The 255509-nt window shown below is 48.6% G+C and overlaps 8 protein-coding genes and 3 long non-coding RNA genes across 34 annotated transcripts; 5 read left to right on the forward strand and 6 right to left on the reverse strand.

The window, feature by feature from the left end:
* Window positions 1–2012: 2012 nt before the first annotated feature.
* Window positions 2013–7777, forward strand: Klhl40 (kelch like family member 40). Its single transcript, XM_034483698.2, has 6 exons — window positions 2013–3367; window positions 4289–4449; window positions 4738–4845; window positions 4940–5125; window positions 6458–6604; window positions 7205–7777. The coding sequence occupies exons 1-6, from the start codon at window positions 2216–2218 to the stop codon at window positions 7314–7316; spliced, it is 1866 nt and encodes a 621-aa protein (XP_034339589.1). The 5' UTR covers window positions 2013–2215; the 3' UTR covers window positions 7317–7777.
* A 164-nt stretch (window positions 7778–7941) lies between these two features.
* Window positions 7942–15015, reverse strand: Hhatl (hedgehog acyltransferase like). Of its 4 annotated transcripts, XM_076917612.1 has the most exons (13): window positions 14756–15015; window positions 13403–13559; window positions 13144–13262; window positions 12837–12904; window positions 12312–12425; window positions 11988–12182; window positions 11545–11754; window positions 11205–11373; window positions 10715–10859; window positions 10570–10605; window positions 8765–8966; window positions 8342–8483; window positions 7942–8167 (listed from the first exon to the last, which is right to left on the reverse strand). In XM_076917612.1, exons 3-13 carry the CDS (start codon window positions 13247–13249, stop codon window positions 8043–8045), a joined length of 1512 nt encoding a protein of 503 aa, XP_076773727.1. In that variant the 5' UTR covers window positions 13250–13262; window positions 13403–13559; window positions 14756–15015; the 3' UTR covers window positions 7942–8042. The 4 variants fall into 4 exon arrangements, with proteins under 4 accessions (XP_076773727.1, XP_034339591.1, XP_076773728.1 ...); XM_034483700.2 differs by lacking the exon at window positions 13403–13559 and having other exon boundaries at window positions 14756–15013; XM_076917613.1 differs by lacking the exons at window positions 13403–13559; window positions 14756–15015 and adding an exon at window positions 14059–14730.
* Window positions 15016–16088: 1073 nt separating this feature from the next.
* On the reverse strand, window positions 16089–60010 carry Ccdc13 (coiled-coil domain containing 13). Its single transcript, XM_034484181.2, has 16 exons — window positions 59912–60010; window positions 53116–53342; window positions 50316–50464; window positions 48342–48484; window positions 45931–46020; window positions 41759–41875; window positions 40587–40691; window positions 37764–37925; window positions 35387–35563; window positions 34460–34666; window positions 31360–31487; window positions 29955–30038; window positions 28973–29095; window positions 21860–22011; window positions 20401–20515; window positions 16089–19680 (listed from the first exon to the last, which is right to left on the reverse strand). Exons 2-16 carry the CDS (start codon window positions 53334–53336, stop codon window positions 19521–19523), a joined length of 2133 nt encoding a protein of 710 aa, XP_034340072.1. The 5' UTR covers window positions 53337–53342; window positions 59912–60010; the 3' UTR covers window positions 16089–19520.
* Window positions 41367–42617, forward strand: LOC143435388 (uncharacterized). Its single transcript, XR_013105630.1, has 3 exons — window positions 41367–41453; window positions 41711–41824; window positions 42248–42617. It is a non-coding gene; the product is annotated as an uncharacterized LOC143435388 (long non-coding RNA).
* On the forward strand, window positions 59477–79573 carry LOC143435386 (uncharacterized). 3 transcript variants are annotated; one of them, XR_013105625.1, is made up of 4 exons: window positions 59477–60121; window positions 60213–60331; window positions 60516–61516; window positions 63825–64013. It is a non-coding gene; the product is annotated as an uncharacterized LOC143435386 (long non-coding RNA). The 3 variants fall into 3 exon arrangements; XR_013105626.1 differs by having other exon boundaries at window positions 60516–61351; XR_013105627.1 differs by lacking the exons at window positions 60213–60331; window positions 60516–61516; window positions 63825–64013 and adding exons at window positions 72517–72585; window positions 78319–79573.
* Higd1a (HIG1 hypoxia inducible domain family member 1A) lies at window positions 74717–83974 on the reverse strand. The gene is made up of 4 exons (XM_034484195.2): window positions 83952–83974; window positions 78846–78964; window positions 76321–76455; window positions 74717–75832 (listed from the first exon to the last, which is right to left on the reverse strand). Exons 2-4 carry the CDS (start codon window positions 78940–78942, stop codon window positions 75783–75785), a joined length of 282 nt encoding a protein of 93 aa, XP_034340086.1. The 5' UTR covers window positions 78943–78964; window positions 83952–83974; the 3' UTR covers window positions 74717–75782.
* Window positions 83975–84165: 191 nt separating this feature from the next.
* On the forward strand, window positions 84166–141750 carry Ackr2 (atypical chemokine receptor 2). 15 transcript variants are annotated; one of them, XM_076917620.1, is made up of 9 exons: window positions 84166–85005; window positions 100681–100819; window positions 101747–101775; window positions 105050–105181; window positions 117892–117994; window positions 119000–119139; window positions 127267–127312; window positions 128268–128369; window positions 134920–141750. In XM_076917620.1, exon 9 carries the CDS (start codon window positions 134930–134932, stop codon window positions 136082–136084), a length of 1155 nt encoding a protein of 384 aa, XP_076773735.1. In that variant the 5' UTR covers window positions 84166–85005; window positions 100681–100819; window positions 101747–101775; window positions 105050–105181; window positions 117892–117994; window positions 119000–119139; window positions 127267–127312; window positions 128268–128369; window positions 134920–134929; the 3' UTR covers window positions 136085–141750. The 15 variants fall into 15 exon arrangements, with proteins under 15 accessions (XP_076773735.1, XP_076773734.1, XP_076773738.1 ...); XM_076917619.1 differs by lacking the exon at window positions 105050–105181; XM_076917623.1 differs by lacking the exons at window positions 105050–105181; window positions 127267–127312.
* LOC143435387 (uncharacterized) lies at window positions 128027–134992 on the reverse strand. Of its 2 annotated transcripts, XR_013105629.1 has the most exons (4): window positions 134855–134989; window positions 133759–133865; window positions 129073–129185; window positions 128027–128164 (listed from the first exon to the last, which is right to left on the reverse strand). It is a non-coding gene; the product is annotated as an uncharacterized LOC143435387 (long non-coding RNA). The 2 variants fall into 2 exon arrangements; XR_013105628.1 differs by lacking the exon at window positions 133759–133865 and having other exon boundaries at window positions 134855–134992.
* Window positions 140660–142458, reverse strand: Cyp8b1 (cytochrome P450 family 8 subfamily B member 1). Its single transcript, XM_034484476.2, has one exon. The coding sequence runs from the start codon at window positions 142456–142458 to the stop codon at window positions 140956–140958; it is 1503 nt and encodes a 500-aa protein (XP_034340367.1). The 3' UTR covers window positions 140660–140955.
* Window positions 142459–174932: 32474 nt separating this feature from the next.
* Window positions 174933–207058, forward strand: Gask1a (golgi associated kinase 1A). 3 transcript variants are annotated; one of them, XM_076917584.1, is made up of 6 exons: window positions 174933–175195; window positions 175399–175712; window positions 191560–192825; window positions 202228–202350; window positions 204084–204187; window positions 204808–207058. In XM_076917584.1, the coding sequence occupies exons 3-6, from the start codon at window positions 191605–191607 to the stop codon at window positions 205016–205018; spliced, it is 1659 nt and encodes a 552-aa protein (XP_076773699.1). In that variant the 5' UTR covers window positions 174933–175195; window positions 175399–175712; window positions 191560–191604; the 3' UTR covers window positions 205019–207058. The 3 variants fall into 3 exon arrangements, with proteins under 3 accessions (XP_076773699.1, XP_034339914.1, XP_034339911.1); XM_034484023.2 differs by lacking the exon at window positions 175399–175712 and having other exon boundaries at window positions 174933–175227; XM_034484020.2 differs by lacking the exon at window positions 175399–175712.
* Window positions 207059–208601: 1543 nt separating this feature from the next.
* On the reverse strand, window positions 208602–229399 carry Pomgnt2 (protein O-linked mannose N-acetylglucosaminyltransferase 2 (beta 1,4-)). Of its 2 annotated transcripts, none has more exons than XM_034484509.2 (2): window positions 229240–229399; window positions 208602–210865 (listed from the first exon to the last, which is right to left on the reverse strand). In XM_034484509.2, exon 2 carries the CDS (start codon window positions 210753–210755, stop codon window positions 209013–209015), a length of 1743 nt encoding a protein of 580 aa, XP_034340400.1. In that variant the 5' UTR covers window positions 210756–210865; window positions 229240–229399; the 3' UTR covers window positions 208602–209012. The 2 variants fall into 2 exon arrangements, with proteins under 2 accessions (XP_034340400.1, XP_034340401.1); XM_034484510.2 differs by having other exon boundaries at window positions 229313–229375.
* Between the last annotated feature and the right edge of the window lie 26110 nt (window positions 229400–255509).

Here is a 255509-nt window from a genome sequence, read left to right on the forward strand (position 1 = left end):
CTCCAGTCTGGACCTGGTCTGTGTTTGCAAACTCAAGTTCAAAGGATGGTGCAACTGTCAGACGCTGTGCAGATCCTTTCCATCCTGTTCCACTTGGGCTGCCTGGGACTAGGGATTCCTCAAGCCAACCTCCTTAGTGCCTCTGACTGGGAGAATGAGTGTCGGGCCCATTGTGCAAGCCAGTACATCCCCTGGATGCTTTGCTGTTGGTGGGGCTTCTGCTTCATCAGCCTGTGCAGTCCCTGCGTGGACTTGCGAGGCATGCGGGTTTAGTTTATGACAGGAACGAGCCTTCCTGTACTGCCTTGTTGCTATGTAGGGTCAGAAACAGCAGGCCTGGGGTGTCTTCTACTGGAGGCAGGGGTGGAACAACTCCACTATTCTGCTGTGAAGCCACCTGTTGCTGCCCCTGCTTCCCCTGTCTGTAGCTCTCACGATCACCTGCTGTGCCACAGTGATACTTATGTGCTCTCCCCCCACGTTGCCCACCCCAGCAGATGTAAGCTCCATAGGGGCAGTATTCACAACTGACTCAAAAGTCTCAAGACTGTGTTAGCTACAATACACAGTAGGCTCTGGATGGATGAACGAGTCACATTTAAATAGTCTACTGGGAAGCCTGGGTAGGGAATGAGCACGGTAGACTCTGTCATAAACCCAAAATGTGACATTAAGTCATCTGGTGGGTATGAATTAATTTTTAGTCACTGTCTTCTGTTCAGGTCCTTGGAAAGTGAGGCTGTGATCACAGACATTGTTGTTCACTTGGGGAGAAGGTCCCCAAGACGTCAGAGGTGGGCACATCTGCTCTGGCCCATGAACGTAGCAGCCAGAAGTCTCTGGTGATGTTTCCTAGAAATGTCTTACTGTCTACAATAAGGATGGAAACCCTCCTGGCCTGCCCTAAGCTAGCCCTTGAAGTTGCAGAAAGGTGGGCAGGAGCCTGTCCAGCTACGTGCCCCTCAAGAACTGAGTGACTGTCACTACTCAGGAGGGACAGGCAGTAACGTTTCTGGACTCATAGGAGGGACGTGTGACTCAGTTCCCCCCCGCCCCCGTCTTTTCTCCTATCCCCCCACAGGCCCAAGGTTATAAACAAGTGACTCAGAGGCATGGTTGGGGAAGCGCTCTGTTACGCCTCCTACCAGTGTCCCAGGGCTAAATTTAACCCACAGCTGCAGCTTTTGGCGCTTGGAGAATTCGTTAATCTTGGAGGCTGAAGTCGATGTGCAGATTTAGGGGGTGGACAGGAGTCCAGAGCAAGGTGGGGATTGAGATTGGGTATCCTGCCTCAACTCCTCAACTCCTCAAATCACAGACAGCTACAGGGGCCTCAAGGCCAGGTAGAAACATGGTAGATCTCAAGTGGACGCAGGACAATGGGACAGAGTCACTGAGCAGTAGTCAGAAATCTTAGACGTTCCACCATTTGGACACTACAATTCAGAATGCCACTAGAATGTTAAAAAATGTGAAGGTCTAAACACCCCCAAATAGTAAAATCCTAGGAAATTAATTTTCTAGCAGGCTTGACACCTCCAAGTCCACCCTGGAGCATGCTACCCCCAGGGTTTCTTGCGCTCAGCAGAGCTGAGCTGAGATCCTGGATTCCAGCTCCATTCTCTCCTTGAATGGCAGAGGAAACTGAGGCCCAACAGAGAAACAGCTGCCCTTATTGACTTAAGAAGTTTGTTTAAAGGAAGGTCTCTGGACTCGGGCAGAGGAAACTCCTTCCCATTTGGGGTCTCTAAACAGTGATGGCCAATGACAAAGACATGATCACCAAGCTGGAAACCCAAACATACTGTAACCGGGAGTGGTCACATAAGATACGGGTCTGTGAGGAAGGCTGTGAGCACACAAGCATGGAGGACAGGGGGAAAAGGAGAGGGGCTAGAGTCCTCTTCGTGGGCAGCAACATTTCTAGACTAAGGAATCCAGAGGCTTCCAGTTCTAGAAAGGCCCAGACACACCCCACCCTCGCCCCATGAGCCCCCATCGCTGACTCAAAGCTGCTCAGGGAGAAAGCCTCTGCCCAGCTGTCCCCTGTGCGTCATGTGCAGGAGGCCAGGCGGCTCCTTTTACAGAGTCTGGGGCATCCTCTATATATAACCCAGTGCAGACAGCTGTACAGTCAGTGCACAGCCGTACAGGACAGCATAGGTGTACAGAACAGGCCTCGACACAGACTTGCTGAGTTCCAGGGAGCCTCACCATGACGCTGGGCTTGGAGCAGGCCGAGGAGCAGCGTCTGTACCAACAGACCCTCCTACAGGACGGCCTCAAGGACATGCTGGACCACGGCAAGTTCCTGGACTGCGTAGTGCGCGTGGGCGAGCGCGAGTTCCCGTGCCACCGCCTGGTGCTGGCCGCCTGCAGCCCCTACTTCCGCGCGCGCTTCCTGGCCGAGCCAGACGGCGCGGGAGAGCTACGCCTGGAGGAGGTGTCGCCCGATGTAGTGTCCCAGGTGCTGCACTACCTGTACACATCGGAGATCGCGCTGGACGAGGCAAGCGTGCAGGACCTGTTTGCTGCTGCGCATCGATTCCAGATCCCGTCCATCTTCACCATCTGCGTGTCGTTCCTGCAGAAGCGCCTGTGCTTAGCCAATTGCCTGGCTGTTTTCCGCCTCGGCCTCCTTCTGGACTGTGCGCGTCTGGCTGTAGCCGCGCGCGACTTCATCTGCGCGCGCTTCCCGCTAGTGGCGCGCGACAACGACTTCCTGGGACTCTCGGCTGACGAGCTGATCGCCATCATCTCCAGCGACGGCCTGAACGTGGAGAAGGAGGAGGCTGTGTTCGAGGCTGTGATGCGCTGGGCCAGCAGCGGCGATGCCGAGGCGCAGGCTGAGCGTCAGCGCGCGCTGCCCACGGTCTTCGAGAGCGTTCGCTGCCGCCTGCTGCCTCGTGCATTCCTGGAGAGTCGCGTGGAGCGCCACCCACTCGTGCGCTCCCAGCCCGAGCTGTTGCGCAAGGTGCAGATGGTGAAGGATGCACACGAGGGCCGCCTCACTACACTGCGCAAGAAGAAGAAGGAGAAGGGTGAGCAGACAGCTCGGGCCAAGGAGGCCAAACAGGGCACAGAGGACACCAAGGCTGAGGATGATGAGGACCGAGTGCTGCCAGGGATCCTTAATGACACCCTGCGCTTCGGCATGTTCCTTCAGGATCTCATCTTCATGATCAGTGAGGAGGGCGCCGTGGCATACGACCCAGCTGCCAATGAATGCTACTGTGCATCCCTGTCTACCCAGATCCCCAAGAACCATGTCAGTCTGGTGACCAAGGAGAACCAAGTCTTCGTGGCCGGTGGCCTCTTCTACAATGAGGACAACAAGGAGGACCCTATGAGTGCTTACTTCTTGCAGGTGCCTGGCCGGCCTTGGGAGGGAGGGAATAGTGCTGAGTTCTGGGAAGGGCCTATGTCTACTTGGAGACTGTCATTGGGTCCAGGATCTTTGATTGACAGCCACTTGCTTGAAGGGGCAAGAGTTACAGCTGGTTTCCAAAGCGTTGCATACATGTGGTATCTGTGTTAGGCTCACTGTACAGCTAGGGGGGAGGGGGCTGGAGGGTCTGGCCGGGCACAGGGCTTGGGGGTCCCAGACAGCGAGAAGAATCATAAGCAGGGCTTTGGCAGAGGTGCCAGGATGGGGATGGGGAACAGATTCTCATACAGAGAGCACCTTGCCATCTTCTTTCTGGGGGAGAAAGCTGAATCTCAGCAGGGGCTGGGAGACAGGCAAGGTGGTCCAGGTTAAGGATGGGACTGTGAGACCTCAGGGAGGAAGAACCTACAGCCTGCCCTTGTCAGCCTGGTTTTCAGCCGGGTGACATCTGGAGATGTGAAGGGAGTTAGTTAGCACTGTTGGTAACCCAGACTGGTGATCCTATGACAGAGCAGTGTCAGGTGAGCTGGTATAAGCAGGCAGGAGCCAATGGGCATCTGGGTGCCAAGGTCAAGCCCACAGGCCTCACAGCTGGAGGAGGTGAGGGGCAGCTCTCCCAGGCTGGCTGGGAGAAGTTTCAGAGGTTAAATTGTAGCAAGTATTCACACAGTGCAGCTACTGGACAACTCTGCAAGGTGGGCCCCGTGTGCCTATAACCACGGGATTAGGCAGATACAGAGGGTGGCGTGGAAGGCTATAGATGTTAAGGGGGGGAAGCCTTGAACAGATGGTCACCAAAGATCCAAAGCCATAGAGGGACCTCCCTCTTAGAGGGGACCAGGAGGTAAGCAGAGGAGGCTGGTGATGGCTGACCCAAGGATACTTACTGCCCGCCCACAGTTTGACCACTTGGACTCTGAGTGGCTGGGGATGCCACCTCTCCCCTCACCTCGTTGCCTCTTCGGCCTGGGGGAGGCTCTCAATGCCATCTACGTGGTCGGCGGCCGGGAGCTCAAGGACAGCGAAGACAGCCTGGACTCAGTACTGTGCTACGACAGGCTGTGAGTGGGCAGGGTGGGACCACCTTGGGGGTCAGGATGGTCTGAGACAGGGGCCCTAGGGTGGGACTGGGACCATAGCTGTAGCCAGGAGGCCTGCACAGGTGCACAGCCATTGGGTGAAGACCTGAAGATAACCCTTGCGCAGAGAGGCAGGTGGGCTGGTCTGAAGGCCCGAGAGCTCAAGGGAGGGGCTCCAGGACTGTACTGAATGCAGTCTGCATGTGCGTTGTGGGTGTGAATACAGAGAGCCAGACTTGACTCACGCTCGAGCTGCACTTGTTCCTTCAGGTCCTTCAAATGGGGCGAGTCAGACCCACTGCCCTATGCCGTATACGGTCACGCCGTGCTTTCCCACATGGATCTTGTCTATGTCATCGGCGGCAAAGGCAAAGACAGGTGAGGTTCAGCCTGATGGGGAGGAGGTTCTGTGTGGCGGAGGGGCAGGCAGTTGTCCCGGCCTCTCTCTTCACTCACCCCATCCGCCCCACAGGAAATGTCTGAACAAGATGTGTGTCTACGACCCCAAGAAGTTTGAATGGAAGGAGCTAGCACCCATGCAGACAGCCCGATCGCTCTTTGGGGCCACGGTGCATGATGGCCGCATCTTTGTGGCCGCAGGGGTTACAGACGCAGGGCTTACCAGCTCCACAGAAGTGTACAACATCGCAGACAACAAGTACGATCTTTGCCCCGCCCCTCCCTCCTCTGTGGCCGTGCATCTGTGTCAGCCCTGTTTGCCCTACTGAGGGTCACAGGTCCAGGTCCCCATGTTAATTTGGGATGTTGGCATAGAAGTAGCCCCTCTCATTGTCCAAGGCTTTCTTACAGGAGAATCTGCAGAAGGGCTCCCAGGGTGGGGTCTGGGGTTGACGGGTTTCTCATCTGGGGACTGCTACCAGGCCACAGACTCGCTCTGACGCTGTAGCAATGGGTCAGTTCAGGAAACAGAAGCCAGCGGGACCCACCCAGCAAAAATGGTGGTTAGTGAGTGCTTAACACCAAAAGGTGGGGCTCCCCAGAAGAAAGGCCGTGCTCAGAATGGAGGTCTGTGGGTAAAGGTGTGTGGGAAGATTCTGGGATGGGAGAGGTGAAGGGTTAATTAAGGCCAGTGAAATGTCTCCTGTGGGCTTCGGCTCTACGCCACACTGGCTGTCACGGGACAGAAGATTCAGAAATTTCTCAGAGAAAGAGGGGTCTTGTAGCTGTGACAAGGGGTGACAGAGTCCTAAAGCCGGGGGTGTATTTGGAAAGGTCAGGGAGAGGCACTGAAGCATGGCTTCTTAGGAATGGGCAGGGCAGAGGAGCCGCATTACCTACAGGCGTTCTTGGAGCTTAGTGGTAGGTTTTCAGTGTTGGGCTTAGTGGTGGGTTGGGTGTTGGGCCTAGTGGTGGGTTGGGTGTTGCATGGGAAAGAGGGTGACATGGCTGCTTTTGAGTAAGTCTCAGAGGCCAGTTGTCTTTGGCATCAGGCAGCAAATCGAGAGTCCATTCAGCAAATGTAGATTCGGGGTACCTGGGGGTGTGCAGGAGGAGCTCCCCACAGCAGAATGCCAGGGACTGAAGACATCAGGAGAGCCATCAGGACGTCTATCAGAAGAGGGACAGAGGGTATGCAAAAGAACCGGGCTATCAGAGGTAACCACAACCTGAGCCCGAATTCAGCAACACCGGGGACTGAGGTCACAGGTGTAGCAAGATGGACAGTGGGGGCCTCCATTCACGATGCAGGTTGGATGGAATGGCAGGGTGATGAGGAAGGGAGTGTGGAGGGGGAGAGCATGGGAGAGCATGGGAGAGCGTGAGAGAGCATGGGAAGGGAATCAAAGGTCAAAGGGGAAACGAGGAGCAGGGCTGCGATGATCAGAGCATTGTAGATGACTGAAGGTTAGTGAACTGTAGATTTCCCAGAGACAGTTGCAACCTAGAATTTGGATTCCCAAGGGGTGATGGGTACGGAGATGGTGGGGCTTGCTGAAGCCCTGGACTACTTACTTCTCCCCACTCCCAGGTGGACCTCCTTTGAGGCCTTCCCACAGGAACGCAGCTCGCTCAGCCTGGTCAGCCTGGCTGGTACTCTTTATGCCTTGGGCGGCTTTGCCACTCTGGAGACAGAGTCTGGAGAGCTGGTCCCTACGGAGCTCAATGACATATGGAGGTAAGCCCAGCCCTGAGGATCTGAGGGGGGATCCTGAGTAGTGTCAGAGCAAGGTCACCAAACAGTCCTCCTGCACCTCAGCTTCTCACCAATCCCTGGGGGCGAGGAGAGTGACATGTGGTAGCCTGCCCCATTGTGGAGCACCAGCAGGTCATAGACAGGAGCCAGTCCTCAGCTTAGAACACAGGCCCAGAGTCTGTTCTCCCTGTTTTCTGAGGTGCTTTGTCTAGAAGAGTGAGCCTGGAGGGGGAGGTACCTGGATCCAGGCTCCAAGAGCTATTTCTCCACACACTCCTCTGGTGTGGTCATGTCGGGGAACTTCTTGCAGAGAGGAGAAGAGAACTGAGTTGGAGCTTGGAAGTCCTCCAGAGAGTGGTGAACTTGGAGGAATGTGGGGACCCGGGAGGTGGCTTTTCCTGAGAGGGAGCTGCTTTAGATTTCAGGGTGTCTTTTCTTAGGGCGTCCATTATGGGGATTCCCCTCACATGAAAATCATTTAGAAACAGACATACTCTGAGGTGGCCTAGGACACTGTTGGGTCCCTGTCTGGTTTCAGTTGAGGAAGCTCCCATCCCCGTCTCCACCTTCCCTTCCCCTCAGATTCAACGAGGATGAGAAAAAGTGGGAGGGGGTCCTACGGGAGATAGCCTACGCGGCTGGCGCCACCTTCCTCCCTGTACGCCTCAACGTGCTTCGCCTGACCAAGATGTGAACGCGCGGGACCCTCACTGAGCCTCCTTCATGTCCTGTGGCCTCAAAATAAGCATCGTGGGATCCAGAGAGGAGCTGGGAGAGGCCAGAGCCCTTCTGGCTCCCAGTGTGAGTCAGAAAGGACACTTCAGTCAGGAAAGGGACATTGCTGCCTGCTCCTCAGTGTCCCTCTGGGGTCACCATGTCTTCTCAAGGACTGCAAAGCTATAGGCTGGCATCCCAGGTTGTGTCCTGGCCTGCCCAGGCTAGCTGTGTGTGCCATAGAGTTTCCCAGGGACTCAGTACCCGTGCCAGTCAAATGGGAGTGTCTCCATTGATGGCACCTTCTTGTGCTAACCCAGACCTCACTTAGGAATCTCAGGAACAATAAAGTGCTTTCTGAGCATCTAGCCCAGGGTCTGGAATCAGCTGCCACCAAAAAACAAAACAAAACAAAACAAACAACAAACAAACAAAAAGAACAGGGTCCAGAGTGCTGAGGATTAAAGGTTTGATTATACCAGTGTTGGGCTTTCAAGTGGGTGGTCCTGTGCTCACAGGACACCTTATCATGTCTTGTGTATGACCCTTCCCCCAAAGCCTGGAACTGCCAACCCTCTGCCCAGAGTGGACAAGGAGCCAGGAGATTACTATGGTAGAAAAGTCTTTTATTCTATTGGTCAGGCACCATGGCCTGGGCCTGGTGCCTAGAAGCAGCTGAACAGATCCCGGTCCTCTGTTCCCATGCCTACTCCAGCTTCTCTTTGTCCCGCCTCTGTTCTTCCTCCAATGCCAGGGCTCTCTCACGTTCCTTTACCAGCTGGACACCACAGTAGGTGACAAACAAGACCGCCAGTGTGGTCTGGGGAAAGCCTGTTGGAGAAGGAGCCATGATACCTGGAGCATCCTGTCCTAGAGACTCTGCCTCACATCACACACCCCTGCTGAGTCCCTCGGGTGCTAGGGTGTCGCCTGTGTGTTAGGTAGATCAGAGTGTCCTTCCTGTGAGGTTGGGCACATGCTGCATCCTCTCACTCTGCCCCTTACCTGTAAGTATCAGGCGTCGGGCCACCAGCTCTGTGAACTCAAGGCTGTTCAGGCTCACGAGATTGTACATGATGATAGCCCAGAAGTTTACAGCCCCACAGAGGGCCCGGACCCTCCGAGACATCTGCTCTGATAGCCGGGCCTGCCGTACAAGAATATGTCAACATGAGGGCCAGAAGAGAGGGACACGATCAGTCAGTCACTCAGGCCCAGAGGGATGATAAGTGCTGGCTAATGCAGCCAGGCCCTGCCACTCAGACATCAGGGAGACCCAGGCTCCCACTGGGTGAAACAAGGGAGGCTTAGGGAGAAAGTTCTGGACCAGGGACCAAGTGTGCCTGGATGACTCCAGAAAGCACCACGCCACTATCTCCTGTTATTAGGCTGATCCCAGCCAGTCACAGCCTGGAACCTCCTACCCACCTCCATGTGTGCAAGTGGCCCACGCTCTGCCAGCTTCTGTACCCAGAGCTCAAAGTTGAGACCGAAGCAGTTAAGAACAGACCACAAGTAGACGATGTCACAAGGCCCAAGCCACAGAGTGGTGATGACAAAGGTGGCAACGGAGGCGGCCAGCTCTGGGATCACGGTGGAATGATCCCCACCAATGTGATCATATACATATCTGCAGGGAAGACGGGAGAAGAGCCTTCAGGAGTGTAGGACGCACAGTGAGGTGGTGCATGGTACGCCAACCTCTGGACCTCGCATTTTCCCCTGCACAGCTCCAAAACTTGGACTGTCATATCTGCTGCTGGATTTCTCTTAAGTTCCCAGCTGTGTCCCACCTAGACCAGAGATTTTTCAAAACAGTCTGTACATGACCCAAGCCTGTGTCTTTGGCTCAGTCTCCTTACTCATCTGCTACGAGGCATCTTACTCCAGAGACTGCTTCTCCAGCTTCCTCTCAAGCCAGTGCCCAGACCCCAGTCCCACCTCAGCCGAACATACATCAGCGGAAGTTACTCAGGCTGTAGGCTGTCGTCAGGATTCTCCAACATCCAAGGCGCAAGTTCTATCAGTTCTGCTGGGTCATGACCCCTGCCACGCCCTGCACCCCACTACTGTAGTTCAGGGGTTCCTCTCATTTCTACACACAGTGCCTGCCATACTGCCTGCCACACACCAGCCTTTTATTCCCGGACCTCATCTCCACAGCCTTCTTCCCCACCTTACCTCGTCCACACCCTCCCAGGATCACACCCTAACTTGACATCCCACCCCTTCTAAATTCCTACTCTGCCCAGTGAAGCTTCCTCTGTTCATGTCCACTGGCCTTATAGTTCTCAAATTTCTACCACCTCCCACAGGCTCACAGCAGGCCACCGTCATTACAAACTCTTGCTTCTTCCTGCTCACCCACCCTGGCAAACGCTAGTCACTCCCCACCCACCCCACCTCCTCAGATACTGGATCTTAAATGCTCTCCCTCCAGTCCTTCCTGAGATCTCCTCACTCAGCTTCATCTTCCCACTTGGAAATGGCTACCACATCCCTGGCCTACTGCATCTCTCGGCTGGCACCCTTGCCTGCTTCAGCATCTGTGACTAATTTGGTCTTTTCCCTCTTTGCCCACTCACCCACCCCTCCATCCCTCTCTTCCTCCTGCTCTTCAAGGCTGACCTCTGTCTTCGGGGGACCATGTGTCCTCTCCTGATGACCACTTTCTTCGTGCCTTTCTGCTGGATCCCTCCTTAGTCCCTGCCAGCGTCCCTGTGGCCCCACCTTCCTGCCCCTTGGTCCTCCTCACTTCATTCTCCCTCTTAGGACTTGGGCTCTCTGAGCTTGGTGCAGGAGACCCCCTTCACCCAACTCCTAATGCTCACTGGATGGAGGACCACCAGTCCTCTGGACTTCTCTTGAGTCCATACTCTCAGGCCTAAACCTTCCCCCAGTTCTTCACAAAGATGTTTCTTGTGTCTCTACAAGTATGTGCTCCCAATGTCAACTAGGCATTTCTGTGTGAAAGTGTCCTGTCCAGCTTCCTGGGTGTCAGGTAGGAATTTGGGCGCTGCCCTACTAAATGACCTCATACCAAGCTGCCAACTGTGTCTCTACTCCCACCATTTCCGGGGCCTCACAGAGTCCAAAGTTGTCTGTCACCCAGGTAGCGGCACAGCCTCCTCACTGCCGCCTGCTTCCTCTGGCCCAGAGCCAATCTCTAAAACAATCTACAGCGAGCCTGTTGGACCACCTAGCAGGAAGGTTGATGCTGTTCTCCAACTCACTTGCAAAGCCAGTCATTGATGCCTCGGTCGAAGTGCCTGTGGGGAGAGCATATGAGAGTCAATCTGTGAGATGCCGAGCCTTTGGGTGTGGTCAACAAAGCGGAGTAGGGGCGGAGACCAGCGACAGATCACCCTCCTCACTCACGTTTCCCCGAAGACGTAGAGCGCTGTAATGCACTTAGGAGGCTGAGGTGGGTCCAGGTGGTCTAGGCGTGCCACAGTGTTGACGACACCAAACAGGACCGCTGCCTTCACCCAGTCGTACACCAGGTTTGAGTAGGCCAGGCCCGCTAGGGACAGGTGACATCACTGTCTGGGGGTCAGTGCACTGACCACCCCCACATAGACAACCAAATTCTGAGCCTTGCCTTTCCCATGGACAGAGTCTTGTTTCTGTCCCACTCCCACCTCCACGGAGATCCTGTACCTCCTAAGAGGTGTGTGCCAGGCCCCAGTGACCCATGAAAATCAGCCACACCCTCAATTGCTACCCGCAGTTTGGGAGAGTAAGGGTTTTGCGTGATGAAGCAAACGTGCACCCTACACATTTCAGACTCGATTCTGAGTGCTAGCACTCGTGGGTGCTAAGTGCATGGAAGTGACGGCCCTGCCTCTACCCTGCTCCGGGGACCCACCAAGAGCACTGTCTGGGAGACGGCTGGCGAACTTGAGATCGCTGGGGATGGTGAGGATGTAGAAGAAGTGGAAGAAGATGTCGACGGCCACGATGGCTGCCGCGCTGAGTCCCGCCTGGGCCTGGATGCGCCACAGCTCACCCTCTGGCCTCACTGGCTCTTGGCTCACCTGGAGGGGCAGAGCCCTGTCTGAGAGGGGAACCACAAATGGCCTGGGGAGAGGAGACACAGCTTCCTGAGAACAGGGTGCCCGTGCTTGGGGAGCCATGTCTAAGACAGGAAGTCAGGAAAAGGAGACCCGGCCGGCCGTGCTCTGTGAGCCCACGGGGTTTCCCCTCACCTGAGCATGGAAGCGGTCAAAGGTCATGATGGGCCCGAAGAAGAAGAAGGGCAAGTAGAAGTTGTACTTGAGCAGGTCAGCAAGAGAGTAGCGGCGGTCGGGGTGGGCGCAGCTCTCCAGCGCGAAGCTGACGCACCGTAGAACGGTGAAGCCGCTACCCCCGTGGAACAGCACGTCTTGAAGATCAAAGGTGCCTGTTACAAACCCACTCTGGAAGGAGACAGCAAGCCCCCGGCTCACTAGCAGATCCGAGCTTCTGGGAAAAGCCCCTTCCCAGCTTCTCGTAGGAGCTGGGCCCAGCCCTGCCAGGCAACAGTGGCTGGTTTTAGCTCAGCAACGTGGCAGAGCGAAGGATAAGCTGGGGTGCAAATGGTCACCTTACTCGAAGGCTTAGAGGGGAGACCTTTGGGGTCTCAACACTACCCCCCTCTACTCCTGTGTACCTGCCAAGAGATCCCGGGGTCCATCTTGAAGGACGCCAGGCTGGCCAGACCAAGGGCAAGGCACAGCCAGCGCTGGCCCAAGAGTGAGGCCACGTAGAGGACCATACAGTGGCCAAGCAGCAGCAGCAGGTACCACGGCCCCATTGTGCCCACCACAGCCAGGATTCCATACACAGCATAAATCCAGGAGCGGAGCTGTGGACACGAGCCGCCCCAGTTAACCTCTCTGCACATGGGAGGAGACCCTGGGATGGATTTCCCACGGCATTTCGGGATGAAGGAGGGGCAGACAGGAGGAGGCCAAGTACCCGAGGCCCAGCTCACCTGGGGCGCCACCATTGTGCAGAGTTTGGCAAACAGCACGTGTCCAGAGAGGGCAAAGACAATGATGTTTCGGAAGTTGGTAAACCACATCACCCACTCGAAGTCAGCCACGTCCTGGACAGCCGGAGCCGGAAGCAGTAAGGCAGTGAGGGCCGTGGAGCCGGAAGAGCCAATCAGAGCTCCTGCCCCATGTTCTGAGGATCGTGGCTATAGGTGTCTGCCCTCACTCTGAGGGAGGTGTCCAGGAACGGGGAATGGATGAAGGCCCCAAAGGACAGGCCTGCTCCTTGAAGCTCCCCTGTACTCTGCTCATTCCTGACATTCTACCCCACCCCCACTCCTGTTGCATAGTTCTGGAAGGCAGGAACCAGTGGGCCAGCTTATCCTAAATGAGCCAGAAGGTCCTGAAGTTCAGAGCCTTCCTCGCCATACAGCATGAGAACATGAGGAAGAAGAGAGAGTAGGGGAGGACTTGGGGTGGGGTGTGTCCAAGGGCTAGAAACCTGAGTATCGTGGGAAACTTACCATCTTCCGGCCCAGGTACTCCCATCCAGGCCTCACAGACTCCCGGAAGGCCTTCCTGTGGGCCCCATCTGAGAACAAAGTGTGGCTTTTGAGTAGGGGCCTCTTATATGCCTTCCCTGGGCCACCCCACCTGAGGAAGGTGGGGAAGCGGGGCAAGCTTTCTGGGCTGCAGGGCTCTCAAATGTATTTGGACTTGTGCTCCAACCCAGGGCCTAGAGAATCCTCAGGGTCTGCAGCCTCCAAGTTCCTGGTCTGTTGGTCAGAACTCTGAGGATTTCCAGGCTCCTGTCCCAGGACCCCCTGTTACCTTGTGATGCCTCCAGGAGGCCTCGGCCAGCATAGGCCAGGGCACCGCTCACCACGAGGGAGTAAAGGCCGAGCTCAGCTGCGGGCAGTGCTGTCGTGACGCCCATGGCCTGGAGAGGGCTGAAGGAGAACCATGAGTGAAGACCCCCAGTCCCAGCCTCGCCCCCCCATGGACCCTCACTAGGGTTGTGGAGCCCTCTGAGGAGACTGGTCCATTCAGCCCCTGGGGACTCTGTCAGCATATCTTCCCACCCAGGCACCTCCTTCCTTCCTCTGCAGCTCCCAATCTTGCTTTCTTAGAAGATTCTCCAAAGTCCAGACTTCACACAGTCCAGCGTCCTCTCCTTCATATTTCTCTGATGGGCTGACAGGTTTGGGACACCAAACGGTTCCTGCAAGACTTCCCAACCATGGGGTCTTTCCCATGGAGGAGACTCTGTCTGTAACTCATTGTCAGTTTCCCCATCTCTTAGTGAGCGTCCCTTAGCCTAGGCAAAGCCCTGCCTACAAGGTGCCCTGAGATCCTGTGAACTGCCCTTGCACCAACTTCCTAAACTCACTCATCTCCAGGCTCTGTCTGACCCCATTCCTCCACCAAGCCGTGAGTCTGTCTTATCTCGGGTCCCTGCCTGTGTTCACCCACTGTCCCCCGTGAAGTGCTGTGTAGTCTCAGCTCTTGCCGCAGGCTGGAGGTTGTGCTATTTGAGGCCCCAGAGTGGCCAGAGCTGGACCAGGCAGGAACTGGGAGGGTGCTGGCTGCTGTCCAAGGTGCTGACCGGTATCAGGCCCAGGATGTGTCTGGTCACTCCCTCTGGCTACCCTGCTGGGCCATCCCTGGGGTCTGGGCCAGTACCTAAGCCCCTCCCACCCTCTTCAGCCTGGCCTCCAGTCTTCCAATGGCTGCCTAGGTTCAGACCTGGAACTGAGGGAAAGAGGAACATGATGCAGTGCCCTTTTGGAGATGGGTAGGGTCACCCCATCTCCCCCAACCCAAGATCTCCCAAGATCTATCTTCTCCACTGCAGCCAGAGCTCTGGGATCCCGCTCCTTGCTACATAAAGAGGTGTGGGCCAGAAAGGGTCAGGGACCCAGTGAGGCCATCCAGTAAGCTTCTCTAAAGGGCAGGTGCTCCTGGTGAGTCCCGGCTCAGACCAGACCACTGCTGGCCCCGCTTGCTTTGGGCCTGGCCCTCCTGAGCAGCCTCTGCACTGTGGCTGGAGGGCTGAGACACCTCTTCATCAGTAGGGTGGGGGAGGGAAGCACAGGATCAGGTTAGTGGAGCAGGAGACTGAAACCGGAGCGGATGAAGAGCGCACAAAATAGCTGTGTCAGCTGCCTCCCACTCGTCAGTTTCCAATTTTAGCTCCCCATGGCCGGTGGGGAGTGTCCCCAGTGAGGCCTCAGCAGGGGGCTGGCCCCTAGCCTGGGGTCCCTCCTGATGGACCCCTGGACCTGTGCTGACTGTGGACCCAGGGTGCCCTTTGCCCAGCACTTGGCTCAGGTGCACCTGGAGTGAAGCCCACCTTGGGGCTCGTGGTCTGGGTGAGGGCTCTGGGCTGAGACCCACAGGCCTCAAAGGCTCCAGAAGGGCTGCACACCCAACTTGCACTGACCTTGAAGAGGCTGTGAGCGACCCTGGCACACTGCCCACCTCGGGGCTCCGGGGTCCTGCGTCCGACCGTGAGTCTGTCCTGCTGGCTGAGCTGTGGGGCTACGGTGGGGTGTGTCCAGCTCTGGGGTCCCCACCCCCTGGAGGCTAGAGCGGTGAGTGGTGACAGCCGGAGGTGGGGGGAAGGAGGAGGTGGCCTTCCTGGAGTGGAGCAAACCGTTTGTGGAGCAGAGCCGAGTGCTGCAGTACTGTTGGCCACAGGGAGCTGCGGGGAGTGGCAGGGAGGATGTGGGGGTGATGAGAGGGAGAAGGGGTGTCTGGGGACACAGGCTCAGGCAGGGGCACCTGGGCCTCACTTGACCTCCCTCTCCTCAGCCCTGGAAAGCCTGTGCTTCCCTTTGTGCTGTGCCAGGATCTCTTCTTCCAGGAAGCCCTCCAGGCAATCTCTGCAGAATCCTAGTTAGCCCTGCCCCCACTGCCTGGGCAGCCGTATACTGTATGTGCAGTCTTGCATATCTGGGCTCTGTGAACTTCAGCCGCAGCCTTTACCTGTGACCTCTCAAGGGTGTCCAGGGCAGGACTATCTAGTACCTGCCCTGCATCTCGATCATGACAAGAGCCTGGACTAGATAGGCATTGGTGTTAGGGGAGAGCTGGCATTTCTGGTAGAATTGGTACTGGCAAGGACCATGGTGCTGGAGGCTCCAGGATTCAAGCCTTGTCCCCAGAGTTGACTGGGTGGAAGGGTGACATCAGGGTCACCTGGAATGGATGGTGTCCTCTTAATGGCAGGCAAGAGACCATAATGTAAAATCAGAATGCAACTGACACCCCTGCTGGGCAGGGGCCCCGGGAGATCTCTGCTCGAGTCTTCCTCTAGGATGAGATCCCCACAGTAGAGGGGTCTGGATGTGTGGCTCCTCTCATGTACCAGGGCTTGAGGAAAGGACTTGGGACCTCCCATCCTAAGCTCAGCTGAGGATGGACAGGACAGGTATACCTCTACCCAGCAGGGTCCTGTAAAAACCCTGGGAAGTTAGGCCATGAGCTTCCTCCCAGAAATGCAGACACATGGGCCCAGAGGATGCAGCTGGGAGGGCACCACACATACTCTCCTGAGCGAGAATGAGAGGCCATCATGTTGGGTGAGGGCTGCAGTGAGGGGCTGTCTGCTGATGTGATTGGGATCCAGATACTGTAGGAGGCTAAGGTCAAAGGAAGAGGGGGAGGTTAAGCAAGGTTCTGGCTTTCTGGGCAGGTGCAGTTGACACCAGAGCAGTGTGTTGAGGCACAATTAGTGGTTATCATGAATAGTAAATAATAATAGCCAGGACACGTGCAGAGTAATTCTTTTTAATGTCCCCACAATCCGCAAGGACCATCTCCAGCTGGTAGAAAGAAAACAGGCATACGGTGGTACAGCTGTGGTCAGCTCCAGAAGCCTCTGGAAGGGTCAGCACCACAGCATGAGAACTCAGTCTGTCCACAGCAGAGTAGGGGAGGCCACCGTGGGCAGGCCATGCACTTGGTGTGTTGTGTAGCAGTGTCCTCTGAGATGAGACATTTCATCCTCAGGGAAGGAAGCTCCTTATGACTAACGAAGCAGACAACTCAGAAGCTTCAGCGAGTCCCTGAAACTGATTAGATAGGCTCCACCCTCCCCAACTTAACTGTAAGGGCTGCGGAGACACCCTGAGAAGCACCAAGACACCTGGAAGGGCTTTAGGTCAACTGAGCCACCTGGAAGGGGAACTCTCCAACCCGCTGAGATGCCTGCAGGCTGTGCAGTGTGCTCCAGGCTCCTAGCTTGTGAGCGAGCGGTCACTGTGCTGGGGTGAACTTTGGTGATGCAGCTGTCACTGAGTTATTTCTGCTCCTGTAACCCCTCACCCACATTCCTGTAAGTAACCCCAATAAAGCTCACTGCTTTACCGGGTTGGACTTCGGTGGTGCCCTTATTTGGTCAGTTCCCTCTGGGGTGAGTAGATGTGTTTGTGTGGGAGAGGTGCCACACAACGTAGTGCCCTCAGGAAGTGCTAAGGCTGAAAAGTTGAAGCCACTGTTTTTGGGCCTCTGGTTTTCATTTGTTAACTGGGTTCTCTGTGCACTTGAGAGATCCTGTGGGCACAAGCTCGGAGAGGCGCTAAGGAACCAGACCCTGAGGCGGGGCCCACCCTGGAGTGGCAGCCTGGCGACCCTGACACTGCAGCATACAGGAAGTTGGCCTGTGCGAAGAAGGCAGAGGGGTAGAGACTGGGTGAGCCCCTCCACTTGTGCCAGGGGCTGTAGGGTGGGACACTGGCCCAACAAACAAGGGACTGGAAGCTGACTGGACTGAGACCTGCACAGGACTGAGAGCTACTTCCTGATGCCTCAAGGCTCCATGAGAAAGTTATGAAGAGGGACCGGGGCTCTCCAGCTCAGCCTTTTGTATGTAAAAGTATGTAAAAGCCTTTTGTATGAAAGTAAAAGCTTCTTAAAGTAAAAGTGTGGACAAGTGTCCTGGATGTTATGGCAGTGTGTGCTGGCCGGTGTCTGGGTGTGATAGCTATGTGCGTGCTATGTAGTGGAGGAGTGAGGTGAGCTGCATGTATGTGGAGGCTCAGGGACAGCGGGAGAGGCAGCATGTGGCAAGGCTCACTGGCATGTGGGTGGGGGGCGGTTGGCTCCTGGGGATTGGGTGTGAGACAGGCTGCTTTAGGAAACTCCCACGGAATGCCACCTTGTCCTGGACTCTCTGGGGATGAGGAGAGGGCCTGGTAACAATGGAGTTTGTTTGGGTCAGCTGGACGCAGCTTGCAACCTTGCTCCGCTGGTGCCCAAGGAGCTTGTCTGCCTTACCTCAGCACCTCAGATGCTGCTCGGCAAGTGTGTGTGGACTTAAGAGGGAGACTACAAAGACTGGGTGTTTACTGAGTGCTGGTTGCTGCTTCACACACGTTGAGTGTCCTAACTTAGTGTGTGCTGGGCAGTGAGGGACACTGGGAATCTGGTCTACCTCAGCCAGCAGAGGTGGGGGATGGGCCCTGGCACAAAGCCCCACGCAAACTGTTTGAGGTTGCCTGGAGGTGTTATAAACTATACTCACTGGCCTTTAAGTCCAGTGCCTTCAGGAGCTGGCATATGTCAGGACTGCCCATGCAGAGAAACCTCTGTAGGATGCCAGGTCACCCCACAGGGTACAAATGGAAGCCAATGTGGCATCTGGCAGCAGGACCTCTTCCCCTCCCACTCTTTCACTGGCATGGATGAAACCAGACTACAGACACTTCTCCTTGCACAGAAGTCATCAGCTAAATGTCTTACTCTGTGAATGGCCCTCTGAACAAGGTTTCTAGTGCTATCCCATTTCACAGATGAAGGTAGATGAGATTGAGGTAGAGAGATTAAATGATTTGCCCAGAGCCATGCTACTTTTGAATGGGATGAAGCTGCATGGCTCCCAGCTAAGGTTCAGGCTGCACAAGCTTTCTCCTTCCTCCAGCTGCCCAGGAGAGGGGCCCAGGAGAGGGGCCACAGCAGACCTGCACTGCTCTAAGGGAGGCTGGCTGATCCTTGCCTGCTCAGGCCTGGCCCCTGCACCCCCACATGTCCAGAGTTCTCTCAGGCTCCCCAGCACCTGCAGAAGATGTCCACGACTCTCCTGCTTTTTATTGACACATACTGTCCCCTCCCAGCACAAGCCTTCTTGTCCTCTCTCTGCCTGCTGCTTGCATAAGCAGCCAGGGGAGCACTCTCCCTCCCTAAGACTCTTGGGATGGTACTGGAATTGCCACCTCATCCTAAATGTCTCAGCTGCCTCTGGCTGTGAGATTTCAGGACTCTCTGGGTGGCCCGAGACTGGGCTAAGCACACGGGGCTTCAGGAAACCCAAGCTTTCCAGAGAGAGTACTGTCACAAGCTACACATGTGGTTGTGTCTCATGGGAGGGAATGTGTTGATAGCCATAGACCTGCCTGTATGGCGCTGCAGCCAAGAGGATGACACTGTTATAGTCACTGAGATGACAGTGTCCTGGGCTGCTCCTGCAACACCCTCTAGCTCACATTATCATGAAGACACACTGCCCACGTACTAAGATCCACTGTCTCACCCGTGCACTGTATGCCCCAGCCCTGCCTGCATTGCCTTCTGACTGTACCTCCGGGAGCAGTTATGGGTGGAGCTGTGGCGCCTTGGGGCTACCCAGAGCTCTGGGCATTCACTCAGCTGGAATCCCTAGCTCTGGACTCAGGACCACCAGAATGACCTATTGACTCAACTTCTATTTGGTGTCTTGGACCCACACCTGTAAGCCCTATCTACCTACCAAGGACCAGGTCTCCCTGGCAGGGGCAGGAACACACTTCACCAGAGCTGTTGTGACTGTGAAAGTAGACATGTTATTCCAAGCCCACGGCTCTGCCCTGTGCAGGAAGTACACGAGAGCCTGGGCGCACAAAGATGGCCAGGTGGGTGCTAGGGCCTGAGGGAGGGGTTACAAGGGAGGGCTAGCTGGCTCCAGGTGGATACTCCATCAGGAAGCACCAAGGGGCTCGTCTATGTGTGGAGGACCCATAGCATCCCAGGACCCTGGAGAGGCCCTAGGGCAAGACAAAAGCACCTGCTCGAGGAAACACACCAGCAGGAACGGCCGGCCACCGCCCCAGCTCAGGTATCCTCAGCTTGCCTGCTCTGCTAGGACACCGAACCACTCCTGGGAGGAGCCGAGTGGGTGCTACCTGGACCTCAAGTGTTGGTCCTCCAGGAGTTGAGCTAACAGCTCCGTTCTACTGCTTGTTGGCTTTCTGCTGCCGTAGCGCCTGCAGGAAGACCCCTTTCACCTGGCCCAGCGTCTGGTGGTACATGCGGAAGTCCTCCTCCTTCCCTCGCAGGGCACTGCCCAGGGCATCCCTCAGTATCCCGTTCTCTTCCATCTGGATGGCCAGCCTGGACCAGAGGGAGATGGGACTGAGTGCACTGAGCCGGGCAGCAGGTGTTCTGGGCCCAGGGCCTGGAGAAGCAGCTATGGTGCAGGTACAGGGTTCTCACCTATCTGCCTTTCTTCTCTGGACCCCCAGGCGACATGCACCAAATGGATCTGTCTCTGGGCCTATTCACACTATTGACAGAAGCTCCCAAGTTTTGTTTTGTTTTTTACACACACACACACACACACACACACACACACACACACACACGATTCTTTTGTGGGGGTGGGGGGGAGACAGGATTGTATGTTTCCCAGGCTGGACTCAAGCTCCATCAGCAGCCAAGGGTGAGCTTGAACTGAGTGTCATGCTACACCACTGCTGAGTGCTGGCATCACAGGTGTGCACCACCACACCCTTGTACACAGCACTGGGGACTGAGCCAGGGCTCTGTGCTTGCTGTGACAGCCCTCTGCTGACTGGGCTGCACCTGGCCCCTCAGTTCCTCTTTACAGGTAACTGCTGGAGAATGCAAGAGCACAGCCCAGGACTGGTAGAGGTTTCCTTGGAACCATGGGTCCTCAGGGCACCGTGGAACCCTCCAGAGGCCAGTCCTAGCATGGGCATCCTTTTGGGTAAGTGGAGGTCCTGGGTGCAAGGGAGCGAGCTATGGTCCCTCTGACCAGGAAGCCTCTGCACAGGTATCTCTACCCTTTCCAGAAGGCTGGGCAGGAAGCACCTGGCATTCAGCTCCTCTATCTGGGATTCCATGGGCATATCGGAAAGCTGAGTGGAGGATGAGTCCTTCTTGGCACTTCCAGTTGAGTTGGGCTTGGTGCTGGCAGCAGGAGGCACTGTGGAAGAGCAGCAGACACTCTGTAGTGAGGTCAGAACTGTGCAAGCTCTCCCTTCTCCCCACTATAGGGAGCAGGTGTGGGGGCTGCCTCTGCCTAGAAGGCTTCCCTGACTGCTCTCTACATCTCTAACCCAGGCTCTGCCCTCTGCCCTCCTCCACCCTCCTCCGCCCCCCGCCCCCTGCCCCAGCCCTGGTTTTGCCTGCTTGTGCAGAGTGGCCCTCACGTGGCTATCTACCTCCACCCCTCATTTCTGTCACTTGTTTGTACCAAGAGTAGATAGTGGGACCTTAGGCTGGCCTGGGACATGAGCCCAAGCCTAGGCTGCTCCTGTTTCTGGTCCCCCACACCCTGGTTCCCCACGGACTCCATTGAGCCCAGTAGCTTTATACTAGGAAGCTATGGGTGACCAGGCTTAGAGGCCAGAGAGGAAGAGAACAAAGCCATTGGTGACCTTGGGTGACAGTGTCAAGGCATCGTATATCCTGAGCTAAAACTGCCTCAGGAAACCTCCAGCCTTAGCAACACTGGCCTTCATCCGTGCTGTGTGGCCTTGGGTAAACCATGAACCTCTCTGAGGTGGCCTCCTCGCCTGGGGACAAGGGGACAGCACTGTCCCTGGCACTGCGAGGACAGATGGACTCACATTTGTCCTCAGAGCCTATGTGACTGACTAGGACCTCTGCTCCCTGCTGCCCCAGCCTCCTGCCTCCTTCTCGACCCGCTGAACTTGGCTGTGCTCACACCATGTCCTTGTGCTTACTGGTCCCTGTCCCTGTGTGCTTGGCCTCCTCCCTTCCCTTACCTCTGCTCAGGGAGGTGGTTTCACAACCTGACCATCTCATGAACTGTCCTGAGACAGGTGAGACAACAGGAGAGCTGTGCTCCCCAACAGGCAAGTGAGTGACAGAGGTCATGTGGGCCCTTCAGACATCCTGGTCCATAGGACAGAGCTACCTAGTTAAGGAGAGTGACACCCAAGAAAGGAACTTGGGCCTCCCAGCCATGGAAAGTCCACCTGAGTCCTGCTTACAGTCTGGCCCAGCAGACCAATTCTGCACAAGGCCAATGTTGTTCAGGGCTCTGTTAGGCTTGCTCAAAGGCCAAGCAAAGGCTCTGGCAGCCTGTGCGTGGGACGGTGGCTGAGCGTATGTAGCAGGGGCACTGGCGTTTCATACTAAGGCTCCTAGATAACACCCATTGGGACCTGAGATCTGGGAGCCATGGGGGGGGGCAGGGCAAGAAGTCCCCCACAGTAGAGACACACAGAGCTCCCCACACTTACTGATGAACAGCACAGGTGCCCACCTGCTCCTGAGGCTGTGTCACCTACTGGGCTCCTACCTGGCTTGTTCTTAGTAGCTTTCTGGGACACCGAGGCCCGGGATGGCTCCAGGCGCATCTTCTCCAGATGCTGCTCCAGCAGTACTGCTCGCTGGCGCTCCTCCTGCAGCCTGCGCTCCGCTTCCAGCAGCTTGCTGCTGCTCTCCTCCACCCTGGTCATCAGACACAAGCTGCACACCCTGCAGGCAGGTGCCCCCCCATACCCAGTGCTTGGATCCCGCAGTGGTGGACACACTATGGAGACGGTAGCTTGCCACCCTTGTCTTCATGTTCATGGCACTAACACCAGAACGGGCATTTCAAACTCATGAAGTTCTCTCTAAGGCTTGTGATGCAAACCTGGCAGGTGTTCCACCCCTTTGCTCTCAACCCCTGTCCTCAGAGCAACCATCTCTCTGGCAAGTTGCCTCTAGAACTTTCTGGCACATGGTGCAGATGTCCATGTGCCTAGCTTTGAGGCTTCCTGTCGTTCTGAATGACTGCATTTCATTTTACGCTCCCCTATGGGATTCAGCCACCTCTCCCCTTCCCGACGGAGCTGACACAGGTGGTGCACCTGCTTCCTACCGCTGCTGGAACACACTTGCCACAAAACCAGCAAAAATTAATGTGCAAAATTAGCACAAAGTTGCTTGAAAACAACACAAAGTTAATGTTTCATGGATAAGTCTGAAGCCAGCAGGCTCCATGCACCACAGGTTGACATCCAATGACCTCAGTTTCTATCTAGATAGAGTCCTTGGTGGTAGGGGGAGGGGAAGGGGAGAGGAGAATTCCCTACCAAGATCACTCAGAGCATGGTGGCACCAGGAGATGCCTCTCTTCCCTGCCTCCTGCTGGCTTCAAGGGGCACACTGCTCCCTCCATCCACAAAGCTGCCTCTGAATCCTCCAACCTGAGAGCTCCCCACAGCTCTCATGAATGGCCCCAGGTAGGAGAACTCCTCTGCTTTCATGGGCAGAAGTGAGTCTCCAGGATAGTCTTGTTTTGGGGGTCCATGATGCAGTACAAAGTATTCCCAGGCAGAGCCTCCACGCCCTGCTTTCTACAGGCACCTTGGGATGACTTGTCAAGGCATCCTTACTTCCTGATTTCCCTGGACTTAGTGTCATATGCTTCTCATACCTCTATGCCTGCTGCAAACTCAAGGCCCTGGAAGAGCCTGCTTCGATGACGTCACACTGCCACCTGTTCCATCCCATGGGCCTTGCTGTGGCTCCATCAAGCACTTTGGATTTCTGTGGCACTAAATGCTCAGAAGGCCAGGAATCTGAGATCCATTCTGAGCAAGAGGTTACAGGAATAGGTGCAGATCAAAGCTGCAGCCCGAAGTCCGTGGCAGACGGTGGAGAGTTGGTTGGGGGGGGAAATGAAGGATTGGAAGGACAAGAAACTTGGAAAGAATCCAATTACTAACCAAAAACTGTGCACTAGCCTGTTGGTTTAAATAATCAGCAGCCACAAGGGACACGCTACCTTCAAAAGCAAGATGCACGACAACTCACAGGCCGAATGGAAGAGTGGGCCTGTGCTCATGCCAGCACAGTTGAGCTGAGCTGCCCAGCATAGTGAGCAGCTAAACAAAGAAGTGAGCCCCAGCTCCTCGGGCACATGGGAACATAGGTTCTTAGAAGGCCTCCTGTGGTTAGTGATGGCCTTACCGGCTGGCCACTACAGACCTTACCCATCTCTGTCTGCTCTGCAGGACACTCTAACCATCAACACAAAAACGGCCACTCTGCAGGGCACAGGGTCATCGAAACAAAAATGCCATGAGGGTACAGACAGCACAACGACAAGAGTAAGCTCACTCAGCAATGGCATCAGCAAGCTGGCCTGTCCATGCCTGCAGAGGCTGGAACGGAGGTCCTAGACAACAGGATGGAGTGGGTGAGAGTCAAGATCAGAAAATGACAGACAGCTTAGTCTGGCTGCTGTTTGCCCTGGTAGTAAGATGGATCTGGTGCATAACTATGCTAGCAGAGGTTTATAGCAGGACCCAGGACCTGTCCTGTGGGATGTCACTAGGATGGCTGCAGCCATACAAGGACACGGAGTGGAGATGGTGCGTGTGGGCTGATACTCATGCCCCAAACTCAGCCTCCCACACCTACAGTGAGGACTCACATGCTTCTGGCTGGGGCTATGTGGGGAGAGGGTGTGTGTGTCCTGTCTGTCCACAGCTTTCTGGGCCCTACGGTCATCTAGAGTGACCTTCATTGGGCTTTCCTGTCACTGAAGCATCACAGAAGAAGAGGAAAGATGCCATGAAGACCACTGTCTCCATGTAAGGAAGGTGGTGGCGTCAGGTGACAGGAGGAGCTCCCGTGAATGGCGAATGTCCATGGCTGCTACCACAGTCCCCAGAGAGGAACCCACAGGAGGGCCCACACTGTGCCCAGGGCTGGCAGAGCTACAGCAGAGCAACAGAGGGTGGCACCGGAACAGGAAGAGTAGGTGAGGCTCAGGCTGAAGATGAGCACAGGCTCCCCGCCCTCCTGACTGGAGGAAAAGCAGGAATGCGCAGAAGTTTCAGGAAGAGTTATGGACTTGCCCTTCCTGACAGATACCATAGTCCTAAATGAAACAAAAACCCACGGTCTTGAAGATAAAGGAAGGAACTGCTCTGGAATCCGGAGCAAGAGTTTACAAAGAAGGGAGGTCATGAGTGAACTCGTGAAAGACAGGCAAGCAGGGTCAGTCTCTAACACAAGTAACAACAGTTTGGAAGCCAGGAGGGAGTCAAAGCCTCCAGGAGAAACTGCAAAGCAAACTCCCCGCACCAATGGGAGACTAGAGCCTCTTAGGTCTGCCACTCATTGAGTGATTGTGTGTGTGTGTGCATGCCTGTGTGTGTGTGTGTGTGTGTGTGTGTGTGTGTGTGTGTGCATGTATGGTTGTGCATTCGGGTATGCATGTGTGCAGACATATGTGTGTATGTGGGTGTGAGCATGTATGTCTGTCAGAGGACAACCCTGAGCCTTCACTGCTTAACCATCTCTCAAGCCCAAAGAGTTTCTTATGACTTCATGAGTCACCATGGACGTGCTGTCTTCACACAATACAAGAATTCCAGGAAAATAAAGGAATGTCTGCAATTTAACAGCAGCAGGATTCAAGACAACCTCATTAAAAAGTAGGCAAAAAGTATTACACCTCAAAGAAGATATAAGAGTTACTGTCCACACATGAAAGAAACTTTCAGTAACTGTTAGCACTAGGGAAACTGAAGCCGCCTTGAGTCAAAACTTCAGACCTGCTAGGATGGCTACATATGGAAACAAAACAAAACAACCTTGTGGCCCCTGGAGACCCAGCATCATCAGTATCAGAACTGTCTGGAAGATTGTGAGGGAAGGCTCTGAGGGGAAAAGTCACCTCTAGTCACAATCCTCCAAGTTCCTAGAGACTGGAATGGGTGTAGCTGGTGGTAGGGCTCCTGTCTTAACAAGTCCAGAGCCCTGGGCTTGTCCCCAGCACACAGAAAAAATAAAACAAAACACACCACTAATCCCAGCACTTGGGAGGCAGGGACGGGGAGCCCTATGAAGCTGAGGCCAGCATGATCTACACAGTGAGCTCAAAGCTAGCCAGGGCTGCATAGTAAGGCCCTGTCTCAAAAACAACAAACACCAACAAAACGAAAACTAAGTAAACTGAGGATAGAAATAAACACAAGAAAGTATCTGAAATCTAGAAACCAGTAACTCAGACTGAGGAATGTAAAGTAAATTAGGGACGTCATGAGATCAACTCTGCAGCTGTGAGGAGAACCCATCTCGATGACGAGGGAGGTCCATGGGGTATCAGAAAGCAGAATCGGCAGAGATTATGCATAATGTACGGTGCAACTGAAATATTTATGACAAATTAAAAATGCAAAAGCAAACAAATCCAAGGCTGCTGTCACTCTGTGTGAGCGAAACGGGAATGTGAGCTGACTCACGTGGGGAAGGCGGGGCTTTCTTTTCTGCTTTGCTTTGCTCTTTCAGGAATGTGTGCAATTCCTGCTTAACTGTGAATTCCATTTACACTCATGGACTTAAGAAACCAATAGCTGGCACCACAGAAAATGGGAACGCATAATGTGAGTTTCCATAGTGTGTGTGAGGGTGCATATGTGTGTGTGTGTATGTGTGTGTGTGTATGTGTGAGTGTGTGTGTATATATGTATGTTGTGGAGTGTGTGTATGTGTGAGTGTGTGTGTATATATGTATGTGTGTGTTGTGAGTGTATAAATGTGTATGTGTGTGTGAATGTGTGTATATGTGTGTTGTGAGTATATAAATGTATATGTGTAAATGTATATATGTGTGAATGTGTGTGTATGTGTGTGAGTGTGTGTACATGTGTGAGTGTGTGTTGTGAGAGACTGTATGTGCATGTGTGCATGTCTATGTGTGGAGGGGGTTATCTGTATATTGATGCGTGCCTAACCCACGGAGAGGCGACAGGTCAGCTTTGTTGTCCATCCTTAGGCATCACCCACATCTTTTTCAGGACAGGGTTTTTCACTGGCCTGGAAGTGACCAAGTGGACTCAGCTGCCTCAGGCATCCATTTTTTGTCTCCTCTGAGCTCTGGTGAACAATAATGGGGATAACTTGGAAAGAACTAAGTAAACTTAACATTATTAAAAGAGAAAGGCAAGCAAGAATGAATGTCAATGGGAAGCTAGAAGCAGGAGGGTTAGCCTCACCTACCTAGGGATGCCAAAAAACAGTTAATAATATAGTTTTTATGGTACCCCCATCTTTTTAGAATTCCATGCCTTAAATTTCTCTTTGGTTTTCATTCAAGAGAAAGGCACCATAAAATATTTTTTTAAAACAAAGGCCCAGAGAGCTGACGTTTCTTTCTCTGGCGGCCCTGACTGGAGTGTACACAGGGGTCGGTAGGAGGAAGTGGACTGGGGCTTCAGTGCTCACTTGCAGGAAGAGAAACAGAACAGTAGCAGGCAGAGTGAGAACCCAGGGCTGACTCAGGATGAATGGGAGCCACTGAATGGCTGAGGGAGCTTTATGCTAAAAGACAGGAGGTCACTAATAACAGCGTCCTGACCTGTCGCAGAGAAAGGATAAAACCCAGCTCATCCTGAGTAAGGGGCAAGAGGTGAGAAAAAGCAGCGATCATAGAAAACAGGAAAGGCTGAGACACAGAAACTACTCAATGCTGGGGTGGGGGAGATGAGGAAGAGGCAGGAGGGCCATGACGTCTGCTTTCCTCTCACGCAGCAAGGGGAGACACAGCTCAGCAGGTAGAGCCACTCATTGTCAAAATCAAACCTTGCAACCCCAGTCAGGTCTCCAGAATCCCATACATGTTCGCGAGTGTGCGCGTGCGCGCAAACACACACACACACACAAACACACACACACACACGCATAATGACAAAGGCACACATATTATGCACAGACACACACATCTACACCCCCCACACACATACAATTAAATAAATAAAAAACTAAAACTTTTGTTAAAGGAGAGAAATGAATAAAAAAATCTAAGAAATAACGTATTTCTCCGACACTGGACCCAGGTCTGGAGAGAGGAGGAAAACAGCAAAGGGGGGCTCACCCAGCTTTTCACAGCATATGTCAGTCCCCTGGGGTGAGGGGAGTCCCAGCTGAGCATGCAACTTCTCCAGGATAACAGAGGTTGGGGACTAGGTGGCAACAGGCTGAGACAGCCAAAAGCTGTGGGGAGCACAGAAAAGACAGGGAGCTACACAGAGAAAGCCCAGGCTAACGGCAAAAAAGGCTGATGTCGAAGGGCCTGGCTTCAGGATAATGCTTGGGGGTCCCTTTTGCTGATGCCCAGGAAGTAAAGACAATATCACTTGGCTGATGGGTCTGAGGACAGCCTCACAGAGCCCCCCCCCCCAAGTGACACAGGGCATCAGAATGAACCTGAGAGCTCCTAGCAGCTGACAGAGGTGCATGCAACTCACAGAGATTGCCCACCTTATACATGTCCTGGCTGGTTTCCTGTCTCACCCTAGGCCCAGTCCTGTGAGGGAAGCCCTAGGAAGGCCTACATCAGGTAGAGGGAAGGCAATGGGTGGGGGAGGTGAGGTGTGAGTCACCCTGCTCCACTTATGACAGAGGAGACCATGGGAGTGCCAGTAGCTGATGAGCTGGCGCAGTTCTTAGTGAGGAAGAGGATTTCAAAAGGACCAACCAATGTGCTCAAAGCCCCTCCAATCACAGACATAACTTAGGGGAGTGAAGGCCAAAGCCCAGAGGGAGGGCATGGCTGTCTGTAACAGACATGGATGCAATCATACAGAGATTAGGTTTTCTGTACCTGAGACCCTGCATGTGCAGCCTTTTCCTGCTTGGGTACCAGTCACCCTGACTTCCTTGGCAGCAATGCCCTGCTTTTCTTTCAGCAAGCCCCTCCCCCAATTCTGTGAGCACCTGGAGCTACCTCCAGTCTGGGGGTAGTCAAGGAGCTAAACCTCTCACAAGGACAGTAACTCTTGGGCTCTTGCTACCGAGACTGCTGCACCTGCTTGGGCCTCTCTGCTCGGCTCTTCTTTGGCATTTTCCAGCACTTTCCAAGTCTCTCTTCCACTAACTTAGGTTTCTATTATCTGTCATCAAAAAGCCCTGACTGACATATGACACTGCTGTGAGGACAGAAGCTGGTGTCCTTTGTATTTCTCAAGATGGAGGTCACATGGCTGGTCCACACGCTGGCCTGAGTACCTGTGGTTTTTGCCAGCTGGGTCACGTGTGCAGGGGCACTTACTGAGTGAGTGGACCCTGCCAGCAACCCTCTGGAGGCAGCTGGACCTACTGGGCATCTCGGCTACACACCCCTTTATTGCCTCTCAGAAGCCCCAGCTTCTTGCCTCAGCTACCCTCCTGTTCCTAGCACCTGGCAGCATCAGGCTAGGCTGTATCTGAGACTCTTTGGTAGCTCTGGGAGGATGGCTACACTTGCCAGAGCTTAATCTCCTCGAATTTGCCTAATTGTGCAGGGCTGCCCCTGAGAACACATCCTACCCGATGACAGAACCCAGAGCTGTGGGCCCTAGAGGGGCACGAGAGTTGTGATTGTGAGGGAGCCCAGTCCCCACCCGCAGGCTGGTTAGGTGCCATGTGTTACCGCTTCTGCAGCACAGTGACAAACTCATTGAGCCGGTCCCGCTCCACCTCAGCAGCCTGCCAAAGTGCCTTCATTTCTGCAGCTTGTGCCTGCCAGCCTTTTTGTTCTGGGGAGTCCGAGAACCTGGGACCAGAGTGGAGGGCAGAGGGCAAAGGTCATGAGACGATCAAAGACATACATATCCTCATACAGTGGCAGGAGGGACTGGGAAATTCAGAGGTTCTGAGATGGCCAGAGGGGAGGAAAACCCAGCCACCATGCCTGGGTCTTTCTACCAGGATGTGGCTTCTGGGGCCTGGCTCCCTGCCAGAGTCAAGTGGCTTCCCTTGGCTGATGGTCCCTGAACTATTTATTCAGTGTCTGGCCTGAAGTGTCACGGGTACTTCCTGGGAGACGTAGCCCAGTGATAGGCCATCTTGCTCTATAGCTACATGGGAAACCTCAAGTGAGAGTAGGCCCACTGGAGGCTTGATCTGCATCCTGAGCTGACCTGCATGAGGGGAGGGGTGAGTGACAGCAGGATCTCCAGTGGACAGTGGGTAGGATTCGGGCAGGACAAGCCATCCTTTGTCTATGAGCCCACAAGAAGAACAAAGGGTGCATTTAAGCCCCGAGTCTGGTTATATCCACAAAGGAGGGGCCGGAGAGCTGAGGGGATATCAGTGACTTAGTGTGAGGACCCACATGATGTGGGGTGCTCCCTCTGGAGAAGGCCTCTCCGTGGATAAGAGAAGGCTGTGGGAGGTGGGGGCTAGGCCAGGAACCTCATGCTGACTCCCCAGCCGAGCAGTCAGGGCCAAGCTCTGGCTCGGAAGCTGTTACTCTATCAGGTGGCCCCACCACCAGCCTCTCTGGCCTTATATAACCCAGTAGGAATGCTGGGACTTTGTCTAGCCTCAGGCCTCCATCCTTGTAATGGCCTGAGGAGGCTGAGCAAGGGACCGCAGTAAGCTCTGAGAACTGAGGGATTCTGTATTCCTACCTGGGTGAGGTCCCATGGGGACTAGGCAGGGATGGTCTTGTGAGAGCTGATTCTACAAGTGTATGGCCCAGGCTGGTCACAGAGCTGTGAGGAGGCAGAAGGGACATCAGCAGGGGAGGGGTAGGTACACTGGGCCTCACAGTGGATAGGAACTGAGGGAGCCCATGGAGTAAGCCACGTGGGCCTCTCTGTTTCCCGGTGGATTGGCTACCCTTCCTTACTCAAGATAAAACAGAACCCCAAGCAGCCCACAGCAGTGAGTCTGAGAGACCTAGGAGTAAAAGTGCCCTGAGGCTGCAAAGAGCCGTCAGCAGGTGCTTCAAGTGATAGCACCATGCTGACGGCTCCTTCCTGCCATGAAGAGCCAATAGGAGACGGTTTCAAATAGAACAGCAGCAGGGCAGCCATCTTAAAACACTGTGTGTGTGTGTGGTATGTGTGTGATGTGTGTGCATGTGTGCATGTGTGGTGTGTGAATGTGATTGTGTGGCATATGTGTGTGAGGTGTAGTGTGTGTGGTATGTATGTGTGGTGTGTATATATGTGTGTGCATGTGTGTGGTGTGTGTATGTGTGTGGTGTGTGTGTATGTGGTGTGTGTGTGTGTGTGGTGTGTGAATGTGTCTGTGTGGCATATGTGTGACGTGTAGTATCTGTGGTATGTGTGTGTGATGTGTGTGCATGTGTGTGGTGTGTGTATGTGGTGTGGTGTGCGTGTGTGTATGTGTGGTGTGTGACTGTGTGGCATATGTGTATGACGTGTAGTATCTGTAGTATATGTGTATGTGTGGTTTATGTGTGTGATATGTGTGCATGTGTGTGGTGAGTGTATGTGTGTGGCATGTGCATGTGGTATGTGTATATGGTATATGTGTATGGTTATGTGTGGTGTTCGCATGTGTGTGGTATGTGTATATGTGTATATGTGTGGTGTTTACATGTGTGGTATGTGTATATGTGTGTATGTGTGGTGTGTGTGGTATGTGTGAATGTGCATGGTGTATATGTATATGTGTGGTGTGTGTGCATGTGTGTGATGTGTGGATGTGTGGGGTGTGTGTGTATAGTGTGTGCATGTGTTCAGGCAGGAGGATCAGGAGATTAGAGTTATTCTTGGCTACATCTCAAATTTAAGACCATCCTGGGACACTTGATCTCTGTGTGGATAAACAAAAAAGCCAGAGATAATGGCATATGACCTAATCCCAGCACTTGGGAGATAGAGGCCAGAGGATCTCTGTGAGTTCAAGGCCAGCCAGGGTTACATATCGAAGTCCTGTCTCGAAATAAATAAAACAAAACAAAATTGCACTCAGGGGCTTTCCTGAAGAGGAAGTGGGGATGCTGCCACTCTGGATAGGACATGAGTCCTCACAGTCCCTCCCTCCATCCTGTGTTCTCCTTACCGGGAAGATCCGAGCCTGCCAACATGATCGCCTGCTGACGCTGGAGAGTTGGTTATTGGGCTCTGGTCCTCAGGGAACCTGGCATCGGTGGGGCTGGCCCCCTCACCCCCTCCTTTACCGTGAAGATACTGCAGGAAACAGATGTGGGTTGGATGTCAGAGCATTGGTGCAGAGGCCAGGGGAAGGCCGCAGGGCGCCTTGGCTAGTTTCCAGCTCCAGGAGTTTGAAAGAAGCCTCTCTTCAGGGTGAATGCTGGCCTGGGCAGCAAAGACACAGCTTGCATAACAAAGACATCACACAATGCCTTCTGTTCAGAAGGAGGCTGCAGAGAGACCAGTGTAGGCCAGGGCCCCAGGGAGATATGGGGACAGTGCAGGCCAGTACCACAGAGAGGTAGCAGCTGACATCTGTGAGGGCCTGCTTTCTAGGTAGCCCCATGAGCTAACACTTAAACATCAGATGCCTGCAGGGCCAGTGGCTATGTGAAACAGAGCTTCCCAAACTCCTCTCTTTTGGCTCCTCCCTCTCTTGGGTACCAGAAGATACTTAGCAGGAGGTTAGGCCATCATCAAAGGACAGCAGTGAGTATGGCTTCTAACAGCTTGGCATGGGCTGTCCCCAGGGACTCTTAGAAAACTGGAATGTGGGACTGTACTGGCTGAGTGGAGCACGTGCCCCCCCTGCCCCCTGCTGGCTTCCAATCTTGAGGTAGAATCTGCCCTCTTTTGGGTGCTGGACCAAGGATAAAGTGAGGTAATGATGCCAGGGTGCTCCACGCACCCCCTCCCCAGGATACTAGGGTTGAAGACTGCAAGGCCATGGTCCCCCGACTGCCTGACGCCCAGGCCTTTTCCTCAGCTGCTCCTGTGGCCCCAGGCTACTCTGGACAGCAGACCAGACAGTCAGTGCCAGCCTGAGCGGGAAGAGGCCAGGGGCTCTCAATGGAAACACAGGCAAGGCTACTGCCATAACACATCACCAGGATAAGTTTAAAGGGAGAAGGTTCTGCTGTCCCTGGGAGCACCCTGTAGGAGGAATCCCGAAAGATATCTGACTGTAAGCGGCCCTGAGCAGGCTCCCAAGTCTCACCTCAGACACTGGAGTGTGTGGCCCCATAGCAGGCACCAAGGCCTTGTAGCCTGTTCAGGGGAAAACATGGGGGGCACATGTGTGAGGAGAGATTAGCTTGGGGAGACCTGGAAGCCAAGAGAGGCCCAAGATCCAGCACAGGGCTTCCTGGAGGCCCTCATGGCCATGCAAAGCCATTTGAGGGAGAGCTGACAGCATAGGAAGGAGAGGTCGATGGGAAGACTCAGGAGAGAGACAAGAGCTGGACTTAGGCCGGGATCTGAATGAAATGTGGTCAGTGTGAACGCTCAAGTGCAAAGGTCTAAGCAGGGATTGGGGGAGGGGGACAACTGAAACCAAGAATTATGAAAAAGCCAGATGGAAATGCTATTTTGTAAGCTAATTAAAAATATAATAATAAAGAATTTTTTAAAAGGCTGCACGAGTGGGTGGCGAGGCTACAGAGTCCACAGACCACACACGGAACTGCAGTGCCAGGCTGGTGCCAACAGCACTGCTGGTATCAGGAATTGCTCTTAGCTGTCTGCCACAATCAGCTGGTAAGATCCGACTGATGAAGACACCACACACTTTGGTCACAGGACAGGGAAATCACACAGCTGGAGAAAAGCTGGGAGCACCCACTCTGCTGGCTAGCTTTCACGGTGTCAGACGGTGATATGGATGTTGCTGGAAGAGCACAGTCATCAAAGGTCACACCTAGTTGTGATCCCTGTAAGGTACAGCAGCAGCCTGCCAGACAAGACACACCCCTGGTGCAACAGCAGCATGACTCTCATTGAGGAGCTGATGGCTTTCTGGCTGGATCTGAGGCCTGATCCACAGGCTACAGTTTGTATTGATACAGTAAACATGGGCGAGGCCTATGGCTGGGGAGGTCACAGGCCACAGGGAGGGATCTTTTGTTGCTGTTTTGCTCCATGGTATCCTAAGTGTGCTATACCCATAGGTTAGTGCTGGTTTCAGCCTTGGTCAGAGAAGCTTCTGCTTGCGGTGGGTGATAGTTACGTAGTTACAGGAACTTATAACTGGTCAGAGTGCTGAGAATAAGTGACCGAGTGCTTAAGGGACAGAGGAGTAAACAGAGGACAGAAGGGAAGCTATGGAACACTGTCTTCTCGACATGACTTGGCTGCTGCATGCATGTGCTCCTAGAAGCTGTGGCTACCTAGACAAGGCCCACACAAAAGTGGGGCCTGTTAACATTCCAGCATGGGGAGGGGAGGGATTCCTAAGACTACACCCTCTGAGGAACTCCTGATAGCCAATGGTTGCTGGAGGACACCCACTTTGTTCATGGTGCACCCAACTGCTGAGTTGCCCATGCTCCAGTTACTAACCCCCGGCATGCTAACACAACACTAATTAGAGTCAGACACACACACACACACACACACACACACACACACACACACACACGACACAGAAACAAGACGGAAACCTGTGAGGAAGGAGGAGTCAGGGCATGAGAGGGAGGGGGGGTTGGGAGGGTGGGAGAGGTGGGATTGGGTAGTGGGGGTGTGAAAATGACCCAGGTATCATGTATACATGTATGACATTGTCAAAGATTTTAAATGTTTTAATAAAGGAAAGTGTGGCCATCCTACTGACTGCAACGTGCCCACCATGGCTGGTGTGACAGCCACCACACTGGATCATCAAGATGAGGGCCACAGCTGCTGGTGGGAAAGGGTGAGCTGGTAGGAGTCTGGATCCTCTTGACCTTGGTAAAGCTGACAGGAAAGGTGACAGGAAGCCAGGTGGCTTCTAAGCTGAGCAAGGACATGATCAGGTTAGTGCTTTAGACAAGGTCACTCATGTTCAGGATGGTGAGGCCACAGATGGACTTGTGTTTCAGGAAGGGAAGTTTGTGTAGACTGGAAGGAAGGCTGCTGGACACAGCTGCTCCACGTGGAGCCAGGAGGACACAGTGGCCTGTGCCGAAGTGACCATGAAGAGTGGAAGGGGCTGTGTGGGCACTGGCATGCTTGCCCGGGGGCACCCAGCTCACCTGGACACTGAGTTGCCCGATCTCCAGCTCCAGCTGCCGCACCTTGGACTCTCGATCGGCCACCATGGCCCGCAGCTGGGCCACGAGGCTGCTGCTTTGCTGGGCCTCACTGTTGACCTTCTGGTCCAAGTGCTGTTGAGAGGCGCGTCTCGATTCCTCCTGCACACTCAGGCTGCCCAGAATGTCCTGCAGCTGCTTTAGCTGGTCCTGAGGGCCAAGCCAGAGGGCAGTTAGAGGTAGGTTTGGACAGGGAAGGGTAGGGACAGTTTACCTTCCCCTGGAGCCATCTATCTTTGCCTAGGCCAAGAAGACTTTAGCAAGAGACGCTAGCTACCCCTCTGAGAACCAGGAATATCTTCCCCGAGAGATAACAGGCTCAACTCTGATCCCTTCTGGCCTCAGATTCCTTCCTGGGAAATTGGGGCCAAGAAGGCTGTCATGGGAAAAGGCGCTCTTCAGGTACCAGAAGGAGCTCAGTGGGTGGGTGCCTAGCTGGTGAGAAGATGTGTGAATACAAAGGCCTGAACCAGTTCCTGGATCTAGTCCATCTCACAAGGAGTCTGTCAGCACCTAACTTGAGGCCTAGTCCCTTGAACATGTCCCCAGAGAGAGTCTACGAACAGAGGCTTTCTGCTTTGGGGCAAAAAGGAAGGACAGTGTGACTTGGGGCAGGAGAAGGCAGCTGTTTTCACCTCAGGAGAACATGGAGGCTCAGCACACTTGAAGCACAGGGCCATCAGTGAGATGTCCACAGAGGCAGGCCTGCCCTAAAGTCTGCTTGCTCCCTAGAGGTACACCCTGTCTCATCCACATCTCCTCAGGGTCCCAGTGCCAAGGGGACCAGGGTCATAGCTATCTCCCTCAGGCACTCAGGGTGACTGTACAGGAAGCACATCTGGGGCGTCTCAGCTCTCCCGCCTTGCATACCATAAGAGCATCAATCAGTTCATCATCATGTTTGCCCTTCTCCACCAGGGTCAGCATCTGGTTCCTGAGGGTCTTCACCTCACTGGACAGCACCTTGTTGCGAGACCGCACGCCCTCCGACTTCCTTTTCAGCTCCTCCAGCTCTGTCTGGAGGGTGTCCCGCTCACTGGCCAATTTCTGGAATTAGAACATGAAAGCTGAGGGCCAGCCTATGCCATAGCCCAGACACCCTGGATCTCACTCTCTGGGGAGACTCAGGGTTGGGGAAGGGCTGTGTTGAAGGGCACAGGAGGTAGTGATGGAGCCAAGGCCCTGACCTCTGGCAGGCCCAGTTCCCCCCTTTTGTGAGGCACTTGGTATACAGCTCTACAGGACGGGACGGGTCAGCAGCACAGCACCCCTCCTGCTCTACAACATGGACACAGGACTGGCAAGATGACTCAGCAAATAAAAACCTGAGCTTGATCTCTGGGACCTACACAGGAATGGAAAATGACTCCTGCAATTGTCTTCTGGCCCCTACATGTATGTGTGCGTGTGTGTGTGCACACACACGCACACATACACACATACATACACGCACGCATGCACATGCACATACAACATGTGCACACGTGCGCGCACACACACACACGCACATGCACACACTCACACACATGCATGTGCACACACAGACACACACACACACACACACGCATGCACACACACAGCACATAACTAGAACTGGCTGTACTGCCCATCAAACCCACTTTTTAATCTAAATGGCTCGTGTCCACCTAACCTGTGCTTTGTTTATTGTTCCTAATAGAAACACAGTGCTGCTGGGGGCTGACAACTGGCCTCTTCCCATTTACACCCACTCAGTGAGGGAGCCCTCAGGCTGCTGTGACATCCCTACTGTGTGGGGATGTGGATGCTACAAGCTCATGTGCTGAGCACATTTTCAAAGCCTCTCATTCCTTTTTTCATTCTTATATTTTCTGTGGGCCTACTATGTGTCTGGGATTGTGACATGCTCCGGTAAAGCAGAGAGAAAAACAGTATTTGTTCCTAAGGAGTGACACCCAAGCGGGGGACACACTGCTGCCTGCTGCGATGTGGGGGAGGGGACACAACTGAATATAGTCTGAGGAGGACTCCCTAAAAAGGTGACACCTGAGGGTACTGGGGAGCTGCTGGGAAGAGCAAAGGTCCTGTGGCTGGAGGTCAAGAGGGGCTGACAGAGGCAAGGGTGGAGAGCAGTCCAGTCACTGACTCACTCTGTTCTAGCACGCTCTTATGGAGAGCGGGGAGTTGTCAGTCTTCACGCACATCTTTCCACGCCTCCCTTTCCCGACCATCCATCTGTCTGTCATCTCAGTCATCCCGGCCTGGCCTTGTTAGTTCCTTACCTTGGTGTTCGTCCTTGGTCGCATCTCAGGGACCGTCAACTCTGCTTCTCACATCTCCCCCCTCCCTTTCTCCCAAACCATGTTACTTGTCCTAAGATCAGGGGACCATGTCTCTTCACAGTTAAAGCACCTTGGTGATTAGGCTGGCACACAAGGTGCAGGAGGCTGGAGGGGGCCATGAGGAGGCTCCTGACACCCCTGGCCTGGAGCTTGGCAGATGCACTTGCAGATGAAGTCTCCCAGTGGGCAGATATGGACGGCCTCACTGTTGGAAGCCTGTGTCAGGTGCTGAGGGCCAGAGACAATGCCCATCCGACTGGACTCAGACTCATGTCAGCAGGGAGACACCGTTCACAGCCTCGGGCACTTTCTTTAGGCTTCACCATATTCCACTACTGGGGATGTGATCCCCAGTGAGAGTGAAGGTTTGCCACCACTGTCAAGGTGTCTGAATTTGGAATCACCTAGAAGACACACCCCTGAGCGTGCCCTCGGGTATTTCCAGGGGAGAAAAGACCCACTCTGATGGGTAGCACATCCCACTGGCTAGGTCCCAGACTGAATAAAAATAAGAAAAATGAAGCCACCACACGCTGACATTCATCTTTCTTAGGCTCCCATTCCCTCCACCCTTTCCCTCCCTACAGGATGGATTTGTTTCCCTCAAACAGTGAGCTGAGACAACCCTTCCTTCCTTAAGTTAGTTTTATCTTGCGTTTTATCACAACAGGGACAATGACCGAGACACCAACATATTTTCTTTGCAGAAAATTTTACACACAGCTTCCCTCAAACTCCCATAGGTGGACAGCCATCCAAGCATTCACTGAATGGACCCAGGGTGAGATGCCAGGCAGCTCAAACTGGTTGACAAGAAGTGAGGCCCAAGGCCCCAGTGTCTGTGGTCTGTCAGGGACAGCCGCATCCTTATGAGTGTGGTAAATCTCCCATCCCTGTGCTGAAGCCCGTGGCTGGGCCTGCCTCACCTCCCAGCTCTCCTGCTTGTCCTTCTCCAGGTTTCGGATCCTCAGCAGGTTTTTCTCCTGTGCTGTCATCTTCCTTGGATCTGAACTGAGAGGCGGCTCAGAGCTCGATGCGCCTGCAGGCTTGTTCTGACGCTGTCCCAGTTGCTTCTCAAGATCTCGGACCTAAGGGCAGGAAAGCTGGCTGTCCCACCAGTCTACAGCCATGGGTCCTGCCACCTAGGTGCCATGGAAGACTGTACTGGGCTAAAGATGGAGCCACCCTTCCAGAGTGGGCACAGGATGGGTACAGGCTAGGAAGATCTTGGGTAAATGGAGAAGCCATCCTGGGCTTAGTTTAGAAGAGATGGCTCTGGGTTGTGAGACAGCCCCTTCCTCGTGACTGTGCCCAGCCAAGCTCCTTGTACCCACTGACTGTCAATCCCCTCACAGGAAAATGGGCCTGCCTGAGGGTACAGTCCTGCCTTGAGGATTCAGCACCCAACTCCCCCCCCCCCCCCACAGCCTGCATGCCTCCAAGACAAGGGACTGGGAGCAGGAAGGGCCTGGAAGCTATATTTTAACAAAAGCCATAGGTGATTCTTTTAAAGGAAATGTTTTGTTTTCATTATAAATATTCTCATAGTCATTGTACAAACAGTGGGTTTGGTTTCTCTGTGATGTTTCCTAACATCTGTAACCTTGGTGGAGCCACACCCACTCTTTCCCGCCCCTGGTTTTCTTCTTATTGTCTGTCTCTTTCAGGTCAATTTAAAAAATCCTCTATGGGAAAAAAAACATAAAATATTTGTCTCTTTGAGTGTGGCTTGTTTTACTTAACACAATGATATCTAAGCTCTATTCATTTTCCTGCAAATATCATACTCTTGTTTTTTTACTTATGGCTAAAATACCACTGTTCATACACACATCTCTCTCCCACCATGTGCTAACAGTCTGTACTTTACATACTGATGGGCACCCAGGCTGAGAGCATATAGTAGTCAGGTATCTCTGGGACCCTCTGTGCTGACAGACGTCTCTCAGCATATATCCAGGGGTGGCAGAGCTGGATCAGTGGAAGCTCTGCCTTCAGTTTTCTCAAGATACCCACACTCACCTCCAAAGCAGCCACACCAGGTTGGGTGCCCAGCCATTCCTCTGTGCCCACATCCTCTATCCTGAGACACGCTGCTCATGACAGCAGTGTCCAGAAGAGAGGGAATCTTAGTGTATCCTTACCCTAACGGCCAAGGCTGTTGACTGTTAACAGGTGGCCTGCCTGTAATCCCAGCGCTTGAGACACAGAGACGGGAGTCCTGGAGCTCTGGGTTTAGGAGAGACACTGCCTCATGTCTACTCTGGCCTCTTCACATATGCACACACATGTGTACAAACACAAATAAATACACACATTTGGTAACCATTTGCATTTCTTCTCTTCAGAAGTGTTTGTGGAATCTGAGTATTTAAAATGTGAGCTGCTTGTTCTTTTGCTAAGGGTTTTGAGTTCTTTATATATTCTGATTATCAATCTTCAGAGCGGCCAGTGGCTAAGGCTGCCTGTGCAGCAGGTCTGGTTCCTCTGCAGGGTGTTTCCTTCACTGATCCTTTCAGATTAATGTGGTCTACCAGCTCTTGCCCTGTGTCCCGCATGGCATCCTCTTCAGAGGCCTGTGCTCCTTTCCTGGAGCACTTCCAGGGTTTGGGCCTAACACTGAGGCTTCTGATCCAGTTTGAGCTGGTATTTCTCAGGGGGAGAGGTACTGCTCTAGCTTTATGCTAAGTGAACGCCCAGCTTTCCCAGAACTGTGCTGCATGCTAGAGGCGGCCTTTTCTCTAGTATGTATTTCTTACACCACTGTCAAGAGTCGGATGAGGTCAGGCATGTTCAAGGTGGTACGGAAGTCAGTAAGTCAGTCAACACTCTGCTTAATGATAGTAATGGTGGGTTTGGCGAGGCTGGTATGAGCTGGGTGCTTAATGGTGAGGAGACTTGAGCTCACATCTCCAGGGTCTCAGACTTTTGGGGGATGTTGTTTCCCTTCATGCTGGCTTCAAGGACATGGACAACTCGAATTAAAAAGGCACCCAGAGGGGTATAGACTTGATCCCAGGGGATGCAGGTAGAATCCAGGGAATCACACATCTTCCAGAAGCTTCTCAGTCTAAAGGCAAAATGAGGGTGGAGGTGGAAGTGGGGTGGTAAGCCTGGGCTAACCTGTCTAGTGCTCTTTCCAGAACGGCTCCATGCTGAGGAATCCCATCCCTAAACATGCTGACACAACACAATCATTCTTGCCAACAGCCCAAGGATCCTGGGGGCGGGGGGGGGGGGGGGAGGAGCACAAGTGTTGTTATCCCCATTACACAGATACAGAGACTGAGGCACAGAGAGTGATTTGTGCACCAGTCCACAGGTAGTGAAGAGATTGCTGGAGTTTAAACTCAAGCTAGTCAGCTCTAGAACTGCTTCTCTTAACTACCTTTGGTGTGTGCCAAAATACTTAGAAAATAAAGAGACCAGGCTGTTTTACTGGCTAACAAGAAGCTTCTGGTATGAAACTGGAAAAAGCATTACAGCAGTCACGCAAACTTATGCGAACTCGGGCCTGCAGAGACAGAAATGAAACTCATGGCTGTGGGGCTGATTAGGTTGCCAGGACTGGGCATGTGAAAAGCGTTATGTAAGCATGCGCAGGAACAAATAAACAAAAACCAGGCTGGGGTGGGTAAACCCCGCTACTCTGCAAGGGCATGCTGTGGGACCCACAGGCCTGCGCCAGTGCTGTGTGCTCGAGGGTCTCGCGAGGGTCAGGTCCAGGAGGAGTCTGCTGACTCACTCACCTTGCTCTGCAAAACTAGAATTTGTTGAGCCCTTCCCCTCCAGGTCCCTGGTGAGGCCAGAAGCTGCTGGATGTTTACGTCTTCCCCAACTTCATTGGCCAGAACCTGAAACAAAGCAGGATGCTCAGTGTAGACAGCAGGCCCTTCTTGTCCTCACTGCATGGCTCTCAGAGGCAGCGCTGGGGTGGGACTCCTGATGGTCACAGCTTTACCTGTATGACCTTCCTCCTACCTCAAAGCTCAGCTGTCAAAGGTCCAGATCTGCTCTGCCTGGGGAGGCAGTGAGCCCATCGTCCCAACCCTTCTCTGGAACACTCCAGCACTGTCCTGTCCCCACGGGCCCGCTCTTGACACATTCAGCCACCATTGCCACAGAGCTCACCAGTGCATGTCTCCTTGCATGACTTGCCTGGGGCCACAGAATTCTGGAGAGCTCAGGGGGCGTGCTGCATGCCACAGGGCCTGCCCCCCTATGACAGCCTCTGCCAAGTGACCCTTGCAAGCACAGAGACGTCAACTGAGGCTGCTGTGCTTCAAGAAGACCTGACCCTGTGGCCACCAAAGCTGTATGAAGCTAGGCTGACCTCAAGTCTCTGAGGTGGAAATAATACCCTCCGTATGATCCCCATCCAGAAGGACAAGTCTCTCTGGCCCTTGTTTCCACAATAGAACACTGTTTTGTAATTCTTGGCCAGTCTGAGTGGTTCCAGCAAGGAGGGCAGATGCCAAATTCACTATGTTAATCCAACACCCTGGAACTGAGCATTTTCCTTTGAAAGGGGCCTTCAGTGACCAAACTCCCTGTCTCTATTCTGCACGTCACAGGTGTGAGGCAGCAGGTGGGCCAGGCAGCCTTACGAGTCACAGGTAAGGCAGCACACTGAAGGGAAACCCAGGGTCTACCAGGGCACAGGGCAGCGGCAGGGGAAGGTACAGAGAAGGCTCCCAGGCCTCTCCCTGGTGGGCAGAGCTAATCTCCTCAGTCCATAGGCAGATACCAGGGAGTGGGCAGCCCTTCCAGGAAGCCGGCCACTCCATACCCCAGACAGGGCTGACCCAGCACAAGCAGGACTAAGCACCCCTGCTTTGGACAAGAAGCCAGTGGGTCATCGGGGTTTTCCTAGGACCAACCCTGGCCACACAAGAAGTCCCACACCCTGACCGTAGAAGACCTTCTGGGCTACACGGAGCTCCTGCTTTGTAGACTGGATCTGGTTGCGTAAATCACTCATCTTCAGGTTGGTGGCTGCCAGCCTGTCCTGCAGAGCTTTCACCTCTGGGGTCTCCAGCTGGTTGGGAAGGACAGAGAGAAAGTGTCACTCACGGCCTAAATACTAATGACAACCAGCAACCAGGGCTACTATTTATCTATGTATGCTCTAGGCCCTGGGCAAGGGTTGGAGTTCTCAGAGCGGAGCTGGGTAGGAGCTAAGTCTTCAGGGCCTGGACTGCCTGGCTAGGATAGGACAGAGGTCACGGACTGAGTCTGGACAGCCCAACTTCAGGGCTGAGCTCTCTGCTCTCTGTGTTGCACAAACATGTGTGGCCACATGCATGGCCACGGCTGGGGCATCCGGAGGCAGCAAGTGTCACACCTCCCAGACACTCCTTGGGCATGGCCACTCTCTGCTGTGCTAAGAGCACCCTCTTTCCACCTGCAGAAAACCACGCTAACTCAGCAGGCACGCTCTGATTCTCCAATGCTGGAACTCATCTTCTGGATGTGGGGTTGTCAGCACAGGCTGTGACTCTGCCAACAGAAGTGTGCGCTGTGTGTTTGCTCAGATGGCAATGAGGCCCAGGTCCAGTCCCTAAGTGTCCCATCTCACCAGAAAGATGCATGCTGGGACTCGGTGTCTGCTTGTGTCTTCTCTCCTTAAAACTCATCTAAGCTGGGCTGGAGAGACGGCTCAGTGGTTCAGAGCACTGATTGCTATTCCAGAGGTCCTAAGTTCAATTCCCAGCAACCACATGGTGGCTCACAACCATTGTAATGTCCTCTTCTGGTATGTCTGACGACAGTTACAATGTACTCACATAAATAAATAAATCTTAAAAAAAAATCATCTGAGCTGGGTGTGGTGGCACACACCTTTCATCCTAGCACTTGGAAAGCAGAGGCAGGCAGATCTCTGTGAATTCGAGGCCAGCCTGGTCTACAGAGTGAGTTCCAGGCCAGCAGGGGCCACACAAAGATACACTGTCTTAATGATGATGATGATGATACGATCTTTAAGGCAAATGTTGGATTATTACACTACCTGTCTCACTGTCTCAGATATTCCTGGGGCCTCCATGATCAAACTATTCCAACTCCTTCCATCAGTGATAAAAATCAAGTCTAGAGCAGAGCAGAGCTGCCCTGGAATGCATGGGGTTGGGGTGGCACAGTGGGATCAGAGCTCTGGTCCTTCAGTCTCCCAATCTGAGCTTCTGCTGCCAATGGTGCTATAGATTGTCATGGCAACAGTGAGGTTGGTTAGCAAGCCAAGTACCCACCAGGCCTTGCTGAGATCCCTGCTCCTGCCCCCAGTGGACTAGGGGCCTGGGCTTTTGGGAATAGGGTGGCCATGATGGGGGCTTTTGAAACTTTATTTTTTTTTAGTGGAACAAACAGAAGCTCCTGTAAATGCTAGTGTGAAAGAGAGGCCCAACAGACAAAGTCTAGGAAGTTCATGGAACTTGGAACGCCCTTCTGTAAAACAGTGATCATAGAAACTCAGCCTGGACATGTGGTCCAGAAGCCCTGGCTGCATTTAACACCACTGGCAGGATAAAAGTCAAAGACCAATGTAAACAATATTTGCAGAATGAAGAATGCCACAAAATGCAAACAGATCTTGGAAAAACTCCTCATTTTCTGAGTTCTGCCCATGCGGCTGCCTGCTGCCCTTTCTGCTGCTAGGCATCCGTCTGCCTTCTTTGCCACTGTGTAGCTTTAAGTCTGCCCTGGGCTAAGAAGCTACACCCTCTTCTGGTGCTCAGAGCTTCCTGTCATGAACCTTAGAGCCCTGGAAGCTTTGTTTAGGGCATTGTAGACATACATTAGCACCCCTGTGCCACTGTGATCCAGAGGAGGCTGTGATGCCCACTCCCAGCCTCAGCTCTGTATCCACATACAGAGGAACTTAATGGGAGGTGTGCCAAGGGCACTGCCTAGGGCAGGCTCAGGGGGTGGGAAAGGCCCCTTGGCTTGGGTGGGTAGCTGACAGGGACTAAAGCCATATGGCATTCTGGAGAGGCCTAGCAGCTGGGCCCACTCACCCTCCCAGCCATCACAGGCTTTGGGGAGGTGAGGCTATGTGCCAGCCTGCCCCCCAACCCCCCACCCCACTGCAGGCTGTTTCCTTTGAAGGACAGCTACAGAGCCCTGGGAACAGGCTTTCCTGACTGCTCACAGCACAGCCTCCTGAAGCCTCTTGCCTTCCCTGCACTCTGGAACGTGCTTCAGAGGAGACTGGGGCCAGGCCTCTACAGTGCAGCTGCCCCTCGAGGTCTGGTGATGCAGACAGGGTTTTGTTCTGACTCTGAGCAGAATATACCAGGGAAAGGACCTGGTCTGGCTAAGACGAGAGCTGTAGCCTGGCATACTCTTCTATCTGAGACCCCTGCCTGCTCTTGTAGCTGGTTACAGAACGCATCTGAGACTCCTGCCACAGTGGCCCAAGAGCCCCTCCCTGGATCCCCTGGCCCCTGATTTATGCTGGCTCATGTCCTTTTCCCGCTTGTGCGCTCTGGGCTCAAACTAAGTGCTATGTAACTGACACCCAAGTGAGCCGGCTGCAGAATGTTCTGGTTCCCCAGCCTTTGTGCCCTGAAGGTACTGTTCCTCCTGCTAGGCTTTTACCACCTACTTCACCAGAGCATAGAACACGGAGAGCTCCTACACCAGCTTCTCGGATGCAGGGTGAGCTCCTGTTGCCAGTCCAGGCTAGCCTGTTTCTGAAGGCCCATTACATCCTCCTGTACATGGCTACTCCTTTGCTTCTTAGAACCCTCTGTGAACCAAGGTTATGAATCCCTGTGTGGCAAGGCACATAATCCTAGCAGGCTAACAAGGGACCCAACAGTTTCTCAACCAGGGTAACTCAAGTCAAGGGACCTCACTGGTCTGAATAAATCAAGAACATCTTGGCAGTATTCCTCACCAGGAAGGGCTGTGAAGAACACTGCCCTCTAAGAACACTGTGGCTGCCTCCCTGACAAGAAGACTAGTTAATAAACCCGTTCCTGCATCCCTGAGAGGCTCATCACTGCACACCCAGGACTAAATTCCTCTTAAGAGCAGCAAGCAGTGGCCTGATCCTGAGGCATGGGCAAGAGGCATCAAGGAGGAGGAGGAGCACTGAGCTGGGGGTTTCGGGGCTTGGCCGCCTGCCACAGTTGATCTGGCTTCTTGAGAAAACCCTGGTGCGGCTGCTGGTGCAGGTTAGCCTGACTTGGGCTCTGCATCCCTGACAACCCATCTATGGCCGCTTACCTTCCTCTCATAAAGCCAGTCACATTGCCGACATTTTGTGGCATGTTCACTAGCTACAAAATAAGGTCTGAGGAGCAGATCTGCAAGGCTGCAGTGCTGCACGGGGGCACAGCGCTCTCAGGAGACCAGGAGATGGCTCTGTCACTGCAGTGCAGGCGCGAGGGTCTGAATTCAGTCCTAGTACCATATAAACAGCTGGCATGATGCCAAGAGCTTGTAATGCTAACGCCAGGGAGGCAGGGACAGAGGATCCAGTCGAATACAGCTAAACACCTCAAGCCAGCCTGGACTAAGTGGTGAGCTTGGGACCAAAGAGAGCCCTGTGTCAAAGGAGTGGAGGGTGTTACTGGTGATCCATGAGATTGTCCTCTGGTTTCTCCATGTACGAATGCACAGGTGTATCTCACATGTGTGTACACACACACACACACACACACACACACACACACACACACTGAAGGGAAAAGAAAGAAGTACTCTGAGCAGCCAGGAGCAAGCTTGTCTCCAGGGTAGGGAGTAGTGGGTGTCTCCCTGTGATGACACTACAGCAGAGATGACCAGCCTGGGAGCAGGCATCTAAGTGGACCAGCCTTCCCTCCTGGCCTGTGCTCCCAGGGCTTAGAAGCCATAGCTCTACAGTCTCCTCAGCCCCATGGAAAGTGGCTCAGATCCGATCCTTCCCTGGCCTCTGCCAGGCATCCTGGGCACAGGCATAGACAGAGTCTGTTGCTGCTCTGAGGCCACAATGGCAGAAACGAGCCCTTGGCCAGGGAATCGTGGTAGAGTATCTGAGAGCATACGGGGGAGGGGAAGCCCGGCTCATGGCTACCTCACAGACTCAGCAGCATAAAGGAGAACACATACCAAGGCTCTGTCACCCGTCTGGGTCTTCAGTGGCTTGGCCCCTGCGTCGGTGGCCCCCTTGGCTGGCGGCTTGGCTGATGCCATCTGCAGCTGAAAAGACAAACATGGTGCTGACACTTGGTTCTGCTCGGCAGCTGCTCAGCCAGCTGAGGCACTCGGTGCTGCCGGATGTGTGGCCACCTGTCCTAGTGTCTGAGTTCTCGGCTCACGTGTGGACCACCAAGGAATGCTCCTTTCCGAGCTACTTGCAACGGGAGGGCTTTGACTGACAATCAGCTCTATTTCCTAGTTGCCCCAGAAAGGGCAGCCCAGAGATCTGCTGAGACCGTAATAAATAACCCCAGTTCAGCCGTACTCGCTAGGGTGGTTTGAATGAAAATGGCTCCCAGAGACTCTTAGGAAATGGCACCATTGGGAGGTGCACTCTTGTGTGTCACTGGGGGTGAGCTTTGAGGCTTCTGAAGCTCAGGCTAGCCCAGTGTCACTTGCTCTTCCTGCTATCTGTCAATCCAGTTGTAGAACTCTGCACTACTCCACAGCACCACGCCTGTCTGCGTGCCGCTATGCTTCCCGCCACGACGATTGTCTTAGGGTTCTACTGCTGTGAAGAGACCCCATGACCATGGCAACTCTTATAAAGGAAAACATTTAATTGGGGCTGGCTATTGATTCACTTGATAAATGTGCCTGCACACGGTTGGCACACATAGGCCCCTTGGTTGACATTCCATTATTGTCTTGGCAAGAATTATGATGACGGGCTGGAGAGATGGCTCAGCGGTTAAGAACACTAACTGCTCTTCCAGAGGTCATGAGTTCAAATCCCAGCAACCACATGGTGGTTCCCAACCATCTGTAATGGGATCCGATGCCTTCCTCTCGTGTGTCTGAAGACAGCTACCATGTACTCATATAAATAAAATAAATCTTAAAAAAAAAAAAGAAGAAGTCTGGTAGCATGCAGGCAGACCTGGTGCTGGAGAAGGAACTGAGAGTTCTACATCTTGATCTGCAGGCAGCAGGAGACCATACCACACTGGGCATAGCTTGAGCACCTGCGACCTCAAAGCCCGCCTCCTCAGTGACACACTTCCTCCAACAAGACCGTACCTAATAGTGCCGCTCTCTATGGCCACGCACTCACACACAGGCATCTATGGGAACCATTCCTAGTCAAGCCACCACAATGATAACAGAACTGTAAATCAGCCCCAATTACATGTTTCCCTTTATAGGAGTTGCTGTGGTCATGGTGTCTCTTCACAGCAATAAAACTGAAGACACTCTCAGCCTAGAAGGGAGAGAATAAAGGAACCGTAGACTTTGGGTTACAGGTGAGGCAGAGAGTGGCTTCCACATGGGCGCAGCCTTGTGACGGAGCATGCTGCAGGCAGCTACCCTTTAGTGACTTTTCAACTGTTCTTCATACATGGTGATCAATCTGATTTGGGGCATGGCCTCCCTCACATCCCTTACAGCATCCCATTCAGGTTTGGAGTATCCTGATCTCCTGTGCTTCCTGCCCGTTCCGCACTGTGGTCCTTTGCATGGATGCTGCTCCCACGGTCTCCTGCTGGACAAGCCCCTTCAAGCAGCCCCTGCCACTGTTGCCTGTCACGGTGTTGCTCCTTTTCCTTTGCCCTGGCTGTGTGCGCCACATCCCCACACGGCTCCATCTCCCAGGAGTGGAACCACCCATGCCTACTCTACTCCCTCCGGCGAGTAGCACAGAACATGAGCCAGTTCTCCAGAAACACCTCCCAGAATGAATAACTCTTCCTCAGTGGCAGCTGTGAGGACCAGGGTGGACCGTGCAGGGCTTCGGGACTTTGGACTCAGGAAAGGCTGCAAAGGCTCGCTCCAGCCTGAGGTACCATTCCAACTCTTCAGGAACCAGAGCCGTGGGGCTGTGCCTGCTGCAGCTGACAGGTTTGTGGCTAGATGGGAGGGAGGGGACAGCACTCAGCATGTCACTGCTCCCAGCTGTGGCTTCAGGTGCACAGGGGTTTCTGGGAGCTGGCTGAGCACATTTACCTAGGGCTTTCGACATGCCAGGCTCTGTTCTACACAGTTAAACAGTGCATCTCCCAGTTCTCAGGAAGCCTGGCAGCAGGGCCACCCCTATGGGCCCCTGATGGATGGGGAACCAAGATAGGTGTGGGGCATGCGAGCAGCTGCAGGTCTCACAGTGAAGCTCCGTGTCCATCCCCCTGAGCCACACCATGCCAGGCTTCTTCCCAACGGCCAGTGTCCCCTAGCTGCTTGACATACTTCCTCTCTCTGGATGTGGAAGAAACTGGGGGCCTCACTGCAAACTACTGTACCCTGTGACCTCCATAAGGACCCAAGGCCTCCAGTGTGGCCCCTCTCTCTGAAGTCCACTCCCCAGGAAGAGCAGCCCAGGCCCTTACCTCGTGCTCCAGCTCCTGGATGTGATTGGTCAGCTGCTTTATCTTGACCTTTGCACTCTCCGACTCAGCCATCAGCCCCCGGTTCTTTTTGGACAGTTCAACGATTTTGGTGGCAACTAGATCTCCAGCCATCCCAGTCGTCCCTAAAATGAGAGAAATCACAAGGTCCATTAAAAATACAAGCTGCACCTCAAATCTCCATGGCAGGTCAGAGCATCAGCAGGTCCCAGGCAAACTAGAAGATCAGAAGGCATCTGGGCGCAATGCCTGTAATCCAGAGTCAGGAGCTGGAGGTAGGAGGATTGGAAGTCCAGGCCATTCTCAGCTGCACAGGGAGCTCAGCCTGGGCTACATAAGACCCTGAAAAAATCAGATATCAGAATCTCAGTTCCACAGAGAGTCAGCTATGAACCCTAAAGAGCTGGGCATAGTCCCCTGACCTGTATCTGTCTGATACCAGCTTTGGCTGGTAGAGATAGTGCAGGTAGACACTGTCCAGCTGGCTTCTTGCTATGCCATCTCACAAGAATCTCCAGCCAAGGCCAGTTGATTGGTTCCTAAAGAGGGACACGGGGAACAAAGTAGAGGCACCCTAGCCAAACCCCAAAGAAGGTCCTGATGTGTGTTGTATGTGCATACATGTGCACATGCTGTGTGCTGTATGTGTGTACACGTGCAGATGTATGCTGTGTGTGCATACATGTGCACACGCAGACATGTACTGTATGTGCATACACATGCACATGATGCACATAGGTTCAGGTGTGTAGGGAAATCGTAGTCAACCATGGGTGTTGCCCCTCAAGGTGCTGTCCACCTTTTTGGTTTTGAGACCCAGTCTCTCACTGGCCTGGACCAGAAGCTCTACTGGCTGGCCAGGGAGCCACAGCTCCCCCTGCTTCCCCGGCATGGCATTGCAAGTGCCACCACTCCTGGCTTTTTAAAAATATGATACTTGGGATCAAACCCAAGTCTTTACGTTTGCAAGATGAGGGTGCTAGCCCCATTGAATAAGTTCTTAGTGATCAATATGGCTGCGATCACACGGTTGGATTTCAGTGGTAGTGATTCAGGAGGAGACAAAAAAACGCTTCCCGGAGAGCTCACTCTACAGCAGGATCAACAGGCAATAAGAAGAATTGCGTATGTGCTATCTGGGAGGCACATGTGCTCAGAATGAAGAGGGTTGAGTGTGGCAGGTGATGATACTTCAGACAGGAACGGCCAGGGAGAAGAGGAATCGTGAACAGTGGCCTAAGTTAATAAGAGGGAGGAATCCAGCCAAGGGGCAGTGTGGTAAGAGCTGGGAAGGGGCTCTCAGCATAGGAAGCAGCCCATGTAGCTGTGGTGGGAGGTTCATGGCCCTCAGAGGAACGTGCAGGAGGCCAAGTGGCTGGAGGGTATGGGCAGTGGGCATGGGGAGGAGGTGTGTGCAGGGAAGATGGATGCCAGCTGGAGCTACATGGCAGGCAGACAGCAAGAGCTTGTGTGGCCTGGCCTCTCTGTGCTTGCACCCAGGATCAGAATGAGCTCAGCCAGGAGGGATGCAACTGGAAGTCACTTCCCTGCCAAATGGTGGTGGCACACACCTTTACTCCTAGCTCTCGGGAGGCAGAGGCAGACAGATCTCAGAGTTGGAGGCCAGCCTGATCTACACAGTGAGTTCGAGGATAGCCAGGTCTACACAGAGAAACCCTGTCTTGAAGAAAAAAAAAGTCACTTCCCTCCAAGCCTCAGGGCACTGAAGGAGACAAGCACACAGGAAAGGGCTCCAGAAGGTAAAGAAACTCCATTTGAGCTGAGTTTCGGGATCGGATGTAGTGTGAACACCCTGGTCAGATGTGGTGTGAACACCCTGCTCCATGTTCTCATGGAGCACACTCCTCAAATCAATGTGTGGAGAAGAAGGTTTCTAGAAAGAAACAATTGCTAACACCCAGAGTGGAGTGTGACTCCAAGCCACAGTGGAATTACCTGTGAAGGCCAATCTGTCCTCTTCGATTTTCTTCTTGAGGTGTTTGATCTCAAAGTCCCTCTCCTTCAGCAGCTTATACAGTCGCCCGTTCTCATCGACTGTCTCCCGGAGTTCATTACGAAGCTGCTGGATTTCATCTTCCAGAACCCTGCAAGGGAAAGGTGGACCGACCGACTGCTCCTCACCAGCAACCAGTGCCCAGGCCTCCGCGGCTGGCTTACACTTGTAGTATCAGGGGTGGGCACTAGGGGGCACTAAGAAGTTGTCTGTACAAAATAAGACCAAATCGATGAGAGAAAAGAGATTTGAACATACTGTTCCCAGAGCTGGCTGAGTAAGTCTGGATGTGCTGTGTAAGAAGGCTCAGGCAGTGTTGCTTATTTCTTCATATGGGTTACATAAAAGCCCTCGTGTGTGTGTGTGTGTGTGTGTGTGTGTGTGTGTGTGTGTGTGTTTGTGTGTGTGCAGATACGCATGTATGCAGATCTGCACGTGTGCATGTGTATGGAGCTGAGAGAACACCCGTGGAGGTTATACTCAGGAATGCCATCCACCTTCTTTGAGACAGGGTGTCTCACTAGCCTAGAAGCCAACTTCACCTAAAACCTGGACACCAGCCTCAATTCTTAATTAAGACTTAGAATACTATATGCCCTTGTAGGATAACATGTCTATGAATGTACATGCGTGTACATGTGTGTATGAATGTATGTGAGTCTGATCGTGTGTGAAAACACCAATTATGTTAGACTGGCTGCTCAGATAGCTAGGATCTGCTTGTCCCCATCTTTACAAAGGCATGTGACCATGCCCAGCATTTTAACATGGGTTCTGGGGATCGAATTTGTCTTCATGTTTGCAAGCAGGTACTTTAGGGACTGAAGTGTCCTTGACCTTCTCCCCCTCATTCATTTCAAGCCCCCAAGGACTGCAGGTCACAAAGCAAACTCCAAATCCAATATGGACCATGCTCTCTAATGGCAAACAAACAAGATTTAAAATACTCTCAAAGAACAGAGCAAAAATAAATAAATAAAAGAATATAAAAATGAAATCTGGAATTGAAAAACTAAAATCATGTGTTAGTTAAGAATAAATACTACAGAGAGGTTAGAATGGACTCACTACAGAAGTTTTGCCCAGCTTCAGAGATACACGAGAACTCAGGGTACACACTTCCTCAGATCACACACATGCACACACACATGCTTACATACACATGCATACACACATGGGACACACACATGAATACACACATATACACATACCATGCACACACATGCACACACATGCACACACATGCACACACATGCATATACATGCACACACATGCACACACATGCACACACATGCATATACATGCATACACATGCACACAATGCACACACATGCATACACACATATACACAGATGTACATGCTTTATACAGTCAGTCGTCCTGTGAGGCTTTTTCAGAACTACAAAGCACCCCGATGGGCCTGGGATTGCTCCTATGTCAGGCACAAGGCAGGATTTGGATATAAAATGTCCCTTATAGCCTCAGGTGTCCGAACCAGAGATTGTGAACTTTGGGACCCAGAGCAGAGCTTTGGGTTTTAGCTGGGCCTTACGCTGGTGTCTGGCTCTCTGCTTCATGCCTTAGCCAGCTCACCCACAGCCTGGAGCTCTTCCCACTACTGTCCCGATACAATGGCTATACACCATGCACCCTCAAACTGCGAGCCTCAGTGAGTCCATTGTTGCTTCAGGCCTGTATATGATCAGAGCCATGGGAAGGACAAATGACACAGCCCAGAGCGAGCCCTGAAAACGGCTAAGCAAGCACTCTGTGAATGACAGCGATTGTAGGTGAGGACCACTGTGAACTCTGCTGTGCCTGACGCTGCTCCACCAAAGGCCCGAGTGGCCAGCCAGCTCCATTGTCTCTGGTTTGGGGCCAGGTCCACTCACTACAGACAGGTCTGGATCAAACTGAGGTTTAATATTTAAGAGCCATGGGACTTTTTAATTACTGAGAAAGCTTTTTTTTTTTTTTTTTTTTTTATTAAATTGGCATTTTACAGTAGGTCATTTGGAAAACTGAGAAATTGAGTTTGAATCCAGCGAAAATATTCTGGGCAAAACCAAAAGCAAAGAGACAACTCATCGATGGCTGTGGTCCTTGGGACAAGGCTAGCACGAGGGACCGCGTCAGCCTTGGTCTGTGTGCACCTGTGACACAGTAAAGTCCAGAGCACTGAGAACATTCTGGATATCTCTAAACTTTCACACCAATGACCAAAGAAAAAAAGAGTCAGAAATGAGCAGAGCTTCAGAACAGGGTGATATTTACGTGCTGGTATCTCTCAGGGTGTGTTGTAGGGGGTGGGGTGAGATGCTGGCAGAGGTAAAAGACCCGGTCAGAACCAGGATCTACAAACTATCAACTCCATCCCAGCCCTTGGAAACACAGGTCTAAGCAAAGTGAGAGAGAATCCAGAATAGCCACAGCGTGATGAGTTTACAGCCTTTCTGTCTGGCTTTAAATACACTGCCTAGCAGTTCCCGCCCCAAAAAGCACAGCTCAGTCAGCTACGAGAGGCCTCAGACATCTGTGCCAAACTCACTCTGAACTTACAATCACCTGCCCAGGTGAACCAGCTATCTACACATGCCCTCTCCACCTGCACCCCCTGCCCTCTCCACCTGCACCCCTGCCCTCTCTACCTGCACCCCTGCCCTCTCCACCTGCACCCCTGCCCTCTCTACCTGCACCCCTGCCCTCTCCACTTGCCTGCAGTATGGCCGAAGGATCCTTACCTCTTCTCAAAGATGTTTTTCAGGTTCTGCTCCTCTGTGTTGAGGAGACTGAGGCCATCAGGGATCACCATGAGCCCCTCCTGGTCGTCAGCTTTGCTTTGACAGCTCAGCTCTTTCTCCCTTTTTCTCTCCATCTGCTTCTGTAACCGTCGGTGCTGTAGCTCCTGCATGGCCTTGAACTGGAGTCGCAGAGTGTCTGCGGAGCTTTCATCAGCCGCCATCTTGCCCTGAGAACAGAGAAGCATACAACTAGCACGTGGCAAGATGCAGGCCAGCTGAGGCTGAGGCTGAGGCTGAGGCTGAGGCTGAGGCTGAGGCTGAGGCTGAGGCTGAGGCTGAGGCTGAGGCTGAGGCTGAGGCTGAGGCTGAGGCTGAGGCTGAGGCTGAGGCTGAGGCTGAGGCTGAGGCTGAGGCTGAGGCTGAGGCTGAGGCTGAGGCTGAGGCTGAGGCTGAGGCTGAGGCTGAGGCTGAGGCTGAGGCTGAGGCTGAGGCTGAGGCTGAGGCTGAGGCTGAGGCTGAGGCTGAGGCTGAGGCTCTCTACGGAGCCATCAGTGAGTCTAAGAAGACACTCGGACTCCCTCACCTAAAGCAGGGCAGAGCAGACTCCCGACTGCAGGTGGCAGCAGGAGATTCACTGTTCTGACTCATTTCCCTGGCCCTTCTGTCAGCAGCTTTCAATTCTGGCTGCACACTAGACTCTCCCAGGAGCTGTCAAAGCTGAAGACGTCTGGGCTCATCTCCAGACCAGCTAGATCCCAATCTCTGGACATAGGCTCCAGCCATCATTTCTTCTTCACAGTTGAGGGCTAGATCTGAGACATCGGCACATACCTACAGACCCAGACTTTGAATCCCAACAGGAGAGTCAGGCATTCAAGGCTGGCCTGGGTTATACCAGCCTAGTGTCAAAACCAAAAATAAACACATAAACAACTTATTTGAGTTACAATTTACACATGTTAAAACACATAAGCATGAACAGACAGCCCAGCAAATCTTTCTACTATACTTTGAGGTGACCCACTCTCTCAGAAGACAAGCCCCAAAGTACTGGGTTTCAACCTAACAAGCAGGAAAGGCCCTTTGGAACCAAGTGTTTCTGACATATGCCTCCTTGTCCATCTGTCCTTCCTTCTCACAGGAAGGAGCTTATGATGATGTAAGGAAAATATCATTTCCCTTAAGACTCAGCACACCAACCAAGCCACCACTATCTACTGTCCCCTCAGAAATCTCACACTGAGTATCAAAGCAGGAGCTTGAGACAAGGTGTCGTCTGTCCCAGCCTCCTCTCAATTTCAAACAGAATCCAGGGGGCAATTCCTGTACCACTCATGTCTGCCAAGGCTCTGCTCCCTGCCTCCCTCTGCCCTGGATGCTCGTTGACCAGGAGTCAGAAACACGTGGGCATGCTGAACAAGCGACCTTGCTCTTTCTCCTGTTTCACTGGCCTATTGTCACTCATGTAGGGATCCAGGACATGCTCAGCTTGTACAATCATATCCTGGCCCACAAATCAATCGCTGTACAGCTTCTTCAACCCATCACCCCCACAGCATAGCCACTCTGACAGCATGACCTCTCAGCTAGGCCAACACTATTTACCAGAGGAATCGCCATCACACCAATGCTCCCGTGTGGCCCGAGCTCTCAGACTCGGCTGCCAGTCCCCACCCCATGCTGCTTCTGTTCACTCTTTTTGCCTTTCACACGACTAGAGTCAGTGAAAGTAGGTTTTTGTGACTGGATCTCTTTTTTTGTCCCATGCCACTTTTCAGATGTTCGCCCCCACTGCTGCATGCATGTGTCAGGCCTGGCTTTCCACTGCTGCATGCATGTGTCAGGCCCTGGCTTTCCACTGCTGCATGCATGTGTCAGGCCTGGCTTTCCACTGCTGCATGCATGTGTCAGGCCTGGCTTTCCACTGCTGCATGCATGTGTCAGGCCTGGCTTTCCACTGCTGCATGCATGTGTCAGGCCTGGCTTTCCACTGCTGCATGCATGTGTCAGGCCTGGCTTTCCACTGCTGCATGCATGTGTCAGGCCCTGGCTTTCCACTGCTGCATGCATGTGTCAGGCCTGGCTTTCCACTGCTGCATGCATGTGTCAGGCCTGGCTTTCCACTGCTGCATGCATGTGTCAGGCCCTAGCTTTCCACTGCTGCATGCATGTGTCAGGCCCTGGCTTTCCACTGCTGCATGCATGTGTCAGGCCCTGGCTTTCCACTGCTGCATGCATGTGTCAGGCCTGGCTTTCCACTGCTGCATGCATGTGTCAGGCCCTGGCTTTCCACTGCTGAGTAGCATTTTAGTGTCTAGAAGCCACACTGGGCCTGTAGTTCTAGCTGCTGCTTGGACACCCCAGAATCAAAATGCTATAAACATGTGAGCATGCTTTCATTTCTCTTCATAAATACATGAAGTGAAAATTCTGGTTCTGTGGTAAAATCTTGTTTAACTTTCTAAGAAACTGCTATGCACGTGCTCGCGCGCGCGCACGCGCACACACACACACATCCACATATGAATGCATGTATGTAAGCATACTCTCGTCTTTCACCATGTAATGTCTTGAACCACCTCAGACTGACAAGGCCACTGCCATATGTAGCCCCTCAACCTTGGGCTTCTGGCTTTGTCAGCCAAAATGGATGTAATCACGCTCTCACATGGCCCTCCCCTTTAAGCTAACATAAAGAGCAATAGGTTTCACTGTGGACCTGCTCACTTTGTTCCTGTGACCTCTGACCTACTCCTCTCCCAACAGTCTCTTCTTCTGTTTCACGTCCCATGTCTCTGGTCACCCTTTCTCTGCCATGAGGTCCCTTCCCAGGATTGTATTAGCTCTGGTGTCATGGCTGCACAGATGAAAGAAAGGGTGCCGTTCACCTTCCCGAGCTTGGCTTATTGGCTAACTACGTAATTCCCAGCCCTGTCCCATTTTCTGAGCTGCTATGCTTCTTTCCTCAAGCCACACTGTGCACATGTGCATCCTCTTTATCTGTGTCCCGTGGATGACATCTGCGCTGCTTCGCTTCTCATTTAGTGGGAATGGCGCCTCCGTGATCGAGGATGGGCAGATTTCTCTGTGGCAGGGCTTCAGGAGCTAAACCTCCTTTCTTCATACCCCACTCAGTCTGTGGTTCAGTGTTACAGAAACCAGAGAAATGAACACTCATCATCCAATTATCATACATTTTAATTTTTATGATTGTTCTTGAGTCTGTCTCCATATTGCCTCCTTCAGTGTACTCCCAGGCTCACAAACACCTCAGGACATTTACACTCCCTGCTTGGCTCCCTGAGCCACCCATCTGCCAACCTGCTCTCAGACACCCCTTCGCACCAGGCCTATCTCACCGGCTCCTGTAAGAGAGAAGACAAATCGAAGCCCTCTTGCTACCTGTGTCATCTGCCTCGAAAGCATTTAGTGTCCCTGTATGCTCACACGCAGGCTGACTGTCTCCCTCCCTTCCCATCAACCATGAGGCCCACACAGGTGCCTGTCACTGCCCTGGCACACAGCAGTGAGGTGAATCATTGGTGAGCTACCGATGATGCTTAGGATGGTGAGACGGCTCTGGCTGCCCTTGAAGCTCCTCACCCGGCTTGCTGCATGGCCTGCACTGGCCGACACAACATGCTTCTCAGAAGGACAGCTGTGAGCTTGAGGTCCCTATGCAGAAGCGGAGGTCCAAGCCCAAAGGCACCAAAGGCTGCAGGGGCCCTGGCCATCCCTCCTGGCTTGTCTCGCTAAGTCCTAGCTAAGTGCACCACACGCTCTGCTTCCCTATGTAGCCTACATGCCCCAAGCACTGAATCTTGCCAGTCCCCCAGCCCTACAGCCAACACCAAGTTCTCATAAAACTTTCCCTCCCATTCCCAATTTGCCCCTAAAGACACCCAGAAACAGATGTACCCTGTGTCCAGGGCAAGCTACCTTATCTCTACCTCAGTTTCCCCCCTTGCTGAATGGAATGATAACTATTATGACCTTCCCAGGGAAGATGGGACAGTGAAGTGTGAGAATGTATGCCAAGCACTGTATCATCTACAGAAAGTTAGTGTCCCTGGCACAGTGGAGTCCCCATGTGAGCGCTGGGCCTTCAGTGACAGACACCTATGCACTGCCCAGACTGCTGAGATATTGCCCCTTGCTCGGAGCCTCAGTATGAGATGGAGGGCTCCCAGTTGGTGCCATGCCAGGAACAGTAAGGAAACCACAGCAGCTCAGGGTGGGGGCGCCTGGGACGAGCAGACAGCAGGTGGTCAGCTCAGACTTCTGTGAGCTGAAGGTCTGAGGCTGATTGAACAGATGCTAACCTCACACAGCTCTGTCCTTCCTCGTGGACCTCAGTCTGGCAGGAGAGACAGGCCCTGACCACACAGATGAAGTGAACATGCTCTGAGGGAAAGGTAAGAACCCCTAGGGGCTTCCCCAAGGAACTAGCTGAGAGCATGCACCCATGGAGAGTGGGTGACCAGAAACTCATCCTGGGGAGGGAGGCAGCAGAGGTAAAACTGGGGCAAAGAACCCAAGAGCACAGGGGCTCTGGTTTCCTGAGTTTGACATGGCCGACACAATTGACTAGCTGTTGGCCTTTTGGTCTAGATTCTGGAGACGACTACCTTTCCCACTAGACCAACGACCATCACCCAACAGGCTATTACCATAGTTTTATAACTCAGTCTCTCTCTGTTCTTGCCTCACCCCCATACTCCAGCCTGTTCTTCACACACTTGGCCCTGATGCTGTCCAATGGAATACACCCACCATAGCACAAAGCCAGGGTCCCTCCCCTTCTGGGTCATCACTAGGGGTGCCTCTGGCTTGCAGCTTGCACCCGTTCTGCTCCTTCTAAGTTCTTGTCTCTGTGTGTTCTCCGGCTCCTTCCTGGCCATCTCTGGGTTTGATGGGTCTCTTCCCCGGGATGACTCTCCTGAGCTCCCGAGAAGTGCTGCCCCCTGTGCCCACTGTGTATGAGTTACCTTTCCCATGGCTGTGGGCCAATGTGTGAGCAAAGCAAGTCAAGGGAAGGGGGCTTAGTTGGCTCGTGGTTTTGGAGGACACGGCCCACCATGTCAGGGAAGGTGGTGCCTACAAGTGGATGGTCACCAGGAGTCCATTGGGGAAGCACAAACTGATGAAGGCTCCACTACTGTTTTCAGTCTGGGACTCTATGGGATGGTGGGTCTTCCTTTCTCAGCTAAATTCTGGAAACACCTTCACACACTGTGCACACACAGAGTTGTGTTTCCTAGATGGTTCTAAATCTAGCCAACTTGTTAGTGAATATGAGCCACCATCTTTTGCTTGTACTCACTGAGTACCGGCTTGTCCCACGGCCCAGGCAGTCTGCCTTTGCACCCGACCGGTAGTACACGTTACACACCAACTGTGTTCTCTCCCACTAGTGTGTAAACTACCAGAGGACATGCACTTAAACTTTCTTTTTAGCTGTTTGAGACAGAGTCCTGGAAGGGCTGGCCTGATGACCCGGCACTTGCTGTGTAAACCAGGCTTGCCTCAAACTCATGGCAGTGCTCCTGTGTTAGCCTCCCAAATGCTAGGTATGTGCCACCACGCCTACCAGGACATATATTTTCATCCACTTTGTTCATGGCCGTACTACAGGATACAGCAGGTGCTTAATGAGTATTACTGGAAAACGCGAAAGAATTTGGCATTTTAAAGACACAACTACTATACTTTGTAACCAACAAGCTACCTTAACCACATGTAATTGTTACAAATACTTAGATAACCACAGATAACCATAAAATTGCTTACAATCTTTGTTGTTGTTTTTAAGACAAGATCTTGGCATGTAATCCAGTCTGGTTTCAAATGTGACTATGATTACCAATTTGGGACCAACATGGATTTTCCAGTGAGTTTTAAAGCCAGCCCAGGCTCGAGAGTGAAGCCCTACTCAAAAGACCAAAGAAAAGCAGCGGTGTGCAGGACGGAAACAGAGCCTTGGGCACCTATCACTTCCCACCAGCCTGCCACTTCCTAGCTCAACCGAGCAGCCTACCCCACCTCCCCATCCCAAGCCCCTTATGTTTTTAAAATCTGGAATGGGGGTCAAGCCAGGGCAGGAGCATGTAAGTCGCGGATGGAGTGGGGTGAGGCCTGATGCCACGTGCTGAGTGGCAGCCACAGAAGATGTGCTTTCTAGTCCGGTGCCTCACGAGCCCTTCCTGCACGGAAAACTGGAGTCCGCCTAGGGAGGAGCAGGTACAGTCCGGCCCCAAGGAGAGGCCACTCGCTGTGGTCCGGATATTAATTCACGACCCCTGGTTTGGTTCCCCACTCATGGCTTCCCGCTCGGCCCCCGGTTCAGTTCCCCATTCTCGGCTACACTCTCGGCCCCGGTTCAGTTCCTCATTCTCGGCTACACTCTCGGCTCCTGGTTCGGTTCCCCACTCGGCCCTGGTTCAGGGATTCCCTGTTCCGCTCCAGGTTCCGTTCTCGCTGCTCGGCCCCCAGTTCGCTTCCTCACTCTCTGCTCCCGGTTCGGGTCCCCATTCTGGGCTCCACTCTTGGCTCCCGGTTCTCGGTTCCCAACTCGGCCCCTCGTTCGGTTTCCCGCTGGGGCCCTTGTTCGGTCCTCGCTCGGCTCCCGTTTCGGTTTCCCACTCGGCTCCCGGTTCAGTTCCCTCCTCGGCACCCGGTTCGGTTTCCCGCTCGGCCCCCGGTTCGGTTCCCTGCTCGGCCCCCGGTTCGGTTTCCCGCTCGGCCCCCGGTTCGGTCCTCGCTCGGCTCCGGCCCTACTTAGCCTTCCTGCACTTACCGCGGCGGCGCTTGGGGTCTGTCTTCAGGGCCGCGGGCGCTTCCTCCACCCTTCCTGACGCCGGCATGTGCTGCCTTGGTAACCGTCACCAGGGAAACCAGCAAGGGCGCGCGTGTCTACGGGGGACCGGGAGGGCCTCTAAAGGTCTGAGCTGACAATGCTGAGGGGCCAGGGAAGACTTACGGAACTGCATCAGCTGGACGTGAGAAGGTAAAGAGCCCCTGAAGCCTTCACTCTTCCGGGGTGTATTTTATTTAAGGATTTTAGGGGTTTGTTTGCTTGTTTTTGTTTTTAAACGTAGGGTCTCTTGCATCCCATACTGGCCTCGAACTTGAACTTCACATCCTCCTGCCCCTATTGAATGCCGGATGACACAGGCTGCATCACCATGGGCAACTGACCTCCAGTGTCTTTTAAAAAGTAAGATGCCTATCCTTCTGGCCTCCAAGGGTTTTGGGAAGTGGACGGTTTTTATGAAATGTAACATAGTTAACCATAGTATCTTTGGAAATACAAAACAAGGCGGGGAGAATGTTGGGTTATGATTGTAATTGGATCAGGGCAAAATTAATAATGCTACAAAAAGCTTCCTCTTTTTTCAAAGGGTGCACAAAGCTAAAAAAAAGGACTGTTGAGAGTGTTTATCGGTCACACCACAGGATGACGACAGACACATCCCTGGTCAGACGGTGTAGTCCAATACATGAGCTGATTCAAGTTTACCACGGAAACCCTTCTCAAAAAACTACAGGTGGAGAATAGTTGAGGACAAATACCTAGGACAACCTCTGTCTTTCCCATGCACATGTGCACCGTCACAAACACGTGCACACACTGAAAATACACCTCCCAGTTTGACATTGCTGTATTTCAAGGCTTTGAAGGGAGGCAAACTCATAGGAAAGATGAGCTGAGGAAGGCCAGATACTCTCACAAGCCTTTATAATGTGAAAAGTCTTCAGCTATATTACAGTTGTTTTTGGTTCCCATTCACTTAAAGTGAGTAGCACGTCATTACCTGTGAAGGTTCAGGGCTGGGTCCCCACAGCCTGGCACCCGACTGCCCACCCCCTACAGCACAGTACAGTTCGTCCAGGTGTGCAGCATCCCCTTCATAAAGCTGCCTTTTCTCTTCATGTGTGTGCACATGTGTGTGCCCATGGAGGCCAGAAGAAGACACGGGCCCTCTGGGGTTGGAGTCTGTGATGGTTTGTATATGCTTGGCTCAGGGAGTGGCACTATTAGGGGGTGTGGCCTTGTTGAAGTAGGTGTGTCACTATGGGTGTGGGCTTTAAGACCCTCATCCTAGCTGCCTGGAAGCCAGTATTCTGCTAGCAGCCTTCAGATGAAGATGTAGAACTCTTAGCTCCCCCTGTATGATGCCTGCTTGGATGCTGCCATGATCCCGCCTTGGTGATACTGGACTGAACCTCTGCACCTGTAAGCCAGCCCTACTCAATCGTTGTCCTTATCAGACTTGCCTTGGACATGATGTCTGTTCATAGATGGGTGTGAGCCTCCTCCTGACATGGTCCTCTGGAAGAGCAGGAATTCTTAACTGCTGAGCCATGTCTCCAGCTGGGCAACTCCTTCAGCCTATGTTTGGTAAATTGAAACTTTGAAGGGAACCAGTCCTCTTCCACCCAGCTTCCCACCACACCCACTGCACACTGCATGCATGCCACTTTTCCCTGGGTCCTGGATCCCTCTCTTGCTTTCTTCTCCTGCTCCAGATGTGCTGATGTGATCAGAAAGCACAAACCAACAGGTCTTTCGGTTTTTTTTTTTTTTTTTTTTTTTTTATGTTCTTCAGTTGCCTATGTGTTGAGCTGTGGTTTGAGAACTGGAAATCTGCATGACAGCCAAGAGGCAGAGTGGATTCGGTAGATAGCACCGCAAAGAAGCAGGGTCTTCTCCACAGAGTGCATGTGTCATTCACCCACCTCATAACCATGAGGGAGCTGGGTGGTGTGGGGAGAATAGGAACCAGATATGCTTATAAGGTTCTGGGAAAGTGTTGCTCCTAGAAGCAAGCCAGGCTTCCCTTAGGATGAGAGCACACTGCATCAGAGGATATAGCCTTGCAAGCTGGCCTCCTAGGGTATGGAGGCACAGGTAGAAGGCTCACAAATTCAAGGCCAGTCTGGGCTCTACAGTGAGTTCCAAGACAGCCTGAGCTACATAGGAAAACCCTGTCCTAAGAGACTAAGGACTGGAGATGTAGCTCTGCAGTAGAGTCCTTGCCTAGTTTGTATAAGGCCCTGGTCCTAGTCCCAGCACCACACATTGTGAGTGTGTGTGTGTGTGTGTGTGTGTGTGTAAAATGTTTTGTGTCACAGGATGGCTTTCCAGTTAATTGTTTTATATGAGTGTTTCCTTGCATTATGCCTGTGCACCACGTGCATGTCATATGCCTGTAAAGGCCAGAGATGGAGCCTCGGATCCCCAGGAAGCTGAGTCACAGACAGTTGTAAGCTTCCACATGGTGGCCAGAAATGGAATCCAGATCCTCTGTGAGAGCAGCAAGTGCTCTTAACCACTGAGTGGTCTCCTTTGCTCCTAAGGACTGCGTTTAATCTGGACATTCGACTAACCCATTCTCAGAAAACTAGGGATTTTTTTTCCCTTTAGTTTCTATTCTTTTTAAACCTTCCCACAGTTCCCGCTGAGGCTCGTCGCCACTGTTTGCTCATTTTTCAATCTGAAGAATTTGCATAGTTTATAAACTTAATGCTCTATCATACAGGAAGCCAAGAGAATTGAGATCCATGTCTTCATTTTTGTTATCCCTGTTCCCACATCCTCTTTCTCTAGCCAGGACTATTTAGAGAACACTGCTAATTTCTTGTCTGTCTGGCTGTTTGTTTGTTTTTGAGACAGGGTTTCTCCATGTAGCACTGGCTGTTCTGGAACTCTCTGTAGACCAGGTTGGCCTTGAACTCACAGATGTTGCCTGGCTCTGCCTTCCCAGTGCTGGGATTAAAAGTGTGTGCCACCCAGCAACACCCAGTGCCCAGCAATCACTGCTAATTTTTAAGATTACATTTTATTCATTTATTGAGTGGGGGACAGCCATGCCATGCATGCATGTAGAGGTTCAAGGACTTTTTTGTGGGAGTTGCTGGAGCTCAGGTCGTCAGGCTTGGCAGTAAGTACCTTTACTTCTGAGACATCGCACTAGACCTTAATGTGAGGCGTGCTTTAATTATAACTATTTGTAACATTTTGAGAAATATAAAATACTCAGATTAAATACAGGAAATAAAACATTTTAAACATTTGCTATTCTGTTGATTCTTCATATTCTGCAAGTGGGACATAATTTAACGTTTCTTTTTTTAAAAACATGCTTTAAAGATTTATTTATTTTTATTTATATGAGTACATTGTAGCTGTCTTCAGATATATCAGAAGAGGCATTAGATCCCATTACAGATGGACTGTGAGCCACTATGTGGTTGTTGGGAATTGAACTCGGGACCTCTGGAAGAGCAGTCAGTTCTCTTAATGGCTAAGCCATCTCTCCAGCCCTTTAAAACATTTTTTTTTTTTTTTTAAGGAAGCCATGCAACACACACACACACACACACACACACACACACACACACACACACAGTGATTCTTTTATTCTCGTTCAAGGGAATGAGGGATGAGTGGCAGTGGGGGTGGAAGAGAGTGGATGAAAGTTTGATGATAATTAACAGAATATGGACACTATTGAAGGCCAGCCATATCTGGTTCTATGTCTGACACAGAAATAAAAAAAAAAAATAACTAGACAGCTCAGAATTCAAACCTTCAGTGAGCTGAGGATATTTTTGTTTTGGTGTCAGAGTATAGCTTCAACAGTTTTCTATTGTAGGGGATAATTTTAGAAGGGTTGATGTTTGTTCTTCTTTTTCTGACATGGCAGGATGCTGTGGCGAGTCCCTTTTAACCTGAAGCAATTAAATGGTGACACCATTTCTGAAGGAACACGAACAATTATCTATTTACCCCAGAGAGGGAAGCAACTGCAGAACAAAGTTTTCGGACTGTGTTATGTGTAGAATGGGAATGGCTGTAGAATGGAAGCACACAATAAATCTCTCTCCTCCCTACAGCGTGCTTTCTCAAGTTCGCATCATTTTATCTTCTTATGTGACACACTGAGTGAAAACAGTGACAATGTGTGTGGATGCAGTCACCAAAAGACTATTTTGTGGAAAGAAGATCACTTTCTTGCTTTTTCAAGGGTGTAGTTTCCCTCTTTGTGTTGGAGTTTTTCATCTATTATTCTTTGTAGTGCTGGATTCCTGGAAAGATATTGTGTAAATTTGGTTTTGTCATGGAATATCTTGGTTTCTCCATCTATAGTGATTGAGAGTTTTGCTGGGTATAGTAGTCTGGGCTGGCATTGGGTTCTCTTAGGGTCTGTATGATATCAGTCCAGGACCTTCTGGCTTTTACAGTCTCTGGTGAGAAGTCTGGTGTAATTCTTACAGGTCTGCCTTTGTATGTTACTTGACTCTTTTCCCTTACTTCTCTTAATATTCTTCCTTTGTTTTGTGCATTTGTGTTTTGATTATTATGTGATGGGAGGTATTTCCTTTCTGGTCCAGTCTATTTGGAGTTCTGTAGGCTTCTTGTATGTTCATGGGCATCTCTTTCTTTAGGTTAGGGAAGTTTTCTTCTATAATTCTGTTGAAGATATTTTCTGACCCTTTAAGTTGGGAATCTTCACTCTCATCTATACCTATTATCCTTAGGCTTGGTCTTCTCATTGTGTCCTGGATTTCCTGGATGTTTTGTGTTAGGAGTTTTTTGCATTTTTGCATTTTCTTTGACTGTCGTGTTGATGTTTTCTATAGCAGCTTCTGCACCTGTGATTCTTGCTTCAATCTCTTGTATTCTGTTGGTGATGCTTGCATCTATGACTCCTGACCTCTTTCCTAGTTTTTCTATCTTCAGAGTTGTCTCCCTTTGAGATTTCTTTTTTTTTTCCCTTTGCTATTTTATTTTTTTTCTTTTTTATTAGATATTTTATTTACACTTCAGATGCCATCCCCTTTCCCCATTCCCCCCCACCCCCCTTAGAAAACCCCTATCACATGCCCCCTTTTCCTTTTTGCATTTATACATTTTTTAAAATAATGTTAATCATAAGCGTTATAAGTTTGGAATTGTTCAATCAGAGGTGTAACCCACTGACCGACCTAGATATAACAACTATCTTTGACTGGTGGAGATACATGAATATCTGCCTCCCTGTCTCCCCCCTCTTTCTCTCTTTCACCACCTAGCTTCTCCTATCCTTCTTCTCCTCCTCTTCTTACTCCTTTTCTTGCTCTCAGTACTCCTCCTACCTTAGCTCCTCCTACACATCACCCTTCCTGTTAAAATGAAACTTTTCTCTCAAAATACAATTAGAGCATAATTATGCCAATTTGTACCAGTGAGGTACAAGATAGTCCTAATACCCAGTCCATCCTTTTGTTGACTAACCAGCACCTCTGTCATCTATCCTAACTAAAACATTTAGTTCTGAACCTGGCTTTAGGATGAATGTCAGCTGACTACCATCCACTCAAATCTTTTCTCTTACGGTAAATAGCTATAAGTTTTCAACCCCGTCAGAAATCCAGAATGACTGAGTTAACTATAATTGTGGGAAGCACAAAGCATAGCTTCTAAAACTTAGCCAATTTATAGAGACCTCTGAACACCTGAAAAGCCCCTATACTACCGAACGTTGGAGCATCAAATCTTCAGCCTTCTGGCCCAGAATCATCTGACAGACCTTGGTGATACAGGATTATTAAGGACTGATTACTCTGTCTAGGCAGATATAATCAGTCGACTATTCTGCATGTGTGTCCTTTTCTGGACAGTAATTTGTCTGTAGATGGAGAGAGGCAATTCTTGCCTAGTGGCTGTTACCACACAACTGGAGTAACTCCAAGGATGCTCAATTTCTTCTTAGAATCCACGACAGGAAGCTGTCAGGAGCAGACAGGTCTCTAATCAATATGAACATTAATATATAAATATTTGTAGCATCAGTTCTATGGACTTCTGATGTTTTGAAAACCAACTATCCATGTAAGGTAACCTGGACTGTTTTCTGTTAACTCCTCTCAGCTATTTCTAAGTAAAATATGGAAAGCACCCTAACAATAAACTCAAAAATATGAATTTGCTATAGTCCCTTAACTCATAGGTTAACCATCCCAAATCAGTTTTAAAAAAGTTAAAAAAGGGCTGGGTCTAGGCATTGTATTCCTAAATGTGTTATACAGGCACAATGCCCATGAGTGTATCAATATTCATCTCATTTTTATATTAATAAGAGGCTCATACCAATGAAAACCTTAAATTTGAGATCAAGGTAAATTTTGTACCATTTAAGAATTTATAACTTCATCTTGATAATAATTATACAGATTTCTACCAGTAGGTTATGGCTATGCAGTAAGTCCTAGCTAATCCCCCCTGTTCCAACAAAACCACTACTTGTCCCTAGAAAGACAGACCATTATTAACCACATTAGTCCCCAAGCTCAGGGAATAGGGGCGCTGACTCTTCTTTAACTTCTTCAAGCTGATTAAGGGCGTTGAGATTTTAGAAGAGGGGTGTGGGGAAGAGTAAGTTGATAAGCCTCTGATGCTGTGTCTTCACTGAATCCAGATGGAATTCCAGGACATCAGAGGTTTGGGCAGGTCTGCTCAGTATGCTTGATGAGTAGATACACCAAGGCTGTGTATTCTGCAATATACAATTCTCAGAACAAGTTTTAGTATCAAGAAAAAAAAAAAATTTCCACCCCCAGGGCGCTGACATTTTTTTTTTTAAAGATGTTGGTTCTGAAGACTTTTTTTTTTCCCGCTTCTTAAAATTGGTTGTAGTATTTACGTTTCAGATTTTATCCCCTTAGCCTACTTCCTCCCACCACCCAGAAACCTATCCCATCTCCCTCCTCATGCTTCTATGAGGCAGTGACTACACCTACCCCCCTCACTATCCCCTCCCCGCCCTCACATCCCCCCCCACTGTGTGTTCATTCATTCATTTTTCATTCATTTTTTTTTTTTTATGGGACCAAGAAACTCCTCTCCCACCTATGTCTGACAGGGCCATCCTCCCCTACATATACCTCTGGAGTCTTGGGTCCCTCCCTATGTGTTCCCAGGCTGGTGGTTTAGACCCTGGGGGGCTCTGGTTGTTTGGTATTGTTGCTTTCCACCTGGGGTCAATAACCCTTTCTGCTCCTTCAGTCCTCTCACTAAGTTCTCCATTGGGAAACCCCTGATCATATCAGTGGTTAATTGTGAACATTGTCCTCTGAGTGTTTTAGTCTTTGGCTGACCTCTAAGGAGACAGCTATATCATGTTCCTCACATTATGCACTTCCAGCCATCCACAACAGTGTTTAGATTAGGTGGCTGTACATGGGGTGAATACCCAGGTGGAAAGGTCTCCTGATGGCTCCTCCTTCAGTTTCTGTTCCATGTTTTGTTTCCCTATTTGCTCCCTTGAGCATTTTTATTTCTCGTTCTAAGTAGAACTGAGGCATCCCCTCTTGGTCATCCTTCTTCATGAGCTTCATGTGGTCTGTGGGTTGAGTCTTTGATAATCCAAGCTTTTGGGCTAACATCCGTGGAGATATGTTTGTGTAACTCTCTTCTTTTGGGGTTTTTGGAAGATTACTTTCTTGCTTTTTCTAGGTTGTAGTTTCCCTCCTTGTGTTGGAGTTTTCCACCAATTATTCTTTGAAGTGCTGGATTTGTGTTGAGATACTGTGTAAATTTGGATTTGTCATGGAATATTTTGGTTTCTCCATCAATAATGATTGACAGTTTTGCTGGGTATAGTAGTCTGGGCTGGCATTTGTGTTCTCTTAGGGTCTGTATGATATCGGTCCAGGATCTTCTGGCTTTTATGGTCTCTGGTGAGAAGTCTGGTGTAATTCTTATAGGTCTGCCTTTATATGTTACTTTGCCTTTTTCCCTTACTGCTTTTAGTATTTTTTCTTTGTTTTGTACATTTGATGTTTTGACTATTATATGGCGGGAAGTATTTCTTTTCTGGTCTAAACTATTTGGAGTTCTGTAAGCTTCTTGTATATTTATGGACATCTCTTTCTTTAGGTTAGGGAAGTTTTCCTCTATAATTTTGTTGAGGATATTTACTGGTCCTTTTAGTTGGGAGTCTTCCCCCTCATCTATACCTATTATCCTTAGGTTTGGCCTTCTCATTGTGTCTTGGATTTCTTGTATATTTTGGGTTAGTAGCTTTTTGTATTTTGCATTTTCTTTGACAGTTGTGTCAATGTTTTCCATGGTATCTTCTGCACATGAGATTCTCTCTTCCATCTCTTGTATTCTGTTGGTGATACTTGTGTCTATGACTCCTGATCGTTTTTTTAGGTTTTCTATCTGCAGGGTATTGTCCCTTTGTGATTTCTTTATTGTTTTTACTTCCATTTTTAGATCCTGCATGGTTCTGTTTAATTCCTTTTCCCGTTTGGTTGCATTTTCTTGCAATTCCTTAAGGGATTTTTGTGTTTCCTCTTTAAGGGTTTCTATCTGTCTACCAGTGCTCTCCTTAAGTTCTTTGAGAGTGTTATTTATGTCTTTCTTAAAGCCCTCTATCATCATCATGAGAAGTGATTTTAATTCTGATTCCTGCTTTTCTGGTGTGATGGGGTGTTCAGGGCTTGCTCTGATGGGGGAGCTGGGTTCTGATGATGCCATGTAACTTTGGTTTCTGTTGCTTACATTCTTGCTCTTGCCTTTTGCCATCTGGTTAACTCTAGTGCTGCCTGTACTTGCTGTCTCTGACTGAAGCCTGTCTTTCTAGTTATCTAGCTTGTGTCTGATCTCCTAGGGGTCCAGATGTCTCTGTGATCTTTTCCAGCTGCACTGATTATAGTGGTACCTCTAGGATGCCTCAGGATATGGTGCCTCCAAGGTAGTAGTCCAGCTAGGTGTCTGCTGTTCTGGGTGCAGTGTCTCCTCTAGAATATCTCAGGATACATTGTCTGAAGCTCTGAGTTCATTTGTTCCTCTGTGGATCTGGACTGAGTGGAACTTCCAGTATGTCTCAGGTGGAATCCGGGGTCCACACAACAGCAGACCTGGCAGAGGTCTGATCTAGGCCTCAGATCTGAGAACTAGTTTCTAAGACACTGTCCAAATTAGAGCGCCTGGGATCCCTGCTTCCTCTGGGTTCTTGGAGGTTGGGGACAGAGCTGCCACCCAAGATCTGCTCAGTGCTCTGGCCCAGACCGGAAGGAACCAGTGTTCTGGGCCAGGAGTAACTTCCTGGGTCCTTTTGGTTCCCAGTTACTCCCTGTTTAGGGCGGGCCCTGCTGTCTGCTTACCTAAAATACTGCCTGAGTTCGAGCACCTGGGATCCCTGTTTCCTCTGGGTTCTTGGATGTTGGAGGCAGAGCTGCCACACAAGATCTGCTCAGTGTTCTGGCCCAGACCGGAAGGAACCAGTGTTCCAGGCTGTGAGTGACTTCCTGGGTCCTTTTGGTTCCCAGTTACTCCCTGTTTAGGGCAGGCCCTGCTGTCTGCTTACCTAAGATACTGCCTGAGTTCGAGCACCTGGGATCCCTGCTTCCTCTGGGTTCTTGGATATTGGGGGCAGAGTTGCCACCCAAGATCTGCTCAGTGTTCTGGCCCAGACCGGAAGGAACCAGTGTTCCAGGCCGTGAGTGACTTCCTGGGTCCTTTTGGTTCCCAGTTACTCCCTGTTTAGGGCAGGCCCTGCTGTCTGCTTACCTAAGATACTGCCTGAGTTCGAGCGCCTGGAGTCCCTGCTTCCTCTGGGTTCTTGGAGGTTGGGGGCAGAGCTGCCACCCAAGGTCTGCTCAGTGCTCTGGCCCAGACCGGAAGGAACCAGTGTTCCAGGCCGGGAGTGACTTCCTGAGTCCTTTTGGTTCCCAGTTACTCCCTGTTGAGGGCGGGCCCTGCTGTCTGCTTACCTAAAATACTGCCTGAGTTCGAGCACCTGGGATCCCTGCTTCCTCTGGGTTCTTGGAGGTTGGGGGCTGAGATTTCTTTATTGTTTCTATTTCTATTTTTAGACCCTGGATGGTTTTGTTCAATTCCTTTACCTATTTGGTTGTGTTTTTCTGTAATTCTTTAAGGGATTTTTTTGTGTTTTCTCTTTAAGGTCTTCTACCTGTTTACCTGTGTTCTCCTGTTTTGTTTGTTTGTTTGTTTTTTGGTTTTTCGAGGCAGGGTTTCTCTGTGTAGCCCTGGCTATCCTGGAACTCACTCTGTAGACCAGGCTGGCCTTGAACTCAAAAATCAGCCTGCCTCTGCCTCCCAAGTGCTGGGATTAAAGGCATGCGCCACCACTGCCTGGCTTCTCCTGTATTTCTTTAAGGGAGTTATTTATGTCCTTCTTAAAGTCTTCTCATCATCATGAGATGTGATTTTAGATCAGTCTTGCTTTTCTGGCGTGTTGGGGTATCCAGGGCTCACTGTGGTGGGAGAACTGGGTTCTGATGATGCCAAGTAGCCTTGGTTTCTGTTGCTTGTGTTCTTATCCTTGCCTCTCGACATCTGGATATCTCTGGTGTTAGCTGGTCTTGCTGTCTCTGACTGTGGCTTGTCCCTCCTGTAAGCCTGTGTGTCTGTACTCCTGAGAGACCAGTGCTCTCCGGGATGAAGAGCTGTGGTATGGAGAGCTGTGGCACAGGGTCAGCTCTGGGGTGCAGAGAGAAACCAGGAGGATCCTGTCCCTGGCTGTTCCTTGGTTCCTGTGTTCTGATGACTCTGGGCTGGTCCTTCTTGGGCCAGGAATTTGAGCAAAAGTGGTGGTCTTACCTGTGCTCACAGGTGTGTTGGCACTCCTGGGAGACCAGCTTTCTCCCAGCGTATTGGAGCACTGTGGCACAGGATCAGCTCTGGGCCAACATATATTTTTCTAAAATTAGTTTTATTTATTATGTAAACAACATTCTGCCTGCAGGCCAGAAGAGGGCATCAGATCTCATTATAGATAGTTGTGAGCCACCATGTGGTTGTTGGGAATTGAACTCAGGACCTCTGGAAGAACAGCCAGTGTTCTTAACCTCTGAGCCATCTCTCCAGCCCCAACATTTCTCTTTTTAAAATATTTTTGAGGTTATAATTACATTATTTCCCTCTTCTCTTTCTTTCCTCCAAAACCTTCCATGCATCCTCCCCTGCTTTCTTTCAAATTCACGGCCTCTTTTTAATTGTTCTTGTTGGTGGTGGCAGAGGAGGTGGTAGCGGCAGCAGCAGTGTTGTGTGTGTGCACGTGTGCACTTGTGTATACCCATATTCCTAAATACATAAATGTCATATGCTTAGTCTGGACAATGTTGCTTTTATGTATTTTTTCAGGACTGACTGACCACTGGATATTGTACAAACAATTGGTGTACTCGTCTCTGAGGAGAACTATTTCTCCTGGCTCCAGTGTTCCTTCATTTCCTGTAGTTCTTTGTCCAGGGTTGAAGCCTTGTGACCTTTCCCCTCTCCATGTTAGCATGTCTGTTGGTATCATTTTGTTCAAGTCTTGCTTAGGCAGCCATGTTGGTGAGACTTCATGGGTATAGCTTCTGACATATCTGGGAGAGACAATCTCACAGTAAACTTCCTTTTTAAAACAAAACAAAAAAAAAGCTATTTGTGTGCCTATATGTGGAAAACAGTCACCAACCTTGTGGGTTTTCCTCAGAATCCATTCATCTAAGTTTTTTTTTTTTAAAATGTGTTTATTTTCTAAAAAGTTCAGTTTCTTCAGATTCAAGCTTTTCTGGTGTTAGTTCTGCCTCCTCAGCGTGTGATGGACCTGGGTTTTCCTTCAGTCCTTGGAACATGGTTCTCAAGGCACATCATTTGGCTCCAGGCAGGTCTGAGTCTACCACCTGAGCTACTACCTAAGATGTGTTTGTATGTATGGAGATCTCATACTGGAGTCCTGTGTTGACTTCCTCAGAAGACCCAGTGTTCTACCGAGATCCTGTGGCCTTGTTCCAGGTGACCCCCCAAATGGATGCGATCTACCCCAGTCCTGTACCAAGCCAGTAGCACAACAGACTGCCCTAGGAATTCACTGTGATTTTCTTACCAGATTTCTCCATTTTCTTCTCAGCCCATCTCACAGGTTTTTGTTGTTTGTTTGTAATTTAGCATGCTTTCTCTCTCTCTCTCTCTTCCTGGTGCTGGACACTGCACCCAGGGTTTCAGATATGCTAGACATGTGCTTTACCATTGAGCCACATCCCCAGCCACACGCGGAGGCCACCTGATCTCAGGAATTGCCAATTTGTCCTGCTGCCTAGGCCCCTGGACTTTATTATACACTTACTAGTATTTGACATCATTTGCAGAGTGAACGGCCTCAGAGAGGCCGAGACAAATCTTTACTAGTACCTGGGAGAAGAAACAGGTGACAGGCCTAGGTAAAGAGTGGAAGCAACAGGGAGAGGAGGGGACAGATGTGACACAAGCTGAAGTCACCTGATTACACTGGAGACATCAGAGTGCTGGAGGACCTACCACTGGGTTCTCATGAGGAGACTGACAATGGCCTCGGCTTGACCCAGGTAACTTTCCTCTTTTGTCTCTGCCCAGTGCAGGTGGCTAAGGGAAGGCAAGGTTCTTGAGCCAGGAGCCGGCACACACTGGTTTTTCCTGAACTTACCCAGGTAAAGCCGTCACACACGGCACCTTTTACTTCATGATCATTTGGCTTTATTTTGGCCTTGCAGCTGTGAGGGAATGGGCTGAAGAACTACATAGGGATGGAGCCGTAACTGAATCCTAGGGACTCTGGACATCTGTGGGGCAGCAGGCATGGCTTCCGGGACCACCATGGTCAGGGAGCTTGTAAATGTGGTCAGACCAACTCTGGACACTAGATGTCACTGTTGCTCAGAACCAGCACCCCCCAGTTGCTGCTGCTGAGTTCCAGAACCCCCAGGAAGGACCCAAACCTGCACAGGCGCTCAGGTCTCCTAACAAGAGGGTGAGGCTTCTGCTCATGAATTGTGCACATCCACCACAGTCTTTAAGTTTCTCAATATCACTCACACTGCCTACCACAACAAAATGCTGTGTAACGGTTGTACACAACACCCTGAGGAACCCTCACAGGAAAAGGAAGGCCACACGTACTCAGTACTGACACAAAAATAAAATATCTCAGATCTGTGGCTGGACGAGCCCCCATGGGTGTGGAACCCATGGACAGAGGACCAACTGGAACTTGATAAATGCAAACAACCAAACCAAACCAAACCAAACCCAACCCAAGATTCACTCTAATGAAGTCAGCAGACATTAGCTGAACCGGGAACTAATGGCAAGCACTTTGGATAAAAGGGACCATTATACATTGACAGTAAGTGGGCAAGAAAGGCCTGAAACAGTCACTCCATATTCCATTATACCCAACATCAGGACAAGAGTTGCATGAGAAGCCAGAGTAGAATGCTATTTCCTTGTGGAGCCTGCCAATCCCAACCCTGGGCTCGGAGTCCCAGCCAGCTGTTCCTACTGTTTCTTCTACTGGCAGCCACCATGTTCTGCTGCAATCAGTTACTGCCAGCCTGCGGGGACCTTACCCCTACACTCAGTACAATCATAGAGCAGCAGCCATGCACTGGGCTACAGTAGGAAGCTTGGCACGCTAGGCCAGGCCCCTCAGACTTCTGTTTTCTCGAATCCTGGACAGTGTTCCTACCTTAGATGAGGAAGTCATAGCTATCTGGCTCAGAGTGGCAGAACCATGCGTATAGGTAGCACTTAGTAACAAACCCTCAAAACACAGAACACTGTTAAAGCAGGAAGTAAAAAAACAACAATAAACAAACAGACAAACAAAAGGAGAACGTTCTCCAACTTTCCCAGGTGCGCAGTAGCATGGCTAATCCCCACTCTCATGTCACGGCTGGGAAGGCAGGAAACTGACTGGATCAGGCTATACAGTCCATGACTGGGGCCATTAGAGTTGCAGCCTCTTGCTTGATTATATTAAATACAATCACTATGGTCACTCCAATTTCACAAAGGCCACCACAGCAAGTCCCTAACAACTCTTGGCACCTGTCATGCTACCAGGGACTCTTTTAAAGTGGTGGCCATTCCATCCACTCTAAACTGGAACAGTAAAACACAAAGCCCTGTGGTCAGTCCTGTAGGCAGCACAGCACAGCACAGCACATGGAATGCAGGCCCTGCGACCCAGGCCTGTCTGTGGCCTGGGTACTATCTTCTAGATCATTAGTTTAACAACAGAGTATGTTTACGTTCTTAAAGGGCCAGCACAATGACTCAGCAGGTAAAGGTGCTTGCTATCAAGACTGTTGATACCCAGGATCTATGGTGGGAAGAAACGGACTCCTCAAAATTGTCCTGTGACTGCTGCACACACACACACACACACACACACACACACACACACACACACACGAATCAGAGACAAAGGGACAGGGTTGAAGAGATGGCTCAGTGGTTAAGAGCAATTAGTGCTCTTGCAGAGAACACAATGCAGTTCCCAGCACAACTGCCTATAATTCCAGCTCCTGAGATACACAATGCCTTCAGCCTCCCAGGGCACTTGCACATACCCACATACACACTTACAACCATACATGATTAAAGTCAAACTCTCAGAGCAGGGTGGGGCACACAGTAAGTAGCCAACAGATGGCAGCAGTCAGTTCTCAAGGCAGACGACCTCTAACGGTCTCCCGCCACAGGCATTCTGTTTTCTAATCTTTGTGCTGGTCTAAGAAAGGATTGACTTTTTCAAAACTGAAATAAGAACAAGACATCTGATAGTTCAGACTTACTTTAATAACAATACATACGACATCTTGTCACTATGGAATGTAAGGGATGGACAGGGATTTCACAGCACTCTTAACATTCTGCATATCCAAGTTTGTGTGTAACGTCTGGAAACACCAGCCCACCCACCATTTACCCGTCACTTTTGGTCCTTTAATAGACACGATTCTTACATAGTAGACACCCCGCCTGCATTCGGTTGTGTATTTCCTTTATTCCTGTATTACAACTTACAGTACCTACTTCTGCTGGGCTTGACTCAGTGTACAGCACTTGCTTGATCTATGTGAGACCCTGCATTTAATGTCCAGCACCACAAAAAAAAAAAAAACAAAATACCTCTATTTTAACATGTTTAAGAATTATCCTATTACCAAGCAGCAAAAATATAACTTTGCAATTATAAAAGAGCTAAACCAAAACCCACAATCAATTTATAAGTGTGATTCTAATAAACACTGCCTCTCTGCAGCTTTTACCAGCTTTCTAGGTTGTACACACACACACACACACACACACACACACACACACAAAATACACACTCCCTCCTGCTTAGTTATAGGGGTTTTATAAGTTAGTTATATTTCATGGACTCTTTGGAAAGTGTTTTCAGAAGCCAACAAACCTTAAAACCTGAAGTTCTGAAGTCAGCCCACAGGTAGACAAAATAAATGAACCAGGGCAAACAGGATTCTTTTCTGACACCCTCCTGAAGCATGGCCTACTGTGCACATAGTGTGTGTATATCTGCACTGTCAGCTGCCCTTCTCACAATGACTCTCATCATAAAGGTATAAGGAAAACACTGTGACCAACTACTTTTGGGTGACAGATTTCTTCTGTGTTATCTTGACTCCTCTGAGTGACCTAGTTAGTGAATCAGTCACTAACAATTTGGTCACCAGGCAAATCAAGCTGGCAAGAAAGTAAACCAATATTCAATACTGTGTTTTGTCTAAACCCACGTTATTTATTGCAGACACGAACATGTAACCTCAATATGAGACGTCTAATTAAAGCAAGCACTTCCCAGACCAAGGCAGCAGCTCTTCTAAGGCTTAGGCTTGGCCCAGAATTCTTTATACATGGAATAGCCCATACCTAAAGAGAAAGAAGAGAAGCATTAAGACATCTCCTTCAGCTTCAGAAAACACATGCCAGTTTACAGGACAGGGCCAGTGTGAGCAGCTCACTAAGTCACACTGTTTGAATGAACAATCACTATTTACCAGGCAATTTAAAAAACACCCACTACATTATACAAGATGAAGTCTAATGCCAGTAAAAGCATGTAAATTTAGAATCTTGTCCACCTTTGCAAACTCAATACAACAGTCATATTCTTCTCAGAAAACTGTTACTATTAACCTGTGCTCAGAATCAAAGCAATGACATTGAAGAATTACAGAATAAGATTTACTATCATAGGAGGCAAAGCTTTGTCATTGCTCTAATTAATTATTCTTTCATAAGAAATGAATCAAAGGTATTTGTAAATTGTTTTAAGATCAGCAGGAAGCATTTACTTTGCTTTGTAAAGGAAAGCATCAATGAGAAACAGAAATTTGTGAATGTCCTGTTGAACCTACCAAGAGTCATGGCCCCAACAACAAAGCCCTGGGCTGCTACACGCATGTGGATCAAGTGAATGGACATCTTCGTATTTCCCCTGCTCTTCAGTTTGTATAACCCATAAGCAACAATTGCCGCAAAGCCTGCCATTCCTACAACACAAATAGTCACGACTGTTAGATGCACAGGAGAGGAACCAAGACAAGGTCAGCATCAGTCAATGTACTCTCTGCTGTGTTTATAAGGATACGTTATCAGATCATCAGTTAAATAACACATGCACTAAATTTTCAATCTTTTTTGCTTCACAAGCCCAAATCTAGAATTCTCAGTGAACAGTAAGCTGGCCTTGAACTCCACTTGGCACTGCCTCTTAAGCACTGGGTCTTAGGTATCCCAGGCTAGCCTCAGGGTCTTAGGTATCCCAGGCTGGCCTCAAATTTGCAATGACCAGTAGATGAGCTTGAACCCCTGATCCTCCTGCCTCTACCTTCCCAGCGCTGGGTGACAGCATGCGCCACAATGCCCAGCTAATGATTAGTTCTGAACAATTGTTGGTTTATAGAACAAGTAGACAGTTTTAAGAATGCAGGGTCAGTGAGTTGTCTCGGCAGGGAAACCTGCTTCCAAGCTGGACAACGAGCCCGATTCCTGGAACCCAAGGTTTTTTTGTTTTTAAAGCTAGATGTGGTGAGTATCTTAATGCCAGCAGCACTCCTATGGGCAGATGGAAGGTGGACACGGGAGGCCATAGGGCAGCGAGCCTGTGGTATGTAGTGCAGAGAAAGTAAGAGAGAGCTGCCTCAACACGGTGCAAGGAGAGAAGCAACTCCTGAACGTCATCCTCAGACCTCCACATGAACGCTGTGGCACATGCACACATATACAGTAACAAAGAAACAAAGTTTAATCTTAAGACAGACCATATGGTCTCTCAAACCTTTAGGAAATTTTGACAAAATACAATCACACAGTAGGCCACAAAAAACACTGAATTTCAAAAAGGCTAATACCTAGACTGCATAACCTAAAACTAAAATTAGCTATCAGTATACAAGGGGCGATACACACACACACCACAGCGCTATGCTTGTAAATGCGCTTGGCTGTTAAAACAGAGGGAATTAGGAAATAACTGTGTTAGCACTGAAAAGGAAAAACGAAGGACTACTGTACTGTGACTGTGACACTAGAGCAGTGGTCCCCAACCCTCCTAATGCTGCGATGACAGTTCCTCGTGATATGGTGTCCCCCAATCACAATCATTTGTTGTACTTCACAACTGTAATTTTGCTAGTTATGAATCATAATGTAAATGTGTTTTCCCATGGTCTTGGGTGACCCCTGTCAAAGGGTGAAAACCCACAGCTTGAGAACCATTCATTGCTAAGAAAGAGTCAAGTGAAGGATTCTGAACTGTGGCACTGCCCACATCAGAATGGCCTGTAGTCATGTCTGCGAGACACTGACTGTCTTGACACCGAGGGTGGTGTCATTCCGTTTTGGGCAGGTGGTCCTGGGCTGGAAAAGTAGCTGGCTGAACATGAGCTTGGGGCTGAGGCAGCAAGCTCTATCCATCAATGGTGTGTCCTTCAGGTTCCTGCCCTGACCTCAGTGAGACGGCGGCCTGGAAGTGTAAGACAAATAACCATTTTTTCTCTTCCTTTTGATGCTCTTGGTGATGGATTTTATCACAGCAACAGCCATGTAACATGAACAGCAATTTTTTTCTCTAATTGGTCTAGTTGATTCTCATGTGATTTTTCTTGTATTCCCTGTGTAGATAATTATATTGCCCACAGAGCAACAGGGTTTCTTCCTAATGTACATGGTTCCTATGTAGCCTTCCTGCCCTGCCCTATGTAGAATGTCGGGCTTTCTAGGCAACAACAGCAGAGTTCACAGGGACCCCTGATCAATTCCCAACTTTAAAGGGAATGCTTCTAGTGCTTTAACACTAATTATAATTTCTATCTGCTTTAAGTGAACAAATTATTCCAATTTACTGATTTTAGAATTTCCATTGGTGATCATATTGCTATTTCATGGGATGAAGGGCCTTCATGGACGCTGCGTGTCTCTGTCATGTCTCTGTGACTGACCACAACACGACCTAACTGCCAGAGACTGGCCGCCTGCATCTGCCCATCATTGTTGGAAGAATGCAGTGGCTTCTAGAAAGCACCTGTGGGTTTCTGTTTCATTTCTCTCGACTTCGTCCTGGATGTCTTCCCTGACTTTCACCTCCATCCTTTCAGTGCTAGAAACCTTAACAGGGTTTGTCTTGAGTCCTGAGAAATCTCTGGATCAGAAGGTGGTCCTGGGATCCCCACACAGCATGGGGCACTGAAATAACAGCCAAAAATCTGAATACACACAGAACTTTTGTGATGAGATTTATACAACATGATATTGACTTTGACCATATTTCAACAGAATAAGAAAAAAAGGTATTTCAGGATCTACTCAACATACAAATGTACCATGCTGCCACCACTCCAAGCCCGAAGCAGGCTGATTATCTGAGCATCAGCTAACTTACCAATGGGGACAAATGGCGTCTCCTTAGCTTTCCGAATAAACTTAGACCCCTGACCTTCATCGTATGAAGAGAGAGAAAGGTCTGTGTTGGTTGACATTTTGATTTCTTGTAGAGTCTTCCTGAAAGAGAACTTTTTGTGAGGTTGTGTAATTAAAAGCATCTAGAATATTATTCAATATTGAATGAACTACTATGTGTAGTGAGAAATTTGGTTTCTAAAAAAAAACAGAAATAGAAATGTGCTTTTGTTTTAATCCCAGGTGTGAGATGTGGGGCTGCTTCAGACTGTCCACAGCAGCCAAGCGTGATCTGCTCTAGCAGGGGTTTGCCAGCTGTAGATAGTTTCTGTGATTATGTGACATTTGGAATTCTGGGAACTTTTTAGAGGGTATGTAAGGCTAGGGTCCCAAGAGGTGATGTGGTTTGTTAAGTAGTCATGTGCAAAGAAATGAGAAGAAATCAGATATCCTGACAGCAAAGATCAAACCTGTCCTCAAGGAACCTGATTCCCCCAGTCAGCAGGAAGTATTCTAATGATAATGTCACCCTTCCCCCTCTATCCTTTTTCCTCTATTTAGTGTTAGGGGGTTGAAAAGGTAGAAGAAAGAAGCCACAAAGCAGACAAAGTTCAGCAACAACTCTGCCTAGTTTCCATGGTATCTGTTATCTGTGAACTTGAAAAAATACTTTTAGAATTGAACTTTCACAATTAAAGAGAATTATATATATTTATTCTTCCATCATTTTGCCCTTTCTCTCATGTGACAATTTTTCTTTTAAGATACTGGGAAAACAACTATAGTTTTTTAAAGGAATGTGTAGATGTCTGTGTATCTGCTTGCAAGTGCCCAGGGAGGCCAGAAGGTACTGGACCCCTGAAGCTGGAGAAAAGACTGAAATGCCTACTTACAGATATACTTTCATGTTCTATTGCATAACATGGGGGTTCTCTTGTTTCGAGACAGGGTCTCTCTACATAGCCCTAGCTGTCCTGGAACTCAATATATAGACCAGGCTGGTGTTGAACTCAGAGATCTGCCTGCCTCCTGGGAGATAGAATTAAAGGCATGTGCCACCATGCTGTTGTTTGTTTTTTTCCTTCCTTCCTTCCTTCCATCTGTCCATCCATCCATCTGAGGTTAGCGTTGTTAACATCACTACAAACAACACAAAACAACTCCTCCAGGGCTTTCTTATTCATACCCCTTAGGCTTCTCTTCTGACTCTTTTCCATACCTTCCTAATGGCCCCAGGCTTCCTCTTCATTGCATCCTTTTAAGCTGCACTCAGAGAAGGCCAATATGAGCTCAATAATTAGATGAATAAAGGAGCAGGACAAAAAGAGTTCATTCCACCATCACAGAGAGCAAAGGCTCTCTCTCTGCAATCAATTCTCACAAGTAGCAAGAGGTGCAGTGGTGACAAACCCACTTCATCTCTACTGTGTGTCTCCTTAATGAACCATGTAACTGCCTGTGATCCTGACCACAGGTAAGTAAGGAGGCAAACACAGCACACAGTACAGACTGCTGACAACTGCTATCCACCCATTAGCATATAATTAGCATATACAATCCAGGACTCTTCATGTGCAACAAGTTCCCTTTAGCAGGAAAAATCCAACAGATTGCTATTCCTGGGGGTTGAGTGGCAGCAAAGCCCTCAGAGAAAACCCAACTGTAATGGGAGAATGTTTAGTTTGAAAAGTGAGCTCATCTAAGTCCTACACTCCCTAAAGAGACAACACTACCATCAACAGAGAAGAAAACTAGCTAGCTAGGCTATTCAGATTAGAACTAAGGCTTTTTTCTTTCCTTTTTTTTTTTTTTTTTTAGTACACCATTACTTCCTAACACAATACATCTTGCTAAGCTTTTGTAAATACAAGGCTCAGTAAGCTCAAGGTTCAGGATGCTCATTACATTTGCAAAATAAAACAAATACTGACTAGGCGTGGAGCACCCAGCAGTAATACCAGCACTCAAGAGTCTGGAGGAGGAGGATCCTGAGTTCCAGGCCAGCTCAAAGCATTTGCAGAGCTGAGTGCTCTCACAACAGTTCCCTTTGTCTCTTCTACTTCAGTTTTTCCCAGTCAACTCTTGGTTTTGCAGGTCTGCACCTCAACTGGCCTCCTCTAGACAGTCCTTTTGGTTTGTTTCTAAGTACTTTGGTTATGCCCTCCTACAGAACACTTACAAACACCTGTTTGATTTCTTGAAGCCGGGTGCTATACCTGCCCTGCTTGCATACAACCCCACGGCCTGTCCACAGTATTTTTGAAGAGTTTAACCAGGCAGTGTGAAAACATCAAGCTGTATACACCAAGTGTCTATTTCCTTTTACTGTTCTTATACAGCGTCTGTGAAAATGAGAAAATATCCTGAGTGGATCTCTATTCCTTGAAGCTACAAATGACAAGGCTATCAGACTATATCCTACATTAAAAACACTCCTTTGTGGCTGGGTAGGGTGATACATGTCTTTAATCCCAGCACTCAAGAGGCAGAGGCAGGTGGATCTCTGAGTTCCAGGACAGCCAGAACTACATAATAGAGGTACCCTATCTCAAAACTATAAAACAAAACAAACCTCTGTGTTTATGCCTCCTGAACTCATCATGAGAGGCAACTCTACTGTGTGCGGGGAAACAGTGACAGAGCACTTGCCTAGTGTGTGAGGTCATGGGTTACATCCCCAGCTCTGACAACACACAAGCCATAAATAAGAAACAAATCACAGTTGGCATCTTTCACCATTTCCTATGTGGATAAGTATATTGACCAGTGAGTTCATGGAGCAAAAGGCTTTCTTTCTTCTCTTTTCACGGGGTGGGGGTGAGGGGGCGAGAGGAGGGAAGAGAGAGAGAGACAGACAGACAACTATCGCTTTAGTGTATATAAAAGAACAGATGCCCATCCCTTCCCCTCATCACCCGTGATACAGATTAGCAAGCTAGAATGGGTAGGGCATTTGACCGCACTTTCAGAATGTTGTTCATTTCATAATGCGGTTAAGAATTGGGGCATACCATGTAGCCACTATTTCTTTTAAGGGACTAATGATAGGCAGAGTGGTGATGCATAATTTCAGCCCTCAAGAGGGAGGAGGATCATGAGGGCAAAGCTAGCCCAGGCTACATAGCAACACGCTGTTACAAGACAATAACAAAAATAAAGAAATCTAATTTACAAAAGATATCCACCGGGCATGACTGGGCAGATGTCTGTCAGGAAGCTAAAGATGAGTCCGGAGCTCAAAGCAAGCCACACGGATAGAACTGTAATTACATGACCCAGTGGATAGAGACATTTGTACTCCAATGCACTGGTACAAATTTGTACCAATTATATATGCATTTGGCTACCAGAAAGGGCTACAAAAGATGAGGAAACTAAAAAGAGTGTGGCCTGGGGGCACATGTGTGTAACGTCAGTGTCAGAATAAGGGAGGCAGGAGATCTCAAGTCTGAAACTAGCCTAGGCTACACAGCAAGACCCTGCTGGTGGAGGAGTTAGAGTAGGAAAAGGAGAAGGAAGAGGAGGAGGAGGAAGAGGTGGTAGTGGTAGTAGTATTCATGAAATATAGCCACTTAAAGGAAAGGATGTGCTTTTAAAACCCAACAGGCTCAAATCATAACTTGAGTAAGAAATTAAGCAGAGGATGATCAATATCCTTATTTTACAGGTGGATGAATGGGTTTGAAGGGTCATGTGGATTGTTCCACACCAGGAATATATTTCTGGAAGGGTAGGATTTGAATTTGGCTCTCCCCATATACAGCCCACAGCTCTTTTGTTTGACAATTTATTTATTGTAAAATGAACACTTTCATGTCACAGGTGCAAATTTGAACTGAAAATATAAATTAATATTGTCTCTGAACTGTAAAAACTGTGTACATCACACCTATAGTTAAACGGGCTACTCTTTCTTCGGTTAAATTATCTAACAATTTCAATTCCGATTTTAAAAGTTCTTTTTTTTTTCCCCCACTAGATTTTCTTTTATTATCTCACTCACTCAATGTCTGACCTACATCTGTCAGAAAGTAGAACATAGTTTGATTTTTAAGTCAGCAACAACCAGATATTCAAACTTAGTTTGGTGAGCACATTATTACTCTGTAAGGCTAGGTACGACTACTGACATACTTTTCCAAATGCATGGCAACCTAGAAGAGGTAAATAAGAAAATGGTTGGGCATCAGAGGGTATAACAGCTGAAGATCCTTCCCAGCATGTCCCTTTGGTCCCAAGAACTATTATCTAAAACAATGATTTCAAATTCGGATTTTTGCCTAAGTTAACTGTCTTGGCTTGTGAAAATGGCTGCCTTGAGACTGTGACTCAAATGGCCAGGGGCAGAACACAAGGATTTGTCTCTTAAGAACCATATTCAAGAAATACTGGTGCAGAGAAGTGTAGACCCCCTTAGCGCACTCCAGGAGCTCCCGGAACCATTTGAACCTGTCAAAAATTTGCATCCAAACTCTCAAGCTGAAGAGGGCATCTGTAGTCCCGGAAGCAGATTCCCTGGGTAGGGATCACCCCCTTGAAGAGAGGACTGCTTTCCACCCCAGGAATAAACGAGGAAAGCAGATAGTAGCGCCAAGTCACTCGGGCTGTTGGCACACCTGAAGTGTTAGCGGTGCTTTTGTGATCTCTGCGCCCCGTTCCCTTGTCAGGGGCATTCGCATTCCGCCACAGCCTTCCTCCTCCATCCGGTGACACAGGGTCACCTAAGGTCTGCGCAAACCCCGGGTGGAGCCCGGGGAAGGCCAGGCCGAGGTGCCCGAGCGCTGCGCCCTGCCCTCACCTCCCACCTTCTCGTGACCTTGTCTGGACTCCGAGGCCGGTACGATCGCGCTCCCTCTCCCTCTCCCCCACTGCTCCCGGGATCCCCGAAGCTGGCACCAGCTCGGTCCCCGTCTGCCATCGTTGCCTCCTCCGCGACTTTCGTTCCCTCGGCCACGATCCGCTCCAGAAGCTCCGGCCTCGTTCCTCCGGCTCCACATGCATTGGCCGACGGGGACCCCGAGTCCTCCGCCCACCCGAGGGCCCCCCGTCCCGCGGGCCTTGCCTCCCGCCCGGCTCCCGCTTCACTCACCGAGATACGGGGTTTCTTCCTCCAGTCTTACCGGCTTCTGGCCGCCAACCCCTTGAGCCAGAACACCGGCTTCGCCCGCTGCGGCCACTGCTTGCCCCAGCCAATCAGAAGCCAGCAGCCGGAGCGCCCCGGCCCTGACTCCCTTTACGTGCGAGGGGGCGGTGGGCGTGGTCGCCCGCAGCGCGGCGCCCATTGGTTGGGGCGCCGGGGCTTCCCGGTCCGTGGCGGCGCGCTTAGTTCGTGGCCGACGTGAGGCCTGGGCGGCAGCGCTGGCGCCGTGCCGCCTGGCAGCCGCTGGCTCCTGCCTCCGGTTGCCTCGAGGTTCTCGGGACCTGTTCGCCGAGCTCCCCTAACGCCGCGCACGCGCAGGCAAGCCCGGCTTAGGTGAGCCGAGCGGCCCGCCGGAGCGGGAGCATGCGGTGTCGGGGCTCCTCTGGGTCTCTCCCTGGTGGTGACCTCGCCCGGGCCTGGGGAGGAGTCTGAGGGTCAGCCAGCTTCCGGGGCGGGGCTTCGCTTGGACTCCAGAGATGGCGAACACCCGACAGCCAGGCTATGGGACGTTCTCTGTCCAAGTTAAATCTCTCAGCATAGCAGAACATGGCGGCCTGTTGAGAGACTAGGCTACTGGTAGGTACTCAACGTTGAATGAACTTCACCAAGAGGAACAATCGTCTCCTCATCCCGAATAGAGCACCAACCACGGACAAAAGAAAAGATTCCATCTTGTCTAGCCTGCTCACCCCTTGCCTGGCCTGAGGCAGCTCTGCAGAGGGCGGCTTCTCCTCCCTACCCGCCCCCCTTTAACCGATTCTATCAACTGGCAAGAAGAAACTTGGTGAATCTTCTAACTTTCTAACTTCCCCATACCTCAAATTTTCTTTTTAAACTAATTTTATTACAGTCACTTGTTTGAGCATTTGCTGAGGTCAGAGGACAACCTTAGCCTCCTACTGTCTGGATCCTGAGGCCAGAACTCTTGACTGTGGAATTTGGCGACCCTTACCCAGTGAACCATCTTCTTGGGCCTTCAATATATTTCTTGAATTTCCTGAAGGTTGGTGTTATCTTATGAGCCACCCTCCAATAACTACAAATAGATGTCATGACTGAATATTAAAATTTTGTATTACCATTTTATTTACTGTGAGGAGGGGCACATGGCAAATACGTGGAGGTCAGAGGACAACTTGAAGGCACCTGTTGTCTCCTTTGCCCACAGGTCCGAGGGATCCAACTCAGGTTAAAATTGAGTTAAGTCATAGGTAGGAAACATTTCATGCTATACATGATAAAAACTCCATACCTTGTGGCTGGAGAGTTGTCCCAGTGGTTAAGGGTACTTGTAACTCTTCTTGCAGAGGATCCAGGTTCAGTTCCTGACACCCATCGGGTGGCTTCCAACCATCCATAACTCAGTAGAACCAATACTCTCTTTAGACTGTTTCAGGCTACAGGCATGTATATATGATACACATGCATGTATTCATGCCAGCAAGGTACACATAAAATAATTTTTTAAAATAAAACTTTCATGATGGTGCACGCTTTTAATCCTAGCGATTAAAAGAGATAGAGGCAAGCAGCTCTCAGAGTTCAAGTCCATCCTGGTCTAGAGAGCATGTTCCGGGAGAGCCAGGGCTACACAGAGAAACCCTGTCTCAAAAAACAAAAATAAAATAAAGCCTTCCATGGTTTCCTTGGATACGTGGCAGTGCTGTGTCCTTGTTGGCATGTTCTTTGTATGGGTGTGCTGAACACAGCTTTGCTGAGTAGCAGTCGGTGGTAGACGAGAGAAAGCTCTGTAGGAGATCGGCAGTGCCCTGCTCTGAGTTTCTGCCCTTGATGTGGAACGGGAGCTTTGAGGCTGAGCCTTGCCCAGAGTGACTCTGTTTTATTCATCAACACTTTGTTTCATTTCTAAGAGCTCTTGCTAAGGCAGGGCACTTACCTGGGTAAGTAGATAGCCACCAGATGTTGGACACACAGCTTATCACAAAGAACATCGAGCTGTGCCACACAAGCCACAAGGCATGGACGTATTTACACAAATGAAAAAGCACCGTTTTCTGAAGTCATCAAATTAAATCAGAACACTGGGCCATAACAAAGTTGTATCAGAGAAACCAGGCCCATAAGCTTAGCAAACACACTAGACCAAAGAATGATGAGTCATGAAAAGAGGCAGTGCTGGGCGTGGTGACACCTATAACCCCAGAACTTGGGAGTCTGAAGGAGAAGTGCAGGTTTGAAGTCAACAGGCTCAAAAGCAAGAGGATCTTGCTCTGGCATCTGGCCTGTCATTCTGTGTGTTTGCCACTGTATGGACTCCTGGTTCTGTTTCAGGGGCTTCAGCTGAGCACATCACCCTGCCTGACTTGCCCACTAGAACTATATAGTTGTCTAGAATCACTGTAAACCTAGACAGCCCCGTATCCTGAATAGCTCTTCGATGACTCCTTGATGCCTAGCCGTCTGTAGTGATACCACATGCTTGTCAGCTCTCTGCCTTAGCCTGTAATAGGGCCTCTCTGCAACTCATAATGATCATACCCTTTCCTTGGTAGTTCTAGTGTCTGTATAATTTCGTGAGCGTTAGTAATATTAGTAACTAAGATTGGAATGGAGGTCTGGAGAGATAGCTCTGTGGTTAAGAGCTCTGGCTGCTCTTCCAGAGGACCAGGGTTCAAATCCCAGAACCTGCATGGCAGCTCAGGACTGCCTGTAACTCCACTTCCAGGGGATCCCACACCCTCACACAGACATACATGCAGGCAAACACCAATGCACATTAAATCAAAATAAAACGGATTGTAATGGAATAAAAGAAAACGATTGTTTGGTGGTCATGTTATCAAATGAAATCAAGACTACTTGGTGCCTTGAAGCTTATGAAATGGACATAGCTTATGGATTTTTTTGTTATTTGATAAACTCTTGACATTGTGGAAAAATATAAATGTGATTATGGTTTAGCTTGCTCACAATATTAGAATTATCCTCATTGACCAATAATGAAGATAAACCTAAAGTCATTATGTCTTTTGATCCTGTAAATATAAAGGTCAACACTAACAATAATCAAAGCATATTCATTTTTGACAGGGACTTGCACACTTCAGAACAATTTAGCTAACTTGCCAGTTCCCAGAAAATGATATATAGTCTCCTTTGGATCTGAGTGGAAGTCCCAAGTTAACAACATACTAACAATGACCCTGGGCTTCTCAAATTTAAAAAATTACTATTTTTTAAAAAATAGAATCTCATTGTATAGCCTAGGCTGGCCTCAAACTTGTAATATTCCTGCCCCAGCCTCGTTCTTGTTGGGGTTCAGGTGGGTGCCACCACACCTGACATGTCACTTGTTTGTGTGTGTGTGTGTGTGTGTGTGTGTGTGTGTGTGTGTGTGTGTGTGTGTGTGTGGCGTACCAATAAGGAAACAACCTATTCAGTATTATCCTCATACCTGCCATGAAAAGTGTAGCTTTTGTGTGACAAGGCAGACCTCATCCTCCTTGGAGCCTGTGTAGAAAGTACATGTACCTATTAAACCAATTACTTAAAGAAATGGGGCTGGTATATTACCTAGGAAGTCAGGGCCAGTGAAAGGCTCAGCTCTCTGTCAAGCCAAGTGACCAGAGTTGGATTCTAAGGACCCACATGGTGGGCCAACTCCTGGAAGTTGCTCTGTGTCTTCCACACATATGTTGAGGCATGTAATATCTCCCTCTGTATTAGGGTTTTACTGCTGTGAACAGACGCCATGACCAAGGCAACTCCTATAAAGGACAACATTTAATTAGGGCTGGCTTACAGGTTCAGAGGTTCAATCCAGTATCATCAAGATGGGAACATGGCAGCATCCAGACAGGCATGGTGCAGGAGGAGCTGAGAGTTCTACATCTTCATCTGAAGGCTGCTAGCAGAATACTGACTTCCAGGCAGCTAGGAGGAGGGTCTTAAAGCCCACGCCCACAGTGACACACCTACTCCAACAAGGCCACCTTCTAGTAGTGCCACTCCCTGGACCGAGCATATACAAACTATTACACCTCTCCACACAAAATAAGTGAGAGAGAGAGTGTGTGTGTGTGTGTGTGTGTGTGTGTGTGTGTGTGTGTGTGTGTGTGTTTTAAAATCTGGGACATCTAGAGATGGCTCAGCAATTAAGAATACTTGGAGCTTTTGCGGAGGACCTGGCTTCAGTTCCCAGTGCACATGTGGTCCACAACAATCTGTGACTGCAGCTCCCAGAATCCTGACACCATCTTTGGGCACTATATACATGGTGTATAGACATTCATGCAGGCAAAACACCCATAATATAAAAATTAGTAATTAAAAATTTCAAATCTGGGAAATAGCACAGTTCAAGATTGTAAATAGACATCCTCCCCATCCCCCATAATTAGGAAAACTGCTACAGCAGCAGCTGAGTTTTAAGACAGAAAAATAATTTCAGTTTTGTGCATATTCAACTCATTCTCTTAAGCATTTAGGAAGAATTTTTATTTTGGGGTGACATGGGTAATTTAAGGAAAGTCAGTGTGCAGGGTCCTTGCAAGTATAGCTGTGGAAGACGCACATTTGGTCCTCAAATTCTTTCTCCTTGAGCTACTGTTGGATTCTGCTTGGCAAGACTTTTTTCAGATCTACTTTGAAGTGATTTGAATTTCAAAGGTGAGAAAAAGGCTCAAATCTTAGTGCTGGGGATGGAGCACAAGGCCTCAGCCTTGGCAGGTCTTCCCCGTGTGTGTGTGTGTGTGTGTGTGTGTGTGTGTGTGTGTGTGTGTGTGTGTGTTTGTGTTTGTATGATATTGGGGATTGAATCCAGAGCCTTGCACAGGGCAGACAAGCAGTCTGAGCTATACCTACAGCCCTCTTCTTAAAAACAACTAGAACTTACTTGGTTCTCCCTTCTCCCTGTCCTGCCCCCTCCCCCGTTTGAGACAGGATGTCATGAAATTGCCCAGGCAGGCTGTGAATTTGTAGGCCTCCTGAGTAACTTGTATTGTGGGCTTAACCAGATCTGGTTACTGTTGGTCTTTTGAGAGAAGATTTCACTGTGTTCTGACCTAGCCTTATAACACTAGCCTAGGTTGACCTTGAACTCAGTTCTAGGGTTAAAGGTATATGCCTCCACTCTGAGCTAAGGCTTATCTTTTGCCAAATGTTTAACAGCTTTTTCAGTTTGGGTTGAAGGACAAAGCATGAGAAGAAGCTACTGTGGTACCTTGAACCCATAATCCCAGCACCCAAGAGGCTGAAGCAAGAGAGTCATAAGTTGGAGGCTAGCCTGGACTACATTAGTCCAAACTGTCCTAAAAACAAGGAATAGAGACTTGGCTCAACAGTGAAGTGTTTTCCCAGTTCATGTTGAGCTCTGGATTCAATCTCCAGCATTGAGAAAAAGAAAAAGAATTAGCAGTATGCACAGATATTTCCTCACTTCTAAGTCTCCTTTAAAAAACATTTTTGGGGAAGATGGGTTGGTGGTTAGGAGCATGAGATGGTCTGAATGAAAATGGCCTGACAGGCGCATAGGGAGTGGCACTATTATACGTGGCCTTGCTGGAGTAGGTGTAACCCTGTTAGAGGAAGTGTGTCACTGTGGGTGGGCTTTGAGGTTCCAAATGTGCAAGCCAGGTCCAGTGTCTCTCTCTGCCTGCCGACCAATCCAGATATAGAACTCTCAACGGCTTCTTCTCTGGTATCACGTCTGCCTTTGTGTCATCATGCTTCCTACCAGGATCATAATGGACTAAACCTCTGAATGTTCGCCAACCCCAGTGGAATTATTTCCTTTATAAGAGTTGCTGTGGTGATAGTGTCTCTTCACAGCAATAGAACACCGACCAAGACAGAGCACATACTGCTTTATCAGAGAATTGGAATTTGAATCTCAGCACTCATATCAAATGGTTCACAAATACCCATAATCCTATCTCTAGTGGATCTAATGGCCCCTTCTGACACACACACACACACACACACACACACACACACACACACACACACACACAGCAGATAACACAATAATCAAAGATGTTTGGTTACAGAATTGATGTAGCTTTTAGACAAGTTTGTTGGTGTTTGATTAAAGCACTGAGTAAAGAATCAAACTGGGAGATCGTGACGTGGCTCAGAGCATGGAGCACTTGCCACCAAGTCCATGGCCTGAGTCCAATCTCCAGGACTCCCCAAAGATGTTTTCTGACCTTTACATTTGTACTAAGGCCTTCGTACCCACACACACGTAAAGAAAAGGAAGGAAGAAGGAAGAAAAGAAAGAGAAAATAACTTTGAAATAAACTTTTGCTCTTAATTAAAAAGATGTAGTTGGTAAGCCAACTTCATATCCTCCCTCTTGTGAAAGGAGGCCCAGATATGTCACTGCCCTGTCATTTCCCCCGAGGGTTGTACAGCACAGTGAGTGACAGCCCAGGCTGCAGCTAGCATTCTCAGAAGGCTTCATCTCACAGAACTAGAGAGATGCTTCTGTTGCCGAGAGCTGCTCTTCCAAAGGACCTGGGTTTGATTCCCAAGGTCCATATGGTGACTCAGAGATGTCTATAACTCCACTTCCAGGATATATGAAGCCCTCTTTCTGCCTCTTTGGGTACTAGCTACATATGAAGTTCACAAACAAAGCACCCACACACACAAAGACTGTATTTTGCTATGGCAGCCACTTAAAACAATTGTGAACTGGATACAGGTTTCCCCATGTATTCAATACTTTAGAGGAATATACAGTCAGAGACACAAAATATAAATGTTAAGAAAAGTTTCAGAGAACACATTCTACATTTTCCTAAAGATTTAGATTGTGTTAGTTATTTTTAAATGCTTTAAAATTGTCGGATCCATTTATTTTCTTTTTATGGGAATGCCAGTTTTGAGAACTTAAGTGTCAGGTTTAGATGACACACAGGGGGACTCTTAAGTAATTAATTGAGCCCTCTCTGGAACCAGCTCAAGGTTGCATGTTCAGATCTATGCAGCACAAAGCTTTGGTAGAAAGGACTGGCAATTTCCATGCTTCTTCTGGTTCCAGCTTTAGTTGTAAATAGGTGGTTGTTACACACGTATGTCATGTGAACAGTGCTGGAAATGTTTGTGTTAAGCAGAATAAAACTTTGTATTTCATGTTGTTTTAGCACCAGGACTATTGGGACAAAAGAGAAACAGTGAAAGTAAAACACAAACAAAGCAAAAGGCTGCCCCAAGTGCAGTAGTAGCCTTGTTTTGGGTTTATCATCTGTCTGTCTGTCTATATCTATCTGTCTGTCTGTCTGTCTGTCTATCTATCTATCTATCTATCTATCTATCTATCTATCTATCTACTTATCTACCTACCTATCTATTTGTGACTGTTCTGTTTCACAAGTAGCCTGGTACTTCTATGTATCACGAGCTGTCCTTGAATTTCAGACAGTCCTTCAGCCTCAACCATCCAAGTTCTGAGATTACAGCCATGCACCACTGAGCCCACCTTTGGTCTGTTTAAATAGGGCTGTTAGAGTGCCTATGTCACATGACTGCAGTTCTTCTGTGTTGTCCATTCTAGAGACACAGAACCAGACACTTGCTGCTCTGGTCCAGTATGATTTTGTTCCTTTTGGCACCATTTAAACTTGGCCGTTCCAAGCTGACTGGAGCAGAATGTGAAATTTGTTCCACAGTGAGGTAGTGATGTTTGCACAGTATCATGAATAACCTCAGTCTTGTTCTGGGCCCCTCAGTCATCCCCCCAAACTGGGAAAAATGCCTCCTGCACTAAAGCCCGCTGTGAGGATCAGGGACCACTTCTGTTTGTGCCAGACTGTGTGAGGTCCTGTTATACACTGGTGTAATAAATGACTCTCCTGCTAGGCTGTGGGATGCAATGTTGTGATTCAGGAGGTTTCATGCTTCCTCCTGCAGTATTAGAGATGGAATCTGGGACTTCACCCATGCCAAGCAGGCACACTGCCACTGAACACCCCGGACCTAGGAGATTCAGTAGGGTTGTTCTGCTGTCTCTGACTCGATACCATGTTACAACAGTGACAGATACCTAGTATAATTCAGATGTAATAGATAAGAGATCCAGAAGGTATATCATCCCACTCTCCTCACTATAGATAATTAAAATTTTAGAAACATATTTATGTATTTGTGGGGGGGGGGAACAACCTGTCTGTACCCTCCACTATCACCATGTGCGGTCTGGGGTGGGACTTGGGACACTGGGCATGGCTACAAACACCTTTACCTCTGACCCATCTTACAGGCTGCTATAAATCATTTCAACTCACCTATATGTTTGTAAAAAGAAAGGTGTCACAGAGGTACCTGCCCGCCTTACTCTTGTCCCTTCAGGATTCTCCCACTGCTCATATTCCAAGCAGCTACTTATACGTGGTTCTAGGGAAAGTGGCTTCTGAGTTCAGTTGTCCCTTTGCTCTTAAAGTTTCATTGTCCTGTTCTTGGCACCCTTCTTTATAAAGTTTGGGTTTTTTTTTTTTGTTGTTGTTGTTTTGTTTTAAGTGTGTGCCAGCCCTTTTGAGAAAACTGCACCTGGCCATTCCTAGTGACTGGGAATGCAGACATGCAGCTGGTTCAGGGGAGGCGTACTTAACTCTACACTTGACTCAGTCTCTTCACGGAACTAATTTAATCAGAGTAGATTGAAGAAATGGGTCTATAGATACCGCAATGAAAGCCTGTAAGTATTACCAAACTTGTAAAGCCTTTGATTAACATTCAAAAAATGTATAAAAGCAAAAAGGAAAAGGGGGCATGGGATAGGGGTTTTCTAGAGAGGGGAAATGGGGAAAGGGGATGGCATCTGAAATGTAAATTAAAAAAAAAGAAACAATGCATACACACACACACACACACACACACACACACACACACACACACACACACACACAAAGAAAGCCTGCAAGTGCTTTGGGTAGAGTGTTAGGTAGATGTTCCATACAGGGAACAGTGTCAAAGGTCACCTACTCTACAGCCATACTATCCTGAATGGACTCTCAGCAGAGACTCTGGAAGACCAGATCTTAGAAGGAGCCTCGATGACTGGAATGCAGAGAGCCAGAGGGTAATTCTTATAGAGCAAACTGGGCAGAGAACAGAGGGAACCCTGAGATCATAGTTTTGTCTTAGAGCCTCTGAGAGAAAAACACTGTGATAAAAGCAGAGTCAGAAGAATGGGGAGCAGACTTCGGCCACAGCTGGGAGGCCTTTGCCTTAGATGCATTATTGAAGAATGTGGACAGGGTTGGGTGAGGTGGTACACGCCTGCAATCCTAGTTCTGTGGAGTTGGACTTTAAAGTCACCGTAAACCACACAGCAAGGCTTGAGGCCAGTCTGGGATATGGAGTCCCTTTCTGAAAAATACAGGGGGCTGGGACGGTAGTTCAGTACGTAGATTTGCTAACATACCCAAAGTCCCGGGTTAGTCTCCAGCATGGCATAAACTGGGTGTGGTGGTGCACAATCCTAGAACTCAAGAGGTAGAAAAACAGCAGGATCAGAAGTTCAGCGTCATCCTTAATTACACAGGAAGTTTAAGGAACACCAGCTTGGTCTACTTGAGACCCTGGCTCACCTCCTAAAATGGATAGTCTTTTCTCTGGGTGTCCAAGCAGGATGTTGACAAGAACAGAGAACATTTGCAGTTCTTGGCAGAGGCATAAAATGGACTGGAAAAGAAATGTCAGCCTGGATCTGCCAGTCTCGTGTGAGACGCTGTGCAAGAGTACAAGGCCCACAGACTTGAGTTTGCTTTGTTGTTTCTGAGCTGTATGATTGGAAGAAACATGCGTACCTCTGCTCCCTCATCTGTGATAGGTGCTCCTGACCCGTGTCAGATGATCCAAAATCTTAATGTGGTCGGGCATTACAAGTGCTGTACAAAGCAATCACTGGTGTGACGTTTCTGCCTGCCCCCGTTTCGGTGAGTGTGTGTGTTCCTTTAGGTTCTACCTTACAAATATAATACACAATTTCATTTCCATGAGCTTTGCATTTTAAATTTTCTTTTGGTTACTGATGATGTGCATAAAACCCGGAAATGCAGGATGCTCACAAGCAGTTTGGTACACAGGCCGAGAAGTGAAGGAAAGGCAGACTTCATCTCTAGTTTACATAATCTCTTATTTTTATACCTCTGCTTTCAGTCAACCATGCAAAAAATGTTTCCATTAGTATCCAAAAGGGCAGCAGGATTTATGTGTTTATGTAACCATGAACAAAAATATTATACTTTAAATATTTTAGTCTTGAATTGATTTATTCACTGATGCATTTAACAAGTAAGTGCCAGTGAGAAAAAAACGTGGGGTTTGGAGTTCACTTGGGGAAGCCTTGGTGTTGGTCCAACATGGCCGACCTTCCAGCATGGCGGAGGTTCCAGTATGGCCGACGTGCCAGCATGGCCGACTTTCTAGCATGACCCAGGCTCCAGCATGGCCGCGGTTCCAGCATGGCCACAGTTCCAGCATGGCCGAGGCTCCAGCATGGACATGGCTGTAGCATGGCTGCGGTTGCAGCATGGCTCCGGTTTATGGATTCAAAAGATGTGTGTTTGAAGACCGCTAGAACTCCCGTTAGGAGTACGACTTCAAGGAAGTTCCTTACCTACTTGGAACCTGAAAATTCTCATTACCATAATGATCCATCAGTGTCTAGAGAGATGACTCAGCAGGTGAAGTGCTTGCTGTGTCAGCATGAGGACTTAATCTCAGATCCCCAGTCCCCACTGTAGGAAGGCTGGGCAGGCACGTACCATCCGCACAGTAGCACGTATCTGCACGTCAACATTATGCTGGAGAGGATGCAGACTGGCAGATCCAGCCAGGCCAGCTCAGACTTGGAGTTCCAGGTTTAGTGAGAGGCTCAGTCTCAGATCATAAAGTGGGGCACAACTGAGAAGACAACCTGACATTAGCCTCTGGCCTTCACGCTTGCTTGCATGGGTCAGTACACCTTCACACACACACACACACACACACACACACACACACACACACACACACACACAGAGAGAGAGAGAGAGAGAGAGAGAGAGAGAGAGAGAGAGAGAGAGAGAGAGAGAGAGAGAGAGATATGCACAAACAGTTTTTTTCAAGGAGTACCTCATAAGATTAAATTATGTGACCTAAGTGACTTCACTTTAAGACACCAAGAGCAGACCTTGGATGTGTATTGATTACTTTTGCGTCACTGTGACAAAATGCTCAACAGAGTCATGTGGAGGGAGGACTGAGGAAGGAGGAAGGAGGAGGGAAGAGGGCTGACTTTGGTTCACAGTTACAGAGGGTTTGCCTATCTGAGCACATGGCTCCACACCACAGAGAACCAGGAAAGAGAGAGAAGGTGAATTCCCACACTGCTGGTTTTCTCCTCTCTCTTTTATTCTTTCCAGACCCCCCAGCTTCTGAGGTGGTAGCGCTCATTCACGTCAGTTAATCTTCCCTGGAAACATCCTCACAGATATACCTAGAGGGTGCCTCCCTAAGCTCTGAGGCCATTCTAAATCCAGTCAAGTTGACCATGAAGATTAACCAGCAGAGGACGGAATTGCAATTGTTAAAGATTATTTTTAATTAGGTGCATGTGTGTATCTCTCGGTCTCTCTCAGTCCTTCTTTGTGTCTCTGTCTGTCTCTGTCTCTGTCTGTCTCTGTCTCTCTGTCTCTGTCTCTCTCTCTCTCTCTCTCTCTCTCTCTCTCTCTGTGTGTGTGTGTGTGTGTGTGTGTGTGTGTGTATGGACACTTGAGTGCAGGTGCCCAAGGAAGCCAGTGGTATCAGATCCCCTGGAGCTGGAGTTGTAGTTAGTTGTGAGCCACATGGAGTGGGTGCTGGGGACTAAATTCCAGTTCTCTGGAAGAGCAGCAAGTGCTTCTGAGGTGCTGCTTTCCAGTTTCTCTTATTATTATTCTGAGATACAATCAATCTCTTTACTGCAGGCGGGCCCCAAACTCTTGGCAATCTGTTTAAGTCTCCCAGGTGCTGGGATAACCACTTCATACCTGTCTGAATCATCTTTTGATGATATTCTGTTTTTCTCTCAAACTTCGGAGGGGGAGAAAGGTGTTGACATCATCCTTACCCTCCTCCACTGGCTCACTTCACCCAGCCAGCTTTCTGTGCCCGTCAAATGGCTGAACCTGTAAGGGTGAAAAACCTCACTCAGTGGATGTCCCCCAGACTCTCGGGCATACTCTGAACTCTCCCATCACATGGGCATCATGAAACACTTTTTGTCATCTTCTCCCCAGTTCCTTCTGACCTGACCATTTTTTCTTAATTGCTGTAAGTTGTGATCCTCCTGCCTCAGCCCCCTGACTTCACCACAGATTGCACAGTCTGTTGGTTCTCTGGAGTTAGTAGTCACAGCGTAGGCATGAGACTGTAGTGCGGTCTATTTTTAAGCTGAAGGTTTTTTGCTTCTTTTACTGGCTTTGGAAACATCTAGGTTTTGGTTAGCAGCACCTGCACATCCACTTCATGTAACTGTTCTTTGGACTGGGCATGCAGTCTATAATATTGGCTTCTTGTGAGGTTGAGTCAGGGAGGAAGCAAGTTCAAGGCCTCCCTGACACTTAACTTTTGAAACGGGGTCTTAGCGTGCCATTGAGACCACGAAAACCTATCAACCCAAGTTAGATCTCCCAGCCACTGTACAAGTGGGAGAAGTAGTAACAACCGCACAGAGTTGCCTCCTGACCTCTACTTGTGTGCCTTGGCATGTGTGCCCACTCCTGTCACATATGCACAAATATGTACACACTAGTGACGAAGTCTTTTAAAACTGAAATGCATCTGGGAGGGTGGGCTGGGTTGTAGCTCAGTTGTAGAGCACGTGGCCCACAGAGCTCATTCAACAGCCACTACTGTGAAAGTGAGTGCACTCTGACACCACACACTCACTTCAGTGCCATAAAAGTGTATGCAATCTTACACGCTCATGACATATTTTCTTTATTTTCCCAGCGGCAGCAAGTCAAAAGAGTTTTCTTTTTAAATATTTAGCTGTAGATGGGTTATATGTTGACATTTTAGTTGATAAAGCTTGCAAGTTAATAAACGTAGCTGGAAAGATTGGCTTATTTTTATAATTGCATTTGCACGGGAGTGAGAATACACTGCACTAAGAGCCCCCATCTCTGGAAGCAGAGGACTTAGTGAAGTCTTCAGGAAGACAGCACTTCCTGAAGAAAGGAACAGAACAGGTTTGCTCCCCGGTTTCCTGGCTGGAACCTGCACCAGGACTGATACCAGATGAGGGTAGTATAAGCCCTAAGACAACTGTTACTGTCTCTGTGTTTCTGTCACTCGGGTCTGTTGGTATCCTGCACACAGAAGCTCCATCAAACCCTGAAAACCAAGCTGAGTGACTCCAGGCTGACTGCAGGGGTGAGCGGCTGCATGAGGTGACACTGGTCACCCTGTCAGCTCCTGTAGTTACAGTAGAATTTTTCCTTTCAGGCGAGGCTGACCTTGACCTACCAGGCCTTCTGCCTTGACCTCTGAAGTGCTGGAATTATAGGTGTGTGCCACCACACCCAACCTGCATTGGGTTTGAACCCCCATGATCACCCACTGCCACCTCAGTCTACCTAGAATGCCAACGGCTCCCATCTCACTCAACAAGGCTTCCAGGGCTGGTTATGATCTGCTGACCTGGATGAGGTGCCTCTTTTAGGAGGTAGCTACTGTCGATGGCTGTGCAAATAGGCTTTTATTGACTGATCTCCATGCTCTCCTAGCTGTCCTGCCCTCACTCATTAGAGGCACCATCTGTTTGCCTTGACAGCTTAATGAATTGAGGGCTGGCAAATGGAGCTGACATTTAAATTAGATCCAAATTGCAGTAATGGTCCTCCTTTCCCAGAGATAAATGGGCAATTGCTTTTACAGCTCTAAGAGAAAAGTGGATTATGCAAACAGATACTTCACCCAAATTGGTGGCCCTCAGTGACTCTCCCTGTGCTGATGCCTTTGCTGGGAGAGGAACCTGCGCCCGGGAAGAAGATTAGAAAAGAGGGAAGATCTGACCAGAGCAGATCACATTCTGGGTCCTTCTACCCTGCTTCATGGTGAGCAGGAGAGAGTTCTGAGGATTTCAGGTCTCAAAACAACAGCAAATTAAGATGAGCTAGTGACCTTGGCCTGCTGCCTTGTCAGGTCTAAGGCAGGGAAACTGGACTGATGTTTTCTCCAGAAGCTGGGATGTTGCTTAGAGACAGTCCACCAGTGCTAAGATGTCTACTACCATTCCTGGAGAGTGTGCTCTATGTGCCTTGGGATCCATAGGCTGAGATCTTGTATGTAGACACATCCCTTTCCTTAGCAGACGATGTCACCTCAGGTCACCTCCAGCCTTCTGTTTACATCCCAGCTGACAGATGCAAGAGACTATTGAGTTGGTCTAAACACCACAGAGACTGGAACAGAGGCCAGATACCTCTAGGTGCTATGGAACCTACGGTTCAGTTAAGAGAAGATATCTGTTCTGGAAGCTCTCAAGGCAGGAGCTGACCAATGGGAGTTGGGGCTTGTTTCCTTTGTCCCTCCTCCGTAGGCCTGGGAAGGGAACCCACAGAGCTGTGAGGTTGGAAGCAGCTGCAGGAGTCTCGGTTCCTACCCATGAGTCATTGCTGCTCATTGCCTTGTGCTCGGGCACTCTGCTGCACAAAGAGAGGGCCCAGAACTCACCATCGGGACGTGATGTGTGCCAGCCTTGGGCAGTGAGGGAAAGGTGAATTGCCCAGCAGCCACCGAACACCCACATCGTCCCCATAAAAGAAAATGTTTGCTGCAAAGAAAACATATCAAGTTAAAAGGGACAGGAAATCACTCCAGCCATAAACGCTAATCTTCCTGAGGCACATCAGAGGAGGCGGGGGTTACACTTTGCTTTCAGATAAGGACTGTCCAGCCCAGTGGGCTCTAAGGACCTCTTCTGGACGAGGCAAATGGAACTGTCTCCTCCTCCTCCTCCTCCTCCTCCTCCTCCTCCTCCTCCTCCTCCTCCTCCTCCTCCTCCTCCTCCTCCTCTTCTTCTTCTTCTTCTTCTTCTTCTTCTTCTTCTTCCCCTTCCTCCTCCTCCCCTTTCTTCTCCTCCTCCTTCTCCTCTTCCTTCCCTCCCCCCCCTCATTGTTTTCCTTTTCTTTTTGAGCCAAAGTATTGCCCTGTAGCCCATATTGGCCTCAAACTCAAGATTTTCCTGCCTCAGCCTCCTGAATGCTGGGATTACAGGTATGTGACACCCACTCCTGGCAAAAGGCATTATTTCTGAGACTTCCTGTTCTCATAGATAGCAAGTTGGTTATGCAGATGCTCTGAGTGTTGGAGGCAGGAAGTAGAGAGGTAGGCACATCCCACAAGCCAACTTAACACTTGACCTCTAATTCAGGACAAAGACTGTGTGCCTGGGCTACCCGAGGGAGTCCCCTGAGGTCTCTTATTAGGTGTACAGGATGTTGAAAACATCACCTGTTCTCGGTAACACTGCAGATGGATTTTATTATGAAGCACAAGTCCTGCATGCTTAGTGTCACAACCCAATAAAGAGGATAATATGATTAATGGCACACAGAGCCTATAATGTGGTTGATGTGAGTGGACTTTACTATTAGCATCATGGTTACACTTATTGGCAGCCAGCTGAGGAGAGAATGTTCCAGGGAGAGTATGATGTCGCTTGAGATCAGGAGTCAGCATTAGAGATAGCTCAGAGTAGGTCTCCAGGGACAGGACGGGCTTGAGTGGGTTAAAAGAATGGGTAGGCTTTGGGTGGACAGAAGGAGAGGCAGAAGGGTCAGTGAGAGGCCACAGAGGCCTGGAAGAGTCAGGCACACATTCACCCATGTGTACTATCAAGGCAGTGGCAGAGCTGGACTTTGGAAGAAGTCAAAGCTCAAGAAAATTGGCCAAATTCACATGGGTGTGTCAGCTTTCAAAACAGATGATTAGCTCACTGGGTGCAAATAGGTTATCCATGTAACTTTCTGTACAATAGCCCCTGTTAAACTGGTGACTAAGGCAATTACCCAGGAGTTCTCAGAAATTCTCTTCCCAAGGAAGTCAGGGGAGAGGTTAGCCATTATTGTGGGTATTGTGGGATGGGCAGTGTGAGCCATAGTCACCTGTGCCCAACTTGGAGGCCAAGTGAGATCATGTGCCTTACTCTCTTCCCTTCCCCCCTCAGTCCCCACCACACCAGCTTGCTAGCTCCTGTTCCTTACCTCCTTCCTCCACCCCCACCCCCACCCCATTCCCATGGCACCAGCTAGCTCTCTTCTGTTCATTCCTTCTTTTCTCATTTGTTTGAGGTCATAGTTTGGAGTATATCCTTCCTGTCAGGGAAGGCTTGGCAGCAGGAAAGCAAGGCTGTGGTCCCGGTGTATCTGGGATTAGGAAGCCGAGAAAGAGCAACATTGTTGCTCAGTTTTGTTTTGTTTTGATTTGTTTTCAATTCAGAAAACTTTTGCGAAGAGATGCCCAGAGGTTTCATCTCCTAGGAGCCTGTCATGTGGTTAGTAAGTATTATTGTCACAAGGCTCTAGGGCTGAAGTGTCCTTAGTTTTACTTGAGGGGATCCTGAAACCCAGGGAGAGGAGCTGTTTTGCTTCGGTGTGAGGATTGTGGTCAGGAGAAAGACCTCTTGACCTCCAGCCTTCTGCATGCCCCAAGGCTTTGTTCTTTTTATTTCTTTATTTTACAGATTGAGAGGAAGAAGGGATACAGAGCAGAACATGGGGGAACTGGAGGTGTTGGCAGAGTGCCCTGGGAACTCCCAGAGAGGCAGGAGAAACAATGGCTGTGCTCTGGTCTCAGACTAGAGTTCTGTCCCGAGGTTGCAGGTCAGTGGCAGAAAGCTTGCTTAGCACACACCAGGCCCAGAGCTCACGCCCCAGTGCCTAAAAGTTAACATAAGACTGGTGCTTTGAACTCACAGACACTAAGATTGTTAAAGGACACTGACATTTTACTAAACAAATATCAGAACTTGCTTTTAAATTTGAATTTTCAGCATCTGCTTTCAAATACCCTTTGTAGCATTGACTAATTTACTTCAGGGTCCATTTTTCTCTCTCCTGTGGATATAATGAGGCCTTTTCTGCTAAATGTCTCAAGGGGTCTAATGTCTGAGTATATGGCAGTTACAGAGAGGGGCTCTTGTTACATGTCTGTATTAAAGGACATATGACCCTTTCTTTAGTAAATTATGGAAGGTCAGAGCTCTAGCACGTGACTGATGAGCAGTGCCTGTCTGCCTTCTGCACTGAAGCCCTTAAAAGTAGCAAATCTCACTTTAATATGGTCTCTGGCTGGACATCAGTGACACACACCTTTAATCCCAGCACCTGGGAGACAGAGGCAGAGGCAGGCTGATCTCTGTGGGTTTGACGCCAGCCTGGCGAACAGAGCAAGTTCCAGGACAGCTAGAGGTACACAGATAAACCCTGTCTCAGAAACAAACAAAACCAACCAAGCAAACAAACAAAACTCTCTGCATTCCCCCAAATTTAGTATGCACAGCCTGGGACAGCAGCACCCCAAGAGGAGCCCCACCTATAATTGCTATAATGTCTGCCTATGTGTCCTCTCCTTTGTTATTGGTGATGCTGTGTCCATGATCTGGATCACCTTTCCTCTAAGAAGGCTTTGCTGCTTCAGGAGAGTATCAGATACTGATCCTTCAGTGCATTGCTTGGGGTGTCTGGACTTTCTTACACTCCCCTTTGCAGGCTCATCAAAATCACTGTACTCTGTTTCTCTTGGGCTAGGTGGACCTTCCAATGATGCTCCGACCTGGGTGAGTAAGGGAACTCCAATCTCTCCAAAGTCCGTGAATTTCAAATGTTTGGTTTCTTATTCTGTTTAATTTGGGGTTAATGTACCAAAACTGACTCAAAACTTTGGTTTTCTGAAACAGTCTTGAGACTATGGACTGTAATTTCTGGAAATGTTTAAGCCATGAAAGAAAGAGTCATCCTGTAGTGCCTAAGGAGAGAAACCCATTAGTTTTGTATTTTTGCATGTATAAAGAAAGGACTTCGCATGTTTGATGTATAGAGAAAGGACTTAGCATGTTTGATGTATAGAGAAAGGACTTTGCATGTATTTGTCATGGGGGACATATTTGTCATTCTAATAGAATGACAGATTTTAACTATGATTTGAAATTTCTAAGCAGTTTAGATTTACATTTTTAAAAAACTGAAACTAGATTTTTTTCAAATAATATATTCTGATTGTGGTTTTTCCCTTCCCTCAACTCCTCCCAGATCCTCCTCCTGATCCACCCAAATCCACACCCTTCTTTCTCTCTCCTTAGAATACAAACATCTATAATGATGATGATGATAAAGAAGCCATCAATAATAATAATAATAATAATAATAATAATAATAATAATAATAACAAGCCATATTGGGAAAGCACAGGAAAAACAGAGACATGCACCGTCACACATGGAAGTCCCATAAAAACACAAAATCAGAAACTGTATATACACACACACACACACACACACACACACACACACACACAGGACCTGAAAGAAGGTTTAAAAAATATTCTGACAAAGCATTATGAGACCACAAAGAACCCTCAAATGCAACTGAGTTCATTTTGCAATTTCCATTTACCATTGGGCACAAGGCTGCTTTTTAAGAGTGGTTTGTGTTTCTACAGTGAGACCCTGTTGGAGAAAACTAACTTTTCATTTGTGAGTGGTTATCAGTTGGAGGTAGAATCTGGGGTAGGCATGGGGGCTTTCGTCTACTTCCCTGTTCACATACCTGGCCCAGAACCCTGCAGGCCTTGTGCATGCTACCATAGTCTCTGAGTTCATATGTCTGTCAGTCCTGCTGGGTTTAGAGAACCTTGCTTCCTTGGTGTCCTTTATCCCCTCTGGCTCGTGGAATTGTTTGAATCCTTCTTTTTCAGGGTTCCCTGAGCCCTGAGGGGAGGGATTTGATAGAGACAGTCCATTTAGGGCTGCATGTTCCAAGTCCTCTTTTTCTGTTATGTTCTACTTCTCTGTGTTTGTTCCCATCTGCTGCAAGAGGAAGTCTCTGATGATGGCTGAGCAAGGCACTGATCTATGAGTATATTTTATTGCTAAATTCCTTGAGCAGAATAGTAGTGTTTGGTTTTCTCAGGTACTTGGCCACCTGAGCACTGTCAGGGACATGTTCTATGGTGGTTTGAATATACTTAGCCAGGGATTATTGGCACTGTTAGGAGGTGTGGCCTTGTTGGAGTGGGTGTAACCTTGTTGGAGGAAGTGTATCACTTTGGGGGAGGGAGGGAGCTTTGAGACCCTCCCCCAAGCCTCCTAGAAACCAGTCTTCTCCTGACTGCCTTGTCTCAAAAACAAAACAAAACAAAACAAAACAAAAAGATGTAGAACTCTTGTCTCCTTTTCCTGCACCATGTCTGCCTGGATGCCGCCATGCATCCTGCCATGTTGGCAATGGACTGAACTTCTGAACCTGTAAGAGGGCCCCAATTTTATGTTGTCTTTTATGAGAGTTGCCTTGGTCATGGTGTCTCTTCTCAGCAATGAAACCCTAAGACAAGTTCCATCCCATGGAGCGGGCCTTACATCCAATCAGTGGCTGGTTACTCTGGAGCGGACCTTATATCCAATCAGATAGTGGCTGGTTACTCCCACAAGCTCTGGACCACTCTTGTTTCAGTGCAGCTTGCAGACAGGTCACTGTTGTAGACCACAGGATTTATCGTTGGGTTGATTTGCTGTTCTTTTCTGGTACCCTACACAGTACATTCTAGTAACATGAACACTAGTCAGTAAAGGCTCTAGGTAGCTACCAGCTTGATTTCTCTATGCTCAGTAAGATGGTAGGTGCTGTCTTCATCAACAGGGCCCTGCCATCAGCTTGTGGAGAGCTATGAACAGCCTTGGCAGTAAACTGGATTGTTTGTGGCTTCCCTTAGGGCCCCGCTGGCCAACCACTCAATTAGACGTAACCCATTCTCAGAGTTGGAAGCTTCATTTGGTGATGAGAGAGATGTCCAGTCGGGGCTTTGTATCCCCTGTTGTTTGATGATTCCGTTTAGATCTGTAAGAATGTAATTTCAGATCTCAGCTTGATTGTAAGAATTCTAGGTCTCAGCTTGAACTTAAAATTAAAAGATCCTTAAGTCTGAGTTTTGGATTTATTAGCTGCCCCGAGGCACATCCTAGGAGAAGCACATTCCAAAGACTCAAACAAACATTCCAGGAAGAAGGGCCCAAGATAAGAGTTTATGACAGAGATGAGCCCTCAACACAGTACACCTGGGTAAACAGAAGCCACTTAAGCTGACCCTCCTGGTTGTAAAGATAAGGTGCAAATTTGAGTTACTTAGAAACCCGGCCTGGGAATGCTGTTGGAGTTTAGCCTCTGTGGTCATTGTTTAAGAGGTAATTGTATAACTGCCTTTGTGAATTCTGCGAGAATGGTATATAAACTGCCCTTAACTTTAGTTCGGGGTTCTTCTTGCCTGCATGCAAGAGAACCCCCGTGCACTGGTTATCATTATCAATAAACCTCATGTTATTGCAGCGAGTCCCGTATGTGGGTGTTTCTGTGGGACCGTATCCCCCTGGTTTTGGATCTTTAGGTCCAACAGATCACCTTCATATATGTTTATGTTTTAGGGAGCTGGTACTGTATTCAGGTTTCTATATGGCCCTTAGTTAGCTGTCCTTCCATATGCCCTCTTCCACCCCTAATTTGAGCTTCCATTCTAATCCTCCAACCCCTGTTCAGTCATAACTATTCTATTTCCCCTTCCTAGGGGGATCACCCCTCCTGCCAGCCCCTTGTGCTATACCTAACTCTGGTTATACAGATTGTAGCTTGCTTATTGAATGCTTAACAGCTGACATCCACATAAAGGTGAGTATATCCCACGTTTGTCTTTTGGAGTCTGGGTTATCTCACACAGGGTGTCTGCTTTCTTTCCAGCTCTATCCATTTACCCACAAACTTTATGATTTCATTTTTTTAAACAGCTGAATAATATTCCATTGAATAAATGTACCTCATTTTCTTTATCCATTCACCCATTGACAGATATTTAGTCTGTTTCCGATTTCTGGCCATTATGAATAGAGCAGCAGTGAACATGGTTGAGGAGGAAGTCTCTGCAGTGTGATGTAATGTCCTCTGGGTATATGCCCTAGAGCGGTAGAGCTGGATCTTGAGGTAGGTTTATTCCCAGCTTTCTGGGGAACTGTCATACTTGTTCTCTAGTGGCTGTACAAGTTTGTACCCCCATCAGGAATAGATAAACTTACCTAACCTCACATCCTCACTAGAATGAGCTGTCATTTGATTGATCTGGACTATTCTAAGTGGTTTAAGATTGTCTTAGTCAGAGTTTCTATTTCTGCACAAAACATCATGACCAAGAAGCAAGTTGGGGAGGAAAGGGTTTTTTCAGCTTACACTTCCACATTGCTGTTCACCACCAGAGAAGTCAGGACTGGAACTCAAGCAGGTCAGAAATCAGGAGCTGATGCAGTAACATGGAGGGATGTTACTGGCTTGCTTCCCCTGCCTTGCTCAGCTTTCTTTCTTACCCAGGACTACCAGCCCAGGGATGGCTCCACCCACAGTGGGCCCTCCTCCCTTGATCACTAATTGAAAAAATGCCTTGCAGTTGGATCTCATGGAGGATTTCATGGAGGCATTTCTTCAACTGAAGCTCCTTTCTCTGTGATAACTCCAGCTTGTATCAAGTTGATACACAAAACCAGCCAGTACAAAGATGAAATCTCAAAGTCCTTTTGATTTGCATTTCCCTGATGACTGGGGATGCTGAACATTTCTTTAAGTGCTTCTCAGCCATTTGTGTTTCTTCTTTTGAGACCTGTGTCTGATCTTTCAATTGGCTTATTTGTTTTCTTGAAGCCCATTTTTAAAGTTCTTAATATATTTTAGATTTTAGCTCTCTAAATGATGTGTAGTTGGTATTTTTTCCCCATTCTGTAGCCTGTCACTTTGTATGAATGATGGTGTCCTTTGCTATCTAGAAGCTTTTCTGGTCATGTGTTCCCATTTATTAATTAATCCCAGGTCTTAGTGCCGGTGCTATTGCTGTTCTGTTCAGAGAGTCGTTTCCTATGCCAACAAGCTTTAGCCTATTCCACACCCATTCTCTTTGATCAGGTTCAGGGTATCTGACATTATGTTGAGATCTTTAATCCATTTAGCGTCGAGTTTTGTGTAGAGTGATAAGTTTGGATCTGTTTGCATCCAGTTTGACCAGCACCATTTGTTGAAGATATTGTCTTTTTTTTCCCAGTGTGTATTTCTGGCTTTTTTTTTTTTTTCATAAAAAATCAGATGTCCATGGGTGTGTGTGAATGTATGTCTGGGTCTTTAATTCAATTTCATTGATCAACATGTCTGTTTTTACCCCAGTGCCATGCTGTTCTTATTACTGTAGCTCTGTAGAACAGTTTGAGAATGGGAACAGTGATGCTGCCTCCAATGGTTCTTTTATTACTCAGGATTGTTTTAGCCATCATGGTGTGTGTGTGTGTGTGTGTTTTCATATAAAGCTGAGAGTTGTCATTTCAAGTGTGTGTGAAGAATCGTGTTGGATTTTGTTGGAAGTTACATTGGACGTATATGTTGGTGTGGCAAAATGGGTGTTTTTACTTTATTAATCTTATTGATGTGTGTGCATGGGAGAGCGTTCCATCTTCTGATAGCTTCTTCAATTTCTTTCATCAATGTCTTAAAGATTTTTATCACACAAGGTTTTTTTTTTTTGTTTTTTTTTGTTTTGTTTTGGTATTGTGAAAGGTATTGTTTCCTTGATTTCTTTCTCAACCGATTTGTCATTTGTATACAGGAAATCTACTTATTCACCCCCACTCTCCCCACCCCCACCTGCACCCCCACCCCCACTCCCACTTACACACTTGGGTTTTGAGACAGGGTCTCTCTGTGTAGCCCTCACTGTCCTAGAACTTGCTCTGTAAACCAGGCTGGCCTCAAACTCACAGAGATCCACCTGCTTCTGCCTCCCAGGTTCTGGGATTAAAGGTATGTGCCACCGCCACCTAGCAAAGTCTACTGATTTTTGCATATTAATTTTGTGCCTTGCCACTTTGCAGAAAGAGTTTATTAGGAATTTCCTGGTGGAATTTTTAGGGTCACTTATGGATACAACCATTTTCAAATAAAGATACTTTTAACTTCTTCCCCTCCTGTTTGCATCCCCTTGATCTCCTTCAGTTGTCTTGTTGCTCTAGCTGAGACTTCAAGTACTATACTGAATAGGTATGGAGAGAGGGGGCAACCTTGTCTTGTCCCTGATTTTAGTGGGCATGCTTTGAGTTTCTTTCCATTTAGGTGGATATTGGCTGTGGGCTTGCTACAAATCACCTCAGTTTGTTGAGGTATGTCCCTTTTATCCCAGTCTCTCCAGGACTTTTTATGTTGGAGTGTAAAGGGTCATTGAGAGTGAAGACTATCTGCCTGCCTGATTCCCTGGCCAGCACAGTCAGCAGGTTTCCAGGGAGAGAGCAGGGTGCCTTAGGCCTTGGTGTTCAGACCTAGATAGTTATTCTCAGCACAAAAACCCTGGAGACTTTTGTTATGTGCTCGGCCTATTGGGGTTGTCAGAGAAGCTTTTTCTTCTTCTTTTCTTTTTCTTTTTTTTTGGTTAAAGCATTAAGAAGACAATCTGCTTCTCAGAAACAACTATCCTATAATGTAATAATGTAGCAGCACTGTGACCATCCCTGCCACTTAACTGTCTCCTAACCTGCGAACAGCTTAGTAGGCCTTGGTGTGAGAGGCTGCCTAGACACCCACACCTTCCTTCTCTGCACAGCCTCTATGAGAGGGCGCTGTTCCAGCAGGTTCTCTCTTCCTCTCCCTGCCCATCCAAGCCCAGTACTCTCTTGAGAAAGTCTGGGTAAAGAGGTGTGTGAAAAAAAAAATTCTTGCTGTGCACCTGGCTTTGTGTTTAACCAGTTCTTCAGTGCTGAAAAAGCAGGGGCACATCCTGCAAGAGATGACTGGCATTTTATTATGTAGGACTCCTCTGCAGGATAGGCATTCTTACTTTCTGGGGAGCCGAAGGGGACCCCTACTGGCAGGAAGAGACTACTGCAATCAGGAGAATATCCCAGGAATGCTTTCCCTCTGGAAAAGACTTATATGGGACTGTTTTCCCAACATGTGTGTGTATAAGTCACTAACTACACAGCACTTACAAACGTGAACGTTCCTGTGAGATACATCTAGATGATAGCCCTCAGCACAGCTAAATAAAATGTTGTCATCTGCAGACTTTAAGTGGCTTTGAAGCCCTTCCAAGACTTAAGATGGACACTAGACCTGTGGAAGCAGTCACCAGCCCTGGGACGCAAGCCACGCCAGCCTGGCTGCCAACCCTCATTTCAGCAGTTTCATTCCACCTGAACAGTTATTTGTGTGTTCTCTGTGTGTGCACATGTATGCATGTACACGCCTGCTTATCTGTTTCTATACTACATGCATACAGGTGTCCAAGGAAACCAGAAGAGTGTATCAGAACTCACAGGGCTGGAGTTACAGAGGGTTGTGAGCTCCTCCATGTAGCTGCTGGGAATTAGACCCAGACCCAGGCCCTCTGCAAGAGCAATGAACTCTCAACTGCTGAGCCCGCCCCTGAGAGGTTCTTATTGATCTGCTTTCCCTCTTCCTTCCTTCCTTTTAATATTTATTTATTTATTTATTTATTTATTTAATGTATATGAGTAGACTGTAGCTATCTTCAGTCACACCAGAAGAGGGCATCGGATCAGATCCCATTACAGATGGTTGCTGGGAATTGAACTCAGGACCTTTGGAAGAGTAGTCAGTGCTCTTAACCACTGAGCCATCTCTCCAGCCACCCCCTCCCCCCCACCCCCGATCTGCTTTCTTATTAATACTTAGTCATTTTAGTTCAGGGTTCCTCTGGGCACCTAAATCCCTACAACAGTGCTCTAGCAGATCCGGACTCTGTGAAGATGGCCCTTCCTGTAACTATCCTGGCAAGAGCAGGACAACTGCGTCCCTCCCTCTGGCTGTCAGACTACTGAACAGTGGCCCACAGAATAAAAGTTTCCCGGAAATCCTATGCTAGGGGCAGGGAATGCTTCACATGCTGGTGCTGGCTTGAGGAGGAAGCTGTCTCCAGAGAGATTATTTTGAAAGGTTCTGACAATCTTTAGATCGCCTTACAGAAGAAGCGCATCCAGACATGCTGGGCAGGGGCCTTTACCAGGACACAGAGTCATGAATATCTCTTGCCCAAGCCTCTGGTTGAGAAGCTACCTCAGTCAGTAAGGAGCCCAAGTTTGGATCCTCAGCACCCATACACAAAGCTGAACCTGGTCATGATTGCCCATAACCACTGTCTCAGAGATGTCTTAGGGTATTCTGCACCCAGGATAGGACCCAGGATGTCAAGACACCAGCTTCTGTGTCATTTGCCTGTAGCCACTCCCCCAAGTCCTCTGGGAGCTCCTAAGGTCTGCTAGGCTCAGGTATGGTCCTAAGGTCACAAGGACCATGCAATAATCAAGACAGGGGCTTTATGGTTGGCATAGTCCTGCTGGGAAGTGGAGACAGGAGGATCCCTGGGGCTTGCTGGCCAGCTAGTCTATCAGAATCAACCCAGGTTCAGTGAGAGAACCAGAGTAAGGTAGAGAACAATTGAGAAAGGTAACTGATACCTACCTCTGGCTTCCACATATACACAGACACAGACACACACAGATACAACACAGACACAGACATACACACACACAGACACACATACACACACAGGAACACATACACAGATACAGCACAGACACAGACAGACACATACACAGGAACACATATAGACACAGACACACAGACAGAACACAGACATAGACACACACACACACACACACACACACACACACACACATTCTAAGCCTCATGTCATGACCTTGAATACAGACACAGGGTTCTTGCACCTCTCTGTTCTTCTCAATACAGCCAAAGACTGAACAAACCTCCTTTCTCTGCTTCTCACTATTACTTGACTCTGATCTATCGCCATTACTGGGGCTGGGAGGCCGAGCTACCTTATGGGGATGGCCAGAGCTAGGGTTTGATCCTAAAACTCTGGTAGCGTCTTTGTAACTCACAGGGCTCTAGAGGAGTTTTGAAGATTCAAAAATGACAAACTACAAACACGACAAATGGATAGGACAAGACAAACCTTAATGTACTTCAGAGAGCACCGAAGCCCTGGAGCAGCTGCAGCCCACAGAGAGAGGTAGTGCACTGTGAGGCACCTGGGGTGCACTAGGTAAGACCACTCAGAAGGTTCCTGGCACTGTGTGCAGATGCCTAAGGAGTCACCTCAGGTGTGGGATTTGAAGTGAGATCCTGCAGGGTGAATCTTGACTTACAGTGAGCCCAGGAATGCCCACCCAGCTCACCCAGCCTACCCAGTCATTTGTTGGTACCTGCCTCTTCCACAGGTCTCTCCTCTTTCACAACTTTGCAAAGATGACCCATGCAGCAGGCTTTTGTGTCTTCCCAAGTCCTCATGTGGTGAACTCTATAGAACTTTCTCTCACTTCCGAACTACCTCAGGCACAATCCTCCCTACCACAGATTGCATATTGGCTGGCTGTTTTGGGCTGCAGAGTGAAAGGTCTTGGGTTTGGGGTTCAGGTGGGATACTGAGGCAGATGACCCCATCTGGTAAGAGATTTATTAGTTTAACACTGTGGACATGTTGGGGGCTCCATGAGAGTTCAGACCCTCAAGGCAAAGTATGGGTTTCTTATAGATCTCAGAGGAAGGGGGAGTTGTCCTGTAGTCAGGCTGTCCCTGACTCCCCAGTAAGCATGGGGAGAAGGTGTCTTGTATTACCAAGAAGGAATGTTTAACTTGAAGGATATGGGGGCGTGAGGAGGAGAGGCACATCGAGTTGAGGGTGTGCCCAATGTGTGTGTGGGCATGTGTACCCCTAGATGTCCCAGACTCTGGTAATGAGCCTGCAAACTTCCTTGAGGAAATAAAAATGGCCCTGGAATCCAGCTGCTTGGGGAATGGATTCTATGAGGATGTTACAGATTCTTAGAAGTGCTCCCCTTAGAGGGCGCTGGTCATTTCCTTCCTAGTGGCTGATAGGCTGGAGAGATGGCTCAGCTCTTAGGAACGTTGCTGCCCTTCCAGATGGTTTGAATTCGGCTCTTAACACCCAAGTCAAGTGACTCACAATTCCCTGTGGCTTCTGCTCCAGGGGACCTGAAGCTCTTTTCTGGCTTCTGTGGTTACCTGAACACATGTGCATAAGCACATGTAAACATATAAAAATAAAAATCCTAAAAAAAAAAAAAAAAAAAGAAAGAAAGAAAGAAACAGGCTTCTGCAGGGGGCCTGAGCAGGAGTGTGGTCTGGATTTACACAGAGAACTCTTCATTTTCAGGAACATTTAGTTTCATGACCTTGTTCTGGCTCAAATCTCTGGGACGTTTGAATTGGGAAGCCTGCCGAGATTGTAGGGATTCTAGAAGAATCTGACTCAATTGCCACAGCGTTGAGAAACCGTGGTACACTCCATGTTGTGTCTATGTGTATTTGTGTGTGGGTGTGCACATGTGTCCGTGGTGAACCTGGTGTTCCGCCAGGTCTGCTAGATGGCAGCAAACTCCAGGAGCTTCCTGTCTCTCTCCAGCAACAGGATTACAGATGTGTGCCACCCACCTAGCTTTTTTTTTTTTTTTTTTTAATTTTAAATTTTAATTTTTATGCTTGCACGTATAACTGCACCATATCCCCTGGAACTAGAGTTATAGACAGTTGTGAGCCACTGGGTGCATGCTGGGAGTCTCAAATCTCGGAAGGGCAGCCGACGCTCTTAGCTGCTGAGTCATTCCTCAGGCCCCCAGCACCTAGATCTTTATATAGGTGCTGGCAATATGAACTCAGGTTCTCATGCTTGTTCAGAAAGCACTCTACCCACTGAGCCATCTCCCGGCCCTGTGTGTGTTTACTAGTGTTTTAAATTCAAGATATACCAGTAGTTCTTGGAAACAGAGATTTTGCAGGAAGTCGTGGGTAATGTCTGTTGACAGGATATGAGATTCAGCTTTAGTGCTGACAAAGTGTGGGGTCATATTCCAGCTGAAGGAGTGACCAGGGGGTAATCCTGTTTCCAACTCCCCAGACCTTTTGCATGCCAGGTGTGGATCCAGATTTCCTCTGTCACCTCCAACTTGTGTCCCTTGCCCTGTGTCACTGGAGACCCATCCATCATCTGATGATAAAGGCAGTGCTGTTTATCAGCAAGGTCCCAGACACTTCCTGAGGCCTCAGTATATCCAATGGGCCAATGTAGACTCCGAGTATCACAGAAAAACAAGACACAATTCTCCCTTCCAGAAGGCCCTGTCTAGAAAGGGCAGTGTCCCTTGGTGATGATGGGGTTCCTAATGAACCATAGGGCAGAAGGCAGTCCCGTCTTCCATCTGTGCAGCCTGCCAGTCGGTTGTGAACACTGACCCCAGCCTTCATGGCACAGCTTCACTGTCCTAACCAACAGACCCTGAGCAATCTTGAAGCAGTTAGCTATGAGGAAGCAAGGCCCTGGCTGGGCATTGAAGGCAGCCTACCAATGCTCACACACCCTCTTTTGGGTAAATACCCTGGTGGCTGCAATCAGGGTGTTCCCACAGGTATTATGCTACCTTTGTGACTATATCCTCAGAAGAGCTTGACTTCATTGTGTCATTTATGCTGTAGTTTTGACATCCTTTCTAGAGGATTATGGGAAGAAATACCGTAAAAGAGAGACCTGGTCCACCATGAGTTGGGAGGGTACAGGAACATCCCTGAGTACTTTCTAGAGGTTGACTTGAGATGTCAGCAGTCAGGGAAGCCTTGAGAGCAGTGCTGCTGTAAGCCTGCACCCTAGCTCTTGGGAAGGGAAGGCAGAGTGGGTGTTCAGGGCCAGCCTCCATGAATATGCTACTGGCCCCACAAACATGCTTTAAAAAGTCTTTAAAATTCACAGTGCAGAGGGCCTGGAGACATGGATCATCAGTTAAGAGCACTGACTGCTCTTCCAGAGGTCTAAAGTTCAATTCCCAGCAACCACGTGGTGGCTCACAACTATCAGTAATGGAATCGGCTGCCCTCTTCTGGCATGCAGGTATACATGCAGATAGAGCACTCATATAACATTAAATAAAGTAAATAAATTCACAAAGCAGAACCCCCTGGGTAAGCTCCCTACCTTGGGGAAACTTACTTCAATCTCTCTTTGGAGTGTTCGCTTCGCTTGAAGTTACCTGTGTCATTCCATTGAATTCTTTCCTTTGAAAAGACTCAGAAATCCTTATAGCTCATGGGTCAGAAATCTCTAAGACACAGCAGTAGTGTTGACATTGGGGGCAGGCAGCTTCAAGGGGATGGTTAAGCCCAATAGTTATGCACACAAGCTTGGCCACAAGATGTTTTAGGTTGAAGGCCTGGCTCTATCAGATCCCAGTGCAAATCTCCTTTGTCTCTGTGCCTCAGATCTTCATTCTTAAGGAGGGGTGACTAACACATCCCAGATGTAAAGTTAGTTATAATGTCACTGGGGAGGTAGACAGAGAGGGCTAGTTAACCCCATCTTTCCATGTGTGTGTGTAGGTAGGATGGAGACTGCCCGTGTGTGTGTGTGTGTGTGTGTGTGTGTGTGTGTGTGTGTGTTTGTGTGTGTGTGTAGGTAGGATGGAGACTGCCTGTGTGTGTGTGTTTGTGTGTGTGTGTAGGTAGGATGGAGACTGCCTGTGTGTGTGTGTGTGTGTGTGTGTGTGTTTGAGAGAGGAGACATGGGGGATGGAGTGCCCCTGTATCCAGCTGGAGCTCACAGGTTTGTCTAGTGAATTCCAAGGATCCTGGCCTACACAGTGAGAGCCTGTTTCAAAAGCTAAGATTGCAAGCATGCACCACCACCACACCTGGCTTTTTACCTGAGTGTTGGGAACTCTAACTCAGGTGTTCATGGTTTTATGGAAAGTACTTCACTGTCCGAGGCAGCTCCACAGCCCCAGGGACAGCAGGACTGTGCAAAGGCCGAGTCTCTTTTTTTGTGAAGGGAATTAACTTAACATAGACAAGCATGTTTTTATCTTCGTATCTCATTGTGGGGTAACATCAAGCTGTGGTTTTACTACTATTCTCTCATAAGCTGGGGTTAGGTAGATTGAGTGTTCAAGTTTCAAGATGTCTTATGTTGGCTAGAGGAAGTTCAAACAGTGACACACACTATAGGCCCCATGGCAAGGTGTCACCTAGCATTTCCATGACTGCAGGGGCTAGTCCAGTCACTGGTTAGGAGAGGGGAGCCACCTACACCTTAGGGAGTTCTCAGGGTTCCTATAGCCCCGCTCGACACTCCGTGTAAGCCTGACCAGACACAGGCCGGCAGCAAGTGTGTGGAATCTTGAGAAGACCCAGAGATCATCTCAATGCTGGCTCATTCCTGGACATGCTCCTGGGCAGCACTTCAAAACTTAGGCCACTCCACAGAAGAGTCTTATGAAAGTAGGGGAAGAGTCACAGCCAGCTCTGCACACATGAAGGCAGTGGCGTGTGTTCATGCAGGGGAACCATGCCTTGGGAAACATTTCTTTTTCCAGGTGTGTCAGGATGGGGGCGGGGGTGAGGGAGGAGGCATCAAAAGCATTTCCTTCCCCTCCCCCCCCGTGGGTGAAGCAGGCCACCTCCCCTCACTTGTTCTCATCCTCCTGTCCGTCTGTCCATCTGTCCGTGTAGTGTCTGTAGCCTTCGTGCCAGACTCTCTGACCCGTGAAGCAGGGGACAGATGAAGTCAGCCGGGTGGTTAAGTGAGGTTCGTGCTGGGGGCTTTGATTGGACAAGGGTGTCAGAGTCTTTTGAAATGTCAAGACCACTGGGCAGTGGTGGCGCACGCCTTTAATCCCAGCACTTGGGAGGCAGAGGCAGGCGGATTTCTGAGTTCCAGGCCAGCCTGGTCTACAGAGTGAGTTCCAGGACAGCCAGGGCTACACAGAGAAACCCTGTCTCGAAAAACAAACAAACAAACAAACAAACAAACAAGAAATGTCAAGACCCCTTCAACTCCTCGAGGTTGTATTTTCTAGAAAAATGAGTCAGGCTCAATCAGCCCTCGGCCTCACAGCTGTCATGTCCTCTTCCCTTTTGCCAGACTTCAAGCCCACACCCAGGCCCCCTGATCCCAGCAGCCTGTCAGCTGCAGGCACAGCCTTATCTTGTAGCATTTTCTTGCCCTGCTCTATGGGTCCCATGAGTCCAGTGATCTGGGTAGAGCTGCTCAGCGGGCGGCTCCTGCAACCCACCTCTTGGCACTTGGCGTGGGAGGGGACAGGATGTTTTCTCAACTGACTTCTTTAGGGGTGCTTCTGTGGCAGCTCGTGTTTGATGGGGTATGTTCTAAACTGCTGAGGTGGTTTGAACATGAAATGTCCCTACAGGCTCTTATATTGTAAAGTCCGGTATCCAGCTGGAGGCCCTGTTTTGGAGACAGAGGTGGAGCCTCACTGGGGCCAGGCCCTGAGGTTTGATAGCTCCATCCCATTTCTTGTCCACTCTCTATTCATGATTGCCACCATACTGGGACTTCTGGCTCCTGCCACTGTGCCTCCCTGAGCCACTTTAAGCCGATTCTTCTCAGGTATTTGGTTACAGCAGGAAACGTTTCCACTTAGACAGTAGAGTTCCCAGGAGCAAGCTGGCTAGCCGGCTTTCCTGCACTGGGGAGCTTGGATTCAAGTGAGAGACCTGCATCAATGAACGGGGGTGAGGATGTTAGAGGGGGACCTGGACATCGGCCTGGAGCTTCTACACATGAACAAAATATGCAGACCTCACCCACAGCACGCAGAGGCACAGGGAGAGGTTACATGTTTGGATTCAGAGGGTGCGGACAACTAGCTGGGTGGAGGCTGAGGGTGAGGTTCCAGTAGTCGGGTCCAGATCCAAGTGCTGTAATCTGAACAGTCTCATGTCTCTGTCATTTTCTTCCTTCTAAAATGGAGCTGAGAGCAAAGCAGTCAAAGGGCCTACATGGATCCTTAACGCAGTGTGCCTCCAGCCCAAGGACTGGGCTAATGTTTGTTCTTCCTTTTCATCTGGGCTCTGACCCATGACAGGCCCTTGGGGATCAGAATTTAATGGAGGGTTGGAATGCTGCAGATCCAGATCCAAATTATCTTGGGCTAGTCCTACCCTTTCATAGGAGCCATTCATTGCCCACCTCTGCATCTGACCTACGATCTTTGTGACTGTCAGGTTAATCCCTTTGAAATGGCACAGTAGCTAATAACTAAGAATGTTACCAGCTAGTATATGAGACCCACAGCAAGATTTCCCCCACTCTGCAGTAGCAGGTCTATCTGATGTTTCTATCAGCCTGTTTGAAACATGCCTTGTTTTCTGACTTCCTTTGTTCTGTAACTGTTTGTAACAGTTCATAAAACTTTATCTGGGGTAACCTGAATCCATGGTCCTGACCCACGGTTACATTTCGCTCCGGGAGGAGGGAGCTGTGTCCTGTGGGTGAGAAGTGGGTAAGAAAGTGAAGACCATATCTTGTTCTCAATGGTTCATTAGCAACCAGTGTCTTCAGTTCCTCTGGGAATTGGCCTTGAGAGCATGGAAAACAATTCAGAGCAAAGCAATTGGCAGCCGAGATCTGGCAGCCACTAGTTGCCACCCCTTCGTAGGGCTGTCTAGGAGTCTCACTGTGCAAGAGAGCAGACAGCTGCCAAAGATGGGTTCTCAGAGCCCAAACCAGAATCTGACTGTTGACTGGGACAGATGCCATCATGGCAGGTCCACCTCTGCTCCCCTGGTGCACTGACGAAGAGGTGCTGGGAGAAACCCTGCATAGCAGACACAACAGCGTCCAAAACACCTGCCTCCCAGTGTGGACACCAAAGCAGACTTTGGAATGACTACCACTTATTTTTTGTTTGCTTGTTGTTAAATATTTATAGTTTTATTCTTAACTATGTGTGTATGTCAGTATCTGTATAAACCAGTACCCATGCCCAAGGAACCCAGAAGGGGGTATTGCATCCTCCGCACTTGGGGTTGTGAGCCCCCAGCTGTGGGCACTAGAAACTAAACTCAGGTCCTCAGGAATAGCAACAGGAACTCTTATCATCTCTCCAGCACCCCCCTGCACCCCCCGAGTTTTTGTTTTCTATGAGATGGTCTAGGCTAGCCTCTCAAACTGCTATGTAGCTGAGGATGACTCCTAATCCTCCCTCGGGGCTTACAGGTGTGCATCCAGCTGGGCTATGCAGCTGGATCTTCAAGAGAGCAAGCAGAATGTTCTGTCTTGGAGGAGTGAACCAGATCTGAGCTAGGAGGTCTGGGAAGAGGGAGGAGCAAAGACCCAAAGAGAACAGTCACACAGAGAGGGAGAGTGGAAGGTGCAGTGGCTGGGGTGTGACTTCCTCCCCATGATCCAGAGAAGCACAGCCTACCCCAAGAGCTCTACCACAGAGTGCCCACCTAAGGGCTTTCAGTGGCATTTGTGAGTGTGTGCACATGTGTACATCGGGAATGCTACCCGACTTATTTTGAGACAGGGTTTCCCATTTGCCCAAGACTCCTCCATTAGACTAGGCTGGCCCGCCAGCCCCAGGAGAGGTTATCATTGTGACTGGGGCTTCATGTGAGTTGGCAGCTGCCTCCTTCCAGCATGTGTCATAGTATTTGCCTTTTCTACCTGAAACCCAGGTGTCAAGCTCAGACCCTTCTGCCTGCAAGGCAAGCCCTTTACCTACTGAGCCATCTCCCTAGTCCCGGGAGATGTTTGAGGATTGTAGGAAGGAGATATATATCTCCTTCCCTCAGAGGAAGCAACTCCTTTCTTCTTACAGTCCAGAGCTCCACTTGTGACTGGATGTGCTGAAGAGACAGGTCAGAAGGCCAGAGAGGGCCACTGTGTAGCCAGCAGACAACATCACGCCAGTGTGAATAAAGGTGGGTGCTCACTCAGTGTCTTTTGTTTCAGGGCAGTTGTGGGGTTAGGAGCCCAGAGACAGGGAAGACTAGATGATCCTCATATGCTTAGTGAGGACCGACTGAACTCACCCCCAGGAAGCCGGGGGAAAGGAGAGAGAGGCAGAGGATGAGGCAGGCCCGACCAGGGCTCCTGGGCCAGATGCTCGCTTGCTGAGTACAGGCAAGCTGTTGCAGACTGCAGATTGCCCCATGTCGGGACTGTGCCAGGCATGCTGTGCAGAGAACTAGGCCCTGGACTAGAAGCTACTTGTAGCCTAGTAGGGAGTCATCTACATCTGAACAATAGTTCGGCTGCCCTAGACTTGGAGAGGAATCTGAACAGGGGTTCAGGAGGACCTGGAGAGTTCAGGATGCAGGAAGGAGGCGCTAGAGGTAGATGGTGGGAGACGAAGGTTGGCTACAGTCAAAGGTTCCTGGCTTTACACTCTGGGCTCTGCAGAAAAGAGAAGCACGGGGTCTCCAAAATGCCTCCAAGCACAAAGCCCACGACCACACCCCTTCACTCTGAGCTCCATTTTGGACTCACTGGCTGGCCTTATTATGGCTGGTATAGAACAGCTGGTAACCATCTCTAGGGTGGAGAACACTTTCTCTCAGTGGTGTAGGAAGTTGGGCAAGTGCTGCCAGCTGTCCATGTGGATTTCCTGCCACTCACTCCAGAGGCCTGGCAGAGGATGATGGAAGCAACGGGTGTGAGGCTGGTGGCACTGGGAGGGGATGCGTAGCTCCAAAGGAAGGGCCTGGGTCCATGAGGTTGATATGGGGGAAGTTTGGGGCTTTCTGGAGGGGTTCTTAGTTTCATTAATAAAGGAATTTTAGAGTGAGTCACATGGACGCTCAAGGACCATCCTGTTAGAGTTTAAAATGAACTCCCCAGGGCAGGTAAGCTGTAGATTTCAGCAGCTGCCTGAAGGGGAGGAAGGGGGAAGAGAAAAAGTCAGGCCATTTCCTCCATCCTCTTAGGCCAGCACAGGGGTCAGATACCGGCAGGGAAGAGCCTTAGAGAAGAGTATGGAGAAAGCCTACATAGGTTTCAGCCAGCGTCAGAAGGAAGGAGACAGAACAAAGACAACGGAGAACCGGAGAACCGGCACCTCATAAAGGTAGGAACACGGCACCGAACCTCACGATGATGAGTTTAAGTAAGAATGGTCGGGATTCTGGCAAGGAGAGGTCTGGCATCTCATTAAAGAATTAATCATTCCTCCTACCTTTGTAGTAGTGCTTAAGGTACATCTGCCTTCCAAGAGGTTGTTCCCTCCTTCTGAGCCTCCTAGCCAGGTACTTGACCCTTCCAACTGTAATGTTAGGTCTCCACCCAGGCCAGAGGTCTTTAGCTAGTTCCCTCTTTATGGGTTTTCTGTGCTGCCAGTGTCTGACCCCTGTGCTGGCCTGACTTTTCTTCCCTGTCTCTGGAGTGATGACACTCCCCTGCAGCCCACCTGTTTCAGGGAAAAGCCAGCCTTGCTGGGAAGATGCTGTGGTGAGTTCCATGGAAACTTGGCTGCCCGTGCAGAGCTGTGAACTTCCCCAGCCACCTTTGCTACGCTCCAGAGAGTGTGTCACTGGAGGGTCCCCAGCTGGGGAGTGACACACAGGCCAGATGACTGCCTCTGGCTACCACTCGGCTGGACAGGATGCAGATGTGTTGAGATATTTAAACAGGGGTGGAGACAGCTGGGCCAACAAGATAAATTGTGACAGTCACAGAAACAAAGAAATGACTTAGTCTATAATGATCTGCACAAAAAGAGGAGATCCCACTCTGCTTCTAAGACATTATGGGAGCATAAACTTCCCACAGATGACATGGTCAGTGTTCTTTAAAGCCACCAAGGCTAGACGAGACAAAGCAAGACCATGGTACTGTCCCAGGATGGATGGACTAAGGAAACTCAAGAAAGGCCATGTGGGATCCTGGTTTAGATCCTCAGCCATCGATAGGACAGTATTTGTATTGGAACCAAATACATTCATTAGTCCATTTCATGTTGCTCCAACAAAATACCAGCGGCTAACACTTTATCAAGAAAGAGGCTGACGGCCAGCGAGGAAGCTCTGAGGGTAAGGATGCTTGCCCCCAGCCTGACAACATGATTCTGACCTCTGGAACCCACACAGTGGAAGGAGAAAACAGTCTCACAGGTTGTCCTGTGACCTCAGCTGCACACATGCACATATGTACATGCACATATAGCACACACACACACACACACACACACACACACACACACACACACACATTACTTTTAAAGGAGACAAGTTGACTTAGCTTAGTGTTCTGGAGGTTCAAGTGTGTGGGGCCAGCATCTGACTCGCTCTGGTGAGAGGCCTCAGGGCAGATGCAGTGCAGTACTGAGAACTTACCACATGGCCAGGCTGGAAGCAAGAGCAGTAGCCCAGACACCTGAACTCACTTAGTGATACCCCATGCTTGAGATCTCCCAGCACCACCCCCTCTGAGGTCACTGCCTCCCTTGAGGCCCATCTCTTAAGGTCCCTCCTTCTCCTTCTCACAGCCTCCCTGGGGACTAAACTTCCAGAGTGTAAGTATTTGGGTCATGTGCAAACCATGTCCAAACCGTGGCACCTATCAGTTAGATGATAGTCTGGGTCAGTGTTCATTTACAGTCATTAGCTCTCTCTGCTGTGATTATGTGACAGCCACATTGGAGAAAGCTTTGTATACGTGAATGCTGTTTGTAAAAATAGTTTTAAAATAAGCAAAGAGAGGGGTGGGTGAGGGAGGCGCTCAGGCCCTGGAACGTCAGCTGTTCTCTGGGAGGGAAGCAGGCTCTGGGATCTTGTGTAACACTCCCTGGGCCTTATCCTCTGATCCACTGATAACTGGAGTTTAGTCTCATGTAAGATCTGGCACTCCTCTGTCTAAGAAAAAAAAAAAAAAAACATAAGATTTTGCCCTCCAGTCTGGTGGTCTGTGGACTTAAGAGAAACACAAATACCTAAGTTCATGTTCACTTCTCTTGTCTGAAGAACCAGAGTAACCCTAAGCCCAGTGCTGACATGGGCCTGTAACCTCAGGGATGGTAAATTCAAAAGACAGCCTGAGCTACATAGCAAGTGCGATGCCACCTGGACTACAAAGTGATATTCTTCCCTAAAACAACATAAATACGGTTCTGTGGCACACATATGTCCAGTATTAGCAAGTTGGAAGCAGGAGGCCAGCTTTGGCTATGTGAGACTATCTATCTGGACGATTAACCAACCAACCAACCAACCAACCAACCAACCAACCAACCAAGGCATCAGTCACCTCTAAGGTGAGAGCTGCCGAGAGTGGACCTGGTGCTTGGCCAGCTCCAAGTGAGGGACAGGGCAGTCCTTCCAGCACTACCCTGTGTCACAGCTCCTTTGGAGGCAAAGCACTGACACATGGCTTGGTGGCCTGGACCACAGTGCCACCGCACCTCCAGTGAAGTTGGTGGGACTCCTGAGGCTCGTGCTTCAAAGGAAGCCTATCTCCTGGAGAGCCCTGGCAGCCCCTGAAAAGGATGTGTTGCAGATTTGCTCTCACAGTTGCCGGGGGAGGGTTCTGTGCCATATCTTCTGCATTGCTCATCTTTTCTTGGAAATTGTTGCGGCCTTTACTCTGCCTCAACGCTTTGGGGCTAAGGTGTTCTGGTCAAGAGAGAGAGTGGGGTTCTTGGGGCAGGGGACTCGAAGAATGGAAACAAGACAGGGTGTGATCAAGTCTCTCTTCCTCTAAGTGTCTCCTTCTCTGTCTCCTCTGTCTGCTGTGTCTGATTCTGTCTGGAGCCAAGTGTCTTCTACCTAATGTCTGATGTGTCTGATTCTCTGATCTCAGTCTGATTCTGATCTGTTCTGTCTCTGCCTTTTATATGTCTCACTTCTAAGCCACGCCTCTAAGTTACACCTTTAATCATGCCCTTAGGTCTTGTCTCTAAATCTGATCTCTATACTTCTAAATCATACTCTTAAGTTACACACCTTTAATCTCACACACCTTTAATCTCACGCACCTTTAATCTCACATACCCAAGGTATCTAAACCAAGATTATCAGAGTGTGCTCAGCTGTTGTAGGCTATTGTAATCCAAGTCTCATGTCAGGGTATATGGCTCAAGATGGCTGCAAAGCTGATAGCCGCTTTCTGCTAAAAGTCGGCCCCCAACAGGTCCCCCTTTTTAATTTTTTTTTTCAAAAGGGAAGGCTGGGAAAACTTGCGGAAACCGTGCCTGTCCTAGGTTGGAGCAAAGGACCCCAGCCTCCCTTTCCCGTCCTTGGATACTCAACAGCCATTGGTTGAGCTCCTGTCTTAGGATGGTGAGGCCTCCTTCTTTTAGGGGCAAGGGTCTTGGTATGCTCTCTTACCCGTCACTGGCTATCCAGCTTAGCGTGTAAGTTAGGGGATATACCTCATTAGTCTTGATGACAGAGGTTTTACAATCCCTTACTTCCAGCCTGTAATAATGAACCTGTGTGGGTTTCATTTGAATAGCATCTCATACAAAAGCCATCAGTTTGTTGAACCACATGGACCCAAAAGACAAGAGACTTAACAATGCCTGAATAGTTAGTATGACAGCAACACTCTTTTTAAGGGCAACACATAACTCCCTCTATCAGAGGAGTAAAAAGTGTAAGCCTCTTCTATTCTGTTTATAAATATCTTATATCAGAATCTAAATCTATAGAAATACAAAACTGATCATAGCTTTGATCTAAAGAAAACAAGTAAGGAAATCCCTGTTCCTGCTCTAGTCAATCTCAAACCCAAAAAACAACTATAGTAACTGTGGTAGTGGGTTTTTTCTTGGGTCTAAGCAATCTAAATTTCCACTAAATCTAAAACAATCTAGTTCCCCACTAAATTATAAGTCAGGGAATCTAGAGCCACCCTGGAGATTCAGGTGGTGATGTCTCCTTCAGCACTGATAACTTCCCAAGTCAGGTTTACTCGTTGATCTGTTCCAGTTTGAAGGCAATTGTGAAGCATCTTCATGTTTCCTGTGAAGAAAAAATACGCTTCTCAGGGGGTTTCTCCTCCCTGGATTTGTTATTGTTGTCTATTTGTTTAATCAGTCTCTCTGGCAGCCAACGTGCAGCATCTGCAGTTTGGGAATATATGCAAACAGAACCTCTTCCCCAGATAAGCACTGGATCTGGCCCATTCCAGGTTCCAGTTAGTGGGTCTTTCCAGAGGACTGTTGCAAAATTCTTTTTGGTATCAGGATGCCAGAATCTATCTTCAGCAGATTTTCCTTCAGAATCCAAAGTTTAAAAATTTAAAATAAAAAGTGCATGATGAAGGATATTTCTGGGGGATCCCTTGGTAGGGTACCATTCCCCCTTTTTAATTTTTTCAAATTGACATTTAATGGTTTGATGTGCCCTTTCTACTATACCTTGGCCCTGTGGATTATATGGAATACCTGTTTTATGTAGTATTTCCAATCTTTCACAAAATTGGTGGAAACTGGAGCTTGTATAACCTGGGCCATTGTCAGTTTTTATCTGTTTAGGCACACCCAATACAGCGATTGTAGCAAGCATATGAGCAATCACATGCTTGCTTGCTTCTCCAGTTTGTAATGTTGCAGTCAGTTTGGAGAACAGGGTATGAGTGAAGAGTCTATCAGGTTAGATGCTCTAGATTTGGCCACATAAGGAGCTTTAGTGAGTATATAGCACAGAGAGTTCAGCAAAGGAGAAGGTTTTAATGAAGCAGGTAAAAGGAAAGCAATTAGAAAGGACAGAGTTCATTAGGAATATTCATTACAGGTGTGTAAAACAGCAGCTGTTTCAGTACCACGTGCAGGAGTACATGACGGACAAGGCAACCAGTGGGTAGAGGTTAATGGAGACAGAGTTCTTTATCAAACTTTAATATGGCTAGAGAGGCTCGCTGGAGCATAATCACCCTGGTACCTTCTTTTAAGGCTATAATGAGAAAGCATTAAGGGACAACATTCAAAGGCTGGATGCTGGTTTGTTAGGCATTGGGTTCCAGAGCATTGGGATGATGCCTTTCAAGGCCTGTGGGGGGTCGTTAGACACCAAAGTCTAAGCATACACTGACCTCAGACAATACTGATATCACCTCTGTGAAATCACCGTCTGATTCTTGACAGGTCTCGTGAAAAGTTATTTTCTGTCTGATGTTGAAATTGGCCATGTGTGGTCCGACTGATCTTGGCTATTGTAGAATGGTTAACTTCCGTTTTGTCTTTTTAAAAGTCTGATGCTTGCACATCTGAATTATACTCAGGTTCAGCACCCTCTTGTGTTTGTATCTGTTTGTCACTCTCCCACCTGTTACTGGTTCCCTGGTTCTCCCCAGATGTGGGACCCCTGACTGGGTCTACCCGAGGCACTGCAGGAGACAGGAGTCAGTCTTAGACTGCCGAGTGTACAGCCAACAGCACATTGCTCACCCACCCACACTCTTCATTCATTCATCCATTCATTCACTCACTCATCCATTCATTGCAGGAGAGTTCCTAGCCAGATGAGGAAGCAGACAACAAAACATCCAGCAGAACTACCTTGAGGTGGTGGGAGAAGGGAGAGGAAGGAGCGGATCATGTGGGGAGCCTGGGTGATGAGGCTGCCACTTTGCTTACCCGTGTGCTGGGTAGAGCGGAGAAGACCAGCTAGGTGTTCAGGAAGTTGCACAGAAGCTGCAAGGTTGAATTAGTGCGCTTAGCTCACTGCTGGGAAGTTGAGGACTGCGCTTTCCAGGGTTATTGGACTGTTCTCAGGGCACTCCTTCCTGGGATGGGAGTCATTAGCGCTTGACTCAGGGCAGCGGATGGGAGGACTTACCAGGGAAGAGCATACTTCCCCAACCCCGGGAAACCAGGATGTGTGTCCTGAGAGTCACACTCACTCTGCACGTCCCCGAAGAAGAGGCAGCAACCACTGGGCCCTCTCAGATGCCGGTGGATGTTCCTGGCAAGCACATCCTGCTCTAGTAGGTCTGGCAGCCCTTGGGGAGGGTGGGGCTGCTCTGTGGCTCCAGTGGTCCCAGCACCCTGGACCTGGGTTCTGGGAGAGGGAGGCATGGAACAACTTCCACTCCAGGGAAAGCTCTCTCTCTCTTCTTTTGGGGACCTGCATTGTGAATTCCTGGTCTCCCATCCAGGACTTCCACTCGCTCTGTCTTCCTGCTGGAGTTAGAGCCTGGGTCTTGACGGTCCTACTAAGCCAGGCTCAGTCACCATTTCCCAGTAGGGCAGCAAGGAAGACAGGAGTACAAAGCAAAGACAGATTTATTCGAATGTAGCTACACTGAGAAAGGGAGAGTATAGGGGTTCAGTGACTCCCCAGCTCGTCTTTGGGGTCCTGACACGAAGCTTAGCTTTAAACAGAAGGTGAGAGGCTCAGCAGTTCCAGGCAAGGTCTCTTCCAGGCGAGAAACCTGTGCCTCAGAGGAGTGGGTAACCATCCCAGAAAGTACTTGGATTGTTTTCTGTCTCTAGGGTTGATAAAGGTGATTGGTTTTAAACTCAGCAAAATGACAATGGAGGAGGTTTAAAAAGAAGAAAAGGGGGGGGGGTCTGTGAATGCCTGCTCTCACCTGCCGAGAGCTGGGAACAAGGCTATTCCCTCTGAGGTTGTTAGCACCGTAGACATTTCGATAAAGCCAAAAACCCCTGAGGAATTCAGACTCAGGGAGCTTGGGTGGGTGGAGAGGTTCTATCATGCTGGGAACCAACTGTGGCTGCAGACAGGGCTCTGGACAAGAAGACCGGCAGATATGCTTAATCGTCCTGAGAGCCATATCTGCCAGGCAGGAAGAGGTGTGGAGAGATTAAGCATCTTCGCCAACTTTTCTTGTGTCTATATAGTACATTCTACACTGAATATTTTATTTTTACTTATTTGTGTGTGCTTGTGACTGCAGGGAGGTCAGAGGTCAACCTTGTTGTCATTCTAACCTTGGTGTCATTCTTTAGGTTTTTTGAGACAGGGTCTCTCACTAGTCTAGAACCTATTTAACATTTTGATGCTGGAGAGGTAGATGGCTTAGTGGTTAAAGGCACTTTGGGATGTCCCAGGTTCAGTTCCCAGAACCCAAGTGGTAGCTTACCACTGTCTGTAACTATAGTTCCAGAGGATCTGACACCCTCTCATGGCCTCTATGGCCCTCAGGCACACATGTGGTATAGATCTATCCGACCAGGCAAACTATTCAGATATATAAAGTAAAAAGAAAAATAACACGTCAAAAGAGGAGAGCTTGGTGTCGTGCACATCCCCAGTGCCAGTGCTTGGGATACAGAAATGGGAGGACAGCAAGTTTGAGGCCAGCTCACACTGTGAGTGAGACTTTGCTTCAACCAACAGACAAAGTTAAGAGAATAGCCCATGACGATAATGACCCAGGCATGGAGGCCAGAGCTCCAGGCAGCTCTGTCTGGCACCATGGTCCTGCATGCCCTGTGAAGCTGGAACAATACCTGTTGCCTCACTGCCTTGGGGAGTACCTAGCCCTGTGGGAAACTTATCAAGAAGGGTTACTGTTACCAGATAGACTTTGTCTAAATCTGTATGAGTAGGAGTATGTCAAGCTGAACTCTTACCGGTAAGCCAACTTGCACATCCACGTTTACTGTGAAAGCTCTTCAATGTGGGTTTAAGGGGACATTGAGGGGATGGTGGGGGATGGGTAAGGAAGTTATTGGAAGACTCATTAACTCAATGGACAGACAGACAGACAGACAGACAACAGCATGGCTGTGAGGAAACCAGAACTCCTATTGCAGAAGTGGGGCCTCTTCTTGTCCAGGTCTGAGGATGGGGGAGGTTTGACAGCACAAGCCTGCTGCCAGGGCTCTTGGATTTCCTGGCTGAAGGCAGGTAAGGGGGCTGGAGGAAGGACATGTGGCCACTAGTATCCCCTTGGTATCATCTTTCCTCCCGGGGTGAGAGATCCTGGCATCTGGAAGTCCTTCAGCTAGGGGCTGACCTGTAGCATCACAGCAGGGGTCTGTGCTGTCTGTGAGGGGAAGGGCTGTGGCCAGGGAGTAGCTGGCCTCTGACTTCGTGTTTTACAATGTCCTTGCTGTGTGTGTCCTTGGAAATGTCACTTTCCATCCCTGTTCAGTTCTCTGGGACAGTTCTGACAGGTCTTAGTACCATAGGTTAGAATCAGAGATCGCAAGGAGGCCTCTGGAAGCCACACAGAGGGAAAATGACTAAGACTAATGCATTAAAATCTCTTTCTGGGACACTCTTGTTAGGGCCCAGGATCAGCTGCAAGGATTATGTCAAGCTGAACTCTTACCGGTAAGTCAACTATGTCGGACAGTGAAAGTGACTGGTGGGGTCCTGATTTTCCTGCAGGCTGGCTGGGCCTGAAGTTTCCAAAGCACCCTCCACACCCCACCAAACCCTTGTCCCTGTGCAGATCATTCTATGCCTGCCTCCTAACTCCTCAAGTCAGAGGCAGTGGTTGCTTTTGCTGTACCCTGTGGGCATTGGGATTGCTTTCCCACCCGGGAACCATCAGCCCTTGAAGCACCTCCCAGTGAGGCTGCTTGAGCAGGAGCGGTTTACTGTCCAGTTCCTTCTTACCTCCACTCAGTTCCTCACACTGTCTTTCCATGGACTCCAGGAGTGAGTCCCTGCTCAGCTAGGTTTGGCTGAGTGACTGGCAACTCCCTTGGCCTCTCGGTGTCTGGTCCCCTCATAGAGATAAAACTGTTCTTGCCCTAGTGAGTGACTGCAGGAGAGAAGTTGTAAGAAGAGACCCTGGCCTGTAGTAAGCCTGTTTAATTGTTGGGTGTTGTTACAAGTGCTGGTAGAATTTAGTGACTGATGGTTTCCCACGCCCTTGATGGATAGAGGAAGGAGAGAGCCCAATACAGCCCCCAGTAACCTAGAGACAGGCTTCTGATGCCAGGCACAGTCTATATGTGTGTAGCTGCTGTGCCCAGAATGATGTCAAGAATGCAACGACAGTGGGCTGAGAGCTAGAGGGACCATCTAAAGCTGAGCGAGAGTGGCCTTTGGGCTTGGGGATTTCAAAAGCAATCAGAGAGCCTCCTGGGGGAGAGCTGAGTAGGCAGAGGTTCTGGGATGGTCGCGCTCTGGTCACAGGCTCTTGAGGCTGCTGGGGCAGAGTTGGCCCAGCTGTGCCTGGGAGGGAATAAAATCAGAAAGGAAAAGATGAGTGGAGAGGGAGGAGAGGAGGTGGCCACACCATTTAAATCCCATAATTTTCTGATGTCATTCTCTCCAGTCCTGCACTGAGAAGTCCTGAGGACTCTTACAACCCCCAGACTTACGAAGAGCCAGCTCTTGTGTCCAGAGGGTAAAGGAAAGCCGGTCAGGAGTACCCTGTGTGAGTGCTGGGGACCGGGCAGGGGTGTGAAGGGAGGGGTGGGTTTGTGGGGTCCTTAAATCATAGCTTGGTTTCCTGGTCCTGGGCAAGCCAGCTGAGGTACTGCTCATTATAATTGATTAGATCAGCTACTTTTACATTCCAGAAGCTTGTCTTGTTTGTTTGAACAGTTTGCACATGTCGTGGGTTGCATAACCAACAGCACACGCTACTGGGAGGGATCGAGGTTAGTCCTTTGGGGGAATCCACCTACTTAGTTCTTAGCTGGTGTCTGGTGGTAGGGGGAGGAGGTGGGATGCCTGGCAGCAACTCTGGAGCTTGAATCTGTGACTTAATAAAGGTTCAATAGGCAACTTGAGTTGAGTGTGGGGATATCCAAGGACAGAGAAACCTCCACTGTGGCATCTGCCACACTTCTGGTGTCTCCTGTCCCTGACTGCGGTGCTGGTTACTGTGTGAGAGCCCATAGACTGCCTACCAACTTCATATGCCAGTAGCACACCCCAGGGGCACCTCAGCCCCCCCCCCCCGAGTTGTCTCTGGCCTAAATTGCTCAGGGTGGAACTCCACTATGAGAGCCGTGTCCTTCAAATTGAAGCTTAGTCTGTTGGAAGGGGACCTCAGGCTAAGTGATGGCATTTTCCTCTTGGGTTTTCAGTCCGCCCAGCTCATTCGGGGCTTCTGGAATTGGGTGTTACCTCACCGTGCCTGTTTCACCCTCTGGAACATGGAAGTCACTGTGATAGCCTTTGAGCATCCTGTGAGGAAGTTCCAGCCTTCTCAGGTCGTACGGCACAAGGCCCACAAGGCCACGTGCTGCAAGGATGAAACGATTTGTTTGTTCATTTGATTTTGTTTCTGGAGGGTTTTATTTTATTATTTTATTTGAGATAGGGACTAAGGCGTCTCAGACTCGCCTTCCGCTTGCTGTATGACTGAACTTCCAATCCTCCTTCACAAACTTCCTGAGTTCAGTTTTGAAGGTGTATTCCACCACACCCATACAGTACTGAGGACCAAAGCCTCACGCTAGGCGAGCACTCAACCAGCTCTGCGACATCCCCCGTGTAAATGTAGCGCCATTACTGTCCTACAGAGATTGCATCTGCCTCTGTGCCCCTAGCTTTGTGACAGGGAAGCTTAGCTGGAGTTGATCTCGACAGCTGGAGTTGGGTCTTGACCAACTGAAGTTGATCTCTCACTGGAAACCCCTAAGTGATTCTCTGGGTCCCCCAAAACTTTCCCTGCAGGGTCACCTTCACCACCTGCAGACCTACACTAAGGTGTAAACAACTCATTCTTAAGGTCTTAATGGACAAGCCAAATGAGTGTAGGGGAAATGACAGTGCACGGTCCTTCTTGTGAGTTACAGGACTGCACAGGGGCCAGGAAGGCACGTGCCAGCCATACATGGCGTGCACAGGAACACGGCTGCTGACTCACCAGTAGGCGTTGATGGACGTGTTGGTAGAGGCCTGTTGCTTCAGGGGACCTGGAGAGCTTCCCAGAGTGCCCTTGGGGGTAGGGGGACCTTCAGAAATGGCTTGGACCAGACTAAAGCTGCCGACTCTGACTTTGATCTCAAAACATCTGTTAGGTTGTGTATTTACTAAAGCAAAAGTCAGGGACGTTGAGAAATTAGGTCAAAATCAAGGCCAGGGCTGGAAGCGCAGAGGACAGCTAGGGTGCACTTGTTATTGGCATCCTGATTGACAAGCACTGAGCCTCAGAAGAGTTCTCCTCATCTCTACCCCCCCTCCTCCCTCAGCTCAACTCCTGACAACAGCCCAGGGATGGGAGGTACTCAGGGCTAGGAGAAGCCATGTGCACAGGAGAGGAACAGGGACCCCTATCTACTGCAAGACAGGCACAGAGCCACCTTTGAGACTGGCCAGGAGATAGCTGGGTCCTAGAGAAAACTTCCTGGACATGCATGTGACTTCCGCAACATCTGGTCCGCATACTATCAGATAGGAGCCCAAGGGTGGAGCTGAGGCTGACTGGGTGGGAGTCCTCCAGCGTTCCATGGGAGGGGCAATGCTTGCAGACCAGCTAATTTTATCCAACCTCATAGATGCTCAAAGAGTCCCATGTGGGCCTCCTGAGCCAACAGCTCTTTCAAAATCCTTCTTACGAAGTAAAAACAATCCTTGTACCAGAAAGAGCCACAGAAGACATTGCAACATTCGTGAAAAAGGTAAAAACACACTGGCCCCCACAGGTCCGAGTTATGTCAGAGCATGCCAGTGCCTGCTGGCACCCTAGCACCTGAGAGCGAGGCAGAGGATTGGTGCAACTGTCAACCTCTTATGAAGTGAGATTCTCATCCATTAAAAAAACATAAATAAACATGCACACTGGCATTAGTTGACCCGGAGAACAGGAGACAAAAACACAGAAGTTCGGGAGGAACTGGTGTGTGCGTACCTTATGATGCATTGCCACCACTAGCCCACGGGCCTCTCTGTAGCTGCTCCTGGGCAACATTTTTGTCTCTTTTTCTCTCTCTTCCCCAAAACTCCTCTTCACTGGTGAACAACGTAATGTGCTGAACATAAAGGTCCCGACCCTTGGGTTCTAACAGGGAATGAAGTTAGTCCTATATCCTTGATGAAGGAGGGTCATCCTTGTGACTAAGCGTGTTGCTTTGTGAGAGACAACATGGGGTGGGGAGTAAGGAAGCAACTCACCCCACCTCTCTCTCTTTGTCTCTCTCTGTCTCTGTCTCTGTTTGTCTCTGTCTCTCTCTCTCATGTGTGTGTGTGTGTATGTGTGTGTGTATGTGTGTGTGTGTATGTGTGTGTGTGTGTATGTGTGTGTGTGTATATGTGTGTGTGTATGTGTGTATGTGTGTGTGTATGTGTGTGTGTGTGTATGTGTGTGTGTGTGTATGTGTGTGTGTGTATGTGTGTGTGTGTGTATGTGTGTGTGTGTGTATAACTCAGTACAGAACTGAGCACAACCTTTTTGCTTGATTCATGTTATAGCTGTTGCTGTTTTCATGTTTCAGTATATTGCATTACATACGTATGTGTGGAGGTTTTCTAGATAAGGCATCAAATGCACAGGCCAAAAATAGAGAGAGGGTGGGGATGGGATTATATCTCACATTGCAGAGGAGAGACTCATCAGAATCCCACGGGGATCCTTCACAGTATCAGACATTATTTACAAACTGTTGATCTGGTGAGGGGTTAATACAGGAGTGTATATAAAAGCCTTAAGCCATTACCTGCTCCCCCAACCCATCTTGTTTTAAAATGAGCAAATGATTAGCTGGGCATAATAGCACATGCCTGCAATCTCGGTGCTTGGGGGATACAGGAGGAGATCAGGTCACCCTCTGCTGCGTGTAGCAAGTTCAAAGTCAAAACAAATCAAAGCAAACAGAGCAAAGCAAGCCAAAGACAAGAGAGGGCGAAGACATTTCTCAAACGAAGACACAATGGTCAATAGGACACCCAACTGCATCCCGCAAAAGTTAACATTCGTGACCATCAGGGAAGCACAAATCCAACCACTGTGTCACTCCACTCAGGTAAGAATGACTAATATCAAAAAGACAGAAGGCAGCGAGCCAGAGCCAGTTCAAAGCAAGTCTGGTCTAAACAGCCATTCCAGGCCATCCAGGAACACACAGCTGAGATTTGGTTTCCAGACAAAACTAAAAAAAAACAAGAGCAAAAAAACCCTTTTGGCTGTGACACACAGAAAGGAGAGGCTTGTGTGCTCCTGGAGGGATGGAAATGAACTAGCAACTGGGTACTTTGGGTTTAATCAAGAGGCCCAGGAAAAATGCCCCACAACCATGGAAAGCAACATGCAGATTCTCAAAATAACTTCAGAATAGAACCACCCAGAAGATGTCTGCATATGCACGCTCTAAAATGCAGGCCTCACAGGAGTTGCGAGATGTGCACTGCAGAAGGCGTGAGAGAGGCTGATGGATGGGATAAGGTTAGAGTCAGCAGAGGAAGAGGTGTCAGGGAGCATCTGTGTATTACATTTTTAAAACCTTGAAGACAGATTCTCATCATAGTTGGGGGTGGGGTGGGGAACACCCTTCCTGAAACTCTGCAAGAGAGGATTCAGGGTAACAAGGAAAAAGAATTCTGAGGTGAGAGGAAAAAAGCAAACCAGCAGGAGAACCGGAAAGGGAGCAGAGGGAAAAAAAAAAAAAAAAAAAAGAAAACCCAATTTGCAGCTAAGCCCAGCTCTCTAGCTTGTGACACAGACCAGATACTGCAAGCATCAGGTAAGTTCAGATGTGACCAATCCCAGCTACTGACAGCTACCCTACAGACACCAAGGGGAGAAGTCCACACTCTTTCCTAGCTTTAAATACAGTTCGATTTGGGGCCCTGCTGAAAAGATGACACCCACTTTGCAAGGCATGCAAAGAAGGAATCCAGGCTGCAGCTCTGAAGACTTAGGCTGTAATGAGGAGCCCTGGAAACCAATAAACTCGGGGCAGCCACAAGTCAGGGTGCCCATGGACATCCACCTGCATTGATTGGGAGATGGCATGCCAGATGCCACCGTATGGAGAAGAAGGGCACAAAGCACAAACCCACTGAGGACTCCAGAGGTGATCGCTCAGACTGTTTATAGCCAATTGAAAGTCTTTATTCCAGCCGGCTGGGACTACACTCAGGCATTTGGGACCCAAGTGTAGTATTGGATGTCCAAAGCAAGGGGTATTTGAAAGCAAAACCCACATCCTGACATTTTACTTTGTAGTAAAAAATATATATTATCCCGGCCTGGGGCTTCTTCCTTGCCTTAGACCATTTATGTTCCTGAATGAAAAACACACACAGCCTTTATATTTTTCCGTAGGCAGCACAATAGCTGGGCAGCTGCCTACCCTCCATGCTGTTAGAATCTACTTTCGATAACCCCAAGTTATCTCTTACTATTTACTATGTCCCATCTGGGTTGTACTTAACCCAGTTGGGCAGCCCTGTGATCCACATTCTCTTCTTGGCCCTTAGCCCATGGCGGCTCTCTTTCTCCCTCCTGCGCATTCTTCTTTTTCCAGGGCAGCTCTCCTTCTTCCTCTTCTTGGTCCTTTCTCTCTAAGCCCATGAAACCTCAACCCCACCTATGCCTCTTCTGCCCAGCTATTGACTATTGGCATCTTTATTCACCAATCAGAATTAACTTAAGGGCAGGGTCCCAGAGGCTACATGCAGACTCCGGGTCTTGGGACCCCACACCCCCTCTGCACTTAACATTACGATAGATAGTAAAAGACGAAGCCTCAACACACTTGGCTGCTGAAGGAGTGAGGGAGAGGAGCACAAGTAAGCAGTTTAACAGAAGGTAAGTTATCTGGAGTGAGGGGGCTTCTGGACAATCAAGCAATTTAACAAGCTAAATAAACTACCTGGGGCATCTTGACCTTGGGCTTCTGGAATAGAGTTGTGTAATTTTCCCAGGCTTCTCCACCAAGGAGATCAAATTCTAGTCGAGCCTCAAATGGCTTCAGCAAGCCTACAAGATAGAGGAATCTCTTGCACTGTCTTGCTTGGTCACAGTGGAGGGAGGAGCAGAGGACACAGCCATCATTTGGCAGAGACTGTTAACAACTTTTTTTTTTTTTTTTAAATCTGTTTTGTTTTTAAACCAAATGTAGCCCTGGGTGGTCTGGAACTGGCTGTATAGGCCAGGCTTGACATAAACTTGCTGTTTCTGCCTACCTCTGTCTCCATGCTTTTTGTCTCTGATCCAGAGGAGACAGGTGGTTTCTTGGGGCCAAGCTTGAAGGCACTGGACTGAGCTGATGGCCCTATTCTAATTCTGAACTCAGTGCATCCGCCCTGCTCTCCTAGCAGAGACACATTCTGGAAATAGCTTCAGTGTGGGCATTAGCTACACTCCTGGGCACATGTACTAGAAACTCCTATGCTAACCATGCCATCCCACAGGCTATTGAAACCCAGTAGATGACAATGACCAGATCCTGGCCACTCCATGTATACAGGCTGGCAATTCCAAGCCCACATGTTAAAAATCTTTGGAGAGGTGACAGCCCTGGTCAGACAATGCTCCCCTTAACCAGCCCAGTGAGAGTGGAGTCTACCTGCACTGCACCTCATCTTTACTGTGTGTGCTGAGGGGTATCACCTCAGGCTGCTGTTCAGGCATTTAGTCACAGTGCCAAGAAAGGTATCAACTTAAGGAAGGATGGGCTATTTTGGTTCAGGGTTTTGAGGGGATACAGTCTTCCATGGTTTAGGTTTCTTTCTTTAGTCTCTGTGTCTCTGTGTGTTCAGATGTTCATGTATGTGAGTATGGGAACATGCCTGTGGGTGTCAGAAGACAGCCTCATGTCTCAGTTTCTTCTTTGCTAGCTCAGAGCTGGCCTGTGAGCTGCTGATGCTTCTCTGACTATACTGTGTAGGAGATCCAGGATGCTAGATGTGCCCCCCCCGCCTCTGGCTTTGTGTGGATGCTGATGCTGACGATGCTCGCCCACTCACCTGGCAAGCGCTTTGCCTGCTGAGCCATCTCCTCAGGCCCTCACTGCGGCTTTTGTTTCCTGCAGAACTGGAGACATGCCCACCATCGCTTCCCCGTTGCCTCTCTCTACCATCGGTTCTGAGAACAGCAGCTCCATCTACGACTACGACTATGACTACGACTTAGATGATGTGACCATCTTGGTTTGCAGGAAGGATGAGGTCCTGTCCTTTGCAAGGGTCTTTCTGCCGATCATCTACAGCCTAATCTTCCTGCTGGGCTTGGCCGGCAACCTCCTTCTCCTGGTGGTATTGCTCCACTCCGTGCCTCGAAGACGGGTGATTGAGCTTTACCTGCTGAACCTGGCCATCTCCAACCTCTTGTTTGTAGTGACCATGCCCTTCTGGGCCATCTCTGTGGCCTGGCATTGGGTTTTCGGCAGTTTCTTGTGCAAAGTGGTGAGCACTCTCTACTCTATTAACTTCTACTGTGGCATCTTCTTCATCACCTGTATGAGCCTGGACAAATACCTGGAGATTGTCTACGCTCAGCCCCTCCACAGCTCCAAGGCCCGGTTCAGGAACCTGCTTCTCATTGCCATGGTGTGGATCACGGCCCTGGCCATCTCTGTCCCAGAAATGGTCTTTGTGAAGGTCCACCAGACCTCAGATGGTGTGTGGCACTGCTATGCGGATTTTGGCGGACAGGCAACCATTTGGAAGCTGTACCTGCGCTTCCAGCAGAACCTTCTGGGGTTTCTCCTCCCACTCTTGGCCATGATCTTCTTTTACTCTCGAATTGGTTGCGTTCTGGTCCGGCTGAGGCCACCGGGCCAGGGCCGGGCTCTGAGGATGGCTGCGGCACTGGTGATAGTCTTTTTCCTGCTGTGGTTCCCGTACAACCTCACTGTGTTTCTGCACTCGCTGCTGGACCTACATGTCTTTGGGAACTGTGAGATCAGCCACCGTCTGGACTATATGTTGCAGGTGACAGAGAGCTTGGCCTTCCTCCACTGCTGTTTCACTCCCATCCTTTATGCCTTCTCCAGTCGCCGCTTCCGCCAGTACCTGAAGGTGTTCCTGTCTGTGGTGCTGAGATGGCACCAGGCACCTGGCACCGCCCACACCCCTCCATCCAGCCACTCTGAGAGCAGCAGGGTTACTGCCCAGGAAGATGTGGTCAGCATGAGTGAGCTTGGGGAGAGGCAGGCTGAGGACTCCCTTAACAAGGGGGAGATGGGGAATAATTAGGCCCGAGTGACCATGCCATGGTCTGGGACTGGCACTGCTCTCTCTGAGGGACAACATGGCCGTGCTGCTTGCCCTGTGGTTCCTAACCACCAGCAGTCCTTTCTCACTACTTCCTCTTCCTCTGTCTGTATCCTGAACCCCAGTGATTTTCTGCTGTATCATTGCATTTATCCACCCATCTCCATCTATGGCTTTTCATGGCTTCCAGCAGCCAATGAGGTCATTCCACTCTCAGCCTTCACACCTTCAAGGGCTATATGATCAGTCTGTGACTTCACCTCCACCATACTCCCTCCTGGTCTCTGGGTTCAGGGCACCCTGGCTTCCACTCATTTCTGGAGCATTCCAGGTTCATTTTAGTAGGGACAGGCTCAGCTATGCTATCTTCCTGGACATTTTCCTTCACCAGCCTTTCTCCTTGGGAAGAGTTTGTTTGGCTCATTCCTTTCACTTCCTGGAGTTGTGGCTCAGATCTCACCTTGTTGGCAAGGGAGGGGGCCCCATCCCCGCCCTGCTTAATGTCCTGTCTACACAGGGGGTTCTCACTGGCTTCTGCATGCACTACTGCGTTTACTTTGTACAGGGCTTTCTCCTGTCGTCTTCCCTGGTGACTGCCTCAAGCCCACCCACACAGGTGAGCTGCAGAGCAAAGCTCTCGGTGAATGGCTCACTGCTGTCCTCAGACTCTACAACAGAAGCTTGTGTGCGGCAGGCTTTTAGAAAGCTTCTGTGGAGCGTGAATAAGCATTGTGCATTTCTGGGAACAGCCGCAGGTTCTCCATTCTCCAGGGTCCCTTTCTCTGAAGCTCAGATGGGAGCATACCTTCCTGCACTTGTGTGTGGTGTGAAGGCACTGGAGTCACTCTAGCTAGAGAATAGCCCAGAGGTGCATATCCCACAGGAGGAAGGCGGGGACCATTCCAGCTCTGGTTTGGGGATCTGTCGGTCAAGTTCAAAACTTTGGACTTTACAAAACATATGCTGGTGAGTGGCAGTCCCTGAACACATCCTGTTGAGAAACTGGGTATCCACCCATGGAAGATTAAAACTAGAGTCTTATCTCTCATCTGATACAACGATCAGCTAAAATTGGATCAAGGACTCTAACATATGACCCGAAGCTTTGAAACCATCAGAGAAAAACACAGGGGAAAGAACTAAAGACATCATCAGAAGCAAGGTCTTTCTGAGCAGGGCACCCACCCATAGCCAGGGAATACTCAGATCACATGAAATTAGAGTCTCCATGGTACAGGGACACAGTCAGGATAAAGAGACAGTTTACAGACAACTCCACCAGCTCTCACCTAACCAGGCCCATTATTCAAACTGTACAGGGAACAAAAAAAGTTGACAAAATCAAATAATCCAATAAAAAAAAAATGGGTGAGTGATCTGAACAGATGTCTCTCAAAAGAGGAGTCGATAACACAGAAAAAGCATTCTGCATTCTTGCTCTTCACAGAAAAGTAATCAAAATAATGTGTGTGTGTGCGTGCCTGTGCATGTGTATGTACATGTGAGTGCAGGTGCCCATGAGTATGTATGTGCCAGTATGTGGAAATCAGAGGACAACCTTATGTGTCATTTCCCAGGTGCCATCCACCTTTGTTTTTTGAGACAGGTTTTTCTGGCTTTGAACTCACCAAGCAGGCAAGGCTGACCACCCTGTCTCCCTGTTCAATGAGATTATACCTGTATGTTCGCCATGCTTGGCTTTTTAATGCAGATTCTGGGGTCAGACTCACGTCCTGGTTTTTGTCCCGGTGCTTTCCTGACTGAACTCCTCTTCAGCCCATGGTCAGCAGCATCCAGACGTCTCCCCCATCCCCTGCCTCCTCAGCACCTACCACTCCCTGCTGTGTTCTGCACATCCTGACCTCCCTGTTCTGCCCTGTTCCTTTCTTTAGCACAGCTCACTTCTAGCCAGGTGAGCCCTCACTCATCTCACGAGCTAATCCCACGTGCTCTGGGATAGGTCACCCCACCCCATGCTCTGGGTGGAGGTTGAGCAGTGCACAGTCTTAGACTGTAATGGTTGGGATCTGAGTTCCACATATTAAATGCTTGGTTCCAGTTCCTGTTCCTTCAGGTTTCTCTGCCCAAGGCTCCAGGCTCTCTCAGTTCTTTATCTGCAGTTGGTGATTTGTCTCAGAACATGGGGTGGGGGGAGGGTATTAGAACTGAAACCACACACACCAGGCAGCCGGATAAGATACGACCCAAGCTATGGACACAGGACCAATGTCTCTCACTTTGTGCCCACGGTGCACAGATGGGATGAGACATGATACGACGGGTGAGGGAGTCCAGGGCCCTTGTCACCAGCCGTGGTGATGTCTGTGTATCTGTGTGGGACATGCATGCACATGTGTGTGTCCCTGACAGTATGTTGTGTGGGTTGCGTGTATACTTATCGCTGTGGGTGTGGAGCGGCTTAGCATGTGCATCTGGCGTGAGCCCACTGGCTTTCTAACTGTTCCCACATGTCTATGTATGTGTGGGTATGTGTTGTGTGGGAAGAGACAGGCTCATATCAGCAGCACTCTGAGCGAGAACTGTCGACACACACGACTGCTCATCGTTATAGGGACCCTGTGAAGCAGCTTGCTAGTCCTCACAGGCCAGGCCAAGGTGGAGCCTCTCCTCCCCACCCCTACTTCCAGGCGTGTGCGCTAGACTGCTGGCCCCTCAGCTCTGTGATTTGAGACCGGAGTGTTCATAGCGGTGATATGGATTTAGTCTTTTCCTTTCCAGGTACCCAAAAACCACTGCAGGAGAGTCGTTTTACTTTATATTGTTTTGTCTTTATGTATTTTGGGGGCTGACAAGCTCTTATTGTGAAGCCCAGGCCACCTTTGAACATGAATCCTCCTGCCTCAGACTCCTGAGTGCTGAGTCCCTGGTGTGTGCCGTCAGCCCCAGCTGAAAAGGCACCTCTGGTCTGGCTTTATTGTGAGCTGTCTCCAGGGAGAGAATCCATTTGCTGCTCTCTCCTCAAAGATTCTGAGAAGGAGGGAGCTGAGAGATGTAGACGTGAAGAAAGGGACCCAGGACTGCTGGGCCGGGCCAGTGTGACTGACTGTACCCTCTGCCAGGGCTATCTCCATCCATCCTCATGGACGGGTCCCAGAACCACCAGAACCAAGGAATGAGCCCGCCAGAGTATCTTAACGTGTCCGTTCACACCTGCCCACCAGTCCTCTGAGTGTGTGTGACATGTCAACGTGTCCGTTCACACCTGCCCACCAGTCAGTCCTCTGAGTGTGTGTGACATGATAGAAACTTGATTTCCAGCCTTGGCAAATTTACATTTCCTCAGTGGTTTCCTGCCCTTCCATGACCTCAGTATCTTGGTACATGAAACAGGTGACCTCACAGCTAGACACACTTCCCGGGTTGGGAGGATGAGCAAGGAATGGTGCCAGAGCTATGGCTGGCTGGTATCAGGGCCTGGCTGGGCAAGGAGGGACTGCAGACAAGTGTACTGTGAAGATCCTGGAGAAGGGGGTCCAGGCAACACAGATAACCTCACCGCCTCAGGGCCTGGGCCGAGGGCTTTCCCTGACCCTGTTCTGTGTCCTCTCAGCCTGCTTGCTCTGCCCTGAGCACTGCTTTGATACTAGGCAGAAGCCCAAGCTGAGGGCAACTAGTTGTGTGACCCTACACCAAGAACCACCTCTCTTCAATGAGGTCAGTCTGAGGTCTAATAGAGCCCCTACCTGGCCAGGAGCATTAAGAGAACCTGTCAATTTCCACAAGGCTAGGAACACAAGGGGAGGAGATGCCATAGACCAATTCAGTGGGCAGAGAAGGGAGCAGCCTCTGTCGCCTTGCCAGGCCACTATTGTTGTGTCCTCCCTTTTCACACATCCAGAGGGTCATGGAACAGGAGCCTGACCTGTGAACGGAGTGGGCATGCCCAGGGTGAGTCTCCTGAGTCGGAACCAGAAGCTCTCGGCCGCTGGTGCCAGGGCAGCTTTCCAGAAAGCTGTCCTTTTTGAAAAGGACCTTGAGCACTATGTGAACAAAGGGTGAGGGTGTCGGGTGTGGCGTGCAGAGACAGCAGCAGAGGAAGGCAGAAAGTCATGTCTCAGAGGTGTTGCTGGGTTTGAGTGGACAGAACTGGGCCCAATTGTCTGTGAGGGAGGAGGTGAGGTATCTAGAGTATGGTCAGGTCATGGATGAAGAGCAGTCCTGAGCAGAGAGGCAGGGCAGTAGGAAAGGGAGCTGTTCAACTGAGCTTGGGACAGACGTTGAGATGTTCACGGACTGAGCATATCTGAGGAGCTGCGAGATCCCACAGGGAGATGGAAGCATGCCGATGGAGAAAACCAATACAGTGGTCCCTTGCAAACCACGGGGAAAAGACGCAGAGCAGACACAGGCATAGAGGGGGCATCTCGAGTTGCTTCTGTATCAAATGTGGCCATTCTCCAGGCTTGGCTCGCAAGCCTGTAGCCTGTGGCTAGACCACTTTCAAAAGCACTGAAGAGTTTGGTGACAGGAAGTGCAAGTTCTCTGGAAGTTCTGGGTTAAGGGAAACACACCACAAAACAAACCTCAATGCAATCCTTTGTTTTTAGTACATATCTATTAGGAAATTAACAACATTGCACACATTCCATTGAGTGACATCTCCGGAGCCTGAACTGATAGGATTTGTAAATTGAACTGACCACAGGTGTTCCTCCTGAGAGGAGGGTCAGGCAGAGACCACTGGGGGGGATGGCATCTTAGAGGGAGCGTGACAGATCTCTGAGATGTCTAGGAGGCAAGACGGCAGGGATGCCAGGGAGAGAGGTAAGGGTTCCTCAGAGCCAGAGGATGGGAGTGCTGCTCTGGGCCGCAGAGTGTGCTCAGACCTGAGTTCACTGCGTGGCCTTCAGGCGGTAGCGGAAACGTACCTCGTGGCTGGGCTGGGAGGTGCCGAAGCCCCAGCGCCTTGGGTCAATAGGGGGCACAGGCATGTCAGGGTCCACCAGCTCAAAGTCAAAGTACATGACCATAAGGAGGATAAAGATCTTCATCTCACTGAGGGCGAAGAACCTGCCGGGGCACATGGAGACTCCCGAGCCCCAGGGCATGTTGTAGTGGGGGATCTTCTTGCCTGACTTGTAGAAGTCCACTTTCCGGGTGCCGTCGGGGTTGAGGAAGCGATCGTACTTGAAGGCTGTGGGCTCAGGGTGGATGTCGGGGTCCATGTGTACTGAGAGATAGGGGAAGAGAGCCACCTTATCTCCACGGCGGATCTGGTACTCTCTCCCACTGGCCATCTTTAGGACAGAATCCTCCACCACAACCCTGACGAGGGTGGGCGTGGCACAGAGGCGCAGAGTCTCCTCCATCACACTGTCCAACACTGGAGTGCATTTCAGGGAACTGGGGGTGAAAGTGAAGGCCTTCTTGGCTTCCAACCTGGCCTCGCCCATGACCTGGGTAGCTTCCTCACGCACAGCCTTCATGGCATCCTGGTGCTTCAGCAGGAATATGAGGGCCCAGAAACAGGTGGGCCCCGTGTTCCCCTGGGAGGCCCAGAGCATCATGAAGTTAAATTTGTCCTGCATGGATGAAGCTGTTCCTCGCTCCCTCAGAGACTGAAGCATGTAGCCTAACCAGTTACTTATGCCGTCTTTATCCAGGTTTTGCTCCACGGAAAGCTTCTGGTGGAAAAGACTCTGTAGCTGGCTCATTTCTACCCACTCCCGGGGCCCCAGCAGGGAGTAGACGAACCTGGGGAAAAGAAGGTCAAATCGACGGAACTTCTCGAACAGCCTATCAGCTTCATCCAGATCCTGCTCCTTGTCCTTGCTGTACCCGAATAAGCTCAGGAAACCAGCCTTAAACAAGACTCTGTAGCAGAAGTGAAAGAGGCTGTCTTCACACCAGGAACTGGCACCCAGACTCGGGCCTTTGGGCCCTAGCATCACCAAGGACAGGCTGTCCAGCGTGGCCTGGTTGAGGTCCTCCAAGCCTTGCCCCATCAGATGCTTGGCGCTAGCTGAGTGGACCATCCGGTGGTCCTCATCTTCCGCCTGGTACCCAAACACCTTGAACACCAGTTCTCGTGCATACGTCTCGAAGTCTAGCGCTTTCTGTGTGTTCTTAACGATGGGGCCAAAGGAGAGAGGATCCATGACAAAGGTAAAGAACTGACCTCCCAGCTGTATCGTGAACACGTCCCCGTGCTTGGCCTGCATTCCCTTCAAGAATTCAAACATATTCTTCCGGAAAGCCATGGCATGACCCAGCCAGGGCACAACACCCTTGTCCAGAGGTGGTTCCCAGGGCCTGCGATGCCTGAGCAGGGTGGACAGGCACAGGCATCCCACAACCGTGAGCAGTGCTCCCAGCACTGGATACCACAGCATCATGGCTAGGCTCCAGCAGCCTGAGCTCCCCACAGGCGCCACTTGTCAGCTCTCCAGCGCTGGGATTGCTTTATGTGGCCTTCACAAGTTGGCAACGGCAAAGGTCCATGTCCTTGGACCTTGCTCCCAGGCTGAGATGTGGTAAATAACTCTGGTTAGCTGGCACACGGAGAGAAAATGTTATTCCAAATTAACACATGACACAGCAAAGCTGGGTCAGGTAAGAGAAGGAAGGGCTGACTCGGGAGAAGATGAAAGAAAAGAAAACCTGCAGGTTGGGGTGCCAGCTATGCACTTGGCTCTGACGGCTCAGGTGTAGCTCTGGCACAGTGTGATATCTCCCTGTTTGCCTGCCTTGAGCCCACCCCCAACAGCTGCTCACACTCCTGCGCATTCACACACCGATTTACTTGCTTGCTCATTCACTAACTGTGCATATCTCTTTTCTCGTCTCTGAACTATTGTTTTTAAAGTGTGTGTGTGTGTGTGTGTGTGTGTGTGTTGGGAGAGGTACATGTTTGACTTTGGTGTCTTCCTCTGCTAAATCTTCACCTTATTTTGTTTAAGATTTTAAAAATTTTACCTCTCTCTCTCTCTCTCTCTCTCTCTCTCTATATATATATATATATATATATATACACACACACACATACATATATATGTAAATACACATATATACACACATATATACATATATGTATATACATATACACACATATATACATATACATACATACATACATACATACATACATACATACGTGTGTATTTGCACCATATGCATGCCTGCTACCTGTGGAGACCAAAAAAGGCATTGGATCTCCTGGAACTGGAGTTATAAATGGTTGTGAGCTACCTGGTATAAATGCTGGGGAGCGAATTTAGGTTCTTTGGAAAAGCAGAAAAAGCTGTTAACTGACACTACCTCTCCAGCCCCTGTAACTTATTTTTTTGAGGCAGGATCTTTCTCTCACTAACTACATCAGCTGGCCACTGAGCTTCCAGGATCCTTCTGTCTTTGCTGGGAGTTCAGGAGTGCAATGGTGAGCCGAGCTTGAGTATAGGAGACCTCAAAGCCCACCCGGCAGTGACACACTCCCTCCAACAAGGCCACACGCACTCTAACAAGGCTACCTCCTAATAATGCCACTCCCTGAGACAAGTATTAAAATACGTGAGCCTACGGGGGCCGTTACTATTCAAACCACCATACCCATGTTGATGCTTTTGAGAGAAGAGGGAATTCATAAAAAAAGCCCTTAGGACAGTGTCTGGCTCAGGTTAGCATTCTCTATATGTCATTGCTTCTTGTAAAGCCTTGTCACATACTTTGGTCCCTCCCCTGGCATCTGTGCATCCTTTCCTGGGGCCTTCTTGCCCTGTGGTTTTAAAGATGCCTTCAGACGATACAGAGTCTTGCTGGGTCATGTTTGCTTCTAGTGTTGTGACTACATAGTGAGCAATCACTGTATGGCCGTCAAGGTGTCTGGTGAAGCTTTAGGCCTGAGGAAAGCTGAGCATCTGCCAGAGTGCTGACTCCAGCAGGGGGAGTGGTGTGAATGAATCTATCTGTGAGAGCTCAGAGAACCCTCTAGACTGGTGACACTTCAAGCAGAGGCTCAGGCCCTCATCCCAGAGCTAGACTGGCTGCTCTGAGGGCCTTGCCTGTATAGCTCTCCAACACAGATTTAGAGTCCTGTGCTGTAAATTGCCAGGGGCAACAGTGACCTCAAGTCCTTGTCTTGTTTCCTTATGGCTCAGTATACAGTGGAAAGACCTGGCATCTCTCTACTTAATACATGAGTCCCTCTGACAGCTTCCTTGCCTTGGGCTTTGGAAGTAAACCGAGCACTGGGTCAGTTCTGCCCACCACGTCCATATAGAAATAGCTCTTATTTCAAAAGAAATGCCAACCTCTATTCTGGAGTAAAATATGAGTGGTCAGGCACACAGTTTCAAGTTGCCACAAATACCATATTTCGACTTGGTAACAATTTACTGAGGTTTTTATAGAACTAGAACAAAGAGAGTTACAAATGAAGGCACTTCTCAAGCACTTGGCAGGAACAGAAGGTGGGTGGAAACGGGGTCTCCTCAGCTGGCCTCAGATGCTATCTGATGGCGATTTTAGCTTTGGAGTGGGATGAAACTCAGGCATCTGCTTGTACTCTCTGACAGGATTGTAGGCATAGATAGCTACTTAGGGGCCTGCAAAACCCAAGAGAATTTGGCTCTGGGTCTGCAACATTCTAACTCTTTTGTACAACGGTGTGGCTTTCTTTTTCTGGGAGTTTCTAAACTATTGTCTAACTTCCTCATCCACGAATAGGGACTTAGATTCCTCAGACCATCAGTCTATATGTCCTGCTGACTAAGTTTCCTCTGCCTCAAGGAGTTCTCCCTAGCGAGGAGCTGGAACTATCACACCCTGCCTCCAGGAAGTCCTCTGTGATTTCATCTGCAGAATGTACTTAGAGCCATCCCATCTCTGGGGCTTTGGGTTGAGTCTTAAACTGTGAGCCAAACACATCAAGCTGAAATCTGTCCTGCAGTTTTAATGCAAGGAGCATTTTACTTTCCTTCCTTCGTCCACCCTCTCCTTCCTGGAGCAGCCTCATGTAGCCAGTCAGAATGTGTCCCTACACACACGCGCGTGTGTGCATGCATGCATGCATGTGTGTGTGTGTGTGTGTGTGTGTGCATGTGTGTGTGCATGTGTGCATGCACACGTGCGTATGTTAGGGTTTCTATAGCTGTAATAAAACACCATGACAACATCAACCTGAGGAGAAAATGGTTTACCTCATCTTCCAGGTCACACTCCATCACTACAGGAAGCCAGGGCATGAATCAAGACAGGAACCTAGGGGCAGAAGCTGAAGCAGAGGCCATGAGGGAATGCTGCTTGCTGGCTTGCTTCCCATTACTTGCTCAGTCTGTTTTGACTACCAGCATGGGGTGGCACTACCCACAGTGAGATTAGCCTTTCTACACCAATCATTAATCAAGAAAATGCACTATAGTCTTGCCAACAGGCCAACCTGGTGGGGGCTCTTTCTCAACCGAAGTTCCTCTTCCCAGATGACTCTTGCGGCATCAGGTTGACAAAAACTAGCTAGGACAGGCTCTTTCTTACTGAGGGCGATTTGCTAAGAACTGGCAGCTTAACTGCGTCTGAGACAGAACCAGTCTCCATAGCTGTGGACTTGAGCCGTCTAATGAAGGGGAAGAGTTAGACCATGGCCCCAGATATACAAGTACAATTATGCCACGTAATGCAGAATGCGGAATGCGAAAGGACCCACATCGATTACGGGACTGAGTGGAGCCTGGAGGACCAGACAAGGTCACACTGTGCTTTGAAGGGCGATGGCGCTGGCACTGGCAAAAGCTCAGCTTAACATGTCAGTGCAAGAAACACAGCTTTCACCTCCAGGTGAACGACATAGTTCATTCCAGAGCTGAGTGAGTGTCCTTGGGCTTGGAACACAGATTTAGATGACCTCAAATTTAATATTTCAACATAGTGATAGTTTTTAGAGTTTTTATAGCAAAGGTTATAGCCCAAAAGACTTTTCAGATACCTTGGTGAGAACACTAGGAAAGTGGTTACAAAGTAGTGGGGAGTCTCTGCTCTTGGCCTCAGATGCTATCAGACAGTTTTAGCTTCTGGGTTGGTGGAGGCTAGGGTTCTGCTTGTAGACTCCCAAAGTGTTGCTGAAAATATTTAATCTCACTCCAGGGTTTCTACCTCACCTTTGATCATTCAGTTCCCAGATAAAAAAGACACACAACTTTTATTATTTATGACGAGCCTCAAGCAGCTACAAGAGCTGGGCAGATATCAATCCTCTATGCTATTATGTGCATTTCCCAGCTAATAATCCTATTACATAATTGGCCGTGTTTCATCTGGTCTGCTCTTAACTCCAACTAGCCAGCTCACATGGCCATTATTTTAAGATTCTTATCCCATGGTGGCTCCCTTATCTTTATTCACTTTCTTCTCTCTCCTTGTGGTCTCCGTGGGGGGGGGGGGGGGGGCAAGCCCAGGAACCTAAGACCCCACCTTCTCTCTTCTGCCCAGCTATTGTCTGTAGGCATCTTTATTCAGCAATCAGGGATAGCTGGGGGGTGGGGGTGGGGGGGCAAGATTACATAATGTTGATTGTATGCAGACTCTCTCATCCCTGGAGGCAGTCAGGCCTTGGGAGCCAGTATTTAGCATTACAATACAAACAAAAGACCAAACCTCAGCAAGTCCCCTTTTTTGTCTAATTAAAAAGGCTCTTTCTCTTATATTAATAAACAACACACAGTAAGAACAATATGAAAGAATTATGAAAACTATAAGGTATGATATACATTCAAAAAGTCCAGTCTTTGTATTTGGCAACTCAGGAGAAAGTGTTTTATTATCATATCCTAGTGAATTCAGAGTTTTGTACCTAAATTAATTTTTATCCTAACTTGTATTACCCTCCTAAAAACACCTTCTTAGACTTAGAACAACTTCTTAAACCCTAAAGCATTTAAGTTTATAGTAAGACTATGACTATCTAGTCTTCAACCTCATCAGAGGCCTGAGAAGGAAATAAATATTACCTTTGTATGGCTGTGAATAGCTGAAGTTCTGACTAGAGACATTTTTACGTCTTAGCCAATTTCAGGGCTGTTCCCATGTAGAGGGATCAGCAAATCATGTTACCTGTCCTGTTTGGTCTTCTTGAGGTTTTTTTTCCTTCCTGTCTGCAGCCAAGGTCTTCAGGGAGGTCTTCCTCTATCAAGTCTGATCTGCATTACTTAGGAAGGAATCCAAAGCCTTTACTTTTTCCTGTTAACACAGGAAAAACAGAGCCTCTCTCCAACACAGCATGCCTTTGGTCCAGCAATTTGGAATCATTAAGAATATAGATTGGTCCATATTGGTGTATTTTGTTCATGTTGGGCCTTGGTTCTCCTTTCCAGCCCCATGCTCCCAGAAAGCTAGGAGAAAACTGACTTCCAGGGAGCTAGGATGAGGGTCTTAACGTCCACAATGACACACCTACTCCAACAAGGCCACACCTCCTTATAGTGCCACTCCCTGGACCAAGCACATACAAACCATCACACTGATTAAGGCTTAGGCATTAAAGGTGCAGTGTGTCTCTTTCATGCAGGAACTGAATGATCCGCGGTTGGGTAGAAGCTTCAGATTGAGACTGAGTATCTTCAGGAACATATTGGGTCAGGCTGCTCATTCACTAAGAGGCTAAGATAACTAAGGGCATGCTTTGGAGACATTGACATGACTAGATGGGAACTAAAATGACTGATAGTAAGCTCCTACTCTGTGCAGGATTCACCAGTGGCCTTCCTCGTTGCTCCTCAGACCATCGCTGTGGTGGTTTGAATGAGGAGTGCCCTCCATGGGTTCAGGTACCTGTAGAGATGGTTACAGTTGATAGCACAGTTTGGAGGTTTAGGGATTACAGCCTTGCTGGAGGAGCTATGCCACCAGGGACAGACATCGAGAGTTCACAGCCTCTCTCTACTTGTTGCTCACTGTGCAGTGTGTTTGAAGACATGAACCCTTAGCTTCCTGCCCCTGCCACTCTGCCTGTCCCTTGTGGCCTGCCTCCCCACCATGATGAACTCTCACCCCTCTGTGACTGTAAGCCAAAACAACTTTCTTCCATATTGCTTTTGTTTGTGGTGCTTTATTGCAGCAATGAAAGCAGAATGATGCCATCACCATTCTCTTTTTGAAATTAAAGTTATGTGTAATGTGTGTGTGAGGGGGAGGGGGCTTATGCGTCTGAGTACAGTACCCGTGGAGGGTGACTAATCATTTATTAATAAATGCTAAAACACAAGGTGTTGAGGACCGCACTGCCCCATGCTTTGGGGCTAAGTGCTCTGGTCAAGAGAGAGAGTGGGGATGGAGGGGCAAGAGACTCGAAGAATGGCGACAAGACAGAGGATCTGTAGTCAAGTCTCATTTACTGTCTCCCAAAGACTATACTCACACCTCCTATTGACGCCTATTGACCTTCTATTCCATATTGACCTCTCCTATTGACTCTATTACAAGGAAATCTGGGTATTTATAAGCACAAGCAGGAGAACACAGGTGAAGACACTTTACCAGTGCACCATGCAGCTGGGGTCACTAAACAGCAAAACAAGCTATGTGGGATAAACAAGATGTTTGTCAGAGTGTGCTCAGCTGTTGTAGGCTGTTGAAAACAAGTCTCTTGTCAGGGTATATGGCTCCAGATGGCTGCAAAGTTGATAGCTGCTTTCTAGCCGCTTTCTGCTTAAAGTCGGCTCCCAACAACAAGGCTTGGCTCATTCCCTGACTAGTTTGTAATTTATTTAACCCATCCAAACTACTCTATGTTTTCCACATGGTTAGTTAACCTCTCCTCAGTTTCATGTATTCAAGTCTGGGGTGAATCTCATCTTTATCCTACCCTGAGTTCAGCTACTTGCTGGTTTACCCTCAGTGTTCCCTGACGGTGGGGGTGGGGGTGGGAAGGGTGGGGGTATCTCTCAAAAAAATCTCTCAAGCCTCTGACTGTCTCCCAGAATTCTCTCTTTCTGCCAGTGTCCCTCCTCAGCCCATTGGCCATAGTCATTTTGTTGACAGGTGATGCTTATAAGAGATTCTTTCTACAGCCCCACATGGGTGCTGGGTGCTGAACTCAGTCCTCTGGAAGAGCACCACTGCGCCATCTCTCCTGCCCTGCATTATTTTTATTCCCAGAAGCTGTGATGTCCTAGGTATTGTGCTAAGTGCTAGCCATATATTTACTCGTTCAATCCTTGTACTAGTCTACATAGGGGTTTGCCAAGGCTACCCTCAAATTCTGAGATTCCCAAGGAGAGTTTATGGGATTTGTAAGATTTATTTCAAATGTGTAGTGAGGACTCACGTCCAGATAGTAAGGGGAGAAGATGGTGATAGAGCCCTTGGGAATCCAAGGACAGCTGTTTAACGCTTTCTCCCTCTGTGGTGGATCACAGGGGACTCCTGCTAGCAACGGCAGTGAGCAACGTGCCTGCTATGTGTACTTAGAACAGTGCTTACGGTCCCTCAGGGACCGCTCACAGACACACCCTCTGCTCATCACACACCCCACTTCCAGACTCCCAGAGGAGAGCGTGATTAGGCATATTACATTGTGTAACACATGTAGACATAAAGTGATGACAGTGCTCCCTAAATGTTTACTGGGGACACAGAGCAAAGTTCCAGAAGGCAGTCAACAACCTGCCTTTGTAGGTCTCGGGCCTGCTGTGATGTGCTTTTTATACTGTGACTGTCCCCATGTGGAAAGCCTCAGTTCTGAGTCTGCTTCGGAGCCTGGGTTCTTCTCCACCTGATAGGTTGTGTCTACTCTTTTCTTGTCAGCCATTTGCATTTGTTCTTCCTGTCTCCTTACCTGACCAGTTCCTTCTTAGTGTTCAGGATCCAGTTGACATTTGCAATCTGCCCTGTCAAGAAGATCCTCCTGTCTATGCTCCGTGACATGTCTTCCCCTGAAGGTACACGATGCCTATGGCTCTGCCTGCGTCTTCATTTCTATCAGCCCCTCCCCCCATGCCGATAATTGGCAATCAGAGGAAAAAGCCCTGACCAGTGTTTGTTCATCTCTGATGAAACTCTACCATCCCCGCTGAAGGAGGGTTTGATAGCCATGTGTGTCGTCAGCTTTCCTGAGACACTAGGAGCTGCTGCCAAAGCCTTTTGTTTGTACCATTTTTCCTTTTTATTTATTCTTCTCTCTTACAATACATCCTGACCTCATCTTCCCTCTCCAATCCTCCCAGCCCACCCTTCATCTACCCTTTCTCCCTGATCCACTGCCCCTCAGGTTCCTTTCACAAAAGAACAGGTTTCCCGGGGATCAACTGAACATTGCATAAAAAGATGCCACAAGACTAGGTGTAAACCCTCAATATCAAGGCTGAACGAGGCAACCCAGTAGGAGGAAAAGGCTCCCACAATTAGGGGTGTTTTTGGCTTTTGAGACAGGGTCTCACTATGCAGCCCTGGCTGGCCTGGAACTCACAGAGATCTGCCTGCCTCTGGCTCCTGGGTGCTGGGATTAAAGACGTGCTTGACTCCACCTGACCAGCATAAGTTCTGTAAAGAAAGCACTGGTTTTTGGGAGTGACTCCTCAAGCACACTCTGTGGCACAGAGCAAGGGTTCTATAAGTGTTGGTTGGGGAGGGAATCATCATTCCATACCAGCTACTGCTTCAGACATTCCTATTTCACAGATGAGAACAGTGGGCACAGGAGTGAGGGCTGTTCCTTGAGGCACAGAGAGAAGCGACAGAGTCACTGTTACTGTGAAACAGAGGAGAAACCAAACTAGAAAATAATTCATGGCATGGCAGAGTATGCTTTCAGACATTCTCTGAAGAATGATTTTTTTTTTTTTTAATCCTGAAGGCTAGGATTAAAGGCATGCTCCACCAAGCCATGAATTCAGAATTAAAAACCATTCTTCAAAGAATGTCTGACAACTGACCAAGAAAACTAAATAAGTACTGTATCGAGTAGACTCTGTTGAACGCAGTGTGAGCCAAAGCAGCATGAACTGAATGCTGGGTTCTGGGCAGCGTCGTATCTCAGTAATAGGGGTAAGTTTGGTCATAGACAGAGCTGCTCGCAGCCTAGGTTGGAGAAGTTTCTTTTTGTAGTGGGCACAGTTGACTCAGAACTCATCAAAGTACGGAGATTAAGTTAATACTGAGTCTCAACTTGAAGTATCAGCTCAGGGAACATCCCCAGAAGAGGGAGCAGAATGAATGTAAGAGCCAGTGGGAGATGCTGTCCTCTGGATGATATGGCCATCTCATCCAGGAACTCACAGAAGCTGTGGGTGTCTGCACAAAACCAAGCTGTCAATATGTCCCCATGGATGGGAGGGTGCTCCCTCATGAGACTACATCCTAGCTGAGGGGCTGCTGGCGTTTGATAGCTTCAGCTGAGAGGGATCAGCTGGGGCTGTAGCCTCTGATGATGGGTTGTCTGTGCACCTGTGGGTGGTGCCACAGCTGTGTACACACAGGCAGACTAATTGGACTCCGTGAGTCAGTCAGCACAGTGCGTCAACCAGATGATCGACAAGTCAACGTGCTGCTGCCAAGCTTGAGGACTGAGTTCAGTCCCCATAAGGCGAAAACTAATTTCTGAGAGTTGTTCTCTGACCTCCAAACATATACACTGTGATGGCACATGTCCCCTGATCCCAGGATGAATGAATGAATGAATGAATGTTAAAAAGAAGGAGCCTGAAGGCGTGGGGCTCAAAAGAAGTGGGGGACGGTAACCAGGACACATTGTGTGCATGTATGAAACTGTGAATAATAGATAAAATATTAGTTTTAATAGGAAGAGGAATAGGATTGGGAGGTATTTAAGGAAGATGAGTATTTAGGTTGGAACTCCAAGAACCCATAAGGTCAGGCTGTAAAAGGGAAGATGTTGGTGTCAAGGGAACAATTTGGAAGGCCTTAAAACATAGGGAAAGCCGGGCGGTGGTGGTGGCGCACGCCTTTAATCCCAGCACTTGGGAGGCAGAGGCAGGCAGATTTCTGAGTTTGAGGCCAGCCTGGTCTACAGAGTGAGTTCCAGGACAGCCAGGACTACACAGAGAAACTCTGTCTCGACAAAAAAAGAAAAGAAAAAAAAAAGAAAGAAAGAAAAAACAAACACCATAGGGAAAGCCTGGCTTGTCTGTCTAGTGCAGGGTACCTTGTGACTGAAGTCTGAGTGTCAGTGGACATCTGGATATCTTGTCTGGAAAACTGACCTTCAGTTTAGTACCACAGCAAGCCCTCAGGGAGCACTGACTCCAGAGCAGTTATTCATAACCTCAGAGGAAGAGCCTTACTGCCATGGTCTTCAGAGCCCTTGAAGTAACCAGAAGACACACACACACACACACACACACACACACACACACACACACACACGCTCAAGAGCTTTGTGAAATACTTATCTTGGACCACTGCATTAGGCAGTATTTCCAGCAGTAAAACACCTTTGTGGGGGAACTTGAAGGCCAGAGAAACTTGTCCCTCTAGATTTGCATCCATTGAGTGTGTTTAATGCCACCTCTGGACAATCACTGTCTTCCTGGAGATCGCTGCGCTCTGGCAGGACAGCTGGAAAGACAGCTCGGTGGCAAAGCTGTAGTGTCTGGGGCTCACTAGGTAGATGGAGCTCATCTGACAGGCAGTGGGGACAACTGCAGCTTTGTGAGCCGAGATGTGCAAGCTTGGGAGGGTCAATGTCTGATATCCAGGGACAAGGCAGAGCAGAACTGTCTGACAGAGGCAAAGAGATGGAGGAAAGGAGACCCACTTTGCTCCTCCAGAGAGAAAAGACCCAGGAAGTGCATGCTATGCAGGATGAGATAAACAGCTGGCTGGGATGTTTTAAGAGCACATTGGGTAGCAGGTCCTAGAGTATCATGGGAGAAGTTGGTGGTGTGGGACCACCGGGCACCCCTCTACCTGGACACTGGCTACTCTGGAGCTCCAGCTGCTTCCAAGGGAAAATGCAACCCATGTTTTATGGCCCAGGTTAATTCCAACTTTTGCATGGCAATATCTGCCCAGCCCCATGACAGGCATGTGGCCTGTGTCTGGATGCTTGCTGGAGCCGGACTGCCCAATAAGGACCTTGTCCTCTAAGTATTGGACTTCTGGGTTGTGACTGCCGACAGTTGCCCCATCAGAAAGCTGCGGACCCAGAGGCTGCACACCATGGTTTACTGCTGGCTGAAGCAGTTTCTAGAATATAGAGCTCTGCTTTGAGTCGAATAGCAGCCATGACAGCTGATAGTTAAAAGGCCACTATATCCAGGGGGAGACTTAGTGTTAGAGAAGACCTGAGAGGATCTGAGACTTCTACCTAAGCTTTGCAGATGCAGCCCAAACCCGAAATAAATGTAAAATGTCAAACTCAGAGAGAACGTGGTCCCAAAGATCTTAAAGGTCCTCAGAGGTCTGCAGGAAACGGTGGGCAGATCTGTGTTAGCTGTGACAAGATCCCCAAGAGAAACGAGTTAAAGGAAGAAAGGTTTGTTTTGACTCATAGCTTCTGTTACTTTTGGTTCTGTTCCTCACTTTAGGCCTGAGAAAAGGTAGAACAGAACAAGAGTAGTCCATGATTCAAGCCACCTGCTTCAGGGCAGCCAGTCAGCAGCACGGAAGACGGTTGACAAGATGGATTTTTCAGGATGTACCTCCAGGGACCTACACCTTCCTTTAATTCCCTCCCACCATTCTCAGCGATGGCATCCAATTATGATAGGAATCCATTGATGAACGGATTAATCCAGGTGAATTCAGAGCCCTCATGGCCCAATCACATCTTACCTGGCATCCAACCTGTAAGCCAGGAGCCTCCTTTGGGGAGCATTTCAGGTTCCAGTCAGAACAGGAACGTGATTAGAATATCAGCGAAGAAGTAAAGCCATCACCACCGCTCGGCTCAGTCACTCTGCTCTCCAGAAGGTGTGCTTTCTCTGTCCATTTTCCAGGCCCCTAAAAATCAACAGATTTAAGAAAAATAGTAGAAATCATACAGCAAAAGAAGGAATTGAGGAGCCGAATGGGGACTGTAAGGGGAGCACCCCAGAGGGGTCGGTCACGGCGGGATCAGCAGGTGAGAGGGGTCAAAGCAGGGTCAGCAAACGGACAGTGTATAGGGGATTCGGCAGCGTTCACACAGAACAACAGATGTATAGCAAGACTCCCAGAGGAAGCAGAGAAAGGCAGAAAAGGAGTATCTGAAGACACACCATCTGGAAGAACCCCAAATTTGATAAGTAAATGATAAGTTCATACGATCACATCATAACCGAATGGTCAAAAGTCAGGTGATAGGGAGGGAAGTTGACGAGGGGCTGGGGTAGGAGGCTCAGAAAAATACCAAGGTTGACAATTCCAAGTGGGCAGGGAGAGAGATACACAGGGAGAGACATTCTCAAATGTATGGAAGCTGCACACCTCCCCCAACCAAAGACCACTCTGGCAAGAAGTGTTCCATGGTGTCCTTTAGATTGAACTGAAATTAGATAGTAACATAAAGCTGTGTGGACAGCTGGCAAGATGCTTGAGGTAAGGGCCATGAATGCCTAAATTCACTCCCTGAGACCCACATGGTAGAAGGTAAGAACTGACTCCCTTAGATTCAACTTCTGCACGCCTACACACACACACACACGCACACGCACACGCACACGCACACTTACACACAAATGAATAAACGTAACAACGATGCATGAAGAAAGGAAGACTTATGAAAGCAACACGTGTGGCTAATAGTGAAAGCCAGTATTGTGACTTCCATGTCAGGCTATTTTAAATTTCCTGGGATTAAAAGGCATGCCTGCCTCCTCACTCCCAGCAGGCGGGCTGCTCTTAAAGAGAAACGGAAAGCAGCTAGAAGCCTGAGGATTAAGAAATGAAACTGGAACCCTGGTGACCTGCCGATGAGAACAGAGAGTGGTTTTTGCTCAAAAAGTTAAATTAGCACAAGAGCTAGGTTAGTAGAGACTGAAAAGAAGTGAGAACATTGTGTGCTCCTGTGCACTGCGGCATTACTCACCATAGCCACTAGGTGGCAGCACCTCAAGCCAGCAATCAACCGGGATAAAGAATAGATAGATGTAGCGTGTATGTACACACTGGGATGTTATTCGGCCTACTTGAATTGCCATCTGTCCATCCATTGATGCACTTTTCTGTCTGTGTCTTGCCTCAACCCTGAGGTCCAGCTGAACACAGACCCTGCAGCTTGGCTCTGTACCTATACAAAGGTTCATTTGTGTCTAGCAACTTGTAGCTCTATATTGAGGCCTCCAGGTATAGACCTCTGATTTTTACCATGGTCTCTTTAACCCTTTTGCAGGTGTGTGTGTGTGTGTACATATGAAAGCTAATATAGAAAATTAAAATTGGAACGAAGGAACATATATTTGTTTGTTTGTTTGTTTGGTTTGGTTTTTTTTGTTTGTTTTTCGAGACAGGGTTTCTCTGTGTAGCCCTGGCTATCCTGGAACTCACTCTGTAGACCAGGCTGGCCTCGAACTCAGAAATCCGCCTGCCTCTGCCTCCCAAGTGCTGGGATTAAAGGCGTGCACCACCACCGCCCGGCGGAACATATATTTGTTAACTGCTAGAAATTGAGATTACTTGGCAATTTGAAGTAAAGCAGCAGATGTAGCTTACGAACCTAATGTTAATGCAGTAAGTTATGATGCTTGGAAAGACAAACATGCTTGCCTGTTTCTGGCACAGTGTACTCAGGGCAACTTAAGATTGTATCTCAGTTACTGTTACTGCTGTGCAGATACCATGACCAAAGCTATTTATAAAAGGAGAAGTGTATTGAGACTTTCAGTTTCAGAAGTTTAGAGTCCATGACTGTCATTGCAGGGAATGTGACAGCAGGCAGGCAGGCATGGCACTGCAGTGGTAATGGGGAACTTACATCCTGATCCACAAGCACAAAGCAGAGAGGGGGCACAGCTAAACTTGGAAGGGCATGGGCTTTTGAAACCTCAAAGCCTGCCTCTAGTGATATGTCTCCTCTAATCAGGCCACACCCCCTAATCCTTCCCAAACAGTTCCATTGCCTGGGGACCAAGCATTCAAATGCATGAGAACCATCTTCATTCACACCACCACAGATGGTCTTATCTGACATTCCCCCAAAGTACCTCCTGCCTAAATGCAATGTGTACTTGTGAGGGGGAGAAGCAACAGCTAATGCCAGAGACACAACCACACCCTGATCTTCATGCCTATCCTTGTGGAGCCCGGCTACTGTAATTTGAGAGTAGGAAAGACAGCCAGAGAGTGGGAGACACATTCTATGATTGGCCAACTAGATTGAGACACTTGAAGATGACTTATAATAATCATAAACTAAGGTGGTAACTCTGAAGATGCTGCAGCGTGGCTCACCTGTCACAGGAGGAAGACATTCCAGAAAGCACTAGGGCTACAGGTATAGCTCACTCAGTAGGAGACCGTGTGTTCAAGTCCCTCCAACCAGCCTCCACCCATGCATACATATAAATACAGGAACTACTGACCTAATTCAGTGTGTATGGTGCACGGAAGACATGCAGAAGGCTAGAGAACAGGAGATGCACCTGGCAGAGACTGAACACACTGGTTATGGAGCTGTGGAAGGAGAGGAACAACCTTAGTTAAGAGGAAATTCCCAGGATCAGCAAGAAAGCTCAGTGGACAAAAACAATTCTTGGCTCTCATAGTAGAAGGAGAATTCTGAGATTCTCCTCTAACCTTCACATGCACAGACACACATGTACATACATGTGTACACATGCTCAAACACACATGCACACACATACACACGCACAAACACATGCACACACACGCACACACACACACGCACACACATACACACGCACACACATGCACACACATACACATGCTCAAACACACATGTACATACACATGCACAAACACACATGCACACACATACACATGCACAAACACACATGTATACACATGAAGACACTTGTACACATACAGTTTTAAAAAGGAGAGAACATCTTAGAGCTCAAGGAATCAGGGCAGAGGTAGAGACCATTAATTTCTTTTTATCATTCTCAATGGCCCCAAATCATTTTCTATTTTCAGAATTCTTTAAATAGTTACTGGTTCTGGAGAGGGACAGTCTCAGCAAGAATGAGCAGAGCAGGTTTAACCCCTGAACAGGAACATGCAACTGTTGGCCTCATTGATCATGTTGGTTTTTCATACTGTTAGAAATAACGTTCAGAGTCACAAAGAAAGAGACCACTTAATGAAGGCTTTTATTGTTGTGAATAAAAAATGACCAGAAGCAACTTGGGGGATAAAGGTCTTATTTCATCTTACATTTCCCTGTCACAGTCTAGCACTGAAGGAAGTTAGCGCAGAAGCTTAAGCAGGATGAGGACTGAAGCAGAGGCCATGGAGTAGCACTCCTTACTGGCTTGTTCTTATGGCTTGCTCATCCTGCTTTCTTATACAACCCAGGAGCACCTGCCAAGGGACGGCACAGTCCACAGTGGTTCACCCACACCAATCATTAGTAAGACAATGCCCCACAGGCCCTACTACAGGCCAACATGATAGAAGTATTTTCTCATGAGGGTCCTCTCTCCAGATGAATGTAGTTTGTGTCAAGTTGACCAAACCAAACCAAACCAAACCAAACCAAACCAAACCAAACCAAACCAAACTAAACCAATAGGATATGTCATATTTGTCAGTTTTGACTCCAGTTGCAGCTCTTTGTGGACCAATGCTACATTTTTCTTTGAAGCTTATTTAGTTTTGACTAGATATAAAACCTTCATGGTAGAAAAAACAAGATTATTGATGGGTATTCAATGAAGAGCAAATTTCTTTATTACTACTGACTCTTGGTTCTTCTCAGTCAATCACAATTATCTACTTTGTATCTTTCTGGAAATGCTTTCTCATTGGTCCCACTCATGAAAACCATATTTGATGTAGGAAAGACATCACCCAGGAGAACTATTTTAGGAGTCTCAACAGTGACTGTTTCTTATAGTCTGCCCTTCTGGAAACAATTTGTGGTTAATCCCTGCTTCCTGCCACCCACTCGATCCGCTTCCTCAGCATCTCAGCCTAGGATGTCTTCCAGGACAATCTCCTTTCTTCGCAACTAGAGCCTTCATCTTTCACCTCTGCTCATCATCTGTCCAGCATCCAGCCATTTATGAAAAGATCCCCACACCTCAGTCCTCTGAGAACTCTTCCACCCCGCCTAACACACATCACACCCTGTCACACTTCTGCAGTTACTTCCTGCCTGCACCGTCCCCTTTCTCCCTCTGGCACCTGCTATGCCCTTACTGTATTTGAACCAGGAAACTCAACCCACCTCATCACCACATCTGTTGACTCAATGTTGTTCCAGGTTAAACTCCATGGATACATGGGCCCCTAATTTGTTCTTATACAACCCTCAACCCAACTTGGGGCCATCCTATCCAGAGAATATTTTGTCTTAAAAAAACAAAAACAAAAACAAAAACAAAAACGAGAGAACTGTCCAAGAGAACTGAGATGTATTCTCTCAGACATTTTTCATGTCTCCATTCCCCTTTTGTACTCTTGTCTCAACTGTTCAGGAGGTTTCTTCTGTAGAACATCAACTTGTATGTATCTCCCAGGTCTAGCATCTGTGCTTCTGTTTTCCAATGTATGGACACTGAATTCCCCTCCCCCACCATAACCAAACAGCAATGATATCCCTTTGTCTCAGTTCTCTCCTCAGCCTCGATCTCTTCCCACTCACTCCTCTTCTTGTGCCTCAGGCATCTCTTCTATCCTTGGTACAGACAGCTGGCATCTCCCCAACTCTCTTATTTCCAAAAGCTTTCCGAGGCTGTTTCCAAAAATCCCAGAGGGAATAGCTGGCATTATTACAACCATCCGGAACCAAAGGGACTCCCCTGCAGGTATCATTCTTAGAAATCACAGAGCCCCAGACCTTCTTCTGACTGAAAAAGAGGGTAGCCCATTTCTTCCTTTGGCAAGAGTGCTACTTCTATATAAACCACCCTGGAGTAGTCTGAGACACAGCAAGAAGATGGCATGCAGAACATCCAAACCCTGCCAGCATCCCACTTCATAAAGACAATGGTTCAACCTGGGGTGATGACTCCCCTGGCTGGTTCCCCTTTTATTTATTCTCCTTATTTTCCTATTATTAACCTTTGTATCCTGTCTCTCAAAAGCATATTTATTTTATTTATGTGTATGTGTGGGTGTATCTGCACATGTGTATGCACATATATGTATGGTGTTCCAGGAGGCTGGAAGCACTGGAGACACAGCTGTGAGCCACATGACATGGGTTCTGGAAACTGAACTCTGTTCTTCTGCAAGAGCAGCAAGTGCTCTTAACTGCCAAGCCATCTCTTGAGTAGCCTGTATTTTAAACTAACCCAGGGGCTGGAGCAGCAGTTAATAGAGCTTGGTGCTTTTTCAGAGGACTGAGAGTTTTGGTAGCCAGTACTCACATGGCATGTAACAATTATCTGTAACTCCATTCCAGAGGACCCAACATCCTCCTCTGGCCTTCGTGGGCACTGCATGCATGTGGTGCACAGACGTGCAGATAAAACACCCATACGTATAAAACAATAAATGAAATCTGAACTACCTAACCCCTTTGTCGTCTTCAGATTGAAGCCCTTGATTCAGGACACCACCAAAAGTCACAGCAACAACAGCTGGCGCCTCCAAGATTTCTGATTCTAAAATCTGCTCCATGGCGACATCCCAAGTCAACCCAGAGTAGCCCTCTGAAAACTATGCCCGAAGTCTGGCCCACTGCTCTCCAACTCATCACAAAACAAACGGCAGAAAATATCAGCTCTAGGGACACCTAGTCCCATTCAGTGACATTTTGTCCCTATCTACCACCTTAGCTGATCCTTACCACCTGCCAGCTGAAATACCCTGTTTGGCAAACAGTGGCCTCATTGCAAGCTCAGTTCCCCTAGCAATGGCTAACCTCAGTCTTCTCATCTCTAGAGCCTCATGTTACTTCTCTCCTAACCTGTAGACACAGGTCTATAAGGGGGGCAGGTGCTTTTCAGTTGCTCATCCCATCTCTAATCTAACAAAGAAAAGTTGAGCATGAGTAAGAGATAGAACAGTATAAGGCTCAACTCCTCTAGGAGACCTCAGAGTGGCAGCAGGAGCCAGACAAGCATGCCCATTGCTGGTGCTTGAGTCCTCACCTGAGAAGCACAGTCTACATAAGATTTCAAAAAGGACTCTACAAGACTTTTTGCACCATTCTTTTGATGTGAAGTGTGTTTGTGGTTTGCCATAAGTTCATGTCTGAACTTTTGTTCAACCAGCCCTCAGGGTTTCTTGGAAGGCATCCATACTTTCTAAATGAATCCAGCCACATTAAGATCTTCCATGTCCCTGTAAGTGTTTCTGCCCAGATGGAAGGGAAACCTGGGACTTGGAAGCCCAGGAACCATATATCTCTGAAGTGGGGGAAGGTGCCCCAATGGAAGGGAATGCTAGACAGAGAAGCCCGGGAACCACACAGTTCTGAGAGGAAGCCTCCTCAGCAGAGGCACTGTAGCTCCCAGGGGAGAGTATCTCCAGATGAGCCTAGAAGCTCAGGGGCCTCAGGCCTGCCTCACTTTCTCACTCCTTCCCATCTCTTCATTGCTTCTTGGCTTTTTCTGATGAGTCACAACAGGTAGAAAATCTCAGGAAAGAGATTTATTGGAGGGTCCAGGGTAACGAGGGATGAATCCAGACATGGCTGCCCTCTGCTTTCAGAAGCGGACAGCAAGGCTTATTATATAGGATTTCTTAGGAGGCAGAGCTTTTCAGGGCAGAAATTTCCATGGGGGAGGATTGGTAGGATTTCAAGCCCTGAGCTTGAGGAGCTCAGGGATTAGTGGGTTTTCCTGCTCAGGGATTGGCGGGGTTTTTTTTTCCTGCTCAGGGATTGGTGGCTCCCCCACTTCTTTCCCCTGCATAGGGCTCATGGGTTAGGATGGGAGGTTCTTCCTGGCTGCAGGTGGCTTTGGCTGAGGTGCCATCTCTGTGGAGCTGCTGGGGAGGATGGAGAGGAGGTGCTGCCACTGTGGACAGCTCCTGTGGGATAGTTCTTGTGCCAAAGCTGTAGACTAAGGCAAGAAACCTGTTACTTGAACTGTGGACGGTTCTTGAGAGACAGCTCCTGATGAGGCGGGAAAGGGGATGTGTCACCGTGGACAGCTCCTGTGGACTGAGATGTCCTAGTGCCGCCATTTTTTTTTTAAAAAAACAGTTTCAGAGGGGCATCTTGCTCGCTATAGGCTGGGGCAGGAAGGAGGGGTTGGCTGCCACTTTGATGGATTTTGCAGAGCGCTGCTTAGGGACTACACAGCTTCTTCCGGACAGCTCCTGCTGAGGTGGGAAAGGAAATGTGAGGTGTTGTGGTGCTGCCATTTCGACAGAAGCCACCATTTTTGACAGCTCCTGTGGGGCATCTTGTAGGCTGGGACGGGAAGGAGGGGCAGGCCACCGCTCTGAGGGGTTTGTAGCTCTGCTTAGGAATTTCAGTCCCAAATGGAGAAAAGCAGCTTGCATGGGCGAGCCATGTAAGGCAGGAAAATGGTTAGATCTTCAAGAGGGAGTCGCCCCCCTGCTCCTGCGGGCGAGTTCACCGCCCACTGTCCAGTGGAACAAACAACCTTTTTTTCTTGCTCCTTCCTCCTCACTGATGAGGAAGCATCAGAGAGGCGCTGAAGGCCTGAAGCCTGACCCAGGCTCCCAAACTCTCGCTAGAGCACACCCCTGCCGAAGGACAGCCGCATCAAGATTTATGGGGTCCTCCAAGATGCCTAGAGAGACCCACAGGGGATTGGCCGGTCGGCGTGATGACGTATTTCCGGGCCGTGGACCTTTAAAACCCGAGGGTGTGGTTGGTGAGAGGCCATTTGAGTCCCTCCGTAGGTGAGTGCGTAGAGAAAGGCTTGGCGTGGACCAGAGGGAGGGAAGGTGGTCCCCGTGGTCCCCAGGCTCGCCTGCTTGGGTGCTGGAGAGAGGGGCGCTGTCTGAAGCAGGAAGAGGGCGCTGTGGGCGCGACCCCTGGGTGGGAAGAGGCTGCCATGGGCGCGACGCCTGGGCGGGAAAGGAGCTACTTGGTCACGACGCCTGGGTGGGAAGAGGGCGCTGTGGGCTCGACGCCTGGGCGGGAAGAGAGCGCTGAAGGCCCGAGGCCTGGCCCTGAAGAGGGCGCTGACATCAGGATGACTGGGCAGGAAGAGGGCGCTGAGGGTCAAAGGCTTCTGCAGCCTGCAGGGAGACAGGGAGAGATATATGGCGGCCCCACTCCTGCTGGGCAGGAAGTTGACACCCAGGCCTGTGGGGAAGAGGCTTGGGACAGGATAGCTTGAAATGCAGGCAGGAAGAGCCTGCTGGGGACTTTGCCGTCTGTGCAGGAAAATGACCCAATGGGCCTTAAGATGCAGGTGGACTTGAAGTGAAGGACAAGGCCAGTGGAGAACATGGCGATTTTGTCAGGGTGTCTTCCGTTACTTAAACCCTAGTGCTGCTGATCAGTCTTTGGACAATTTTAAAAACACTTTCTGTCCTTTGAGCGGGGCCAAGAAATTGGTCTGCGATAACTTGATTTGCCTGCTGTGAGGTACGTCCTAATGAAATGTGGAGCAGCCAAACCCTTGAGAGTCCTGTAACGTGCAAGTTCTCCCACTGAGATGGAGTGCACAGTTCATATGTGGAGCTCGGAAATTTTAGTTAGAGTGTATTAGTGTTAATTCCCAAACAGGAATTTGTAGTAAAGCATCTACTATGTGCTGGGCATAACAGTTTTTGATGTTTATATGAAAAATGTCTTGGCTTAACTCTTTATACCCTCCATTATACTCTTCATATTTTTATGTGTTAGATATCTGTGCCACAGGCAGTTGTTCACATCTCGGGATAAATCTTGCCCATCCATTCCTTTGAATGACAGCAGGCTTACTTTCTAATTATTAAAAGGATGAGTTTACCCAGAGCAGAAATTATAACTAAGAAATGAAACTGCTTTGCTTCCCCATACTAGAATATTTGAAATCATGTTGTGAAGTTCATGGATTTCTTTAACATGATAGTGTTTTCCTTCTCACTGCTCACTGTTATAAAATTGAACAAATATATCACAAGCAATCCATATTCAGAAAACATAAAAATATTCCTAATAAACCACCTTTAAATTGTTTGACTTGCATTACTAAATAGATAGTCACTATTATTAAGTAGCATGGGGATAGGCTGATTCTTAAATCTATCAGTATTCAATGGATTTTATGTATACACTCATTTCTCTTGTATCCAAGCTCTATGGATCTTAACTGTGTAGAATGCTAGTTTTCTTGGTCACTTCATAACGTTCTAGTCACTGTTTTCCTACCTTATCATCTGTCCTACTGTTGTCTCTGGATTACTGAAGTTATAGTTTTAACAGTACAGATTATCATTGTGCGCTTCCTGCACGATCATGTTCTTCCATTTTGCATTCTCCACTGTGCTTGCCATCTCACGTGTGTTAAGACTAGAATTGCTACTGAGATGAAGTAACTGACGAATAATACTTCACAGGGCCTTCAGAACAGGATGGATCAGGGATTCTATGCTGGAGAAGACAAGTAAGAGTTATTATCACAAATAATTTCTCTGTTTACCTTCAGGTTCTGAAATTTTTAAGCTTACATTTGCTACAGAACTGAAAGAATTGACGATGGAAGATATTTCCATAAAAGCAGAGCCTCAGGTGAGCTGGATTGTCTTTGTTTCTATACATATCTGTGCGAGTTTACAATGCTATATATGTACATATATACAAATATGCACACATAAATGTATATATAAACATATACATACAAGCCTGTACCTATATATGCATTTACATTAATATATTGTTTATTTTAGAAATTTCTTACTGAGGTTTAACTGACATATGTTTTAACTGTATAGCTCACTTTTTTGAAATACATACATTCATATGACTATCTGTCACTTATGTTAACACTTTAAAATGGTCTACTTTGTGCCCTTTCCAAAGCCATGGGAATTGCTCCTCTCAGTACTGGGGATGCAGATAACCTACTCCCATCCTTAGCTTCTATGTGGGTGATATGAATCTAAATTCATGTGTTCATGCTTGTGAAACAACTATTGTAATCACTAGACCGTTTTTCCAGCCAATGTTATCCTTCCAGTGCCTCTCCCAACACTGGACTGGGCATTGAATGCAGGACTTTGTGCATACTACATGTGCTGTATAGTTTTATGTCAACTTGATATGAACTAAAGTCATTTGAGAGGAAGGAGCCTCAATTAAGAAAATATCTTAAAAGCCTACAGGCTGTAGGCAAGCCTATAAGGCATTTTCTTCCTTAGTGGTTGATAAGGGAGGGTCCAGTCCATTGTAGGTGATGCCATCCTTGGGCTGGTGGTCTTGGGTTCTATAAGAAACAGGCTGAGAAAGCCAGGGGAAGCAAGCCAGTAAGCAGAACCCCTCCAAGGCGTCTGCATCAGTTTCTGCCTCCAGGTTCCTGCCCTGTGTGAGTTCCTGTCCTGGCTTCTTTCAGTGGTGAACTACAATGTGGAAATGTAAGCCAAATAAATCCTTTCCTCCACGACTTGGTTTTGCTCATGGTATTTCATCATAGCAATACTAATTCTAACTAAGACACCAGGAAAGCACTCTACCACGGATCCACTACCCTACTGCAGTCTTGTCTTTTGATGGGTGTAGGCACTCATTCTCATGGGATTGCACGTGTACGTGTGTGTGGATGAAATTGCTGAATCATGAAGAATGCATTTGGTTAGTCTTACTCTATGCTACACAAAAGTTTTCTAGAACAGTTTGTACTTGTTATACGTTGATCAGCAGTACGCAGTTGCTTCCCGTGATCATCAGATGTCTAGCAGAGCTGTTAATTTGTCATTTTAGGAATCAGTGATATTTGAAGATATGGCTATGTACCTCTCAGAGCAGGAATTGGCCAGCTTGACAGTTGATCAGAAGGCCCTGTACAAGGAAGTGGTGCTTGAGAACTTTGCACATGTGGCTTTTCTGGGTAAGGTGTCTGCACTGTTGCTCTCTGCCTGCAGCCTCAGCATCCTCAGACTGAAGCACTTGCTTACAGTTATTTGCCAGTTCCAAATGGCAAATGCTTTGGCTTGCTCTGTGACTTACTGTCTCAAGTAAACTGTAATAGAAAGCACCCTTCAGTTGTCTTCAAAGGCCTTGCAGAGATATATGTTAGGCAAGTGCTGAACCACTGAGTTACATCCTTAACCTTGCTCTAATTTAAATTATGTTTTCACCTTTTAAGAAAAGAGTTTTAAATATATTTTGATCATACATGTTTCATTATAACATTTTCATATATGAGTAAATGTCCTGTTACCCCTCACATGATTTTACTATCCAATCTCCTTCGTCTTCACAACTCGTTCCTGTCACTTTCATGTCTAAAGTTTTTGTGTGCCTTAATGAATTTGATTTGAGTTACTTACAAGATCTTCAGTGTTTTGTATATTAAAATGCTTTTTATAGATGGATATTTAGAATAAAATTTAAATATTTTACTAGTTATATATGTATAGTCACACTTTTGTGCTCTCCCAGCTCTGCAAAGTTACTGCATTTGTATGTTTTGTGTACTGTTATCTTGTACAGTAAGAAGTAAAGCAAGGAAGTTATTTTTACTTTTTATGATAACATTAAAATGTAAAAATCACTTTTATATGTGATAAGTATATGTTATAACACTAAACATGTTAAGGTGGCTTATAGATACTGTGTTTTCCCTTTCCTTTAGGGTACATTGCAAAACTGAGGAAGTGTGCTCAGATGGTTGGAGCAGTAACAGCCAGGATGAAGGCGTTCCTCTAGGTCATGCTTACCAGGAAGACAGAGCCATAGCACTGCTGTCAACTGCAGTCTTTTCTGTAGTCATACACATCTCTACAGATTGAATGCTTTTTTTCAGTTCATTAAAGTTGTTCATTATCATGTACAAAGCAGGTACTCATGTCCTTTTTAAACAGCTTTATGAAGGTAGAGTTCACAGACTATACAGTTTACAGTGAAATACAAAAACCTTACTCAGCAGATGAAGAAAGATTATGAGGGGCTAGAAATGGTCTTTTAGGTTTAGGTAGTGAATTATAGAGTGTGATGTCTAGCCCATTTGAAGTTTGGACTGTAGTCCAGAGAAAAAGAAGTTCCTTTGACCAGATGGTGTGAATATTGATTGACACAGAATTCCACAAATTGATCTTAAGACTTTTGACTTGTGCGTTTGCATAGGAGCATTCATAGAATTTAAGATAGTTCTGGGATGCTGTGACCTCTGAGCAGAGTTGGACTTGACTGAAAAGTAAAGGACTGTGTGTTGGGAGCCGACCTTTAGCAGAAAGCGGCTAGAAAGCAGCTATCCATATGCTAGCCACGCCTCCAAGGCTTACATCATATCCACGTGCCTACAAGGGCGTGGCAAAAGTGTATAAATACCCCAGATTTCCCTTCAATAAAAGACTAGAGACTAGAGACTTGATCAGAACCTCTGTCTTGTCTCCACTCCTTGGGTCTCTTCCCCACTCTCTCTCTCTCTAGACCCTGACCCGAAGACCTGATTAGCAGTTTGAAGCCAGGCAGTGGTGGCATACGCCTTTAATCACAGCCTTTGAAAGGCCAAGCCAGGCAGAGTGGAGCAGGCCACAACATAGTAACTATTCAGGCATTGTTAAGCCTTTTGTTTCAAGCCAGGTAGAGTGGAGCCGGTTACAACAACTGTGGCAGAAAATTCTGGGCTAGTGTCCTTTGTAAAGTATCGCTCTGCAGAAATCCCTGTTTGACTAGGTGTTGACTGGCTGCCATTCAGAGTGTCATCTTCAGATCCAGGTTAACTCCTTTCTGGTTGTGACACAGTTGGGAGATAGGAAAGGTATACCTCTTTCCCAGCTTAACTTACTTGGTAGGTTGAGGCAGGAAGATCACCTGAACCCACTAGCTCAAGACCAGTTTGCATAACATAACCCATCCAAAAAAATAAAAAATAAATAAAAAAGCTATTTGAACTAATTTAAAAGTTAAAAAACCAAAGTCAGTGTCTGATAACATTTATGCATCTTTGCTCTGAATCCCCAAAGTGCCATGTATCTTCATGCTTGTTCTACATTTAGGTTTCTACATTGTTGAGAATAACTTCATTTAGCTTAAAGTATATTGTATTGGAGAAACTATTGTGAATGAACCTTTATAAATACATTTTGAGATGTTTCAGTGTTAGTAAGTTTTTGGACAAAATACTGTTTCATGAAGTATCGACGTGGCACTGCCGCACTGAGCAGACTGGAAACAGCCGTTTCAGAAGTATAATTCATAAATGTACAAACCACAAGACTGCTCTTACTTAAGACAGTTGGATTGTTAAGACTTTGCTGTTGACTTGTGGATGGTTAATCTTGGTTGTCAGTCTGATGGGATCTAGAGTTAGGATGGACACAAACCTGAGCTCATCTGTGAGTGAGTTTCTTTCATGAGGTCCACTGAGGTGGGAAGACCAACTTTCAATGTGGGTGGGGTTCTGTACTGAAGAGGAGAAAGCTGGGTAACTGGCATTCATCTGCTTCCTGCCCAGGGACTGTGTGCATTTCCCCGATGCAGTGGACTAGAGCCAAACAAGCCCTCTCGAAAGCTGCCTTTGTCAGCATCCTGAGAAGAGTAATACAATTGGTACCAAAAGTAAGCTGTGGCTGTGATAAACTGACCATGTGGTTCTCAGGCCTTTGGAATTGTGTTGCATGAAGGATGTAGAAGACTGGATGCTTGGCATAGAGAAGCCCTAGAACATTGTGAGCCAGGGCTAGTGGATCATCCTCATGGAATTTAGAAGTCATGATGCTAATAGAAGTGAGGACAGTGACGTCCCATTTAATCAGGTTTCCAGAGCATGAACAGGGGACTCCATCAGGAACTGGGCTAAAAGCTATTTCTATGGCGAACTGACAATTTTCTGCTCATGTCCCAAGAGCTCGAGTGAGCCTGAATATAGGAATAAGGACTAACTTGATGACAAATTATGAGGGAAGATAGCGTCTGATGTGTGACATGGATACTCCTCTCATCCAGATTTGCAGTCAGCAGAGTGGATGCTCAAAAGTGCAATTTAGCGAGGAAAGTTGTTTGTTACAGATAAAGTGAGTTTGAAAGCAGCTATACTCATTAAAAGAGCAGCTGTCGTTGTTAAAAGGAAATTGGCACTATTAAAGAGGAGCCTGGTACCCTGAGGGCAGGGTCCCACTCACTAAAGTCTAGTGAAAATGCTGATTCATTAAAGGAGAAAGCACAACATAAGAATACCACTGGTGCATCTTTGTCTCTGTACATCTCAAGCAGGATGCATTTTGTGTCAAAGGTTCTGTGGGTGAGTTGATGTCTATATCCCTACACAGGAAGTCCTGCCTCCTTACAGAAAGTGGCCACTTCAGGCTCTGTCTCCTCCCCTGTTAGGAGTCTCAGCTAGAGTCACCCCCATAGACTCCCTGGGGCCTCCCTGCACCATCCCAGATGTCTAGCACATCCTAGAGATGCCCCAACACCCACCACTGATTTCCATTCTCTCCCCATCCCCACATCTGATTGCCCCCTGCCTCATTCCCCTCTCCATCCTCACAACCATCCAGTTCCCTCCCTCTATCCACCTCTGATGTCTATTTTATTTCCCCTTCTGGGTAAGATTCAAACATCCTCCCTTGGGCCCTCCTCATTATTTGGCTTCTTTGGGTCTGTGGATTGTACCATGGGTATCCTGTACTTTATGGGTAATATCCACTTATAAGTGAAGGTACAGCATGCATGTGCTTTTGGATTTGGGTAACCTCACTCGGGATATTTTTTAATTCCATCTATTTGCCTGAAAATTCATGATGTACCTGTTTTTAATAGCTGAGTAGTATTTCACCATGCAAATGAACCACATTTTCTGTATCCATTCTTCAGTTAAGAGACATCTGATTGTTTCCAGTTTCTGGCTATTACAAGTAGAGCTGTTAAGAACATAGTGGAGAGCCGGGCGGTGGTGGCGCACGCCTTTAACCCCAGCACTTGGGAGGCAGAGGCAGGCGGATTTCTGAGTTAGAGGCCAGCCTGGTCTACAGAGAGTTCCAGGACAGCCAGAGCTACACAGAGAAACCCTGTCTCGAAAAACAAAACAAAACAAAAACAAAAACAAAAAAAACAACAAAAAAAACCAGAAACCAAAACAAACAAACAAACAAAAAAACAAAACAAACAAACAAACAAAAGAGCAGTGGAGCAAGTGTCTCTGTGATATGGTAGAGAATCTTTTGCTTATATTCCCAGGAGTGGTGGAGTGGTATAGGTGGGTCTTGAGGTAGAACTATTTTAAATGTTTTGAGAAACTACTAAATTGATTTACAGAGTGGTTGTACAAGTTTGCACTCCCACCAGCACTGGGGCTCTGTTTTTCTTGTTCCACATTCTCTACTGCATATGCTTTTGTTCTTTGAGTTTGTGATTTTAGCCATACTGATGGGTGTAAGGTGGAATGTCAGAGTTGTTTCAATTTGCATTTCCCTGGTGACCAAGAGCATTGAACATTTCCTTTAAGTGCTTCTCAGTCATTAGAGAGTCCTCTGTTGAGAATTCTGTTTAGATCTGTGCCCCATTTTTAAATTGGGTTATTTGGGTTGTTGGTATGTAACTTCTTGAGTTCTTTATAAATTTTGGATATTATCCCTCTGTCAGATGTAGGGTTGGTGAAGATTCTCTCCCATTTGTAGGCTGCCATTTTGTCTTACTGACAGCATCTTTTGCCTTACAGAAGCTTTTAGGTTTCATGAGATGCCATTTATTAATTGTTGATCTCGGTGCCTGAGGAATGGGTGTTCTGTTCAGGAAGTTGTCTTCTGTACCAATGCGATCAAGACTATTCCCCACTTTCTTTTCTGTTAGATTTACTGTATCTGGTTTTATGTTGAGGTCTTTGATCCACTTGCACTTGAGTTTTGTGTGGGATGATAAATATGAATCTATTTGCATTATTTTACATGCAGAATCCACTCAGACCAGCACCATTTGTTGACGATACTTTCTTTTCCCCGTTGTATGGTTTTGTCTTCTTTGTAAAAAATCAAGTGTCCATAGGTGTGTGGGTTTAGTTCCAGGTCTTTAATTTGATTCCATTGATCAACCTGCCTGCTTTTATGCCAATATCATGCAGTTTTTTTACTACTATTGTTCTAACTACCCTGAGTTCTTTGTTTTTTCATATGAAGTTGAGTATTGTTTTTTCAAGACCTGTAAAAAATTGTGTTGGAATTTTGATAGGAATTATGCTAAATCTGTAGATTTTTTAAGATCATAATCTGATGCATACTTCAAAGGGCCAATTATAATCATTCAGTTTTTCCCCTTAGGTTTCTATGATATGGTTAAAGAAATGGGCCTTGGAGCTGGAGAGATGACTTAGCAGTTAAGACTACTGGCCATTGTCTTAGTTATTTTTATATTGCTATGAGGAGACACCTTTATAAAAGAGAGCATTTAATTAATGTCTTGCTTACAGAGGGTGAGTCCATGATCATCACAGTAAGGAGTAAGGCTGCAGGAGGGAGTCATGGTGCTAGAACAGTAGCTATGAGCTTGCATTTTTGTGTGAAAGCATGAGGCAGTGGGAAAGAGGAAGAGCAGACAGAGAAATGACCTCAAAGCTCATCCCCAATGACATTCCCTCCAACAAGGCCACACCCCACGACCCTTCCCAAACAGTTATAACAGCTCAGGACCAAGTACCACACTGCTCTTGCACAGAACCCAAGTTTGGTTCCCAACACCCATATTGGATAGCTCACAACTACCTGTAATTCCAGTTCCAGGGGATCTGACACCCTTTTTGGGATTTATGCAACATGTGTATAAAAAAAAAATAACTCTGAAGAAATGGGCCTTGTAGAAGGCTGTGTCTTCACCTCATAGGCTGAGAATGGGATCTGGTTATGTTACTTCAGGCACTGACCTGGACCTGTGCTTCAGCTGTGTTCTTTCTCTTCCTTCGTTGTCTGCAAAATCTCCTGTTGTAGCAGGGACACTTAGGACAGCTAACCAGATGGGAGCCATATTTTGGTCATTTTAAAAGTGTATCATCAAGAAAATTTTTTACCTTGTGTTCTGGAGCAACGTGAAGCAAAAGTAACTCAATAACAGAGACTGCTTCCCCTCCCCTCAGGACTTCTCTCAGTCTCTGTCTCTTGTCTCCTAGTATATTTGAAGTAGACTGACAAGATTTATAGGGGTGTTGAATTACAATGGAATGAACTCTATCAAATCACATCCATAGTGAAAACCCATCAATATGAAATGGTGAGCTTTCAAATGCTTCCTCATACATCTTTAGGTTTGATTAACTAGCCTAGTGTCCCTCCCACCCACTCCCTTTGGGAGACGGGGTTCACTTTGTAGCCTAGGCTGGCCTGAGACTCAGTGTTATGTAGACTGGTTCAGGACTCAACTGTGTTGTTTAGATTGGCCTTGAACTTTCAGTGGTCTTTCTGTTTTAGCCTCAAAAGTGGGAATACAAGCCTTGAACACGAGGCCTCATGCTTGGATTCCAGCTCCTTTCTCCCTTCTTCATTCAGCCTGGGATCCCAGCTCATAGGATGGTACCACCCATATTCAGGATTCATCTTCCCTTCTCAGCAAACCCTTTCCCCTATTATAACAGAGCGCTAGAGACAATCAGTTTAGAGAAAGAAGGGATTCTGGAGGTTGCAGCCCATAGTCAGTGGCTTTGGACTTGTAGTAAGGCAGCATGGCTTGGTAAGGGGTATGGCTCACAAACAAGGGACCACAGAAAAAGAGGAAAGCACTATATAGTCCTACATCCCCTAGGAGAGCATATGCCAGTGTATAGGAATCATCTCCTAAAGGCTCTACTCTCCCCTGACAACACTGTCATGGGACCAAGCCTTAACATATAGGTATTGTGGGGCTTTCAAAATCCAAGCTGTAACAGTACTTCCTGCATTTGCTGCTACAGATAGCAGCCATGTGCAGACGATAGGGACTGTGGAGAGAAGACTCCCTCTGAACTGCTGCATGGCAACAAGTAGGAGTGGGGCAGTACTTATTTAGCTAGTGACTCTAAGATGCCCAGTGGAACAGTTGTGGGCATAGTGTGGCTGCAAACATAGGAGCTGTAAGGGCTGGAGTAGATCTTGTTGAAGAGTCTAGACTGTGGGGTCATTTCTGCTTATTGTCTGGAACTGAGTTCTGTCTCTACCCTGATGAGACCAGAGCATGGCACAGAAGCTGGGAGAGACTCAGAGTTCAGTCAAAACTCGGAATAATGTCTGTGTGAAATGTTGGCCACACGAGGGTGCCATTCCCTTCCAAGCATTGTTTAAAAGCATTTATACTTTTGCAGCCTAGATGAATCCAGCCATGTCAGCCAACCTGGAAGCTCAGTGACTATGTCTAGTGAGAAAATTTTAGAATCCGAAAGAGGGCATTGGATCTGCTGAAGATGGAATTACAGTAAGTAGGGAGCCAGCGGATGTGGGTGCTGGGACTTGGAAACTACTCAGGTCCTCTGTAAGAGCAGAGAATGCCCTTAATTGTGAACAGTCGCTTCAACTCATCTGTTTCATTTGTTAGCACAGGTTCTTCAGATTCTGTTCATTAGTAGATAACAGTAAAGTCAAGTTATCTTACGCTCACCATTAAGAATATTAGAATAAAATATAAAAATATCACAGTTCAGGGTGGTGAGATGGCTCAGCAGGTAAGCAATTGGTGCCAAGCCGGATGACTTGAGTTGCTTTCATGGGATCCACATGGTGGAAGGAGAGAGCAGACTCCAGCAGATTGTTGGACCGCCACATCCACACATATTCACACACACACACACACACACACACACACACACACACACACACACGTAAACGCATATGAGAGTATCACATAAAGTAATTGTTTTCATTTTCTGTTACTGTGGTAAAAACACCCTGACCAAAGTTATTTCAAGAAAAAATGGTTTGTTTGGCTCTCACTGCCAGGTTACATTTTATCACTGAGAGGGAGCCAAGCCAGCTGGAGCTTGAAGCTAGCCACATGCTATCTACAGTCGAGAGCAGAGCCGTGAAGGCATCCATGGTAGTGCTCAACTGGCTCCATTTTATTCAGTCCACAACTCTAGCCAGCGAAGCAGTGCTGCCCACTCAGTGTGGGGCTTCCTAACTCAACACAACTAAGAAGACGCTTCACAGGCATGCCACAGGCCAACCTGATACAGACAGCCCTGTCATCGAGAATTCTTCCCAGGTGATTCTAGATTCTATTCTATCAAGTTGATTAAAATTAATTATATGCAGAGATGGCTCAGCATCTAAGAACACTGACTTTTCTTGCAGAGGACCTGGGTTTGATTCCCAAAACCCACATGACAGCTCTCAACCTGTAACTCCAGTTTCAGGGGATCTGACATCTGCCTTCCATGAGAACTGCACACACATGGTGCATGGGCGTACATGAAGGCAGACACACATAACACAAATCAAAAAGATGAATCACCAAAGTAATGTTCCCTAAAATATATCCACATATGTTTATGTAGAAGGTCATGCCACACTTAGATGTACATATCTAATGTGGAGAGACAAATTCAAAACTAGATTCCACTCTTTCCTTAAACACCTGAGCGAGCATGGGGTGGCTGCCCTGACCCTATGCTTCATTTTGGCATTACTCCTTCAGCACCCGGGTTGCCAGCCCTTCTAGGACTCTACATAAGTTCAGAGTGCAATTAGCAGTGCCCCCCTCTGCCCTGTTTCCCATTAGCTCCACGTTTCCACGTTCTAGCAGGTAGGCTTAGACTTTAAGCTGTAGACTGGCTTCCTGGTTTCAACTTCCCATCAGGGGTTCCTTCTCTGTAAATGTGCTCCTTGGCATTGTCTGTGGTGGTTCAACGTACAGAAAGCATTCAGGGCTACTTGTGGCCCAGCATCCTACAGTGCTCCTGTGTTCCCTATCAGCAAGGACCTGATAGTTGTTCATCTGTCAGGAGATGATGACTCTTGGGAAGCCTGAGGGGCTCATCCATCTAGTGGTGACCCTGAGTTTAAATCCTGGAGCGTCATTTTCAACTTGGTTCTAAGATTCTCTCCTACTGTCCACTCTGCCCTCCCCTCTAGCCATTGTCTACCTCCCCTTAAGAATTCCGAGTTCCAAGTATCAGACTTCTTAAGGGCACACCTCTTAGAGGTCTAGGTCCTTCTTGCCAGCCATCAGCTGTTACCAGTAAGGCCAGCAGGATTCTGCACCTGGTGCAGGATTCAAGCAGCATTCAGCAGGATTCTGCACCCGGTGCAGACCATCTAGTCCCGCCCCACTGTAGCTGGTCCCGGGACACAAAGAGACTATCCGTAGCCAAAGCAGTATCCAGTATTGATACCTTACTCCAGCCCCTTGAATGAGGAGTTCTGCTCATTGTTAATGACCTTCAGTGGTTTACAGATTTGCCTCTCAAACTGCCCTTGGGCACTGCGCCCAAAGCAACTGGAGAGGTGCCAATGGCAGACTGGTCTTCCTGAAGTTTTGCAGTGGAGAGAGCCACTGTAGGGAATCCTTGTCTAGGCCCCGCCCTGAGAGTTGCACCCAAACACCTTAGAGGCTCAATTGGGGCTCCTCTGAGTCCAGCCCGGGGGCTGAACCCGGCAGGGCCAGGCGGGGGACTCTTTCCTTCCTAACACCAGAGCCCTAGCTCCAGGCAGCTTCTGCTGGCTAGAAGTGGGTAGGGCTTTTATTATGAAAGGGGCCTCCCCCTTCCGCGCTTTCTGGGGACTGGGGAGGCTGGGCTGTGCCGCTAGGCTGGGGCTTTGCAAACTCTGGAAAGGTCCCCAGCGGTTGGAGGCGGCTTGTGGCAGCCGGACTCAGGACTCCGGCACACTTACACGTAGACTCGCTCACATGTGGAACATCCTGTGGTGTGTCCTGCCCCGCGAACGGGCAGGAAAGGTGTGGACCTAAGCTCAGCCCAGCCTGGCAAGTCTGGGCTCCAGGGATGAGTCTGCCAGTAGGCTGAGCTCCAGGAACCTGCTGGAGTACCGTGGGACATGGTAGGAGTTGATGGACAGGGCGGTGGGGCCAGGTAGGCACCAGGGCAGGTGGCCTCGAAGACGTGCATGAGTTACACACACGGCATCCCAGGCTTTCTTCTCATGGGGCCACAGTGACTTTTATTTGTGCCCAGATCTGGGGAGTCTTCATCAAGGACCCCTCACATGTAGCTGATCAGTTTATCTTGGCAAAATGCTTGCAGGAGAGTAAAGGATTCCTTTGGGCACCCAAGGCAGACCTGATGGACGAGAGCCTTTCAAGTCACCTCCTTCCTTCTCAAACGTGTGTAAATTTCATGGTGTTCTATGCCTTGCATCACCGTTGTTAAAGTCTTACTGCCCCACCCCCTCTGCCTGCTGGACAGGGTACTGAGTATAGCACGGTCACGGGGTGCCCGTAGGCCTGAGGAATCACTGATAGAGTCTAGGACCTGTGGACTTGATTCTTTTCCAACCTCACAGGCACTAAGAGAGGAAAACAAGAACCTGAGAACCTGCCCTCGTGGCTTTAGCTGAGGTACTGATGTGCTCTCTGCTTCTGATAGAAAACCTGGAGCCCAGGTACCAGGGTGTGTGTGTGTGTGAAAGAGTCAGTTGGGGTATCCTTGCCTGCTTTGTGACTCCCCAAGAGATCCCTTTCTCTCCAGGTTTTGGGGGCCAGATGGGAATTCCCTAGAATGGGAAGTTGAGCCATGGGCCAGGAACCCAGCTGACGTGTGTAGGAAGGGCAACGTGGGCAGTCCGTGGTGCAGATATGAAGGCCCTGACCAGTGAGAGCTTGGGGCTCAGCCCTGAGGCCTGGATTTGCTCGTGGCCTCTCTACAGTTTACAGGTTTCCTGCAAAGCTCCAAGTAGGTAGGAATGCTTAAGTCTGAGAAGAGGTATGGCTGGAGGTATGAGCTGAGGTCTTGCTGGATTCCTGGCTTAGGAGCAAGTCTCCTATTCAAAAACTATGACCCATGTACTCTGAGGGGTGCTAGTGCTCTCTGGTCTCAAGCCATTTTCAGGAGTCTTGTCTTCCACTACATAGGTTCTGGGGATTGAACTCAACAAGGTGGTAAATGCCCACCACTCAGCCATCTCAGTGGACAAGATTCTGCAAAATACAGTATCCTTCAAAACAAGGCTAAATGATACATATCTCTTCTGAATGGGTCGTTTGCCCATTCCCTAACTTTAACCCTAACCCTAACCCTAACCCTAACCCTAACCCTAACCCTAACCCTAACCCTAACCCTAACCTTAGCAGTTACCTTTGTAATCATAAAAGCAGACTAGAAATAGTTCCAATAATAAAGGCGTGTACTGCCATTCCTGTCCCCAGTGTTGTCTTGCTTGGGGTTTCTGATGCCAGCACAGTCATCTAGCTCCCTCCCTCCTGTCTTCCAGGCCTACTAGCCACTCCTGCTGATGGGTGTTGCCACCCGCAGCTGGTGACCCCTTCAGTCCATGTCTCTGCCACTGGCCATGGACTTGGGTTTCTCTTAAGTGGCCGCTGGAAGGGGCTGTGTCTCACGCTGTTTACTTGTGGGCAGTCTTTGTTTGATTTGAAAGGTGTTTGCTTGCGATGGGCAAACATCCTCTTCCAGTGCCATCCAGAGAAGTCAAATCCCCAAGTCTTGGCTGGGGTAGTAGGTTTGTGGCTTTGTGCTCAGGAGCCAAGTTGAGGAGCGAGTTTTCCAGAAATGCCATCAGCCAAGAGCTAGCTAACAGCTATGGAGGGTCTGGGGCTAGGGAGGAGAGAGATGCATCTACGGATGGCAACGAGAGAGAGAGAGAGAGAGAGAGAGAGAGAGAGAGAGAGAGAGAGAGAGAGAGAGAAATCTAGTTGCACTAGGCTAGCTCTGTGGATAGTCTTTCTTGTGAGCCAACCTGGGAGCAAGGAGCGTCCCAGCAACCTGAGAGTGTGCCACACACGAGCAGGGTTCTGGTCCATGCTGCTCTGAGATGGCTTTCCTCAGCAATGCAGTGTTTCTTCTCACTGGCACAGCCTCGGGAAGGTAGAGTGATGGTCAGGTGCTCATCACTGGCCCAGGTTGAGCTTTGTGCTCTGGCTAATGAGACTGTATCAACAGGAGAAGTCTGACTCCTTCCAGTTCCAGTCTTGGCTCCGTCCATCCCACCATGCCATGAGGTGACTTCTCACACTCTGGGCTGAAGGAGACTTTCATGTTTCCAGCAAGGAATAAAAAGCTGACTTGGTTCTTAAGGCCTGGTGACACGTCTGAAGTAGCACGCATAGCCTCTGTGAGAAGAGTTCAGAGTGATGATTTCAAAACACACGGAACCCACCGCTCTCTTCATCCTTTCCCCAAAGGAAAGGAAGGTCTCCAGCCTGGAGCTCATAGGAAAGCCAGCAGCCAGAAGGAAGGAGAGGAGAGGGCTAGGGAGGGAAGTGGGGGGGTGTCAAGAGCAAGAGGCATGGTTTCTATGAAGCCCAGAGGTGCTGGGCTGTGTGGCAGGCCTTGTCAGGCAGGTGGCAGTGTCTGTGATGGTCTGTATGGAGTCAGGCATGGTCTCAGGCCTGCTGTCTGGGCTGCAGAATTTCTGGATTTCTCTTTTGGTCTGCCTTGGTTTCCCTTGTAAGATTAAAATGCTGTTTTGTTTTTTTTTTTTTTTTTTTTTTTTTTTAAATGAAGGTAGAGTTGAGGCACAGTTCTGACAGACTTGTTCTTCTAAATCTCATTGCTGCTGCGTCTTCACATGTGATTACTGAACATTTGCCTCTGGAGACCTGCAGTTCTTTTTCTCACTGTTGTGACAGGATTCCTGATCAAAAGCAGGTTGAAGAGAGAAGGCTTTACATAGGCTCACAGTTCATCAGGGCAGGGAAAGCTTGGTGGCCACATTGCGTCGCACCCACAGTCAGGAAGCAGAGATGGATGCTGGTGCCCAGGTTGACTCTTCTTTTTAGTTAGTCGGGAGCCCCAGGCCATGGGATGGTGCTACCCACAGCCAGCTGGGTCTTCCCTCTTCAGTTAAACCTTTCTAAACAATCTCTCACAGCACCCCCAGAGATGTGCCTTTTAGGGATTCAAATCCAGTCAACTGGACAACAGAGATGAAGCTCTGGGGCCTCACCTGTGCTGTGAAAATCTCTTGTTTTATCACCGTTCTCTTCTTTGTGTGGGATCCTGCCTGTTTCTTTGGAGTCTCTGGGCAGTGATTCTCTGGAGAGCAGCTGCAAAGGGGCTGGCTGCCCACCTCACAGCCAGCCACCTCACAGCCAGCTATACCAAAGCAGAGGTGCAAGAGGGGCTGCGGGAGCCAGAGTGGGGCTCAAGCTGTGCGAGGCTGTGGTTGGAATTTTTCCATTTCTGGGAGCGGCAGGAGCTGAATCTGTGAGTAGGTTGAGAGCTGGAGTCTGGGATGGCTGTGCAGGGGCCATGTGGGGCCTGTGCTGGGGGAGGGTAGGTGGGACACACAGTCTTCTTCCGGGACAGAGTTGCTCTGTCCCCCACACAGAGGCCTGGTGTGTGCTTCCTGGGGACTTGGACCCTGCTCAGGCACTGGCTACCACAGGGCTCCTTCGTGGGCATCACAGGAGCATCCTCTGGTCTCTGCACAGCAGACTTTCTGCAGGCATTGGTCCAGCTGGACCTGGTGCTCAGCCCTCCCTTTTCTCCCCAGATCCTACTGCAGCTACAAAGACACTATTGTATCTTTTCTTTCAGAAACACAGTTAAAAGCATTCCTCTCCCCTGGGAGCAGGTATGGGAGACAAGCACAGTGACACCCTGTCTACTCACTTCCCTGAGAGTCCAGAGAAATCCAGGCTCCTTTGTCACATTCACTGACCTTGGTAGCAATGGATTTAGACTCTCACAGTACTTCCCTTGGTATAGTTTTATATCAAAGGGGCTCAGAAGGTGGGTTCTGATCGAGGCTGTGTAGTGAGAATTTTGGTTTCTTTAAAAATTCAGTTATGTTATTATGTGAATATGTTTTTATTTTAATCCCAGGTGTGGGATAGAAGGCTGATTCAGATTGTCCACAGCAGCTAACTTCGATTTGTCTCGTGCTCTGGCAGGGGAGTGATTCTGCTAGCTGAAGATAATTTACACCGGGAATTCTGGAGACTCTTTAGGGGATATTTAAATATGCCAGAGTTCTGAGAGAGGAGTTAACTGCTGTCCCCTTCCCCCTTCAACTGTCTAACCCTCTTTCTCATCTTCCTAGTTGTTGAGGCCTGCACTCTGCCTCAACACTTTGTCGCTAAGTGCTCGGGTCAAGAGAGAGTGTGGGGCGGTTGACCACTCTGTGCCCTGTCCGCTGAGAGTTCTGGAACCCTGGGACTTTAACGTCCAGTTCCAGCTCCCCATACGGGGCCATCAAATGCGCCGCACCAACCCTGACCAGCAGGAATTAAGACACGGAACAACCAGTTCCTTTTCACAGCAGTTTACTCAGGATGCTTAACAGTTGATAGTCAAGATGTCGAGCCCCCATCTCTTCCCCGGCACAGCTTATAAACCCTGCCAGGAGCCCATGAACTCATGCCACGTGCACCATACAGCTGAGGTCACTAAACAGCAAAACAAGCTATGTGGGATAAACAATATATTTATCAGAGTGTGCTTCAGCTGTTATAGGCTTTTGACAACCAAGTCTTTCATCAGGGTATATGGTTCCAGATGGCTGCAAAGTTGATCTAGCCGCTTTCTACTAAAGTCGGCTCCCAACACCTAGTTCTGAGGGGTTGGAAGGGATTGGGGTGGAGAAGGGTGGTAGATATAAGAACCCAATAAAGTAACCAAAAGTACAGCTGCAAGGCTGCATTCAAACTCTGCCCACCTGAGGCTAGTCTATGAATCCCTAGCCTCCATTTTCCTTCAGATCACAGTGTCTGCTGGTAGGGCTGTGAACACTGAGCTAGAAGCTCCTCTGCACTGTGTATTGGCAGACAGACAGCCACACCCAGTAATGGGATCAGGAATGTTGTTGTCCTTAAGACAACAAAGGAGGCCTGAGTTTTACCTTTGGGACTGCCTTGTAATGGGCCCTTCAGGGCAACAAGTGGAGTAAGCACCAGGAGTCCTGTATCCGAGGTCCCAGGAAGAAGGGGATTGGAGTAGAGACAACTGCTTTGAAATCAGCCTTGTTGTCTTTCCCCAAAATGATAACTAGAGAGGATGGACCCAAAGCAACGGAGGAGGAGCACTTAGTTCAAGGATTCTTGACCTGTGGCCTAGGCATAAAATTCAGGGAGCCCTCAGCTTGGTTGAAACATGTTAACACCTTTATTTCTTCAGAATTCTCAGTAAAATTTCGAGTTTCTTTGATAATGAATGAATGGTGGCTTTGTCACCAAGAGAAGTCACTGACATTTTCTGTCAGGAGAGCAGAAGCACACCATGAAGTACTTGTCACAGCTTTGAAAGCCCCCTGCTTCGCGTGCTTACGGTGTTCACAGGGGAATAGGGCACACATCTATTTTTTATTAGCCTACTTGATTGTCACCAGTGACCTCGGTAACCGTACATCCTGCATTTGTTTTAAGAGTCCCCCATCCATGGCTTCATAGACCAATAATCTCTGGTATTAGGAAAATTTAGTCTGTTTCTATGTTGTATATGTCTGTGAGATCTGCTCATTGGGAGACTCAAAAACCACTTTGCCTGAAAGAATTCTTATAGTGGCCTCCACTTCTGGACCATTAGGCATCACATGATAGATACATACATCTGTCATGATGGCTGTAACTCCAGCTTTTGAGAGGTTGTCTCAGTCAGGGTTTCTATAACATAATGTGGTTATGGACACTATGACCATAAACAACTTGAGGAGAAAAGGATTTCTTTTAGCTTACAGTTCTGTCACAGACCGTTGATGAGGGAAGATGTTAGGGCAGGAACCCTAACAGGGCAGAACCTGGAGTCAGTAGCTGATGCAGAGGCAATGCGGGGTACTTCTTATTGGCTTGCTACTCAAGGTTTGCTTAGCCTGCTTTCTTATAGCACCTAGAACCACCAGCCTGGGGGTGGCCCCACCCACAATAGTCTGGGCCCGCCTCTGGCCTACCTTAATCACTAATTATGGAAAGCACTCCAGGCTCACCTGTAGGCCAGTCTGGTGGGGAGTGTCTTAATTATTGTCCTATTGCTGTGAGGAGACATTAAGACCATGGCAACTCTTATAAAAGAAAACATTTAATTGGGGCTTATTTACAGTTTCAGAGGTTAATCTGTTGTCGACATGGTGGTGAGCATGGTGGTGTGCCGGTGCAGGAGGAGTAGCTGAGAGTTCTACTGAAGACCCCCATACTCGGGAGACCCTTCCTCAAGTCTCAGGAAATCACGACAACCCAAAGATCACAAGAAACCATACCTGGATGCAATCAGCAGAGGCTTTATTAGGGAAATTGGCCGGCGGTCAAACCACAAGCTCTCTCTCTGAAGAGCAAGGTCTGGCCTCGAGTGGCGGGGCTAAGGGGTCTTTTATAGCATGGGGTGGGGAAAGGAAGGCATTTTCGTGTGGTTACACTTGAATGGTTGCATTTTCGCACGGTTACACATGATTGGTTGTTTTACAAATTTTGAACATAGCACTGGGAAGACCAAGGGAGGGAGGGGTAACCAAGAACAGTGGAACATTTCAGAGGAATCTAGCCCAAATGATCTAGAGTCATGTGAAAATCACTCTGCACACTCATTCTTCTCAAAAATGTGGTTTTACCATATCACTGTCCCCTATACCGTCATTACAAAATATTTCTCACTTCCTCCAGTCACAGCCCCACCTAGATAGCTTGTATTTTTTATGGTCAGGAATGTGTCTTCCTGCTTTGCCCCGCCCCCTCCACCACACACACACCCACAGGTGGGCCTGCTGCCTGAGGCTTGAGGAATGTAACCCAGAAGTGTCCTCTGATTCAGGGGCAATGTCCTTCACCTGGAATGTGTCCTGGGGTAGTGAAAATCTTACATTCAGTTCCGCTTTCTGGAACTTGCATTTTTCTGCCCAGGTCTAAGGGCAAAGAAAAAGTCTACATATTTCATAAAATTGTCTTTATAATTTTTCACTCTACACTACATCCTGATCCTTGGGCAGAGGGAGTGAGAGTTAGAGATAGAGGGGAGGTGGGAGACTGGGCATGGACTTTTGAAACCTCAAAGCCCACCCCCAGTGACTCACCCCTTCCAACAAGACCACACCTCCTAATCCTTCTAATCCTTTCAAACAGTTCCACTTCCTTGTGACTAAGTATATGAGCCCATGGAGTCCATTCTCATTCAAACTACCACAGGGGGCATTTTCTCAGTTGGGGTTCCTTCTTCCCAAATGACTTAAGCAGACATAAAAGTAGACAGCACAGAGGTTGAGGAAGAGTTATTGTTGTAAGTTCAAGGCCAGCCTTGGTTACATAGAGACTGTCTCAAACAAGAAACTTTAAAACAAGCAAACGAACAACACAAACACATCTAAAAACCAAATTAAACAGCAAAAGTAAAAGAATCTCCAACAAGCTTCTACGGCGCAGGACACCACGCTGACCAAGGCAGGACCATTACCCTCAGCAGCAAGGACAGATGCTGAGGGCTTGTATTGCATCATTACAAAATAATGTTGTAATTCTGCTAAAACACTGAGATTTAAGACTCCTTATTCATTATCTCATTGAATCCTTCATCCTTTGGATGCCTAGGCTATAATTATTGGATACATTTTAAAGCTCAGTAGATAGAGGCTCACCAGGCCTGAGTACTAGCAAGAGAGTCCCGAGCCATGTATCACCTCTTCTGATGAGATACATTAAATATACCTTTGCCCACCACAACCTCCTCAGACCTATTCCAGAAGCGTCTCTGTTCCTATAGACATAAACCACGTTTCGAGCTCAGAGTGCCTATTTCCCTAAGTTGATCCTCTCCTGGATTTGTGAGTTGCTGTTGGTGACTGTGCAAATGTCTCTTGTGAGCGCCTCGACTGGGCCCATTCCTTCTTCACATTCTGCAGAGCGGGCAGCTGGGCTCCTCTCTCTAACTCCAGGATGGACTCAGGTAATGCTCTGCTTGCGGCTGTGTTACTTCCTAGCTCTTTGGTGGCGCTACAGACTCATAGCATGATGTCTGGTCTGTGCCTCCCTGTAGACTTGTGTGTGGTACGGGCATGGTACCCTCATGGTAGGGTAGAGGGAAGCCGTAGCCACCAACATCAGGCTTGGAATAAGAAGCAAGATGGTTACATAGGAGGCTTCCTGTGCTCTCTTAACTTTGGCTTTCTCCCTAACTAGACAGCAAATTCCTGGAAGGCAGCAGCCTAATGTGTATGATTCTTCCCACAGTGCCTAGCACAGTGCGATGCAAGTATAGAGGACTTGTCAAAATTCCCTCCCCTCCCCTCCCCTCCCCTCACCTCCCCTCCCCTCCTCTCTCCTCTCTCTTGTTTTTCTTTTTGAGACTGAGGCTGGTCCTAGACATTCTCCCTCTGACCCCAACCACCTGAGTTCTGGGGCAGCCAGTGTTTTATCTGTCTGGTTAAGACTCTCACATCTCATATTCAAGTGTCCTGGAGTTGCTGGCGGGACTTTCTGAGATATGACAGTTGTTGTTTCTGTGGGTCTAACACAGCAGCTGCCCATGAGTGGCAAATGAGGTCTTACAATGTGGCAGTGCTCCCAGGAACAAACACGCTGGTGCTACTGAACTCAAAGGCAGATAGCCACACAAAGCCAGTGGGTCTTGTACTCAGGGCAGCCTGGACTAATGACTGTTCACGGAATGGCTGGTGGACCGGGCTGCTGCCATCAGAAACGGAGCGGGCCTGGAAGAGAGGGAAGATCTGTGTGTCTTTGTCTTCACAAGTTTAAATGACCTCTCCTGATGAAAGTGAAGGAAATGAAATGCCTTAGGCAGGTTAGTGCTGGAAGATGTAAGCTCTGTGTGTGTGCTGTGTATGTGTGCAAAGTATGGTGTGTGCTGTGTGTGTATATGTGTGTGTGCTTGTGTGTGTGCATATATGGGTTGTATGTGCACATGTGTATGCTGTGTGTGCACACGTGTGCATGCTGTGTATGTGTGCACGTGTGTGCTGTGTATGATTGCTGTGTGTGCACATGTGTGTGTTATGTGCACGTGTGTGTGGACATGTGTGTGTGCTGTGTGTGTGGACATGTGTGTATATACTGTGTGCACATGTGTGGGCTATGTGAGTATACAAGTGTGTGTGCTGTGTGTGTGCACATGTGTGTATGTGTGCACATGTGTGTGTGCTGTGTGTGCACATGTGTGTATGTACTGTGTACATATGTGTGTGCTGTGTGTGTGCACATGTGTGTATGTACTGTGTACATATGTGTGGGCTGTGTGTGTACACATGTGTGGTATGCACATGTGTGTGCACATGTGTGCATGCTGTGTGTGGGGACATATGTATGTGCTGTGTGTGTGGACATGTGTGTGTGTGTGTGTGTACACTGTGGGGGTGCTGAGGGAAGCTACCCAGTCATGGTCAGGAGCAACCATATTCCACTCTAGCTGTGAGGATGTTTGCACTTGCCCTGGAAAGCTGCAAATGTGTGGGCTTTTTTTTAAAATAGGATTTTCAACATCAGCTAAATTTTATTTAAAATACTCCAGGCCAAACAAAACACATATTCAGGCCAGAACTGACCTGTGGGTCTGGTTCACAAACATTATCCAGTCCTGTATGCTCTTACCACGTGCTGGAGGCTGAGGTGGACGTTAGAGACAGGGGGAGCTGGATTATCTCCTGTTATCAAGAGTTCCTTCAGGGAGGGGAAATTTGTGATGGGAAGACAAAGTCGGGCCCCCTCCATCTCTGTGTCTGGACCTCTAAGCAGTTCTCACTCTGCTCCAGCCCCAGTCCCAGGGATTTGAGAACAAAATGTGTGGCAGAGGAAATGTCTAACAGATGATGGTCTCCAGCATTCCATCTACCCTGCGGTGTCAACACACTGGTGCTCTTGTGAGCTGGGACAAATCATGCTACAGCTGAGTCTGTAGGGAGGAAGCTTCTAGGGCCAGTGGGTCATCCCACTGCACACTCAGACGGAGACTGGAGCCTGGCCTCCAGCAGATTCCCTCCTCTCACGAGCAGGCAGAGAGGTGACATTCCACCAGTGAGGATGCTGCTGCCATGGAGGTTCCTGTGACTGCGGCAGAATCGCCATCATGGTGAAAGTAACGAGACGAACAACAGCGGGAGCTCTACCTGGTAATTTAGGTCTCGCATTCAAACAGTAGCCAGGCCTGACCCTCTGAGGTCACACCAGATCCGGCGATTGGGAGCATTCAGGGCGAGGTGAGCATGGCTAATTTAGGTCTCCATTCAAACAGCAGCCAGGCCTGACCTCTGAGGTCACACCAGATCCGGCGATTGGGAGCATTCAGGGCGAGGTGAGCATGGCTAATTTAGGTCTCCATTCAAACAGCAGCCAGGCCTGACCTCTGAGGTCACACCAGGTCTGGCGATTGGGAGCATTCAGGGCGAGGTGAGCACAGGTGGATTCCCTTATGTCTGAGATGACTCTCTTGGCCGCTGAAGTCAATGTTGGTGATTCTTAGGATTCTCCCAGATCAACCTCATCTGGTCCTGTAGTGGTGTTTCTAGTGTCCTGGAGGTAAGTAGGTTATATGAAGGCTAGGGGAGGATTTTGTGAGGTCACAGGAGGGACTGTGTGAAGACACAGGAGGGACAGTGTGAAGACACAGGAGGGACTGTGAAGTCATAGGAGGGACTGTGTGAGGTCACAGGAGGGACTGTGAAGTCACAGGATAGACTGTGTGAGGTCACAGGAGGGACTGTGAGGTCACAGGAGGGACTGTGTGAGGTCACAGGATAGACTGTGTGAGGTCACAGGAGGGACTGTGAGGTCACAGGAGGGACTGTGTGAAGTCACAGGAGGGACTGTGTGAGGTCACAGGAGGGACTGTGTGAGGTCACAGGAGGGACTGTGTGAGGTCACAGGAGGGACTGTGAGGTTACAGGAGGGACTGTGTGAGGTCACAGGAGGGACTGTGTGAAGACACAGGAGGGGACTGTGTGAGGTCACAGGAGGGACTGTGTGAGGTCACAGGAGGGACTGTGTGAGGTCACAGGAGGGACTGTGTGAAGACACAGGAGGGGACTGTGTGAGGTCACAGGAGGGACTGTGTGAGGTCACAGGAGGGACTGTGTGAAGACACAGGAGGGACTGTGAGGTCACAGGAGGGACTGTGTGAAGACACAGGAGGGACTGTGTGAGGTCACAGGATGGACTGTGTGAGGTCACAGGAGGGACAGTGTAAAGACACAGGAGGGACTGTGTGAGGTCACAGGAGGGACTGTGAAGTCACAGGATAGACTGTGTGAGGTCACAGGAGGGACTGTGTGAAGTCACAGGAGGGACTGTGTGAGGTCACAGGAGGGACAGTGTGAAGACACAGGAGGGACTGTGTGAGGTCACAGGAGGGACTGTGAAGTCACAGGATGGACTGTATGAGGTCACAGGATGGACTGTGTGATGTCACAGGAGGGACTGTGTGAGGTCACAGGAGGGACTGTGAGGTTACAGGAGGGACTGTGTGAGGTCACAGGAGGGACTGTGTGAAGACACAGGAGGGGACTGTGTGAGGTCACAGGAGGGACTGTGTGAGGTCACAGGAGGGACTGTGTGAGGTCACAGGAGGGACTGTGTGAGGTCACAGGAGGGACTGTGTGAGGTCACAGGAGGGACTGTGTGAAGACACAGGAGGGGACTGTGTGAGGTCACAGGAGGGACTGTGTGAGGTCACAGGAGGGACTGTGTGAGGTCACAGGAGGGACTGTGTGAAGACACAGGAGGGGACTGTGTGAGGTCACAGGAGGGACTGTGTGAGGTCACAGGAGGGACTGTGTGAAGACACAGGAGGGGACTGTGTGAGGTCACAGGAGGGACTGTGTGAGGTCACAGGAGGGACTGTGAGGTTACAGGAGGGACTGTGTGAGGTCACAGGAAAGACTTTGTGAGGTCACAGGAGAGCCTGTGTGAGGTCACAGGAGGAATTGTGTGAGGTCACAGGAGGGACTGTGTGAGGTCACAGGAAAGACTTTGTGAGGTCACAGGAGGGACTGTGTGAGGTCACAGGAGGGACTGTGTGAGGTCACAGGAGGGACTGTGTGAGGTCACAGGAAGCCTGGAGAAGGGGCTGAGTGTATCGGGAAGGAGCAGCTACAGGGTTGCATGGAGCCTAGGGAAGAGAGCTGTGTGGATTCAGGGCTTCCTGAGGTTGAATGTGGAGCCGCTTCTGGAACAACCAGGAAGTGTAGCACCTGTCTGGTTCTTCTGTTGTCGTTTGCCTGTTTGATAGATAATTAGGAAGTGGCTTCTGATGTTACCAATCAAAACATGCTCAGGTAGGGAGGAGTCGGATCCTCACATTTCTGATTTGATATTGTTAGTCTTCTGATTATAGAAATTAAGGAAAACACACACACACACACACACACACACACACACACACACACACACACACACACACACAGGAGACACAGCAGTTTTTGTTTTGAATGAATGTGTAGCTCAAAACATTTTCATTTCCCTTCAGTGATTTTTGCCTTTATGCCCAGGGTTGGCCACGCCCCCTGGTTTCTTCCGCATCGCCTGTTGCTGATGAGCTGACCAGTCCTAAACTATTATCCATTCAGAGCCAGGCCATTCCTGAAACCCAACATAATCTTAATGTGTTCACGCTGGGTGCCTTCCCAGGGTCTAGCCAGCGGGCCTGGGTTTGTGCCTGGCGCTGTCCTTGATGACTGTGAGCCTCCCTCTCCTCCCCTGTTAATAAGAAGTGCGCTAGTCTCGGGCTCATAACTCCAGCAGGAGGATCAAGAAGTTAATATAAATGAGTCCCCAACAGACCCAGGCACACAGGGAACAGCATGTGAACGCTCAGTTTCCATCCTTAGTTTTTCATACTTTAAATTGGCTGAGCCAGAAATTACGGGGGTGAAAGTCCTTTCCTGCCTTGGAGTTGTTGATGTGGAAAGAAAATCATGATCCATGATCCCCCAAGGGGCTGAACAGTGGAGCCTGGTCAGCTGGTGGCTTTGGAGACAGACAGCCTGGGACTCTGCCCACAGTAGAAGGGACAGCTCAGCCTCCTGATGCCCCAGAGATCTGATCAGGAGCCCGTCTCTGTGGGCCTGGTGGTTCTCTGGCCGAGCCCATCACCTTTGTTCCAGACGCTAGTGCCCAAGCCGTATTTCTTGTTCTGTCTTAGAAAACAAGGGTGTCAGGGTTCCGTAGTCACAGAAACATGTGACGATGGTGACATGTGGCTTTAATCTGTTTCTGAAAGTCAACTCATGTGTTCCTTCTTACCCTAGCCAGAGTTTCCTCATGACAGTTATTTAACTAAACCCGAGGAAAATGACACAGGATTTCAACATTCCAGACTCTGGCAACTACGGTCTCAGTAGTGATGATTCAGGGGTTGGTGGTACAGGCTGGAGGGGTCAGAAAGGGACAAAGGTCAGAACATAAGGTTTGGCACATCTTTAGAAGTAATCAGAGCCAGAACAATTGTCTACTAAACACACAAAAACTCATCACAGGACTCCTTAACACTGTCACTGGGGACACACACACACACACACTCAGATGGGACTTATAACACATCATTGGACAGATACACACAGTCACACATTCAGACAGGACTTATAACACTGTCATTGGACACACACACACACACACACACACACACACACACGGTCACACACACTCAGCACAGGACTTTCATAGACACACTATCACTTGACTCATACACACATACATGTACACACGATACTGTATCACAGGACATACACACACACAGGGCTTACACACTTAAGGCACACTATGCATACTCACTGTTACTTGATGTTCACACATAGTCAGGCACATGTGCTCACACACACAAAATAAACAAAACATATTAAGAATTAAGAAACTAAAACAAAAGACCTAGCTGTGAGGGCACCTCCATTCTCCTCCGGGGACTACATCTCAGTTTTGGCCTCTCTCTGCTCATCCCTTCTGGCTCACCTTCCCACAATGCTGTTGCCAAAACTCTCTCTCCTGTCTCCCTCTCATCTTCAGACAGAACCACTGCTCCAGCCAGGTGGCCTCCTCACTGCCACACCTGAGGTTTCAGAATAAAAAGGCCTTTTATGCCCCTGCCTTCAGAATCCCCACTTTTTATTCTGATCTTACAATGTGCCCAGACCTGAGGGGGTGTTTTTCAGATCCGAGAAAGAGAAGAGGGTGTCTGGAAAATGGGGGCATGTGCTGGTCACTTTTCTCCTCTCAGGAAGCAACCTAAGGGAGGAGGGGATGTTTGACTCATGGTTTGAGAAGTAAGACAGTCCACCGCGGAGAGAAGCTCTGACTGCAGGAGCATGAGGCAGCTGGTCCACAGCAAGGAAGCTGAGAGAAGACAGGAAGTAGGCCTCACCTACCCCAGTGACCCTCTTCCTCCAACCTATAGGTCCCACAGCTTTCTGACACAGGGACAACTGCTGAGGACCGAGTGTTCAAACACAAGTGTGGTGCCTATCACTACAGGAGAGAGTAGCAGTGACCCAAACGCTCATGGGAAGGGCATAGTGAGGACCCCCACGCTCATGGGAAGGATGTAGCAGGCCCATTACACAAGTCGATTCATTTAGTCCTTAAGTAGTCCCTCTGGGTGAACAGTAATCCCCTGTTTATCTTCTGAGTCACAGAGATGTGTGGCTTCCATATTGTTCATAGCTTTGGAAGCTCAGACCCGGGCTAGGATGCCTGGACTGTGAGCTTTCTGCAGCTCAGGGAGGATGTAGCTATCGGCCGTGGCATCTTCCCCAGGAACTGAAAGGCATCCTGGCAAAGGGTAGAGAGTAGAGATAAGAGAGGACAGCGGCTGCAGAGTCCTTTCTGCTGCAGCCTTCTCAGGGCAGACGCTGCAGGCACTTGGATATTGAGATTTGTCAGGAAGAGTGGTTCTGGCAGGCAGGAGAGGTCAGCTCAGGTTCTACCCGTAGACTCTAGAATAGTCTACATTAAGATCTTTCCCCTTTCACACACACTTTGTTATTTAGCCGCATATTTGTCTTTAGAGATTTGTTTTTCCAGTTTGATCAAAGCTACTTTTCTCTTTCCAAAGCTTCATGTGTGTGGTCCTGCAGAGGGTATCTGCTCACGGCCATCCTGAGCCTCTCTCTGCTCATCTGCCAATTTCCCCAGGTTTCCTGAAGTCAGTAAGGCTGACAGCAGGATCCACCCCATCCTTCCTGGTCCATCTTAGAAGGTGATTTATTTTTCCTGGGGCTATCCAGCCCTTTGAGAACACAGATTATAAATTTAACTTCAAAACACATTTTTTTTTTTTCATTTTAGAAGAAGAAAAATCCAAACGAATGTTCCCACGGACACACTTGCTCTCCGTGTTATCTGAGTGTTTCTGTTCCTGCCAGCTCACTGGGCCTGATCTTCCTGCTCTTAACTCTAAAATAAAATTCATATAATTCCAATTTGTCTAGTTGTTCTGATGGCTAAAGGAGTTACCATACTGTGGGAAAGGATAGTGAGAAGTCGGGCCCAAAGTCCTCTCTTGGTGTCATTTGTAGAAATTCTCAGGTGTTTCTGCAGAGGTGTACACACTGAGAGTTCAGCATATCGTGTATACCTCAGATTAGGGCCATGGCTGCCTGTGGGGAGAAGGAGGTGTGTTTTCTTTTTTAAAGTGCTCTCTCTCTCTCTCTCTCTCTCTCTCTCTCTCTCTCTCTGTGTGTGTGTATGTGTGTGTGTGTGTGTCTGTCTGTCTGTATCTATATGAGTGGTCCCATGGAAGGTCCCATAGAAGCTGGAAGAGGTGACCTGATCTCATGCTACTGGAGTTATAAGCCTATAAGTTATAAGTTATGAGCTGCCCAGTGTGGGTACTGGGCCCTGAATTCAAGTCCTTTGGAAGAGCAGTATGCACGTCAATGGCTGTGCTCCTTGCCCCGATTTTCTTTAACATGACTTGGATTTTCTATGAATATTTTGTATTTGAAACAGTAATAAAGATCACAGAATGGAAAGGAATGGGGTCAGCACGAGATGGTGGGTGGAGACACGTGCGGATGTGTGTGTGGGGGTGGGGTCTATTGCAAGGCACGGCAGTCACAGTTGTGTGGCAGCTTATCCAGAGAGCTCAGGTATGTCTATAAGCATCATGAATGCTGGCTAAGAAGCAAGCCAAGCTCTGAGGTAGGGGTGCAGCAGGCTGGGCTGTCATGTTCCCCTGTGAGCGGCAGCTAGGTGTCCTTCTGCTGCTGCTTCCTGTCCCCCATGCCATGTCCACTGCCATGGCAATTCTGTGGTTTGGAGCGGATGACTGTCCCAGGTCTCACACTATCTTTTTTTTTAACCCCATCTTCAGGCGTCTTGGCTCTGGAGACGGCTTCGTGGCAAGAAGCGGTCGGGGATGGCATTCTGCCTCTTGATGATCCTGTCTGCAGTGGCTGTCACCCATTTTCCTCCAGAATATCCAGCTTCCACCCCAGGACTCAGTCCCATGGAGCCTCGGGGGGAAATTGGCATGTCTGACCCCAGGATTCAGCAGATTTTGAACTCTAGCCTGAGGCGGCCAGTGAGGAACCTGGACCTCTGGATAGGCCAGGCTTTGCCCAGAAATCCCATCTTGGTCTGTGCCAAGAAGCAAAGTCGCAGAAGGCAAGTGGACAGAAGCAGACACCCACTGAGTATCAGGAGAGATGTTACTGTGACAGGAGATCCGACACTCAGTGCCCAGCATCATGAGCTTCTAATGGAGGATGAGGTCAAAGATGCTGGAGCTGCAGCTCTGGACCAGCCTGGACATGATGGTTTAGTCCAAGAGACACAGAGCAAGATAGTCACCATGGTTATCCCCCACGTAGAGCCCAGCCAGGCATCTTTCCAGGCATGGAGTGGTACTGATGGAGTGAGCCTTAGGCCACAGCCAGCAGGTGATGGTGATCCTTTGCCAGGAGCCGAGAACAGAGTCTTGACTGGTGGGAAGGCTGGGGGTTCCCCCTCAAGGTCAGGGGCTCCGTGGTGGTCCGGCTCTGCTGAGGACCTGCAAAAGTCCCCATGGTGTGGCACTGAGACCCCTGGACTTGCCAGTACAGCTGCATGGGGGCAGGTTCCACCATGGTTCACAGAACATGATGTACAGACTCTCCGGCTACTGGCCCATGGGGAGGTGATGGGCAAAGCCAGGGTCCCTGCCCATGGGCAGGTGCTGCAGGTTGGACTATCTTCTGGGGAAACCCTCCAGGACGTATCTCCTCTCAAGCTTAGCCAGCTCTGCTCCCAGGGTCTCTGCGGCCTGATTAAGAGGCCCAGGGACCTGCATGAAGTCCTATCCTTCCACGTGGACCGTGTGCTGGGTCTCCAACGGAGCCTGCCTGCCATAGCCCGGAGCTTCCACAGTTCCCTTCTGCCCTACCGTTACACAGATGGCAGCGTGAGGCCCATCATCTGGTGGGCACCGGATGTACAGCACCTAAGAGACCCAAATGAGGACCAGAACTCTCTGGCCTTGGGCTGGCTGCAGTATCAGGCCTTGCTGGCCCGAGGCTGTGACTGGTCAGGCCAGATCCCATGCCTGGGCATCCACCATGCTGAGTGGGCACGTTTGGCCCTCTTTGACTTTCTGCTTCAGGTAGGTGTGGTTGGGCAGTGGGGTGGAGTGGGGTGGAGTTAGGGGGTTCCAGGTGAAGGCCAAGATGCCCAGCCAGGATGCCCACTCTCCACAGTGCTAGCCTTTTGACCAAGCAACTATTCTTATAATTTTCCTGCCTGTTTATCCTGTGGTACCCTAGAGCAGGGATGGTCTATCCTGTGGTACCCTAGAGCAGGGCTTTCTATTCTGTGGTACCTAGAGCAGAACAGGGCTGTCTCTTCTGTAATACCCTAGAACAGGGCTTTGTAGACATTTGCCACTCAGGGACAGGATATATATGGCTCAATGGTTTAGAACATTTAGTGCCTACTCTCACTGAGCACCAGGACCCGATTCCCAGGACTGTTATGGAGGAGGTTCACAGCCATCTGTAACTCCAGTCCCAGGGGATCTGATGCCATCTTCTGGCCTCTTCAGGCACCAGAGATGCCCATAGTACACAGACAAACATGCAGGCAAAGCATGCAAACAACAGCAAAAAACCCAACCACTACCCACTACCAAAAAACAAAAACAAAAAAAATCCATCTGTGACCCCACTTTATCCAAGAAGTTTATATGTGATCTGTGATCCTGGGTAAATGGGGGTGTAAAAATAGGTATATATAAAGAAAACATTTAAGGATAATAAATTATAAAGAAATCTACTTTAAAACCATTCTCAGGTATACATAAAACCTTGTCACTTATTAAAGATGAAAGCAAATGTGCATGTTAATGAGAGGTTACGTTTACTCATCTGTAAATGAAGAGTTAGATGTTGGCTGAGATCCTGATTAGGGTTAGGGCATCTTCAACACCTCATTCTTCATAGTCGGTTGATACTTCGATTCTGTATCATCAATACTGAGAAGTCCGCTTTGATAAATAAAATAGCATAAAAAGGCAGAAGTGGGGGATGGGGAGAGAGGGCTCGGTCTCCAGAGCACTTGCTGTGCAAGTGTGAGGACTGAGTTTGGATTCCCAGCGCAGGCACTGAAAGACCCAGCATGCGAAGCAGTGCAAGCCTGTTGTCCCAGACTGTGTGGGACCAAGGCAGCCAGGGGAATCAGTGAGCTCCAGGTTCAGTGGGAGTCCATGTCTCAAAATGTAACTGAGGAGGAAATTCCCAGCTGGGCCCTGGCCTTCAGACAAGTGTGCATTCACACATGCATGCCCACCTTCATGGCACATGAGAAACCCCCACGAGAACATGTACACGCATACACATGTATACCACATGCACATAATTCACACATGAACACACACACACACACAGGTTCATACAATAAATTAAAATTTTATTTTAATCTCAAGTTACAAAATCAGGACCCCTTACCCAAATCCCATTGTTAAAATACCAGTTTGCCGCTGTATACGATTTTCTGATGTACTTATTTTATGTGTATGAGTGTTCTGCCTGCGTGAATGTATGTTTACCACATGCATGCCTGGTGACAATGAAGGCCAGAAGAGGGAGCGCATCGGATCCCTTGGAACTGTAGTCACAGATGATTGTGAGCTACCGTGTTGATTTGGGGAATCAAGGCCAGGTCTCTGCAAGATCAGTGAGTGACCTTAACCACTGGGCCATCTCTCCAGTCTCATAAGTATTTATAATTTTATATCTTTGAACCATCATGGAGACAAGAGGACTCCATAATTTAAAATAAGAGACAGAAGAGAGAAGAGAGAGAAGAAGCAAGGTCAGAGAGAACAGAAGGAACTGTAACAGGATGATGCCTGTCAGTCTGGGCACTGAGCAGTCACTGTGGCCAGCTGGGCTTCTTGCTTCTTTGCCTGGCAAGAGAAAAGCCTGAAGTTGCTGAGTGGAGGGGGAGAGGTGGGGTCCCATGCAGAGCTGAATAGCAAGCTGAGGGTCTAACTGGAGGCTGTGGGCACCGGCTGTTTAGGTGGCCTGTGGAGCACAGGTGTGGCTGCTCTGGGCTTGTAGATGTGACACCACCTGTAGACAGGGAGCTTGAAGCAGCTGGTCCTTCACACCCACAACCAAGAAGCATCGAGCTAGGAGCGCTTTGTAGTGGTCGGCTCACTATCTCTGTTTTATACATTCTAGAATCCCTGACCACAATGAAAATGGGATTTCCCCATTATGATGGGCGGTCCCCTGAATCACGAGCCACAATTAACCCTTGGTCCCTTAAGCTGCTTTTGTTGGGGGTGTCCTATTACAGCAGTGGGAAGGGAAACCAAGGTGTGCCCCATGTGCTTGAGGGGCTGAAGTATCTTGGGGTTAGATAAAGAATTAACTACCCGCACTTGGATTCTTGGCCTAATGTCTATCTCTGGGCCCTGCCTATGTCAGATGGTATCCCAGCCTGAGTGGCTCTTACGTGCTAGGCAGTTTGTGGATGGACTCGTCCCTTGAATATATGGTATATACTCGATAACAGAGTAGGGACCATACTCAGCACTACTCAGGAACGTCTCCATGGCAACCTTACTGGCGGGATGCCATGTTTATTCACATTCTAACCTTGAGCTGGCTGGGGAGACAGCTCAGTTGGTAAAGTACTTTCTGCGCAAGCATTTCATAAGCCAAGCGTGGCTGTGTGTGCCTGGAATTCCAGTGCTGGAGACAAGTGTGGCTGTGTGTGCCTGGAATTCCAGTGCTGGAGACAAGTGTGGCTGTGTGTGCCTGGAATTCTGGTGCTGGCAAGGAAGAATATCCCTGGTGTCTAATCAGAGAGAGACTGTTGGGGTTGAGGAAAGGTAGATGAGGAACACATCTGAGCTTGGCTTCTGGCTTCTATATGCACATGCATAGATATGTACAAGCACCCGCGTGAACATGTGTGCACACACACAATAGTTATTAGTGAAAAATAAAATTGAGCCATTGAGGTCCAGAGAGATTAAGTTCCTAGTTTAAGGTCACAGCCAGGGGACTGAGAGCCTGGCTGGCCTGGCTCCAGAGCTCTCTTCCCTTCTCACAGAGTCACTATTGAGCTGGCCAGGACTGGATGGGGGCAGAAGGGGACATTTTCAGGGAAGCCATGATACCTTGAGGCCCAGGCAGCAGCCCCTAGCAAAGGCCAGTGCCAGCAAAATGCTCACAATAGCTTTCGGCTCTGACAGAGCCCCTCTGTTCGCCTCTGGGGCTGTAGCATGGGACCCCTCCTCAGCTGCCAAGTTTTGCTGTGGGGACAGAAATCTCTGCAGCCAAGGCACACATACAGGTCAGCTCTGTGGTCCAACAGCACCAGGCTGGGATCGTGCCTACCTTTCCCTAGTTTGCTGGACAGCAGTCAAGAAAAGCAGCTGTTTGGCTGACAGCACCTTCCTGGAACCCTCAAGAGGCTGCAGAATGTGTGTCTCTGCACGGGAACCAGAAGTGCCTTGTGATCCACGGCTGACCCCAGACCCCAGATGCAGCTCACCCAGGATGGTCTATCAGCCTCTCTCACATCCTGTTATGAACCCTCACAACCTGGGGGACCCAGAAGCCAGGAAGAAAGTGCTGACACCTTCCAGTATTTCCCTGTGCAAGGGCTTTCTCTAATGTGTTTCCTAGGGAGTCTCTTTCTATTCACTCCAGAGAGAGGAAGGGTGGGGAAGGAGGGAGGGAAGGGAAGGGTCTCACTGAAGGCTCCCAAATCTGAGTTTATTGGGGTTACTCACAGAAACATGGGTGAGGGGTTCCCAAAACTTGGACCTCACCCTTCACTGCTGTTAACTGCGTATAGAGCTAGGGGATGAGACTCACAAACCCTGTGTTCCCTACCCGCCTCAGGGCACTGTTAGAGACCCACCTTGTGGGGACTCCAGTGGGTAACCTCAGCTACTCTTACCTCTTACCTCGAGCTGGCAATGACCATGTGGCCCCTGGGGGACAGCTCCACACTCCAGTCTGCCTCCCAGGCACATGCCACTGTCTGAATTGTGTAGAAGTCAGGTGAGTTGTGTTGGCATTTGAAGGAGGCTCATGGCCCCCAAAGCTAGGACCCAGAAGGCCTTAGCCGTCAGGACTCTGGTCTGAGCACTGTCTCTTCTCGGGGCCAACACAATGGCTCCCATTGTGTCTTTGCCTCTGTCACAGCCTGCCCAACCCTGCCTCCTTACTGAAACCATGCTTTTGTCTTAGTCCTTGACAGCAGAGTCTGACACAAGGATCCCAGCAAGACCTATCTACCTGTAGGAGAGAAGGCAGCCATCCAAGGGACCGTGGGACCCAACCCCACAGTGAGGGTTTCAGGAATGGTGGGAGATGACTGGTGGGTTCCAGGCTGGTCTGGGGAGGGTTAGTAGGCTAGGGTGCTTGTGTACTACAACCCCCCCCCACCAACCAGTTGTAATTGTCAGTACTTTGTGTAAACTTTCTGCTGTGTAGAAATCTCACTTTGCTCTGTAAAATTGATCAAGCTTTGTTTCGGGACTTGTGTGATTTTTTTTTTTTTTTCAAAAGGCCACTCCTTGCTTCAGTTATGTAAAAAGTTCTCTTCTGTTTTCTTACCCATCTTGGGTCCATCTGGAAGTATTTTGAGCCTAAATGTCCCAGTGCCATTTGTTGGAGAAGCATTTTTCCCATTTGAGATGCTACCTTTCCCAGATAGCCAACTTATTTATGTATGTGGTGCTATTTCTGGAGTGTTCTGTTCCAGATGCCAGACTCACCATGTCTTCACCATGTCTTCATTACAAGGGTGTGTGTGTCTTTCTCATCACTCATTTTCAGAGTTTGCTGGGATAGTGTTTTCATGTGACTTTACAGTTACTGTGTTGCTTCTATTTTTTCACCCCCAAATCACTGTGTTTCAGCACAGTGACATTGACCCCGAGACTGGGCCTTCCTTCATTTTTTGTTATTTGTCATTCCTGGACAGCTCATCTCCCTGTGAACCATCAAAGATGGGACCTTTCCTTCCAGCATTCGTCCATGTGGTTGCTCCGTGGCTGTGGAGGGACTGTGATTTCTATAATATGTTTACCTCGTTACTCTCCTGTAGTAACTTCATGTTATCCTCTACCTGTATGCACATGGGTAAGTGGACAGGGTGTGGGCGTGTTGAGGTCAGAGGTTGCCAACTTTTGAGCTGCATTCCTCAGGTGCCTGTTGAACTTATCAGCCTGGAACTGGCCGCTTAGGCTTTCCTGGCAGGTATTTGACCCTGGAAATCCATTGTCTTTCCTTCCCTGCATCACACACAGAAGCACACACCAGCCTAGTATATTTGTTGGGCTTATTTGTTTTAAATTTTGTGGGTGTGTGCATGTATATGTGCATATGTATACACATGTGCATGTATGTGCCTATGTATATGTGCATGTGTGTATGTGTGTGTGTGTCAGGGGCCTGATCCATGAGGAATTTATTCTCTGGGAAAGGTAATGTTCCTATGAAGGAAAGCATGAATCCCACCCCCAGCAAACGTTAGGACACTCGGGCTGCCAAGTAGAAAAGAAATCAAGGAGAGTCCCAGATGAAGGGTGTGGGCCACAATAATACCAGACATCGCTTCTGGAATCTGTCTGGATTGGCCCAAAAGCCAGATGAGTCTAGTCAGAAGAATAGGACCACCCACACCCTGTGCTTGCCCCACCCTCCATCTCCATCTGATGGGCCTGTGGCCTTCCTTGGCCAATTGTAGTGTCTTATCCCACCCAGACATTTTGTTTGGGACTTGACAGAGTCAGGCCTCCCCTGAAGCCAGGTGGTGGGTATGATTGGCCAGTTACTATAGGCCTCCTTGGGGACTCTGTGACCTCAGGCCTTCTTGGGGGCCCTGTGACCTCAGGCCTCTTTGGGGATTCTGTGACCTCAGGCCTTCTTGGGGGCTCTGTGACCTCAGGCCTCTTCGGGGATTCTGTGACCTCAGGCCTCTTTGGGGATTCTGTGACCTCAGGCCTTTTTGGGGACTCTGTGACCTCAGGCCTCTTTGGGGATTCTGTGACCTCAGGCCTTTTTGGGGGCCTTGTAACTCAGGCCTCCTTGGGGACTCTGTGGTCATTCTTCAAGCTTCATTCATTCCTGTGTTCAGAAGACCTCACGAAGTCTCAACTTGTGTCAGACTGTTTAAATTACTTACTTGTTTTATTTCAGTCATTTATTTTCCTGTCCAAGAATTTACAGCCCTGGATGCCAGAGAATATATGCCTGCCACATGGCCAGTCTTCATGGTCGGAGCCAGACTTCCTGGCTTGAAATCCAGGGATCGTCATTTGTAGCGATGTGGCCTTCAGCACAGTAGCCAGTCCCCCTCCGTGGCTCACTGTCCTCTTCATAATTGGAATGAGGGTCCCCCTTGGCTGCCTTGAGGGGCCCAGTGCACTGTGTGCTGGGTAAAGCTCCCAGCGTGGCACCTACACAGCCTGAGCTTCGCAAGGCCCCTTACTAACTGAAAGCTCCAGATTGAATTACAGTTTGCAGCACAGCCGGGCTGGCTCAGCACTTTGAACCGCATGGAATCATCATTTCTTTGGGTAACTTCTCATTTTTTCAAAGAGTGGAGGAAGGGTGAAGTCCTGAAGGAATGTGAGACACCGCTTGAGCTGACAGGAAAACAAAGCAGACAGCGTGGCAGAATAATCAACCTGGCACCTCGGCGGGTACGCTCTTTCTGCCAGACATCTAGGTGGGCGCACATTTCAGGAGGCCAGTGTTGCCTGGATTATGCTGGCTGGCAAATAAATGCTGCATAACGGGAAATCTGGATGGAGCAGTCTAAGACGTGGTCAGGGAGGGCTTGGCAGGAGCAGAGGCCTCTGCTGGCTCCGACTGTGTGTCGAGGAAGGGCAGAACAAGGGCCAGAGCAGCCACCATGTTCCAGTCTTGATAAAACTGTCCTAGCAATGCAGCAGGCAAGGGTTTCTGCTAGCCTGTTCTAACTTGCTCTCTACTGCTGTGATAAACACCGTGACTAAAAGCAGCTCGGGAAGGAAAGTGTTTATTTGAGCTTACAACTTACAGTCCTTCATGAAGAGAAGTTACAGGAAGAATTCAAAGTGGGAACCTAGAGGTAGAAACCATGAAGTAGAGAGGCCATGGAGAAATGCTGCCTACCAGCTTGTTCCCGGTGGTTTCCTCAGCCCACTTCCTTAAACAAGCCAGGACCACCTGCCTGGGGGTGGGGCCACCCACAGTGGGCGGGGCCCTCCAACATCAATCATTATCAAGAATATTCTCCCATAGCCTTGTCTGCAGGCCAATCTGATAGAGACATTTTCTCAATTGAGGGTCCTTCGTTTAAAATGAGCCTAGCTTGTGTCAGGTTGGCAAAACGACAACAAAAACAACAACACCCTAGCCAACACATACACCATTGCTCTGCAAATGCCAGGCTTGCATATGGTCATACCACCAAAGTCCGAACTCTACACTGAACTCTGGGCCGTGGGCCTACTGCTCTGAGGGAGCTGGGGAAAGCTTGTGTCTCCTGAGGGGAACCTGTGGTCAGTCTGTCCCTGGAACTCTTAACAACCATACGCCCAAAGCATATGCCCTCTTTTAAATATCCCTCTGCCTATGTGATTCTCCACACAGCCACATGGAGTATTGCCACCCTATTTAAAATTTTTTAAAATCAACTTGTTTATTCTGGGGTGAGACACATGGAGGTTGGAGCATTTTGAGGTGCGATAAGACTGGACCTAGAAGCGCGTGGACAGCTGGCAGTGATGGTGAGGGGCCTCTCTCCAGCTGGGGTTTCCCTTGAAACACTAGGATTTGTGCCAGCTGTTTATTTGGGAGGGGTTGGTCCCAGGAAGTCTGCTGCATAATGAGGAAGAAAGGCAGGAAGAAAAGCCCAGAAGTTGTGGTCATGAGGAGGCACCAGCATGGGCAAGTGAGACCAAACCCTCATGAGGGTCTGTGTGAGACTACAGAGTCCTGTACAGCATCAGCCCCAGACACCGAAGTGTCTGCGTGCCACCTCCAGCAGCTCGTTGGTGGTTGGGCGGTGCCTGTGCCTGAGAAGAGCAGTAATTCTGTATTACTTCCAGTCTGCCACATGCTTGGGCGAAGCCCGTTCAGGGACCAGAAGGCTCCTCTGAACTTGGGGATGGGATGACGAGGGCCTTTGCAGGTGACCCAGGTCTGTGGGCTGGACATCAAGTACACTGACTAAGCCTGAGCACCTAAGCAGCTTGGACCTGGAAGGGAGGAAGCTTAGGGCACAGCACTGAGGGTCGGACTCCAAGGAACAAGGCTCTGCTTGACTCAGGAAGGAAGGGGAAGAACTTCAGAGAAAGGATGAAGCTGCAGGCATCTGGGGAATCAGGGAAGGAGCCAGAGTGTACAGTCGGGGGGGGCCAAGGTCCATCTGCATTCTGCGACTGACAGTCTAAGAAACTTGCTGGTAAGGTCAGCAGAGTGATTCAGTGGGAAGGGGGCTCCCGGGCAGGAAGTCTGGGTGCATCTGATCAGTGCACAAGCCCAAATAGACCACGCCCTCTCTGGGATACTGCGCTGCCTCCTGGAAGAGCAGCAAGGATGAGTCACTCACAAGGATCAAGGGATCCCCATCATGTTCATCATGGATCGCTTGCTTTGCCCATCATGCTTATCATGGATCGCTTGCTTTGGTCTTGGTCTAGTTAGTTAAGGCTGATGGAAAGGGTACCAGAGAAACCGAGGCCCATCACCCCTGTGACTGTGGAGGCTGCACCATGAAGGGTGGCGACCGCATGGTTCACACTTGTCATCAGCTTCTGCTCAGCCAGCCGGGGCAACAGACCCAGTTCAACCTTTGTGGACACTACCGTGCTCCTTTCCTTTCCTATATGCAACCCCTAGTGTCCACAAATGGGGACCCAACCTAGGCTTCATGACTCCATCAACTTCAAATCCAGTGGTGTGTATTCTCCTTTACGACCCCGGATGTGTCCGAGCTCAGGGTGATGCAGTTCCTGCCTTGTGGGTCCACAGAGAGGAGGGAATGAGGTAGAGGTGGCAGTGATGGCAGTGCTGACCGTTGGGGTGACATTCCTTCATACACCAGTGACATTCCTTCATACACCAGTAGCTCTGCAGCACCAACCTGCTGTCTGTCAACTCAGCCAGACACTCCCTGGGATCTTTTTGGGTCCTGGAGTCCTGGCTCTGACAGCCTTCGTGGGCTAAGCTTGGCCATCCTTCCTACCATGCCAACTTAAGGGATGAGTCGTGGTAGTAAGCAGACGAGCAGATACAGGGGTTCTGTGACCCCCAAGTCCATCTTCAGGACACTGACAAAGCATCAGGCTTAAACACTAATTAATTATTAATTCTTAAAGAATTGGAGCAAATGCCTCCCTTTCAGCTGGAGGCCAGTCCAGGGCTGATCCGTACAGGCAACCCCCAAAGACTGTTCTAGCATGGCCCTGGGCTGGAGCAGAGCCCAGTCGGCCGAGTGGCCTTGCTATTGGGTCTGGAGAAGACAGGAACCAACCCAGCTTTCTCTGTAGGTCCACGACCGCCTGGATCGTTACTGCTGTGGCTTTGAACCTGAGCCCTCAGACCCCTGTGTGGAAGAGGGGCTCCGAGAGAAATGTCGGAACCCAGAGGAGCTGCGGCTGGTCCACATCCTGGTATGTCTCATGTGCACGCACAGTCCCTTGTCACGTGAGCATTGGTACACCTTTCTCCTGCAGAGGACGCTCTTGATGCCTAGACAAGGGATTTCCGATCTTCTCTTTCTTCCCTCCTCCCCCCTCCCCCCCCCCCCCCCCCCGTTTTTCCCCAAGCAAACCTTGGCTTAAATAACACTTCTAGGAAAACAGATACATAAAAGACAAAAGGGACATTTGAGATGTGGCTGAGGTGGAGTGGGTGGGTGTGAAGCCCTGTTTTTACCGTGCCTCAAGACATTTGGGGGAAATTGGAAGTCTTTTAGAGGCGGAGTTTGATAACTGAGCTCTGGGTGGAAGGAAGAAGAGCCAGAGAGAGGGCATGATTGGGTCCTGAAGCTCAAAGTTCATAGGTCAAGCATAGACTTTCAGGGGAGGGCTATAGAGAGTGTGGGAACAGTGTGTGCTTGGGAGTGAACGGCCAGAAGAGATGGGCTCTTATTCCCAAACACACCAAACCTTAAATGAATGTGTGTGTGTGCATGTGCTTGTGTGAGTGTATGCTTGTGTATGTGTGTGCATGTGTGAGCGTGTGTGCATACATGTGTGTGTGCACACCTTCAGGTGAGTGTATGCGTGTGGAGGCAGTGGTTTTCATCAAGTGTCTTCCTCTATCCTCACCTTACTTTTGGAGACTGGGTCTCTCGCTGAACTCAGAGTTTGCCAGTTCAGCTAGACCAGCGTTTAGTCCCTTCTTCCCTTTGTTCCCCAGACTGGGGTTGCAGCACATACAACTCCACATGGATTTGTTATGAGGGTCTGAGTTTTCAGGTCCTCATAAATGCATGGTAAGCCCTTTACCCACTGACCATCTCCCCAGCCCCATACAGATTTTTTTTTTAAGTGCTGGAGAATTCTGTCTTGCTAGTTTTAGCCTGGGAAGGATTTAAGAGATGCTAAAGCCACTTCCTGTGAAATTAGGTTGGTGATCTATATGGATAAAATTATGTGGTTTTGATGATACTTAGGCAGAAGTGGCAAGAGATGTGTGTGTGTGTGTGTGCAGCACACATGCATGCATGTGTGTTTATGATAAGGCATGTGTGTGTACAGCAAACATGCATGCATGTGTTTATGATAAGGCATGTGTGCGTACAGCAAAAATGCATGCATGTGTGTTTATGATAAGGCATGTGTGTGTGCAGCAAACATGCATGCATGTGTGTTTATGATAAGGCATGTGTGTATACAGCAAACATGCATGCATGTGTGTTTATGATAAGGCATGTGTGTTTATGATAAGGCATGAAACTCTTGACCCTGAGGAATAGGGTTTTTTTTTTTTCTAACCCTGACAGTTCAGTTCTCACCCATGGGTCTGACCTCACTGGACATGATACCAGGAATCAGCCCCCTTGCCCTGCAAGTTAGCAGGTGCAGCTATGGCTTCATGCTGTGGGTCCAGGTCTGAGTTTGTCCTAGCTGGTTATTAGCTATGTGGTCTTGTGTAAATTACTTAATACTTTTATGCTCCTAAGGCTGCTGGGAAGATCTATAGAGATGGTACACAGTACTGGTGTGCAGTAAGCCCTCAGCCACGGGACCATGTGGATAAGTGGGGTGGGGGAGCAGGTGGGAGAGTTGTGGTACAGACAGCTGATGATGTTCATGAAGTCCCTTGAAAACGACTGAGTGGTACCAGTTACACTCTGCCCTTACCGAATAGCCACCCCTGTCCATATTCTTTCTCTGAGGTCCGGAGAAGTGATCCGTCTCGCTTGGTCTACATAGACAATGCCGGCAATCTTCTGCATCCAGAGAACAAGCTGAACTTCCGGCTGCTGGAAGGCATAGATGGGTGAGGATCTGATGTTGGGTAGAGGTTTGGGGGATGAGGCTTGATGGCCCTGCTGTAGACTGTGGGACCTTTAACTCCATCTCCTGAGATGGCTAAAGTCTGTCAGACCAAAGCTGAATCAGAGGCTGCAGAGGGCTGGAGAAGGCTGAGAGGGGCTACAGCTGGCAGGCCTGTCCCTCATATCCAGAAGGCCTCTAGTTTCTGAAGAATACCAGCTGCCCTGCTTCAGACTATGAAGGCTAGCTCATCCTGGATCTGGGTAGAAGAGCTAGGTGGGACCTGTCCTTCCTTGCTCACTCGCAGTAGTCAGCTCAGCCTTCTCAGGCCCCTTTGAGGCCCTAAGTGTGCCTGGCTAAGCCCACAGTGGTCAAGTTGCCTCTCCAGGCTTCACTGTAGAATGGGATCCATCTGAGAGAACTACACTCCGCTTTCAGGGCACAGCAGGTCAAGAATTCTCTGATAAGGAGCTAGTAGGCGCAGGCCTGGACTACCCTGGCTGACTGTGTTGGGTTACTCAGCTGGGCAAGGTCTGGATTCACACTTTGTGGGGACTCAGCTAACTTATGACTTTCCTTTCTTTTCTTTTCCTTTCTTGCATGGGCTCTGGGCTTTGGATCCAGGTTTCCTGAGTTCGCTGTGAAGGTTCTTGCATCAGGGTGTCTTCAGAACCTGCTGTTCAAGTCGCTGCAGATGGACCAGGTGTTTTGGCAGAACCAAGGCGGAGCTTTAGGTCTGAAGCACGTCCTGGAGACACTGGAGAGGCGAGGACAGGCTCTGCTGAGACACATCCAGAAACACAACCTCACCCTGTTCGGGGACAAGGACCTGTGAGCCCATGGCTGTCTAGGCCGAGCACACCTTGCTGGAGGACTTTACACAATGCAAACCTCAGCTGGTGAGCCTCCCTCTCAATGACAGCATTTCCTTGACAACAGTTGGCCATCCTGATGACAAATGGGAAAGCCAGAGCTGGAGGAGCCTACAATGCCATCGGACAGCTCACCTGCTGGGGCTGGTGGAGGGCCTTCAGTCTACATTCTCAACTCTGGCAGTTTACTCCCATGCACCAATAAATATGTTCACGAACCGTTCCCTGAACATGTACATGCAGTGCTCCATGCATGTGTACAGAGAGATGTCAGCACGTGCCTGAACTGGACATCCTACACGCTAGCAAGTTCTATACCAACTGAACTATATGCCAACCAGAGATGTCTAGTTTTTAAGATCCATTTTTTAATTTCAATATATATATATATATATATATATATATATATATATATATATATATATGCATCATGTGTGTACCTAGTGTCCATGGAAGCCAGAGGAGGGTATCACAGACAATTGTGAGCTGCCATGTGGGTGCTAAGAATTGAACCTGGATCCTCCGGAAGAACAGGCAGTGTTCTTAACCACTGAGCCATCTCTCCAGGCACTAATTTTACTTTTATTTATGTTGACGTCTGTGAGTATATACCAGATGTGTGCAGGAGCCTATGGAGGCCGAAGAGGACATCAGATTCCTTGGAAGTGGAGTTACAGGTGGTTGTGTGCCACCTCGTACAGGTGCTAAGAAGTGAACTCTTTGTAGACCCTTATAAGAGCAAGAGATGCCCTAAACCATTGAGCCATCCCTCCAGCAGGGAGAAGACTGATGTAAAACCTGAATCCCCTTTATTACCATAGACATTGTCTTCATTTCCATGCTAGACATTGTGTGTGTTTTGGGCTGACTGTTCTGTGTTTGTCTCTTCCTTGGTAGTGCACTAGGGAGTTTTGAATCTGAGCTGCTGCACTCAGCCCTGGCAGTTCTCAACCCTGGCTATTAGACTTGCCCGTGATTCCCCTTAGTCCACCATTTGTGACTCGACCTGTTTGTCATTTGTGCAATAGGAAGCTGGAATTCTGTGCAGTCCAATTTGTTCATTTTAGCCCGTGAGTCTCTTGGGCTTCAAGCCTTAGAAAGGCTCTGCTCCTTTGGGTCACTGAAATGTCATTTGTTTCCTTCAGTGCTCATTTGTATGAGTCACATTTGAGAGAGGTCTGTGTTGGGAGATCGCTTAAGTTTCGTTGCCCCAGATTCCATTCAAGAGTCTATTCTGTTCCCGGCTGAAAGTATACTCTCATCAGATAAAAAAAAAAAAAAACAAAAAAACCAAGCACACAGAGGCCTTTTGTGAACTGTGCTGGGCTCCACTCACTGTGTTTTTTACGTCCCTGCTTCAAAACTGGACACTGTTCTAATCCAAGGTACTGTATTCTGCTTGGTGGTGTGAATATCCACTTACACATCTTTTGTGTGTGTGAGTGCTTTGTCTGTGTGTACATTTGGGCACCACACGCACGCCGCGCTGGAAGAAGACAGGAGAGGTCACTGGGGCCTCTGGAACTGGAGTTAGAACGGTTGTGAGCTGCCTTGTGAGTGCCAGGAACTGAAGTTTGGTTCTTCAGACCTCTGCTGATAAATATTTATATGCCTCTTAATAGTCTTTAAGTAGAAAACCAAATTTTCAGTTTTATATTTTAATTTTTCCCTATTTATGCTGTTTGAGGACTTTGGTTGGGTCTTGTCTTTTGAGATTAAAACAGGGTCAGCCATGTGCACACCTCACTCCTGACTTTAATGAGAGCACATCTATGGTTTCACTACGATCAGGGAGAACACACCACCAGGCACTATCCAGGCCAAACGTGGGTATTATGGGTATTCCCCCATGCATGCCCTCCTCTTCATGACCTGTGTGAGACATTACCCACACATCTGGCACATCAGATGAGCCCTTCACAGTCCTGACACTATCCTACCATGCCATCTCCCTTGACAATCAAAATTAAAAGTACTGACTACCCTCTGCTTCTTGCTATCCAGTAAGACTTGCCCAAGGCTTTCTCTCTCTGACCTGTAGCGTAAGGTGGCTCCTTGGGCCACTCCCACTCCCAAATACAGGTGATTGCCTCTGTTGTCCACTAGAATAAGATGATGGAACCCTCCTGTTGAAAACACCAAACAGCTCTCTCAGGACACAGAGACAGCAAGACAGAACTTTTAAGATGGGATATCCATCTTCCTGTTGGCATTCCTTCTAGGCTCAGCCCCACGGTTACCAGGCAACAGTCAGGTGTACCTGATTCACTATAAAAGGGGCTGCTTGCCCCCTCCTCACTCTTTCTCTTGTTCTATCCCCCTGTCCCTTCTCTCCTCATCCCCCCCCCCCCCATGTGCTCATGGCCAGCCTCTACTCCTCTCTTCTCTCTCTGCCTTTCTCTGTCTTTTCTACCCCTCAACTCCCCTCTTCATGCCCCAAATAAACTCTATTCTATACTGCCATGTGTGGCTGGTACCTCAGGAGGAAGGGATGCCTCAGCATTTGCCCGCAGAGGCACCCCCTTCCCCCACACCATACCATGCCTCCACCAAACACATCCCTGCCTTCTCTTTCTTTTTTATAAAACACAACACTCCCTGCTCACTAGCCCGCATTGAATAAAGTGTTGTGCAGGCTGCGGGGCGGGGGCACATCAACCACCTTATGTGGCTGCAGATAATAGCAAACAGCCAGACAAACATGGGCCCACTGATGCTACAGGGGCAGGTCTGTTATGGGGAAACCAACTGCCTCCTGGTTGGATTTGAGAACCATTCCACATGAGGGAATTCAGGGTTGATGCTGGAGCCTGTTAAAAGCCTGTGGCTGGCGAGGTGTGGGCTCTCTCCCCCAGGGAAGCTACTGCTGCTGAGTGTCACGGATATGACACACCTATGAAATTATCCTCTGGATAATTCCATGCCTACGGATCAGGGCTGCTGTCGGCTCTGTCAGGCCTTCCTTCTGCAGTAGCCAGCAGCACCTGGAGACTCATAACTAGTTACGGTGCTGAGAGTGACTATTGAGTGCCCATCTGTCACCCTCGCCTAGGCTCAAGGAGCATATGGAGGGGACAAGAATGGGCGGCTGGGGTGTGGAGCATGGACTTCTGGGTCTAAGCCGCTGCACTCTTGAACTCACCGCAGCTATGGTGACCAAGATCAGGCCAATCTATACCCCATCACGGAAATGGGAGGAGCTTACGGGGCAGGGCCCCCGCACTGAGAATTTATATGGTTGGTTAGCGTCTGGAAGAAGACATTTTCTTTAGTTGTGTAGTCAATGGTAAGGCACCCATGCAGACAAACCCTCACCCAGGTGCTTGTCAGCGACCCTAAAAAATTCGTTGACTCACAAAGACATAACAGGACTTGAAAATGGGAGGGTGGGTGGAAGAGAGAGAAAAGCTCAGTGGGGGGGGGGGGCAGGAAAGGTTAATGAGGTGGATAGTATTGAAGTGTTATAAATATGCACGGAAACATCGTATGAGACCTATTACAGGGTATAATTCATGCATACTAATAAGGCATCAGAAAAGACTTGGGCAAGATGTTCTTAATCATTTAATGACTGCTCCAAACACACCTGTCACTCAGCTACAGATGAAATCCGCAAAGATTATCTGCCTACCCCACCAACCACATGGCCACTGTTTCTAGAAGCCAGGACCTGCACCAAGGCTGCGGCAGGAAACAGCATGGTTATTAGCAAGAGCAGATCCCTGGGACCCAGCTGTGCCTCCTCCTCACTGAAGAATTTCTCCTGGGTGGGGGTGGTGTAGGGAGCAGGCACTATCTCTTCAGGGCTAGAAGAATTCTGCAAACAGCACACATCGGGAAGCAGGCTTAGTGCAAGCCTACTCAATAAATAGATAATTAATCACCACGGTTGCTAGCGTGGGCCTGGGAAAGCTGAGCTGCAAGATACCCTCCTGAGACCTGGCTATGGCCTGCCTGCTACGTGCTGCACACCAGCACATCTGCAAAAGGTCCCAGGAGGCTCCTGTTAAAGATGCAGCGGACCCACACCAGGTAGGTGGTAAAAGGTTTGATGTTCTCTGTGAAGGTGTGATTCTGCAGGGTCAGCATGTAAGGCACATACGTGTTCTCCCCTTGCTCCTGCAGCCACACCTCATACTTCACCTCTTTCACTTTCAGGTACTTGAGGTTCCACGGGATCTGCCAGGACACAGACAGGCGGGCCTCAGTGGCACCCTGCACTGATGCCTGACAGCGAGCCGCCCGCACCTTGCCTGGGTACAAGCTGATCGCCCACCTCTGCCTCCGTGGCCCCGGCCGGCCCTTCACCACACGCCGAATGGATTGTATAAGGGACGGGATGTCCACCCTGGTATCCTGGTAGATTCGGAATAGCCACTCTGGGTTCCGGCAACAGAGATGCCGGGGGACCTCTCGGCTCTGCAGGATGCGGGCCTGCTCAGCCCGGTCTAGGTGGGTGATGCCCCCTTGGTCCCAGGGTCGCTCAGGGTGTGTGACTGTGTTCTCCCGGATCATGTTTCGCCAGGCTATATACTGCAGGTCCATGCCAGGCAGTGTGGCCAGCGTCTTATACGGGGTGTAGTGGTCAGGATTGACAGCGTAAGGGAAGAGTTCAACCACAGTGGCTCCGCGGGGCAGGAAGAGGGCCGTAACCAGCTGGGCCCCATGCATGCTGACTAACATGGAGGCGTTGCTGACCAGCCGCACGACATCAGCAAAGGTGTGGTCCTCCAGGGACACCGTCACTGTCTTCATCTGGAACTCTTGTGCTAGCTCCAGCAGTAGCTCTGCCTCGTTCAGAATGAGTCTGTTCTGGGTGCGACTGAAGACCAGAATGTATTCCTCCCCCAGGGGCGCCCCCGTGTGGCTCACGTTCAGCCTTTCAGTTATGAAGCGGGTGAACTGCCGGATCTCATTGCCAGAGACCAGGATGTTGGCCTTTGGTCCCTGGGGCTGCACAAAGCCGTACTGGTACCAGGTGGTGACCTTGGACAGGCCCACAAAAGCATGGGAAAAGCAGAGCAGTCGGCCCAGTGTCTTGAGCTGCGCACGTAGCAGCGGCTGCTTGGGGCTGAGGAGTTTATAGAGGTCAAAGTGGGCGCCCTCGCCCCATCCCTCCATAAAGAAGAGCCGGGCCTCTTGGGCCAGGCCGGGGAACTGCCTCAGTGTGTAGAAGAGAGGGAGCAGGTCATCGTGGAAGACGTGCATGAGGTTATCGGGGTTGAAGCGGTTGGCGATGAGAGCCACATCAGGCACGAACACTGGCTTTGGCATGAAGCGCAGGGCTGCGGCAGGCAGCTCCACGAAGTTGAAGTACTGGGCATTATGGTCCTCCACAGTGGACAGGTCCAGCAGGGCCGGCTGAAAGCGCCGGGAGCCCAGATTGGGCAGCATCACAGATGAGTTGCCGTGGAAAAAGATGAATTCTTCGGCCTCATTGGAGTAGCAGAGCCACTTGAAGCGGCAGATGCGGTCTGTGTGGGTGCGGCCTGTGCACACCATGTGGGTGCCACCCTCCATGAGGATCTGCAGGGCCTTCGGGTAGTCAATCCTTAGCCCTGGGACCGGGTCCAGGGACTGCTGTCCAAGGGCCAGCTCCCCCTCTAGCGTGGCTGCATGCTCCCTCAACCGCACATGCTTCCACAGGACGGCAGCCAGTACTGACACCAGGAGGGCGTTGAATACCGCAGAGAGGTGCATCCTATCGCCACCAGGGGGGCCTCAGCGAGATGATGGCTGCTGGCCAGTGCCACAGCCCAAGTGGGCTTCACCCATCCATCCCTGTGTGCTGCTGGAGGACCAGAAAAGGCCTGCAAAGGGTGAGAGAGAGGAGTCAACCCAGCCAGGACTCACAGCACACTCCCACCGTGTGCTTCCTCCACACCCACCTACCTCTTCAGCAAAGCTCCCCGGTAACATGTGAGTCAATGTACTCTCCCCCCATGAGCAGGACTGAGACCTTGGTTGCCACAGCAAGGTCAAGTGACGGGATCTAGGTGGAGTTACCCACCTTGGCTGCCCGGAACACAGCAGAACTGCCCCTGGGCTTGCCCTGAGACATCTCCGGCCGTGACCTGGCATGGACTATGGATTATCCCACCCATCTGGAACCAGGAGGGGTTGTGGGTTGGGTCTTCCCCTTTAAATTGAGAGCCGAACATTAAAGCTTTGGGCCTTGATCAGAGAACTTTGTCTTGGCCTCATCTCTTCTCGCCCTCCTTCCCCCTTCATTCCCAGCTCCCCTTTCAGGTGAATCCAGTTGACTTGTGGCCGCGGGCGGCTACAGATTGGCGCACCATCGTGGGACTTGAAAACGGGGACCAGCTGAGGAAACACTGTCTTAGGTGGGGCCCCACGGGAAAAAGGTAATAAAAGAATGTATCCCGCGCACTTAGGAAGTAGCAAACAGTATTGAATCTAGCGCTAGGTAAGTTTGGGAGGCCATGTTTGCAGGAAGTGCGTTGTGAGGGATAGGTATAGGTCTAGGTCAAATAGGTGTTGACCCGATGCCTACTTTGCCTAGGGGTGACAGTGAATTCGGGATAGGAGATTGGCAGATGCCCGCAGCCTTCAAGAGCTGCCTCAGACGAGAAAGAGCAGGGTTAGAAGAAATTGGAAAACTAAAAAAGCAGCCACAGCTACATCTCCTAAAGAAAGGGATAAAGTGTTAGATCTTAAACTTCAGAGAGAGAACGGGTTTTGAAAAGCAGTTGTTTTCTCTCTGGGTTATGCCAGCAAAAAGAATGGAAAGGCTGTTTCAGAGCTCTCCTAGGAACAAGAGAAAATTCAGGAGACATTTTAGACTAAGAGAAAGTAAGAGAAATTCTTAGTTCTGCCTTCTTTGTTTATTGTCTTGTCCTTGGTGCACCAATGTCCACGTGTGTCTCATTGTGTTTTCTGTCCACATGTCTCGTTGTATGAATGATTGGTCGTCTATGTTTTATGTTCTATGTTTAATGTTTAAAAGATCGTTAAAATTGCTTGATTCAACACTTGGTCTAGTTTAACTTGGTTTTCAAAGGCAGTTTTAATATGCAGAGCACCGGATAAGTTTGCTTAACACCTGTAGCTAAAAGTTTGGGAGCTGAGTTGAGCTGGAAAGGCTGCTTTTAAAGGGACAGGCAGGTTTCTTGGATTAAATAAGGAAGTTAAGAGTTGTTTGTCCTGGAAGAATCTCTGTGACAAGGTGCTTTTATTTTAGAATTGTGGCTAGAAAAAGCGAGAAATTTTGTTTCGTTTAAATATATAAGATGTGTTGTTACTTCATTTTTGTTTGTAATTGGTTTTAAGGTACAAATATGTTCATGTCTTGGTTATAAATTATTGGCCTATAAGTTATTGGGTTTAATTAAAAATTTACAACTTTGGTAACAAAAAGTTGGCTTAAAACTGGTAACACAGGGTTAGTCATTCAAAGACCAGATGTATAAAAGATATCAAAGCAATGTCTATTTAGTGAGATATTAAAGACTGCACTATCGTGCATTCATATATAAGAACTGGCAGCCAAACTTTGTAACGTAAAAGTAATCCACTTGGTGTTGATTTTAGAGAAAAATAGATTGCTTACATTGTTAAAAATTGGTTTTGTTTCCAAAAATTATGGTTATGCTAATATTGCAAAGGAAACTTAAAAATGTGGTTAACTGCCAACATTCCTTTGGCTACAGCTGACAGGCAGTTGAATTGTGAGCTTGAAAATTTTTTGACTTGGTTATGTTTATAGAAGAAAGGCTATAGCAGGTAGAGTTAAATAAAAGAGTTAAACAATTGTGGCACAATATGGGTCTACTGACCCCTTCACACAAGCTTTATTGGATACTGTGGTAGAAGCAAATTTAATGCTCAAATATTGGAAAGCTATATGTAAGGCTACTTTGTTAGGAGGAGATTACTTGCTTTGGAGCTCAAAATGGCGTGATACCAGTAGAAAACCGCCATGATGATTGCCCAGGCAGGCAATGCAGATTGGGATCTTAACATGCTTCTATGAGAAGGTTAATATGAAGGTAATGCTAATCAGGTTAAACTGCCTACAGGAGTGTATACATAGATTGCAATGGTTGCCTGTTGTGCTTAAAATCAATTACCTACTAAAGGGGATCTTAGTGGAAATTTATTCAGTATTAACCAGGGTTCTGAGGAACCATTCCAGAAATTTGTGGACAGGCTACTGAAAGCAGCTGGTAGAATTTTTGGAGATCCTCAAACAGGAATTCCTTTTGTTACTCATTTGGCTTATGAGAATGCTAATGCAGCCTGTTGCACAAAGCAAAGACAGACTTACATGGAGACTTCGTCTTTGAGCTAAAATTGGGCCCTCTTACAATCAGGGTCTGGCCATGGCTGCTGCCTTACAGGGGACCACTGCACAAGCAATGCTTGCACAAAGCCATAAAGATAAAAGATGTTTCTAAAATGTGGAGATTCAAGTCATTTTTAAAATGACTGTCCCAAAAACAGAGGCACAAGCAAATAATCCGGTCACATGACACATTTGTCCTTGGTGCAGGAAAGATAATCTCTGGGCTAGGCCTCAGGATATAGGCCAAGATTAAAAACATTTACATTTGAATTAAGTTGATACAATGGGTGCGGCAGAAGTTTGTGTGACAAATACTCTTTTTGCCTAGGTCATCCTGACCAGCCCCTTGAAGGGTGTTTTCTGGAATTTGTTTATTGCCTTGTTTGTTCCTTGGAAGGGTCAGCTTCAGGGCCAAGAGTTGTAATGATTATGCTGGAGAAATTTAAATAATGGCTGCTCCGCCCATGGCATTGTAACTACCTGCTGGAAAAAGAATTGTTCAACTTGTTTTTTTGTTCCTTTGCATCTAGTTCCTTCCAAATTGTTAAGAAAGAGAAAGGACAAGATGGCTTTGGTTCCTCTAATATATATTGGGTTCAGTCTATCACTAGCAAGAGACCTAATCTTAAGTTCTGTAACAATTAGAAGGTTGCCTTCAGCTTGGCATTCATCTGATACTCTCACTCTGCTAAAATAGATTGGTTATTGAATTAATCCAAAACAAAGTTCAAACTTAAGATTTATAAAACTAATGGGGCATTACAGCCTGACTTGCCTACTCCAGCTGCCATTTCAGTAAATATGTATATAATTATTATAGATCTAGAAGATTGTTTTTATACCATTCCTTTACATTTCTGGTAAGGTGTTAGGTTTGCATTTAGTAGATTTGCTGGTAATTGAGAATCCATGGTCCTCATCATTGGAAAGGTTTGCTTTTAATTTCATTTGCATTTAATGATTTTCAAAATTTGTTAAGAGATATTATTTGGCTAAAACCTCATCTTAAGCTTACCATACGAGGATTTGAACCTATGTTTGATATTCTCAAGGGACATACAAGTCCTAATTCCCCTTGACAATTAACTAAAGGAAAAATAGCCTTGCGGAAAGTAGAGTAAGCTGTTAGTTATCAACAAACAAATTATATAGACTATGAGAATTGTTGGCTGTTTGTGTTATTATTACTCATATGTCCACAGCAGCCCTTTGACAAAAAACCATTAATGTAGATTCATCCTTCTTCATCTACAAGTAAAGTTTGTGTTAATAAAACATTGTAAAATAGAATTCTAAGAACATTTTTGATAAAATATTCCTTATTCCAAATAGCAATTAAATTGGTTATTGAAAAATGATATTTGGCCTATTATGGCAAACATTTTAAGCAAATTTGGTGATCACTATCCAAAAGTTGTTACAGTTTTTCTCTGCATGCTTTTATATTTCCTGAAATTTACTACGCATGCAGCTCATAGAAAAGACATTTGCTGTATTTACAGATGCCTCATCTATTGAAAAGGCAGTATATGTAATTAGATCACATATTTAGATCACATGTTTATTTTCTTGAGTTTTCTCTACTTGAGCACAAATAATTAAATTATGTGTTGTAGCCACTGTTTAAAATACTAGAAAATCAAGCTTTCAATTTATATACTTATAGCCAGTAAATGGCTCATAATTTATAATTGCTTAAAATTGTTCCTTTTTTAGATATTGCTAATTCTCAAATTTTATAGTTATTTATAAAAATACAGCTTAATTTTTAAAACATGTACTGTCTCTGAACTTTTTAAGACATTTAAAAGCTCATTGGATTGCCTGAACCCCAGGACAATGCCAGAGCAGATTTGTATACTAGACAGATCATAGGCCTTGCAAATAATTGGCCATACTATCTTATTCTTTACAGCATCAAAATAGTAATAGCTTGATACAATAATTTGGCATTTCTAAAAGGTGTGCAAGTTAAATTGCAAAAACTTGTTTTCAGTATTCTAAATTTTTTCATATTGGTGTTAAACCTTGAAGATTTATATGTAATCAATTTTGGCAAATAGATGTTACTCATTTTGATTTTTAAAAATTAAAATATGTACATGTGACTTGACACTTTTTAGACTTTCTAGTTGCAACTAATTTAACAAGAGAAGCAACTAAAAATATAGTTATTGCCTATATTATTTCCCTGTGCTTGGTGTTCCATACCAGACTAAGATAGGTAATGGAACTGGCTATTGCAGTTATTTGACTACAGTCAAACATTTGAGATATTTTGTTGACAATTTAATATTGAAATTCCTTATTATCCTCAAAAAAAAATTGTGAAAGAGAGATTATAAAACCTTAATATCTTTATAACTCTCTGAGTGTGGGAAAAAACAGCTATTGGTGCTTCTTCCCTGATTTTACAAATACTCTAAAAGGTTGGCTTTTTAAACTAAAAAGGGGGGGAGAATTATACCCTCCAAGATCACCAAAAGCACATCTTGCTTTTGTGTTATTTCTCTTAAATTTTCTGCAAACTGATGTTAAAGGTCAGTCTGCAGCAGATTGCCACTGGCATCCAGTCACTTCCAGGGTCTAATGGAGAGACCCCCTAACTAATGGTCCTAACCCTGTCTTAATTTGGGGTCATGGATCAGTCTGTATTTTTTCAGAAAAAGAAAATGGAGCCCGATGGCTGCCTGAAAGATTGGTCCGTCAAGTGGACGCAGATCTTGAGCCTAATAATTATGATTCTGATAATGAAGAATCTGATGACAAAATTTAGTCAGACACATTATCATGTGTTAGCCATGGAGGACCGAAGACTCTAGATAAGGTTGTTACTCTATCCAGGGTGTTCCCAAGTCTCATCTCCATCCAACCTAAAAGAGGGGACTTCCGCCCCTAGACCAAGCAGAGAGGGGCCACCCAGAACCCCTCTGTCTGGCAATCTGAATTCTTGCTAAGGCTGCGAGGCTAAGCACTGCAAGGGAATATAAATAAAAGTTAAAAATATGTTTCTGGGTTCCCTGAGGGACAAGCCTGACTGCATAGGGGTTGATGTCAAAAGTATCCCCTCTCCAGGAAAAAGACATCAGGACGGGTATGACCTTCAGGCCTTACTGGACAACGACAGGAGGACTGGAGCCATTACAAGGTTCCCTTTAATTACTGGAGGTCAGGCCTCTATCCCCGCCTGGGTAAGATGAGAATTGCCACGGTCCTTCTATAATTGGAAAAGAGAGGAGACTTCAGGGACAGCCCTGCTTAACTTTGAAGGCCTAAAATCAGCTATAAGCCTAAAATTCAGCAATAGGCCTGGCTTATTTGCCCGCTCAAAGTCTTAGGTCTCCATGGAAAAACACTGAAACAGAGGGCTATAAATTATTGTAAACAGACAGCTTTTGTTGAAATCTACCAGCCTGAGTAGTCATAGACTTTGTATCTGATCCCTGTCAACCAGCAGTTGGACTAGATACTAAAACAGTTCCACCTTCAACCTTATTTCCTACTGGGCTTGGATAATCATATTGCTGTTAACGTTTGAACCTTGTGTCTCAAGCAGATAAGTTGCCTTCACACAAAGATCTCTCCCAACAAGCCCGGCTACTCGGTACCTCAGATGGGACGAAATCGTGTACCTCACACAGCTGCTTCTACTGGACCTGTTCCTCCTGACCTATCCTCAGATGGGCTCCATAAACCCTGGACAGCAGGACACAGCCGACTCTCCTGCATCCTCCATACCCATTCTTCTAGGTTCCCCCTAGAGATACGTCGCCCCCAATGTCAGCAGGAAGTAGCCAGATATCACGACGACGACCCTAATCCTGTTTCACCCCTCTCTTTTCTTTTTAAGTTAACCAAAACGGGGGAAACTGTACTCTCCCCCCATGAGCAGGACTGAGACCTTGGTTGCCACAGCAAGGTCAAGTGACGGGATCTAGGTGGAGTTACCCACCTTGGCTGCCCGGAACACAGCAGAACTGCCCCTGGGCTTGCCCTGAGACATCTCCGGCCGTGACCTGGCATGGACTATGGATTATCCCACCCATCTGGAACCAGGAGGGGTTGTGGGTTGGGTCTTCCCCTTTAAATTGAGAGCCGAACATTAAAGCTTTGGGCCTTGATCAGAGAACTTTGTCTTGGCCTCATCTCTTCTCGCCCTCCTTCCCCCTTCATTCCCAGCTCCCCTTTCAGGTGAATCCAGTTGACTTGTGGCCGCGGGCGGCTACAAGTCAAATGACAGGTTCTAGGCTTTTTACGTTTTATTTTTGTATGTGTGTGTGTGTGTTCATGGGCACATGCTATCTAATTACACCTGCAACACTCAGCTGCCTCTACCTGGATGAACAACTCCCCTTCCCCCGCCCTTTCAATAGTAGCAGCTGGCTGACTCTGTTCTGCCTTGAGGTAAAGTACCTTGTGGCTTCAACAGCTGATGAAGATGCCAAAAGGAGTGTGCTACACACACTTGTGCCATGGGGGAAAGACATGACCACCACCAGAGCCCTGAAACTTCCGTGAGGTACAGGTTTTGGGCCAACATCTATCTCCAAACAGAACCCCTTACATTTGTGTGGTAATTAGAGCTAGTGATGAGACTTTGGGGATTAAGGGCCAGGCACATTCACTCACTTTGCCTCCTGGGTGGCCTTTCTTTTAGAATTCATGCACCTGTTAGGAAGAGCAAGTGTTCACAGGCTGCAGGCTGCGGTGGGTCAGAGCTGATACATTGGTTGAAATTCTGGCACCCAAACAAGATTTACAAACAAGATGTACAAAAAGAACCGTTTTGTTCAGTTAGGTTCCCCGAGAGGTGAAGCCTCCAGTGGAAGGGAAAGGGTTGGGACCCCTGATGATCAGTAAAGGGCCACATAAGCCATGTGTGTTCAGAAACACCCTGGGCACTCTCCTGCCTTCGTGGTTCAGAGCCAAGGCTGAGCAGTGTTAGCAGGAGCTGGCTGGCTGCTTCCCATCACTGCTCCTTGAAACAGTGTTTCAAATCTAAGCATAGAAATCTCCCCAAAGGAGAGAACAGTGAGGTGGCCAGTGGCGGCACCTTGGACTGGGTGCCCACCCACCCTGACTTCCTGGGTCTCCAGGTTAGACCAGTAGTGAGATGGTCATTTCTGTCTATGTCCACTCTTCCTAAAGAGTCCCTCGATGTGTTCACACTTGTGGAGCCCTTGTGCTGAACCTCCTGGGACCCAGAGGAGACAGAGATATGGCTCTTGGGGTGCCAGAGAGTTCACTTCTGGATTTCTGGCCCAACCCAGTGGCCTGCTGTCTAAGAGGGACTGGTCAGACTAGGTGAAGGAGTCAGACCATGTTCCTATCCAATGGACAGGAGGAAAGGGGTGTCCTGTGGCTGCTGACCACAAGCAAACTGGCTCGAGGGCAGGGAAGCATGCTAAGGACGGCACACAGGAGAGACACGGGGGATTCTGATGTCTCCAAGCCTCCTGTTGTGAGAGAACTTTCTTGTCTTTGAAGCCAGACTGAGTTGGGGCTCTGGCTTATCACAGACAGGCACCTGACAGGAGGGCTTACGTTTCTGAGTGATGTGCTCAGCCCCAGTGGAACGATGCTGCACCCATTTCCCTGTGATCCCCACAATCTCCTTGGAAACCTCATGACACAGCAAACCAGTTATGGAGCATCAGCAGCTTGACACCAGTGCCATCTGCTGGAAAGAAGCGGGACTGCAGGAGAAAGCAGTAGAAAGGCCTGCCAATATGGCGGTGGCAGAGGGTAGGACAGATACGGAAGAGGTCAAATGGGAAGCTCTGAGAGTAAACATTCTGCTAGACCCTCCTGTGGTCTAAAACAGGACTGACTGGGTTTCAGCCACCTTTGCTACTTACAGTCAGGCAACCCGAACCCGAACCAAGGCCAAGTGACTTGAACCAAGCGACCCAGTGTAGCTAACCCACACTCCTCCCTGCTGGGACTGTGCGAAGGCTTATTCTTTGAGGTTCAGCCATGGGGTAAGGCTGCAGCTATGTGGGTTAGCCTTTCTGACTGCCTACACGCAGTCAGGTGAACCAGGACCGAGGACAGACAACAGACTTGCTCACCACCCTTGCTTTAAGAGTATCCTTTCTGCCGGGCGGTGGTGGCGCACGCCTTTAATCCCAGCACTTGGGAGGCAGAGGTAGGTGGATTTCTGAGTTCGAGGCCAGCCTGGTCTACAGAGTGAGTTCCAGGACAGCCAGGACTACACAGAGAAACCCTGTCTCAAAAAAAAAAAAAAAAAAAAGAGTATCCTTTCTAATGGGACCCTGGATTTTGTCACAGTGGAGGAGCTAAGGTGTAGGGTAGTCAGTGGTCATGATAAAATCCTGTCTTTCCCACATAAGAGATCTATAATTCGCTTGCACAAGTCTCCCTGGGTGCTGGCTGGGGGGTTGTGACTTTTCCCTGATAATTTTCCCAACCAAGTCTTGTTATGAAGACAGTGTAAAGGCAGAGAAGTTCAAACATGCCATCTCCAATCTCAACATTATTCTGAGAAGAAATGGCCTCAGGGCATTTAGTAGACTCAGACCATGATTCTGCCCCTTAACAGAAGCAGTTTCTGTGGCCCCTCCTCTGCTCTGCCATCAAGGAGGGAGGGGGCTATAAGTAAACTTTTCAGAAACAAACTTGTGTAAGTGTGTAAACATGTGAGGGTGTGCATGCACATATGTGTGCAAGGACAAGTATTTTCCTTGACCACTCTTCATTTTATTTCTTAAAGATATTTTTATGTGTATGAGTGTTTTGCCTGCATTTATGTCTGTCCAACACATGAGCTCATGGGGCCCTTGGAGGCCCGAAAGGACATCCAGTGTTCTGGAAACGGACTGTGAGCTGTCATGTGGGAACTAGGAACCAAACCTAGGCTGTTAGCAAGAACAAGTGTTTTTAGCCACCGAGGGATGTCCTTGTCTGGCTCCCACGCCCATCCCAGCACTGGGATGACAGATGTCACAAGCTGCTGTAAACGGCTTTTATGTGAATGCTGTGAATTCAAACTTAGGCCACTTTACCCAAGGAACCCAGACCCCTAGAAACAAACTTCCTACATGGAAAAGATGCTTGCTATGGAAGGGAGGCACAGCACCATGGCCTGAGTCAGGTCATTTTCAGGGCCCTTTCTCCCCGGTGTGGGGGTCCAAGGCAATGGGTAGTCAGAACAGCACCACTCATAATCCTTGCCATGTTGCTGTGTGCAACATCCTGGCCTGTGCAGTGGGCCTTACTTCCAGGAGAGTCGAGGATGGTGAGGCAGGGCATAGTGCCCTTTGAGAACTGCAGAGACAGCCCCACACTCCATCTCCATGAGAAGCCAGGCTCTCGGTGAGTCTTTATTGGCAACTTGACAGAATCTAGACTCACCTTGGAGACAAGCCTCCCTCAAAAATGCCTGCTAAGGCCTGGAGCTGTGGCTCAGTGGAGAGCTGTGTCCTCAAGTCTTTCATGACAAAAGACCTTAGCTTACGTCCTTCATTGTCCCAATGGTAGGCACTGGATGGACGATGGGGACAGGCCCAACACTGAACATGATCAAACACAGAATGGTGTGCTTCCAATAGCAGAATGGACAGCACAGGGTGGGTCGGCACGGCTAGGTCATCTGACTTCCCACTGATATGTACAAGCCAGTGTGTGTGGAGGTGACTAGTACACTATGTGTGCACTTGCATGTATACACGAATGCCCAGTATATATTCATATGCAAATTTATGTCTAAAGCCATGTAAATTGTGTGATAATGTGTGTGTGTTTATGGAACAGAGTCCAGAATCTTAAGCCAGTGTGAACAGAACAGGAAGTGAGGTTCTGCACGGGCCAAGTCTGTGCATGTGTCAGACACAAAACTGGAGGACGACATCGCTGGCCTTGAAGTTCACTGTGGCTGGGGAGACTTGAGGCCCTGTAATATCTGACCTGATTCAGTGGTCAGAGCATGGCACACGTGCTGAGGAGAAGTCACTGCCGTTGGTGACTCCCATCTGATGCTCCCTCTGCTTCACTCTGACATGTGGTCACCTGCAGCCTCTGCTGAGAACGGGCTTCAAGACCTGACCTGGTTCCTTTCCCTCTTTAACCCTCTCTCCCTCCCACTGCTACAGTTGGAAACCTTAGCGGAAGTGTGGTTAGGGTGAATTCAGTTTAGTGGCTCAGCCAGGACGAAGCTTGATACAACAAGGCTTTTTTTTTTTTCTTTTTTAAAGAAAGGAAACAAATGAACAAGAGATTTAAAAATATGCTCACAACGCCCTTAAATATAGGCAGACATAAGAATGCTTCCCACTGACCCCAGGTGATTTCAACTCTAAATAATGCTGATACCTGCAGCCAGCCAGGCAGTGAGGGCAGGATCCAGTGCTGACAGGACTCACCTGGGCATCTAGCACAGACACAGGCTCCATTTCCTGAATGGCCTAGCCAGCACCAGATGCAGAAAAACTCACATGGGCCTTACATTCTGATAAGAAGGAAGCGTCTGTCCCAGGATTCCTAGATGACAGTATAGGCTGCAAACTCACAGAGCAGAAACCAGCGAGAAAGCGAGAAGCAGGGCAGACTACATGATCTGGGGCCTGGGTTGGAGGCAGTTACAGCTCAGCTTGCTGAGAGCCTGGCAGGGCAGCAGACATCTGCTCAGAGCCTAGTGCCCACCTGAGGCTGCAGCAGCTAACCACCATGGGCCGGGGCCTTAAACAACACAAACTTTCTCACAGCACTAGAGGTTGGAAGTCTAGTTAATGAGCATGGCCAGGGCTTCGACCACAGGTCAGTCTCTCCTGCAGGTTATGTGCAAAGCACTCATCTGTAATGTCTGGCAACGGTACCGTGTAGACAAGAACGGGATGGCTGGCCTCATGCCACCTGGTGGAATCCGGTGTACATCTGCTCCTAAGCTCTGGCCCAAAGAGCTGCGGAAGTGTGGGAAACAGCTGCTCACCTGTCGCTCCCCCAAGAGCATGGCTCCTGGCAAGATTCTACACCAACATTACAGCAGTTTAACTTTTAAAAGCTGTCCACATTCATAACTGAGAACGGTAGCATCCTTTCTACACCGAGAAATACTTTTAGCCTAAACACAGCATGTGTTTATTAGTGAACTATGGGTGCTCTGGGTAGGGCATCTGTGTTCTATTGCTGAGTGGGTAAACTTATTAAACACACTCCACCAGGTCAGGTTGCCCTCAGAACAGTCTCCTCAACACCCCCACCTCCCCAACAACCTTCCAGTTAACCTGGTAGCACACAGCCTGGCATGTGTTACATGATGGTTTGTATGTGCACCAGAATTACATGTGAAGCCATGGCTGTGGGAAATCATGCCTGCATACAGCACACTGGTGTTCCTGGGAGTTGTCACCCTTCAGTAAGACGCAGGCAGCCCCAGCGCCCTCACAGCACTTAGCACTTAACTAAGAAGGCACACTGAGCTCATGTGCTTGCAGGTTTTGTTTTTAGATTTTTGTTTTATTTTTAATTGTTTGTATGCACAAAAGTACAGTTCCCATGGAGGTCAGAGGTCAGAAGTGTTGGGTTCCCCTGGAGCTGGAGTTACAGATATTAGTGACCCAAGAATAAGGAATCTTAACTACTGAGCCACCTTGCCACCCTTCACTCCCAGCCCTGTTCATGTTCCTATGCTAATATCTTGACCTGGGAGAGGACCCCTTGAACGCAAAGCAGGCGTGTGAATCCTGTGTTAGCAGCTATTGTGACCATGAATGAGTTCCACCCCCTAAAGGAAAATCTCCCAAGGGACTCAAGTTCCTTTGCCCTGGTGTGATGAGTGATTAGCCCCTGCCTTGCTTGTGCAGAAGGAAAGAGGGCTGGGGTGAGCTGGAAGTGGGTTTGGCCTCCCCTGCTGGCCTGCAACCTTCTCACAAGGGTACTGTTCTCTAGTGACACAGACATCTGTTCACAGCCTGGTGCCCACCTCTGCTTGACACAGGTGGGTCACTGGGAGCTGACTCGACCTCCTCCCTGGTGACACAGCAGCACCATAGGGCTGTAGACAGGAAAGAGTGTGAGCCCGTCCTAGGCTCATGCAGGGCACAATGGATATGATATTCCAAGTTCTTAAAGTGAAACTGCAGGGGAAAAAAAAGCCCAAGACAATTCTTATAGGGACTACTCAGTCCCAAAACATCCATGTCACATGGGACTTAGACCCCAATGAGAATGAATTCATCAGGACTCCAGGAGACACCTGTGGTAGGAGAAACAGTTATGGACAGCAGAAAGTGTCCAGCACACACAGGTATAACAGGAGACCCAGGGAAGCTCTACCTGGAGGTGTGTGGGTGAGCCCTGGAGGTGTGTGAACCCTGGAGGTGTGTGGGTGAGCCCTGGAGGTGTGTGAACCCTGGAGGTGTGTGGGTGAGCCCTGGAGGTGTGTGGGTGAGCCCTGGAGGTGTGTGGGTGAACTCTGGACAACAGCTTAGAGGGGTATGGGTTGGTTGTATCCCTGTGTCCAGCTCTCTTGACTGTCCAGCAAACCACAAGACCTCTATGTCTTGGAGTGCCTTCCTGACCTAAGTGGAGCTCAAGGCATGCGCAGTCCAGTGAGAACTTCAGGGTGGAGACAGCAGGGAGATGAGGCTGCCAGAAAGCCTTGTTTCACCAGAGAAACCCCTCAGGCTCAAGGGGAACTCAAAAAGCCCTTTGTAGGCAAGCCCCTTGGTGGTTGTCAGACATCCAGAATCTGCAACCTGCCTTAATGACAGGCGAGTGGAGACTAGCCTCAGCTTGGGTTTTCCCGGGCCCCATCACTATGCTGTCTCCTCTGTCCTAATGACGATGCCGCTTTTGTAGCTTATGCCCACTGTGGACACAGGGTCCTCTGCTTCACCACAGTGACACTCTTCACTTATATTACAGATGTTGAAACAGGAGGTGCTCAGGCTCACATGAGACTTCAGGATAAGACTCCTGCTCATGGGGCCTGGCTCCAGTGTCTGCAACCTGCAATCACCACCTTCTGATGGGAACAACCTCACCCTTGCAGAGATTAAAGAAAGCCTCTGCTTTATTCTTGTTCAGATTCTTTCCTAAGTCAATATATTTATCATGCTCTGTCACATATAAACTCTTTTCTGAACTATTTAAAACTAAACTAGAAGCCAGGGTGGGTGGCATACACATGGGACCCTGGCATCTGGAAGCAGAGACAGGAGGTTTAAGACCAGCATGGATACTTAACAAGACCTTGTGTCAAACAAAACAACCAAGAAAATTCTGCTGACATCTTCCCCTTATATACTTAAGTCCTTATTTCTCTTATACCATGCAAATTAAGAAAATTAATATTGATGGTACTGTTTTTGTCAATGGTCCCTATGCTGTATCCAAAATCCAGTCCAGGATGAAAGGTCACATCTTACCTCCCAATCTGGGGCAGCTTCCTTCCTATGAGCTTGAAAGTTTCTTTCAAGTTTGTTTTTATTTTATGCATATGAGAGTTTCACCTGCATGTGCATTCTGTACCGTATGCATGGTACCATAGACACCAGAGAGGATGTTGGGTACTCTGCAGCTAGTTACAGATCGTTACGAACCACTATGTGGGTGCCAGGAATCAAACTCTGGCTGTCTGCAAGATCAACAGATGCTCTTAACCTCTGAGCCATCTTTCCAGCCCCAACCTTAATTTTTAAGCCAGACAGACATTTTCTAACATGTGCTTCAGAGTTTACCTGGTGTTTCTTCATATCAGAGTTTACATGCTTGACCCCTGAGTTCACTCCATGAATCTTTGTGACACTCACCTTGAGGCAGCCCAGGTGAGGAAGGGTCTGGAAACTGAACCCTATGTAGGACAGTAAAGGGACAGGCAGGGTTCTAGAGCTTGCTCTAGGGATGGGGTGCAACTCTTTCTATGCACGTGGTCCACATATGAATGACCTAGATTCTTTCAGTTGGGCCTAAGAACCCATGTTTTAATAAAACTTCCAGATGATCCTTCCATGCCCTCAGTTTCAAAACTTTTCTAACATCATTACACAGCATCTCTGAATGAGTTTCTACTGCCACAAGGAAATGACAGATCCAGCCTGGGATCCCCTAGTACTACTAAAGGCTCAATGTTGCTGACTCCAGCTTTGCTAACATGACACTCAAGCTGAAGTTCTCGGATAGTGCAGACGGAGACAGTGTCCACTCTTAAAACGTTCTAGAAAAGCTACCCCAGCCTACGTAGACACCATTGTTTGTGGCGTGAAAGCAGTGTAAGATAAGGCCAGGTAAGGGGAGGGTAGTCTGAACAGCTTCTAATGAGGGTCACTGGTGGTGCCATGTCATCCTGTTGGCCAGAGGAAAAGGCAGGCCTCTTGAGAAAAGCCTGGACAGCTTCTTTAGGTCCTTAGAATAGTGGCTGCATCACTTTCCCAAATAGCTTCGGGTAGCTCCTAAAACCACCTCAAGATGTGTCCTGGTCCCTGCTCAAACCTCCACTGAAGCCCCTCGGTATGGTTCATTACTAGTGAGCTGGCAATCCACAGAAAGCCTGCACTACAATGTCAACAGAAGAGATTCATTCTGCAGGCCAGGGTCGTGACCTCCTTCCTGAGGTGTGACTAAGGCCCAAGTGCTCACTGCATGGCAAGGAGCATCCACTGCTATCCTAAAGAGTGAAGAGAAAGACCAAGTGTTGTCATGAAGCTACACCAACATCTGTCACCACAGACTGTGTGGAAGACCTGGTTTACCTATAGACACACTGGGCCTGAGGCTTGGTACTGGCAAGAAAGTGAGAAGCCAGAGAAAATGGAAGATTCATCCATGTCCTGGCCAGATCAGGGAGAGACTGGCTGGCCTCCAGTGCAAAGGGGTAAGGCCAGTTCCATTACCACCTCACTTCATCTGCTGAGGCACTGCCTGAGGGCTTCCCAACTCCCTGTGGTGGCACTGGGGGTTGAACTTGGGCCTATGTACTAGGCAAACCACGAAACTACAACCCCAGACCTTAATTTTTCTCTCCATATGAGAAAATTGCACTTGCAGGTCTTCTAGCCTAATCCAGGTCACCAGGATATGAACACGTCTCTGACTCCAAGGGTCAGTTTTTGAAGTCCCATGCATGCCCAGCTGTCATCCTATCGGACAGAATCTCCAGCGTTGGAGCAGGGCAGAATTCACAGCAGTGAGGTTTTCTGACTCAAGGGCAGAGAAGATGTGGAAGGCTCTGGAAACACAGACCCACAGGCCTTCGATGGTAACCTAGCAACTCAAGGCTTCTTGCTGTAATTACTCTCACCCAGCCAGGCAGAGGAAACACCTGGCTTCACTGTAAAGAGTCAGGGTAGCAAGCTGGGGTGACAATTATTCCCACTGCCTCAGTGCTAGGCTGAGAAGGTTAAGCCATCAACACACAATTACAAAAGTACCACCTTTTAGAACTAAAAGAGTCCTTGAAAATGAATTCTCCCAAGTCTTTATTCTGTAAGTGAGGTCTGTCAGACAGCCAGGGATACAGTGGCTGCATGGGGACTCAGCACAGGACTACCTCACCTCACACCCCAAAAGCTCTGCTCCCTAAACAGGGTTCTGCCTGAGATGCACATGGCTCTCATTTTTTTCCAGCAGATAAACAAGGGTTTCCTCACTACCACCCAAAGCAAGCTTTCTGGGTCCTCCCCAGGCTGCAGACTCACCTACTCACATGGTCCAGAGCTAAGGAGGTCTTCCTACAGGCTGCCTCTCCCTAATGCCTCATCCCTGGCCTCACCGATGGGACCAACTCCTTCAGTATCACCATTCATGGGACAGCAGGACACGTGGAGTCAAGCTCTAACTTAAATGTGTTGCTCAGATCCCACTGTAACACAGACATGGCTGCCACGAGTCCTAATCAGGTCCCAGGACAGTAGAGGACAGAAGCAGCAGAGGAGAATGTAATGTCCAATCAGAGATGTCAGGTGAGTCCCAGCTAAACACTACCAATTTTTAACTGCTTCGAGCCTCTGCATACTGGTCTGAGACAGGACACTTACGCTATTCCACAGGGGAGGTCCCAAGTTTGTGGACCCTGTGATCCAACAGAAGCAACTATCCAACTCTACGTGACAACAGCAGTATTAAAAAAAAAAACCCCACTTACTGACTCGCTCCATGTAGGCAGCACGCTAAGGTCTGCATATGTGCTCTCATCCCTGCTACAACCCAACGTAGGCATTGTGAAATCCATTTCACAGTAAAGGGCATGTGCTTGGGACTGCTATATGTATTGTTCAGTACACCATAGCTATTATGGAATGGGGCTGACATTCAAACTCAAGCCTGAAGGGTAGCATGTCTGGATTCTTCTTCCTTGCCGATATCTCTCACCCAACTTGAAAAACCCTGGGGATCAGTTTAGCATTTCCTGAGGGAGAGTGTCCCTTCAGACAACCACGCTGAGGTGACGACTGACAAGGCCTCTGGGGAACAGAGTGTTGAGTAATTTAATATTCTGGCTCTCTCAATATTCTCTAGAAGCCTTTGTCTATTACTGCTATTTCAGAAAGCAAGACTTTGCCAACCAGAAGGTTGGTTAGAAACACGTCGTCATCAGCTTGGGCTGACCGCACAGGCCTGCTGTCCCAGCTACTGGGGAGGATGAAGCAGGGAGATCATAGCTTAGGTGTGCCTGGGAAACTTAATGAGACTGTGAATCAAAGCAAAGAGTAGAGAGAGAACGGGGTGCAGAAGAACATTTGCTCAGCACGCATGAAGCTTTAAATTCATCCGTAGCAAACAAAACACTGACGGCCCTGACAGTCCGGAGCACCGGGATGATGCTCAGCCAGGGTGAATCCACTCACCAGCTCCCTCCCTTCTCAAGGCCCCCCTGGGGCTCTCAGCCTCTGAGGATAAGGGAGCCAATTCTCTCCTAACTCTACCACCAGTTGGAACTCAGACCCCTCATGTGAAAGGGTGGGCTGGTAGATCTTCTAGATCCTGGCAGCCTGGGAGTAGCTAGTCTGTGGAAAAAGACAGGACCCGGAACCGGAACTCCAACCTTCCCTTTTCTATATAGTTGGTGGTCGTGCAGGCTAACACTTGATGCTTCCACTGCGTAGATCCCAGACAGAAAGCGTCGCCAGCATTACCTCATGGAATCCTCACAGCAACTCTTCGAAGAAGGTTCCCACCCCACACTCTTGTCTTACAGAGGATGAGAGAGGGGACCAGAGAAAGTGAATGAGTTACTTAAGGAAACATAGATGGTAAAGGAGCCAAGATTTATCCAGTGGCCGGAACAGTTCGCACATGGAAAATGATCTGTGCTGATATTCACCTGTCCCATAAGCCTAAGATCATCTATGCCAACAGGCTCTGGGGGCTGGCTGGCATAAGGTCAGAGGATAGATACTGGCTGCTCACCACCTGCAGCATGATTCTGGCGGAGGGTCCCAAACTTTGACCCCGGACCCTCACTAATGATGAGTAGACCCTCCGGGCAGCCTCCGTCAGTGGCTCCCCCCACCCCACCCCCGGCATTGTCAAACACACAAACTCCTAACTCCGATCGCCCAGGTGGTTCCCTACAGAGTCCCAACTGCCTAAGGGTCAGCGACAGGGCGACCCAGACACGGCTTCAAACGCAGCTGGCGCAGCCCAGGCCGCCACAAGCTCATCTCTCCTTGCTTCACGCCACCTGTGCCAAATGTACCGCTTTCTTTCCCAGGCACGAGCATGTGCGTCCCCGCTGTCAGCGGCAGTGCGGGCTCCAGCCGAAAGGTCCAGGGCGCCATCAGGGGCCGGACTGTTCAGGCCCACCCCTCCCACCTCGGCGCCTGCTGCAGGCGGCATCTACTGCCCTGGGTGCCTCAAGCCCGCCGGCCTCTCCCGCAGCTCAGGGCCCGGCACCAAGCCCGGCCCGGCCCAGCGCCTCACCTGAAGCCGGGCTCTGCGCCCCGTCCGCTCCGAGCCCGGGGCCCAACTGCGCCACAGACCCCGCGTTGCCCACCTGCCGGCCGGGTGTCGCAGGTGTTCCCAGTGTGCTCGCCCTGCTGGCGAGCTCAAACTCAGGAACTGGGGCGCGTGCGCGGGCCTCGGGGCCCGCCCCTCGGACCTCGGCCAGGATCACCTCTTCGGCTCACAGAATCCTGGGAATTGTAGTTTTCAAGCGAGCAACACGAGCGCGCCTAGGAAGACCAGTCCCTCTTCTTGGTGTTCTCTTAACCCAATTATGAGAGTTCCGATGATAAATTTAAATGCAAGATACAGAAATATCCATATGTAATCTATTAGAGGAAAAATAATCCATACCTTAACATGTTTTTAAGACCCATGAAGAGGCTGAAAAGATGGCTCAGTGGTTAAGAGCACTTTCTGCTCTTCCGGTGGCCCTGAGCTGGGTTCCCAGAACCTGTGTCCGGCAGCTCAAAACCGCTTGTATCTCCAGATCCATAGAATCTGAAATTGTCTTCTGGCCTCCGAAGGCACCTCTAACAAAAATGTAGTCACTGCAGACGAGCACAAAGACTGAACAGAGCTGTTCACGGTCACCACTGAAGGTTTCAGTGGCTCAGTCAACTTCGGATTGTCTTCCCTCAAAGCTGAGCCAATGGATCTCTCCTCCCTTATCGGGCTTCTTGTCAGATATCTTATCATGTCTGTCATATGCTCTTACTGGGACCGCCATTTAGTTTTACAACCAAACTTGTGGGGGGTTCTGAGTGGATTCCGGAGGACAGCGTTGGGGCTCAGACTTGACATCAGGTGGAGCTGACCGAAACTGCTGGATTTCCCACTTGGGAAATGGAAATTGCGACACTTCTGACAGGATGACCCAAATGTCATGTGTATCCTTATCCTTTTGAGAACCCGGGTGGGGGTGTGGTATATATTAAGAGAGGAAGAGAGGGAGGACTTCTCTCTGTAGTCTACTGTTTCCAAATGGCTTTGACATTGCCTGGCATCTACTTCTTAAAGTTTCTGAGCAAGTGTCTGTATCCACTGAGCCACTTGGCCCTTCCTCCAGGATCCTCTTCAGTCAGGGACATCATTGTGTATTTTTATCAGCCTTGTTAAAATCACACTGTCAACTTGACTGGATTTAGAATAACTAACCTGGGAGATTAGTGAGGCACACTTCTGGGTGTGTCTGTGAGGGTGTTTCTGGAGAGGACTAACTGAACTGGGAAGACTCTGATGTATGAATGGCAGTGTCCTGTTGGCTAGAAACCTCAAGATAATAAAAGGAGGACGTAGTGAATGAACTGAGTGCTGACATTCCCTTCTGCTTCCCATCTGTCTGCTAGTCACATGCTCCCATAACCAAGCTGTTGGCCCAGGCAGATGGAACCAAGCAAGTGAGGATCCAACCCGCTGAAACCATGAGCTGAGATAATTATTCTCTTGCAATTGTCTTAGGCATTTTGGCCATAGTGATACAAAGTAACTAATATAAGCCTTCACATTTTTTTTTTAGTCCTTTGTTTGGAGGTTCTAATCGGAACACATTGTATCCAAGTCAAATTGCCAAGGTCAAGCAAATCCAATGAATACCTGCAAAGCTTGGAAGTTAGACAGGCCGCTCAGTGTCTCCCATGGAGACTCCAAGTTTTCTTTATAAACAACCCAAAGTCTTTTGGGAGATTATTTACAGATCTGGGGAACATGTCATCTGTAGAGGCCTCAGGTGCTCTGTGGAGCAGCACAGCTGGCTGCTACAATCTTCTACTGAATGAAGAGGAAGTCTTGGGTCGTTAGTTTTATGTGAATAACACAGTATTAGCTAAGTCGTATATAAATAACACTATATTAGTTAATTCATCTTGGCTGTATCAAAATATTAGGTAGAGTCCCTTAAGGGAGATAAGTTTTATTTTGGCTCACAGTTTGAAGACACAGTTCCTCACAGTGGGAAGGCATGGAGGCAGGAGCCTGAGGCAGCTGTCACTGTATCCACAGACAGGAAGCAGAGGACTAACCTCTGCTGCTCAACTTGCTTTCACTGTTCATTCAGCCCTGGGCCTCAGCCCTTATGATGGTGCTGTCCATGTGGAGGGTACATCTTTCCTCCTCAGTTAAATCCTTCTGGAAACATTCTCACAGACACACCCAGAAACATGTTTCCATAGTGATTTTAAATCCAGTTAAGCTGACAATGAAGATGAACCATTGCAGTCTGTGCCACTTCCCTCAGTTCATCCACCATTTAGGGTGTTTGCCAATGTTCTGGGCATTTGCAATGTGCATTCTCAGACCGCACAACCTCATACAAGGCATTTGTGTCCCTTGTCAGTCAAAGTGAAGGTGAAAGCTCACTGGCTTTGCTTTGTCCACGTTCTAAGAGACTTCCGGTGTGATTGAATCCTTGTGGTTCACAGCCAAGCTGGATAAGGCAGTCGCCTGACTGACATTCTGAAGGATTCTGGGGTTGGCGAGGAGGCCTCTGTCCTGCTCTTTGGATTGCCCTCACCGTCCCCTCTTGGTTCTCAGGAGACACTGCCAGTCCTTGGCTTGGTTTTGTCAGCTGGAGAGAAGTCTCTTTAATTTACTTTGTCCTATACTTTGTGCTTCCATCAAATACCTGATCCTGGATTGTGAAAGAGACATTTTGTTAAAACAAAAATAGCAAGAACATTGCTATGCCGGTGTGCCTTAGACAGTAAGTGATCTCACCAATGCTTTAAAATTCATCAGTTCAGAGAGGAGGGTCATGTCCTAAGAGGGAAAGAGAACTCTCAAAACAAGGCAAGGGCAGCTTGTTAGAGCAGAAATGTCACTGGTTCCCTGGGGTGGGAAGGAATCCAACATTAGCTGCCTGTCCCCTGTGCTTTCTCCTCAAAGGCTCTGCACGGAGCTCTCTCCGTGCCCCGGTCTCAGTTCCAGATGTTCACAGCCCAGCTAACATAGGCGATGCTACATGAGACCTCCCTGAAGGAATCCCGGTTTTATGTGCGCTTGTCTCTATCGATCCCGTTTGCTGTGTCATTCTTCGAAGTTGGCTCTATTGCGACGTGGTAACAGGGAACTACGACTAAACAGTAAGAAGTGAGGCAGAAAGGGGAGGCCTTAATGCTACCACAGGGGCACTCAGTGGCTCAGCTCAGAGCTCTGGAGGCAGCAGAAGAATGTTCTTCAGTCATTCACTTAATGAGTGGGAGGGGCTAAGGCTATTTCTGGGAGCATTAGCATTTCCTTCTTCTCCACAAGTATTGACTGAAAAATCACGGAGACACTAGGCGGTGAAGATCCGATGTCTGCCTTGGGGAGACTTCCATATCCTAGGAGGCCCTGGGGAGGGAGGTGACTGGGTGCCAACAGGACCTGATGCACTGGCTGAAGTGTCTCCACTACTGTATCCCTTTGTAGGGAGCCCTGTGCCACACACTGTGGCGCCTGCAAAGACTAAGGCAGATGCTCTGTGACTGAGCTCAGAGTGTGGCTGGGAAGACCAGTGTTCATCAGCGAAACACACTGCACGCAATAACGCCAGTGACTATGGAAGGGCCCCCGAGGGCTCGGGGAGGGAAGAGCTACAACACTGACTATTGTCAGAGGAACTGGAGCGTCTCCATCTCTGAAGGTAACATTGTGGAGGCAGAAGGGATATGGGGGCTGCATTTAAGGTAGAAAACAAGCATGTGAAAAGGCCCTGTGGCACCAGGAACTGCGCGATGGAGCTAGGGATGACTAGAAAACAAGAAGGATTGGGGCTAAGTGAGAGCAGATGGTGCATCTGAACAAAAGCACTCAGTCATGGAAGCTGCCCCTGAGACCCGAGAGAGACCAAAGAAGCATGCTAGGCTAGGACATCACATGATCGTATTTTATGTTTTCAGTTTTCACTGTAGTAATATAGAAATAACAAAATTTACGGTGTCAGTTATTAAATGGGCAGTTCAGTGGTGTTAAATCCATTGTACTGGGAATCCAGCACCAACATCTGTCTACAGAATCCCTTTATCTTGTAAAATAGACACTTTGAAACCATTAGACAGTAACTTTCCATTCTGAACACATCTCCCAGCACCTGACACTATGCTATGCTTTTTGTGAGCCTGCCTACTTTCTGTGTCTCAGGTAGAACGAGGCAATACGTGCCTTTAAAACTACTTAGCAGGTGGCGGTGGCTCACTCCTTTAATCCCAGCACTCAGGAGACAGAGCAGGTGTGTTTCTGTGAGTTCGAGACCAGCCTGGTCTACAGAGCAAGTTCCAGGACAGCCAAGGCCACAGAGAGAAACCTGTGTTGAAAAAAACCCCAACCCAACAAGGAAACAAAAAGTACTTTACTACATCTATTTGTTTGTTTGTTTCTCTATTTATTTAGTGTGTGTGTGGTGTGCCTCTGTGTGTGTGTATGGTGTGTCTGCATATGTGGGTGGTATGCCTGTTTGTGGGTGTATGTGGTATGTGCCTGTGTTTGTATGTGTGTGTATGTGTCTCTCTCTGTGTGTGCCTATGTATGATATGTGTGTGATATGTGTGTAGTGTGTGGTGTGGTGTGCAGGAGTCACTTTTCTCTTTCTACTATGTACATCCCAGGGATCGAACTCAGATCACTAGGTTTGACAACAAGTGTCTTTACCCACTGAGCCACCTCTCTGGCCCAGTATTTGGCTTTTTTGAATGCCTTATTTCTCCTGGCATAATGTTTTCAAGTTCAATATCGGTAAACTTTGATGGGTTTTGTTGTTGTTCGTTTTTACTTCTTGAGACAGGGTACTTTTTATATAGCCTGAGCTGTCCTGGAACTTACTGTGTAGATCAGACTGGCCTCGAACTCACAGACATCCACCTGCCTCTGCCTCCTGAGTGCTTGGATTAAAAGTCTCAGACACCGTGCCAGGCAGATTTCAATTTCCAGGAAAACAGTAATCAACTGGACAAAGAAAGAGGAAGTAGAGAAGAATAGTCTCAGGCTGACCACTTACCTACACTACACCCTCCCATCCCTCTGTCTACACTACACCCTCCCCAATAGTTAGACTCTCCACCTAGCAGCTGTCTGATCTGAGTAAGTTGCTTGTTTCCTCATCTGTAAAATGGTGGTGATGACTACCTTGATATTTCCCCTATTGGGCTGAAATGGACCACAGTGTCACCCTCACATCTTACAATTCTCCCACAAGACAGAGCATTAGGAAAACATACAAGGACCTTGTGCTCTATACGGTGGGACCAGGGCTTTTTAAGTTACCTCCATGTTTTGTTTACAGTGCCCTTTACTTTTTTTTCTTTTTAAAATTGGATATTATATTTACATTTCAAATTTTATCCCCTTACCCCATTTCCCCCACCACCCAGGAACCCCTTATCCCACCCCCCTCCTCCTGCTTCTATGAGGGTGTGCTCCCACCTACCCCCCACTCCCACCTCCCCACCCTCAAATTCCCCCTCCCCCACACTCAGTGTTCAGCCTTCATGGGACCAAAGATCTCCTCTCCCACCTATGCCCGACAAGGCCATCCTCCCCTACATATACAGCTGGAGCCATGGGTCCCTCCCTATGTGCTCCTAGGCTGGTGGTTTAGACCCTGGGGGCTCTGGTTGGTTGGTATTGTTGCTCTCCTCATGGGGCCTCCCTTTACTTTAATTCATGTACATCTCCAGCACCCTCTGTAACTATGCTCTCATTTCTCCCTTTTTAAGAAGATATTCTTTGTTGGTATGTATTCTGAACAGAACGATGGTTTTGTTGTGGGATGCTCATAGCTATGCGTGTGGAGCTAGTTTACAGTCATCTCCACTACCATCTCTTGTTCTGCTCTCCTCCTGCTCCCTCTCTTCAATGACAGTCACACATCTGTACTTTAGGATCATAAAGGGAGCATCACTGGTTGTTTAACCCACACATCTGTGTGTCCGCAGAGCCTGCCTCTGTGGATCCCTGCAGGGCTTGGCTCTGTGTGCACAAGTTGGTGAGGGTCAGGGTGGAATTGCTCCACATTCCCCACTGCCTGGGGACTTGGGAGGTGTTCTTTCACAGACATGACAAGACTGTGAGAGCATGAGCTGTGTCATATCAGTGCTGTCACACATTCTGCATGTATTGATCACGGAAGCTTACAATTCCAGTGGCCAAGGAGGTCATGCTTCTGGGCTAGGATTGAGGCATCTGCTACTCTAACAACAGCCAGACAGGTCTTCCACGTCCAATTAAGGTGTGGTGTGTGCACAGCACAGAAACCTGAAGACAGTGAGTGACCCTCTGCTCTCCCCGAGGATATTGAGGACATATGCTTCACCTAGCTGATGATGGCAGCTAGCACACAGATACATGAGGATGGGTTGAAGTCTGAAAGGCTTGAAGTGCTCAGGGTGTGCTCGTCTGGAAATCAAGAGTGCCCAGAGAAAGTGTGTCTTCTATTCTCACTGAAGCACAACATATACTTGTTACAGGCGTAGGCAAAGCCATCAAAGATATGATAAAAAGATATGATTTAAAGTCACCCTTACTACCACTGACCAGGCAGCCCTTGGGCAGATTTTTAGCAATACCTTCCCTGAAGGTAGGAACTGCGCATGAAAGTGAAGGCACACTGTGGCCCTGTTTTGTAGCTCTGGGCCCTTCTCGATGTGCAGTGTTTGGCAAGATGGTGTGGTGTGACCATAGTTCTCAGGGAATCACAAACATTGGAATAAAGGACCTGACTCATCAACTTCAGCCGAAACCACTTTTCTTTACACGTCATGGAAATGGGCACAATCAATTTTTAAAATTATCCTTTTCTGTCTTTAATAAGCTCATAATTTTTTTTGCTGCTATGGTTACATGTTTTTACTTTTTTCCATTAGGAATATATTTTACTCCGCTGAGAGGAGGGGAAACCTAGCAATGTTGTAGTTCAATCTCTTTATTGTATGGGTCAGAGAACTGAGTTTCAAGGTAGGAGACAAAGCAAGACTCTAACCATAAAGCCAGAGAATAGTGTGCTGAGTTAGAGGCCCTCTGTTGTGTGTCCAGGAATAGCATACAGCTGGGTCACACAGTAGTTCTGATTTTCATTTATGAGGAACTTCCATATTGATTTTTATCAATTTTTATTATAAACTGGCTGTACCAGTTTATAATTTCTACCAGCACATCGTATGCGGTTTTTACTCCCACTTCCTTGCCCGCATTTGTTTTTAAATCTGGGTAGCCCTGGCTGTACTGGAGCTCACTCTGTAGACCAGGCTAGACTTCCTTGCCTTGAGCTCTTCAGCTACACTTCCTGTCTTCTTTCTTTCCTTCATGCTAGAATCTGAAGCTCTTCAGCAGGCACAGTGTTCTCTGGGTATGGCAGAAACAACGGAGCTCTAGGAGGCTTGGTTCAGGACAATGGACAGCGACCACGTGCTCTGTGACTGCGCAATCCTCACCCACCTGCTTGCCTCGGATCTGCTGAGGGCTCTATTAAAATAAACAACCTTTCTATTCAAACCTCTTAAATGTAATAAAGAATATTCAGGAACCTGCAGAAACATAGAAATCATGCTTGTGGTGGGGCTGTGGGAGCCAGGAGGAAGCCGAGCAGCTGCTGGAGGCTCTGGGTGTCACTGCCCTGGGGAGCTGCCAGCTTGTGCTCTCAGTACAGGAGCAGTTCATGCTGGGTATATACTGTGCTCAGTGCAGAAGCAGTGCGCCTGGTCAGGAGATGAGGCAACTGAGGCAGAGTCAAGCTAGTTATCCTTACAAACAACTGACACACAAGAGCCATGGGCCAGCGTTTTCATGTTCATGGAAAAGTGTAAACACTGGGCCCTGGACCTTTGTGCCCCTTGGTCTTGAGACTATTTCACCATAGGGCCAACATCAGAACAAAATGAAATGAACTGAGCTTGTTTCGTGCTCTGAATGCCCAAGAGTTTTATGTTCTAATACCCTGAAGATAGCTGCATGTTTGGGGTGGCCATGATGTGTGGAGACCATGTTGTGATAGAGGGTGAGGAATCCTCCCACACACAGCCTGGGCAACACTCACAATGACTGTGCCACAGGATGAGGGTCACCAGCCACACCAGGGCCTCATGTAGGAAGGGTCGTCACACTGGGCTGAGGACACCACTTTGAGAATTGGAACCTGAGATCTGTACCGTGCAACACAGGTGTCACCCACCGTCTCTGTAGCAGTTAGTGAGACGGGAGAGTCACATGTGACTTTTCTAAATTTGAGGTTTAAAGGAATACTCATTTTGTATCTAAACATTTAATATTTGGATTCATTTGAGTACAAAAATTATTTTTTAAACTAAGTTTTATACAATATTGATGATACATTTACAAATTATATGATTGAGAAATAAGTCCGATGAAGTGGCTCATGCTTGTAATCTTAGTCCTTGAGAGGCTGAGGCAGGAGGATTACCATGAGATGGACTCCAGCCTGGACAGTACACTAAGTTCCAGACCAGGTTGGGCTACAGAGTAAAAGAGTATCTTCAAACCAAACCAAACCAAACCAAACCAAACCAAACCAAACCAAACCAAATGTGTTAACAAAACAATGCAAAGATGTAGCATAAAAAGAATGCAAAATCTTGTTTCTGTTACATTGTAACAATATAAAATCTTGTTATTGTATTGCACTGTAACAGGTTCCAGACCTTAGCAAGACTGACACCATGATAGAAGTACCATTCAGGCCATAAAAACTCAGCACATAAACAGCACTTCCTGCCAAAAACTAAAACAGGGGCCTCATCCATCAAAGTCTATAGTTCTGGGAAAGCCTCTAAATGTACTAAGACTGCGTTTGGTCTTTGTAGTTCCCACTTCTGGATAACTTGTTCTTGCTAACGGAAGTATGTCAACCTAGGATACGGTTTTTATGCTTAAAAGCTCATAACGAGAAAGGCTCAGGGCTACACTGGGATCCTCACCACTCAGTGTAGTCGCCAGTGGCTAGTACTTTCTATTGGTTTAAACATGTGTCTTAAACACAGTCTTCTCTGGTAAAAACCCCACAATAACATGCTGCTGTAGAAATAGATATGCATATATATATTTAAATATGCATAACTAAAATTAATTTTGGAGATGAGAGTGTTTGCACAGGTTTGTAATCTTGGCACTCAGGAGGATTGAGTGTACAAGGTCAGACTAGACTAAAAACATACACATACATATATACACACATACATGCATGCATACATACATTCATATATACATACATACACACATACATGGAATTTTAGTAGTTTCTTTTAACCTCTCAAAGTGTGACTCCCAGGAGCTGCAAAACTACACCAGGGCTCACACTGGGCTTCTGTAAGAGAGCAGCAGCCTGGCAGGCAAGACGGGGTGGAGGCATTGCTTCTTACCAAGAAACTCTTCTAGGGTCTGATCTGTTCCTTCATTCAAAATTAGTAACACAGGGTACTTTTCCTCTGCTCCCCGAGCATGAACAGATGAAGCATGAACATGTTGCTTTGGCTTCTGAGGGGCCTGAAGCTCCACTGTCCACATCTGCTGTGTGTCTGTCCACAGGCTGCACCCAGCTGGGAAACACTGTTCACTTTCAGCTTCTTTCCAGTCATGGCAAGAAGACAATGGGTGTGTCTTTAACATGTTAAGCTCCATGAGCTCAGAGCCCAGCCAGTAACAACTCAGTCTCTGGCTCACCTGTAACCATGACAACTCCATGGATGCCAGTTGCCAAGGAACACCATTTAACCTGTATCAGATGTTTTAAAAAGAAAGAATGAAAATTCATTCAGCTTTGTCTTCTCAGGAGACGATCAGAGATGATCAGAGACAGGCTCTCTGGTGGTTTCTTGAAGCTGAGATGTCCATTTAATTACTTTTGCTGTGATTTCCCTGAGGAACCATTTCTGCCAGGAGTGAGTTTCCAGGAAGGTGATAAGGTGTGTGCACAGAATGGTGTTAGGAGACTCGGGGGCTCATACATACCTGGGCTGTTCCTGGATCTTAACTTCTATGATATCTGCTCAACCCCATCTTGCTTCCTCTCCACGTTAGCCCTCAGACAGGAACTATCAGGATTTTGGTAGAAACTTCTAGATTTGGAAGAGACGCTGGTGTCAACGTAGCAATGAAGTGAGCTGCCAGGCTGAACCCACTGTGTGTTTAGGGCTTGGGTCTGTCTGCCAGATTCATGAAGGCAGAGCAAGCTGGGAAAACATACAAAGAAAAGGGCGCAATGAAGAAACCGTGCTAAATCCCTTCTCTTCAGCTCCTTGAAGCATTCCCACCTGCATGTTACTTTTGCTTCTAAAAAGAAATGTGTCCCTCAATTTGTGTGTGTTATACAGAGCTTCTCACCAAACCCAGAGCTTGCTCCCTCAGCTGGAATGGCTGGCCAGTGACCCACAGGGATCCTGTTGTCTGCCTACCCAGCACTGGAATTACAGGTACGCACTGCCACAGAGGAGGCAAAGACTTTACCAATCAACCATCTCTCGGAACCTTGGTTCTTTTAATATGCTATGTTTATCTATTTATTAAAGTTTTTATTTAGAATAGATTCTGGCTGCTACTTTAAATAAGAACAGCAAGAAGTGTCACTGGGCCTTTCCCAAAGAAGACACGAAGGTCCAGGGATCTTCTTGAGCTCAGAAGGGGTTCCCTACACTTGGGTAGTGGCAGTGGGATTCCTTGTTTGTGTCAGCATCCCACTCCTGTCCCTTTACACTGGATGTTGCTTTACTTCAAAGCTTCCAGGACATTTTTACCCATGGCCCCTTTCACCTGATTATTATTTTTTTTTATACAACACTGGGTATATAGGTATATAAAATGGGTTTACAAATCAGATATTTATTGATAATAAACCATAAAGAAATATATTTAAAACAGTCCTTTTGGGGGACCATTGAGATGACTCTGCATTAAGGAGCCTGACACCAAGCCTGAAGACCTGAGTTTGACCCCTGCAAACCACGTGGTGGAAGGAGAGACCTGGCTTCTGCATCTGCATGCAGCATTCCTTGACTTACACCAAAACCCCAAACAGCATAGAGTATTTCTTTGATATACACATAATTTTATCACTTCATACATATAATTTTACCATTTACCAAAGATAAAAAGAAAATTTGCATACCAATGAGATGGATATCTTGCTTCTCTTACACAGTACACCCCAAGACACACTAATTTGATACATGCTGAGGAATGACGGCTGGATAACATTACCATTTTTTTCTTCCATAATACAAGAGCATAAACGTTCGTGTGTATAGTGAAAACACCTCGGTTCAGGGTGTTGAATCTGAGCAGCCTGTTTTGGACAGGGGTCACTGGTAAATGGCATGATGCCATGTATAATGTGCACACACTGTGTGTTCAGAGTAGAGGCTGCCATGACTCGCAGAGTATGACACAACAATGCTTTCAGAGACACCTCATATGTATTGTGCATTGGATTTTGAGTTAGTTTTTGGTCCCTGGATGTAAGACACCCTTTACCATTGCCAAATTTCTCCCAACCCCACATTTAGTTATGTGACCTCATATGGAGTCAAGACCATTTAAGAAGCCCTAGGGTGGACTGTAACAGCGGTGGAGAACTTACCTAGCATGTTTCAGTTCTTAGGTTCAATTCCCAGTGCTAATAAATAAATAAATAAATAAATAAATAAATAAACAAACAAATGAAGAAGCTTTGCTGTGGAGGCCTGGAACTCACCAACTGGCTAGGCTGGCTAGCCAACAAAACCGAGAGCTCTGGCTGTCTCTCCTCCCATAACCGCATGCCACCACAACCGTCCACCTTTCTTTTTCTTTCTCTTTTAATGACTGTAACATGGGTTCTGGGAACCGAACTCAGATCTTCCTGTTTGCAAGGCCAGTGCTCTCTCAGCTCAGTTACCTCCCAGCTCCTGATGCTCTCAATCAAACTGCCTGCAGAGACCCAAGAAGACCTTTGCAGCTCAAGACAACTCTTTATAAAAATCCCAGCCAGAGCCGGCAAAGTGTTGTTCCTTTCTTGTGTGCCTGTCAGTGTGTGTTCAGAGCACGCCTCAGACACGGCAGAGGTGGTTGAATTCTAACCAGCTAGCCAGCAGTTTCATAGGCAGAACCAGAATGGTCCCTGGCTTCAGCCTGCTGTGGTCCAGCCTGCCTGAGGCTTATGCTCATCCCTGGAGTCCTCTTGGAAAGAGATGGATGGGAAATGAGGACAAAGAGGGCATTGAGGGTGGAGTTGTCTTCCGCTTGTTAATGCATTCGAAATGCAGGGATTCTGCACTGAGGTTAGCTGTCCCCTCCAATCTCTCTGGGGTTATTTTTGTGTCTCGCCACCCCCACCCTCACACAGTGTGGAGAAGACAGGCTCAGAGAAAAGCAACTCGCCTGCTCCCCGTGGTCCCGCAGCCTGCTCCTTCCCAGGTGTCAGCTGTCATATTTACTGCAGCCCCGAGCAGCTGCAGGGTAACACTGGGTGACTTGCAAAAATACATGACACAGAAAGCCACACACAAAAGGCCAATACTGAAATAATGCACCAGGCTCCCTAAACTGTGGTTATTTAAAGCTGCTGGGTTTTTTCTAACACTGTCCTTCCTGATGCTGCCCAAACACCCCTGCAGCACCGCTCCGGTTACAGCCTCTTTTCTAACAAGAAAGGGAAGGAATAGTGGACACTGAAACAAGTGGCCTGTGAGTCATCAGTAGCCTTGAGGGCCAGCAGGTGGGCAAGGAGCATCCTGTCACTCAGGCCAACTGTGCAAGTGATGTCACAGACAGGGTGGCATCAAGGGATGCATTTCTTTTGTAGTGACAGTTTGATTGCTGTTTTCTGCTCTATGAGGGCCTGACAAGGTTGCACTACAAAAACCCCTGGACTCTGAGCTGATGGTTGAGGCCCTAGGATGTCAGTAGAGACTTTTGCAATGGGGCAGGATAGGTTTCACTTCGGGTTTTCAAGCTAAGAACAGGCTGTCATCTCCTAAAGAGCTGCCTGGGTTCAGTGAGGATTACATGGTGTTCAAGAACCCACCTCTCAAAGGCCCCTCTTCTCTGTGTTAGGAGAGGACCATTGTTCAGAGACATCTCATGCCCCTGGCAGCTGCCAGCTCACCACCCTAATGGAGGACACAGGTGGGCGTGCACACACTGCAAGACAAGCTTGCCAGCTAACACAAACTAATTTTGACTTTGAAATAAGCAGCAGGATCCTTCCCTGAATGGAATTCATGTTAGCAATCATCAAATATATTTGGCATCCCCAGTCACATATCAATAAAAAGGTGGGAGTTGTAGCCCTGAATCCTGATGGAGCACATGACTTCGGCCTGCCAGAGCTGTGGCATCCTCTGCCAGCAGTTCTGACAGGACACACTGCATCTTGAGAAGACTGCCCCAACCCAGAGCAGAGGCAAAGAGGCAGCTGGTCCACAGCTCAGCAAAGCTCTCCTTCTGCCACTTCCTGTTTGTGTGCTCACCTCCCACCTTGGCCCTGAGAGCCCTTCCTGCTAAGCCTTGGATGTGGGTTGAGTGTGTTCCCCAAAGCCTTGTGTGTTAGAAGCCTGGTTCTCAACATGACAATGTTGGAAAAACGGAACATGTCACACCACAGCCAAAGCAGCCATTTTTTTTTTCTTGCTGAGTGACTTGGGAAGCTTGCTCACTCCAGGGATAACCTAGGCTAGACAACTAGAGCATTCTTTCCAGATCCCACTTCGGATGCTACAATTTCTGGCCCACACTGGAAGATGCCTGGAATCCCTAACACCATTGCCCCTTGTGCTTAAGTCCTGTAAGTGAATGCTGCTCCTTTAACAGGAGTAGTTAAGTGCAGAGGGATGGACAGGGAGGTTAGCTAAAGAGAAGAGGCCCACAGAGCTGAGCTCTAAAGTGAGACTTATCAAGGGGCAACAGGCTGGAGTACCCCTTGGTGGAAACACAACGTGCAGAGCCAGAGGATGGGGGTAGGTGGGACAGGTAAGCAGAGGCTTGTGGAGAAAGCCCTTCATGTGTCTAGAACTGAGACATAGCATATAGATGTCTGAGGACAAGTTCACCTTCCCTGGAAGCCATGATGGCAGCCAGCTTCTTTGTGGTATCGGGGCATGGTCATTTCTTCCATGAAGGAGGGTGCTGAGGGATGCAGCAAGGATGAAGGACACAAGGTTGAACAGATTATGAATTGATGGGTTAGGAAACACAGGAATGAGAACACATGCAGAGAAGATACTGGGGTAGTAATAAGAGGGGTTTGGGTCCTTAGCTGCAAGATGCAAGAGCTGAAATCCAGAAACCATTGCAGAAGAGAAAAGGGCTGTTGCCAAAAGAATGCGGGACTACTAGGTATCAGTAGTCTCAGAGATGTGGGATGTTCTAGCCCACTCTATGACAAGAGAAGGCAGCTTGAAGAACTACGGATGCTGGTGGCACCTCCTGGTTACTGCCTGCTTCCCTCTGCTGGCACATCGTGGAACTGCACCTCGGCAACAGGTTCTTTCCTCCAAACTAGGAGTCTGATTACCCAGAGTCGAAGTTTGCAAGGACACTGCATCTTCCAACTCATGGAATCAAGGCCCAGGGAGGAGAGGGAATCACTCTGAGTCTTAAATCACGGTGGTGGATTCCGAGTTCTGTTCCACCCACAGCCATAGGTGGCCTAGGGTGCCCGGGAAGCCTCTGAGAGCGCACCCTTGTGTTCAACTGCGACATTGCAGAAACTTGTTCCTCCCCAGTGTCTGGCTTTCCTCTGCAACTGTTAACCCTCCCAAACGCGATGGATTCCAAAGAATTTGAGCCCAGAAAGAACAGGGAACTGTCTACAACTGGACATAACCATACTAAGAAAATAGATTCGGCCTCAGAATGACAAATATGGCATGTTCTCTGAGGTTCCTAGATGTTATATAGATACATAAAATCATATAAACAGATGACATGGAAGTAGAAACAGAGCTATCTAGGCCTGGGGGACCAAAAAGTGGGACACAGGGATAGAATGTGCTCTGCTCTAAGTACATTCATGCTTTCATGCAGATGGCAATAAACATAATATAAACAAACGCAAGCGTCATTAACGGATCTGTAGAGGGAGAGCTTCCTGGTAGCTCAGGCACACTTTGGTCATGGATATTTCCAGGTTCTGGGCCCTTGGCCCAGCTAAGCAGACTGGTTTCTAGCTTCAAGTGCCTGAAATCTTCACACTCTGTGGCAAAGATAGAACTAGACCCTTTATCTCTTTCTCTCACCCCAAGACATGCCATCATGTCAAGATGACAGCGAGTCAAGTGAGAATATGCTCTCTTGATAAACTATGTGATATGTGTGATAAACTATGGGCCCCAGAGGCCCCAGAGTGGCAGGAGTTAGTGAGAGCCAAGAGGGAGGGAACATGAGCTTTCTGTGTCTAAATGCTGATTTGGGGTTTTCAGGTTGTGCCTATTAGGTTGTAAAAGCCCCCAAGAGCAGTGTTTTCTTTTTTTCAATATCGGGGGTTAAACTTAAGGCCAGGCAAGTGCTCTACCACATATATTAATGACTTGAGGCAGGGGCTTACTGCGTATCTATCCAGCCTAGGTTTGAAGTCACTCTGCTGCCAGGCATGCCTGGAACTTGTAACCCTTCTGCCTCTTCCCCCGACCCCCAAATGATTACTATTACAGGTCTGTACCCATAGCCCAGCTCTCCAAGTGCAGCTTTGAAGCCCAGGTAAGAAGAGTATACCACTTCCAGGTTGAGGTGACAGACATTCATGGAATGACTATAAGCTGTGTACCGTGTAAAAGGCAGAGCAATGGAGCTCGCGAATAGGGAGATGGGCTGGAAGATGGGGTGAGGCAAGGGACGCATTTATTGAAAGAAAAACTACTGACGAGCATCCTCAGGTCTCCAAGACGACTGTGAAATCCAGGAGAGAGGCAAAGTCGACTCACTCACCGGGCTCTTAGCTCTTCCCTTCCTTCCTGCGTACACAGCTAGGCCTTCTAGAGAGATGGTCATGTGACTGACTTCCAGCCAATGAAATAGGGCAACATTTTGACTGCCTGCTCTGTTGTGTGACCCCCTTCCCTGTTCTCTGGTTGACTCAAGGACGATGCTCACAGCGATGTTGGGAGCTACAGGGCAAAGTCGGAGCCTGTAACATCAGCTTAGGCTTGCTGCCATACTGTTGGGGACCCAAGGACTGTCTGTCTCTTCCTATGGGAGCCAAAGGATCAGGATAGAAGCCAGGGCGCTGTGGCCTGGGACCGACCGCACATAGAACTTTGATCTAGCAGATAGGCCTTCTAGCCACTGAATAGCAGACAGAAGTGGAGTTGTTCTCCGTCCCTTCGGTCGAGGTTGTGTCTGACGCTTTCTTCTTCAGACAGCATAGGGCTTCAGATGTCAAGCTCAGGACAGGAAGCTTTTACCTTCTCACTCTTGAAATCCCAGCTCTGCAAGCTTGTGAGGCCGGTGTCGTGGGGCTGGCAATCGCTGTGGGGTGATGTAGCCTCAGGCTTTTCTACCTTCTCCCAATTCTTGAAATAATGACTGAGACTTATTACTTGTGTCTAGGCCATAAGCCTGGATTTGTTCCCCAACTGGCGTGTAACTTAATTAACCCGTTTATTCTATTCTATGAGTGCCACATGACTGGTCGCCTCTTCTTAGCTTCATGTGTCTGCCTCCTCAGAGATTAGGGAGAATCTCTTCCCTCACCTGACACTGTCCCAGAGTTCCTCTCTCCCTACCGGAACTCCCACCTACTATTTCCTGCCTCAGCTAACAGGCCACAGCTTTTTATTGACAGGTGATGCTTCCATACGGTACAAAGAAATCCTCTCTACCTTAATCTTCTGTGTGTTCTTGAGTTCCTCACAGACCCTTTCTTGAATTCACACCTGAGAAACGGCCCAAGCTGCAGGCACAGCTAGGAAAAAGTTTTAGGGAAACAATGTTCTCCTGTGCTCACAGAGCTGAAAAACTGGCACTTCCTTCTTTGGGTGCTCCAAGGTCAATGAGAACGATCCTAACTCTCACTTCCCAGAGCTACTGTGAGCCCTCAACATGGCTGGCTCCTCCAGCAGGCCATTGATGACACAGTCGGTGAAGAAGCCAAGTGGTTTTCTGGGTAACTGAGGTCTCCTAGTGCCGTCTCTTAGTTAGAGCTCCCACAAGACACAGAATCCTCTACTCTGCTTTGGTCCTCAGTGTGTCCAGCTTTGCAAGAGGAGAGGGGGTGTTAAAAAAAATATTTGCTGGGTGTGATGACACGCACCTATAATCCCATACTCAGGAGGTGGAGGCAGGAGGATCATGAGTTCAATCCAGCCTGGGCTACATAGTCAGAACGACCTCAAAAGCAAACAGATTAGAACAAAACAAAACCTCTCACCTTCATGCTTTTGCTTTGCCAGTGCCCAGAGGAATATTAATACCGCTTCTAGCTTCATCTTCAAAGTGAAACTCACCGACTCTTGGGTTTATTTAGTCCTCATATTTTTTAAAATAACAAGAATTTTTCAAGTTTAATTTTTTCCCCTTTCCTCACCAATTTACTTATTTTCATGGCCTGCCACTCCCTGTAAATGTCCAACAGATGCTAGAGGAGGTTTGGAAATAATTTAAGATTTTTTGGCTTTGGTTAGATAAAGTGTGTGTGAGTGTGAGTGTGTGTGTGTGTGTGTATGTGTGTGTGTAAAACTGGCTACTTAGAATCAGGAGCCACAGAACAGTGCCATTTAGGAAACATAGGTTGACTCTGATCATGAAGTCCTTACAAGGGATGGCACATACAGGACCAAAATGCCCACAGGAGTTGTGCCTCTGGGACTCTGCTTCCTTCTCTGCTTATCTGAGGTTGTACTGGTTTTCTGCTTATCTGAGGTTGTACTGGTTTTCTGCTTATCTGAGGTTGTACTGGTTTTCTGCTTATCTGAGGAAGTTACACTGGTTTTCTGCTTATTTGAGGTTGCACTAGTTTTCTGCTTATTTGAGATGGCACTGGTTTTCTCTTTATTTGAGGTTGTACTGGTTAGTTTTTGACAACTTGACACAAAACAAAGTCACCTGGGAAGAGGGAACCTTGTTGAGGAATTGCCTCTATCCAAGGCAGGTGCCTTTGGCTTGTCTGTGGGACAATTTCTTGATTGCTTAGTTGATGTAAGAGGGCCCAGCCCACTGTGGGCAGTGCCATCCCTAGGCGGTTAGGCCTGGGCTGTGTGAAAAGCATCTGAGAAAGCCAGAGAGAGCAAGCCAGTAAGCAGCATTTCTAAGTCAAACAAACCCTTTCTCTCCTGTTTGTTTTTATCAGTGTTTTATCACAGTGACAAAAAGCAAACTGGGACAGAAATGGGTATCAGAGAGTGGGGTATCATCATGGTAGACCATTTCAGAGCCTTGGGCTAGGAAAGGCCACTGAAAGCTCAGAGGTTAATAAGCCTTATGGGGAAAAGCCAGTACATAGCGTTCCTCCATGGTCTCTGCTTCAGTTCCTGCCTTGAGCTCCTGGCCTCCTTTGATGATATACTGTTACTTGGATTTGTAAGATGAATAAAAAAATTTCTTTCCTTCTCAAGTTGATTTTGGTCAGAAATCAAACAGAAAGCAAACCAGGGTATACGCTTTCTGATTATTTTACAGTCGATATGCTATGCTTTTTTATATCACAAATAATAGCATCTTAAGATTAACTAAGGTAAGTTGGGAAAGAACCAATACCAGGCAAGAGCGTGTTCTGTGCAGTTACAGGGTGCTGGGCGCTGGGCGCTGGGTGCCCCAAGAGCATGTTCTGTGCAGTTACAGGGTGCTGGGTGCTGGGTGCTGGGTGCCCCAAGAGCATGTTCTGTGCAGTTACAGGGTGCTGGGTGCCCCAAGAGCATGTTCTGTGCAGTTACAGGGTGCTGGGTGCTGGGTGCTGGGTGCCCCAAGAGCATGTTCTGTGCAGCTACAGGATGCTGGGTGCCCCAAGAGCATGTTCTGTGCAGTTACAGGGTGCTGGGTGCCCCAAGAGCATGTTCTGTGCAGTTACAGGGTGTTGGGTGCCCCCAAGAGCATGTTCTGTGCAGGTACAGGGTGCTGGGCGCCCCAAGAGCGTGTTCTGTGCAGCTACAGGATGCTGGGCACCCCAAGAGCGTGTTCTGTGCAGTTACAGGATGCTGGGTGCCCCAAGAGCGTGTTCTGTGCAGTTACAGGATGCTGGGCACCCCAAGAGCGTGTTCTGTGCAGTTACAGGATGCTGGGCGCCCCAAGAGCGTGTTCTGTGCAGTTACAGGGTGCTGGGCGCCCCAAGAGCGTGTTCTGTGCAGTTACAGGGTGCTGGGCGCCCCAAGAGCGTGTTCTGTGCAGTTACAGGATTCTGGGTGCCCCAAGAGCATGTTCTGTGCACTTACAGGGTGCTGGGTGCCCCAAGAGCATGTTCTGTGCAGTTACAGGGTGCTGGGTGCCCCAAGAGCATGTTCTGTGCAGCTACAGGATGCTGGGTGCTCCAAGAGCATGTTCTGTGCAGTTACAGGGTGCTGGGCGCCCATGAAAAGTGCCTTAGGATGAGCTCAGCAAAGGCAGTGGGATTCCCTCCCTGCCCAGAGCCCTCCTGCTGCTGTGTCCTCTGACCTTTGGGTGACATTACCAGCTTCCCATGCTCTCTGATCTCTGGTCTGAGTTTCACTCTTTGGGCTGCTTCTCTGCATACTTTGGAAACTTCTGTTGGGAGGTTTAATGGAGCAAAGGAGCCTAAGCTGCTCCCAGGATTCCTCCAAGGACAGCTCCCAGTCGCTCCCAGTCGCTCCCAGTCGCTCCCATAGCTGTTGTTTTAATATCATGTCTCCCTTCTTCTCCTTCATTTTCTCCCTTCTATTTCCTTTTTCTTTCCCTCCTCTCCCCTCCCCTCCTTTCCTCTCCCCTTCCCTTCCCTCCCCTTCTCTTCCTTTCCCCCTTCCTCCTTTCTTCTCCCTTCCATTCTCTTCCCCAGACCTCCCCTCCTCTCCCCTTTCCTCCCTCCCCTTCCCCTCCATTCCCTTCTTCTCCCCTCCTCTTCCCTCCCCTGCCCTCCCCTTCCTTCCTCTCCCCTTCCCTGACCTCCCCTCCTCTCCTGTCCTCTCCTCTCCTTCCATCCCTCCCTCCCCTCTTTTTCCACCCCTTCTTCAGTTTTCCTAGGGAAAATCTTGCAGGATCTTCTTTCCTGGGTCTCCATGATTGTCTAAACCTGGATGTGCCCCAGTGTACTGAGAGGACACTTCCATCTGGGTCCTGACAGGGGGCAGCATTTAGTTTTTTATCAAGACCAGATGAATTCCTGGTCTTGTAAGTGATTCCAGCTCAAAATAAAGAAAAACATTGAAATGAGGAGTTTAATTCCTGAGAGGGAATGAAAGGCTGTGTCAGCGTTTCCATGGCGAGTGCTGTCTTCTGGGGATTTACCTTCCAGCTGTGAGAATCTGCTTTATGCTGGAGTCTAAGCCTTTAGCTGCTTAAAGGCTCTGTATTATGAAAGAGTCTACTTTTGGCTAAGTTGAAAATGTGACTCTGTGAAAATGACTCAGAATGTTCTCTCCTCTGCCCCTCTGCCCCTCTGCCCCATCTGCTGCTGGCCATGCTCCCTGCCAAGCAGCACTGAGATTTGGCAGAGGTGCAGCATCTGGCTCTCCGTGCTGTGTGTGGTCTGAGAAGGGCTACACTGTGGATGAGAACCTTGCCTTTTTTTGTACAGTTAAAATGACACCTCTGTGGGGTCCCACCTGTGTCTATCTGTAGGTGTTTCTCCACTCACTAGTCACTCACTGACCCAAGGTCTTAGGATCATGGAGAAGGCAAGTGTCAGCAAACACACTAGGTACTCATGGCTCCTTAGCTGTGATGTCTCTGTGGCTATCAGAAGAAACCTGGGTTGAGATGACTTAAGTGGATTCCATCCTGAAGCAAAAGCTCGTATAGTGTGAGGGAGAGATAAAGGGACTCTGTCTCATCAACCAAAAGAGAGAGCAAAGCAAGCCCACTTCGAGCCTTCAGCGGCTGCTTGGTTTTAAATAAGAACACATTTGCAGATGCTTCGGCGTGTCCTTTATTTTATCCACGAGATACAGAGTGGTGGGATGGATGGAAGTTCCTCATGATAAAGGGAAGACACCGAGAGCAGAAAGTCAACATCTGAGCTGCCGTGGAACCTGACTGGGTTTGGAGTGTGTCAGAAAGCGCCATGGGAATTCATGACCCTCTCAACCCAAGGTCTGGGGGAATCCGTTATATGTATCATGTGTGTGACAGGCATGATAGCCGTGCACATACATACACACAGGCAAAATACACAAAAGTCTAAAATTTAATATAAAATATAATAAAACTTTAGAAATAATTTTTATAAAGTTTCATGGGAAAACATTGATACAAATAAAGTTGGACAAAAATTTATGATGAAGAAAAAGTTTTACATCATCTGGGGATCTAGAAAGTCATAGTATGAAGGTGCCATGCCTCTGTGTGAGTATGTGTGTGTATGAGTGTGTGTGTGTGTGTGTGTGAGAGAGAGAGAGAGAGTGTGTGTATGTGTGTGATTATGTGTGTTTATGTGTGTGAGTGTGTATGTGTGTGTGAGAGAGTATGTGTGTGGGTGTGTCTGTGTGTGTGAGTGTGAGTGAATGTGTGTATGTGTATATGAGTGAGTGGGAGTGTGTGAGAGAGTGAGTGAGTGTGTGTGTGAGAGAGGAAAAATGTAAATGAGTGTGGGTGGATGAGTGAGCATGTGTGTGTAAGTGTGTGAATATGAGTTTGTTTATGAGTGTGAGTGTGTGTGAGTATGAATGAGTGAGTATGTGTGTGTGTGTAAGCCCTATCTTTCTATGAAACCTTTCACAAGCAAAAGGGGAGAGCTCAAGCAAAAGGCACACTGCAGGCAACACAGAGCCCCTGGACAAGGGTGAAGGATGTGTCGGCTCACCACACTGGAAGCAATCACGGTCTCCTCATTAGCTGACGGCTGAGTGGAGCCAGCAGGATCTCCTGTGACCCTTCACTACGGGAAGAACAGATCACCTCAGTAATCTACGGGGGGCCACAAGACACAGACAGTAGCTGCAGCAGCAAAATCAGCAGTAACAATAAGAAGCCCTAGAAAGATGGTTCAGTGGTTAGGGGCACTGGCTGCTCATACAGAAGACCTGAGTTCGGGTCCCGACTCTGCCTCCACTTTCATGGACTCAGCGCCCTCTCCCGGCCTCTGTAATGCACATGTAACACATATGCATTCAGACAAAACAGCCAATACATATAATAAAAATAAATATCTTAAAAGGGGCTCTGAAAATGGAAGGAACTGTGCTGTTGCTGTTGTTCCAGATTGTACTTCAGTGTTTGTTTTTAAATCCTGAGGCATACAAAGAAACAGTACAATATTGTAAATTGGGAGGGGCACATGATATCATGAGACATACAAAGAAACAGTACAATATGGTAAATCGGGGGCACATGATCAATGGAGAGTGCTACGGAGGTCATACATTGAATTTTTAGATGAAGACCCTAAATGATCTAGAAATGATTCAAACAGTTCGAGGAACTAATGTCTAAGGAATAAAAAGAAAACATCAGAACAGTGTTTCACCAAGTAAATAATGTAAACAACATGGAAGTTCTTTTTAGGCACCAAATAGAAATTTTGTGGCTGAGACATACGCTAGCTAAACATAAATTTCCCTAGGGGGCCTCAGAAGCTGTTAGAGCTCAAAGAACAAAGACTTGACTATGGGTTGGGTAGGGGGATGGTTCAGTCAGCAAAGGCATGAGGACTGGCTGGTTTTGTGTCAACTTGACATGAGCTGGAGTCACCAGAGAAGAAGGAGCCTCAGTTGAGGAAATGCCTCCCTGAGATTCAGCTGTAAGGCATTTTCTCAATTAGTGATCAATGGGGGAGGGCACAGTCCATGGTGGGTGATGTCATCCCAGGGCTGGTGATCCTGGGTTCTATAAGAAAGCAGGCTAAGCAAGCCATGGGGAGCAAGCCAGTAAGCAACACCCTTCCATGGCCTCTGCATCAGCTCCTGCCTCCCGGTTCCAGCCCTGTTTGGGTTCCTGTCCTGACTTCCTCCAATGATGGATTATGATCTGGGTGTATAAGCCAAATAAACCCTTTCCTCCCCAACTTGGGTTTCGGTGGTAATGGTTTAACACAGCAACAGAGACCCTAACTGAGACACGTTGGTGCCAGAATAGTGGGGCCTTCTGGACCAGCAATAAGAGCACAGAGGATCTGTGTTTCAGTGATAGCCAAGGTTGTACCTTGTGCTGCAGCTGGACTTGGTAATGTGTAAGAGTCACACCAGTGGTACTGATTCTGAAAGCATGAAGGGGTGTCATGGAGAGCAGCTGAGGCTTGGCACTGGGAGAGACCAGGGAAGGCCATTGATGAAGGTACAGCCACAGTGGCAGTTGAAGTCACAGGACTGAAGGGGTCATGCAAGAAAGCTGAGGCTTGGTACCATGAAGAGAGCCCATGAGAGGCTATTTGTGAAAATGCAGGCCAGTTGCAGCACAAGACCCCAGCAGTGTTAGAGATGCCAGTACTGTGGGACGACCACTAAGAACAACAGCATCTGGGGAGTGGAGCCAGCCAGAACCTCGAAGACAAGCTGTGTGCTACAGAGGGCAGAGCTAGAGAAGTGACCCAGGCCCTTTGGAGGAGCCCAGAGAATCATGAGTGGATCCCAGACACTTAATGTTAATGTTTCATTTTACTTTCATTTGATTGAGAATGTACCCTGATTTTTTCCCTCTTGAAGTAAAATATTTTACTGGAGCCCACAGTTGAGAGACTTTGAATTTTAAAAGACTTTGATTCTGAAAGAGTTTAGATATTTTAAAGGGACTGAAATTTTAATGTGTTTGAATTTGTGAAGACTGTGGGACTTTTAAAGTTACTTATGTTTTTAACGTCAGATCTTGGGGATAGATAAGGGAAGGGTTGTGACTTAATAGTGATGTGTCTGTGTGTCAAGTTGACAAGGGATCAGCTGTACTGGCTGATTTTGTGTGTCAACTTGACACAAGCTGGAGTCATCAGAGAGGAAGGAGCCTTGGTTGAGGAATTGCCTCTGTGAGATCCAGCTATAAGGCAGTTTCTCAATTAGTGATCAATGGGGGGTGGGGTGGGAAGGAGGGCACAGCCTATGGTGGGTGATGTCATCCCTGGGCTGGCGATCCTGGGTTCTATAAGAAAGCAAGCTGAGCAAGCCATGTAGAAGCAAGCCAGTAAGCAACACCCTTCCATGGCCTCTGCATCAGTTCCTGCCTCCCAGTTCCAGCCCTGTTTGAGTTCCTGTCCTGACTTCCTTCAATGATGGACTATGATCTGGATGTGTAAGCCAAATAAACCCTTTTCTCCCAAACTTGCCTTCTGGTCATGACTAAGACACTCCTCACTCACACACCTGACTTAGTTCTGTTTTTCTCTGAACCTTGCCTCAGTGACCTTTGACGGTGCTGGCCCCTGGCCAACCATCTTGCTTGGCTTGCCATTATCCTGGAAGTGCGTACTTTTGAATCTGCCCCTATTCCATTGAACTGGCTTTAAAAAAAAAAATCTTATCTCCTATGTTTCCTGACGCCACCAGGCCACTGCAGCCCAAGCCAACGGCTTTGGAGCCTGCTTATGAACACCATCCCTGGGCTTCCTCTCAGCTGGAAGCACAGGAAACATTTGTTCTCTGGTATCTTGGTTCCAGACCAGCATGAGGCTGAGGCCAGGGTACAGCCTGCCTCTCTGGAGCCGCTTTGCTGGGGATTTCTGATGAATGAGTCAAACAGGAAAAAAGAAGCCATTAGAACCTTTGTCCCAGCTCAGGAGGAAATTAAATTTCTGGGGCTCTGGCCTAGAACAAGAACCAGGCATCTCTCTTTGTTGGTGGGGCTACGAAATGAACCCCAGGCATTATGCACTTGCTTTGTCACTGAGCCACACCAACCCTAGAGTGCCAGGTGTTTTCCTATCTTTTCCACGGCTGTTTACATCTGCCGGGGCTCAGGAAGAGGAATACATCTTGTCTCCGCTCAGTCTGGGCTTCAGGTAGAGACTCAGGACTGACTGACTGTTCCAATCAGAGCAGCCCCATGTCTGTGCAGATTTCTACCCAAGCATCTCAAAGGGAATCATGACAGGGAAGCATCAGGAAGATTTCTGTCTTTGGAACGGGAGATGCCAAGGCAGGCAGTGGGTTACCCAGGGGCGTGAATTGACAGTGACTAAGGAGAGAAATGCTGTCAAAGCCCGTGGTTGAGTCCATAGTTCTTTGGTGCAGAAAAGCCACCTACCTGGCATGTTGCTGATGGTTAGTTTTCAGTAAGCCCCTTTTAGAGGCTGGACTTGGGAAGATGTTCATCTACTCACACCGTCATCCGTTCATGTTGATTTTGCCTCGAAACACCATCCCAGGCTCACTAATGAGATTAAGGTTCAGAACAATGTCCTTAAAATTTTTATAGCATACATATGTGTGCGCATACATGTTTGTGTGCACACATGCATGCATGCATCATGTGGAGGCCGAGAAAGAACCTCAGGTGTCATCCTTAGGTCCTCTGTCCACCTCCTTTGAGACAGGGTCTCTCATTAGCTTGGATGTCACCTATTAGACAAGTCTGGCTGGCCAGTGAGCCCCAGGATGTTCATATCACCATCTTCACTGCTCCATGGCTGGGATCATAAGTGAATGCCTCCATGCCTAGCATCCCTATGTGGAGTCTGAAGGTCAGACGCAGGCCCTTGTGCTTACAAGAGTAAGCCCTTTCCTCCCTGAATCATGTCTCCAGCCCCAGAAAGGCCCCTTCACCAGGCCGTACAGCTGAAGTGGAGGACCTCGAAACAGCTCACACCTGATCCTTTCCCTCTCCTCTACTTCTTAGTCTGGTGACCAGCTGACAAATGTCTCAGAAACTTTCTTCATTCTCCATCCAATAACCCCACATCTGGCAGCTTATCCCCATGAAGTAATTGTAACTGCAGAATATTCATGTCATCGCTGAGTGTGGCTGAGGACACACTCCTTTCCTCCCCAAAGCCCGCTCAAACAATAAAATGGACACAAGTAAAACAAACAAACAAACAAACAAACAAAAAACAAAAAACAAAAAAAACACCAAAAACAGTGTCATGATACAGACAGTTAGGTGTAAGGAGTCGCTGTGTTTGTTAAGGAATTCCTGGGGAATAGGAGGCCAGGGCAGAGCAGAGCAGAGCAGACTGACAAAATACAACAGAAGCAGCATGCTGCAGAGCCGAGGGTTCGAGTACCGCAGAGGGAATCCCACCAGCAGAACCGCCAAGCAGAGGCAATGGA

The sequence above is a fragment of the Arvicanthis niloticus genome, chromosome 21 (assembly GCF_011762505.2).
Source record: "Arvicanthis niloticus isolate mArvNil1 chromosome 21, mArvNil1.pat.X, whole genome shotgun sequence".
NCBI classification, from domain to species: Eukaryota; Metazoa; Chordata; class Mammalia; order Rodentia; family Muridae; genus Arvicanthis; species Arvicanthis niloticus.

Bases quoted from the DNA above. Each gene is read 5' to 3' on its own strand.
- Klhl40 (XM_034483698.2), top strand. From the start codon at position 2,216: ATGACGCTGGGCTTGGAGCAGGCCGAGGAGCAGCGTCTGTACCAACAG. The intron at 3,368-4,288 runs GTGCCTGGCCGG...GCCCGCCCACAG, and splicing joins TGAGTGCTTACTTCTTGCAG to TTTGACCACTTGGACTCTGA. The intron at 4,846-4,939 runs GTGAGGTTCAGC...TCCGCCCCACAG, and splicing joins GGCGGCAAAGGCAAAGACAG to GAAATGTCTGAACAAGATGT.
- Pomgnt2 (XM_034484509.2), bottom strand. From the start codon at position 210,755: ATGCACCTCTCTGCGGTATTCAACGCCCTCCTGGTGTCAGTACTGGCT.
- Cyp8b1 (XM_034484476.2), bottom strand. From the start codon at position 142,458: ATGATGCTGTGGTATCCAGTGCTGGGAGCACTGCTCACGGTTGTGGGA.
- Gask1a (XM_034484020.2), top strand. The intron at 192,826-202,227 runs GTAGGTGTGGTT...CTTTCTCTGTAG, and splicing joins TCTTTGACTTTCTGCTTCAG to GTCCACGACCGCCTGGATCG. The intron at 202,351-204,083 runs GTATGTCTCATG...TCTTTCTCTGAG, and splicing joins TGCGGCTGGTCCACATCCTG to GTCCGGAGAAGTGATCCGTC.
- Ccdc13 (XM_034484181.2), bottom strand. From the start codon at position 53,336: ATGGCGGCTGATGAAAGCTCCGCAGACACTCTGCGACTCCAGTTCAAG. The intron at 40,692-41,758 runs GTCTTCTACGGT...GCTTTGTTTCAG, and splicing joins AGCTCCGTGTAGCCCAGAAG to GTTCTGGCCAATGAAGTTGG. The intron at 22,012-28,972 runs GTAACACATGGC...TCTGATGACCAG, and splicing joins GTCACTGTGCTGCAGAAGCG to GGTGGAGGAGAGCAGCAGCA.
- Hhatl (XM_076917612.1), bottom strand. From the start codon at position 13,249: ATGGGCGTCACGACAGCACTGCCCGCAGCTGAGCTCGGCCTTTACTCC. The intron at 12,905-13,143 runs GTAACAGGGGGT...CTTTGTTCTCAG, and splicing joins CCTCCTGGAGGCATCACAAG to ATGGGGCCCACAGGAAGGCC. The intron at 12,183-12,311 runs GTGAGCTGGGCC...TCGTGTCCACAG, and splicing joins GCACAATGGTGGCGCCCCAG to CTCCGCTCCTGGATTTATGC.
- Higd1a (XM_034484195.2), bottom strand. From the start codon at position 78,942: ATGTCAACCAACACAGACCTTTCTCTCTCTTCATACGATGAAGGTCAG. The intron at 76,456-78,845 runs GTAAGTTAGCTG...TTTGTGTTGTAG, and splicing joins GACGCCATTTGTCCCCATTG to GAATGGCAGGCTTTGCGGCA. The intron at 75,833-76,320 runs GTAGGTTCAACA...CTTTCTCTTTAG, and splicing joins TGTTGGGGCCATGACTCTTG to GTATGGGCTATTCCATGTAT.